This window comes from Acomys russatus, chromosome 28 (genome assembly GCF_903995435.1).
Source record: "Acomys russatus chromosome 28, mAcoRus1.1, whole genome shotgun sequence".
NCBI lineage: Eukaryota > Metazoa > Chordata > Mammalia > Rodentia > Muridae > Acomys > Acomys russatus.
The window spans coordinates 29,508,798-29,797,155 of record NC_067164.1 but is presented as its reverse complement, the minus strand read 5'-3'; the positions used below and the strand labels follow the sequence as shown (position 1 = coordinate 29,797,155).

Sequence of the window (288,358 nt, the reverse complement as noted above, 5' to 3'; positions counted from 1 at the left end):
TAATTTGTCCTATCTTTTAAACCATTTACACAAATTCCTCTTGGATTCAATCACTGCCATCACTTGGTCCACAGGACGCGATGAAGTAGAAGCAATTCTCTTAGAGTCATTCCAGGTCCCCAAACCTCCAAAAAGATGATTTTTTTCCCCCAGCCAGCCAGAAAACAATTCCACTGCCTGCCCTCTCCCACTGCCCCTCCAACCCCCATCAAAATGTGCTGCCTATGGAATTCTGGGAAGCAGCTAAAACCCAGCATGTGCCCTGGAGCCTAGAGGCAAGGTGACTTTATACTAATTTTCTCTCCAGGTAATTATTCCAGCCCTGTTAAAAGTGGGAGCTTACTCCCAGGAGAAAGTCTGAATATACTCAAGCGAGTTCTGTTCTTATGACTCGCACACCTCCCTCTACTCTACCAGAACTGAACTGCCCACACGAATATACTGAGGAACTAAACATCAGCATAGACTTTGGTGGGAACAGACCGTTTTCAAACCATAGCAGTTAGCTATGAAAAACCGAAGCTTCAGTTTGCTATATAAAAGCTCTAGGTATGGGGACAAGAGCAGGCTAATGTCTTTCTTTTTTCTTTCATGAACATGTTTATACATTTTTGTAATCTGCAAAATTCCAGTATATACTTACCACATGATTTGTTATTCCATTCTGAGGCACATACTCAGATTTGAAAATGGTTCTTAAACAAACAAACAAACAAACAAACATTTATGATAACATGATAAGCAGTAAAAAAATGTAGACACGGCCAAAATACTCATCATATTACAAAGATAAATCTTGAAGACATGGTGAGTGAAGGGAGCCAGGTAAGAGGCCACATTAACTTCTGATTTTTCTCACATGGACTATCCAGAAGAGCTTTGTTCGTAGAGGCAGGAATCTGATAGCGGTTGTCTGCAGATAGGGCTAGAAGGGCATGGGCAGAGCCGCAAATATTGTGGGAGTAGCTGGAGGCGGTACTTGTGCAATAGTGTAGATGTCTAAAATGCCGTTTGTATACTTAGAATGCTAATTTTATCTTTGTGGAATTTCATTTCAGTAAGGAAAATAAACCCCAACCAAAACTAAATCTAATGATCTGGGAAAACGGAACTATTTTTAGTACCAAGAGCAGAAAGAATATTCTTCTAGGAAATAAACCATAGTGTATCTTTAATTATAATACTGGGTTGCAAAAATTCTACACAAAGCTTTTCAGTGAAAGCTGATGCCAAGATTGTATAGAAGAGCGGACACAAATGCCTCCTTCCATCAGATTTTTGGAAGCCATGGAACCCAGTAAGTTGGAGACTTAATTCCCTGTCAATTAAGATACTGCGGCACACTTTAAACCTCAGCCAGCCTGGAAGCTGGAATAAGATCGTTACAATGAGCACTGACAGGCCTGAGGCTGGGAAGGTCCTCCCGAGGAAGTGAGTGTCCTGTCTGTTTAAACACCAAAACCACAGGAATTACAACCCCATATCGTTCCCTGATGAATTTTGAATTAGGCTGAAATTAGGCTGAATGTCAGACACTCAGCATTTTCAAAGGCATGGTTGTGTTGTAATCATTTGTTTTGGAGAACAAATGAGAGCATGTTTACAAAACTTTTTGTAAAATATAAATTTGTATATTATATAATTGCCATAGTTTTTAAATGTGTGGCAGTGACTAATATGCAAACACCATACTTGGTTGTCATGTTATGTATTATTCATCTTTCTCATAAAACTTTCTTAAATACTAGTAGTTTGCCAAGTAGGGAAGGCAATATTGTTAACATTTTCAAAGGACAAACTATGATTCTAAGAGCTTAAGATTTGTTCCTAGGTATGTAGCTGGAGACTGGAGTCCTTTAGTTCCTAGTGCAGTCAAAACCTAAAGTACTGCCAGGTGTGGTGGCACATGCCTTTAATTCCAACACTTGGGAGGCAGAGGCAGGCGGACCTCTGTGGGTTCGAGGCCAGCCTGGTCTACAGAGTGAGTCCAGGACAGCCAAGGCTACACAAAGAAGAGAAACCCTGTCTCAGGGAAACAAACAAACAAACAAACAAACAAATAAACAACAACAACAAACAACAAAACCCAAAACCCCCAAACCAAAAACCCTAAAGTACGGAAATGACTAATATCTGTGATACCTAAAGTCTTTCATCCTTATTAATTCATAATGTAATTAATATCTTGGGCATAGTTTGAATAATTTTGTCTGCACAGTAGTATTTTGATTTTTGCTATAGGGACTTGCCAGGAACCATACAACTAAAACACACACACACAATGACTGTGTTACTATAACTTGCTGAGTGTACATTGTGCACTGAGCGTGGTGCTGAGTACCATAAGGGCATTTAATCTCTAAGATCGTCATCTGTGAAGGATTTTGTGTATACAGAAAGGAAGGCTCAGAAACAGTTAGTAATTGACCCAAAGTTACAATTTAAATGTTCGTGGTGGGCCAATAGATACTGTATAAGTTACCTTACACAGTGCTGAGACAAAAAACGTCTGACCTCAGGAACTTAATGAAGGGAGGAGGAGGGGCTTAGTTTGGTTTATAGTTCCAGGTTAAAGTTCATGGCAGTCACGGACCTAAGCAGGAGCCTGAGGCACCGGATAATGTTGCAACCATAGTCAGGGAGCAGAAAGTTCTGAATTGTTTGTTCTCAGTCCCCTTTCTCCTTTGTTTGCAGTCAGGTAACCCGGGGCCTGTGGAATGCTCCATCCTTGAGTCTAGATGGGTCTTCTCCCACCAATTAGCCAAACCCAGTTAATTCCTTACAGGCAGGGCTACATGCCTGTCTCCTAGGTGATGCTTAGACCCTGTCAGGTGGACATCGTTAAGCACCACAGACACCTGGGATTCCTACCTAATGAGCCAGCAGGGTGGAGAACAAATGTGGAACTAAGACGGAAAATAGCTAAAGGGGCGGGGCCGCTCTCCACTTGTTAACATCAATGCTCCCAGGTGAACTGCTCTGCTATACTGAGACACAGGTCTAGTAAGTTTGCCATAATTTGATTTCCCACCCCGAAACTTAGGTAGTCAATTTGAGTCATCCTAACCACTATGATTTAGTGTGTCGGACACTCTTGTAGGTGCTTGACGGTCATAGACTCAGGAATATTTGTGACATTTAAAGTCTCAAAGCAAAGGGGGAAGCGGTGTCCCACATTCAAGCTTCCTCTTGAAGACAGGGCAAGAGTCGCTAGAAATCCAGAACTGAGGTCAAGAAGTGTATCTCTGTTGTGGGATGCTGGGTGTGGCAACGCTAGTATTTGTGCTTTTGACTAACCTATTCTGCAGAGATGTTTTTATGTTATAGGGTAAAGCAATGCAGATGAAAAATAGGCTAGGATTGCCTAATAGCTTGTAGGGATTAAGTACTCCAAAAAATATTAGCTATGCCAGGATTGTGAAAAAAGGAGGCGCTCTTTATCAAAGTTGGCAAATATCTCCTCTCTCAGATTCATCTTGTATTTTGTGAACAAGAGGGCAGAATTTCCAGTTGTTGTTCTTGTTATTATTATTATTATTTTCTTGGGGGGGGGGGAGTTTATCGACCTCACCAGCATTTCCCCCATGCCCCAAATTTTAATCTCATTCTATTAGTTTGCGGTTCACGATCTCATTCAACAACTGTTTACTGCGCTTCTGGTGTTGAAAATAATTGGCACAATTTTCTTCTGTACATGGAGCTTACAGTCACAGGAGCAATAAAATATTTCAAAATAAGTAATATTTTTAAAGTATTGTTTGGATAGGTGCTAGGAGAGTAGTGGAACGGTGAGCTTGCCTTTCTTCAGTCAAAATGGATCATGTGATAGGCTCTTTCATTTCTCCAAAAGACGACTTTGTAAAGTCATACTTATACGACAAAACAAAAAAGTTCCTTACGTACACCCAAGAGTGGCTATGACTTCTGAAAACCATACTGCGAACGATCTATTTCTTCCAAAAAGGAGAGGACTCTCGGAAAAGTCATCAATATAAAGTCAAAGAAAGAAAGACAGAAAGAAAGAAAGAAAGAAGAGTCAAACGGAAAAACAAAATAAAAAAGGGAACCTAGGAGTCAGACAGCAACACTGCCAACCTGGGGTCTCTACTCAGGGATCCGAGGAAGACGACTATCGCCATGAACTTCAGGGCAGCTTTCCCCTTGCACGCCTGCAGCAGGGCGGCAGGACCCTGGGACGAGGTCAAGGTGTGGTTGCGAAAGAGGCGGCCAGCGGATGGCTAAGGGAAGCTCGGGCCGCCGGGGACGGCGACAGCTCACCCGCAGCCGGCGGGCTCACAGCGGCCACGCTGCCCCCGGGGCGAGCCGCGCGGCGCTCAGGTGGCGCTTTCCCGCTCAGGTGAGCTCCTCCCGCGCCTCCCATTGGCCGAGGCGCCCGTGGCGCTGCAAGGGCGACGCAGCCCGGTCTAGTTCAGGGTCTAGGGCGGCGCGTCACTTCCGGTAGCGCGGAGCTTGTAAAACACCCTGGAGAGAAAATGGCGGCGGCGGCGGCTTCGGCGGCGGCGCCTCAGCAGCTTTCGGATGAGGAGCTCTTTTCTCAGCTCCGCCGTTACGGCTTGTCTCCGGGTCCGGTGACAGAGAGCACTCGGCCGGTGTACCTCAAGAAGCTGAAGAAGCTTCGCGACGAAGAGCAGCAGCAGCAGCAGCAGCAGCAGCAGCAGCAGCAACAGCAGCAGCAGCAGCACCGGGCGGGGGGCCGCGGCAACAAGACGCGGAACAGTAATAACAATAACACGGCCGCCGCAGCCGCGGGACCGGCGGCGGGGATGGGGGTCCGGCCGGGCTCGGGTGACCTCTTGTACTTACGGACCCCTGCGGCCCTTAGCCGCTTGTCGGCCTCGGTTCCGGAGAGCCCCCTGGGAGGATCCGGGGGCGCGGCGGCGGCGGCGGCGGCGGCGGTGGCCGTCCCCGCGGCGGGCAGCAAAGTGCTGCTGGGCTTCAGCTCCGACGAGTCGGACGTGGAGGCCAGCCCGCGGGAGCAGGCGGGCGGCGGCGGCGGCGGCGGCGGCGCCGCGCGGAGGGACCGGGCTGCGCTCCAGTACCGCGGGCTCAAAGCGCCGCCGGCGCCGCTGGCCGCCAGCGAGCTGACCCACGGCGGCGGCGGCGGCGGCGGCGGCAGCCCGGCCGAGCGGAGGAAGCCCCACTCGTGGTGGGGGTCGCGGAGGCCAGCGGGTCCCGAGCCGCAGCCGCCGTCCGGGAACGACGGAGCCGCGGAGGACGTGGACGAGGAGGTGGCGGACGGCGAGGACAGGGATCACCCCGAGGCCGACGAGCCGCTGTGGGCTAGCCGAGCCGTGAACGGCAGCCGCCTCCTGCCTTACAGCTGCCGGGAGCACTATTCGGACTCGGAGGAAGAGGACGACGAAGACGACGGCGACGACAGCAACGTGGCCTCCGCCAGACAGGTATTAAAGGACGACTCCCTTTCCCGGCATCGACCCAGACGGAGCCATAGTAAGCCTTTCTCCGCGCTGACTGCTAAATCTGGCGGCAGCCGGCAGGAGACTTCTTCGGTTCAGGGAGGGGGAGGACTCGCGATGAATGACAGGGCGGCGGCTGCCGGGAGTCTAGACAGGAGCCGAGACCTCGAGGAGGCGGCGGCGGCGGCGGCGGCGGCCGAGCCGGGAGGAGGGTGCGATCGAATGGACTCCACCCCCATTCCTCGATACCGGGCTGGCGGGAAGAAGCTGGCCCCGCTCCTGTCCCCACCGATTCCGGACGTGGACTCAACCTTGGAGTCGCCCACAGGTTCCCTCCTCAAAACCAACAATCACATAGGCGGCGGCGGCGGGGCCTTCAGTGTGGAGTCCCCGAGTATATATACTAACAGCCTCCCTCCCAGCGCGGCCGCAACCGCCCCTGCTTCGCTCAGGATCAACCACGCCAATCACACTGGCTCCAATCATACCTACCTGAAGAACGCGTACGGCAAGCCGAAGAAGCTCTGCGAGCCTGAAGAGGAACTTCTCCAGCAGTTTAAACGTGAGGAGGTGTCTCCGACGGGCGGTTTCAGTGCTCACTACTTGTCGATGTTTCTCCTAACTGCTGCCTGCTTATTTTTCCTAATATTGGGACTGACTTACCTAGGAATGAGAGGGACGGCAGTGCCCGAGGACGGAGGACTCAGTAAGTATTTAAGTAAAACTCTGAGGGCCAGATTGCCAACTGCAACGTTGCTAAGCGGTGACCTTTACCTGCAAGCAGTTTGTTTAGACACGGAAAGTACCACAGAACACATGCGTCGCATTTCTTTTGAGAAGCAATAGTATTACCAGTATCCGGAGTGCTGTCTTAGGGCCGGTTTTTAAGGTTTTTCTGCATGGTGTATTGTTCAATTCAAAACAACTTACTGAAGAAGAAAGCATTATGAGCCTGTTAGTAAAAAGGTGCCTGCCATTTGCTCATGACTTTTGAAGTACTACCATTTTTAAGAGTGCCATACATGCATTTCCTTATTTTAAAATCTCTTACTGTTCTAGGAGATGGTGTGCCGTTTCTTTAGAGAGAATGAGTGAGGCAGCAGGGCACGCCTTATGATTCACGTCTCAGCCCAAAGCACTTGCGCTTTCAGCCATGAGGAAAGTCAGGGTAGCTTAGTAGAGGAACTTGGAGTCAGGTTTACTTGGTAAGTGACTATAGGGAGGCATTAAGGCAGCGTTGTCTTCTGCACTGAGAATTAAGACACAACAGTGATAGGTCAGATCATTCAAAGAAGATAACCATTTGCGTGCCCCGTGAGGACGGACATAAGGATGAAGTAAGTGGTTTGTGCTATTTTAGATGGACAGAGCTGGTCAACACAAGTAGCATTGCAGAGAGACAGAACATTCCTGGGCAGGGCTCACAAGAAGGAAAGACACTGGCCGTAGTTCCCCGTGGCTGTTAGAACGCCTTTCCTAGCCTAGACTTGGATGAGGTTTACTAAAATTGGATGGCAGTTATATCATATAACGGACTGTGAAGTTGTGTCTCTTAGTGGCTCTTCCCGTTCCCCCTCAAGATTCTCCCAGTGTGACTTCACAGTGCTGTGATTTGTACGAGCAGAGCTGCCTTCTATGGAGTTTACTCCGCAGCTGTGGAACAGATGCAGCGAGGGACTGAGTAGTGTGAGCTTTGATTTCAGTGTAACCAAGTCCAAGATAGTGAACAAATAAGTTACTACAATATTGTTTAGTTACAGGGGTCACAAGAGTAGTCCTTACTGTAATTGGCAGTCTGGGGGCAAGAGTGAGCGATATACTGTGTCCTGCCTTAAACATTTGAGCGGGGCAGGAAACCACTCTGGAAATGAAACTCGGTAGTTAGATGACATTATTACCTGTGTGTGGCGGGGGGGAGACCGGCTTTTGCTTCGGTTTGTTTTTTCTAACCACTGTGTCATCCATCTGGCCATGACCTGAAACCTAAGTGCTTTACACAGTGTCTTACTCAGTCTTCCCAACACCTCTCAGGGAACGGCGCTCTCTTCAGTGTACGGACACTGAAATTCAGGTAAGTTAAGACGTGTCCAACTGAACATTTAGCAAGTCAGGGGGCTGTGAGCCCGGTTTAGATTTTTTTTCCTAACGACAAAGCCCATTTTCTTATTATTTTGTGTGACTTGAAAAGTGTGTTACCTTTATTGTGCTTAAGAAAATAATAGAATACTTGATAGGACTTCATGTGAAATTATTGATGACCCAAATTATTGAAGGTCACTTTCATGTGTTTTATCACCTTAAGGGGAATGATTGTTTTATTGTGTAGAGCTGGATAGAAATGCCAAGGTTTCTTTTAAAACAAAACAAAACAAAACCAACCAACCAACAAACAAAAAACCCTCCTTACCTTCATTCATAAAGACACTGCAACATGGATGTCCTTGATGGAAAAAGCAAGGGGTAAGTAGTTGAGATGACTAATGGTTTGGCTGAAAGAATCAAACTCTTGTTTGTAACCCTCCCTCTTACATGCTAAGTGGTAGAAGTATCTGCCAACTTTGTCATTTTGAAGGTCAAATGAGAGAATTTATTAAGCATGGGATGATACTTATTTAGAAGTTCTGATGAAATTTGTATTTCTGATAAATTATCTATGTAATGAAATAGTTAGCACAAATTATGTTCACCGTGTTTTTAAAGTCTATTTAACATTTAATTACCAGTTCCATTAGGTAAACCTTGAAGCAGATGATGCAGAAGTCTGAGCCAAAGTATAATGAATTGATGATGTACTTGACATTGTAAGCCGTGGTGGAAAGTTGTGCCGGCGAGGTCAGTTAGTCTGGCCACGTAATGTCAGGGGGTTAAGAGTGAACTCTCTCCACTCTCTGTATTCTGAATCTTTTCTCATAATGTTTGCCCATAGCATTCATTGGTCAAATAGTGTAAGTTTTACCTCAAGTGATAATTTCACCAGAAGATTGTAGGTTATATGTGCAAGCCTAAGTAAAAAGTTCTTAATTATTTTAGTTTTTGCAGTTTTTTCATTAGCATCTTTTTTATTAAGTTACTTTCACTCACCACATTTCTGAGTTTGCCTTCATGTCTGCAGAGTTAGGTGTCAGGTGAGATGGTCTGAGCTTCTTCCAATTCCAAGAATTAACCTTCAACTTTAAACTACTATCAGAACAGCTCACACACTGGCTTGCAATAAAATTGTCCCATAGATGCTTAAATCATGACAGCTCACTTAAAAAAAGAGAGAAAACAGAATAAATTGCCTGTTGTAGATTCATGGTATTATTTAAAAATCATTCAACTACAAAAGACATGATTTTTATAGACAATTTGAAGAGAGATGAAGCACAAAATGAGTGTAATTATATATTCCCTCCTTCAATTTTATACTCATTCCTGTTAATTTATAACAGGAATATTAGCTCCTTTCAGAATGTTCTTAACATAAGAATTCTTCTTATGTTCTTCATATTCTTAACGTAAAGATAGGTGTGTTGCTTTTCATTCAAATAGTATGGATATGTTTTACTTTAAGTGCCTACCGTGCCAAGAATTTTTAAACAGCTGATGTGTTGAACAATATGTGGATATATAGCAGATGAAGTCTTCAGAACCCATATTCTAGAAGTGGACAGTGAACAAATAAGAATTTTGGCATTATGCTATATTGTGTTAACCTTAACCATAGGAAATGCTAGTGTCTTTAGAGAGCTGGGGTGGGGCTGGGGTGCTGTGTTATACTGCATACAGGTAGGCAGGCCTTCCTGAGGAGATGACACATGAACCAAGATCAGAATTGCCTGGAGGGTTAGCCAGTGACAAGAAGAGCACTCTGGCAGATACAACAGCTTGTGTGTGGAAGGGTCAGAAAGTGTGGCCAGTGTTTCTGGGGCTGCATGTGAGGGAAAATGGCACATGATGAAGTCAGTGTGGGCATGGGTGGAGGCATAATTGAGGAGTCCTAATTTTAAGTGACGTTCTTTATGTATTAAGCAATTTGTATTTTCACTTAACATTATATCATAGGTATCTTTTCCATGCACTGATTTGAAGTGTAAAGGTATATTTTAAGAATTTCTCTCACCACAGGTCTTTTTCTCATCCTGTAAAAGTGCTAAAATCTGTGCTATACTAAAAATATTCAGTTCTATATTCCACTCGACTGCTGCTCTCTTCTCAGCTAAGACATTGATTCTCTCCTTTGCTAGTCACTTAGTTTTGTCTCCCCCCTCCCCCCGCCTCCGCTCCCCACCAGAGATTCTATTGTAATCAGTCTTCAGGGCACCAGTTAACCAGCTTCCATTTCTCTTCCCTATAGAACATTCTGTGCGTTGCCAACTCCCTTGGCTATATACTCCTGAAAACTTGCCCATTTTACCACTGTCTCCTAGTTTTCATACTTGCGTATGCTGCTGCTTTAAACATGTTTAGTCCTTAGCACTTTAGCTTCAGTGTCACCCTTTCTGCACACTTCCCTGGGGTGTGTTAGCCATTCTCAGAGTTCTGCCTCTCAAAATGTACTCTCTAATAAACATCTCTTCTAAATGCTATACTTACCTGTTTGTTTCTTGCACAGCTTTCCGATGTCCCAAGTTCCAGCCCACCTGGCACTTTCTGTACTGTCACCTTGCTTTTGCTTCTCTGTTCTCTGTTTTGATAATGGCACTGCAGTATAGAACCAGAGCTCAAGGGAGAAGCTTGGCTTTGCCTAGACTCCTTCCTTCCCTTCACCTTATCATGTTCTTCTCTGATGGGTTATTTTTGATGGTCAGTAGTTGTAGTTTCTTTGTATCTTTTAAAAATCAGTTGGTGGTGTTTTGTTTTTTGAGACAGGGTTTTTGTGTGTGGCCCTGGCTGTCCTGGAACTTGTTCCTTAGACCATGCGGGTCTCAAAGTCAGAGACCCACCTGCCTCTGCCTCCTGAGCGCAGGAATTAAAGGCATGTGCCACCACTGCCCAGCTCAGGCTTTGTTCTGTCACTTCTGCTTTTAGGTTAGTTTTTGCCTGAACTCTTTATAGCCAAAAGGCCTGTGCTTCTGGGCAGCAGCCTTTCCAGTGCATTTCTGAGCTACAGCAATGTTCCAAAAGCACACATGCAGTTAGTCTCCTATTTCAGAGTACCCGGTGACTTTCTTTTACTTACTGACCAAAATTATTTGATTAAATTGTCCAGAGATGACACTTGACCATTCTATCTTCATTTTTTACTAGTTATTGAGTATGTAATAGTATTTTGTGTTTTTGCACATATTACCCCTTTCTTGGGAATAGGCTCTTTTTCTCTCTACTATTTATTCTTAAAAGTTTGCCTTGTGAACCAGACACTTTGTCTGTTTATCTAGGTTTGGGCCATCACTCAGTGCTCAAATAAGAGCTGCTTCTTCCTTCATAGCATTGATTATACTGAGTAATGGTGTGAGCCCACCATGGCAGACAGACTACACTCCTTATGTTAATCTTGTAGGTCAGGTACAGGCTTTACTATTTAGGTTTGGGTTTGAATTTCAGTTCTCTGTTCTGTGACTTTACTAGAAATGTCCCATCTTAAAAGACAAACGTACTTGATACCTTCGTGGGGGTGGCTTTAAGCCTTAGATGAGATAATGCATGTCAAATGTTTAATGTTACTGAAGAGGATGGAAATTACTTTAGTATCCTTGGCACAAATTTGTGACCCAGTAGATGTTTGTTGAATAACGATCACATATAAAGTACCCAACACAGGCTCTGTGTGTCTGTGTGTGTGTGTGTGCGCGCGCGTGTGCATGTAGGCTGTATATCTGCAGATTTAACCAGCCACCAACCAGGAATACGTGACGGAAATTTGCATCTGAACATGCACTTTGTTATTGTCTAAACAGTATGGTACAGTGACTGTTTATATAGCAATTGTATTCACCTATTTACATAGTATTCTGCATTAAAAGTAATGTGGATAGACTTGGGGAGACAGAGGCAGGTGGATATCTGTGAGTTCAAGATCAGCCTGATCTACAAAGTGAGCCCAGGACAGCCAAGGCTACACAGAGAAACCCTGTTTCGAAAAATGAAAAAAAAAAGAAAGAAAGGAAAGGAAAGGAAAAAGGGAATGTAGAGATGCGATAGAGTACAGGAGGAGGGTGAGTACAGGAGGAGGGTGAGTACAGGAGGAGGGTGAGTACAGGAGGAGGGTGAGTACAGGAGGAGGGTGAGTACAGGAGGAGGGTGAGTACAGGAGGAGGGTGAGTACAGGAGGAGGGTGAATACGGGGTGTGTAAATACTAGGCTATTTTATGTGACATGCACCAGCGTCTTCACATTTTCAGTACAGGAGTCCCATTCTTCATGCAAACTTGAGAATCGTTTTAAATATACACTGATGAGCTTAGTGTCTATTTCAGTTATTTATCTGATAAGAGTATTTGAAAATAATTCAATCCCACAGAAATTTGGATTACATCAAGATCAGTCATAGGAAGTGGTTAAGAAACAGGTAATTATGTGACAAGTAACAGTTACACTTTAGTAGATGGGGAGAATTCACTTTATCAGTCAAAATATCAAAAGCTTGAGCTCCAGGTTTGGACTTAGCTCAGCAGGCTAAACAGTGGGAATTCATGGAGGCTTTAGAGCAGAGAACGGACACAGTCAAATTGTGTTTTCAGGTGGGGTAGGTGGTGGACTGACAGCTGGAGAGCAGTGCTGTAACAAGCATGAGTGTTGTGAAACTTAGCTTGATAATTGGGAATCGATAGGGCTTAAGATAGTTGTTCTGAAGAGAGAAATACGCTCGTTGACTGTTGTCTATATTGTCTGTATCAGAACCAAAGGGCAATTTTGTGATCACCAACCTGAGTGACTTAGGAACTTTCATACTGTAGAGAAAAATTAGAAATGTAGAGGAGGGCTCTTGTTTGAAAAAACTGTGGTAAAAATTGGGGGAAAACTTATTTTATTTAGGAGTGGTTTTCAAGTTCAAGTGGAAGTATGTATCCCTTGGGTTACTGTAGAAATGTGATTGGCACAAAGTTAAGAAACTGGTGCTGTGTGTGAGTGAGTACATGGACTGTTAGCTGAAGGGGTAGCTAGCTCTTCATACTCCACTTTTAAGGTATAAAACCAGCTATTACCAAGAAGCATCCCACGCTGTGGGTTTGGTTTAAGAAACATTTTTACTCTTTAGAGGAATATCGGCTAGCCAAGTCTAGAAGTTGATAACTGGTATTGAGATGGGGTTAAAACTTTTGAAAAAATACTTGTTGCAGTTCCTTGTGAAGAATGAAAGCTGGATATCATTTTTGAAATTTGTAAAAGTTGATTAGTTGGTAGGAGAACAATGTTTTTAGACCTAAGAATATTCTTGTAAATCCAAGATGTTTGTTATAACAAGTTTGATGATTTTAGAAACAACAACAACAACAACAAAAACTACTCTATGAGCATATATTTGTTTTGGAAATTATCTGTAGAATAATTGAAAATTATAAAATATCAATGAGAACTTGTTTTTCCCCACAGAAGTAAGTGGTTTGAGGAAATAATGGTGTAGAGAAGCTGTGTGTGAACCTTAGTGCTTTCACTCACCACCTTAAACTAAGGAGACATGGGCGGGGGAAGCCTGCATTCTCACCTGGGAAGGAGACTCAAGGGGGAGGGGCTGTGAAGTAGTGCGTGTAAACTAAAGCTTGGCATAACCCTTCTGTGTGCTGTGTTCCAGGCAGAGGGCTGAGCTCCCAGTACCCCTCATGAGGTTCCCTACTGTAGGATGAGTGGACAGGGAGAGGTCAGGTAGGCAGTCCTATGTGGGCAGGAGCTGAGCTGCAGCTGTTAGTCGCCGTGCTGGATGCCTTTCTGTGTGTACGTACCTAAGTATTGAGTTCTCTGTGACATTATCCAGAATACTATGAAGAGTATGGGTAGCTTCTGCAAATTAGTGTGTGAGATCCAAGAACTGCTAAGGATAATCTATGAAAAGAAAGCACAAAATTACAATCAATGATATGGAACTATTTACCCTCCCTCACTTTTAGATTTTAGATTATGGCGCACACCTTTAATCCCAGCACTCGGGAGGCAGAGGCAGGAGGATTGCTGTGAGTTCGAGGCCAGCCTGGTCTACAAAGTGAGTCCAGGACAGCCACGGCTACACAGAGAAACCCTGTCTTGAAAAACAAAAAAAAAAAAAAAAAAAAAAAAAATAGATTAATTGATATGTGGGGAAAGGGTGTCTGCTGTAATACAAACTGTAGTTCATAATGTATAAAGCTACAATAAAGATACTTTTTAGCTTTAAAATATTTGTACAGTGGTAAAACTGGTGTGGAAAGTAGTGGTTTTATAATGTGGTTTACCAGTATAAACTGATTGTTTATTAGGGTTTATCTTTTAAGTGGTAACACAGTTTACATTGTATGGTAAAGATATACAGTGTGTGTGCTTTTCTTTTTAACTCAAGTTTGTGGTGTCCATTTATTCTTCTGTTTGTTGTAATGGAAAGGAAATGTTCTAAAGAATTGGCATGGATAGTTTAAAACTTAGCTATTTGTGTGACTTTTCAGAGTTGTGAGGACTCAGGGTTGGTTACTGTGCAGTCGTGTTTGGATTTGTATATTGTAGCCTTTGAAACTTAACTTTAAAAAGTAGTTTCTGTAAATCTGAGTCTTACGGTAAAGCCTACTACAACCTGCACTCTGTCAAGGAGCAGTTGGCTGACTCTGGAGATAAGTGCCAGTGTGGCTGATCATTCCTGCCACCTGTTTCTATACCAACACTTCTCAAGTGGGACTCCATCCGTAAATCACACGATTTTAATGTAGATATTATTTCATGCAAGGGTTCAGAAGTAAGCTTTTCCTTTTTTGAAGAAACATGGAGACTAAATGTATCCCAAATGAAAATGTTATAAATCTGAATGTTTACTGCTAAGTTCAAGATGTTCTGGAAGTATTCTTATGACAGAATGTCTTTTTTTTTTTTTTTTTTTTAAATTACCCTTTCAGGTGTCCCTTCTTTCAGAATTCAGAGACTTAATGGTAAAGGGAGACATTAGTTAAGAACTTTCTGTGTGGACACTTCAGTTTCTATGAGACTGGTTACTACTAGCCTGTGAGAAACTAGGTGCACAAGGAGTAGGTGACAAGTATCTCGCTCAGGGTCCTGCAGCTGAGCGTTAGCGAGGCCTTGCAGCCCCAGCCTGCTGGCTGCCTGGAAACCCGCCTCGCTGCCTCCCTGTCAGGTGGCAGTCTTGCTGCTGCGCAGCTGCTGCTGGTTGTAAGGGAGCTACTTAGAACCCCTGAGCCTGACTTTTGATATTTATTAAGTGGAAATGTAGTAAAGTTTGCCTTATGTCCAGCCAATGATTTTTACAGGGAATTTTACACAAATGATTTGAAGAAAGTTGAAATGATCTGAACTGTACTGCTAATGCTGTAAGTTAGAGCTCTCCAGCTATAGTAGTATAATTTAAGAAACACTCGTCCAGCTCAAGGGCATGTTTTGTTAATAACGTTTATAAGTAATGAAAATTTGTTAAATTTATAGGCCTTATCAGTACTTTTAAACTTGCCTCTTCTGCCTGAGTAGATAAAGGGGAGCTATTGTTTCATGGCATCTAATTAGTGCCTTCTTTGTTTCCCAGACTGAAGAAGAACCTTTTATTTTTGTAACTATATTATTATGGTACATCATAAAATACAACCAGAAGCTAGATTTTGGTTCTGACTTCAAGAAGGTAGATTTGCAAGTCAAAGATGAGGTACATTAATGTAAAATGAAGTACTGAATTAGAGGCAGAAAATACACTTAAGAATGTAGATAGGTGTTTTACTCAGATTCTTTAGAGGAACAGAACTAATAGAATGAATATATATTATGAAACGGAATTATTAGGTCGGCTTACATGACAGTGGGTAGGCAGTCCAGCAGTAGCTGTTTGCACGCTAGAAAGGCCACTCAGTCCGCAAAGCCTTGGTGCTTCAGCAGTCCCTGTCTGGCTCTGAAGGCCTGGAGGACACCTGAGCTACTGGGGTTTAGTCTGTGCTGGAGCCTAAGATGCTGAGTTCCCTTGTAAGCGAAGAGTGACAGCAGTTGCAGCAGCAGAGAGACTGGTGCATTCACCAGCAAGGAGCAAGGCAGAGTAGACAAAGCGGCACTGTTTTCCCTCTTTATAGCTCGGCTGCAGCCTGAAGGTGCTGCCCACTCTAGGGAGGCTCTTCCTCCCTACTAGTTCTTTCCTGGAACTACCCTGGCAGACACGCCTCAGTTGGATCTTAGAGTATGTTTCTGTTGCTGCTAGCCAAGGAATAGAGCCTATGCCTTGGCTTGTTAGACGCTCTTCAGATAACTTATAAAGTAGGATGAATACTCTTACACCCAAGTGGGAAGATGAGGTATGTTCCAGTGTATAGACAGCTAAATGGGTACAGCCAAGAAACTGGGAGGTGTAAAGTGGGTTTAATAAATAGGATATTAAAATCATACAGCCTAATTTGGAGGAATTTAAAGTGCATTAAGATCTCTAGTCTCCATTTGTGAAACATGACAGGTTTATTCCACTTTGAATTTGAAATATCAGTGTTAGGATTTTTACCAGAATTTTCAGTAGAAAAATAGTACAAGCCACATTAAAACATAAAAGAGAAATGAGGAAACAATACTAGTAATTAATTTTACTTAATCTAGTATAGCTAGAATATCATTTTGATATAACTGGTGTAGAAATTGCTGAGGAAATATTTTATGTACTTTTTTGGTGTGTATTAAGGATTCAAAACTCAAGGAACCTTACGCATAGTATAAACCAACAGATTAGTGATGTTTCCAAAGCTCAGTAGATGCCTGTGGCTAGTGGCTTCCTTACTGGGACAGCCTATATCTAGACTGCCCTGTGCTAGATTAGTAGTTTGATTAGATATAATGACTTATTTTAGGATGACTACAATGTGCAATCTATTATGTTCTATTATAATTTTAGTTAATATTTTTAGTAATAGTATATAACATGGAGTTATCAATTTATAGATACAAAGTTCTTTGTTTTTTTAAAGATTTATTTATTATGTATACAGTGTTCTGCATGCATGTAATACCTGTGTGCCAGAAGAGGGCACCAGATCTCATTATAGATGAATGTGAGCCATCATGTGGTTGCTGGGAAGTGAACTCAAGACCTTTGGAAGAGCAGCCAGTGCTCTTAATTTCTGAGCCACCTCTCCAGCCCACAAAGTTCTTTGTTAAACAAGTATTCTGTACAAGGATGGGATTTACAGCTATTCTGATTTAAAGCTCTTGTTCTGTTTACTATAATACATATTTCAGACACAAGCACTTAGAGGCCAGGCAGGTGGATGATGTTTGCTTTCATCCTGTGTTGTCTTTACTGGTGAGCCGACTTTACTGCTCCTTATTTTAGAGTACCACATGCCTCTTAGCTTCGAGTCACAGTAGTACTCCCAGATGTTCTCATAATCTTACAGAAATATTCATCTATGCCATCTTTCCCATTTCTTGTCTTGAAACTAGACACAGGAATAAGAGATAACCTTTCCGGTCTGGCAATTGACTGCAGTGAAAGGACGCACTTGCTTGAGTTTATGAGGTCTGGGGTAAAGTTTACGAAGGAAAAATGGGAGTGGGTATCAGTGCTCTTGTAGGCCATAGGGTAATGGCTCGCTTGCTTTTCTGTTTTCCCTTTGCATTCTTCTTCCCTTTCCTTCTTTGTTTGTTCGTTCAATGTGTGTGAGCATTTTGCCTGCATGTGTGTGTGTATACCACTTGGATGCCTGGTGCCTAAGAAGGTCAGAAAAGGCACCAGATCCATGGAACCGGAGTTACAGGGCTCATGAGCCACCACGTAGGTGCTGGGAATTGAACCTAGGTCCTCTGCAAGAGCAACAAGTACTCTTAGCCACTGAGCCATCTCTTCACACAAATCTGCTTTCTTAAAGCAAACACCTATGTTGCTTAATACCTTTTGATGATTTCTATAGAGATTTAAGTAATAGACACTGAGTTTCATCACTTAATGCCTAAAGGAAAATAAATAAATGTGTGAGCATGCTATTTGAATTCAGATGTTTTAAAAAGAGTATAATAGGGTGTGCAATTTGACAAAAAGGGAATGTATCACTTGAAGTTGAAAAAAATCCTAGTAAGTCTTCTAGCTAGAGCAGATATTACATGAATATAAGTAATAGTTCATTTTATACTTTACCAAACTCTTCATAAATGTTCTTACACAGCTAACTTTATCAGCCTGTATCAAGCTTCTAGCCCCCTCCCTCCATTTATGAATAATAATTCTGGTTCTTGCGGAAGAAAGGAAACACCTGATGAATGAAAGCTTTTAAAGTTAAAGGCATTCTTGCCATATAGAAACATTTTTGGTTTTAAAGGAGTTTTCAGAGTTGTATGCTGCTTTATGCAGTGGTAGAATTTGGGGAGGATATTGTTTAGCCAAGTTTCTTCAGGTTTAAAGACAGTTTTAAGAAAAAGGGTTTAGCCAGGCAGTGGTGGCACATACCTTTAATCCTAGCATGCGAGGTAGGGGCAGAGCCAGGTGGATCTCTTAGCTTGAGGCCAGCTTGGTCTACAAAGTGAGTTCCATGTCAGCCAGGGCTACACAGAGAAACCATGTCTCGAGAAACCAAAAAAGAAAAGAAACTGAGGGTTTTACTGTGACTGGATTTGTAATTATAAACATTTTAATGTTGACTTAGTTCAAGAAGCTCCAAGTCTATGTATGTGTCTCTGTCTCTTGAATACTGAAACATTTAGATTTTGTGTGCATTATTTAGTTCTTAAAATTCACAGCTGGGGACTCCATGATGGACATGTCACAGACACAGGCTTTCAGCCTTACTCAGAGAAGCTTCTCTTTGTACCAAACGTTGGTGAATTAAGAGATTCTTGGCTGTTCAAAAGGGGCAGTTGCATGTTCAGCCTCAAACAGACCATTTATACTTTCCCCTTTAAGGCCCGGGAACATCGCAGAAAACGAGATAGGAGACGGGTAAGAGGAGACACAGAGAAGGACTGTAAGATGCTATTTTCTGGGCACAGGGCAGCCGCTGCGGTCATGAGCTCTATAGCAGCTGTGTGGCCTTCCTGGAACCTGTGCAAGAGTGGGCCTGCAAATAGTCACAGATGGGGAAGAGCTCAGGGGCCCCAGTTCCTGTTGCACTGGTGACTACTGAATGAGTCTGGAGAAGAGAGGCCTTATCTTCAGATGTGTACCTACAAGTGAGCTCATCAGGTGCCAGTGGATAGTTCCACACCCAAGCTCACAGAGACCACCCTGGCTAAACTCAGTGGGTCACAAAACAAAACAAAAAGGCTGGAAAGGAACCAATAGGGAGGATTGACCGGCATGGTGGGGAGATGAGAGGGTGGAGGTGAGAGTAATCTGAATGTACTATGTGGATTAAGTTGTTGAACAAATTTAGTTAACAAAAAGTTAACTAAACACCACCACCACCACCCCTCCCCAGCATATATATTTCCTCTTTCCTCGTTCTGTAGATGACGACAGTGACTCTTTGGAAGGTTAAGATGGTAGACTGTGGTGTGTATGTGCAGAGTGAAGATCTGAGCACAGATACTCACGCCAGCATATCTTTACCCTTAACATAAAGGAACTTTTGGTGATGTGTATCCAAACCATAGTGGATGGTATTAAGGAACATAAATTATATTAGTTTTATTCCAGGATTTTAAGGTTGCTTGCTTAGACTTTAGAGAATAAAGTCTCAGCCATGTTGATTTGTTCAGAGTATTGTTATGCAGTTGACAAATTCAGTTCTGGTGTGTAGCAGTTCATGCAGTTGAGCTCTGGAAATCTGCATGTAAACCAGAGATTGGACACCATCAAAATTTAGAAATGCAATTGAAAACTCTTAGGTAAGGAAGTTCTCTTAGGCTGTCTCTGGAAGGCACTTTTTCCTTTCACTGTAAGGTTAGGTTTTTTTTTTTTTTAAATAACCTAAGGAAGCATTAGAACAGTTACACCTACTTAAACATTAAAATCACATTTGGAATTTGAAGTATGCTATAAAAGCTCTGTGGGATAGAAGGAAGCTGAAGGAATAGCATAGTGTTAAAAAGTTCACAAAATCATTTTTAAGTTTATTTTAGCAAAGAACAGTTTATGAAGTGGATGATGTTCAGAACCAGAAGAGACTCAGGGTCTACAGAGAGAGGTCAAAGCCAGCCATCTGATTTTTATTTCATTTATTTATTTATTTTGTATGTTAAATCCCACTTGTCCCTTGCCTGGTGTATAAGAGGGCAATTGACTTTAAGCAGTATATTTTTATTTATTTGGGAATCTCCTACATGCAGATGATAAATTTTGATCATACTCACTCCAATCCCCTCTCTGTATTCCAGTTTGATCTCTAGTCTTCCCTCATTTTTTTTTTTTCCTCCATGAGCCCCTTCCCCATCAATAGTTGGATATTCATGTGGTCAGTCTGTGCAGGCCCTCTGCAGGCAGCTGCGGTTACTTTCAGTTCATGAGAGCCTTGGCTTCCCAGCTCTTACCCTCTTTCCAGCCCTTCCTGGGTGTTCTGTGGCCCTTGGAGGGAGTGATGTGGGTATAGCATCTAAGGCTGAGCTTTCAACAGTTACTTGTTCTCAGCACCTTGACCAGCTGCGATTCTTCGCGTGAGCTGCCGTCACTGCAGAGACACTGACCAAGGATGAGGTCCTATCATGCCCATTTAGTAAAATAAGAGCAGCAGGTCCATTCCTAGGGCCTTTACCTCCCTGGTCATGGAACTTTGACTAAATTCATAGTATTAAACGTGAGCTGCCTCCTGCAAGTGGACCTCAGATCTAATCAGTTCAGTTGTTGTCCCCCTAACAGACACGCTGCTATTGTAACAGTACACCCCCTCGCCTGGCCTGTTAGTAATGTGTATGCCTTGGTACAAAGCTGAGAGCGGTCATTGTTTAGTCTCTCCCTCCACCTGTCTGCACAGCAGCTTGAGGCGCTGTGAAGATGAGCCAGCAGGGAGGCAGCATCCCATCCAGCTCAGGCTGTAGCTAACGCTGTAACCAAGGTGTGTGGTATCCTTAGAGTCTTAGTCCACTCTCGGGCAATCGAGGGCAGTGGCCATAGTCTGTCTAGTGTTGAGAGTCTCTGGCCTGGCTAGCCAACCACACGGAGAGGTGTCCTGCACCTGGCACTAAGATTTCATTTAAAAGCCTGTGGCTTTGAGATTGGTATATCTGTTCTTTTTTAAATTGTGTTTTTAGTTAATGTATAAAGTAGAGAGCTTCCATGTGACTTTGTATGGCTTTAATTTTTGTTAACAACTACTTCCCTGTACCTCACTTTCTCTCTCCACTTTTCACCCCATTCCTGTAAAAAACAAAGCCTCTCACATGCATCCACTATGGCCCTTGGTCACTTCCTGGTCCCTATACACATTTCAGGTTAAACAAACCTAAGAACCCCAAGCTGTGATCTATAGTTGAGAGGAAACATGTAGTGATGTTTGACTTTCTGGGTCTGGCTAATTACCTCACTCAGTCCAGTATTTTCCAGTTCCATCTGCTTTCCTGCAAGTTTTGTTTCGTTTTTCTTCACAGCCAAATACAGCCATTGTGTACTATTTTTTCCTTTTCAACTGAGTGTTTTTAGAATTATTAGTAGCACCGGATTTCATTCAGTGACTTCTCTTTGGCCTCGTTGGTGGATTACCTTAGTTGAGTTTTGAATGTTGATGAAGGCAGCCGCGCACACATGGGCTGAGTACCATCTGGCTCGGTGCGCTGTTCCTTTGCATTGTTGGATTTCACTTGCTGTCTGTAGAAGACATTACACCTGTGTCATGGCAGATGGTGATAGTATGATTTTCTTATAATGTCTTTGTCTGTTTTTTTGTTAAGGGCAATGCTGGTCCCATGGGATGTTAAGTATCGCTTTGATCGTCAGAGGGGTAGTGTAGACAGTTGGTAAAGGCTTCTTCAAAGTTTTAGTAAAATCCACCAGTAAACTCAGGTTGACCTGGTGTTTTCTGACCTTGGAAGTTATTATTAAGTTTCTTAATAGATTAGTTAGCAGTAAGAAAAATGAGTTTAATTTTATTTTCACTTATTCGTTTTCTGTTATGCTTCATTTCTTTATTGAGAGCCAGGTTTCTTACCTGAATCATTTTTCTTCTCTCTAAAGGACTTTTAATATTTCATGAAAGTCATTTCTACTGGGAAGAAATCCCCCATTTCTGCTTCTTTTGGGAAAGTATGAATTCATTTGTTCTTTCTCTTGTTCGTTCGTTCGTTCATTCATTCATTCATTCATTCATTCAGTGGATCTGGCTGTTTAACTTAAGACCTCACTAAGCTGTCCAGGCTGACCTTGGGCTCACCCAGGCTGATACGAACTTAATCATGCCCTAAGACCCTACATATTCGTGACTATTGATCTCTCCGGTTTCGTGGATAGCAGTTTGCCTTGTGACATCACGTCTATTATGGCTGTAAGAAGAGTTAATTTTTTGATTGTTTAACAGTAATAACCTCACAATTCTAACAGGTCAGACTAAAAGCAGATTTTTGATAGTATTTAATAGCACCCATAAGCATTTCTTATTTTGTAAAACATTTTAAAGTAAAATATTTATTTGTATTTATATTTCCCCTCTAATATATGACAATTTCCAAAGTTGAAAAGCTGTATTGTCAATACTCATATACCCGTTACTTAATTCTACTGTTCAAATATTATGTATTTGCTTTGTTATGAATTTTATCGTTGTTTCCTTTAGTTGTCATCCTTTTTTTCTTTTTAAAATTTTTTAGTTTTTGTGACAGAGATCCCAGGCCTGAGTACAGTCATAATGTCACATTAAAACTTTGTAAAGAAAAGTAGTTTCAGTTACAGCTTGATACCAGTTTTTATTGGCTGGTTTTTTTTTTTTTTTTAAGAGAGAAAAAAACAATCCTGCAGGCACAGTCTCCCTGTGTAGCCAGAGTAGACTCTGAACTTGTTAGTCTTCTTTTGCCTCCTGAGTGCTGAGTGTGCCACCATGCCCGGAGTGTCTGTTATATATAAATACAAGAGCTAACCAAATTAAAAGAAAGTTATTGGCTGAGTTTTAACCTTTTAGTTCTTGAATATATTTATCTGTTTTCTATATATTGTTAACATTTGATACCCACATTTAAAGTCCAGTTTATTTTTATGAAATCAATTATAAACTTATTTTTCAAAGAATATCTTGTTTGAGAGTGACGTAGGGTTATTGCCTCTCTTAAAACAGAGATAAGTGAAAAACTGGAAGTCCTAAAGAATGTTTCAGCTAAGAGAAGCGTTCTAATTTTTGCCGTTTTCCCTTTCTTTCATGAATCGACTATTTTAGATTGTATTCTAGATTGGTAAATGGGTTATGGCAAAAGGATCACTCAGTCATGACAAGAATAAACGTCGTAAGAGTGTCCCCTGAAAGCAAGTCTTACAGGAACAAACTGTAAAGGAATTTGCTAAGTATACGTTAAGTGCCTCTAATATAGAATGAGCATATATTTAATAAGGCCAGGAATAATTGTCGAAAATTCAGGAAACAAGTGGGCAGTGGCTGTTGCAAAAGAATGTTCTGCCTTGTTTCCTGTCTACTTTAGGTGAGCCTAGCTGATGGTGACATTCAGAAGTGCTCACCACACAGGGCAGTGCTCACCACACAGGGGCGGTGCTCCTCAGCTGTTGGAAACATTCCCTCTTCTCCCCCTCCCTCTTACACATGATCAGGCTGTGGAATCCCACTAACCTTAGAGATGGGGGTTGCAAATTTGAATATCTCTATATAAAAAAGGTATGATTGGTAATTTAGGTAGTTGAATTTTACTTCTTAGATGACTTGAATTTTTCCTAAGATGTAGTTTAAGGTCACAGAATGGTGTGGGTTTTTTGTTGTTGTTTTTGTTTTGTTTTTCAAGACAGGGTTTCTTGATGTAGCCCTGGCTGGCCTCACACTCGGAGATCCACCTGTGTCTGCCTCCTGAGTGCTAGGATTAGAGGCATGCAGCACGATGCCTGGCTAGGCCATAGAGTTTTAGAGCTGTAAGAGCCTTTGACGGCCATGTCTGTATATCATTGCTCTGCAGAGTGAACTGAGAGGAGGCCTTGTCCCTATTCTTAGCTCCTGTAACTAAAGCATGGCAGCTGGCACAGAGCAGACGCTTGCTTGGGACTGTCTTGCAATGCAAGATGAAGCTAAATGATGTATCACTCACTACACTAAGTTCCGAAGTTACAGCTGCTGTCACGTGGTCAGTTTCAGAACAGGCCTGTGAATGCGGTAGTTTGTGCTTAATTCTTCTCGTGGTAGTTGTGGGACACACCATTGATGCGTCTCCGTGTGTGCAGTTAGAGAACCTGCTGCAGCCTCTCCTGCCCACCTTTCTATTGGTTTTGATATGTTGTGTTATAAGAGGGTTAAAGCTTAGTAACTCAAAATCTGAAAGTGCTAGCGAACTCTTTGTCTATTAAACAAAGTAGAAAGATACTTTAGTTTTGGGGGTTTTAATTTTAGTGGACTCCAGACATAAATAAATGATAATTTTGTCTTGAATTCTGTTTACAAAAGCACGTTTATCTCAAGGAGGTAACCTAACCTTTTATGGGTCAATGTCTAACCAAAATGAGGTAATATATTCTCTAAAACTAGTGTTGTATTAACTGAGGCATTTAAAAAGTCTATACCAGCAAGATTCCTCCTGGTCCACCTCTGCAGTGCAGCTTTTGTCACTCAGGACAGGGCTGCACAGTGCTTAGGCGTTGCCATTGTACTGTCTGCTGTTAGCGGGGCTTTTACCTGAGGAGATGGGGGCTTTCAAGCTTGTCTGTTCTTCATGTCATTAGCAACAGACTTCTCCAGGGTGTTGAGATAGGAAGAGATGTTTGTGCTCTTGTTGGGGAAAGAAATAAATACCATATAGGTAAGTGGTAATACTGGGTTGTAAAGGTGCTGAGACTACATAGGTTCTGAGATGAGGAGGGTCACCGTGCTTTACAGCCCCTCCACGGCCTTCACGGTTGTGGCTGCAGACTGGACACTCAAGGCCGAAGGAAAGGAGAACATTGAGAAAGGAAATGACCAGGAGAAGCAAATGGCTAGAGTTTTCCTGGGAAAAGTGTCTTTTTGTGTACTGTCATTTACTTTAATTCAAATACATAGGATAGAAGAATGTGAGGGCAGGATGTGGAGCTAATTGTGCTGATCCAGAGAAAGGCACTCAGTGTGTACAATTGCCCATTTTCCTATCCGGGCTATTTCCGTTCTAGGAGCAACATAGCAGATGTGGTACTGCCTTCTAGCCTCGGTGTACTTGGCTGTTCTTCCTGTGTTTAACCTTTACATTTTAGATATTCGTGTGGCATGGTCCTCGGGAGTCTGTTGAAATGCAGTCTTAGTGGCGGCTTTCTCTGATTATCTTAGTTAAAATGGCTTCTTTCTGTCACAGTCAGCCCTGTTGTTTCTATCCAGCACACACAGGCCTACTGGCACGTATGCATTTTTAACGTTTACTCCTTCACTATCTCTTTGAATCTCTGTGGAACGTAAGTACGACAAGGGCCGGGGTCAGAGGTTTCTCCAGCTGTCAACTTGACACAAACCTCGTCATACCTGGGAAGAAGGAAGGACTCTCAGTTAAGAGGGTGTCTTTCTCAGATTGTCCGGGGCATGTCTGTTGGGTCAGTTTTTTGATTGCCTACTGGAGCAGGAAAGCCAGTAAGTAGTAAGCCAGTAAGCAGCATTCCTTCATGATCCCTGCTGTAGGCCCTGCCTCCGCACCCTGTGCTGAACTTCCCCTGGCTTCGCAACCTGTAAGCCAGATAAACCCTCTCCTCCAAGTTGCTTTTGCTCAGTATTTGTCACATGGTAGAATAAACGAGGATGGATATATTGATTTATTCAGTGCCCAGATTTACGTTGTGTAGCGTGAAGAACTAAAGTACTGGTCTCTTTCCTGGTACTTAGTGACCCACGTGGAGTCCTTTTGAAAGCCCATTGGTTTGTTTGATTGAGAATAGCACATACTCTACAGTATGCCAGCTCACAGATAGGTTCGTAGTTTTATTCCTACTTAGGAATTCATAATGGTTGGTAAATGTTCAGCTTGAAAACTGGGAAAAGTTTACATTTATTGAAAGGTGTGACGAAACTAATTATATTTTTGAAATTGGTAACATAAGTTTGGGAAGGAAAAATATGTGTCTCTTTACACTTAGAAGTGAAAAACTTCTTTGAGGCAAAATGTGGGAAACCACTGGAAGATTTTGAAGATCACATTAAACATTTTAGGTATTTGATTTGTAGCCATTAGTGTAGTTTAAAGGAAAGATAAGTCAAAAGTTTGAGGATGTGTACAAGAGCAGTTTGGTGTATCTGAAGTTTGAAATAACCTGGACAAAGAAATAGAAGAGGAAATGGCCAAGGTGGGAGAATTTGTGAAGAAAAAAAAAAAAAAAAAAGCCATATGAAGCTGTTTAGAAGCATTACAGCATAACAGTTTGGAGACTGGCTCCATGGCTGGCTGTGCCTCCAGGCGGTGGATGGAAGCGAGCCTCTGGGGGTAAGGGGGCTCAGGAGAGACCCCCTAATAGAGTAGTAGAGTTCTGCTATCAGATGCTCTTAAAATATAGGTCTTGTTTAAAGTTGCCAGATTTCTCCAAATCGTGGATTTTAAAAATATGTGATAATTATTAAGCTCCTTAAGGCTAGACAGTTTCCGTGAGGTGTCTTGGTGTTCTGAAAGTACTAAGGGATCTGAGGGAAGGAGGGTGTGGGAGCATGCTTCTGTCAGGAACCTGAGGACTTACTGTTCAACAGTGGCTGTACTTGGATAGTTTCCTTCTAAAACTTAACCGTAAGGCTAAGTTTTGCTTTTACCATTCTTAATTCAGTTTCTTATGTGTCAATTGTTGGCGTTTGAGGGAAAAAATGTAACCATAGGGTAGAAAGAATCCCCTTGGCTTTTTAGATGTGTCAGTCCTCAGTTTTCTTAGCCTTGAAGCAGGAATCTAGGTAAGGCACATCAGTAGTTTTCAACAGATTGCTCCTGTGTCACTCCTTCTGCCTTCCTACTTGTGATAACCGCCCCCAGCTTCCCCCAGAGTTCAACACTGTTACCTTCACAACAGAGTAAAATGCCTAAGTGTGCATTTAGCTTAATAGCTGTAAGCCTTTCAGCACTGCCTGCCTGTCTCCGTTCACACACATGTGACTCACACCTGGTTTCTGTTGTGAGTGGCTCTTAGAAGAGCAGTCTGTAGGCTGATGTACTTACACTGATTTATACACATGTGTGTCACAGACACATTTGAGCTGGTTTCCCATTTGGTGACAAAAATAAGTTTATATCAAGTAGAAAAAAATGCTTTGCTTCAGGGCTTTGCTTCAAAGATTTTAAAACTTGCCTTTTCAGGACTGCATTTTTTTTTTTTTTTTTGACATAAAAACACCTATTTTTAGTATTACTTAATACTGTTTTTCAAGATCAATAAGACATTTTTATAGTATATTGAGCTTTATATAGCTTTATTTTAAAGTGTTCAAATTCTACATTAAAAATTAATGCTATAAGCTGGGCGTTGGTGGCGCACGCCTTTAATCCCAGCACTCGGGAGGCAGAGGCAGGTGGATTACTATGAGTGCGAGGACAGCCTGGTCTACAGAGTGAGTTCAGGATAGTCAAGGATACACAGAAAAACCCTTTCTCAAAAGAACAAAACAAAACAAAAATAAAATAAATTTTTAAAAAAATTTAAATTAATGCCATAAAAGTAGTTTTTAAATTCATTTGCTCTTAATTTTTTTAACTTAATACTTAAGATTTTACTTTTTCCTACTCCTATTTTGAGAACTTCTGGTTTTCTATCTTTCAAAAATTTTTCTTTTCCAGCATTAATACTTTTTTTTTGTTTTACAGAGAAAGGTTATCTAAAAGATCATTTGAAAAATCTGATAACAGGATGTACTTTTTTCCCATTGCTTTTTAATTGTACCTTGTCAAAATGGTCTTGTACATGAACTTTCTTAGAATTGGGCAGTTCCTGGTTCCTATGGAACTTCCTGTTTTCCCAAATAAAAATAGAAAAGCATCTCAGAAAGGAAGTCTGGTCAGTGTGAACTACTTTATGAGATCAGCTGGACTTTGTTGTGTCCTGGATTATATAATGTATAATCTGTGTAGAGTGTAAATGTTTTTAAGTGTCTGTGAACTTTGAATATTTTTATATATAATAAAATAGGTGATATGGGAAGAGGCTCTGAGTCATTGTGAGACATGTTATATAGTTAACTATATAATCTGGCATCATGTTTTGGGGAGATTTTAGGTAGAGAAAGATTTCATGGAAGTACTACAGATTCCCTTTATAATACTTGATTGTCACATACTGAAATCTAATTGTCAGCTAGTTTTATCTGTTTAGTTTTTCCTTGGCATTTTTCTAGATGTTAGCTATGAGTCAGGCTTTTGTTTTCTTTTGGTAGATAATAGAAGTTGGAATCCTAAAAGAGTTGCGTAGTTTTAAAGCAACAAGTTAAAGTAGAAACATGCTATAATAGTAATAGTAAAAATGGCGGTGCATATGGAGACTATAGTGAGTGACAGCTGCTGCCATGCCAGGCCTTCTATAGCGATGATCTCATTTAGGCTTTACAGTGACTGTACAAGGTTTGCACAATTGTTATCTCTCCTTTATAGGAGAATTCATTTAGAGTGAGCAAGTCATTAACTTAAGGCCGTATCACTAAGTTCTGGTGCAGAGGCTTGAGTCATCAACTCATCCTGCAACACCAGAACTCCGGTTTTCATTTGTGGTGGAGAAAACCACAATGTCTAGCACAGTTAGTGCGACTCCTTTCCCAGCCTGTTTGCATTTGTTTGCGCATGTGCATTGGTGTGACCGTGTGTATACTGGTTCTCAGGGAACTTGTTTAGGACCATTGAAGTTCTTGAGTGATGCTAATAGTTGTCTTTTTTCTTTCTTTTCCTTGATAGTAAAAAAACCCTTTGATGAAACATTTGGAAAAATACAAGTAAGTAAAAGATCATAATGCTTATACTTTATGTCATGCTTTAAATGATAAAAATATTAAAATGACTGTAAGAAAAGTAAGTTACTAAGAAAAGTAAAGTCAAGGCCCTTTTAGTTTAAAGCATTATGTTTTCTCATTCTGGGCGTTCCTACCTCTGCTATAATTATGTCTGACTTGGAGCTCCTCCTAAAACTGAGCTGTCTGTTACTATCATACACCGACAACTGCCCCACCAAGTGGGAGGGGCATGCTGTCCCTGCAACTGGTTCTGTTTGTTTGTTTGTTTGTTTGGTTTTGGTTTTTTTGGAGACAGAGTTTCTCTGTGTACCCTTGGCTGTCCTGGACTAACTTTGTAGACCAGGCTGGCCTCGATCCACCTGCCTCTGCCTCTTGAGTGCTGGGATTAAAGTTGTGCGCCACCACCGCCCTGCTTGCACCTGGTTCTTAAAGTATGCCGTGTTGTCTCGAGTTGTCTTAGACCTTAGCAGGCTTTTCTTTTGTCCGCATTTTCTCTCTTTTGGATCCTTGTTCTGTTGGTGTGATGACACACCTGGAGAGCAGAGGTTAAAAAGGAAACATGAGGGTTTTTTAAGGGTTCTTCTCCAGAGTGTGTATATGTGTGTGTGTGTATGTACATATACATATCTATGTATAATAAAACTTTAACCAAAACTTTATGCACATCAAAACATTTTTTGCTTTCCATATAATAGATACTTTGAAGATTTAGCTATTTAAAGCTGACATGAATATTATAGTACATAATTCTCTGCTAATTTTTCATTATGGGAATTGACCATTACATGGATCTGTATTGAAGACTACTGGTTTTACCTGAAGGCATTTAAAAAGGCACAGTCAGACTGTGGAATATTATTTCATATTGTTAGCAGTGGAACTTTGAAATAGTTCTGTTCAGTATATTCTGTAGTGAAGGCATTTGTTTGCAGTGAATTTGACGGCTGAGGTTTAAAGATGCAGTAGTTGAGGCTTAGTGTGATGCACTCACAGGGCCTTGGAAGTACAAGACTGTTTGTAAAATAATTTGTAGGATCACAGATTAAGTTTAAGACTCTTGTGTTTCAGCCTCGGCGTTTACATTTTGGCGTTTGAAATAAATAAATTTATTTGCTTGTTTGTTTACGAAAGAGAGTCTTGTTCAATAGCCCAATGTGGTTTGAGATTGCTGTTTTCCTGTCTCAGTTTTCCTGTGCTGAGATTACAGGTATGAACCACTGTGCTCTGTACTTTGGGTTTTTAATTTTGTGTAAAGGTAGGAATTGCCTTTTTTCAGAATGACATAAAGATGAGGTCAATAAAAGGGCGATGTGGCCAAAAGCTTGGAAACAAGCAGTAACCTAGAGGGATGAATATGCTGGCTGTCATCAGGAGACATACCTCAAGGACGTGGGGTGGGCATTTGGAACCTTTTATGAATTTGCTTCTTCCCACTATCACCGATATAGCTGCACTGAGGTAATTATGTTTCCATAGTGTGCAAACTTGTTTTCTTTGTTTCCTGGAGGTATGTGGGGACAAAGTATAGAAGCAGTTTCATCTCTTTACACATGCCCGTGTCACATTCTACACTTTCTAGGCATGCCTGAACTTGCTTCATGGGTATAGTCATCTAGAATTCCTGTTGTATTAGGCACTTCGAAGAAAGGGAAGTCATAGACATTCCCCTGATAACCGTATCTTTATTTCAGCTGATAATCCCCTATCCCTTCCACATCACTTGCAAAGCTTTATCTTAGTTGCATTTGTTCTTGAATTGGATATTGTTGTTTAGGCTGTTTGTTAGAGCATTTAGATCATTTACCGTGTTTACTCCAGATAGCCTCTGCCTTCTGGTCAGAGCAGTATTCCAGGCATGCACAAGTCTGGCTTGCTGTTCTCTTAAGTTTTCAGAATAAAGCCAAAGTTCCTTTCTTGGGTTCTCTGACAGTCAATTCCAGGCTGTTTCTTTGAGCTTGCTGCTGTGGCTATAAGAAGTACAGCCAGTGTTTCCATGCTTCTGAACCTCTGCCTGAATGGTGGCCTGGAATGGTCCTATCTTCTGTGCAGCCCCCTCTAGTGTTCTGTGTTCCACAGATGGGCCTTTGTTTACCTCCTCCTCTGTTTGCATTGTACTTGGCAGTTGCAATGCAGCACTGCATGATGGTTGGTGGTGATGTTCTTGACAACAGGAAATACCTTGTTCTTTGTATCTCACTTTGTTCTGAGAAAATAGTTCTTGATTCCTTAACTTCATTGAGTGTTTCACTTTAATGGTTGGTCATCTTAAGTCTAGGACAGGATGTCAAAGAAACAGTACAGACTCGTTTAGTTTTATGTGGACAAGTCAGATGAAAACAAACCATGAGGGACCGGAGGATGGCTCAGTGCCTAAAGGTGCTTGCCAGCAAACATGACGACCTGAGTTTGAACACATGATAAAAGGAGAGAAACCGTTCCTATTAATTATTCTCTGATGTACATGGGATATACCAGTGTGTGTACAAGCCGTACTTCTGCACATACATTAATTAAATTAGTCACTCTAACATGAAACATAACCTACATGAAAGAAAGAAAACCAATTTTTATATATCTGTATTACATATGCATTATACAACATAGGATTGGAAGGGTTATTTTGATGACTAAGGGAGGTTTATTATGTGTGAGATCCAATTTTAATTTCTTTTTTCTAACATGTGTTATTTTTAATTATGTGTATATGGTATGTGTCTGTATGAGGGTATGTGTACATAAGTGTGGGTGCTCACAGATGCCAGAGCATCAAATCCTCCGGAGCTGGAGTTAGAGAATGTGGTGACCTGCCTGACATGGTTGTGCTAGGCTTGAACTCTTAATCACTGAGCCACCTCTCCAGCCCCCTGTGTAAGCTTAACAGTTCTCAAGAAAGCAAAATACTTACAGTGATAATTTATGGTAAGGCTCCTTAAAATCTGGGAGCTATTGTTTCCATGTGGATTTTTCTTTCGTATAGAGCCTTAACCATTTTATCTTGAGTTCCTCCTTTTAAAAAATACAAACTTTTTTTAGAATTGGTATTTCATAACAACTTTTTTTTTTATTTTAGGAAAGTGAAAAAAATCTTATGATGAGTACATTATACAAACTTCATGATCGATTGGCCCAGATTGCAGGTATTATTTTAGCATTCATCGTCTCCCAAAACATTTCTAAAGTTATGTGGTATGTGTTGCATGTTGTGTCTGTAGTCATCATCTTGCCTAAGTATAGGCGTATGTTTACATAGCATTTTTCTTCAGAGGTTTTTGAAAGAAATTCATACAGGTGTAACCAAGGCTATTTTCCTGCTTGCCGTATATGTCAGATAGAATTTTTGTATATTGTGTAAATAGTAACAAATTCTGAAGGCTTAAATAGCAGTTGAATTGGATAAGTGGTAATTAACTAAAATCTTGGATCAGATGCAGAGGTATAGATTTTCTTTTGGTGATTATGCAGTTGTCATTCCCTTAGTTAAAGTAAATATGGTTTCTATTTTTAGGTAAATTCTTTTCATACTCTGCTCTTACTGAGCCCATTAGAGTGCTCAGGTATCAACACATCTGCAATCTGAACAACTTAGTGGAACCATTAAGTGGTTTATAAGTTTGATATTTGCAAACTATGGTAGTAGCAAAATATTAACATTTTAAAACATATGATCTCAAAGAAGTGACTTTGGATCCCCTCTTATAAGGGTTATGGGGCACAGAAGTGGAGCCTTCCAGGCTTTGCAGGAGCAGACTGCTGTGTGGAAGTGAGGTCTTTGGCACAAGTCTAGGGGTAGATGTAGTGTGACATCTCTGGTTACACAGCAGTCTTTACAATCCTGATGTTCATTTCCCGTTTGTTATCTAGCTTGGTCTTTATTCTGAATCCATAGTTTTTCTCAGTTTTTAAGGCTTATAATTCTGTGTGTGTCGTTAAACGCTTTCTTTGTACTGACTGATTTGCCTTCATTCACATCCTATAGCCAGTGACGTTTATTTGGTATTTCTCTAACACCTTGAAGTAGGTTCGGTATAGCCTACAGCTAAGAAATCCTAATGTCTCTAACTTAAGCCTGTATGGCTCTTGATACCAGTTTTCTGAGGATAGTCTGGCTTAGTAGATCAGCACACAGGGTTGCTCTTAAAGAAGGAGATTGCCTCCGTTGGAGTGGTATTGACAAGTTTTTTCCTATAAAGTGCCCTGTAGTTAATATTTTAGACTTTGTGGACTAGACTGCTTCTGTTACTACTATTTTATTTTGCATGAAAGTAACATAAATAGTATATTAATCAATTAGCTTGGCTATAGTCCAATGAAACTTCATTTATAAACACCAGCAGCGGGCCACATTTGGCCCTTGGCTATGTTCTGCTTGCTTGTGTTTTGTCTCTGAGGGAGCGTTTTGAAGCCGGAAGACTTGTTCATCCAGTAGGTACTTACCTTATCTAATTCCCCTTGGCAGCCAGGCTTCGTGAGTAAACTGATGAGCAAGAACATGCTTCCACTAGACAAAGATTTGCCTGGATTTTACCTTAGTTATATTTTTATGTTAAAGGTATTTTTTAACTACTTGAAAGTAATAGGGTATCAAAACTTAGAACTGAAGTTTTGTAGGAGGAAAAATATCTTTAATAGCCACATGTAGCCTGGAAAAAAGCTTTGAATTCTCTTAGTTATATTAAAGAAGAAAGTAATTTTCTCTAACTTTTATAGCACATCCTTTTATAAAAACTTTTTAAAAAATTTATTATGTATACAGTGCTCTGCCTGCATGTATACCTGCAGGCCACAAGAGGGCATCATCACATTATAGATGGCTGTGAACCACCATGTGGTTGCTGGGAATCAAACTCAGGACCTTTGGAAGAACAGCCAGTGCTCTTAACCTCTGAGCCATCTCTCCAGCCCCCCCCCCCCTTTTTTAAATTTTAATTTATGTGTGTTGGTGTTGGTGCGAAGGTGTCAGATCTTGGAGTTACAGACAGTTGTGAGCTGCCATGAGGGTGCTGGGAATTGAACCCAGATCCTTTGGAAGAGCAGGCAGTGCTCTTAACCACTGAGCCATCTCTCCAGCCTTTGATAAAAACTTAATCTTAGGTTCAGAGGTACACATTTTTGCCTAGTTTCACTGCTCATCACTTTAAGAATCTATGTGTAAAAAAAAAAAAAAAAAAAGAATCTATGTGTAAGTTAGCAAAGAGAATTTCCTGGGTCCCCCTTTAAGAACAAATCATCATAGTGACATTGTGCCTACATTGGCTTCCAGTTTAGAGCATAAAAGGCTTTTTAAAAAATATACTTTTTTTTTTTTTTTTAATATTTGTGTGTACATGTACATGGGTTTGCCATGGCACGCACGGAAAGATCAGAGGACATTATGTGGGAATGGCATACCTTTGATCCCAGCACTCAGGGAGACAGAGGCAGGTGGATCACTGTGAGTTTGAGGTTGGCCTGGTCTACAAAGCGAGTCCAGGACAGCCAGGAAGATATTATTCTTATATTGACTAAAGTTCATTTAAAAGTAGTGGCTTATGTAAGGGTAGGTGTTTGTTTATATTAGATACTGTAATTCTTTCTAGAAAATACAAGTAATGTTCATCAGTCTTTACTATTACATATGTAATTGTATAATGTGTAAAATACCTTAAATTCTATTTCTTTGTAATATTGTACTTATTCCAATCTTTCAGGAGATCATGAATGTGGCAGTTCTAGTCAAAGGATGCTGTCCGTGCACGAAGCAGCTGCGTATTTAAAGGTAAGCAGTGAAATGAGAGTGTTAACAGCCATTCTCTTAAAGTTTGTGTGCATCCGTACTATCAAAAGTATTAAGCAGTTGATTACTTTAATTGTGCTGTTTAAGGCAGTCGTTCTGTCTTTTTGTTTCCATTGCCTACCCTCAGCCCTCCTTTGTCCGTTATGTTTAGCCTTTGTGTCTTCATGTCTCTCCACCCACTTGGACATTTGTTTGTTTATTTGTGTATGATATTGGCCAGGCTCCTGGTAAGAGAGAGCACGTAGAATCTTTCTCTCTGAGGTTTTGGATATTAAGCTGACTGAGGTCTATTTATATCTAAGGATATAAAGCTAATTGTTTTCTAGTTGCACTTCTGTCCTAGATTGTTTGTTTTGGTGGTAAATAAGTGTATACAATGAGCTCGATAACAGAAGTGTAACGTAACTAATGTGGAACTGCAGAGCCTGTTCTGCACACCTCTTCTAACTGCGGAACAGCGCATGCTAACTGTGGAGCTTTGTTGAATTATATTTATTTGCAAGATTTTTTTGTTTTGTTTATTTGGTTTTTTTTTTTGTTTGTTTTGTTTTGTTTTTGTTTTTATTTGTGACAAGGCTTCTCTGTAGCCTTGGCTGCCCTGCACTCACTTTGTAGACCAGGCTGGCCTTGAACTTACAGAGATCTGCCTACCTCGGCCTCTTGTCTTCTTAAAGCTTATAAGATTAAAAGGTCTTGCCATTTAATGTCATATAAGCAGATATAATAAAGGAAAATGCACATACAGGTGTAAGGGGTATGAAGAACCTGGATAATTGCTAGGCACGGTGCGTCACGCCTGTTCTCAGAGCTACTTGGTGGGCTGAAGTAGGGTAATTGCCTGGACTGCAGGTGTTTGAGGATAGCCTGGGCAAGTTAGTGAGCCTTGTTTTGAACAAAACAAAATTAAACAGAAAGTTCAGCACTGGTAAGAGGGGAATTTAGACAGAAATAAGATAGATGGGCAGCATGCAAGAAAACAAGTGCGTAGTTTATTAAGATCTGGGTCAGCTTAACCTCAGGGTGCTAAGAAGACTTATAGGTGTGTTTCTGAGCAGTTACAAGCCATCCCTGCAACTAGTTGAAAAATACTAGAAGGTTAAAGATGGAAAATGCCTTTCTGATTTGTAAAAGGGAAAGTGGAATTTATTAGCAATACTGGAAGACAACCTTTCTTTCTCCCTCCCTCCCTTCCTTCCTCCCTTCCTTCCTCCCTTCCTTCCTCCCTTCCTTCCTTCCCTCCTTCCCTCCTTCCTTCCTTCCTTCCCTCCTTCCTTCCCTCCTTCCCTCCTTCCCTCCTTCCCTCTTTCTTTCTAATGCTGGGAGTCTGAATTTAGATCCTTGTGTAGGAAGTACTTTACCTACCCAACTAGCTCTCTTAACACCGAATGTAAACACTCTATTTTTAATTGTATGTATGTGCGTGCGTGCAGGTGTGCCTATGGGTGCTTCTGCAGGTAGAAGAGGGTTGTTATGTCCCATGTCCCCTGGAGCAGGAATTACAGGTGCTAGGACCTGCCTGATGTGGGTGCTGAGAACTGATCTTGGGTCCGTCCCTCTCTCCAGCCCTGAGATTGTTTTTATTTCTGTTTGCAATAAGTGACATAGGTATTAAGATAGGAGTGCATTGAAACTGCAGTGCCTTGGGAAATAAAGACATTTTATCACAAGTCCTCCAGTCCATTACTTATCTGTGTATTTACTTTCTTTCAGCAAAGCTTTGTGGGGTTTGGTATATGTATTTTTTTATTTTCTTTAAGTTTTTCTTACGTATTTTCTTTTTTATTCTATTGTAAACAAGTTGGGTTTCTCTCTTTCCTGTTGAGATTGTTCACTGTTACTATATTGAAACAATTGATTTTTCTATCTTGATTTTTGTACCCTGCAAGTTTGATGAATTCATTTACTCCAAGGGGACTTTATTTTGATAGGGAATCTTTTAGAGTTTTTTTTTTTTTTAATGCAGACAATTATATCATTTGTGAAAAGAGATACATTCACTTTTTCCTTCCTGTTTGGATTTTAAAATCTCTTGCATGCATCACTCCACTAGAATTTCTAGTAGTGTGCTGAGGAGAAGTGGTGAACGTGACACCCTCACATGTTTTATGGTCTTGGAGGAACAACTTGAGTCCTTCACTGTTGGGTATGGCTGTTAGTGTGTGACCTGTGTTACAATGGCATTGTTTCTTTTTACTTCTGGCCATTTTTAAGAACTCATGGTTAAAGGCGTGCTGAGTTTTCTCATGCTGCTTCTGCATCTGTTGAAGTAATCATGTGATTAAAGATTTTCATTTATTAATTGTTTATTGAGACTGCAGTATGTGTACAATGTGACAACACACGAGCACTGCTTGTAATAAACAAGGCAAAGTAATTGTGGTTGTTCATTTTTTTGATCTGTAAATGGATTTAAGAGGTTAAGAAATGGCTTTGCACCACAGGTCCCTACCTTACAATACTTTTAATGTGCTGTTAAATTAATTCTCTTTCCTGGTATTTTAATGAGGATATTTGTGTCTGTATTTATTGATATTAGGCTGAATTTTCATGTCCTTTCTAATTTTGATACCAAAAATATCAACATATAAAAATCAATTTGGGGGTTTGCAAGAGGATTGAGTGGATCAAGGCACTTGCTGCCAAACCTGCTGACCTGAGTTCAGTGCCTCGGGCTGATGTGGTGGAAGGAAGTCCCCGCTGCCACATGTTAGCCATTCCGTGCACATTGTCCGTGCATGCATGTATGCACACAGTAAATAGATACACTAGGAAATGATAGTAATTAAAGTTGAGTTTGGAAATGTGAGCTTAGTATTCATTTTCTCTAATAAAGTAAGTAATAAAATTAGAAATGAATTCTCTTTTTCCTACCTGTCCAAGACCACGTCAGGCAGTGTTCAGCCTGAATGGAGAAGGGCACATAAACCCTCACCCCTGTGTGGACAGCTACAGTCAACGGCTGACGGAATGAGAAGCGGTTTTCTTCAGAAAGCCCCTTGATAGGTTACCTGTGACCAAGGGGTTGTTAGCTCTACACCAAGTACACATTGGCAAACTAAACACACACATACACACACACACAGAGAGAGAGAGAGAGAGGGGGGGGGGGGGGGGGAGGGGAGGGAGGCAGGAGAGAGGAGGAGGGAGGGAAGAGATTTTAGGAAGGGGTGTGAGCTTTACAGGGGGATTTATGGAGGGACAGGGGAAGAGCTAGAGAAGGGAGGAGAGGTAGGGATGATGAAAATTGTACTCATTTATGAAATAATCGAAAAAAGGAAAAATGTTTTTCTTTGGATAATTTATTTCTGTCTTTTGATCTGTCCAGTCTGCAGTAGTTAAGTCGTCTATTGCCTATTGATTTTTACCTGGGTGTTCTGTCCGTTTTTGAAAGTTGGGTACAGCAATCTATTGTCAACAATAGTATGTTGCTGTTTCTCCCTTCAGTTCTGTCATTGTTTATGCCATATATGTGAGTTGAGCTGCTTATTTATCATGTTAAGATGTTCTGCCTTGTCTGTGTGACATTTCTTTTCTGTCAATTCTGTTATGATAGTCACCCATAGTCCTTAATTAGTTAGCTATTTGTATGGGGTGTCTTTCTCTCTTCTATCCTTTTCACCCTGTGTGTATGCCCTTAAACCTGAAGTGGCTTTCTTTTACATAGACGATAGTTAGGTGCTTTTTTATTCATTCACCCATCCAATGAATTGGTGAGATTGCTTCCATTTTCATTTGAATTCTCTTATTGATGAGGGAGACTTTTTGTTTTTTGGTTTCTAATTGCTTTCTCTCTGTATGGGAACTTGGTTTTCCTGTCATAATTCTCTTTTGTACTTTTTTGTAGTAAGAGACTTTAATTACTTTTGCATTTATTGTCCTCTTGTGTTATCAGTGTCTTAGGTTGCATATCTATTAGTATTTATAGCTTTTTACATTAACATTTTTATAGCTTTTAAAGTATGATTTTGTTTTTTAATTTGTATGCTGTAGTTTGAAGTGCCCTGGGCATCTATCATTGGTGCAGTGTTCTGTTTTGTTTTGTTTTGTTTTGTGTGTACCTTTACAAGTGGGCTTGATATTGATGAGCTTTCATGTTGCTGCTTGTATCATCTTTCATTTACTATTAGATGCCTTTTTGCTTTTCTTTTAAGATAATTTTAATGGTGTTGAACTTTACAGCTTTTGTTTATATGGAAAATACTTCTTCAATTTTGAAAGTTAGTTTTCTGGATATGATATGATGTGATGGTCCTGGTTGGCAGTGATTTATTTTTCTTTCTCAGCACTTTGTGTATTTCATCTTACTCTCTTCTTTCAAGATTTCAGCACCCACCCACCCCCACCCCCACCCCCAAGAAACTGCTGACCATTGTGTAGGTTCTCCTACTCGACGAGTAGCTTTTCTCTTTATATTTCTTCTTTGCCTTTTGACAGTTTGATAATAGTGGTATGTTTATGTGTGTGGACATGTGTGCATATGTGTGGCTCATGCATGTGGAGTGAGGCTACAGGTCAGCATTGAGTATCTTCCTCAGTGCTCTCTTCCTTACATTGAAAAAGTGGCTCTCACTGAATCTTGTGCTCCCTGATTGACATAAGCGGTATGGTCCCTAAGCTCCAGGGATCCAGTGTCTCTGCCTGCCCAGTGCTACATGCCACCATGCCAGGCTTTCCCCTTGATTCCAGGGATCTGAACTCTAGTCGTCATGTTTATACAAACAAGCCCTTCACCAGATGAGCCGTCTCCCAACCCCTGAATATCACTATTCAGGTTTAGCTTTCTTGTGGGTTGTTGGATTTCTTCAATCTGAATGCCTACTTCCTTACTCAAATTCAGGGACTGTCTGGCTCATGTATAAACACTTTGCCTTTTTTGGTTGTTGTTCTCTGTCTCTGTTTCTCTGTGTCTGTCTGTCTGTCTGTCTGTCTGTCTCTCTTTCTCTCTCTCTGTGTGTGTGTGCTTCTGCTAAATGAATAATATCAGATGATGGAATTTGCTGATTCTTTTTGTGTACTCTTTTTTTTGGTTTTTCGAGACAAGGTTTCTCTCTGTAGCCTTGGCTGTCCTGGACTCACTTTGTAGACCAGGCTGGCCCTGAACTCACAGTGATCCACCTGCTTCTCCCTGCTGAGTGCTGAGATTAAAGGCGTGCGCTACCACAGCCTGGCTCTTTGTGTACTCTTGAACACATCTATAATTAATTTTCAGTTAACTTTAATTAGTTGATCTGTTACACATGCTTGTCATCAAAAGAGGACTGGGTTTTTGCTTTTGTTTTTTTAAGACAGGGTTTTCTCTGTGTAGCCTTGGCTGTCCTAGAACTCCCCTGTAGACCAATCTGGCCTCAGACTCAGATATCTGCCTGCCTCTGCCTCCTGACAATTAAAGTGGACCAAGTTCATAACTTAATGCATGATTTATGTATACACTACAGAAAGATGCAGTGATGGTGCCATGTGATCAAGAATAGCCCTAGATTCAGGTTCTAGCGCTGTGTACTTGAAGTATCCATTCCCTTTTTGAGTACTGCAATGTTGAAAGTGGAATTTAAAAAAGCATTTATGTCTGTGCATGTGTATGAGTGGTTTGCTTGCATTTATGCATGTGCACCATTGCTGTGTTTGGTACCCTTGGAGGTCAGTAGAGTCCACCGGATCCCCTGGACCTGGAGTTATTGAAGATTGTGAGCTCCCATGTGGGTGCTGGGTTCTCTGGAAGACCATCCAATGCTCTTAAGCACTGAGCCATTGCTCCAGACTGCTGAGGGAATTGATAATGTCCCTGAAATTCGTTGGGAAGTGTAAGTGAGTATATAAAGAACTTAGTGCCTGACTCTTGGGGCACTTCCTCCCAGTTTTTACTTCTGTGTTCTGTGTAAGCAAATCACTTCTATTCTAGAGAAAGGTCTCTAATAACAGTGATGCTTCATTGTATCTCAACCCTGGGTTATTTATTTGTCTTGAACTAAGTGAGAACTTGCCAGGGGATTATGTAATGGTTAATAGTAGATTGGGTAGCCAAATCATCAAAATGCAGCCGTAAGATTTTTGAGTTAAGATGGACTATGATCATGCAGCTCAGTGGTCAGGGCAGAAGAATTGCCAGTAGGAGTAAAGAAGGAGTTGTGTTGAGAGGCTTAAAGAACGTGCAATATAGTATTTCAGAGGAGGGACATATCTTGTAGAATCCAGTATAATCAATTAATGATCAGTATAATGAAATATCGAAGTGATTTTACTGCTAGAGCCCTTGGAAACTGACTGGCTTTTCCTCCTTGCTTTTTTATGTAGTTAAGTCTCAGGTGAAAGCACAGAAGGATTATATTTCATCGTGCACTTCAGGAGCAAGATACATTTGTATTTTAGAATTATATCAAGGCTTAAAGTTGACTGCTGTACTTGAACGACTAGAGAAATAGGATAGGATTTGGAAGCAGCATACAAGGAACTGAGGCAGAGGCAGAGCTTGGCACGCAAGGCCTTTTAAGCCTTTCTTTCCCAACCACTTGATTGTAGCTGTGTGTCAACAGTTAGAGGAGGTTAAAAGACTTGGCACAGACTGGGGTCTAAGCCAGCAAGCAGCAGGACTGGAGAGTTTGGGTCTGTTGAGTGTGTGTCAGAGTTTATTGGGGTCAAGAGCTTGTCGTGTAAAGTAAGTCAAGGCAGTGGTGAGCGAGCTATACTTTTATCATGTTTTTCCTGGAATTATTTCATACTTGACAATAGTTGGAGTCTGGTGCTGGGCTGGGTTGTTGTTGTTCATTTGCCTGTGCCTGTTTGTGCAGGGCTGGGATGAGGCTAGGCACGCAGTCTCCCCATAGCCTCAGTGCCTGTTTGTGCAGGGCTGGGGATGAGGCTAGGCACGCAGTCTCACCATGGCCTCAGTGCCTGTGTTTTATGTTGACTTTTCACTTGTCTTTTTAACTCTATAGACTTTTTATACTCCATGTTATAAAAGAGTCTAGATTCCATTTCTTAAATATATTTTCTTTAAATGTTAGGTCTATTTAGGTTTATATGTATGCACATTTGTGTTTGTTAGTCTTTTTGGAGTTTCATTTTCAGATTGTGAAATATATGATGGTTGTCACATCATAGATGCAGCTTAGACAGCTGCCAAAAATAACTCCCCAAAACAAACAAAAATCACTAAGTAGGAATTTTTTTTTAGTAAAAATAAAATCTCAAATTCTAGATACATCTCTTAAGTACTACTTAAAATAGTGTTTTATATTCAATATAGAATAACCATCATAATTAATTCCTATGGAAAATAAAGGGAATAAGTTTTTAATTCACTAGAATGGTCACCTCTGGTAGCGTTTGGTCTAGCTTTCTTTAGTCTTTTAAAGTGTATCTTTAAAATTAGTATGACTGTAAACATCTCCTATTATAAATATTCATGTTGCCTCTGCCATTAAACAGCTTAAAAATTTAAATTGCTAGATACTATTTTATTTTGAAAGTACATTGGATATTTTTCCCTAGTCATTTCTTAGGAAATAATCCTAGAAAGGAAATTACTTTCTCAAAGAGCATGAGCTTTATAAAATGCTTTTGATAATGTTCTGATTTTTTCCTAATCTACAGGGACAGGTTTTGCCTAGCCTAGCTTCAGTTGGTTTTTTACTTTTATCTCTGTAGCAGTATACACAGTTGGTATCAGACAATTAGAAGACATGCACAGTAAATTTTCTGTTTCTAAAGAAGACTTGTACATTTCATTTCTATGTATTTATATTATTAGTTCATCTGTAAACCATTAAGTTTTTCAGATATGAGGTGAAAAGCAGTCACTCCCACAGATGCACACTTCTCTGGCTTGTAGTGCATTTTCAGCAGCCATGATAAATCATTCTCAACACCGTGCTTGCATTTTGTTGAACTTGACTCATTATTTTTATTATCATTCTCTTCATTCTACTTGCTCCTTCAAAAGGAGTTTTAATAAGCCTATTTATCTTACCTAGTGCCTTTCTCATCATTGCTTGATGAAAGCAGAGTACCGGTTTGTCGAGATGAGAGGTCCCTCTGGTGGAGCACTCAGGGAACACAGGCTTTGCGTCTGCAGCTGGAGCCTCCATGTCCTGGGGTGACAGCTTCTAGGTTGCTTCAAAACACAATTCACTTTTGACACAATGAGCAATACTTAAGACACGTGAAGACTATAACAGGAAAGTAGATCGCTGCAAATGTGCCAAGTTATGGCCAGATAAGAGTTTTATAGTTAGCTTAACTAACCTCGCGCCTTGATCGTTGTCGATGAGGTTTTATGCTAAGTATTCTTAAGAGGCCTGTGATGGCTGGGTATTACTTTCAGCAGAAAACTAACATCGTCTGATCAGTTTTGCTTCTGAAGACATGTTTCCTACGTTTCTACCCATTTTACCTGTTCCATTTAAGTTCACTTTTATTTTGATCTTGATGCCTATCTTTAGTTCTCATTGTGCAGACTTAAATCTTCTAATAGAAATTGGTAAAAGAAAAAGTATTGTAGCCAGGCATGGTGGCGCACACCTTTAATCCCAGCACTTGGGAGGCAGAGGCAGGCGGATCTCCATGAGTTCAAGGCCAGCCTGGTCTACAAAGCAAGTCTAGGACAGCCAGGCCTATGCGTGGAAATCCTGTCTTGAAAAATAAAAAAAAAAAAAAAAAAAAAAAAAAGAAAAGAAAGAAAGAAAAAGAAAAGAAAAAGCATTGTAAAACTGGGGTAGTGATACTTCCGTACTGTGGTTCGTCAAGTGCTCAGTTCATTCTGATGCTGTTTATTGCTCTCAGTCTTACAGTGATCCAACAAGGCAGATGAAATGAAGCCTAAGTTATAAGCAAACTAAAAGCCTAGGGGTTTCCTAACTGGGTCACCTGGCTAGACTATGATCAGACTGGGAGTAGGGTAGGGAGGCTGCCCTCTGAGGTATACCGTTCCACTTCTTTGATGGACCAACGAGGTCCATAACCCATTTGTTCCAGCTGTGGATAAACAGTTGACACATGGAAGTTATAAACACACTAAAGTGGCAGTTAAAATCACTACATCTCGTAGATAAAATATATTCTCCACACTAAATGTGTGTGTGTATAGTTTGTAGTAGAACTAATATCTAGTCCCAGACCGGTTTGATAAAAAAATCAAGTCCCATTGAGTCAATGGTTAAATTTGGTGCTGCTTTTTTTTGTTTTGTTTTGTTTTGTTTTTTTGAAGCAGGGTAGCCCTGGCTGTCCCAGAACTCACTATGTAGACCAGGCTGGTCTCCAGTTTACAGCGATCTGTCTGCCTTTGCCTCCTGAGTGCTGGGATTAAAGAGGTGCACCACTACACCTGGCTCAGTATTATTTCTCTAAATGGAAAGGCACATGGCCATCTTTACCTGCAACACCCTTTTAATATATTGTGTGTATACACGTGTACTTATACACAGTACCCTTTCCAGACATAGTTGATTTTCCTAATAGCTGCTGAAAATACATGCTTTAAAACCATTGTCAGGTGTTTCAAATGTAAGTTAAGTTTCAAAGTAGAAAAATGATTGTAGTTTGGTGTGGTGAGGATACCTGTGAGACCAGCCAGCCAGGGCTACATAGCTAGAATGTCAAAAAGAAATGATACTGTGTCGTGCAAAAGACTCAGCTTCTTACCTAAAGCAGCGAGGCGGCAGTGAGGAGAGTGAAAGAAACCCTTTCCTGTAGCAAAGTCACGTAGACCACGCTGGCCAGTACGGCACCTTCATTATCTTAAACATCCTAGCAAAGGCTTGTGTCAGGCACGTGTGCTGTATCATGTATGTTTGCACAGTGAATATATTAAAGCAAACTTAGCAGTGAGATAGGAGGTACAAGTACGACCCAGTGAAAATAATTTTCAGTGTCATTGCAAATCTGTTTTACAATAATTCAGTGAACACTCCTAAATTTGTCTTAAAAGAGATTTCTAAAACTTAAAATGTAGCCTCTACACTGTGAGAAGTGCATGAAGTGATGCTTTGTAAGGGGCTTTGTTAGCACAGCGGCCTCGGCTGCTTGGTCTGTTGCTCTGCCTGTTGCGGATCATGGTTAAATATATGCTATATTGAAAAACCGATTAAAATCTTATTTAAAATATATTTAAGAAATGGAATAAGATTTAAGTTCACTTAGCAAGGGAGTGGCTTGTCCCCAGCACCAGAGGAAGAAAAGTAAATAAAAATTTTGGATATTCTCTGTATATTTATTAATAAACAGTTGATTAAAGTATAAAATAAACATACAATTAATACAAATTGGCTGGGAAAAAAAGGGTTTTCCTATGTGTATTGAGAGTCTTTTTCCATAATAAATGTAATTACAGAATAGGATAGATGATGTGGTGTGGGTCTATTTTGACTTTGAGTGGTTTGAGTGTGCGCCAGGCTGTGAGGTGGCGCAGTAGGCACAGTGCCTGCTCCATGAGCATGAGAGCCTGAGTTGGGCCTCCAGAGCCCACATGGCTCCTGCTTGTCATCCCAGCGCTGGGTGGCGGTGGGAAGAGGAAAGTGGACAGTTGCACGGGGGCGCTCATTGTCAGTTCTAGCAGAGTCAGTGAATTTCAGGTTAACTGAGAAACCCTGTCTCAAAAACTAAAGGAGAGTGCCACTGAGGACCACCCGATGTCAACCTTTCGTCTTTACATGCGCAAGCACATACACATACCCACTACACACATGTGCATACACCCCACTGATAAGTACATATCCCCCACATATATGCACACAACACACAGTTAAAAGCTATATTATATCTACCCATGCCTACCAATTATAAAGCTTTTGGATTTTCTATAATTCTTTAGGACCTTAAGTTTTTATTTGTGGGAAATGTACGTATGTATGTATGTTTTTGTATTCTTGGGGTTTGTTTTGTTTTGTTTGAGGCAAGGTCTTGGTATGTAGGTGTGGTAGCTGGCTGGCTGATAGGGTAAATGTGTTAGTACATACTTAAATATTTTATGACATTAATTACTAAAATTAAAACATTTTAAATTATTCATTTGGAATAATAATGAGCTTATTACATGGCAAAAATACTTCTAAAATTTAGCATCTATGTGTGCATGTATGCTTAAGTGCCATGGCAGGAGCAAATGTGGAGATGAGAGGGTGACTTGGGAGTGAGTTTCCACTGTGTTTCCCCCGGTTGCCCCACATACCCCACACTAGCTGGCCCACTGCCTTCTTGGTGGTTCTGCTGTCTCTGCCTCTTGTTACAGCAGCGTTTCCATCGTAAATGTGCACACTGCATCTAGCTTTTTACATGGCTGCTGGAGAGCAAACTCCTATAGTCAGCTTTACAACTGAAGCTTTTTTTTTTGTTTTGTTTGTTTGTTTGTTTGTTTTTGGTTTTTCAAGACAGGGTTTCTCTGTGTAGCCTTGGCTGTCCTGGACTCACTTTGTAGACCAGGCTGGCCTCGAACTCTCAGCGATCCACCTGCCTCTGCCTCCTGAGTGCTGGGATTAAAGACGTGCGCCACCACGCCCGGCTACAACTGAAGTTTTTAGTGTCCAGATTACCAAGAGGAAAGCTGTGTTCACTATAGTGTGATGATGTCAAGCTCTCGTGAATATATAATCACGCGTGATATTTAAATAACTTTTTCTGATAATTGTTACACTCTTTGACAACTGCATCAAGCCTCTAAGTAGGAGTAACTGTACAGGAGAGCGCGGCCAGTGGGGTGGGTAGGAACGAGTGTGAGTGTCCGCTCGTGCACGGGTGCTTGTGTGCAGATGTTGAGTAATTTTCTCCCTGTTTTTCCAACTTGTATTTGGAGACCATGTCTCTTACTGAAGATGGAATTTGGCGTTCTGGCTAGACCGGCTGGCCTATGTGCTCCCAGCATTTGCCTCCAACCTCCCCACGCCCACTCCGTGCTGGAGTTACCAGTGTATGTTAGCATGCCTGGCCTTTGTACGGATGCTGGGGACCTGAACTCTGCTGCTCCTGCCTGCCTCTCAGGCTCCCTGCCCTCCGAGCCACCTTCCTAGTCCCAGTAGTAATGTTAAAAAGCAGTAGCTGCCGCTATCAGTGAAGTTTTGTACTCTCTCATGAAGTTCTTGGGTCTGTCTGGAATTGGAGTGGGTCTTTTACCTGTGTATGATTAATTTCTGCAAAAATTGGGTTGAAATGCGCTGGCTTTACTGAGTTGCTAACATCTTTCCATTACTGTTTGTTACACTGTATCAAAGTTCTATTTGTTAGTGTCATAAAAGTCTTTAAGTTCCATGAACTTAAGGTCATAGTAACAAGTGTGAATTTTTCTTGTTTATAGTTTTTTGCTCGGAAGTTTGAATTTATCATTAGTTACAGTCAAGGTTTTTTTGTTTTGTTTTGTTTTTTCGAGACAGGGTTTCTCTGTAGCCTTGACTGTCCCGGACTTGCTTTGTAGACCAGGCTGGCCTTGAACTTACAGCGATCCTCCTGCCTCTGCCTCCCTAGTTCTGGGATTAACAGCGTGCACCACCATGCCCATCTGCAGTCAAGGTTTTGGGGTTTATGGGCTTAATGGAGTCAGTTGTTGAAAATTTAAACTATCCAAATCTCAATAATTTGCCATTTGCTTATTTGAAAATACTGTTCCATTTATGAAAAGCAAAATTAGTTTATTATCACAATATTTGAAAATAAACTTAACAAATAAGTAAAATTGGTAAATAGAATAAAATCAGAAAGAAAGCATAGCAGAATATTAATAGCAGTTATGTTGGAATCATGAGAAGATGGTGGCTTTTCATTTTTCGGTACTGAGTTATATGTTCTTATTATTTTGTTTATGTGGCTAAAACAGAAAAAAAGTATGTTATTTATATGACAGTTTACATAGGACTATTGAGAATGGTTCTCTATTTTTCTTGTTAGAATTTAGGTCCTGAGTATGAAGATGTATTTAATACTTCATTGCTGTGGATTTTTAAAAATGGGAAAGATGTTGGAATAAGGTACAGGATTTGATTTACACTTTGATGATTTTGTATTGTAAGAAGTGGCTTTTTAAATTTTAATCTCTACCTTAATTATTTTTAAATAGGTGTCTTGGTTTTGGGCCTGAGGAAGAGCTGACAAATATAACTGATGTGCAGTTTTTACAGTCCACCAGACCCCAGATGTCATTCTGGTGTCGTTTTCGGCGTGCTTTCATTACTGTAACCCATAGGTTGCTGTTGTTATGTTTAGGTAAGTCGTTAGGTTAGAAAGGTCACCGACTGTCAGGGCTGAGAGCTTAGTCCCTGCTTGCCTAGAGTATGTCGTAAATCACATCCAGAAGTCCTCACCGAGAGTTTTGCTTATGCTTGTGTGATTGGACCAAAGGCTTGACAGAAACAACTTAATGGCAAGAAGGGTTTACTTTAGCTCACAATTTCCATCATGGAAGAAGATTTGGCAGAACAGATAGCATGACAGCCAGGAAGCAGAGAGGAAAAAGTGGCCAGAGACAGCTATCCCTAGAGACCTGGCACCAGTGACTGACTTCTGGCTAGAGCCCGCCTCCTACAGTTCCCAGGTTATCACCGTCACCTTGCACCTGGCCTTCATGAGGAGACACCTCATGTTCAAATGGTAACAGAGAAGTTGGGGCTATATATGACAATTGTGGACCTAATAAAACTTTGTCATGAAAATGTCATAGAAGGAGCAAGCATAATAGTATGTGTGTAGAAACCTACTTGTAGAGATTGAATAGGAAAAACAGAAAAGTTGAGCTTATTTTTAAATAAAATAAGCTCTTAAATTTTTACTTTAAAATGTTGTTTGTGAGAATTTCTCTTTTAATTTAGGCTCTTTGATAATTTTATAATAGGAAATAAGGAACTACTATTTTCTGTTTCTTTGTTAACTCTTTAAGCATAATTCAGTTTAATCTTTAGTATGTTTACTAAAACTCACTTTTCTAGTACATTAGTACTGAAAGGAGAAAAGTCTGAGTTATTTTTATTTTTAGTAGTAGGGATTTAGATGCTTATCTGTTAGTGAAACAGAAGAATTGTTTTAGAGAGAGGTGAACTTTTGGGAAAGTACTTAATAATAAGGTTTTCTACGTGTCGCGCTTTATTATACTGTCAAATTCAAATCTTTGCACCCAGTAGTCCACAAGGGCAGTGGAGATGGCCACTGGTGCTAGCTACAGTGTAACTGACAGTTACCATCACAGTCTAACCTGAACTCTGTGAATGTTGCAGGTGTAGTGATGGTCTGTGTTGTTCTACGTTATATGAAATACCGCTGGACTAAGGAGGAAGAGGAAACAAGGCAGATGTATGATATGGTGGTAAAGATTATAGGTATGGAATTTATACAATCCTAAACTATTTCTAGAACAGTTACTATATGTTAAAGCTGCAGCATAGTTGTCTGCAGTTGATTTACTTGTCAAGTTGTTGGTTTCTTTTCAGATGTTTTACGAAGTCATAATGAAGCTTGCCAGGAAAATAAAGACTTACAACCGTATATGCCTATTCCACATGTTCGAGATTCCTTAATACAGCCCCATGACAGGTGTGTAAATCAGTACGAACTAAAATAAATCAGAGTGTAGATATCTGTGGGAGACTTGGATTTTGCTTTGCTTTGCTTTGCTTTGCTTTGTTTTGTTTTGTTTTGTTTTTTGAGGCAGGGTTTCTGAGACGTGTGACTCCTCGCCTGGATAGACTTGTAAAGTTCTTACCCTCTCTTTTCAACGTCAGTTCTGTTCTCCTCCTGATTTCAGTGTGTAATGCGACAGCTGCTTTATAGACTGTCTCACTCCTGCATATTTTTACTCCTGTTTGCCAGTCTTCGTCTTTATCCCTTTATTTTGTTTGTGCTAAGAAACAGAAACAGACAAAAGCTAGTTATGTTTTAGTAATATTTTAAGTACTTACTTGAAGCTTTAAAATGAATGCTAAAAATCTGAATTTTTGAAAATGAAAAACTGATCCATATTCTGAAAAGTGGATATTAAGTCCACCTGAGTTAACAAGAAAGAGAAAGCAATGCTCGTGGCTTAGCTCTACAGATGGAGACTCAGTAAGTCTTGAGGTGTGGGACAGGCATTTAAGCCATCCGTCACAAGGGGTAATAGCAAGGAGAGGGGAACAGAGAGACACAGGGATGACAGGCAGCCTAGCCGTTAACAGTAGCCATTTCTTAAGTAATGAACATTTTCAAAAGCCAAGGTTAAATTTGTCATTTTGTGTGTGTGCTAGGAAGAGGATGAAGAGAGTCTGGGATAGAGCCGTTGACTTCCTTGCTGCTAATGAATCGAGAGTGCGCACGGAAACACGAAGAATAGGTGGTGCGGATTTTCTCGTCTGGCGATGGATCCAGCCTTCCGCATCCTGCGATAAGACATTAGTTATACCTTCTAAAGTATGGCAAGGCCAAGGTATGTATGTTAAGCAAAACCAAAGATTTTCTCCTAATCTTTCAAAATATACAATCTATACTTAATTGAAGCAGTGTAACTAGAAGCTAGGTAAATAACAGAGCTTCCTCTCCAGCCAGCCCTGCATGTAGAAGGAGGAGGAGATACAACAGAGCTGGCTGGCAGCTCTAACTGCATTCTTGTCAAACACATGGAATCTTGATTATGTTATTACAGCATTGCTAATAAACATTCAACATGCCTTAAGTATGTGCATGGAAGCATGGCTTTAATATTCTGTTTTCCAGTTCTTCTTGCCTTCCTCCTCTCACCAAACCCCTGTGCTTGAGCATCTCCCCGCCCAGATGTCTTCTGTAGCTGTCATTCCATGGCTTTCTTAATAGTGTGTGCAGTTCCAAAAGAAATGTAATAAAGTATATATGGAGCTTTGAACATTGGCTGCCTTATGTGCCTGCACCTCTACTGTACAGGAGAAACTTGTGTGTAAAGGATATATAAGGGAGTTAGGGATAGGAAATTCTCTTTCCTATCAAATCATGTTTAATTAATATATGCTAAGCATTCATAAAAAAGATAAATGAAGTGTTTTAGGATTGCAATTTTAAAAATACAGTCATTTCATTTTTTCCTTCTAATTTTACTTTTAAAAGCTTAAATGGTAGACTTTAATCATGCAGTTGGTAGGGGGGAGTGGAGAGGTTCTAGGAGGAGTTGAAGGAGGGAAATCCATAATCAGAATATATCATATAAGTTTTTTTTTTTTCATTTAAAAAATGTGCTTTCCTGTTTCAAAGACTGAGAACAAATTATTCCCATGGAAAGTTGCCTGCGGAAGGGCTCTGTGAAGCTGGGCACAGAGTTACGTATCTCATGTGGCTCTTACCTGTGTCTGGCAGCTGAGCCCTTTGTCAAGGTCACTGGGGACTTGACAAAAGCATTTGTCCCCTGGTTTCTCTCCTAAGCGGATCTTTTTCCCCAGTCATGGCTGTGTCTCCCGCCCCCCTCTTCCTACTTGTAGCCTTTCCTTCCCCGGGGCTTCTCAGCGCTGTCTTCTAGCTTACTTTTACTTACTCTTCTCATGCTGTGCCTTCCTTCGCTTACATGCACTAGCTCCTGTCTGCCTCAGACTTCTGTGCTCTAGAGGAGGAAGGGAGCATGAGCGTGCCATGTCTCTCCTCAGGTCTAGTCAGCGCTGTCCCTCCTTAGTCACCCTTCTCTCCTTTAGCTCAGGGCATTCAGTCTTTACCCTGGCCATGCCCAGGCCCTCCTGCCCACATCACACTGCACTGTTGGCCCAACTTCCTCTGGGACAACAAATAACCCAAGTAGTCTTAACTTCATGTTGTCTTATTGATTTTCCATATGATTACTTTAATTTTTTTACTATTTAAGGATGGATCTTGTCATGTAAGCATTTGTATGATTCTGTATTACTCTTATGGTCCCGCTGAGGTACTTTGGCATGACCAACAGAGTCTTGAGGGATCTGACTCTCGTTTTCCAGGCTCATCTTTCTGCTCCATTGCAGCCACACTAACTGACTCTTAGTTACTCGGATATACCATTTTCCTTCTAGTACAGGCTGCATACGAGGTTCATCTCCACCTGACGTGTCCTGTGCACTTACTTCCCCACCCCCGCTGCCTTACTTATTCTTCAGCTCTTAGAATCCCTTTCACTTCCTTGGGGAAATCTTACCTTGCATTGATGAGGTGATGTTATTTTTAGTCTCCTTCCTTTTTTTTTTTTTAAAGGATTTATCAAACTCTAATCCCCTGGAAGATAGCTATCAGTTGTCTGTGTCTCCCACCACCCCATTGTCTCTAGATACTAATGACTTTCTTAATCCACCTTAACACAGGAACTGGCTCATTAAGAGCATACTATGAATATATTTTTAATGAACTAAATGTCTTTCAACAAAATGAAATAATAACAAGTAATACAATTATTGTTTTGGGTTTTTTGTTTTTTTTTTTTGTAGCATTTCATTTAGATAGAAGAAATTCACCACCAAATAGTTTGACACCATGTTTAAAGATTCGAAATATGTTTGATCCAGTTATGTAAGTATTATAATCGGACATATATATAATTTTCATTTGGAGTATTTGGGTATAAAATGCAAGGCATTTGTATTAGGCTGTGTGGCTAATTGAAAAGTTTTTTTTTTTCTAGCTATAAATGTTAATACTTTTTCCCTTTTGTTAAATTCAGAGCAAAGGTTTAACTATGGCCCAGAGAAACAAGCACTTCTAAAGTGTTTCTAAATCTCTGTATTCAGTGCGAATCCTCAAAACAGGTGAATGCAGAAAGGCAGATTAATAACAAACAATGCCCTCTACTAAATGCAGCATTCATCCTATATGTAACTGTGAACAGTTTTACCTCAGCCTGTAAAAACAAACAAAAAATAGACATAAACCTTTTTTATATTTTTTATGTACTTATTAATGTAATGTTTGAGGAACCGTTCTGACTACAGCATCATCACAGCACATACCCAATGAGTGGCAAAGTCAGGATCTACTTACTACCTTAGAACTCGTATTTACGTGTGTGTGTGTGTGTGTGTGTGTGTGTGTGTGTGTGTGTGTGTGTCTGTCTGTCTGTCTGTGTGTCTGTCTGTCTGTCTTTGTCTATGTCTCCACGCATGGTTTTCTCACTGAACTTGAAGTGTTGTTTCTGCTAGGCTAGTTCTAGGGATCAGCTTGTCTCTACATTCCATGTGCTGGGTTATAGCATAAGCAGCCGTGCCCATCCTCATGGAAAGTGCTGGAGATTTGAACTGAGTCCTTACAGAGCAAGCACTGTTACCCACTGAACCATCTCCCTCATATATTTTACTCATAAGTTATAATAATATTTAGAATTGGTTTTGTAAAAGCTATTTAGCTATTAATGATATGACAGATAAAACCTTTTTTGTTTCAATTTTCTTTTAATGTTTTTATTCTTTGAGAATTTTACATATACATACAGTGTATTTTGATTGTATTTGCCCCTAACTCCTCCCAGATCTACTCCCACTCCCCACCTCCTCCCATATATACTCACAGATACGCAGCTTTCCACTGGAGTGTAAAAACCTACAAAGACCACACCCTTAAAAAAGGACTGATTTCTCCTGCCCCAGAAACTATCAACTGTCGATAGCTCTTCAGCTAGAGATGGGGGCTTTTTTCAAATCTTGATAGTAGAAGTTGTGTTTTATGGAAAATACCTGCTGATCCCATGTTAAAGTCACTTATTTCTGATTTTAATGGCGGAATTCCACATTAATACCAGACTGTACCATTGAGGGGAGGCACTGTCTCTGCAGACACTCTCTCTTGCAGTGATACTTATTTAAGGAATCTGCCGCATGCTTTAATAACTAGGAAGTCATTCCCAGCCTGGCATTTTATTGCATTGGTCAGATTTAAAGTGGAGGTATTTTCCCAAGCCGTCCCCTCTGTGACTCACCCTCAGCGAGACAGACGAGCATGTGTGCTACAGCATGTGCTCTCGAGGCTCCTACTAAGGTAGGCGACCATGTTTGCCTGTGGCGCTTTTCTCTTGTTTTGGGAAAGAGAAGCATGGAATGTAGTGTTTATATTAAGAAATGAGTTAAGAAAATGTGAATATGTTAACAACAATAAAGAACACAGTATTCAACTATTGCAGCTCCAATGTTAACACTAGTCTGGGAAAAGAAACGAAACAACCTGCAGTTCATAGACAGACAAAGTGACTGAACTCATCTGCTCCACAGTACTGTGAGAAACAGTGAGCGCAGGGCAGGAAGAGCATGGCTGATTTTGTTTCTCTCGCTTTCAGGGAAATAGGAGATCAATGGCATTTGGCAATTCAAGAAGCAATTTTAGAAAAATGCAGTGATAATGATGGCATTGTTCATATTGCAGTAGACAAAAATTCACGTGAGGTAAAGTAGTGTCTAATGTTAAACACAGTATGATGGATTGGTTGCTATTAAACTAAGACTGTTCTCTCTCTTTTCTGTTTATGGTACAGGGTTGTGTATATGTTAAGTGTCTGTCTCCGGAATATGCTGGGAAGGCTTTTAAAGCATTGCATGGCTCTTGGTTTGATGGTAAGAGATTTGAGTATTACAAAGATTTGGATTAGTTAAAGTTTAGATTATGCTTGATTTCAAAGAGAGTAACTTTAGGTTAACATTTTTTGAATAATAATTTTAGATGATTTTGTTTTGTGTTCATTCTTTACCACAATTAATTTTCTACAAATAATAAATGTCATTTTACAGGTCTAAAATACTATTTTTATCTTGCAACAGGGAAATTGGTTACAGTCAAATACTTGCGTCTAGATAGGTACCACCACCGCTTTCCCCAGGCTCTTACGTGCAACACTCCCTTGAAGCCATCAAATAAACACATGAACTCTATGTCTCATCTGCGCCTTCGGACTGGCCTAGCCAATTCACAAGGAAGTTCCTGAAAAGATTTCTTCACTCCTAGGACTGTTATTTAAATAGGAAAATTCCCGTTTGGCTTCCGTCTTCCTTTTAAAATGCTTTTTGTATGTAATATTTTTATTGCTGAAGACAGCTGTTAGAAAGTTCCAGAAATCTTAAGATTCCAAAGGGATTTAGTGGTGAGGCAGCAATGCTGAGCAGGTAGGAGTTGTTAGACTCAGCATTTGGAGCTCAGTTAAGCCAGTGCATTTAAAGTGTGCATGAGGAACACTCATTTTATATTAAGCGTTTCAGAGATGGTGGTTATATTTTTGCACCAAAAAGTGTTTAGATAACCACACAAAAGCATGGCAAAGCAGCTTTTTGTATTTCCATAATTTGTGGATTAATGTGAATTTTTGTATACAGTCAGCTGCATAGTTCCTTACAGGCTACTGTGGTAAAACTGTTCATTTCCCACTTTAACCTTAGGTTTCTATTGCTTGTAAAAGGTTCATTTACTACAGCTGGAATATGGGGAAATTTATTTGGTTTTAATGGTTACATACATGTTTAAGTGGATGCATATGTACTTAAATTGGCTTTTGTATATATGTATAAACGCTGATGGTAGTGAAAGTCTTGTTTTGTGAGAATGTCTGCATTAGCAGTAAAATAAGCTTTCTATTTTATTCATAATCTAATGTATATATAATGTATGTGCATAGCTGTGTGTTTATGTACATATGTAACTGTACATATGTACATATCCACACAGATATATACATATGGCTGTACTGTCACAGATGATCAAGCAGCCAAGTACCTGGAAGTATTAGATACATGTTTAAAATACCTTTTATAGATTTTATATAAAAATACCTGAGTATGATTTTGTGTGAAAGTTCTGGCACCAGTTGTAATGAGTTCAAATTTATATGAGCAATAAAGAAGCAATTGGCAGATACTGGAAAAATATTTTGTGAAAAGCTGTATTTATTATAAGTACTGGGGCTGTGACAGTACTACTATTGGGATTGTGTCATATTCCCAGTCTGTTATAGCTTAAAGAAATGTTAGCTCCTGTTCTATGTCCAGTGTAAAGCAGGGCGCTTAGTTTCAGCCAAGTGTATTGGATAAGTATCCTTGGAATGTTGGGCCATGAAAGTCTGCAGTGTAGAAAATGCACGAATGACCATTGGTGTGTGCCTCAGTGTGTGCTTCAGTAAAGCTACTTTATTCCTGTTTATGATTTCAGGTCAAAATAGTTACTGATCAAGGTTTATTTGTAACCTAAAAATTGGCTTTTTGAAGAAGTACCTGCTGGGTATATCATTGTCGGTCCAAATGAATATATGAAACAGCTGGAATTACACGAGTCTTAGTTTCTGTGTTAAGTTTTTGTTTAGTTTTCTTTTTGTTGTCTATGTATTAGGTTTGCAGCATGAACTTGCACAGATAATGCACGTTTCTGGTAAAGTAAACATGATGCACACTATTCTGTAACAGAAAACCCTTTGTGCCTTACCTGTGTGCTTTTGTGGGCACCATGTTTATGAAGAATAAATGATTTGTTATCAGAAGAAAATAACTTTTAAATTCTCAATCTATGTCTCAGATGCTAACTGTTAAAATATAAATATATAATATATAAAGTAACCAATCTTTCTGTATTTTATGTGCATCATAGTGATTTATTGGAGCTTAGTGACCCCATCTTGTAACCTGTTGCAAGAATGAATGTAAAAAATAGTTGTGGCATTTAAACAGGTCACCTTTTGATGCAGGTGCATCTTTTTCTTGCTTCTAAGATATATTTCATGTAAACACTGTACATTTATTATTGTAATATATACTATTATGCAGCCCATTTTACCTGGAACTCTTAAGCCGACCAAGAGTCCTCCCTATAAAACAGATGGGAATGTGTATAATAATTAGGTATTTGAAAAGTTCTGGTTTGATGTAATCTGTTTCTTGTTCTGTTTAAAAAGAAGGAAAACATTCTAATTAAAAATTTATTAGGTTTTTTAAAAAGTGTGTCTTTGTTTTAAAGAAAGTTGTAAAGTGTCTTGTGTCTATTTCTTTTTACCAGTGATAGTAGATTGTCTTTATTTGAAATCTCTTTTATCTAAGGATTTATGGACCGTTGTGTGTTTAAGGATGAGGACCATAAAATTAATATTTTGATATTTTTAGTTATTTTGAGATGGAGGTCTCTCACTCTGTAGCGTAGGCTGGCCTGCAACTGACGTGTGCAGTCCTGCTTTATCTACAGCTTTCCAAGAGCTGAGATTACAAGGGTGAGCCAGCATGCCCAGTTGACAAGTTAATTTAGCCATCCATTTTCAGCGTCTTTAAACAATGTATTAGCATACATTAGCTGTACATAACAAAGGGCTTCATGATGGCATTTTATACATGTATATAATGTGTGTTCACCCCATCACTCTCATTGCCCTCTTGCTATTCTCTCGAATCTCATCTTCAACTTTGCTTTTCTTTATTGAAAATGTCTCCATTTAACTTTCAAAGGTTTGGGTCAAATGGTGACAAGAATTTAAATTAACTGAGTCATTAAGTATTGTAGTTCAGTTAGATAGTTTTTTTCAAAGAAGGAATTCTCAACAAAGGGGGAAAAAATACATTCTCACTGAAAGCCTTAACCCATTATAAAACAGTCACAGCCATTTTTATTTTTATTTATTTATTTTAGCTGCTAGACCATTAGTTTAGATTTTTTCATTGATGTTTTAATCAAGTAAAAGGAAGATTTGGCTCATTAGTCACATGGTTGTCAGAAAAGCCTGTGTCTGCTTTTGCACGCCTGTCTCTAGGCAAAGCCATTTTTGTTAGATAGCATTGCCCTTTGTCCTTGTCAGCTCTTCTGTACTAACTGGAATATCCCTGCCATGTTTTCTGGCTGTCCTTGTGACTTGAGTAGTTTCCTGTCATTTGATGGACTTCCTGAGATCTTAACATTTTTTGAGAGGCTTGGAAGTCCATTTTATAGGGTGTCTTCATTGCATTTGTATTGTTGGATGACAGTTTGCAAGACACTGGGAAGCACATTGTAACAGTGGTCAGCAATAGATGGTAGGTCCTATGAAGCAGAGAGTGTCCAGTGAGAGGCGGTTTTGTATTTAACATAATAGCCAAGCAGTGACCAAGTAACTGTGGTAATATAGGTAATCATTTGATTCTTAGGGACATTCTGGTATATAAGAATTCAATATATGGTGGTGTCTTATAAAACTATGGATTTTTTTTGTGGGTTTTTTTTTTTTTTTTGAGTTTTTAACTTTCAAAAAACAAAAACAAGGCCTTGATGTTAGAGCTGTGTATTATTAATGTCAGGGCCTGTGTCTTCTGAAACTGTCTCTTTAGGACTGGCTCAGACCCTTCAGTTTGTTGTGGCGTAGATGATTTTAATAACCCCCCACCTCCATGGTTGTCAGCAGCAGTGGGTGGGAGCACCACACTGCTGCCTGCCGCAGCCTACCAAGTTCTCGGACTTCCATTCAGCGAAGCCTACTTCCTTGAGTATGTGGCAGAGAAGAATTGCAGAGTATGTATCAGTAGGAAGAATTGCAGTGTATTAAGAGTTTTTTTTTTTAACATTTAAGCCTAGGCATTAGTAGGTTCGGAGGGCGGGGCGGCGGGAAGGGGGATACACCTTAAGAGAATCTCATGATGTGTCTTAGCAGTAGCGCACATATAATTTTTAAAAATGTGTGTATATATATATATATATCAGTGTGCGTGTATGCCAGATGTGGGCAGATTTTGGAGATGGCTAGTATAGGGCATTGGATCCCTGGAGCTGCAGCTGCAGATGGTTGTGAGCTGCCTATTAGGAATTGGGAACCAAACTTGGGTCGTCTGGTAGAGCAGCAAGTGCTCTTAACCACCGATCCATCTCCAGCATCCAGGGAATTTTAAGAAATGATCAGATGATAGGAAGATTGTGGAAATGTTTTGAAGAGTATTTAGTTTTAAAATGAAAAAAAAAAAAACCTCATGTCATATGTAGTACTTAAGTTGTAGTCACATTGTCTCAAAAACATGTGATGTAGGGCACTGTCGGTTGGAAGTGGCTCCGTTACAGTATGATTTTCAAGGTGTGGAATCTCACAGGAGGCCCTGACAGCACTAGGGTGAGCTCAGTGTCTGTCAGTGAGAGCTGTGTCTCTCTCTGGGAGCTGATAGATAGAAAAAGCCGGTCCTTATCCAGGTAACGGTTCCAGTTCCCGCTCCCTGCCTTCTCCAGAAGCCGTCAGGCAGAGGGAGTTTGCGTCACACGATGAAGTTGCTTGTCCCATTAGGAAGAGTACCGCATCAGTAACCCCGACAGAAATTGCCCTTCACATAGGCAGCAACAATTTATTTTTGTTCCTGACAACACTGTTGATTTCAATATATAATTCTTTATCGTAGTTGTTAAAAGGTGAGAAACTGTCAAGAATGACTGGCACAGTCGAGTACCATTGGGCAGGAAATGTTTCAGAATTAGCTACAGAGAGCATTCTGTTGACTTCTATGTTTATTTACGAAACTTCGCGTGCCTGTGATGTGTCCTCCCCTTTGCTCCAATTGGTCCCCTCTGCTATTTTATTTTGAGTCACTCCCAGTCTTTGGTAATGAAGCGCAGGCATTTGGAGTTTAGTCATCCCAGCACATTGGGAAAGGGCCGTGTTTATTTTGGCACGAGTTGTTAGTGTTAGCAGGTATATGAAAAGTCTTCCAGTATTCCCCAGATCCCTGTTTGGAAAGTGGGGGAGACACTAGGGGGGTGTGGTCTCTGGAGTTAGAAGAGTGTTTCCATTTCAGCATTGACATTTACTCATCTGTGACTTGAGGCAAGTTAAACAGTGTGGCAGTTGTTTGTACTGTTGAAAAGACAGTAAGATACTTTTTAAAGTTACCCACTGCAGAGTACTCCTCTTATTATCTCTAAGTTGAGGCCATTTGATAATAAGGACTACTTAATTTTTTTTTCATTGTGATGCTCCTTCATATTGTTCACACATGAGAGAAACCTGTAGATACATCAGCTTTTCAGCGCTTCGCTTTAACATGAAATCTCAGTTGCAGAAAAGAGGAAAGGACTAACTCCCCACCTCAGAAGAAGTGGGGTAGCTGCAAGGCAGGCTCCCTGAGTAGAAACACAGGTGCCTTAGGCAAACCACGCTGGTCAGGGAGTGAGTCCAGAAATGTGCAGCACACAAGTCCGTTAGCCCAGGAGCACAGGGTCGTTTGCATTGATACACTAGTCATCAGATTTGACAGAGTAATGATACAGCAGGTCCTGGTGTCACACCTGGTGACCTTCACCATATACACATTCTCTCCCCAAAAGGGAAAGCACACTAGAATCCGAGGTATGGGATCTCCTGGAAGATACAGACCTTACTGTGGATCTCCGTTTTAGCCCTATCGGGCTAACTGTTGGACTTAGTAAGATTTTGAATGCTCTGAAATTTTCAAAAGAGGTTTTCATCACTGTTTTAAGTTTTCTATTGCCGTCATAAGACAGCAATGACCAAAAGCAACTAGGAGAGAAAAGGGTTTGTTTCCTCCTTCGCCCTACAGTTTGTAGTCCATCATGAAGGAAAGTCAGGGCAGGAACTTGAAATGAAGACAGTGGAGGATGTGGATGCCTGGCTTGCTCCTAGGACCACCTACCGTGGTGCCGCTCACAGTAAATCAGACCCTCTCACGTCAATCATTAATCAAGAAAATGACTCTACTGGCTCTCCTAGAGTCAGTCTGATGGAGGCACGTTCTCAGTTGAGGTTCCTCTTTATAATAAGATACCTTTTAATGTGTATCAAAAAGACAAAAACCAAACCACACACACACACCAACCAACCAACCAACTGGACAGTCACTTTTTTTCTTTAGAAATGTATGCATTCTTTCTTTAAAGGGTCTTTAAATTAAAAAAAAAAAAAAAATTTATGCCTGTGTCTCCGACACTCCCTAGGTACCTCCCCTGCCCCTCCCCTGTGTGTGGGCGCTCCTGGAGACCAGAAGAGGACCCAGAATTCCTGGAATTGAAGCTACATGTGGTCGTAAGCTGCCCCATGTGGATTCTGGGAACTAAACTTGATTTCTCTGGAAGAGCATCAAGTGCTCTTAACTGCTGATCCACTGTGAATATATTCTCTCTATCTCTCTCGACAGGGTTTCTCTGTGTAATCTTGGTTGTCCTGGACTCACTTTGTAGACCAGGCTGGCCTCGAACTCACGGTGATCCGCCTGCCTCTTTGTTTGCCTTTGAAACACTATACTTTTGCTACAATTTATCCATTTTAATGTTTTCTCCAAAATATCTAAAACTTCTTGTGGTAAGTTCCTTTGCTTCAAAAAGGTAAAGTAATCGAAATTTACATTTCTGTCCTCAGTATTAATAACATTGTGACCCGATACCAAGTACGGCCGTCTTCAACCCTGGTAGAACTGGGGCAGTGGCAGGATTTAGATAGATTTTGGCCCAACTAGAGTGGACCAGTTGTGCTCGCTGGTGGAAAACATTACGTCCTGATGTGTACATTTAGTCCTGTGCTGTTGAACTATTCCACATGATGTGTACCTTGTAACACCGTGCCTCAGGTGTGTGGTGTACATTCCCAGAAGATAACTCAAAGCAGCGGCCGTGAGTGAGACGCGAGCTGTGAGTAGGCAAGACCTGCTGTTTCTAGAAGCATCACGGGAGCTGTGGAATCCGAGACTCGGCCTTAAAAAAAACTTAATAGGCTGCTCGTTCTCTTGTTTACTCATTATTATGAGATTTACATTGCTTCACACTTCAATTTGCCATGTTTCAATATCACATTAACATAAACAATTGCCTTGCCTTGTAACCTAAATATGTAAAAATTGATTTTTTTTTTCTGCTATTCTTTAGTTACATGGAATAGTCAAAACACCTTGGTTTTCTCTAAAGTTAGTTCAATACATTTAAAGCACTAGTTATAAGGTCAAACCTCCTTATTTGTGGGAGAAATACTGCACGTGTAATTACCGTGTATTTTTATTATGCTCAGAAAAACATAGGTTCTGTAGTGCTTTTATAAGTTGTATATTTGTGTGTATCTGTGTGTGTGTTTATGCTACCTGGGTGTTCATGCAGACCAAAAGGGCATCATTTCCACGGTTCCCAGCTTTATATGGAGAGCCAGCCTCCTGCAGGCCCCTGCTTGTGCCCTGCCCTTCCTCCCTGCATGTTCAAGTAGCTGCATCAAATGGATTCCCCTTTGTTTCAGTGGCTCCTCCTCCTCCTCCTCCTCTGAAAGGCCTCATAGCCTGCACCTTTCTTTTTTTCTGCATATGCCATACACTATCCAGTCCAAGCCAGAGACTGGGCCAGTGCAGACTTTGGGGGTTGGGAAGGGAGACCCTCCTCTTAGTGTCTCATACTATTGTTGTATGCCTTCCTGGGTGTAAGTGGGGTGATGGAGACGCCTGGGTCTTCAGTTCCATATCTCCTGGTCAGTGTCTCCAGTGGAAATGGGGTCAGCTGTCGCCTTGCTCACTAACCCATACATTACGTGAGCGCATGCTCACATATTCTCATAGGATGTAAAGTTTAGTATCAAAAGTGATTGTCAGTAGAACCAATCTGTAATCCCAGGACTGGGAAGCTGAGGCATGGCTGCTCATATGATTCCAGACCAGTCTGGCCAAATAAGACCCTGTCTCAGCCAGGCGGTGAGGCATAGGTCTTTAATCCCACACTCAGTCAGAGGAAGGTGGGTCTCTGTGAGTTCGAGGCTGCCCTGGTCTACAGAGTGACTTCCAGGACAGACAGCCAAAGCTACATAGAGAAACTGTCTACAAACAAACAAGACCCTGTCTTTAATTTAAAAAAATTCAGCCATAATATTACTGAATCACGTACTTGCCTGGAAAGTAGATGGTTCCTTTAAGAAAAAGGAATGTACCTGATAGAAATGTGGAGTGCACTTACTATCTCAGTGACTTCAGATTTAGTGAGTAAAAAACCAAGAATACCAGATAAATCATGGGTGTTTGTTTATGCTCCATACAATAGTGCAGATATATTCATGCTAAAATTGATTTGCTGTATCTGAGATTCAAATGTACTTGCATATTCTACATTAAATCTGCTAACTATATTTCTATGTATCTTCTATTGTCCAACTTTAGTCTCACTGATACATTTTTGCCTCTGGTTTCGCCAAAACCTGCCTGGGCAGTCTTCCCAACACTCTTTGCCCCATTGCCTGCAGCACATTCCTGCTTCTTACAAGCTATTTTCTTTACATTTCTCCTCCACAAAAAGTATTTATTATCCTCCCCCCAAAACCCTCACTCTACAAAGCACTTTTCTTGGTATGTGTATGTATAGGTCAGAAGTCAATGTCAGTTGTCAATCATGATCAGTGTTCACCTTTTGAGATAAGGCCTCAAGATCTTAGAACTTGATTCACCCAGATTCCTTGGCCAACAAACTTGAGACTTACTGTCTGTCCGCCACCCCTCCCCCAGCATCAGGATTACAAATGCATGCCTCTGCACCCGGCTCTTATGTGGGTGCCCAGGATCAGAACTCACATCTTCAGGCTTGCACAAGAGGCACTGTACTGAGTGAGCCAGGTCTCCAGCCAAGAAAGTGATGTTTGATCATTGGTCCTTGTATCTTATTGTTATCTACCTACACATGAATATGTAATTTGTGTCAGACTTTTTTTTTTTTTTTAATAATTCCTTATACATGGTAAGCACTCCAGTCAATCGGGAATAATGGCGTACACTTTCTGTATCCGACTCTTAGGGAAGATTTCTTCAAGATCGGTAAGCAGCGTTGGCTTTAGTCAAAGAAAGGTCAAAGTCAGGAAAACACAACCAGCCTCAGCCATGAGTCTCCTGTTATCAGTGGTCTCTTTTCTTTCTTTTTTTTAAAGACTTATTTATTTCTTACTGTGTATACAGTGCTCTATCTGCATGTACACTGCAGGCTAGAAGAGGGCATTAAATCACATTATAGATGGTTGTGAGCCACCATGTGGTTGCTGGGAATTGAACTCAGGACCTCTGGAAGAGCAGTCAGTGCCCTTAACCTCTGAGCCACCTCTCCAGGCCCTTGTCAGTGGTTGCAAAGCCCCCTCATTTAGCTTCACTCCTGGCCTCTCGCAAAATAGATAAGACAGGTATTAATTTACTTTAAGATAGAAACTAAACCCCAGAGAAATGAAACATTTCAGTCATACACGGCTTTGTCACGTATGTCACGTGCCATGGAGCTTGAATAGAAAGACGCTGCTGCTTATGAGGTTACTGCTCAGTTCAGTGCAGGCTGCCTTCAAGAGATAGCGGACATTTGTGGAATTGACTTTTATTGAGATTATTAGCAGGAACATGGGTGATCCCAAGGCAGCCGCACCACAGAAAAAAAGCAGGCTCAGGAATAAGTGGGTGAAGACTCGGGACGAGTGCATCTGTGGTGGGTGTTCTCGCTTCACCTGCAGGCAGCTCTGCTGGAGTCCCCTTGTCCCCAGCAACAGCTGCCTGTCCATATGTAGCTAGAGCGATGCTTCAGTGATTAAGAGAGATGACTGTTCTTGCAGAGGACCAGAGTTCGATTCCCAGTTCCCATGTCAGGAGGTTTGCAATTGTCTCCAACTCTTGCCCTAAGGGTCTGGTGCTTGTTTCAGATCACCACAGGCACCTGCATTCAAGTGTAAGCACACGCACACACACACACGCACACACACGCACACACACACGGACACACGGACACTTATATTAAATCTTAAAAAAAAAAAAATAACTTAAGTACCGCTATGGTATTACATCAGAGGTCCCAGCACTTGGGAGGCAGAGGCAGGAGGATCAGGAGTTTGAAGCCATCCGCTATTGCGTAGCACATTTGAGGCCAGCTTAGGCTGTATGAGACTCTGTCTCCAAAGATTCCTTCCAAGATGGGATATTTCAATTTGGAGGAGACAGAGCAGAGCAACCTTCCACCCCTGACTGTGGCTCTTACATTCCCCATGCCCTGTCTTCAGTGACAAGCCCGAGTGCTGCTGGGCTGTGACAGAGATCTAGTCCCTTACGGCTGAACACCGAGCTGTTGTCCTCTAACAAGTCACTTACAGGGAATGCCATTAGTTATGTCCCAACAGTAATCACTGTCCACTAAAAAAACAGGACAGTTTCCCTCTGTGACCTCGGCTGACAGCTGCAGCTATTCGTGGCCATAAAACCCAAATGTTCATAAACACAAAAGGGAATTTGCTAAGCATATCATCTGTTTAACATAACAATAGCAATCGCTTTCCCCACTGGGGTCTATTACCTCCCAGCCTCGAGTAGCTGCCCTGGCTTTCAGTACTAGACATGAGCTCCCTCTCCTCGAGTGTGCCTTCAGTGAGAAAGCAGTTGGTTGTACTTTTAACACTTAGGCCACTGTTGCACCAGCAGGCACATCTTGTCTAGTATGTTGGTAGTGGTGGTGGCTTGAGCGAGATGTCCCCCAGGAGTTCCTGGCACTTGATTACTTGGTCCCCAACTGGGAAGTGCATCCCTGGGAAATAGGCTTTGAGATTTCACAAGACTCATGCTACCTTCCAGTTACTTCTCTCTGTTTTCCTACTTGCAGTTTGTAATGTGAGCTCCCAGCTCCTGTTTCCCTCCACCTGCTGTCTCTGCTCAACCATCACTGACTCGAACCTTCTAGAACTGTAAGTCCAAAAATAAACTCTCTGTTCTATAATTTGCTTTGGTCATGGTATTTTGTCACAGCAACAGAAAAGCAACGAATACAGTCGTGTAGTATGTAGCAGGACCATCAGGGACACTCCTTTCCCATCAGCCTGCCTAGCTACCACCTTCTAGCACTACAAAAGCCAGCATTCAGGGATGGAGTTTCCATGTCATCCGCAGCCTGATAGCTTTATATCCCGCTGCTGAAGCATATATCTTCAGCCATGGGGACTTACCGCCTTCTTCTGGTACATAGTGATAACTTTTATTATGTGACAGACCTCAAGCTCCTCTCTTGTAGGAAAGTGACTTGTCCCTGGTATTAGGATTTTTCATGCAACAATATTAAATAATGAAACTTTTTTAAACAGAGGGTTGGCACAATCTCCAAAGGCCTACCACCATACCCTTCAAACAAGTGCCAGTTGGTCTTGGAGCTCAGACTCTGAGGAGATGAAAAGAAGTAGCTATTATCATTTGTTTCTGCAAAAGAGCAGTGCTGGGCACAGTAGCATGGATGTGCGGCACGATGCCACCTAGTCTAACATAATCTACAGCCATTCTCCATGAGCCACCTGTTCCCTCATCGTGGGGCACTATTGTAGGGCTGTCACTCATGTCCCCACCGTCAATGGGTTCGGTGGGGCCCACGCTGCACTGCTTGGCCTGGCTAGGGGTCTGGGCGGAAGGTCACACTTTTGCCTGCCACTGCAGCTGACTCTTAGGCCATCTAGACTCAAGGCTGGTACTGTCTCCATCAGCCACATCTGGACTGAAAGGGCCCTGGGCTGGGTGAACCATCTCCACACATGGCAGGATATTCTTCTATAGGGGAGAAATGTACGCAGCATACTCAGCATATGTGATACTACCCATCTGTTGGCTCTGTTTCTTAACAATTAAACTTTATTATACAACTCAACTATCTTACACAAGAGGGAAAAAGGTTAAAGGGAAACAAAAGTGAACTTTCCAGTATCCGTTCTACGGGATGAGTCCCTAGGTGTCTCTGGCCTGCATGCTGATCCGGCCTGTTCTCTGATCCTTTTCCCGATCCACCTGCGCTCGAGCTCGGTCCAAACCTGCTGTCTCCTCTCAGTTTTGCTGCCTGTCTGTCTCTCATGTGCAAGGGCCGGTCTCCTCCTCCCATCGAGGGTCAATTAGAAACACAATAATCCAGGTGGAGCCCCCCATCTGCTTCCCGAATCCCAGGCCCAGGATGGTTCCACCAAGTCTATCTCAAGGTTAATCTCAGGGAGTATCCTTGGTGTGTCCAAGGACAAAGCCCACCAAGACTGCTTTCACCTGTGACAAAGCTTACAGTCCTTCCCACACCCATCCTTAGGACAAGTTTTCACCTCTACTGCTCTTACATGTCTAGTGAACTGTTGCTCAGACCCTAAAGCCAGCCAGAACCTCCCTAGCAGAGCACAGCTTTCTATCACCTATCCCCCAGAAGCAGCTCGTCACAGGTTCTTGTGAGGTGGCCCATGACCTCCTCATCTTCCTCTCAGCAGTTGCATGCCTTGACTTTGAGGCCTTTAACATTTCTTCTCCAACACTTAGCAACCGTCCCTGCCTTATCTGTCATAGTTAACATACTAAATATGTTGCAGATTTATCTTGTTTATGGTATATTTTGTATATTAGCAAGCAGTCAGCAAATATTTAAGCAGATGACTGCAAGAATACATTTCTTTTGTTGGAGTTTTTTTTTTAATCACACCATATGTTTTGATGACAAGCAGTTTTCATAAAATAGCTTGAATATTCAAATATGAGTGTAGGTTTCTGATTACTTTAAAGAAGTTAAAACATTTCAAAAAATCACTGTAATTTTGAATATATTATAAAAAACAAAAACATTAAAATGTGTTGGAAAATTGTTGAACATGAACAGACTTCCTTAAAGGTGATTTTTAAATGCAAATGTAGGATCATGGACTGAAAAAAAACCAAAAACAAAAACCATGAGGCACGTAAGACAGGAAATCCAATCAGATAAGGCTTAAAGATGAAGTGTTTTTTGGTAACAAAGACAGGTTGGTAGAAAACTATGAAAGTTATTGAAATTAATGTTGTATTGATATTTTGTAATGGTTTGAATGAAAATGTCCCAGAAGCTCATAGGGAGTGCCATTATTTGAAAAGACTGGGACATGTGACGTTGGAGTATGTGTGGCCTTGTTAGAGGAAGTGTGTCACTGGGTTTGAGGCTTTTGGAGCTCAAGTCAGGCCCAGTGACTCACTCTCTCTTCTCTACTGCCTGCCCTGAGCTCCTTCCCCAGTGCCATGTCTGCCTGCATGCCGCCATGCTTCCAGCCATGACGATAATAGGCTAAACCTCCGAACCTATGAGCCAGCCCAATTAAATGTTTTCATTTTATAAGAGTTGCCATGGCCATGATGTCTCTTCACAACAGTAACACACAGGCTAGGACACATGTACCTGGGTTAACATGGGACTAATAGTTACGTGTCATGTGTGGGACAAACTTTTGTGTTCCATTATATAGATAAAATATTTGGAGATGGTGTTGTTTGTCCAGTGTCCCATGTGGTAGAAGCCATACTTGAATCTCAATCTGGTTGTGACAAAGTCCTCGCCACTGTCTCTGAGAGCAGCTGCATCTGACATGGAAATCGGCTCACACTGAGGCTGATTTGATAAGCAGCAGTGGCCAGAGTTGGTTTGCAGTGGAGGAGGAACCTTGAAAAGAGCATACACCCTTGGTCATTATAACACAGTGGAGATGCCCCTAATGCAAGGAGCACGCAGGTGCAGCCCAAGTGGGAGGAGGGCAAAGCCTCCCATCAGTATTTGCCAGTACCATCTAGAAAGTTGGTCCGCGCTCTCTTATATTCATTGGTGGGTAGCCGCTCTCGTATATCACTTTCCACTACAGATTCTTGCCAAAACAAAGCAGATTTACTCATTTAGAGAGGATCACTTATGTCTTCATAATACTGAAACTCTTGCTAAATATTTATTCTCTCTGGAACACACCCAAAGCCAAAGCTGGAAGAATCTGGGGATACGTCAATCACTTTAGATCTTTCTAGAATTTAATGAACAAAATGGGAGGGCTTAACCATATAAAGGTTGCAACGCCATTCAAGATACAGGCAAACCATTTTATCTAGAAAAGAAGGAAAATGCTCCTGTTAATCCAGACTTCTCTCTCTGGTTGTGAATCCCCTGGAGTTTTTTAGCAGGCTGTCCCTATTCAGAGTGTGTGCTGGTTAGGAACCAGAAGCCGTGGCAGTGACATTCTTTTTAAGGATTTGAAACAAACAAACGAAAAAATGTGTGATTTGAAACAAACAAACAAAAAAATGTGTCTGCCATAGAACGTTCAGTGTTGACCTGCGTGGGTTGCGCTGAGCACACTTCTCAGCCTGTTCCCACTGCGCTGCGGCTGCGGTGAGAGAGGAGGCTCATGTCTTCCATCGGTACAAACCCATGCTTTCCCGAGTAGTGACTTGAAGCGCATTCTCCCTGAGATAGGAGCACAGAATCCGAGAAGCTTGGAAAACCTTCCCCCGGAGTGTTACGTTTTCTTTAAAAGTTTTTCTTTTCCTCTCCCACCCATCAGTAACTGGTCTAAAACAGTAGTATTTGGTAAAAGGTCACTGTGTTTAAGTACTGACTTGGGCTTCTCGCTCTGAACAGTAGGAAGTCCTAATGCGCCTGTCCGTCCGCCCCTCGCCCCTCACAGCACAGCTGGCTTCCACGTGAGCTTTGGGGGTGGGGGTGTTTCAAGGCTCTGTGCATCAGCTGGTGAGGTTTTATTAGGGAGGTGAGAATAGCATATTAGATGGATTGGATGGCTGACAGGCTCACACCCTCTTCTCCAAAGTGAAAATGAATTGTCGCCAGCATAACCCCATGAAAAGATAGCACACGTTCGCTATCTTTTTTTTTTTTTTTTTCTTGTGGGTTTTGTTGCTGCTTTGTTTGTTTATTTGGTCTGTTGGTTGTGGTTCATTTCCATCGTTTTTTCGTTTTTCTATTTTTCTTATTGTTTTGGAAAAGGGCTCTTGCTGTCTAGCCCAGGCTGGCCTTGAACTTGGTGCAGTGCTTCTGCTTTAATCTCCAGTTTATAATCCTGCTAGGATTATAACTGCTCCAGCCCATGATAGGCCACTTCCCTGTTTATTTCTTCAGGCCAGCCAGCATTGTTGTGTAACGTGTGGCCATTTCAGGGTAGCCACAGCGGAACAACTAAAGGGAGGGTGCCTGGTTCTGGTTGTGTCTTGTAGGCTACTCAGTGCCTTGCAATATAGACTCTTGCAAGAATGGTGAAAGAGACAGCTTCTTCCCTGCTGGGCATTTGATTATGAGACACATAGTGAGAGTCAGGAAGGCAGGTAGAAAGACAAGGAGCTACAGTCTTGAAAATTAAATTATTCCTGTGTTCTGAAGAACATGAGGCGTTAGAATTGTAGCATGCTATAGCCAGACATACCTGGCTCTGCTGCGGGTCTGTCTTTTCCAAACTCTGACCTCAAACACATCGGGTTAGTAGAGCAGTTACAGCACATGAGTTGGCTAATGCAACTCACCAGGCAGGCTCCCTACACTCCTGGTCTGATGTGAGTGTTTGCTAATGTGCCTGCCAGTGAGGCAGGGGGAAAGTGGGATAGGAAGCTGGGGCTAGGGGGATGAGAGGAGGTGGGAGAGTTGAGGGGGTAAGGATTACTTCCACCTGGTCTTTTTCTTAAAATACTAAGTAAGGTTGTTGTTACCAAGTCTGTTATGAATAGGCATTTATAAAAACACCGTGGAGATAGACGATTAAAATATCAGTGGTTAAGTTATGGGTCTCCTGGGACAGTGGTCAGAGGGTAACACCTTTCCTCTTCCTGGAGCCATCAAAGGTATGGGACCACACCTGTGAGGCCCAGGAAGGCTCATCTGAGGAGCCCGTTAAGCCTCTGGTCGAATTTCTAAGTGAGTCTTTACCTCCTGTACCTGAGGTAACCTGAGTGCCTCTCAGACACTTAAAACCATAAGAACCCTTGTGTGTGTGTGTGTGTGTGTGTGTGTATGTAGAAAATAGACCATATTAACATGGTGAAAAGGTGTATACACACTGAGGATTGGGGCTTGAATTCCACCACCACCTCTCCCCCTGAGTCTTCCTAAGTGCAAGACAGACGGAAATACTAAGTTTACAGGTTATTTGTCAGGATTCAAATGAGGCATCAGGTGTAAAACATCCAGCTTAATGTTGGCCATTAACTTGAGTTTTGGTTTTTTTTTTTTTTTTTTTTTTTTTTTTTTTTTCCTCTTCCCCTCTTAACTTACTTGAGGCACTTAAAGTAACTGTTGACAGGTGAAGGCTGCAAACTGATCATTAACTCCCCACTTATATTAACACAACTCACTTTGTAATGGCATCGCATTTCTGAAAGCTTTGTCTCTTTACCATCACTGCACAGGAATAGTTTAAGCTTGGACACAATTGCTGCAATCCTTTGAAACATGCTTTTTTCCTTTACTCAGAGAGCTCCTATCTTCAGTTTATAAATGGCCACACTCATTTTATTTTAAACGTTTAGATCATGGGGAAAGGACTGTGCTACTAGGTGTTGCTGGGGATATGGGAGAAAAACAGCTGCTTATGTAATGGAAGCTTCAGCAGTGAGAGGAGGGAGAGAAGGAAGGAGGGAGGGAGGGAGGGAAGGAGAAGTGCGGATGGGGGCAGGATAGAGAGAGAGAATAGAAAGGAGATACTCTGTTTTCCCATTCCATTCCAGCTGTCCGTGGTCCAGGTACAAAGCTGGGTAGTAATATTCGTGAGCTTTTAAAGCTCTTCTTCCCTCTGACATAGTCACTCTCAGTTTCCTTGGGCCATTTGTCCTCAGCTCTGCTGTCATTGCTAATACATGAAGTGATGTCTGCCCATTCGTCTGCTGTAATTCATGGGTCATAATACTTTTTTAATGCCAGATGTTTCAGGGGCAGCCACTTGCAAGTGCACTAGTTTCTGGCTCGTGGGCCTTCTTACTTTGCCAGAACTGAATTTGTTTGGAAGTGAGGTTTACTAACTTTCAAATAAAGCATTTTGAAGCACAGTGTGATGTACAAATTACCTCCCCTTAGCTCACGTTAGAATAATCCACCGTCTAAATCTGTTTGACATTTACCCCTTAAGTGTTTTTTGAGTCGGTTAATCACTTCTGCAGCGTCTTAGTATGTTGAGAAGTAATTGTGTAACATCCTGTCTCCAGATCCTGTCAAACATTTGTTGGGTGGGGGGAATATATATTATAGTAATTAAGACATAATTACACTCATTGTCTTGAGAGATGAAGGGTCATTTGGATCTGATTAATTGTAGAATTAGTGCCAAAGAAAAGCCACGTAATGACACACTTGGCCTGCAATTAAACATCTGGGGCTGTCCAGGCGGTGGTGGCACATGCCTTTAATCCCAGCACTTGGGAGGCAGAGGCAGTCGGATCGTTGTGAGTTCGAGACCAACCTCATCTACAAAGCGAGTCCACGACAGCCAAGGCTACACAGAGAAACCCTGTCTCGTAAAACCAAAAAGTAAATAAATAAATAAAAATTGAAAAATGGCTTTAAAAAAAATCTGGGGCCGACATTTTGGTCATCAGAGGTAGCACCTATAGAATACATTTCAGTTACATGTTGGACAGTGTGAAATAAATACAAAAGTGTGAGGGGGGAGTGGGGAAGGGAGAGACTGCATGACGACGACGAGGAAAAGAGTAGAGGTGGCGAGAATGGTTTTGGTGTAAGCCAGCTTTTAGCTGGAGTGAAAACTTTTTCCATCAGCCTGCTTTGACTCCATATATGGTGCTCAAATATAGTGCTGATCTCAACACACACACACACACACACACACACACACACACACACACACACACACACTGGGGGCCCTCACCTGGTCACATACAGTGAGGGTGGTGGGGGCCCCCTCACCTGCTACCCACTGGGACACAAGCGGTGTTTCTCTGTATTATGGGTGTTCAGTAGGCATAAGGAGCAGCCATATCACACCTTAACTGGCACTTCTTAGTTTTTGGTACAGGCCAAAACTTTTAATCCCCTCACCGCCCCGACTTGTCATCTTACAGGTCCTCGGCCCTCTGGAGTCCTGACCCCCCTGAGGGGTCTCAGTTGGAGGCTGCGATGGGGCTCTGCCCGAGGTGCCCACGCGCGGAAGGGCTGTCCCCGCAGGGCTAGCGCTCCAGGCGGTGGAGGCGGCGCAGGAGGCGGGAGTTGGCGGCCGCCGCGGTCCGGGCAGCGGGCCCCGTCCGCGGCCAGCGCGCTCGCGGTCCTCCCTCGCTCGTCTCCTATGCTCATATTTGGACTCGGCTGCCCGTGCCCAGGAATTTCCCGTCATGCCTCCCGCCGCCCCGTCTGTCGCCCGGAGCCGGGAGGGAGGAGGGAGTCGGACAGCGGCGGCTGCTCTTCCTCCCCGGAGTGCGCGGCGGACCCTCCCGCGCCCTCTCGCGCTCTGCCTTGGCCTCTGCCTGGCTACGGCCGTAGCCATTGCACTGCCCGGTGAGTCCGCCAACCCCGCCTCGCCCCATCCAGCCCCCCAACCCCTCCAAGTTAGGCTAGAACCCCGTCCTGGGAGCGCCAGCGCCGCCTTGAGCGTCATCCTCCAGCCGCAGAGCCAGGGCAGGCCCCAGGGACGCGCCCCGCCGCCGAGGGACAGCGCGTAACGAGGTCAGGCGGGCGAGCCCCGCGCCCCGCCGGCCGCCGCACTGACATCATACCGGTCCCCGCCGCGAACCTGAGCCGCGGGAGCCGCTGACCCCTCGCGGGCCCCGGGGGCAGGGATGGGGGTCGGGGCTCGGCTGGCTGGCCGGGGGCGCGGCCAGCGGCACCGAGGGCGCGTTCTGCTCTGGCTTCGCAGCAGCCAGGGCGCGGGGGATAACGGGCCGGGGCGTGGGAACGTGGAAGTCGTCGCCAGGTAGGCCACTCCGAAGTGTCCCCGGGAGAGGGGCGCACCCGGGGTTGGGCTGGCGTCTCATAGGCCCAGATCCAACAGAGCCCCAGTATAGCAGGTACTAGCTCTGTTTTGTTTTCAAGTGGAAACAAGCGTTAAAACAAAACAAAACTTTTCCACTGGGCTATTTCAACGCAAACTATCTGAATAAAAAGTGCTCTTCCTGCCTTTGTAGGTTATGCGATAAGTAAGGTAATCCTGAAGTGAGGACAATAAGGATTTAAAAGAAATTTCTTTGAATCACATGGGCAGTATTAGGGAAGGTTTTCTTTCTTTGCATTGAGTGTCAAAAAAACAATTAATTGAAGTTACAAGGGGAGCATTTAAGGGAAATATTCAGCTTCAGGGGCTCTTGAATTTGGACGGAGTAAACTATTTAAGGCTTGGTTCTTTATTTTGTTTGGAGAGGCAAAACATAGTTATCGGAAACTGGGGTTACGTGGGAGGTCTTAAGTGGTCGCTGTGTTGCCACCCTTAGACTGAGCTGTCCAAATGAGGTTTGGCTAACCAGGACACACACACACACACACACACACACACACACACACACACACACACACACACACTTTAGTTGGCAGTTAATTGCACCCTGTGGAGCGTAAGAGACAAAGTAGAGTTTTAAAGGTAATTTTATGTATAAATTTTTACCCACGAAAGATTCTCAGGTTTATAGAGTTGGTTTCTGAGAACCAATGGCCAGGTAGTTAAAGGTGCAGAAAGCACAGTTTGTAAATACTGACATTAGCCGCGTTGGCAGTTTTATGCTTGCTCCTGAATCTTATTCTTCGGAAAGGATCTGCCTTTGAACAGACTCACAGCCCTGGAGCTGCTTTGTGACAGTTGTTCTTGGGAGTCAACAGAGTCTGACTAAACATTTTATCAGTGGATTTCTGACCCTGCTGGGCTGGATGATAAGGGACAGATTGTGCTGAAGGGACTAAATGAATGACTGTGTGTGTGTGTGTGTGTGTGTGTGTGTGTGTGTGTGTGTGTGTGATATGTGGACTTATTCAATGCCTGTGGTCAAGCAGCCTTTGAAGACCAAAATCAAGTGTACCATGGCCTCTTGCCAGTAGTTTGAAACATCAAGTTCATATTTGGACTGTTTAAACATAGTTCTGAAAATGTGTTCTTACCTGATATATCAGTCGAATATATGATGTTTTTTAGTAGTTCCCTATGTGGATGTCTGGAATTTTTTTTTATATGAAACTCAGTAGCTCTTTGCCATTTAGATTTTGTCACAGCGCCTAAACTGCCTGTCTGCCAAGGTTGCAGCTCACAGTGTCATTTAGATTTTGAATCAAAGCACTGTTTCCAACTTTTATACGTACTTTTTCCAATACTTCAGCTAAAATGTCCTGGCTCTTTCACTACAGTAATAAGAATGTCTAACGCCAGGCATGGTGGGACACCCTTTCATTCCAGCACACAGAGGTGGAGGCCAGCAGATTTTTGTGAGTTTGAGGTCAGCGTGCTTTAGGTAGCAAGTTCCAGGCCAGATATGGCTACGTAGTTGGACTGTCCAAAAAAAAAAAAAAAAAAAAAAGTCTAAAAACTATCCCAAATTAGGATTCATCAGTTTTTCTGATGTATTTTTCACTTAATAAGCAAACAAAGATTAAAAAAAAAAAAAGATTGATTTTTTTTATTATGTATACAGTGCTCTGCCTGCATGTAGACCTGCTCGCCAGAAGAGGGCATCAGGATCACATTATAGATGGTTGTGAGCCACCATGTGGTTGCTGGGAATTGAACTCAGGACCTCTGGAAGAGCAGACAGTGCTCTAAAATGCTGAGCCATCTCTCCAGCCCCCACAGACATAGATTTTTCAAACATCAGAAAACCATGTTAATACATAATGCTTTTGAGCTCCACCATAATCTAGCCAGAGCCCTTTGATTTGTATACACACACACACACACATGTTTTATTATATGTATTTGTTGGGGATTTGGTTGATGAATTTGGTCCCAAAGTTTTGCTACTTACTCCATCAGTGCCTTCCTTCCACCTGCAGGGCCCTGTTTTGTTTGTGCAGCCCTGCTGAGCCACCCACTTCATTCCTTGAGACACCTGCGTGTCAATCTCTGACTGGCTCCACATGTTAAACTGGTCTACAGGGAGTAGGGGCTGATGGGCGTAGCTTCAGCTCCAGGGAGCCATCTGACTCAGGCTTGTTTTGCTAGAAGGTACTGGCCAGAGCGCCTTTAAAAATTCAGTTGTGTGCCTTCTTCCCCTTAAAAGCAGAGAGTGCTGCTTCTGTGGCTGGCAAATGGCCTCCTACTCCTTGTAAACAGAAGCCTCTGAAAACTTGATTTTGGTATTTGGGTCTGGGAAGATACCATCAGAGAACACTCAGCACTTCCTGCCCTTGGAAAGCCTGGTTGGTTGCCTGGGGAACCTTCTAAGTGAAAATCCCCTAGACTGAAGCGTTACTTTATAACCCTGCCTCTTAGGAGACACAGCTCTGTCAGCCAGCCTGCTGTCTTTACAGGTAACTTGCCTTTGGACAGGAGCACGGACAGCCGTTTAATTGGCTTTTCATTGGAATTTCTTTCTTTCTTTCTTTTTTCCATTGGAATTTCTTATGGCTGTACATGGATCTCAGGACTTTACTTTGAATGGCCTTTATTTTCTCTTTCTTGGGCATAATTCATTCTCCTTCTGATACATTCACTATGGTCCTTGGTCCCTGTTAGTGTACTCTGTTGCCTAACATTCTGACTTTTTTTTTCTTTTTTCTTTTTTCTTTTTTTCTTTTTTTTTTTTTGAAGCCTTTCAGAGAATGTAGAAAAAGTAGAACAACGATGAGTCAGTTGACTTTGTGGAAGATTTTGATTGAAATAAACCTGAACTAGATTTAGTCAAAAGGAAGGGAGGAGCAGGCCTTGGGGGGAAAGAATGCGCTGGAAGACCACCAGAGCCAAGGGCAGACAGACCTTCCGCGGGCCCAGGGTTAGGAAGTATTTAACCAAAGCCTGGCCCATCCCCGGCTCTGCTCTTTGCCTTCACTTGTCTCACAGCTCTCTGGCCGCTGTTGTTTTTGTCCTTGTGTCAGTTCTTTGTTGTTTAAAGTTACAGGACTCCTGTTCGGCAGCTCTTGTTAGCATTCCGTGTCCCTTGCCTACGTGCACAAAGCTGATTAAGTGTGCTAGTCCCTCAGAGGAAGAACGTGATACACACACTTTGGGTCACATGGTTGGCCTAGATTTCCCCAGAAGTATCTTTTAGTATGGTCACGTAGAGAGTTTGAGTTGGCCTTTATTCGTGCGTGTTATGTTTTGGGGATAGTTAGTCTTTACACTGCCCACTTTCTTCTTGATGGCAGCGGGTAGAGGTGGGTGACCTCCTCTGTGGGCACTGCACCCTACATAGCTCCTTCCTCTGCAGGGTTGTTAAGGAGGGAACCTCCGGGAGTCAGCCGAGTGCCTGTCCCACTCAGGACTGTGAGAATCCGGTATGATCATCATCAACGCATCCCTGCAGGCCATCAACTGCCTATTTTCAGGAATCCACTAACTAAATTGTTGAGTTCAAGTAGCTCTTTATGTAAACTCATTAAGACTCTGTAAACGATAGAGACATTCAAACTAGAAATAATTTAGGGAGCATGAGTTCGTGAGGTTTGGCTCTCTGCCCCGACCTTTTCTTTCCGTAGTGGTTGAAGCTTTTACAGCCTCTTCTGGGATTCTATTTTGTGAAGCCTTCTGTATCTAATAGAATCTGTAACTTCCTTTAGCTTCTAGAAAAGCCGGTGCTACCCAACACCATAAGTATTCACTATGTGGGCAAGCTGGTGGGTCACTTATAAGTCTAAGATAGCTCTTGGCAATCTAGCAAGCATGGCCACAGCTGTGTCAATACAGACTTTTAGCATTCTGAAACCCTTACACCCACCGCCACCTCCTCCTGGACAAGGGGGCACAGGTGCGCTGCCTTTTCTTAGTTTTTTTTTTTTTTATTGTTGTTGTTGTTGTTTGTTTGATTGATTGATAGACTGTATAAGATTTTCCAGGAACACTCCTCTGATTTCCTGTGTGAAGATTGAATGTTTTCCTATCAACTGAAGTGGCTCGGGTAGGGACAGAACAGCCAACTCACGTGGGAGGGGGTCGTCTTTGCTCGAGCACACCTTATTCTATCAGACGGAGCTAATGCAGAAGACACACAACAGATATACAAAGGAAGAGGATAAAAACAGAGAGGTGGGAAATTTGGTTGGTCTCAAAACATTCGAGACTCTTAATGCCAGGCCCGAAGATTTGGACTGGCCGAATAAGCTATGAAAGTGGAGTTTCTTGATCCTTGAAGCATTGCAGTCAGGGTTGAACTGTGGAGCGGCTCGCAGGATGAGTGAAGTTGGCCAAGAAGCCATTGGGGGTGAGTAGGAAACAGTGTGAGAGATTTTTCAAGAAATGAAGACCAGCCAAGCTAGGTGGGAGGGGTAGGTGGGGTGGGGGACGGGGTGAGGGGTGTGGGACTGGAAGCATCACCGAGGTGCGTGGCCCTGAAATCATCACCTGGATCAAGAGAGAGAGAGACAGAGAGAGACAGAGAGAGAGAGAGAGAGAGAGAGAGAGAGAGAGAGAGAGAGAGAGAGAGAGAGAGAGAGAGAGAGAGAGCAGATCTAGAGAGAAGGGTTGAAAGGAGACTGGCTGGCTCGCGGAAGAGGAAGGGTAGAGGGAAAACATCCTAAAGACAGAAGTCAGGCACCCGGCATCCTGCCTGTGAGCATTTGCTGAAGGAAGCCTGCCTTTCTAGTTCCACATATAACACTCAGGAAGCACGGAGCGGAAGGCACTGCACGGTGGGGCATGCTACTGCCCCACCCTCCCCTCCTCAATAATTCAGACTTTGAGTTGCTGAGTTAGTCCAGGACACACGCTCTGCCTCACACCGGTCCTCAGTCCTCCTGTTACTGTCCTCAAGAACAGGTAGATGGTAGAGATAGCAACGGAGTACTCTTGGTTGTCTGCCTGGCTCTGTGTTTTAGGGGCACTTTAAATAATTTTTGATATTTTCTTAGTCTAAAATATATGATGAAACTGGCTATCACACCATTCCACATTGTACCATAGCCCCTCCACCCACACGAGCATGCACACACACACACACTCAAGCACACTCACACATGCACACACACACACACACACACTCAAGCACACTCACACATGCGCACACACACACACACACTCAAGCACACTCACACATGCGCACACACACACACACCCAAGCACACTCACACATGCGCACACACACATACTCACTCCACAAAACCCACAAAACCACCTCTCTCTCACATACACACAAAATACCCTGAATGCCTTGTTTGTGTTTTCCGTTGTCCACCTGCGTGGCTCCTGTACCCTTGAGCTAGCCACCCTGGCCACCATACTGTGGAAAAGCATTCTATCTGGCGTGTCAATTCAGAGTATCCAACTTGGGGACAATGTCTCATTGCTGAAGGGAAGTTGAGGGCATACCTTCCACATGGGGCTTTACTTACATGGCTTGCACGGATCGATGACACCTATAGCTGACTAAGGTGAACTAGAGAGAGAACGGTGGCCTGGAAACTGTGTTCTCAGGGCCTAGCCTCCAGACTAACAGTGTACCCCGATTCTAGGCTCCCAACAACGGTGCCCTGGCCTTCACATGTGGGCAAAGTGACAGGTTTATGTTCAGAATGTAGCATTAGGAATATGGTTTCCTCCTCTGTAAATGAAAGGGGATGAGGAGAACACTGCACTTTTAGGAGCTGTTGCCTGAGAAGACGCATGGCAGCAGAGAGCGGCTGTAAAAGTTCGAAATTCGTCTTTGGATGTAAAAGCACACCCATTTGTTTGCAGAGCACACGTGTGGCAGTTATGGCATCCGAAGCTTGTGGGCCGCACTTGGTCTCTGCCTGCGTAGGTATTCTCAGGCCTGGTCCGGATCCAGCATCCCTTGGGCCGTTGTCTGAAGTTAGCTTTTTGTTGAAAATCTGAATCATCATGACAGTTTTGAACAAAAAAAGAAATTACTCAAAACTCCTTTCACAGTAGCTACCATCTCTTTTTATTTTCTAATTTTAAAAGTATTTTTTGTGGCGGGGTGGGGTGGGGTGGAGGCGGCGGGTTGTTTGTTTGTTTTCGTTTTAGCCAGGAGTTGTACTGGCTGAGGCTGGGTTAAATAGTCTCAAAGATGAGGAAGCAGAAACAGTATAACTTCAAAAACTTGCATTTTCAGGCATTATTCCTAGGTCTATAATGTGATTTTTTTTTAGGGTGAAATTTGCACAACACGTTTATAGCACTCTGTGTTGATCATAACTATCTGCCATGCTATACATGATATAATGAACTATAGAGGGATGGTAATTCAGAACATGGCTGCTCTGGCAAGAGATCACATCCAAAGATCTTCTAGGTCTGTGTGATCTGGCTGGAATACAAACATGCCTTTAATCCAGGAGACGGAGGCAAACAGATCTGAGTTCAAGGCCAGCCTGGTATAGATCAAGTTTCAGGTAAAGAAATATGGTGGCACAGACCTTTAATCCCCCCAAAAAAGTAAAGTTAGTTTGTAGAAGGAAGCACCCATGTTTGAAAGTGATGTCTAATTGGGTGGCAGAAAAGGTGACGAATCGGAGAAGATTTGACAGAATAGGATATGCCCAACTCTCATGCGAAGAGAAAGGAAAGGGAAGCTACTTAAGAGGCAGTTTTTCAGAGAGGAGACAGTTTTTACCAGGACAGTAATAGAGAGATGAGCTGCAGAGAGAGAACTCAGGTGAAGATAGAATGAGCTAGAAAATGAGAAGGAGCCACGAGATTAGAGCAGATTGCTGAGTTAGTTTGAGGCCAAGCAGAGCAATCCCAGGTTGAGAGAGAAGCCAGATGGAATAAATAAGCTGGGAGAGGAGTTTGAGCCAGAACAGCTGAGTTGAACCTGCAGCCCAGAGCTCAGTAAGAACAAGTAAGGGTGAGCTTATTAAGCGGTAAGTCTCAGAGGCTGAAAACATCCTAGGTCTAGGTTAGATTGTACAGAGGCTTGAAGCTTCCAGGACTAGGACTAGGTTAGCAGAAGGAGGCAGTAAGCCTCCCATACAACAATTGAGCCAGGAGAATAAAAGTCGCTTTTACAATGAACCCGTACAGTTTCTTGGGCTGGTTGCTTTATTTAATGAGTAAGGCAAGTACTTCAGTGCATATGTTAAATTTAAGTTGTTCTTGAGAATAATAAGCCTGTGCTACATGGGATGTAAGACAGTCCTTGTATAAACCCATCATATATTTTTACGGTTAGTCTTTTGCTTTTATAGTGTGTGGTGGCTACAGAATCTGGGTTTGGTTGGCTTTGGAGAGAATTGTAATATCTGTGATGGATAGAGGCTTATCTTTTTTAAAAAAATCTGTAGTGTGTTAATAAGGAAAAGTGGGGCCATGTCTCTCAGGACCTAGTCCAGATTAGATAAAGCAGTGGCGAGAGGCCAGGCGAACTCTTGCTCTTATAGTTTCACACGAATTGAAAGGAAAAGTTGATATTTGAAAGCTCACTGTCACCTTTGCTTTCTGATTTTTCAAAAATCATATTAGGCTTTAAAATGTTAATTTTATTGTATTTTATATGTATGGGTATTTTACCTATATATATGTCTGTACCATGTATATACGGTGCCCATGGAAACCAGAAAAAGGCGGTGGGACCCTGGAATTGGAGTTACAGATTGTGAGCTGCCACGTGGGTGCTGGGAATTGAACTTGGGTCATCTTCTGGAAGAGCAGCCAGTGCCCTTAATCTCTGAGCCATCCATCCCTCCCGCCCCTGCTGCTCACTTCATGGTGTGAATGTGTCAGACTGCCTCAGTGGGCGAGAAGGAGACTAGGCTGAACACCGAGGATGTTCACCCGTAAGAAGATCAGTCTGAAACAATGCAGGCTCATTTGCATAATCACCCAGCAGTGCTGCTCGAGAGTCACACAGTGGCCTGAGAGGAACAGTGGGTGTCAGTTAAGGAGACTGCTCTCCTGGCTTGCTTTTGCTCAAGCCATTTAACTTTCTTATGCCTCTGTTTCCATAGCTGCAGAGTGAATGGCTTTAACTGCCATCCCCTGATGTTGCTTTTAAGCATCTGTAGTCTGTGGGTTGTCTGAAAATCTCCAGGGAGCCCCCCCCTTAACTTTTAGTGGAAATGGCATGGATAATAAATTGCATGGAATGATTTTTTTCTTGTTATGCTTTAAGTCTCACTCTTTTTGTTGAACTATCTGCAAATATTCTCTAAGATCTTAAGTTTAAACGTTGTGTCCTAGTGTGCCAGTAATTCGATCTATAGCTAAAGTTACATAACCCCTTTAAAGATTTAGTGTTCATTTAAAGATAGATTACAGCATACTAGAAGTATCATGTACCCCATCTGAGGCAACAGCATGAAGCATTAGAAACGATGCCTGTTTTTAAAGTGTAGCAGCTATTGGTTGCTTATTTATGCGTGAGAGTATGTCCCAGAGAGGAGCAGCCTTCTCTCAAAGCTGTGGACAAGCAGCAGAATCTGCCTCTAGCCATGCTAAAAGCAGACTGGACTCTTAAAACTGGTTAAGGGAAAGACGCTTTGCTGGCAGGACACATGAGCACTACAGTCCATTAGTAAGCTTTCTTCTTCTCTATTCCAAATTATTTGCACACAGACAGGAAGAGTGCCTAAGTAAGGAGCCTATATACGTTGCATAGGATCTTATTTTACAAACCCGAATGCCCCCATCAGCTTCAGAAGACAGTGCTCAAGCTGTCTGTGAGAGGAGGCCAGTCACATCGTCCTCTGCCGGGAATGATCCCCACTGCCTTGTGAGTGTAGACTCCTCTGTCTTTATCCCTTGACTGTAGAGGTAGCTTTAGTCACACTGTTGAGTTCCACATGCTCTGGTATGCTATTTATAGAGAGATGCTGTCATCTGCTAGGTATAGTGGTGTGTCTTGCTTTTTTCCCTTGAAACACAGTGTTTCTGTATTGGCACATATCACACACACACAAAAAGAAAACCAGTGTTTCTTATTTTGTTTTACACTTATGTGTGCGGTGCTGATATGTTTTTGTGTTTGTGTGTGTGCCTCTGTGTACACACACACACACACACACACACACACACACCCACACACACACACACACCATGGTGTATGTGTAAAGGCCAGAAGGCAACTTGGGAGAGTGAATTCTTTTTCCTTCCATGTAGTTCAGGGACCAAACGCTGCTTGTCAGACATGGTGGCAGGCATCTCTACCTGATCCACCATCTTGCTAGCCCCAGACACACACACACACACTCACTCTCTCTCTCTCTCTCTCTCTCTCTCTCTCTCTCTCTCTCTCTCTCTCTCTCTCTGTCAAAGGAATATTTTATGATCTCACGTGAGTCAGTTAGCATTCTAGGATTTGTCAGATAACTTGTGTCTGTTGAGCGATACTTGCTTCATCTATCAGACATGTACACCTGTTAATAAGAGCTTGCTTTCTTCTAGCAGGAAATGACCAAAGGGTAAAATAGAGTTGTGGATAGGGGCTGGAAACAACGGGTGTTATACTACCCTCAAATTATAGAAGTGCAAATATTAGCATAGAGAGTGAAGGCACTAAAAATATTTAATATTTTAAAAGGTAAATTTTAAAGATAAAATTGGAAATAAGAAAATAAGGCTTTTTTTCTTGTGATTTTAAAAAGTAGCCTCAAGTTTTCCCATGCTCTGGGACATTTCGCTAATACCTCCCATTTAAATATGCTCCAGGTTTCCCCTGCGATTTACCTTTGTTTGTTGTTTTTGAGGGGATAGTAATTATTTTTTTTCATCTTATTGTTTGAGAATTTTATATACATCACAGTTCCTCCTCCATCCTCTGACCCCTTTCTCATCCCAGCTTTAAAGAAATATATATATTTATTTACTTTTATGTGAGTGCTCTATTAGCATGTACACCTGCATCCAGAAGAGGGCAGTATAGATGGTTGTGAGCCACCATGTGGTTGCTGGGAATTGAACTCATGAGCTCTAGAAGAGCAGACAGGGTTCTCTTAACCTCAGAGCCATCTCTCCAGCCCAATCTTCCCAGTTTTATGTGCTCTGTTTTTAACCCCACTGAGTCCACTTGGCGCTGTGGATATGTGCACGGGTGTAGGACCATCTGCTGGAGCATGGGCAGCCTCCCAGGACTCCATCTCTACCAGAAGTCATCAGCCAGGCGTGGGTTCTGTGGCCCCTTCTCCTGTCCGTGCTGGGATTTTTGTCTGGCTTGGCCTTGTGCAGGCCTTGGACACATGGGCATCATAACTGCCGTGAATGTATGTGCTCTGTCCGGGCAGCACTGTTTCACAGCAGCCCTCCTTAACTTCTGACTTGTGCAATCTTTGCTTCCTCTTCCGTGATGCCCATGGAACCTTGGGAGGAGGGTCTGCCATAGAGATGCTTAATTTAGGGTTTGCATATTGAGTAGTTGTGCCTCCCTGCTGTGACCATCATCTGTTACAAGAGGAAGCTGTGGGTGTGGGTTGAGAGATGCAGTAATCTTCAGATAAGGAGATGAGCACTTAGGAGGATGTTTAATACTGTGCTCACTTACCATAATAACAGGAGTTGGTTCTCCCCTAGGGCCTTTCATCTACCCAGTCACAGGCTCTTAACAGAGTTCTGTTTTGTAGAGTGGGCCTTAAACCCAAGCAGCTTGGTGCTACTTTTGCACTCATTGGCATATCTCTTCTAGGATACTTGCTACTGTAGATTGCAGGGTCCACAGCTAAGTAAGACTGTGGATTGCTTTACCCCCTAAGTTGCTTAGCGTGGATGGCATTTCCAGCACCTGTAGGGATAAAGCTTCCATTGAGCACCAGTTTGGTTCTTCCATGTGCTATGACTCAAGTACATGGTGTCTTTAGCAATAGGGTCTTATCTCTGGAGCATACCAACAGCAATCGCAATGGCGGTGTGTGTGTGTGTGTGTGTGTGTGTGTGTGTGTGTGTGTGTGTGTGTGTGTGTGTGTGTGTCTATGTCTATGGGAGCCCACTGACTAACAAACTCCCCACCACTGGCCTTTTTATTGGATAGCCTATGGAGTTTGGAAGAGACAGTGTACTCCCACTACAGGCTAACTCAATTTGAACTAAAAAAAAAAAAATATATATATATATATACACACACACACACACACACACACACACACACACACACACATATATACATATATATGTATATGCACATATTTCAGGAAGCTTCTGCAACAGTTGGTTTCCTTATGGCTTTTCAAAGGACTTTAGAGTGTTATCTTTCCCCATCTTCCCTCCTCTACCCTGCCTCTCCTCTCTGACCGCTCTCAACCCAACCGTTCCTGTTGCGTTATTCTCCCTCTAGTCTCTGAACTAGTTTACACATTCTCTCTCTTTTCTGCTCTCCGTCTAAAACTATGAACTGGTTCTTCTTACGTGCAAGGCACTAAGTGATGCGGCTAATGCTGGGCTCTAGTGCGAACTAGAGACAGACAGGCCTCATTCTTGGGTCTTCTCGGTTTGAAACTGCCGCGTCCTGTTGTAGAAAAGGGCGCTTTGTGTTAGGAGCAAGAGAGAGCAGTTCAGGATCAAAATCAGACCAAGATCCTATGGGACTCCACATTTTTTTTTTAATCGTCTTTATTTACTTCCTGTGCGCGTGCATGTGTGCTCACGTGCACACACACACACATGTGCCAACAGCAGGTGTGTGTCAGAGGACAACGCCTTTTGCTAGTTGGTTCTTTTCCTTCCACCATTGTGGGGCTTGAGGATGGAGCTCAGCCCTTGAAGCAAATGTGTGTGCCTCCCAGGGACCGCCCCGGCCACTTGCTGGACGTTCTGAGCACTATGAGTTTAGATATGCCGAGCATGGAAGTGTTTAGGGAGTTTTAGGTAGGTGGCAAGGAGCCTGGTGCTTCATTTTAAATCCACAGTCTGGCTGCTGTCTGGGGAGTAGATTGTGTGGACCAAGAACAGAAGTAGGCGCAGATTTAGGGCCATGTCACTGGTTCAGATGGGGACTGAGGGGTCATATGACTTGTTGCTAATTACTTCCTTGGAATGAGCTGCTGTGATGGAAGCCACTAATGGTGTTTCCTTTTGAGCCCAGTGGGTTCTGTTTGACCTTATCTTCCTGAGTTAGGTTGTTTGGTACACTGGCCATTCCCTCCTAGAAGCGGTCCCCTGTCTTGGCTTCCGACTTAGCTAATTAATTAAACCTATGCCTCAGATCTTTCACTTGTGAAATGGAGATGGTGTTGTCCCAATTGTTCATACAATGTTTTAATTATGAAATGAAAAAGCTATATGTGTGTGTGTGTGTGTGTGTGTGTGTGTGTGTGTGTGTGTGTGTTGGTTTGAATGTGGACACTCCCACTCATGTAGGCTCATGTATTTGAATGCTTGGTCCCCAGTAGGTAGAAGAGTTTGGGAAGGGTTAAGACTTGTGTGTGGCCTTGGTGCAGAAGGTGTGTCACTGGGAGGCAGACTTTGAGGTTTCAAAAGCCCACACCATTCCCAGTGTCTCTCAGCTACTGTTCCAGTGCCACGCCTGCCTGCCTACAGCCATGCTCTCCACTGCGATGGTCATGGACTCCTCTGGAACCATGTGCTTCCAAATTAAGTGCTTTCTTTTATAAGCTGCCTTGGTCGTGGTGTAGCTAGGACAGGGTTTCTTTCACACCGACTACGCAGTAAGTGTTACTATAGGCATGGTCACCTTGGCTATTCTGGAAGTACGCTTTTTGACTTCTCTCCTTTGTCTAGCGCCCCCCTTCTCTACTGTCTTTTTAGAATAGCTGTCCTTAAGCTGGGCGTGGTGGCGCACGCCTTTAATCCCAGCACTCGGGAGGCAGAGGCAGGCGGATTGCTGTGAGTTCGAGGCCAGCCTGGTCTACAAAGTGAGTCCAGGATGGCCAAGGCTACACAGAGAAATCCTGTCTCAAAAAACCAAAAAAAGAAAAAAAAAGAAAAAAAAAAAGAATAGCTGTCCTTGAGTCTACCTATCAGGTTCTCCATAAACAATCTTCTCTACTTCTTGGCTTCGGTTCCCTTTGCATTTGGCTCACTACTCTCTTCCCTGTCCCCCCCAACTCCCCCTCAATCTCACCCCCACCCCAGCTCATGCCTCTCTATCAGCCCAGTCCCCTTCCTTCTGTGCCATCACTGGACGGGTAACCTCGCCTTGGGCACCCTGATCATATCAAAACCAGGCCTTCTTTTTCCACCTGAACTTTGGCCTCCTCCTTATTTCCCAGATGAGTGAAGGCGGTTGCCATTTGCACTGCTGCTTGAGCGGGACTGTGGGCCTCCTGCTTTAAACTATCTCACACTGACAACAGAGCTTTGCCTACACCGCTGCCCTTGAATCAGTGTCTACCTTTGTTTGGCCCTGTGTAACTCTACCCATTTTCATTTTTTTGTCGTATTCAAATCTAAATCTTACTATCTGATAATAATAATTTCATTAGTTTCTTTCTTTCTTTCACACATTTTTTACATTTTTATACTTATATCATCTTCTCATCCGTCAGCTTCAGCCACATATTCCTTTATAACCTTCACTGAGTGACATTTAATCTTAGCTCCAGAGGTCACAGTTCATCCTTTTCTTTGTTTGGAACCCTTCCTCCCTCCCTCCCTCCCTCCCTCCCTCCCTTCCTTCCTTCCTTCCTTCCTTCCTTCTTCCCTCCCTCTTCCTCCTCCTCCTCCACCCTCTTCTCCTCCTCCTTACATGCACTGAATGAGTGTGCTTACTTTCAGCCACATCCCTGGCCACTGAATACTATTTCCTTGTTTGATTTTTTTATATGTGTGGGTCTGTGCGCCCCTTTCCGCCTCAGTGTGACTCTTCGTAACCTTAGCTTCCACAGTACTGACATGTAAGCTGCCAGGAACCGTGCTGTCTTGCTTTACTTCCAGCATCTTCCGTAGCTGTCAAGTAGAACAAGGAGTGAATGCAACAGCAGCTCCTCCAGTTTGGGGATGAGAGCACTCCTGAGTTTGGTGTGCGTTCGTCTTTCAGGCTTACAGGGGAGAACAGAAAGCCTAGGCCTTCTGTGGCTTTACTTTCAAAGGCGCAGACGGTGGATGGAGAGGAGGGGAACAGCATCACGCTGAACTGAGCTCTAGAAAGGAGGTGTTGTCTCGCTGTTGGGGTGCCTTGCTTTTGATTGGAGCACTACCCAGCAGGACCCCCAGGACCTCCCAGGTTTGGCTGTCACTTTTCAGGGTCAGCATGCAGGTACTTTCTTAGTCCTCTTGTGAGCCGGCAGCCAGTGTCAGAACCTGCCAGGATTATGTACCGAATTGAGCCAGTGCACATTGGTACTTTGCGCACCTGCTGGCCTAGTTGCATTCTGGGCTTTCTTTCTTTGCCTCTTAGAACCCCTGGAGGAAGAGGGAATGTTCTGGGCTCACGCACACATGGAGGAACAGTGATCCCTGTGACGTGAGCTGGGATAACAGTGATCCCTGTGACACGAGCTGGGATTTGGCCTTTTCTTACACACTTCCTCTTTGCACTTTATCCAGCAGGAGCTTTTTAGGAGACCCTCATTTGTGTTGTTTTAAGGGCGGATGCAGGCTTTCCTGTTTTTATATTCTGTTCTCCACTCAGGTGGCAGTGACAAGTTTGTCTATGTGAGCTCTTCTGAACAGTCCTGCTTTCCTTTCATTGGTGCCTGTGTGTACCGAAAGAAAGAAAGAAAGCATCTTTTCTCTCTTACTCCTTTTCAAAACCCTTCTGTGCCATTTTCTTATTTTGTAACTCTATATGAGTCACTGCTTTTACTAAGCTCGCTAACATCATTTTTATTTTTACGTCATGGACATAACCAATGGGCTTTGGTTCTATGAGTTCACGTTTTCGTGATGGTTTCCCTCCCTGAACTCACTTATTGTAGCGTGTTTTTGTTGTTACATTTGCCTTTATCTTTCACAGGGCTTAGTTTAGTTTCCCTGGCTGTAAAAATACCACAAACCTCACCCAATCTAACTCTTACGTTAAAAGTGCGACAGTTTCAACCCTTCTATATGGGAGGATGTAGCAATATCTTTTCTGTCCTACTTTTATTAGTTAAAGAGGAGCCTGTAGTTGAGAGTGATTATTTTTGCATTATCGCTGTTTTCATACTGCATTCTCCTTATAAGGATTATTTTCATCTGAGCATGCAGCATTCATCGTGCTTCCTGGTCACCATCTGTCTCAGGCAGCATTCTGTTGCTGTGAAGAGACACCATGACCATGACAACTCTTCTAGAGCAGACATGGGGCTGGAGAGGGAGCTGAGAGCCCTGTGATTGGATTCACATAGCATGAGAGAAACACCAGGCCTGCTCTGAGCATTTGAAAACCCGAAGCCCACCTCCAATGACACACTTCCCCCAACAAGGCCACGCCTACTGTAACAAGGCCACACCTACTGTAACAAGGCCACGCCTACTGTAACAAGGCCACGCCTACTGTAACAAGGCCACACCTACTGTAACAAGGCCACACCTCCTAACGGTACGGCTCCCTGGTGACCAAGCATTCAAACCTATGAGCCTATGAGTACCACGCTTATTTAAACCACCTTTTAAATTTTATCAACCTTCAATGTATTAAAGATACTTTGGCTTATATATAACCCATAACCTAGAGTCTATCCTTGAGCTGATTTATTTTTAAACAAGGAAATATATTTGTATTTGTTTTCTAAGACTGAAGGAATTCAATAAAAACTATCATATCCCTTGCAAAACATTTGACTAAGAAGATGATCAAAAGACACAATAAGGAGATTGGAACATTCTTATTGTATAAGATGACTGCAAAGGTATTATCCAAAATAACGAGTCACTAGCATTTTGTGCAGAAGAGGGGCCTTGGACAATGGGATTTCCTGGTACTTCCATGAAAAATTACTGTTAGTCTCAAGGTTATAAGTGCTGGGAATTCGCGATCTCAGGTGGTGTAGATAATTCTCAGGGTCATGTGCAAAATTAGTTTTAAGTCCTTGAATACTTTATCTTTGAATGACAGTGAGTAACATTGTAACTCTAACTTACAACCTCAGCTGGAGTTGATAAGTGCTGCTCAGCTCTTTGATTTTTGCATGCGTCAAGTTGGGCCGCTCTGAGTTGACCGAAACAATTGATCGCAAAATTTGAAGTTTTGCTTTGTGTCAAAGATAATACATTTCATAAGGTCACTGAGGCACACTTCTTGAAGTGGAGAGAGCATCCTTGTGAAGTTCAGTGTTAGTGGTCCCCTCTTTCTATATCCCGAACTAAGTTGAATCCTGTAGTGCTACAACTTTCTGCTCTCCCTCCTCCACCCCTCCCCTTCCTCCTTTTTGTTTTCAGTTTGTTTGTTTGTTTAGCTGGTGTACACTGGCTGCCTTCTAAGAGCTAGGCACTGAGTGAGGCGCTAGAAATAGCAAAGGATAAGAGAATTTGTGGCGTGTGGCATGTACTCGAGTACACTGAGGGCTGAACTTCTACAAGCAGCAAAAGAAACGACTCTGGCCGGCCTTGAAGTGGGACAGACACGTGGCTGAACTTTTCATGGCGTTGTTAGTGAGTCTCGGAGGACGTGAAGTAGGGTTTGCGCATGGGCAGAGTGAAGTAGTGTTTGCGCATGGGCAAAATCAGTACACGGGGCGTGTGCAGTGGGCATCAGAGCAGATGTGAAGGGGATCCGATTAGACATGAAAGCTGGCTGTTCGTTGCCCATTCTAGGTGAGAAGTAGAAAGAAAAGGGTGCATCTTGGGAATGCGATGGTAACGCAGTTGCCGTCAGTTTAGTGTTGCGTGAACGGCAATGGCTGAACAAGGAAACCAGGTTGTGGATTTAGTGATGGGTAGATCCGAAATATAAAAAAGAATCTTGAGTTGGTGAAGAAAGAAAGAAATGAGCCGAGTTTTGTTTTGAGACAGGGTCTTACCCTGTACACCAGTCTGGCCAGGTACTAAGGTAGCCCAGGCTACACACACGGTATGTTTTTCGTATGTGAATTTTATCTTTATAAAAAATTTGCAAGTGGTTATTAGTGCAAGGGCACTAAGCAGTCCCTTTCAACTTCACCTGTCTGTCTCATTCTCCTGAAGCTGTTTCAAGTCATTTTTTTTTGATGCTTGCTTCTATAATTTTAATACAGTCATAGCAATATGTATTAACTTTTCAAATTGGGTAATATCCAGATATGAAAGACGCGTGTTCCTCTCCCCTCGCTTCAGTGTGCTGCCTACTATTGTTCACCAGTCGGCTGGTTCTGTGACCTCACTGCTGGAGTGTTTACTCGTCAGGTCAGCGTTTGATAGCCCACGGGCCTGCTGTGGGAGAGAGCGATACAGCAGAGCCACCCACGGAACGCAGAAGCGCCAGGTCAAACTTGGCAGCCATCTTTGCTCCGAGGCCTCTTTGGGTTGCCTTCTCCATCAAGTCGCTTCAGTTTGGGGGCTCACGCATGCGTACGACCTGTTACGATGTCCCAGGAGGGGTGAAGACACTGAAAGCAAGTGACTTTGCCTTTAAAGTTCCATTGCAAGATCACACGGCTTTTCCACACTCACTCACTTTCCCACGGTTCAGCCTCATGTTCCGATCCAGCTGCCAGGGAGGCCAGGACACGTGACCGTATGTTGAGCGAACATTCCGGCAGGAGGGAGGGTGTTCTATTCTGCAGAGAGGATGGTTTTAGAGTCATTTCACAGTCAGGTTGGTGTCTCCGCTGTACTTCACAAGATGAAGCTTCTGATGCTCGCGGGCTTTCTTCTGATTTCTCTTCTGCCTTTCTTTGCTGTCACCGCCTTTTCCCTTTGGTGTGTGAGGCTGTTGGTGTTTACAGTGTGTGCAGGAATAGTCAAGTATCTGTCCACAGGTGATTTTTAAACGCTTATATTGTTACAATGTGTGTGTGTGTGTTGTGTATGTAGGTGTTCCTGTGTGTGTGTGTGGTACGTGTCTGTGTGTAAGTTTGTGTGTGCTGTATATGTGTCTGTGTGGGAATGTGTATATTGTGTGTGATGTGTGAGTGATGGTGTGTATGTGTTTCTGGTGTGTGTGTGTGTGAGAATGTGGGGGAGATGTGGTGTGATTGTGTGCTGTGTGTGTATTGTATGTTGTCATTATTGTTGCTGCTGCTGCTTTACTTTTAGATTAAAAAAAGTCGCTGTGATTGCTTTAGCTTAGGGCTGGAGCAGCTAAATTATTTTGGTATCATCATGGCAAATTGTGTTTTTTTTTTTTTTTTCTTTTTTTTCTTGTATTTATTGCTTGATTAGAAGAAGAGCATTGTGTCTGTATGGGCTTGTGTGCAGGCTACGACTTGTTGACTCAGTAAGAGGCTGCAGCAGATTGGTTAGTGCCCAGAGAGCAGCTAGTCACTTTGGGATGAAGACATTCATTCATTCATTCAGTCAGTCATTCATTCATTCCTTTTTCATCACAAGTTACTCAGCTTTGCCAATAAGGGGCTACATTGCCTTCTGAAGGATTGGGAAGTTAACTCTGTGTGGTCAGACTGAACAGGCCAAGAGGAGAGTCTTTTTTTTTTTTCTGCGCATTAAGAGTTGCTTTGGGATATTTAGTGATGGGGTGACTAATGGGAGAGCTGCTGTAGGCTGTCCGCGTTGTTTCCATGAACTTGACCGTTGAGCCTCTCATCTTTCTAGAGATGGTTTTTAAAGTTGGTACAGTAATCTTTATCACCAGGGCTCCTGTCTTTGGGAATTAAAAACATATATTTATCATTTGAAATTACGTGTGTATGGGTAGGTGCACATGAATGCAGGTGCTCACGGAGGCCGGGGGTGTCTGAATGCCGCGGAGGGGCTGGCGTTACGTTATGACATGGCTGTTGGGAACTGAATCTGGCTTCTCTAGACAAACACTACACACTGTTCCAAAGCAACCCTGCAGCCTTCATTCACCTCAGCAGCCAAGAGGCTTGGAAACTGCACCTCTATCATTCCTGCTGCTAATGTAGTGACTGGAACTTGTCACACTGCCTTATTCTGCCACCAGGGGGCAGGAGCAGGAATCGTATTTCTAGTGTGGGAAGTGGAGAAATAGCAGCTACCTCAGGGAAACACACTCTCTCTCTCTCTCTCTCTCTCTCTCTCTCTCTCTCTCTGAAAGTTCAGATGCTTGATTCTGGTTATCATTTGTATTGATGTGCAATGCACACGTGCAAATACTTAAATAATATGAAGTAGATTATAAGGTTAAAGATTATGAGGCTATAAAACTATATGGAGGCACCTGCAAATAAAGGCGCACAGTGCAAACACAAGCTGCTACTACTGTTATCTAGAAGATGGCGCACTGGAGCTTTGAGCAAGGTCAGCTTGAGAGCCTTGTAGCTGTCTATCAAACTGTGGGCATCTATCTAGAAGGTCAAGGTTAAGTGTGAAAGGTCCATAATAGAGCAAGTGAGCAGGTGAGAGACCCACAGGACCACACCTGGAGCATCATTACTTTGGGGATCAAAAGGAAATAGTGAAGAGAGAGAGAGAGAGAGAGAGAGAGAGACAGACACGCAGTTTCTGCAAAGGGAGGAAGAAAATGAGAATCAGAAAATGAAGGGAGATCAGCCATACAAGAGGCTGCCGGGAGGCTCTGTGCTTCGGGTCTGTGGGGTCTGTAGTATTAACTAAGAGGTGCCATGTGCAGGCTGGGCGGTGGTGGCACATGCCTTTAATCCCAGCACTCAGGAGGCAGAGGCAAGCGGATCGCTGTGAGCTCGAGGCCAGCCTGGTCTAATGAAGTGAGTCCAGGACAGCCAAGGCTACACAGAAGAAACCCTGTCTTGGAAAAAAAAAAAAAAAAAAAAGAAAGAAAAGAAAAGAAAAGAAAAAGATATCATGTGTTCCTCCAATGAACCATATCACAAGCCCTGTGTTTACAGAGGAGACTTGCAAAACTCAGAGTAAAGCTCCTCGTGTGGCCAGTGAGGGTTTTAGTGTGAGCTCAAGCAGCAGAAAAGAATAACAAGAAACAGGAAGAAGAAACAAAGCTAGGACTAAACCAGGCCCAGTGTTACAGGCCTGTAACCTCAGTTCTACAGGAGGCTGAGGGGCACAAGCTCAAGGCCTGCCTGGGCTATCGACTGTAATAAAGGCCAGCAAGACCTCATTTCAAGTAAAAAGTAACAAAAATGCCTGGTGGGGACACTTGGTGATAGAGTGCCTGCCTACAAGATGTGGGGGCCTAAGTTCAGTGCCCAGTCCCCGTTTTTGTTTTTGTTTTTTTTTTTTTTGCATAATAATCGAATTGGTATATGTGGGTTTTTCTGTCTTCTCAGTGATTTTTACGTATGAAGAAAAGTAGCTTGGCATCCAAGTTCAGATCTCTAAAACCCATGTAAAAAGAAAAAAAAAAATGTAGCCGAAATACATATAGAAAGTAGAACATATAAGCTGTGACAAAAGTGGCCATATTAGGATAGTGCGTGGGTGTGCTTTGCACTGTGGTAGAAAGATGTTTTAAGCTTACCTAATTTTAACTTGAAAACAGTTTGGAAGACCCAGGCTTCTTCAGAGCCAGCCTTCCCATCTCTGCTTAGCATAAGTGCCTCCATCACTACCCAACGCGCTGCTGACTTCACAGGAGCTGCTGCCCGCCCGCTCACTCAGCAAGTAACACTTGAGCATAAAGTGCGTGTCAGGCCCCATGCTGATGAGAACAGTGGACTTTATACAGCAGGCATTTTAATTAGTGCCTTTGAGATGCGGACCTATGGTGAAGTGAAATGAAATGAGAAAAGTAGTGACACAGGCAGAGCACTTTCTGTCCAAAAAACCAACCAATCAACCAGTCTTTGTTTTAAGATTGCTGTCCTGGTTCCCGCCCGTCAACACACAGTCTCTTTCTGGAGACCGTGGGGGAGAGCTGAGTGTTAGGTGTTATACGTTGTCCTTGACAACATTCAGATTTGTCACTGGCTTTTGTACTATGGGGAAGGCATTTTACTAGCCCGTGAAAACCACTGATGTGTACATCCCTTTGCATTTGCTGGAGAGGAGATCCGACCTTTAGGGTTGACACTTTTAAGTCCATGGGCACAGTCAGCTTTGCCTGGAACTAATTACCAGCTTGGTGAGTTCTCCGGATGCCCTTGTGGTGCTCTCTCTTTGGTAGTACACTGTTCAACTTCAGGACAAAAAAGGGGGAAGGGAGAGTTGGGAAGGAGCCACACCAAAGCCACTGGCAAAACTGACTTCAGCCATGATTTGGATGGAGTAGAGGAGGAAAGTAGAAACATTTGAAAGTTGTAGAGTGTTTGAATTATCTTTGAGTTTTAAATGAAGATGTTTTCCAGCACCCTAAGGCTTTGCATCACAGGCACTGCCAGCAATTATACACGTGTAATGGATTTTAACTCCTTTTAAGCACTGCTAGTGAGGGACCTGGCAGAGACAGCATTGGAGGTGATGGGCTCTGAGCGTCCAGTCCTCAGTAGCTCGGTCCTTTACGTCGTGTCTCCTGCCCTCCAGTAAGCAAATGAATGCTTGGCTCTTACGTGTCGGGTGTTGGGATACAAAAATGGAAAAGATCCTCTCCCCTGCCCTTAAGAGTTAATTTAGAAGAGAAAGGATGAAAACAGATCAGTATCCCGAAAACTGTCCAGGAGAGGTGACAACACACGGGGCCCTCCGAAGGGTCTTGTATTGGAAAAGCTAAGCTACGACCAGTCGGTGTTGGAGGTTGTAGCGAAGAGCCATGACTTGCGAAGAAGACCAGGAGGAAGAAGGCAACTCTGGGCTTGTCTGGGGGAAATGGGGAGCAGCTGACCCTGCAGGACTGTAGGGTGGGCTGAGATGTGGTTAGAGAGAGAGAAAAAAGAAGGCATGGAGTTGGATGGGTGGGGAGGTGGGAAGGCTCTGAGAGGAGATGAGAGAGAGGAAACCAGGATCAGAACGTACTGCTGCAAATTTATTTTTAATACAATTTTTCTAACTTGGGTAATCTTAAACATGGCAAATATTTGATAGCCAACTTTTTCTGAACCACACATACCACATACTAAGAGTTGTTAGAGGTACTTTTAGCTAATTGGATTTATCTAATGGCTATTTTAGACTGGAGGGAACAAAGATAGGTGACTTGTCCACGACCATACAAGGAATTACAGGCGCTGCCAGTGTGGCACCACAGCTTGCGTACATCCACAGTGACGGCCATCTTCCTGGGAATGGATTATGGTTTTTTTTTTTTTTTACATCTACTCTCAATGTTTGTTTTTATTGCAAGCAGGAACATACACACTTGCCCTCTCTTCCCCCACAACTCCAGCTGTGTTCTTGTATACACCAGAGGCACATTTCTCGGGGGTCCCCTTGTTTGATGGGGCTAAGCTCTGCACCCAGACACAGGCAGCATTTTTTTTTTTTAGAACCGTCTTTCAATCTACCGTCAGATAACATACCCCCGTGTTACTGTACACTTCACAAGCATTCCGTGAACTCTCCTGCTTTTTCTAACGTCCTTGTGAGCATTAATGTAACTAGGGCCATATCAGTTTCCAACCAATCAAAGGCGTTGTTTGTGAGATTTATAAGTGGGTCACACCACAGGTTGTGCTCCCTCGTTCTGTGGCATGAAAAGGCTAGGTGTGTCTGACAGCCATTCCATCAGTTGCTTCACTCTGTTGGTGCGGAGTGTAGCGCTTCAAGAGTCAACTCTAAAAACCCAAACCAAAACAGTTTAAACCCCCCCAAACTGGGCAAAACCAGTTTGCCACTAGATGGAGCTCTGGCTATTTGGGTAGGAAAAAAAGGCCAGTAAGGAGGAACCGCAGTCACGTTGAGCCCGGCAGTCCTTGGCTTTTAATTGTAGAAGGCATCTTTGTTCCTTGCCTGACCTGCGGAGTGACGTCACTGCCTTTCTTCCTGTGTGCTGGCTTTGACACAAGCCAGATGGCCACAGTGATCCGTAGGCGCCCAGGCTGCCTGGTACAGCGGTCGATGAAACAGACTAGGAGGACGTTTTATGGTCAGCTGCGGGAGCACAGAAAGGCCGCGGCTTTGCTAAGTAATAACATTTACCCGCGCATACTTTATTCCTCATGGGGAAGGAAAAAAAAAAAAAAAGAAAAGAAAAGAAACAAAACTACGTTTTTATTTATGGCGTTGTGAGGTATAGACCTTTGATCTTTTATTAGCCGGTAGTCTGCTACAGAGGCATGCAGTTTTTTTGCCCTGCTCTGCAGTCACTCGTGAAAATGACATGTTTATTTCTGTCTAACGGTCCTCTCAGGCCCCGCACTGTGACTCTTACCTAACCCCCTTCCTCCCCTTTACCTCCAGTTAGTAACGCAGAAATGTTTTAGTTTTGTAGTGAGTTTAGTTTGGGGAAGTCAGAGTTCAGGCAATGTTAATGCGAGCAGATTTTGGCCAGATATACTCCAGAGCAATTTGGTCAAATATATTACTGTTTATTACATGTTTGCTCTGCAAGGGGACCAGGGGAGTCCAGGAGAAGACTTTCATTTTGGGGTGGGCACTGGAGGTGGTGGCAGCGAGGAAACAAATGAGACATTAATGTCAGTTCCATTTTTGGGCATTTGGCAGTTGAAGTTACTTAATGTGGTGATTTTAAATAAAACACCAGAAATTGATAATCACTAAGTGCTCTCCACTTTTCATTTGAAGTTAATATGCACCAATCACAACAGTGCATGTGATGAAAACCCCAGGAGCTGTACTTTTGTCTAAAGTTTAGCATCATATAGTTTTGAGATTCCTCTATGAGATTCATCTCCAAAGACGTTGGTAAAATAGTTTGTGCCCTTTTCAAAGCTGGGCCGTGAGTACTACTCACAGAGTTTTATGGAGGAAGTATAAATCACGCAGTTGAATGCTCCCTATGCTATATTCAGATTTAACAGTATGTGGAGTCTCGGAGTTGTCCTTAGCTGTTTGTTTGTTTGTTGTCTTAAAGCACAAGTCTTATATGAGGCCATGCTCTGGCGCTGCTGTCTAACAAGCGGCTCTTCGCGCTTTTCCACACTGCATTTGCTTTGTGTCCTTGGACTGTTGAGCCTCGGTTTTTTCCTCACATACATATTGGGGATTAAACCTGCCTCCTTGGTGTCCTGCAAGAGCTAATGGTAGCAGCGAACGTCAGCTTGCTGTCTGGAAATGAGGCACTGGCGGTTTATTTATTAACACCCTGCATATGCTTAGCCCTAGAGAAACCCAGAGCATCGGATGCTCAGTAAATGTGCCTAGCGTTTGTGACGTTTTAATTCGTTGTTTTTCATTTTATTTTCTCTCTATCTCTTTTTTTTTTCTCCTACTCAGCTTTTGCCCCTGTCTTTGCCTCTAGGTTTGTCGCTGAGGATATCACAGTGATGTCTGCATTCAACCTGCTGCACTTGGTGACAAAGAGCCAGCCAGTGGCCCTGCGAGCCTGTGGGCTGCCCTCAGGTTGCTACTTGTTACTGTCCACACTCGGGCCCTGGGCTGAGTGGGCGTGTCTGCTGTAGGAACTAGTGCTCCACCATGTTGTACTAAACTTTATGTCTTTTATTTGGACCCCAGTTTGAAGACAGAAATTGGTTACAAAACGTCACTCTACTCTGAATAGCATTCATTTTCATAGTCCTTCCAGGGTTGGACACACTGTCCAGTCCCTTTGCCCAGCATACACTTGTCACTAGTGTGTCACGCCATCTTCTCATCCTCTGGTGCACACATCTGCAAGTCATAGCGCACACGAGGGCCTGGCAGACTCAAGGAGAAGCCGCCCCAGGTCATACAAGTAGAGCATTCGCCCTCTCAAAGGGGTCGCCGCACTTCTCACTCCACATGTGGCTGCTCCTTCAGAAAAAAAGTTAGAACAGGCGATTTTAAGGTAGCTGTGCTACTTATATTGTATTTAAGAAGAAAATATTTTTCTTATTTAACAAGAGCCAAATAGAGCTAATATATTTCAAACTGGTTCATAAATTAGAACCACTATACTTTTTTTTTTTAAATGTGACTTTAAGCATTTAAACCAATGAGGCATATAAGTTCAGAATTTCACTGTGTCTGTATCATTAAAGTTAATATTTTAATTCTATTATAAAATTCACGATGGTCAAATGTTTTATTTCAGTGAATATGATCATTAATATTATTTATATTCCCATTACTGTATATATCTTTATTAATATATTGGGTAGAGAGTTTAACTGTGCTATTAAATATTTACCAAGAATTAAATGCATCTCTTAAACAGTGAAAGTACAATGATAAACAAGACTGAGTTGATTGGTTCTTAACAAGCAGGGGATAGAAATAAAACTGCATGAGTCCCTGTAGCCATATGATAACATGAGGCTGGACCGGACATGTCGGCGCCTTGGGTAGCACAGGAGCTGAGCACAGCGATCCCATCAGTTATCTGTAGGGAAATGAGTTTTGGAAGGGAAGTGTAAGAGGGCTCCACCGAAGGACAAGGTACTTGAACTGGATGGTAAACCGTGAGCTGCAGTTCACCTCATGACCAGGAGGGGCGCTCTCTCCAGCATGCAAGATCGCCCCAGCGAAAACGTGAAGACAGAAAAGAGCAGTGTCTGGCCAGGAAGTATAGGCTGTTTGTGTGGGTAGCAAGAGAAGGCAAGGGCAGGTGGAAGAGGTGAGGAAGGAAATCTAGGCACATGCTGTGACGGATGTGTTCCAGGGGGCCTAAGTTGTCTCTGGCAACTTCAAGTGGCCAGGTAAGCCACTTGTAAAAAAAGTAGACTTTTGTCTGTGACAACTCATGAGTAAATGCAGCTTAAAGCACAGAGTCGTCCCCCACCCACCCCCACACTCTTTTGTCACTATTCCTCCCTGCCCTTGCATATCACGCACTGACCTCATGGCATATATCAGAGGAATTTGAGGCTGTGTGCCTTGAAAACGACGATTACAGTACAAGTGAAAAGATGGGGGTAGACTACAGGGAGACGAGGGCTGTAGAACAAAAGGGCCACCGGTTGTGTTGTGTCTGGTCGTGATTGGAAACCCCATACCGCAGCCTTCCTGCCGTGTGGAAGTTTCTCGTCGCTGTAGATGTGTGCAGCAAGTGCATTACACACATATAGCTGAGGTTCCTACTTTCCCACTGTAAATCCTGCTGTGGGGGAAAGCACCGTACATAGCTGTGTAAGGTGTGCTTTCTGTCCACAGTGGAGACTGTGAATCCCTTAAAATATAACAGGATGGTAAAGTGTCCCATAGTGACATTGTGTAATTGAAGCACAAACAGATTTAACTTTTGATAATGAGACGATTAGGAGACCAATTCAAAACCGGCAAGGAGCAAACCAAACCAGCAACAGTGCGTAGCAAGCAGTTCTAGATTCAGACGGGCCCGGACTGGAGTCTCACTGATTGAGTGTCTAGATGTCTTAGCTCCCTTACTTTAAAAGGTTCCACCCACAATGGTTGCTATGAGAATTAAACAGGCTAACAAAAAAAGGCTTAGGGCACTGCCTGACACAGAGTAAGTACCATGGATCATTTTACTAGGTCCACTACAAAAATCCGTATATTTATATCCATTTGGATGTATGTTTTTCCACGAAACTGGGCTTTAAACATATTTAAGTATCTATCTAATATATAAATGTTTCATTTACTTTTAATAGGAACCACAAACACATGTCGTTTGAGAAATACCTATCTCAATCTACTTTTTAAAATACCATAGATTCATTTACGTATGCATGTATACAATGGTGTGCCACTGTGCATCTCTGGATGACAGGTGACAACTTACGGGTGTCATTCTCTCCACCATATGGCTCCTGGGGAGTGAACTCAGGTCGTCAGCCTTGGCTGCACGGTCCCTTAGCGGCTGAGCCGTCTTGCCGGCCCCTCAACCTATTGTTTGATCTGTTTATTTTATGTATATATTGTTCAGCACAGGACTTCAAGTTCTGTAGACACAAGTCTCTTTTATTCCTGCCATCCAATATTGACAGAAGCCCAGAGAAACTCTTTATCTTCCGTCCCTAGGACTTATAGATGCGTTTTACCTGCAAATGAATTGATTAGAATATTCCTCATATCCCTGACTTTCAAGGGACATTAGTGTTTGAAGTCCAATGAATTTGTTATCCATTTCTCTAATGGGGTCTTACTCTCAGACACAGAAATGCTGAGGAACCTGTTAGATTTGGCAACAATGATACAAACTATTTGAACTTTCAAATTTAAAAATATAATTAAAATGGGACCTCTAACCTTTATTATTTGGATCAAAGAGGAAAAGAGGGCAAAGAGTGAGACATAGGGAATTAAGATGAAAACTTCATTTCTTGCTTTAAATTTATGTTCCTTGGCCTAAACCCATTATAGCAGAAATGTCTGTAAATCAGAGATGTTGCTTCCTTATCCCCACTAATTTTTAATACTGAATAATAATTCAATATTGAATAACAAATTAATTTTGAAGAATAATTTAATATTAAATTGTGAAGTGATTTTGAATAATAATTCAATGTGAAATAACTCTGAAACTGAAAGGAAAAATAATAATTGGGACAGGCTTCTACTGATTGTAACTGAGCTGGCCTTCATGAAGGCTGTATCTTAGAAGTGATTTATCATTTTTCAGCTCTGGCTTGCCTTTCTTCTTATTTTTCAATAAAGCACAATTTTAACTTAGAGCTTATTAGAGCATCTGAGTTATGGTTCACTCATGTTTGCCATTAAAGGTAATTTTTTTCTCACTCAGAGTTTCTTGGTAATTTCCTACAACAGTTTCCTGTATCACAAAGCACTCTGGGACAGGAGCAGAAACTCTGACCGTAGTTCTGTCATTAGCGTGTGTGACCCTGAACACATGTGTGAACTTCTCCAGATTTCATTTTCTTTTTCTTAAAAATGAAGAAATAAAATTAGGTCATCTGCCCCTTCCCAGAATTCTGTGGGCTTCTCCTCCTCCCACCTCCCTTTTCCCTCTTTCTTCTTCCTCCTCCTCCCCCCTCCCTTCCTCCTCCTCCTCCCCCCTCCTCCTTCTCCTCCTCTTCCTCCTCCTTCTCCTCCTCCTCCTCCTCCTCCTCCTCCTCCTCCTCCTCCTCCTTCTTCTTCTTCTTCTTCTTCTTCTTCTTCTTCTTCTTCAGTACAGTTTTAACTTTTGGCTTGAGGTCAATTAAATTTCAAACTTCAGTATTAATTAATGCTCCAGATTTACAGGAAAGTGTGCTAGGTGGTGCTTGAGCACTGTGATCCCTGGTTACTAAATCAAGACAAAAGAATTGCTTGAGGAAGGATCAGACAGCAAAATCCAATACACAGCTTTAATACCAGAGAGCACTAGGTGTTAGGGTATCTTAGATCAGATACCATGGGAGTTTTTAGCCAACTAGAGATGCTGGTCTTGATAGGTTTTTATAGTGATAAGTGACACCTTAACACCATGTATATACCAGCATACAGTTGCGACTTCTGCATCGCCTCATGGACATGGTTAGCAAGCCTCTGCGACTATTAGGTCATTTGCAAAGATGTTATATCATAATGTTCTAATGAATAAATTAGAACCCCCAAGGACACATTCTGCAAACGGGGTTTGAAATACATAGATCATCCTGTGCATGAGCAGAACTCTATGAGCCAGGGACTTGTGATTCCAGAACATGACACAGTGTCTGGTGGTTTGTAAGTATTTCTTAAGCGAATAATAAACATCTGGAAAGTTTATATGTATATGAGGTCATAACTATAACAAAGAGTAGGGACTCATTTGAGATTGCTGTATATGGGAAGATTAAAAGTAAAGTTTATAGCTTATGGGCCTACCAAATTTATTTTCAAAAAGCAATTTATTCTCATTATATTTTTACAATACAGTGGATGTCTTAGATATAGACCATAGTATTTTCAGCTAAATATCAAAAATGACAACACACAAATTAACTGTGTATATATCTAGAGTTTCTTTATTTTTTCTCTCAAATAAATTGAGTTTGTTGGTATATTATCTGTTTGATATGAACAAGTAGACCTTATCTTTACTCTGAGAACTAAGGACTCTACTCATTTAATCACTTCTGTGGAGCAAGTTAGTATGTTTGTACTTTAATTTATCTGGTTTTTTTTTTTTTTGAAACAGGGTTTCTCTGTGTAGCCTTGACTGTCCTGCACTCGCTTTGTTGACCAGGCTGGCCTTGAACTCAAAGCGATCCACCTGCCTCTGCCTCCCAAGTGCTGGGATTAAAGGCGTGCAGCCCTCATGCTGAGCTAATTTATCCCTTTTAAACAGAGTTTACTACAGATGTGCACAGCAGCGTCTCTGTAAGTAAAAAGCGCTATTTTCAACTAAGACTGTCAATAGTCCACTAGTAGCAACTGATGCTCTCATCTACTTAAAAAGAAGCAGCTCGCTCACTGGGACAAGTGCGCTTTCCATGTGAGTGTTGAGGAACCCTGGTAGCATATGCACCCCCGCCCCCATGGATCTTTGATAGCCCCTGTGGCCTTCCAGAAGAGAGCAGGTTTGTGAACACAGTGCTTTAGTAGTTTCAAGTTTCCAACTGTTAGGTCTTCTGAAACTCTTCGGGGGTGGCTCTGTGAGTACAGTTCAGAGCCTCTTCTCAGACAGATATGAAACCAATATGAAGTGGAGCAGGGTACAGTAGTTCTTGGTTCTCTATTAGTGTCACCAGTGGAGTTCCACCTTGTGTGCTCCCCATTTTTACATATTCACCCCACCTAGCTTTTTTATTATATTAACATTTTAATATATTAACATACTGTGTGTGTGTGTATGTGTGTGTGTGTACACAATTCTACAGACTTGATGCTACATGCTATGTATACCAATAGGCCAGGAGTTTTTGTTTTTAGGAGAAATAACCTTAAAAACAGATACAGATTTCAACATAGTGCACAAAAGCATTAGAGTGGAGTGATCGGTATGCCTGCTGCCCAGTAGGTGGCGCTGGCTTCACACTCCTGCATGGCTTGTGCCGCAGTGTTAGCATTGAACACATAGGTGCCTTGTAAAAATCTGGAAGTATGTGAAGAATACCCGGTTAAGAACATACAGGTTTTCAACCCACACTTTTTCACGCCTATACGACGTCCTGACAGTATATGTAGAGAGACAAGCTTTTCTGTTTTCAACAGGACTCCAACTCCCTTTGCTTGGATATTTCTTGGAAATGCCTTTCGTATGTAGACTTTCTACAAACTAAAACAAGTGTTCATAAATTAACTTATCTTGTACCAAATAGCTGATTTAGCAGTAATTTATAGCTTCATATGCAGCTAAATTTTCTGCAGCAGACCACCCAAGAATTAAAGAAAATTAGACATTTTGTTTTGCCGTGTTTTGGATTTTTTATAGAATCTTGAAATGTTATTAGTTAAATATGTTGAATGTCAAACATGGATCAGTTTTTGCATGAATGAAATATTTTAGAAAACTAGAAAAATTATATTATAAATGTTGGTTAATGAGCCCATTACTAAGTTATATGTTTTCAAAACAAAATATTTTAGTAGCTTTATGATATATTAAAGCTTGAGTTAACACCAGAACATTGCTATCTAGTATGAGTTTTAAAAATTATTTGTAGAGAATACATATTTTGTCAAGGCTGATTTGTAACAGAATAACATACATGTATAAATATAAGGTGTTGGGCATCTGACTTACTAAGTTCTGTTAAATAGCAAACAAATTAGTAATTACCAAATGCATAGCGTATTAAAACAGTTCTAAGACAGGCAGGAGCAAAATCTCAAATAGGCCTCAGTATTTTCTGGTAAATTAAGTATAACAGTGAATGTAATGAATATAAAACATCACTAGCTCTGAGAACTCTACGGGACTAGGAAGTCAAGACAATACGAATTTGGGGAAATTGCATAGATAAAATGTTTCCATATCTAATACACAGTAATAGTATGAAAACAATGCGAGAGGAAGTTACTAAAGGGAGTGGCTTCTTCCCTCAGCAAACATGCATAACGAAGGAAGGAGCCAGTGATAACTGCACAGCATTTACCTGCTACCTAGTACTGGTTACACCAGGTGAACTTTCACTGGCAGTCTTTCCCAATTCAGTGTTTCAACAGAAACATTTTATTTAGAGATCAAAAATTTCATGATTGCTTTGACTGGATACGTTTTAATTTAATGTTATTTAAACTAGATGCAGTGATAAAATGATAAGCATATGTAGCTATTTTATGTCTTTGCATTTGAAAGCAACTACTTATTAGAAAGTTTAACATTTATTTAAAATGCCTTAATTTCCCCCTTTATTTGTATTCAGTTAAGTTCATGCTTGCATTACTTATTTTAAAATGTTACAGAAGTATTTAATTGATTAATAAGTTAAATATTTACACATTTATACTTATTAACTTTTGTGGTACATATTTCCTTCAACACTACTTATGATTATTATATTCAGCCATGTGACTGGAGAGCATGGGATATTATTTTAAATCAATAGATTATTTGAATTTTAAACAAGCCAAGAAAATCTACAATTGTAAACATTTCTACAGTTGTAATTTTGTAGAATTTTATTTTATTGCCAAAATACATATTGTCTCTGAATGATACATTCCACTTGATTACTATGTTAATATCTCTTGTGTGGTTTTGTATAACTTAACCTCATTTCAGAGCCTTTCCACTGTATTATTGGCATTGATGAAGAAGTGAATTATAAATTATTTCTTTGGGCCCCAGAGGTTTCTTTTTATATCTATTATTCTATTTTTCATCTGTAAACTGAGAGTTATAACACTATTATTATTGTTATTATTATTATTATTACAATTAGGCAGAACTCTCAAGTGTTATATTAGCTCAAAATTTCCAAAGGCTTGTTGTGTAGAACCTCAATTTCTTGCTATCAAGGAAAGAAGAAAGTGGAGGAAAGAAACTGGGGAGCAGCCATCAAAGTCTGGAAAGGGGATGGGCTGGCCAGGCAAAGCATTTCCCTCTACAGAAAATGCTTGGATACCGTAAAGTATCAAAAAGCTCAAATTTTTGGCTGCTCATACTGTCATGTCTGTCCCATGATGGGCATTAGGTACATTTTTGTGGACTGGATGAATGAGTGTCATTGAATAGGTAACATCTTACCTATCAAAACGGTGCAGCGTTCTGGAGGGGGAAGGGAGAGAGATCGGGCACAAGGATTACATCACCGATGCTCTTATGGGTCCACACAGACATTGCCTTGTTCTTTAACTATGGAGGCAGGACCAGGGTGAGAAGCATCATGCTGCTTTCCGTACCACATGGCAGGATGGCTCCTTGGGACCGAAGCTCACACAGTACAGTAAAGGGTGTTGAGGGACTAGGTATCCGCACTTAGTGGGAAGGGGTGGTTGCTAGGAGACAGGAAGATGGAGATGTGGATGTGGATGGGGAACGTGAGCTACAAGCAGATGGCACAGTAAAGTACAACATAGCATGGGTGCAAGAGAGAATGCAATGAGTGAGTCAGTCAGTGGCAAGGTACAGTCTTCGGGTTGTGGCTCATGTCGAGTAGGTGTGTGACCACATCAAGTAACTTCTTTGGACATTAACTTCTTCTTGGGGTTTTTAGTCTAGAAGTTTGTCCTTTTTTCAGTTTATAATATGAGGAATACTAGTTCTGTTATGTACCCTGTAAACCAGTCATCAGATGAGACTTCACATTACTGTGTTTCATGAATTTGAATACTAAGCTCTTTCCACTTCGCTGTTTTCATAACGAGGGTGCAGCTTAGAAGCCGCCTTGATGGGGGCTGGAGAGACGGCTCAGCTGTTAAGCATGCTTGCTGCTCTTGCAGAGGACCAGGGTTGGATTCCCAGCACCCAACCTTCTGTAACTCCAATTCTAGGGGATCCAGTACCCGTTTCTGGCCTCTGCTGGCACAGTACACATGGCACACAAAAACACATCTGGGCAAAACACCCATGTACACGAAATAAAAAGAAATAAGCCTTTCAAGCAAATGTGGTAGAATATATGATCATTTGGCAGTGCTCTTTCCCCTTTCTAATGGACCACAGAAAAAGCATCATATTTAAAAAATATATATCAGTATAAGAGGTATTCTGAGATGGACTACATCAAGAAAACAGGTAGATTTTCCTAATCTGACTTGACTATGGAAACTTCTCTCTCACTCTCCCAAGAGGAACAACATGTTATCATTAATTTTTCAAGAGGCAGGGTTTTATAAAATGCGTTCTGGGCTATGCAGGGTCAAGCATCCTCATAACTGTCTATCCAAAGAATCATTAGATGTCAGTCCTAGTGAAAAGATTTGAACGTGGCCTTCTAGAGAAGCAGTAAAGGACTGAGTAGTTTCAAAGAAACCCTTTTTACTCTCTCATCCATCATCATCATCTTTTTTTTTTTTTTTTAATCACACGGACTTATTAAACAAACATCACTGTATACTTGAAACTAAGATCTAAGAAACATGGCCCCAGGCATCGAGAGGACATCTTTTGGGAAAGGTTTAAACAGCAGCCATTGCGGTGGAGAGGTAAGTAAATAAATAAGCACATGTGCTTTAGATCTTTGTCTTGTAAGGACACCCTGTTTGGTACAGGGATGGGTAGATGGCTAGTAAGTGTGCACACACTCTCTCCTGAGCGGCTGTTGAAAACTGCAGTGTAAGCCATATGCCTTCCCTTGATATTTCTGTGTGAAAAAGAAAAATGTTAAATTGCATTTTTTTTTTCTTCAGAATATTTTAGATTCTCCTGGGATGATCAGCTATTCCTTGGTGGAAGCTGCAGACTTTTGTTTTGTTTTGTTTTTTGTTTTTTGTTTTTCGTTGTACTTAAATTTAGACTCAATTTTGATGTATACCATAAATTAATTTTGGAATTAATTTTTTTTTTAAAAATCGAGTTTTAGAGGATATATTTTCTTTCTAATGAATTATATTCAAAGTTGTATTTGAATAAAATCTGCATGATAATCTAAGAGAGGGCTCTTCTCATGGGTGGTTAATAACTGCCTCTTATCTCTTAAACAGACTGTGCTCCCCAAGGGAGAAGTGGAGGATGGAGAATTGGATAGAAATGCGTAGAGAGGAGGGTGTGTGTGTGTGTGTGTGTGTGTGTGTGTGTGTGTGTGTGTGTGCGCGCGCGCGCGCGCGCACGCGTGCAAATCTTTTTGATTGTATGTGAAATGTAGAATTGAAATGAGCCTGTCTGGTTTTAATTTTTTTTCTTTATGGGCTATGATGTTCAAGTGAAGACCCATGCTTTAAAAAAAAAAAAAAATTAAAACCAGGGGCCTTCAGCTTTGTCAGAAGTCTCACATGCAATCAGATAGAATTGAAGTTAAGTGACTTTCTCCTCCACTGTTGTCACTTGATGATGGCAGTGCTTCAAAAATCCTTTTTTAGGCATATGCTTTGCAAGCAAGAAAACGTTTTCAGGATCAAGAGATGCTTTAAATATTTCTCTAAGCCCTAAACTTCACGGTCCACATTAACATGAACAGCTCTGCTCTCAGTGTTTGCGTTAAGTTTTGTAGGGTTGATAAAGCCGTTTCTAGTTCTTTTGGGAATTTAACAGATGCTGATGAAATAATGGCCGTATATGAATGAGCTCAACAATTAAAAAATTTATAACATACAAGTAAATATAGAAGTGTAAAAGATGGCTTCTGTCTCATGGTCATTCAGCATTTTTAATGACTGCTAATGAGTGAAAGGATAAGCTCCTCCGTTGTCTCCTGTCAAGAAAATCATGCAGCTTCGTGGATGAGGCTTTACTATTATGGCTAGAATTTTCAGGCGTATTAATTAGCCTTAGATACCTTGGGGCTGATACTGGCCTCTCCTATCAGCTTACAATAAGAAAACCAAAATGTGCTCACATTTCCCTTCTGAGTTTTAAATTTACTTTCCAGTTCCCAAAGCTCTGCTGGTTTGCATCTGAATCCATACTCTTTCCTGTTTGGAGAAGTGGTGACTTCATAAAATCAGCTGACTACCTGCTGTAGTGCCACATCTGCGTAGTTTGCAGCAGGATGGATGCTTCTAGCCTTGGCTTACACATATGTAATCACACTCCACCTACTAGTCAGCTACCTAGGGTGGAGCTTTCTTCCCTCTCTGGACCTTCCCTGGCGCTGGGACCTTGCACATTTGATTTCTGTGACTATTTGTGCTTCCTATACTGCAGGTGACGGCTAGACATGATCGGTCTTGATGGGAAAAGTTTAGAGTGCAGATGCCCTGTGTGCTCTGCACATGCCTTCCCTAAAGACTTTAGTCTGCTGATCCCATTCCTCTCCTGCTGGTATGTGCACTCCTTAGGAGGCCAGCACCTTCCTTGGGCTGTCCCGAGGTTCCCAGTGCTCATTGCACGTGTCAGCTCACTGCAGGTATTTAATAAGTGCTTGGTAGGAATAATGAGCCAATATAATATGAAGCTCAGAAGTTTGTATCTCGAAGAGTTTGCAATGTTTCTAGGAAAACAGAAATGATGGGAGATGTTGGAGCATAATTGCCCCGCCTGGTATTTGCTCAGGGAGATGCTGCCTAGCTCTGAGCATGCTGGCAGAGGCGAGGCTCACAGGGTCTGCAGAATGGGAGGGAAAACCGGTCTGAAACGTTTTCTGAGCTTGCCAGTATAGAAACTGGAGGTCAGTTTCATCAATTGGTGCTGTGCCAGTAAAATATATGGCATTATTTAGCCCGAGAAGTGTTAACGCTTCTTTGTATTGTTTTAGGGCTTTAGAGCACAGGTGAAATCAAACTAAGTTTGATGTAAAAATCAAGGTGGCTTTTTAGAGCAGATCAGTGGACGCACTGATCCTATGCTTTCTTTACTTGTGTGTGTTCCCTGCCACTGCCTGCAGGACTGCCCTAAAGGGGAAGGCCACGGTGCTTCCCAGGGTGAACGCCTCCTTTAAAATGGCCGGAGGATTTTGTTCTCTGTGCTCATGCAACATTCGTCACCAAAACCATACACTGGGTGTCCTCTTACGTCTGGCTCTGGGTTGGGGGCGATGGTGTTGGTCTAAGTAGGGCGACGTTAAGCCAGCAAGCAAGTTAGACACAACATGTCTCTAGAATTCAGCCGGGTGAATACTTTCTCAAAGACATTTTGAGTAGACATAGTCTGAAAGGTGGCTACCGAGAGAGTCTTTGCTATTTATCTCATTGGCATATGGGCTTTCTTCTGCTTCTGTTCAAGGTGCCTGTCTCTGTCCCTCATGTATGAACATCACAGCATCTTCACCTCTTGCCCCGGCCATCTCTTCTATGTGTTGGGAAAGTCCTTGCAACATTAGCCCTGTCAGCTCCCTCTCCTCCTCCTCCGGGGCTCTGCCTAAATAGCACTGTAGTGAGACTGCCCCACATACTCTCCTGAGATTGCAGTCCTCTACTAGCCTTGTGGTCCTGGCCCTGCTCCATGCTCGCTTTCTCACTCTTAAGTACTCACCACCTTCTAAAAGACCTTACAACAGACTTCCTTGCTTTCACTGTTTTCTGCATATATCGCCTCTGCCATGATGGACAGACCACCAAGACAGAAGGTCTGATTTTGGGTTTTGGTTCTGCGCTGGGCACATAGAGCAGTGCCACGGTAGAGCAAGTGCTCAAAACAATGGCTGAAGCAATGAGTGGATATAGTTTGCCTGGCACAGCACTTCACACTCTGTAGCTGAAGCAATAGTTGGGATTACTTAAAGAAGTAAGGCGTAGCCTTGAATGGCTGCTCTCAGGGTGAGCAGTGGCGCCTTGGTTCTGGAGAAGCCAGAGCTGCACCCTGACGCATTGAGTTACGCAATCGTGCGGGAATTTTTTTTCCCCCTTGCATATATTTCCTCTGAGGGAAAAGTCAGAACTGAGGATGCTTATGTAAGCAGGGACCTTTTTTCCCCCCTCTGTAACTTGCACCTGTGTTCCTAAGGCCTTTGTTGAATCACTAGAGTTGTAAACAAGAAGAAAACAAACAAAAATTGGTATTTGTGTATATATGTACATTTTATTCTAAAAGTGGGCTAGATGTGCTTTTATAATCTTCCACTTACAAATTCTAACACTAAATAAATAAAAAAAATAGTTTTCTACTGTCAGACTAATGTGTGCCTGAAAATTAAAGCTCATAGTAAAAATTAACATAGGCTTTAATTTTATGCCATCTGTAAACACAGCAGAAGATATTTCTACATTAAGTTTACTGTTTTAACTCAGTGACTTATGATACATAACTCATTTTTATTATCTCGGGAAAATAGCTAATATTTTCATCTTCCCCTAGTCCTAGAACAGAAGTTAAAATTGTGAGACCTTTAGGTTTTTTTTTTTTTTTTTAGGTTTTTATTTTGATTTTTCCCCACACTGAAATATAAAATGTATGATTCAAGAGTGCTCTCAGCATTTAGGTGACAGGTCTGAGTTACTCCTTAGCAGGAAGCTGAAGTGTTTCAGCATTTTATAGCTAATGTGAGACTCTTGTATGACCTTGTCACTGATCCTGTCCCGAAGGGACGGACAGAGGGACAGCAGGGCAGCTAATGGGCAGACGTTTCTTACCTCCCTCTACTTACTGTCTTTACTTGTTAGGGATTCGATTATTTTTTTTTAGCTGAAATTTACTGCATAATTTGGGAAGAAAATTGTAGCATAATTTTTTTTATTGCCAGAAACAGTTATTGGGTTAGTGGTCCAACAACTGTATGCTTGAGCTGATATGTCTAAGTTATGTTACAACAAACACCGTGAACCTCAGTTTCTGTCTGTAAAATGGACAGGTTTCCACCTTCTAGAGACGTGTGCCTAGAAATGTGTATGGTATAACTAAATTTTGAGTACTTTCTGTTTTCTTCATTATAAAAGAAAGAGGTAACCAGTTAGAAAAAATACTTTTCTGAGGGGATTATTATAGAAAATAACTACCATATTTTTCAGACTATAACATACACCTGACCATAAATGCATCCAGTTTTTAGAGCAGTAAAACAAGAAAAACAGTAAAAACAGCAATCGGACCATAAGGTGCACCCTAATTTTCCTCCCACTTTAGGGGGGTGGTGAGAGAGAGTGCATCCTGTGGTCCGAAAAATATGGTACCAGTAGGATACTGATGTATGGAGACATCAGAGCTGCTACCTTTTAAACTGGATTTTAACTCCAGGATCCTCGGTGATTTTGCACCTGAGGCCTACTTGGCTCCTGTTGTTGTCATCCTTCCAGCAGCTGATCTGATAAAACAGCCAGCCGCCTGACGTCACAGTTGGAAGCAGGCAGAACTAGAACACAAACTCTTTTTCAAAAGTGATGACAAAGCCTTGTCTGTCGTGTAGGACTAAAAGTGTGTCCCTCCTGCAGAGGGTCTTGCTCTGTGGAGAAGACCAGCAACACAGAAGATGCCTTGGTGTAAAGGAAAAGAGTCTGGGCATATCCCAGGATTTAAATACCTCTGGAGTGACCGATCCACATAAAAACCACACTGCAGGGGATGGACTACAACTAGATGCTGTTGCGTGTATGTACACACCGACATGTGCCTTCAAAGTGTGCTATTAAATACTTAAGGAAAGGGATACCTCTCCCTAACGTACTTCTAAGCCAATTTAGAAGTCATTGAACAGATGTCCCATAACACTAATGTTAAATTACCCTGTGTAATAAGGAAATTACAGTACCTAAGTGAAGATAGTAAAGGGAAACCAAACACCCAATGAATTACTCTTAAATTTCAAAATGAAATGATGCCTTCAGAATTAACAGTGGCACCATGTGACTTTGGCAAAGTCAGTCTGGTAGGCAGCAGAGGACTAGGGGCAGGAGTGAAGCATCTCTCTGAACATGCCAACTTTTGGTTATTCCAGAACAATTAATGTCTTAGCAGAGATTTCAGTTTTCCAAGAAGTAAATTATTATTATTGAACTGTGTGGCAAGACTTTCATAAAATCTGACTAACTCCTCAATGAATTGTTTAATACAAAAATTACAATAATGTTTCTAATATGTATGCCCTTCCTTTTGCTATTAGGCATACTTTAAAAGCCTAATTATTTGCAAAACACAGTATGTCCAAATAATAAAAATGTATGAAGCTTGACTACTTTAAATAACCACCAGCATTTCTCAGAGAATAAGCCTCATGTACAGTTAGGAAACATTTATATTTAAGGTTGAAAAGCAAGGATGTAGGAAAATTTTGCTAATTTGGAAGATGACCTTTAAGTGCACCAAAACCAAATAATTTGTAGGCTGTGACATGGGTCGCATTCCTCCGAAATTTGTGTGAATACTGCTTTCGTGGTTCTTGAAAGACAAACAAAGACAGCTGGAAGGAAAGCTTTCCCCTTCCAAATAAGATGGGGCTGACAAAGGAGTGCAGCGGGTCCCTTTCAAAGTTCACCATTAAAACGGGGTCTCCAGCACAGCTAATGAGATGGCACATAGCAGAAAACAATCTGTTTTTCAGAATGTTTAGATCAAAAGTAATTTCTAATCTATGAAATAAGGACTCTTCAATACCCCTCATTCACCAGGAAAGCTTTTATGTTTGTATTATTTACTTCAATCAGATGTTTTCAATTTTACCCCTTTTCCCCTCTACAAATACATGACATGGTTCATCAATAGTGACCAGCAGTCTTATTCTTTTCCTTCAGAAAAGAGATTTCTTTTTGAGAGGAGAGAGAGAGAGAGAGAGAGAGAGAGAGAGAGAGGAGAGAGAGAGAAAGAGAGAGAGAGAGAATGAAAAAGAGAGAAACATCTTTGCCTAAGCAGTTGCAAGCATCTGTGCTTGAAGCTACTTTTTATGAACAACTCCTTAGTAAATGACTCAAGGTAAAAAAGCAGAAAAGCATCCAATGTTAGGAAATTGCAATCCAATACCATGTAATTTAAACCTGCGGTTGCTTCTCTTGCACTAAATGACATACAGATGGGTGGCTTAGCTCTCGCAACTTTGGGAACACAATTGGTCTTTTTGTATGAATGAACATATATTAAGCCAAAATATTTTGGACAGATTTGCTTAATTCTAATTGTTCAGATCTTAATTATCAAGCCCCTTGGAACTAATAACTTTAACCATGATACTTTGTCGCATTAAGCTTGTAATTAATGGACTTCTTGACGAGATTAGCAAAGATACCCTTCTAACAAACAAATAAATAAAAAGCAAAATAATTTTTTAAAGAAGTCTATAGGGAGGTAAACAGAAACTCGGTCAACTCAGAGTGCTGATTGAGACAAAGCCCTTCTTCGTTCAAGCTGGGCAGGCATTTATCAAGGAGACATTTCTTCTAGCTATGCCTTGGACAGCAGTAAGCAGAGTTTCTCACACCTGGGTGAGCCTGGCGTTAACAGGGGTTTAGTGAGAGGGGAGGCCCTCAGGGCCATTCCTCATGTGCCAATTGTTCCTGGGTCTCTTTCTAGACCAACAAAGGACAGGAAGGGTAGCGGAAGTCGGTCTGACTCCTGCAGGCTTGGCCAAGGTTATCTTCTGGTTTGCTCTCTCCCTGGCTCCCTGTTTTCTGGTGGAGAATCAGCCATCTGTCCAGGTGGCCCCAGATCTGAAGCTGATAGCCCCCCTTTCGTTCCCACAATTAGGACGCCTAGTTAGCTAATTTTTGCTGAGTTTAACTTCAGCAATCTCATATTCTGTGTTAGATACCTCAAAAGTAAACAGTGGGGTGCGTTCCCATCGCTGAATCTGAAGATGCAGAATTTACTATTCAGGACACCAGGAAGGCTGCCGACTTTAAGACACAGTAGGAAATCTTTGCTTGGGGGCCACTTCTGTCCCTGCTATGATGGACAGCAAGGAAAAGGCACTTTACTGCAGTGAGTGATGGCTGCAACATCTCAGAGGCACGTTCCTTTTCAGTCAATTGCTCAGGTAAAATAAAGGAGTACACCTAAGTAAGTGTTGTCTGAACACCTTCCTGTGGTCTGCATACCTTGAAATAAAAACTAGCCTTGCTATTAGAATCACTTAGATTTGAGTCACATTAGAATCACTCCAATATTCAAACACTCATAATCCGTGAAATCCCCTGAGCTGAAGTGCAAAAGGACAGCTTGAGCCTTGAAGTAAAACTACACTCACTTAGTCTGTGTCTGTTCTTTCTTCCTGTGCCCCTCTTCTGTCTCTGTCTCTTTGTCTCTCTCTGGAATCTTGCATCTCTTTGTAAAAATTAGTGCCTTCTCCTAAAGTTTACTGACAGTTTCTTGCTGACTTGGTAAGATACAGTCTTTAGAAAAGCATGCATTTCTAAAGACCAAGTAGGACCTAGTGTGGTATCTGATAGACTCACAGAATACAGCAGTTCCCATTGTAGAAAAAAATAAATCTTTAGGGTCCTCAGAAAAATAAGTGGGATGTAGTCATCTTGGATGACAATGGGACGGTGGTGGCTTCAGGATACTCGACCAACTCACACAGTTATTGAATGGGTCTTTATATGGCCACTTTCACTGCAAATACATGCAGGTGGCATAAAGGATGTACCACCATTCTGCAAACAAATGCCCGGTGATGTTTTAGTATCACATGCTAAAAGCCTTGGCTGTCGCTACTCCAAAGGAGTCAGTTGGATGCTTAGGTGCATTCTGTTTGGACTTGGGGATCAGCTGCAGCCCAGGTAAGAATCTGTAGTTTGTTAGGGACGGGTCTGGTTACTGACAAGTGACTGTAGAGGCTGTGCTGTGGCGGCCAGCCAAACAATGATTTAGGATTCAGCCTAAAACCGACTCTCTCTCCCGCATCCTCTCTTTCTAGGGTCATGTAGGGATAAAAGGAACTGTAAAGTGGTCTTTTCCCAGCAGGAACTGAGGAAGCGGCTGACACCCCTACAGTACCATGTGACTCAGGAGAAAGGGACTGAAAGGTAATGTGTGCTGTAATAAAACAAAACAAAACAAAATGAAAACAAAAACAACAACAACAACAAAAAACCCACCAGCAAGCAAGAACAGCTTTTCTCCCTCCTCCTTGGAGCCGTCTTCCTTGCTAATTAATTTAAAGAAACTATATGTACTGGCTAAGGCTACGGCAGGCAGAGGGCTGTCTTTGGAAAGGTTAGAAACAGCATTGTTTAGGTTAAGACTGAGTTTTATTTCTGCCTCCCTCCACTCGATGAGCGTGCTATCTTGTATAAAGCCATGGGGCTTTTGTTAAGAGCCTGTTTTTAGTTTACAACAAAATGTGTGGAAGTAATAGTGACTTAGGTAATTTTTTTGGGGGGGGGGGGGTGGGGGTGGGGTGGCAGAGAAGAATCACATCGAGGAAACCGTGAGGGACATGGAGCTCAGCCAGGATGCTGGTGTTTTGAAGGTGGCCATTGTAAGCATAGACGTTTTGGCTGCAAAAAGAGGGTAGCATAATTTAGTTCCTTTCTACCCCACTCCAATTTCTTTTTGAAGCACATGTGGAGAAAGTATTTATTGGCTCATTTGTGGTTGGAATGTCAAAAATTTTCAATAACTGCCCTCACATGGCTTTGGTCCTTGGAAGTTCGCCCTACATCCTGGAAGGAAGGGGGGGGGGGAGGGAGAGGGGGGGGAAGGAAAGAGAGGAGAGAGACAGAGACAGAGAGAGGAGAGAGACAGAGACAGAATGAGAGACAGAGTGAGAGACAGAGAGAGACAGACAGACACACACACACAGACACACAGACAGACACAGAGAGACAGAGAGAGACAGAGACAGAGAGAGACAGACAGAGAGAGACTGTTCTCTTCCAAGACTGTTTCTAGTGAATAAATTCGCCCTCAACTGGTTCCAGTTAAAAGCTAACATGCCAAGGCGCAATGATTTTGGTGTCTAATTTACACTTTGGAGTGTGATGTAGAGATGGGAATGCAGCCCTGATCCAGATTTATTAATGATGTGACTTTGTGTTTTCATTCATGAGCCGAAAGAGCTTTTTCCCACACGGGGGTGGTGGTGGGTGGTGGGAGATCCTTGTTAGTAGGCGTCACGCTCTCCCTGTCACAGAATCCCCTGTTGCCTGAGTTTACCAACCCTTGAAGCTCTGACAAGGTGCACGCCCTCCTCGCACGCTGGAGCAAGCGGTGGGCTAGGTCCTCAGCGCGTGGGTTGCCTGCCCTGTTGTGTGCATGGCTAGCAAAATGATTTAATGCACACAAACAACCAGAGATTAGGTCATTCTTAAAAATTCTGTTTATATATATAAAAAAAAAAAAGACCTCGTAAAGGGGGCGAAACGATAATAAAAACAAGCTGCGGAGTACATAGCCCTTTCGCTGGGCTACACAGCTGATTTGTATTAGCTGAGTGACCTCCTCGCCTTTAAGATTGTTAACTTAGAAAAATATTCCCTTAAAGCGGCAATATTCCCTTTCAAACCAAAAAAATAAGACTCCTCCCACTTGAAGACTTGGACCCTGCTGCATTTTCTGGTCCCCTCTTGCATCATGTGGAGTAGCAGAAATCTTATGTAACAATATTCTTTATGTGAATCACACAACAGGCTTTTTTTTTTTAATTTGAAAAATATTCTAAGTATTATATACTAGATGGCTTGATATTTTTACTTAACCTGTACTAGTTTGGAGTAGTTACATGCACATTTTATTACATATATATTTGAAGTATATTAGTACTGTTCCAAGTTTCCATATGTTTGGTCTGTTCTCAGTTTAGGGCCAAAAACCTTAGAAAGGCTTACTAGAGAAATGTTATTTTAAACCAATGTGTTCTATAAGAAGTAATACTAGCCTTGTTAATATTTTTTGATGATCTGTTTATTGTTTATCAGTGCCTTTGAAGGAGAATACACACATCACAAAGATCCTGGAATATATAAGTGTGTTGTCTGTGGGACTCCATTGTTCAAGTAAGTGTACTGAGAGCTGGTAGGTATGGCTGGGTCACGTGACAGCAGATGCCTTATTGCTCATTTACCTGTGAATCTTTTCTTGGCTGAATTTGATTCTATATTTTTGTCCACTCCCAGAAAACAAGAATAGTTACAAACTTTCTTGGTTCTTTACTAGTGTTGACAGACTGGCTAATTTTGTGCTCTTGAGCCATTTAAAACACCCAGCATTAACTTGGTTCCGTTTCAGTAATCATCGTCCTTAGTAGAGGCACGAAGAAAATTTTGCTGAGCAGAGGTGTGCTCATGTATTTACTGATTTTTCTACCTTCAAGTGATGCCCCTAAATCCATTTATGGGCCACTTTGTTTTGTTTTGTTTTGTTTTGTTTTAATGATTTTTTGAGACAAGGTTTCTCTGTGTAGCCTTGGCTGTCCTGGACTCACTTTGTAGACCAGGCTGGCCTCGAACTCACAGCGATCCGCCTGCCTCTGCCTCCTGAGTGCTGGGATTAAAGGCGTGCGCCACCACGCCCGGTTTATGGGCCACTTTGCAAGTGGTTGATGCACATCCTTCAGATTAAAACACATCCAGCAAGAAGTCTATTTACACCTCCATATTGAAGGGATACACCCAAAGTAAACATGAGGTATACTACTGATTTTTGTGTACAGGTAATGATACTGTATATTTGAGGTTAGCATTATTTTTGCATTGATCTAAAAATCATCTTTTAAAAAATGATCCAAGCAGTTCACAATAATGCAGGCACCACATAGACTTTCTGATCAAGACAGGTAACTTTTGATAGGACAATCTTATCCAATGAGTGACAATCTTTACCAAAGAGTTTCCTCTGGGACAGTAAAATCCCAGAATCCCCATATGTCTCACAGAATTGCTTTCTTTTTCATTTAAACTTTCCTTTGCTTCATGTAACCCCTTTAAGGTGCTAGCATTTATAGATTATTTCTGAAATAACAGGAAAATGGTAGTTTCTTAAATTTTTTTTTTTTTTTAAAAAAGAGTTTCAAACTTTTCCCCAATTGCGTAAACCATTTTGCATGTTAGTGTTGGTGGACAATCTGTTCTGAATTCTTACCTTTCCCCCCCCCATGATAAAAAAAGACCCTTCAAATTGTCACCCACTTCCTCTCAGAAAACACACATCCTCATATTTCAACACCTTTAGGTTATGTCCTAGCAGCTGACACAGCACTTAAGATGGCTGCTGAGGCATGCTAAACTGGTTAGTACCCCAATGGCGAACGCTGCCCACATCCCTTTAGCTTTCTGTTTAAGATTCACCACCTCCTTCCGAGTCATGTGATTTCACTGGAGGACTCGGGTGAAGGAAAACTGTTCTAAATAAGAAACAGAGCCACAGTAAATGAAGGGTTTAACCCTTGTGAGGGTTTGAATCACAAACCCTGGAGGCAAGACCCGTATCAGAATGTGAGAACTGGTGAGAGTCACATTCACACTTGCTGTTGACACTATGTCACTTCCTTTAGCATTCCTGTTTGCTTCCTTTTTCTCAAATTTTGAAAAATGGGATTTAAGTTTTCACTCATACTTTGGCTGTTTCCCATTGTTCATGTCTCTTTTCTTGGTTTCTTATCTACCTTGGGAGAAAAGCACCCAGCATCCCGCTTCTTCCTTGCTGAGTGGTGTACAGTACAGTTGTCTTCAAGTTTGAAATGTGTCTCCACGTGCTTTGTGTGGGTACCCATGAAGATCCAGGGGCCACAGGGTGTGGGCAGTTCTAGGAGAATTGATTCTCCCATCCTGTGTGTGTGTGTGTGTGTGTGTGTGTGTGTGTGTGTGTGTGTGTGTAGAGGGAGGCAGTTTTGAGACAGGGTTTCTCTGTGTAGTCTTGGCTGTCCTGGACTTTCTTTGTAGACCAGGCTGGCCTCAAGCTCACAGAGATCTTCCTGTGCCTGTCTCCCTGAGTTTTGGCATCACAGGTGTGCGCCATCATGCCTGCCTCTTATCATCTGTTTTGCTGTGTATATTCTGCTGGAACTGTGCATCACAGGGGTCAGTGGTTGGCCACTTCCATCCCATCTCTCTTGTGATTGTTTTCCCCCTCCCTTCCTTTGGGGTGGTACACCTGTCATCTTGCCCAGATATTGCTGTAGTTCACTGTTCCTAGATACAGTCTTCAGGCATCAAGCAAAATGATAGTTCAAGGATGTATTTATTTTGAATACAAGCTCCCTGAAAAGGGGAGGGGAAAAGCAGTGGTGGAAAACATGGTGATAGCATTGCAAGGCCCTGCTGTGGGTCAGTAACCTCCCCTCAATGTCTGTTTATATGCCTTTCTGTCTTTGTATCCATTTTCTACCCAGGGACTTAAATGGGTATCTATGAGAACAAGTATCAATGTCTTTACTCAAATGATAGTAAATGAAAGTTTGGGGAGCTACTTTGTTGTTTTGGAGGAAAAAACCACGTCTGATTTGATTGATGGATATATTGGTGAAGACTGGGTTTGCAAATTAGCTCATGTGATTGATTTCTCAACTTATGAATGCTGGACATATGTAGGGCTGAGGTTTCAACAGAAAAAATTTAAGCATGTATAGACAATAAAAATACCTGGAAATTCATCTTTTGTGGTTATTTACATTTCTAATAAGTTTTAAAAAGATACAAGGGGAAAAAGTTATCAATCAGCAGGTCCAGATTTAGAACCTACATGAGTTGTTAGAATAAGAAAGTTTAAAGGATTTCAAACTGTAACAGAGGTTTAGGATAAGGAAGAGTTTGTTAGTAAGAAGCGAAAGGAAGTAGGAAAGGGGACAGACATGGCAGGGATGGTGTTCATGAGGACAGACATGGCAGGGATGGTGTTCATGAGGACACACATGGCAGGGATGGTGTTCATGAGGACAGACATGGCAGGGATGGTGTTCATGGGGACAGACATGGCAGGGATGGTGTTCATGGGGACAGATATGGCAGGGATGGTGTTCATGGGGACAGACATGGCAGGGATGGTGTTCATGGGGACAGACATGGCAGGGATGGTGTTCATGAGGACAGACATGGCAGGGATGGTGTTCATGAGGACAGACATGGCAGGGATGGTGTTCATGGGGACAGACATGGCAGGGATGGTGTTCATGAGGACAGACATGGCAGGGATGGTGTTCATGAGGACACACATGGCAGGAATGGTGCCATCGTTACTGACATAGTAGGAATGGTGTTCATGGTATTATGAATGGCAGAAACATAAAGGCCTAGAAAGATCCTCCTCCTTCTCCCCACTCCTATGTTCTTTCTCTGGGATTGAGAAGCTATTATTATGGCTACTCTGTGGCAGAGAGCTCATGACTATGCTACTGTGCTGTAATGTACTGGAAATATGAGTTTGCAGTGCAGATTTGCCTGCTGGAATTTCCTGGAAAGCTACCCTTTTGGTTGGTAGGGAGAGCTGTTGGCAGAATGGGGCCAGATAGCTGCAAAATCACCCAAGAAGAGTGTTGGGGAAGCTACTGGCCTCCCTGTCCACTGAAATCACCAGGCACTGCAGGAGCCTGGCACCCGGGAAGTTACTCTCTGCAGCAGCTGAGCTCTTGGAAGTCAGTCAATTCAAAGTGTTCTGGAGAGGCTGGTGTGTGAGAAGCTGGTCTTCTGCAGGAATCCGGTGGTGTAGAGGCTGTGACTACTGAAGGAGCTTGGCATAGGAGAAACTGCAAGCAACCATGAGCCTGGCAAGAGCAGCTGCCCGTGTTACAGAAATTAGAAAGGCGTTTCCGATGCTGGGGAAACTGGAGGGGCAGGAACCGGCTCCCTTCTGTGGCTCCCCTCCTGTGCCTTCTGCTGGCAAAAACGTGACATCGTGCTAGCTGACAAAGAAAAAATGTTCAGCGAACTCAGCCAGCTAGCTCTCTTTCAGTCGAGCTAATGAGCAATGTGGATTTAGAGGTGAGCGGCAGCAAACAGAGAGCTGACACAAAGCCTACATCTTTTTCAGTGTTCTTTTTAGGGATTCCTGACCAGAAGTTCAAAAACTACTAATGACACCAGTTGTATCAATCAGTACTAGGGGTTCTCAAATGGGAGTTTGCTTCTTGCTTTGAGTACAAAGTATAGCAAGCAGTCGCTGTGTGTCGGGTGAGTGAATGTGTGTGTGGTTTCTGTCAGAAGGAAAGGAGTGAGAGATGAAAAGCAGAACAGACTAACTAGGGAAGTGCTGGGAAAAGCAGTCGGGGGACATAAGTGAAGTACTGAATCCGGGGATGTCTAAATGCTCCCCAAACTTGCATGTCCCTTACTCATAGCATGTACATGCATGTATATGCAGAAGCTTCTCTTTAAAACTCTGGGTATTCATGTGTGTGCACGTGTGTGTGTGCACATGTCCGTGTGTGTGTGTGCGTGTGTGTGTGTGTGTGTGCACGTGTGTGTGTGCATGTGTGTGTGTGTTAGTGTATGTGGATGAGGCACATGACATTTCCTGCAGGTGGGGGTTAGAGCACAACCTTGAGTGTTCCTCATCTTCCATCTTGTTTGAGACAGGTGTCTAGTTCTCTGTTGCCATGCCTACCAGACTAGGTGGTCCACAGGGTTCTGAATTCTCCCCCCTTCCACCCCATCTTCTCAGAAGCACAGGTATTGCAGACTGTCACTGCGGCATGTGGCTTCTCCATGGCTCCTGGGAGTTTGGCCGAAGTCCTCACACTTGTGGGGCGCTGTACTCACTGAGGTATTTCCCCAGCCCCATAGCTGCCTTTCACTTGACTGACACACATATATTATTATACTTCCTCACAAAAATGCCTACTTAATTACTCTCATCTTAGTTTTAAGCTTGTAATGTGAACTCGTTCCTTCTTTGAACAATGCCCTGCTTTCTCACTGCTTCCCACGCACGTGAAGCTCACTCTCAGCCAACCTAGAAGCCATATGTGGATTTCTCGCACAGTTCATGTCCTGTTCACTTTTGCACACTTTACCAAGCTGGTTTACCCCTTGGACAGCACTATTGCCTTTCAGTTAGTAATTTACTGACAGAAGCAAGAATGTTCTCACCTCTAGTTAGTTAAACTTCGAACATTCCATAAAGTAAATTTATTACATATCAGACAGACCAGAGAGAGAGAATTGGTAAAACAGTCACTTTCAGAAAATGCTTTTGACCGCCTCTGTTGCGCTGTGGCTGACCATACACTGCCAGGTGCCGTGGAACGTGTAACACAATGTTACAAAGTGTTTTTCTGGGGCAGCTACTGTTTTCATGGCACAATGGGGGGGGGGGCGCGAGGAGGGGAATGATGAACAGTTATAACAGTGCTCCTGGTAGAAATGCTTTCATGTGTGATTGGAGGCATGGCATGACTGTGCCAAGTTGGCGAGGGTTCATAGGAAGAGGGCCATGAGGCGAGGAGGATGGACAGTGAGGAAGGGAAAGGAGAGAGAGGAAGAGAGAAGGAACAAGCTTGGCTTTTCCCTATTGGAGGATCCTGACAGAATATCATGTGCAAAGACGAATTGGAAATAAGATCGAAGGAGTATTTTTTTTTTTTTTTCCTCAAGAAAATGGGAGAGTGGCCCAATAGGAATGGAGAAGGGGGCTGTGTGAGAACAGTGGGAGGTGCAGCTGGAACGGTGTAGGACGTTAGTGAGGAAAAGCCTTTCAACCTCCCCGAGGCCCAGTAGCCTTTTCTCCATCAAGTTCTTTCTGTTTGCTCCTTCTAGAGTAAATGTGGTCCCTGCATCCATGTCCCTTAGTATGTTCCGTCTAGAGTCTACTTTGTTCTGGATTACTCATGCTTGTGTGTGTGTGTGTGTGTGCGTGTGTGTGTGTGTGTGTGTGTGTGTGTGTGTGTGTGTGTGTGTGTACTCACATCTTCCTTCTACTAAGTGAATTTCACAGTGGATAGACCATGCCCTAGTAATGCATTTCTCTCGTAGCTCCAGGCATGTAATAACCACCATGTATTTATTGGCTGATCACACACACATCTCATTATGGATGATTTTGGAGAAAGTTTGAATAAAGAATAACATGATCAAAATGGGAAGTCAGTCATAATAATGGATTTCTGGGAGTTTAAAAGAAAAGGGGGGGATATAGGATTGTAATAGAGTTATCAGGAAGCTTGGGTAGTGGATAAGTTGCACCATTATATGCAGTCACCCCCTGATACCTTTGTCTGTGACTCTGGAGACCCACGCAGAATCTTCCCTACTCTGTGTACATAGTGACCCTCCACGGCATAGCTCATTCTGTAGTATAGGCTCATTAATAAGAATAACAATATTATTAAATGATAGCTAATGCTTATATAACAATTATCATATGCCTGGCATGGCCTTAATTGCTTCATATGAAAATCATGTAATCTCTCTGACTGTACATGTCATAGATAAGAGAACTAAGTAAGGAAAATCCGTGAGGGTCACAGTCGGCATACGAGTGCGTTTTAAATGGGAATGCCCAATTTAAAAGGAATTCCAGAGTGCGATGCTTTCTGTTTTATTTTGGCTGCCCAGGCATGGTTGTTTTAGGCAGCATCAGTAGAACAAATGGAACACACAACACATCTCAGTTCTCTGTGCTCTGCTTCTTGCAGCACTCGAGGACCTTGGTAGAAAATCAGAGATCATCTGTCTTTAAGAGAAAGGGCAGCTCTGCTGTGGTTTGTTGTCTAGAATGACTCGGCATGAAAGATGCTTACATCCCAGTAAGATGTAATGAGTGTGCAAGAAGCCCGGAAGCCATTTAGCCCTTAGGAGGCAGAGCTGGACTTCCTGGGGTGGGGGTGGGGGTGACTGGCTTCCTGGCTTCTTGCACACTCATTAGATCTTCAAGTACTCCAGTCCCAGAAGCATGTTCTTTTCACATCTCATTTTTCTCAAGTAGCTGTATGTCACCTTTATCACTTCTTTAAAAACTTCTTGTTGCATTTCTTAGAAGAGTGACGTCAACTGGCGTGAGTGATTCTAAATGTCTTCTCTGTCTTCTCATCCTTCTCATGTAGTGAGATAGGGACTGGCCAAAAAGCAACTCATAGGATAGGTAGAGGGCCAGCTCAGATCTGTGGGCTCAGACGCATGCTCTGCAAACTGGGGAAAGCAAAGCCAAACAGAGTAAAAACTAAACATGCAAGCTAGCCTCGTATATAATAATGTTATATAATAACTATATAAGTATATAATTATATATTATATTACATATAATATATAATATACTATTATATATTATATATAATATATTACATATTATTATGTTGTGTGTTATATATAAGTCAAGCTCATCAGAGCGGGTCTGGCTGTCAGCTGCAGATGCTGGTGTGACAAGGCTGCTGCTTCAAGCTTGCGCTGCACCATTCAGGCGGAACCTCGCTGCAGAGCTGTGCGCACACGCTGTATTTCATGTGAACACCCCCCTTCGGCCCCCATACTATTTTATTCTAGGCCACCAGAAGATTGAAGCCATTTTTCAGCTCTTTGAGAACATAAGGTCTTTCATTAAGAGAACTCCATTCCAGTGCCACACACAGCTTACTCAACTTTACTGCACAGCCTTCCATTCCGCACTAGCGGAGCCTTTGACTGAACCCAAACCCTTGTGCCTGTGTGGCAGGGAGATGGAGCGGTTTGTTCTCCTCAACTGAGATCTCGCTTCCTCAGCTCCATCAGTACTGTTCTTGTGGTCTTTATCCTTCCAGCCACAGTAAAATTCTGGAGGCAACATGAATTTAGCTTCAAGGTTACGTTCTTCATGAGATTCTGCTAGAAATTGGTTATAATCCCAGGGAGGTGCTAATCATTACTGAAATGCATTTACCTTTGGGGTTTTACAGCATAACATTGCCCATTGCTGTTGTCTAAACCCCATAAAGCTCCGAGCTGCAGTAAGATTGCTATGAAATGAAGTGCATTCCGAGGGCGTGGGGTGCGTGAACCTGAGCTGAGCAGGTTGTATGTTTTCCGAGGAAATATTGGATTGGCTTCCTGAATCCTGCTGCCCGTTCCTGTCTTCTTGCACCCTGTGCTCTGAGGGAAAGGGGTTTTGGAGCAGGAGTTACTGATGTCTTCGCCTCATCAGAAAGCTCAGGACAAGACCACATGGAGTGGGAGAAGACGGCTTTCCTGGGCTACTGGAAGGATAGGGAGCAAAAGCCACCACTGATGCTGTACCTGACCGCTAAACCACTGTGGGCACAGCATGCCGGAGGTGCAGGAAGACGTGTTTTAGAAAGTACAAAACCATAGCAAGATGCCAGACATAACTGCAGGTGTAGCAACGTAAACATAACTACAGTTTTCTTTTTAAAAGTTAAATTCATATACATACAAAAAAAAAAAAAGCTTGAAACTATAGAACATGCAACATGCCAAGATACATGAATGTGTGTGTGTGTGTGTGTGTGTGTGTGTGTGTGTGTGTCCATCCACGCTGGAGAGAGGAATACAGAGAAAGCCATTTTGCTTTTTATTAACAAAATCATGATATTAATCTCCACATGTAGATAGGAATATTTATCCTATATTTACCACTATATTTATCTCATCAAACTACAGTGTTTGGGACAAATTGGGAAACAGTGCACAGGGAAATGGCAGAGCCTCCCTAAGTGGAGGGTTAGGAAAGCAGCTGAACCTTCATTCCTGGTGTGTGTGTGTGTGTGTGTGTGTGTGTGTGTGTGTGTGTGTGTGTGTGTGTAGAAAAGCTCCCCCATAGGCCCTGCCTATGTGTTCACTACCTGGAGAGCCTTCCCCAGCACCGCTCCTACCTAGAGTAGCTAAGTCTGTTTTGTTCACTCAGCTGTACACCATTACCCCGCCCCCTTGTCTATGTGTATGTGATAACCCCGCCCCCTTGTCTATGTGTATGTGATAACCCCGCCCCCTTGTTTATGTGATAACCCTGCCCCCTTGTTATGTGTTTGTGATAACCCTGCCTCCTTGTTTATGTGCATATGATAACCCCGCCTCCTTGTTTATGTGTATGTGATAACCCCGCCCCCTTGTCTATATGTATGTGATAACCCCGCCCCCTTGTTTATGTGTATATGATAACCCTGCCCCCTTGTTTATGTGTTTGTGATAACCCTGCCTCCTTGTTTATGTGTATATGATAACCCCGCCTCCTTGTTTATGTGTATATGATAACCCCGACCCCTTGTCTATGTGTATGTGATAACCCTGCCTCCTTGTTTATGTGTATATGATAACCCCGCCCCCTTGTCTATGTGTATGTGATAACCCTGCCTCCTTGTTTATGTGTATATGATAACCCCGCCGCCTTGTTTATGTGTATATGATAACCCCGCCCCCTTGTCTATGTGTATGTGATAACCCCGCCCCCTTGTCTATGTGTATGTGATAACCCCGCCCCCTTGTTTATGTGTATGTGATAACCCCGCCCCCTTGTTTATGTGTATGTGATAACCCTGCCTCCTTGTTTATGTGCTTGTGATAACCCCGCCTCCTTGTTTATGTGTATATGATAACTCCGCCTCCTTGTTTATGTGTATGTGATAACCCCGCCCCCTTGTTTATGTGTATGTGATAACCCTGCCTCCTTGTTTATGTGTATATGATAACCCCGCCCCCTTGTCTATGTGTATGTGATAACCCTGCCTCCTTGTTTATATGTTTGTGATAACCCCGCCTCCTTGTTTATGTGTATGTGATAACCCCGCCCCCTTGTTTATGTGTATGTGATAACCCCGCCTCCTTGTTTATATGTATATGATAACCCCGCCTCCTTGTTTATGTGTATGTGATAACCCCGCCCCCTTGTTTATGGGTATGTGATAACCCCGCCTCCTTGTTTATGTGTATGTGATAACCCTGCCCCCTTGTTTATGTGTATTGATAACTCCGCCTCCATGACCAGCTGTATGCAGGAAGCCTGCCTCTCTGCCCAACTCTATTTGGTTAAGACATTAAGCTTTCAAGGTGCTGAGCTTTCTCCATCCAGGAGCCTGGACTGCCCAAGCCCAGCCTTCTTGTGCATCTGCATTTTCTCTTTTCCCTTGCAGCCAGTCAGGTCAGCGTGGCTGTGCAATGACTCAGTATTTTATAATATAGTGTTTGGCTCCATGACTCAGCTCATCCAAATACTTTCAGTTTCTTATGAGATTTGGAAACTATTTAAGTGTGGATCGTAAATTTCTTTTTAAACGAAAACATTTTTTAAAAGATTTATGTATTTATTATTATGTATACAGTGCTCTGCCTGCATGTACAGCTTCAAGCCAGAAGAGGGCACCAGATCACATTATAGATGGTTGTGAGCCACCATGTGGTTGCTGGGAATTGAACTCAGGACCTCCAGAAAAGCAGCTAGTACTCTTAACCACTGAGCCATCTCTCCAGCCCAATTATAAAATTTTAAATCAATGTACTTAAGTAACTGTGGGAAGGCATTGGTCATTTTCAAGTCCCACTTGCCGAGAGCAAGCTATGGGAGTTTGGAAGGAAATGGGGTGGATATGATCATATTCCCTTTTTTTACAACAGGAAATTAAGGACAAAGAGAAATTATTAAAATACAGAACCACAAACAAAACAGAAGACAAACATCAGTATATATGCTGTGTTTCAGCAAATCTCAAAAACCATTTGTAAGGAAACAGAGAAGTCATTTTCCCCCTATCCTATTTTATACTTAAAACAAAATGTTCATATCTGTCCCAGCATAAATATGAGGATATGGGCAAAGCAAGCCAAAATGCTTCTGTTTTTCTTTTCTGCTACTCTCCACAATACACAAAACAGATTGCGTCTGTGAACAAATGCATGTGAGGTTTTCCTCATGCACTAACAAGCAATTCTCCAGTGCACGGCCGCTGGGACTACACGACTTAATTCAGTTCTGGCGTTGTGTGCCTGGAGGTGGCATCTGATGACAGCCTGGAAGTTCATGTTGCATGATTGTCCCTTCTTCTAAATACACCACTTGCATGGTCCGGGTTGTGCAACTCTTTCTGACCCAAACAAATAAACAAAACAGACAGACAGACAAATTGGCCTTGGTCTGACTACCCAGGCCCTCAGTTCATTTAGTGGAGTGGCTCACAGAATCTAGAAGGCCACCTGCCTTATATAAACCTTGTTGTAACTATTATGGAGTGTTTCAGGGAACTGCCAGAGAGACTGCATGCCCAGGACAACCTGTGGGAAAGCCTAGGGTGGGTCACGGGTGGAGAGGGCTGTGCTCCAGGTGTGTAAAGTCATGCCTTTCAGGATATTGAGCTGTTTAAAATCTCCTTATTCTCAGCCCTTTGGGGCTTGGTGGAGGTCTTGTGTCCTCAGGTGTGAATGCGTCACTGGTTGTCAAGGTAACGTTCAGCTTCTCTCCTCCCTGGAGGTTGGGGAAATAAGAGTGAAAGTCCTAAATGTTCACCATGTCTCAGGGGCAACCAAAGCCAGTACAGTAGCCTGTGTGTTCTGAAGGGCTCTTGGGCAAGCCTGACCAACAATTGAGAAGGCTTCTCATGTCTGCTATTGAGGTTTTGTTAGGGGGTCTTTGGCTCTTGAGGGGAAGCATTGCCAGTCCAGATGAGGAAATTTCCTTTTAATTCTATATGAATATTTATACACAGGTGGTGTGTTTGTTTGTTTGTTTTTTAAGATAGTTAATGGTACGATTCCTTAGGACTTTTTTTCAGGCATCCTTGCTGTTTTTTTTACCCTCCTGCCCACTTCAGTATTAGGGAGGCATTTCACCCTCCCTGATTCCTTCCAGTTCCCTTGATCAGATAACTTGTACCCTGATATTCTTCTCTTTTGCCCCCACTGCCCCCTACCTAGGCAATGGTCCCTTTTTACGTTCCTGCTCTCTGTAGTTGCTGCAGCTTATGTGTGCTCATATGTGACAATCTAGTACCAGGAGATGCTGGTGAGAAATCAGGCAGCGTCTGTCTTTCTGGCTCACCCACTCAATGTGATCTCCTCCTCTCTAGCCCCACCCACTCACCAGCAAGCTTTTCATGACTTCATTTTTTTTTTACAGATGACTAGTGTCTCACAGTGTGTGTGCACTGCAGGGTCAGTATTCACTCACTAGTTGAAGACCATGTAGGGTGTTCCTCTTTCCTAGCTATTTGGAATAGGCACGGCGGAGCAGGTGTCTGGTGCACTAGGACGGCTAGGCCTTTGGGGGTATGCCAGGCAGTGATATAGCTGGGTCAAATGGATTCAGATTCATTGTTAGCTTTTTGAGAATTCTCCACACTGATTTGCACTTGGTTTTAATTATGCCAACAGCGAAGGAAAGTTCCCTTTCCCTACATCCCCTCCGGCAGTTGACGTCTATTGTTTCGTTCATCTTTGCTATTGTGTTTAGGGTTAGCCGAAATCTCAAAGGTGTTCTAATTTGGATTTCCCTAATTTCTATGGACAATGAATGTCTTCTGAGGTATGTCTTGGCCATTTTTTTTTCTTCTTTTGAGAAATCACTGTTCAGGTCCCAGCTCTAGTTTTCAAATGGGTCATTCATTTTTATTTTCTTCTATTCATTTGCTTTCTTGTCTCTTTATATGTCCTGGCTATTAACCATCTGTCAGATGTGTAGCTGGCAAACATTCTCCCCCACTCTGTGGGCAGCCTCTTCCCTCAGTTGAGTCTTCCTTTAGCTGTGAGGAAGCGTTTTAGTTTTATGAAGCCCTACGCATCAGTTATTGGTCTTAATTCTTGGGCAACTAGAGTCCTATTCAGAAAGGCGTTTCCTACACATGTATCCTGCAGGGCACTGCCTATGTTTTCTTCTGGCAAAGTCAGCATTTCAGGTTTTACATTTAGGTCTTTGATCCATCTGGAGTTGGGTTTTGTGCAAGGCCCTCTTCTTGTGCACGAGGACATCCAGTTTTCACAATTTATGCTTTTGTCATCTCTGCCAACTACTAAACAGCTGAAGTCATGAGTACTCATTCTTGGGTCTTTGGTTTTGTTCCAATGGTATACAAACTTGTTTTTGCGCCAGTACCGTATTGCTTTTATTACTGTGGCTCTGTAATATAGCTTAATGTTTGGAATGGTAATCCCTCCATCACTGCTCCTCTGTTCAGGATTATTTGGCTATCTGAAGGCTTTTGGGATTATATATGGATTTTAGGATAGTTTTCTTTTTTCAATTTTTGTTAAGAATAAGATGGGCATTATGATTGGGATTGTATTGAATCTGTAAATAGCTTTTGAGCAAACAGTCATTTTTACAATGTTACTTTGATCAATCAATGACCACAGGATGCCGTTCCACTGTCTAGTGTCTTTCTCTATTGCCCTTTTGCAGAGGTTTAAAGTTTTCTCTGTACAGTCCGCCACTTCCTTGGTTAGGTCTGTTCCCCCCTTTGAGGCTGTTGTGAATGGGTGTGTCTGTGAGATCTTTCTGGGTATGTCTGTTGGTGGTCTGTAGAAAGGCTATTGATTTGTGCAAGTTGGTCCTGCATCCTCTTGATAAAACAAATGGCTGAATTTGCTCATCATCTCTACAAGTTCTCGGGTAGAGTTTTGGGCTATCTAATGTTTTAATACCGTATTACCTGCAATAGGGGTAGTTTGTATGTCTTTAGTTTCCTTCTCTTGCTCTGTGCTCCAGCTAGTACTCAGAGCACAGCATTGAAAGGTATCAGGGGTAGTTAGTGTTCATCCCTGTCTTGTTCCTGGCTTTACTGGCATTGCTAGAAGCTTTTTTCCATTTAGAATGATGTTGGCTATGGGTTTCTCATATATCGCTTTCATCACGTCGAGGTGTGTTCCCTCTAGCCGTACATCCCTAGGACATCACAAATGCATGCTGGAGTTCGTGAGAGGCTTCTTCTGTACCTATGGAGAGGATCATGACCATTAATGTGGTTTACCTCATTTATTTACCTACGTATGTTGAGCCATGTACCGGCTGGTTTTGTGTCAACTCGACACAAGCTAGAGTTTTCTGAAAGGAGAGAACCTCAGTTGAGAAAGTGGCTCCATAGGATCCAGCTGTAAGTCATTTCTTAATTAGTGATTGATGGGGGAGGCCCAGCCCATAGTGGGCGGGGCTATCCCTGGGCTGGTAGCCTTAGTTCTATAAGAAAGCAGGCTGAGAAAGCCACGAGGAGCAAGCCAGTAAATAGCACCCTTCCATGGCGTCTGTATCACCTCCTGCCTCCCAGGTTCCTGCCCTGTTTGGTTCCTGTCCTGACTTCCTTCAGTGATGGACTACAGTGTGGAAGTGTAAGTCAAATAAACCCTTTCCTTTCCAACTTGCTTTTTTTGTCATGGTGTTTTGCTGCAGCAGTAGAAACCGTAAGACAAACCGTCACTGCATTTTGGGGATAAAGCCAACTCGGTCATGGTGGAAATTCTTTTTTATGTATGTCTTTCATTCTCCTTGCAAATATTTTATTGAGCATTTTTGAGTTTATGTTCATCAGGGATATTGGCCTGTAGCTTTCTTTTTTTTTAATTTTTATTTTTTTATTGTATCTTTACTTAGTTTTGGTGTTAGAGTGATATTGGCTTTGTGGAAAATAGTTTAGGAGTACCCTTTCTGTTTCTAATGTTTGAATAGTTTAAGAAGGGTTGACTGATGATCTTCTGTGTAAGTTTGATAGGATTGATTCTACTGTGAATCTGTCTAGTCCTGGACTTTCCCCACCGCCCCCCCTCCTCAAACCCCATGTCTGGGAGGGTTTTTATTACTATTTCAATCTCCTCACTTGCTAGATCAGTTTAGGTTTTTGACTTTTTGGTTCAATGTTAGTGGCTTGTCTGAATTTAGAAATTCAGCCCATTTGTATCGGGGTTTCCAGCTTAATGGAGTACACGTTTGTTTGTTTTTTTAGTGTTTTTAAAAAAAAAAATAATTCCCTTATAACATCCTGAATTTCTTTGGTGTCTGTTGTAATGTTTCCATGTTTGTTTCTGAGTCTGCTCACTTAGGCCATCCTTTTCTTCCTTTTGGTTAGTTGGGCTAAAGGTCTGTCAATCTGGTTAACCTCGAAGAGCCAGCTCTCAGATTCCTTGACTCTTTGTATTGTTTTCTTTCTTTCTTTCTTTCTTTCTTTTTTCTGTTTCATTGATTTCTGCTCTGATTTTCACTATTTGGTTTGTTCCTATTTTTTGGAATTTTTGAGCTGCGTCATTAAGTCATTTACTTAGGCTACTTCTGTCTTCTTCCTGCTCCCCCCTCCTTCCTTCTTTTTTTTTTTTCCTTAATCCATGGTCCAGTCTGGATTGTTTAAACATTTATTGTAGGCTTTGCTGCCAGATATAAGAAAGATATGTAAGACTGTCACACACAAAGTGAGCTGTAAAAATAGTCACAAAATAGAAACTTTTAAAGCCGTGTCAGAGGTCACTCACTTAATAATATTTGGTCTAAAAAAATAGTAACAGTTCCTTTATCGAGCAGCCGAAACCCTTCATACTAGGTGCTCACCTTACCTCGTAACCAGTCTACTAGAAAACACCTGGGTCAGGCACGACTCACATGTGCGCAGGCGCAGAGAGGACTAGGCGGCACTTAGCTACGCATCTCCCCGATAGGGGCTGCTTTCAGCGGGTACCAGAGCTTTTGGGGTGTTGTGTTTTCATTTTCATTTAGTTTCATGAAAAATGTTTCCTTCTTGATTTCTTCTTTGACTCATTCACCATTCAGCAATGAGTTGTTTAATCTCCATGAGTTTGTGTATTTATGAGAGAATACAAGGAGTTTGTATAAATGTTTGTCTCATGTCCGAGGGTGTGGCCTCCTGTAGGAAGTCTTCGGTGTGCTGTGTTTCTTGTTCTGTCCTGTATGAATGTATCTTTACTTAGTTTGGGGGAAGTTTTCTTCTTTAATCTTGCTGGATATCTGATAGATGCTGTTGACTTTGGGTTCTTCTTTCTCTTCTATGCCTATAACTTGAAGGTTTGGCTTTTCCACGGCGTTCCCCATTTCCCGTGTGTGAGTGTGCACATGAGCATGTGCGTGTTTAACTTTTCATGTTTCCTGTTTATTTGGCCCAGATCCTACGTTTTGTCTTCAAGACCTGATATTCTGTCTTCTCCTTGATTCATTCGACTTGTAAGGCTTTCCTTTGACTTTTGCAGTTGGGCTGTTGGACTTCTCAATTCCATCTCCATTTCAGCCTGGGTTCGCGTCAATGTTTCTGTCTCCTGACTGAATCCGATTCTCAGATCTTGGATTTTCTTTGTCATTTCCACAAGCCCCGTGTTTGCATTTTCTTTGGCATCACTCAGGCATTTATTCTCATGTTCTTTCTCTTTAATTTTGTTGTGTCTTCCTTATACTCCTCAAATTCTTTCAAGTGTATAACTATTGTCTTAAATTCTGTTTCCTGCACTCATCTAGATAATTTTTATTGGTAAACATTCATACAGGGCTGGTTTTTGGAGAGAGGGTACTAGCTTGATCTTCATATTGTCGGTAGTTTTTTTTTTTTTTTTTTTTTTTTTTTTTTTTTTTTTTTTTTTTTTTTTTTTTTATGAGACCTGGCCATGAGGACTCCTTTTGTTAGTTCTAAGCCTGATGTGGAAGGACTAGGTCTCTGCAGAAGAGAGATGTGCAGACAGGATTGCCCTAGAGGTTGGGAATGGCTTGGGTGGAATGAAGTCAGGTGAACAGAGGGACAGGGCTGTGCAGAATGTTCTTCCTGCCCAAGCCTAGAGTGTGGGGTAGATGGAAAAGTTAGGATGGATTGGGAGGAGCTGTGGGTTGGGGGGTAGGTAGGTAGGTTCCTGGCTGAAGTGTTGAGATGAGTTTCAGGGATGGCAGGGGAAGCTAGGGTAGGCCAGGGCACTGGATGTGGGACGGAGCCTAATTCTGGTGGGCTGGGGAGGGTGTGTGGTTGTGGAGGGTCAGGGACAGTCACTGGGTTAGACTCTGGAGAAGTGTTGGAGATCCTGCTCAGTGGAGAGGTTGGACACAGTGCAGAAGGGGCTTGTGGGTGGTGGCAGGTACGACAAGAGTTTGGCCGTGGGCAGTCAGGGATGGACAGATTAGGCTGGGGGCACTGAATACAGCATCTGGGTGAGATCTGGTGGGCTGGGGGAGTGTTTTCACCATTTTAAAAAAGTTTTCTTCAATTTATTCTTCAGCGGCAAGATTTGTTTTGATTTTGTATTTTTAAAATATTCTATACTGATGAACATATTTTTGTAAGTATAGTTACTCTTTGTGTGTGTGTGTGTGTGTGTGTGTGTGTGTGCGCGCGCGCATGCCAGAGATCAGCTTTGGGTGTCATTCTTCAGGTACCAGCTACCTTATCTTGTGACACAGGCACTGGCCTCAGGTTCACCAAGTGTCAGACCGTGCTTGCCAGCCGGCGGACCCAAGAGATCTGCCTGTTTCCATCTCCCTGTTGCTTGTGTTACAAGCATGACTCACCATGCCCAGCTAATTTATGTGGCTTCTAGGGATGAAACTCAAGTCCCCATGCTTGCTGGGCAGGCATGTTAGTGACTGAGCCACGTTCCTGGCCTTTGTTGGTGTGTCGTTGTCATTATTGTCATTGTTGTTTTTATCTCAGCTTCCTGGCTGGATTTCTTACTCCTCTTCTCTCCTGAGTTGTGCCCCTGGTTTCTCGGAATTGCCTTGCGATGTTTTGCATGTCTTGCTGAGTTTTCCTGGGCTCATTATTTTGAACTCTTCTCAGGCGTTGAGTTAGATCTCTTGTTCCTTGGAGTCTGTTGCTGGAGAGCTGTGTTCCTTTGAGGCCACTGCGCCAAGTCTTTAACGTCTCTCCTGACTGCGGCCAGTGGCAGGTTAAACTACTCAAGCTTTATTCTTACCTATCTTCTCTTGGCCTCTATTTTCATCACTATTTCAAACTTTCCTCCTTCCTTCTGATTATATTTCACCTTTTAGTATCATTCTTGGGTCCTGTTCTCAGAAACCTAAGGAAAACTGGCAAAGGATGAACCACCATTGGTCAGATTTGTATTTATATTTTAAAACACTTTATTTTTTATTTTTTATATAAACTGTTGGTCATGCTCGAATAGCAATAATTTAAAACAACAATTGGGGGCTTAATGTATGCTAAACTTTATGCTAATAACTTTAGAACCCTTCAATAACAAAAATCAGAGGCCACACAGGCTGTGTGGAGTTCAGGAAACACTGGGAGTAGGGCCAAAACTCGGATCTGCCCCCCCACACCCCCCTCTCCCTGCCTTCTCTTCGTGGCTCCTGTGTTACAGCGAGTTTTGACTAGTTAGTCTTTCTACTTAACAGGTCACCATCTGGCAGCTCCAGCAGGTAGTGCGGGTGTTAATTGGTGCCAATTTTCTGATGATGGCTGAGTAGCTGTGCTTGAATGTTGAAGTAAAGAAAGCTGTGATTAAGGTGTAAAGAAGCAGGTGAACGTCACAACTTTCGCACTCTGCTGAGTGCAGCTGAGTAAGGTATTTAATCTCTAAAGGCTGGCACTCTCCGTGTTTGTAAGGCAAGGATAAGGCCCACAGGACAAGGGCTTTTGAGATTAAACGGTGTCTTAGGAATAGAAAAGAAATCAATATGAGCATGAAACGTTGATATTAAGACAGTATCGGGGGTTATTCTAATATTTAGCTGGCAAATTGTTCATCAGTGGGAAGGGAGGGGCTGTGCTTGGAGTCAAGGCCAAAGTTGAGTAAGTGCTGCCTCAGAGTTGTGGGAAGTTTATTCTGTTCATTGAGAAGCCAATTTCACATTGGGGCTGTTGATGAGGAAGGGTAATAATTTGCTGCAGGAGATTGATGAGAAAGAGGTTGACCTAGGAAACAATAGATCCTGGTCTTTCAGAAATTGGCCAGTCTATATCCAAGATACTCTATGGTTTGGCACGAGACAGCCATTTGAAAGTTAGTGGGCACAGTGGCCAATTCAGAAAAAGCCCACTTGATTGCCAGGGTATTTAAAGCCATGCCGCATTGAAGAGGTGATTGAAGGTAGTAAAATCAAGTGCAAGCTTGAGAGGATAGTCATGGCCACATGAGCCTCATACAGCAACTTGCAAATCTAGATGTTCTAGAAAGTCGCAAAGTCTGTACCTTGCCCTGGCGGAGTTCTTCTTCTTCTTTTTTTTTAAACTGAGGTGGCTGTAGATCTCTGAACTTGCTCTGTGTTTTGAAAAGTTCCTCTGTAATTTTAGAGTGTGGTTACCCTTCAGTGGGAATGAGTTTAAGGGAGATCTGATTTGAACAGTACCAACAGCAACTTAACACACACTGCAAAAGGGATGAGAATAGCTATCTGCTCCTTGTGAAACTGGTGCAAAAGCTCCTGCTGATGATGGTGGATGCAGTTTTGGAAGTCTGATAAACTTGAAGTTATAACCAAGAATATAGATCTTCTCTCTCTCTCTCTCTCTCTCTCTCTCTCTCTCTCTCTCTCTCTCTCTGTCTGTCTTTCTCTCATCTATATTAGTGTTTCCTAAAATGTGTTCTCTTGAATATTTGTGTCATTATAATATTAGCTTTGCACAATTCTAGGTCAATAAAATATTAATTTGTGTTCTGTGAAAAAAAAAACAAAAACTCGGCCTCGCATTTAGGGGCAAATTGCTTACTGAGAAACCTGAGCTAACCGGAATCAAATGAGTGCCAGCCTACAACACATGAATGTTCAGAGTAGAATACAGTGAGCACGATTTTCAAAATCGTTTGGCTACAGAATCAACCTGTTATTTGAAAACCATATTTTGAGGCTAGCATTTTTGATATTGTGAACTGCAAGACGCTGGAGTAGACAGGATGTGTAAGGTTAGCATAAAGCCCAGTGCTAGAAGAAGTACAGAGTCACAGAACGTTAGGAAGCACTGTGCAGATGCAGAGAGACAGCGACGCTTACTTGGATTGTCAGTATTGGAAAAACACTTCAGTAGAACGGGATTCAAAAGTCAGGTGGCAAAGATGTTGGGATATGACCTAATATTCAAGGCATAGATGTAATTGGAGATGTTGTTGTAAAGGATTAGCTCAGAAAATGCAGTGGTCATAATTGGATCAAGAGAGTTAAGGTAGCAAAGAGTGGTAAGACCCATCTGTCCCCTGCAGTGCTGGGGAAGGCAGACTCAAGGGAAAAGCTCTTTTACCACCACCACCACCATGACGACTTCTTCTTCTTCTTCTTCTTCTTCTTCTTCTTCTTCTTCTTCTTCTTCTTCTTCTTCTTCTTCTTCTTCTTCTTCTTCTTCTTCTTCTTCTTCTTCTTCTTCTTCCTCCTCCTCCTCCTCCTCCTCCTCCTCCTCCTCCTTCCTTTCTTTTTCTTCTCCCTCCTTCTTTCCTCCTTCCTGTCTTTTTTTTCTTCTTCCTTCCTCCTTCCTTCCTTCCTTCTTCCTTCCTCTCCTCCTCCTTCTTGAAGAAAATGGTACAGAGGAATACACTGAAGGTGTTAGACATGAGAGAAAGCTTTAGAGACAAAGATTGCTTTTTCTCCTGGAAATGCAAACTTCCTAGATGAACAGGATGTCTGCCCCATGCTGAGTCCCTGTCCCTGGTGTCCCCCTCCCTCACCTCTCCACACGCCCCACCCATAGAAATGTTGCCGTAGAGTAGCACTTGCTTGCTTGGTGCTGGCAGCTCTTACTCCTATTGCTACTGTTTCCGCCCACTGCTTCATACACTGTAGTGCATCCAGCCAGGTACCTGCCTGCCTCAACGATTCTGTATTTCGTGATCACAAATTAGCTGGAAAGGAACTGGTTCCTGCTGATGCTCATATCTTGCGTTCACTGACTTGTATCGGAAACAAAATACACTTTAAAAAATTCGTGGATTGGTTTGGCTTTCGGTGGCACCCAGTTGCAGGGTCTGTGCTGTGAGGAAAATTGGCATTATACTGCTAGGGCTTTGCACGTTTTACTCCCATGCATTTAGCTAAGTGTACAGTGTTAATGGCAGTTGCATGACTCATAGTCTGCATAACCATAAATCACCGCTGCTGCCTCTGGTGTGCCTTCTTTGTGAATGTCCTGAAAGACCACCCAGAATGTGGAATTTATGTAGACTGCAAAGACTCATTCAAGTTGAGACACCGCGCACCACCGACTGACCAATTACACCTGCCTCCTTCAGTATGAACCCGCTACCCATTTACTCTTCAAGGAGGTTCAAGCTATTGATCTTAAACTATAAAGGCCTTTTATGGGTTGAATTATGGCAATTTTATAGAAGACCTCCTCTTTCAAATAGAGTGCTTTGTACATAGTAAGCACTCCATAAATGCTCTCAACTATGACTTAATGCGTGTTCCGACCTCCCAGTGAACTCCTCTGCCTGGTTTCCAGATTGGTGGGACAGCTTCTGGAGTTGTGTCTTTCATATGTGTTTTGCTTGAGGCTTTGATGGAGTATAATTTTATTGACTACATGAAACTTGTCTTTTTATTGATAAGTCATTCCTGGTGGTTTTGCTGGCCAGCCCAAATCCCTGTGACTCGTGACATGCTATTGTTTGACTCACATTCTCAGAGACAACAGCTTTACAATAAAACAGTAGTTTTGATAAGTTCATTGAAAAAGTGATGAACACACATATATGTGTGTGTGTATGTATACCATATATACAGACACACACACACACACACACACACACACACACACACACTTATATATGTTGGGTCTTTTCCAACAAATTTTTACTTGCTTGCAGTTTAGTTCAGTATGTATCACAAAGATAACTTTATTACAGTGATATGGAAAATATTTTCCTTGTGAAATCTCATACAATGTGAGGGGAATTTCTTTTTTTCCCCCATTGGGCAAAAAGTTACTTTGAAAATTAGTGACATGTTGGGGCTGGAGAAATGGCTCAGAAGTTAAGAGCACTGACTGTTCTTCCAGAGGTCCTGAGTTCAAATCCCAGCAACCACATGTGGCTCACAATCATCTACAATGTGATCTAGCCATCTTCTGGCCTTCAGGCAGAGAACTGTATACTTAATAAATAAATAAAAAAAGAAAAGAAATTAGTGATATAAACAAGTTGGAATACTTAAAGGCGAGAAGCTTTGCCATTGTAAATAGGAGAGGCTCATTTGGAAGAGCGCAGGATTGCCTGGAGAACTTAAGAACATGCATTTTCAAGCTCCGCTCTGCTTTTCAAAAGCTTGCTGTGCGCTGGAGAACTTTATGACCTCTGGACCCATGGACACAGGCCTTTGGGGCTGGTGCTTTGGTGCTACACTGGGTCTTAGGATGGCGAAGAAACATTCCGCCTCTTCGTTTCACTCCCATAATAGTCACTAATTAAGAAAATGCCCTGTAGTCATGTCTAGAGTCTGCTGGAGGTTGGTCTGGCTGCTGCCCAAATGAGCAGACTCAGGAACCTCCAAATGCTTGTAACCTTACCCAAAACCTTGTTCCTGACTGACCAATAAAAAAACCAACACACCTAAGCAGGGCAAATGTGATAGGCGTAGCTAAGGTACTCAGGTTTTGCGGGTATGTGAGTCTGTTCATTTGGGCAGTAACCAGACCAGACCGGGAAGCATCAGGAGAAATGAACTGGGCCTAGGAGATGATTTAAAAGCAATAATAAAGTGGAAAATCAGAATGGGGGAAAGTATACTAGCATGGAAGATTAGGATGGAGTAATTATTGCATAGCATTGTGCTATAGGCTAATAAAATAGGCCCTGGTGTCTCTGTGTGGTCATTTGGGTATAAAGCTGGTTAAGGAGAAAATGCTGATTTCACTAAAATAACATTTCAATATTAAATATTAACAATTATTCAACAAGAGGCCAGCTTTACAGAGGCATTGTATTTGAAAAGAGAACCAGGGCTCTGCTTGTACAGAACCACTTAGGCACGTGTCCCTAGGTTAAGCCACATAGCACTCGGAGGCTGCTGCAGCTGTGGGCCAGTGGTGCCTTTACATCCTGAATTGGCAGCAGGACTTGGCATCGCCTACGTGGCACTGGCCTTGCAGGCCTTTAGAATGCAGCATTGACAGGGTCCTGGGGCCTTGTGATAAGGTTGAAGAAAGCCTATGCATCCACACATTGTGTAGCAAGGTTGAATTCCCTGGGTGGAACACCAAGCAGGCGCTTGGTGGCTCAAGTTGCAGTAAAGAGCCCAGGATGTTGGAGGTGCCAGGAACGTACAGGACCTGACAAGGAAAGCTTCAGGCTCTCCACAGAGGCCTGGTGTGCCGCAGACGGCAGGGCTGAAGGGGCGAGGCCACCCTAGCCTACTAGCAGTCAGTGGTGTCACCCAGTGCCCTGGATGCTGAGCATGGAGTGTTTCGGTGGCTGTTTGTCCTCCTGGGCTTCACTCTTACCGCCGTCCAATGTTTTCTTCTTATGCCCCATTCCTCCCTTTTGGAATGGAAATGTGCCATCGGATAGCAGAAAGATGTCACTTTAAATATTATTATTTTACAGGGGCTCATAGCTGTTCGCCTGTAGCGTTCAGAAAAGACAATGGGCTTTGGGGCCCTGAACAGTGGTTGGACTGTTAAGCCAGGAAGCTGGACTGAATGTGTTTTGTATTATGAAATGGCCTCTGGGGGTTGGGGCAGAATGTTTTAGTTTGCGTATAAGGTGCCTTCCACGGGCCTGCGTGTTTGGGCTCTTGGTCTCCACTTGATGGTGTGGTTTGAGGGCTTTGTGGGACTTTTGAGAGTTAGGGCCTACTTGACTACCATAGGCTGCTGGGGATGGGCTAATACCTGTTTTCGGCTCAAATGAGCTGCTTCCTGGTTCTATCAAGATGCGAAAACTCACGTTGAAAGCTCCCACTGATAATGGACAACGTGGCTGCAGCCTCCACTGTGGGTGTAACTCCTGAAGTGAGCTGCAGTAACCCTGCCAGACTCCATCAAGTATTTGTCCAAATTGAGAAAACCAGATAATGTGGAGTCACCTCCCTTTCTATCTTCTTTAAAACATCTCCGTTTCTCTAGTTACTTTCAATGCTGTTCTTATTTATATTTTTTTCCTGTGCCATTTCACACTGCAACCATGTAAGACTTAACCAGACCAGTAGTTCTTTTTTTATAATATAATGCTGAGCTTATGTAGCTGAACCACTGCTGGTTGAGCTTGTTGTAGGTTAATCTTATGTAGCTTTATTGCTTAGAAAACTTTTACTCGGCTTCTAATAGGTTCCAGGAGCTAATCTCGGCTCTTTTAGGATCACCTTAATCTACACAAAAGCTTTAAAAGTAAGTTTCTTACCTGACTCCATGATAGCAAAGCAGCCCTGGAGTGGTAATTCAGGCGTCTAACCTTTGGGGCTGCAAGATGCTGTGGCTGCCCTGAGCCATATCTTCACATGGTGCCCTTTGAAGGCATGAAAGAGACAGAGCCTGGGGAAAGGGCCTCCCCTCGCAATCACCTTTTTTCTCCATTTAGTGAAGAATGACCTTTCCAAGGACACGCACTGAGAGGCTTTACCTTTTAGGACTCAGCCGAGCTAAGGGCTTAGCCTTGAATCAGTTATAGACGCATGCACAAAAACCATTGCCAAAGTGGGCATGTCTTGGCACCTTGCAGAAACAAGGGAAAGAGAGAGACTAGCTATCAGGTAGGCAATTAGTGGCCACTATCATTGTTGAACTCCAGGTATTGAGTTCCAGGCATCAGCACAAAACAGTGTACATAATGTATGGAAATGTCACAGTGATGCTCACTAGTAAGCACAGTTAATATATAATTAATAATGTAGATAAGAGAACCACCGAGATATGTTATAAGACAAACCCCAAATAAAGGGTTGTAGAATTACAATGAGTGTCACACAGAGGAGGGTGTAGAAGTGCTATGGGGCACAGATTTAGCCTGGTCTGGTCACTTTTTTCTTCAGAAAACTAACTATGAAGCTAATATGTGCAGAATGTTTCTGAGGTTAGGTAGCAGGGAGAATGGAGCATCCAAGCAGAGGAAGCAGACCGTGCTATGGGTGTTCACAACTAACATCTACTGGTCTACTGTTCCATCTGAGAAATGGCCTTTACTGAGGGGTGGGAAGAAATTCTGAGACTAATGTGACCCTGAAATATTCCAGTTTCTGCCCTGGGATATTATAATTTCTGAAAAATGTTCTCTTCCTCCTCCCCCTTCCCCCTTCTCACCCTCTGCCTTCCCCTCCCCCTTCTCTCTCTCCTCTTCCTCTTCCCCACCACTCTCCTCCCCTCTCCTCTTATTATCAGGCTGTCATGTAGCTCAGGGTAGCCTAGAACTTGCTATAAGGCTGAGGAAGGTGTTGACTTCCTCATCCTCCTGCTTTAGCCTCCGAAGTTCTGTACCACCACCCCACCCCACCCCACCCCACCACACCCCACTCCACACACCCCACACCACACCACCATACCCCACTCCACACCACCCCACCCCACCCCACCCCACCCCACCCCACACCACCTCACACCACCCTACACCACCCCATCCACCCCCCCCCACCCCCCCCCACCACACCCCACTCCACACACCCCACACCACACCACCATACCCCACTCCACACCACCCCACACCACCCCACCCCACCCCACCCCACCCACCACACCCCACTCCACACACCCCATCCCACCCCACCACACCCCACTCCACCCCACCCCACCCCACCACACCACACCACACTCCACACCACCCCACCCCACACCACCACACCCCACTCCACACCACCCCACCCCACCCCACCCCACCTCACACCACCCTACACCACCCCATCCCACCCCACCCCACCACACCCCACTCCACACCACCCCACCCCACCACACCACACCCCACCCCACACCACCCCACACCACACCACCGCACCCCACCCTACACCACCGCACCCCACCCCACACCACCCTGCACCACCCCACACCACCTCATACCACCCTACACCACATCCACCACCCCACCCCACACTACACCACACCACTCCACCCCACATCCACCACCCCACACCACATACACTCAACCACCCCACGCCACCCCATCCCACACTATCGGGCATCAAATCCAGGTCTTCCTGTCAGCTGAGCTAACCCTCAGCCTCAACCCTCCCTTTTTACTTTGATATACACGGAATGTTCCCTGTAAGTACAAAGTGGTAGCTCTGGGGGATGCAGAGATGGCTCAGAGGTTAAGAGCACTGGCTGCTCTTCTAGAGGTCCTGAGTTCAATTCCCAGCAACCACATGGTAGCTCACAACCACCCATAATGGGATCTGGTGTCCTCTTCTTGTGTGCAGGCATACATGCAGGCTGGACACTGTATATGTAATATGTAGTAAATAAAGCAATCTTAAAAAAAAAAAAAAAAAGAAAAAGAAAGTGATAACTCTTACCACTTTCCCCAGGAACATACAACTTTCCCCAGTGACTAAATCTGCCTTCTATCGAAGACCTGCAGTTTTATGATAAAAAGAACATATATATTAAACATTTACATTATTTTAAACATTTAAACAATAGTGGGATTTTCTAGTGTCAACCTTTTCTGATGATCTTCCTCCCCGCAGCCCCCACATTGAAACATTTGTAAATGTTAGTGTAAGCCCTGCTGTGCTTTGGCTGTGGACACAGTCTGCCCACCAAGCTTTCATTGGTCCCTAGTGTGATGGTGTTCAGCTTCTGGGTCTTTAAGAGGTGGGTCCCAGTAAGAAATAATTAGACCACACGGTCACAGTGAGCCACAAGAGAGGTGCTAAACAGTGCGGAAATATTATCTCACCCGTGCAGATCTGTGCCTCTTTAGAACTTTGGAAAACAAAAGAGGGGGAAGTAGGTTGGAAAGCATCATAGTCAGCACAAATGCCTACCCTTGGTGACACCAAAGGAAGCGACTAAATAAACCTGGCCTAGGATGTGTGAGTATATAGTCCAGGCATAGAAGGACATCTTTACAGACGTCGTGATTTTATCCGTTTTGTGTCCTGCTTTGTGATCTTTGGTATTCCAGCATCTAGCATAGCCACCACTAGAACTAACCCTGTAGAGGATATGCTCAGAGTAGATTGACTGCCCTTGGCCTGCTCCCAGCCACGCCCCTGTTACTGTACATCCTCCTTCTCTCCGACCAGTGATTGCTTGTTCCTGTCTATACTTTGCTCACTTTCTCAGAGTGTTCTTGAACAGAGACCATCAAAACATGCTATGATGCAGCATGTCCCAACGGACTGCGTCTCTGGTTATGTGAGTGCCTAACCTCACAGAAATTTGAGTGAACTTATTCATGGGACCAATCCCTCCTTACCTCAAATCTGACCATATTAATTTTATGATCGTGTTTTAATTATTAACAATGGTTTTTTGTTGTTGTTGTTGTTAGTTTTTTGTTTTTTGTTTTTAGGTTTTTCAAGACAGGGTTTCTCTGTGTGTCCTTGGCTGTCCTAGAGTCGTTCTGTAGACCAGGCTGGCCTTGAACTCACAGTGATCCGCCTGCCTCTGCCTCTCAACTGCTAGGATTAAAGGCATGTGCCACTAAGCCTGGCCACAACAATGTATCTTTTAATGTTTAATACTGTGTCTGAGGATTCTGAAAATGTTTTCTAGTGTTTAATTGATGCCCAGGGGCACTAGTTGGTTTGTGAGAATATTTTATGTGCATTTTATGGGTATATATTACACATTGACTAGCTTTCTCAGGACAAGATTCTCTGAAAGTTTTTTTTTACATAATTTTTCATATCTCAAAATGTGTGTTTAATCAAGACCATCATCATTGAAGTTTCCCTTGACAGACATCTGAGTACATAGACCAGGTGTGTCTAGATGCTGCGGCTGCAGAGGCTCCTGAGGCGTGGCTGACGTCTAGGGAGGAAGTAGGTAAGGGGAGCCAATAGAGTAACGCAGAAGAGGCTTTGATTTGCTGTGAGGCGTGGTGTGGTCATGAAGCCAGGCTTTCCCAAATCATAGAGCTGAAAGAGTAAGATGAGCTTGCATTGGAGATGGGAGGGGGGCATGGAAGAGAAGGACAGACAGAGATGAGGATGGAGTTGGGCAAGGACGTTGGGTCTGCATTATAGAGGTGGTTGCTAAAGCCGTGATTGGCCAGACCTCAGGTAGAACTAAAGCCGTGATTGGCCAGACCTCAGGTAGAACTAAAGCCGTGATTGGCCAGACCTCAGGTAGAACTAAAGGACAGAGTGCTTGCATGTGTGAGCCCTCACACCACACAGAGGACCAGCTCTGTGCTTACACACATAAACACTTATATCTGTATGTATATATGTGTGTGTATGTATATATACACATATACATATTTCCATATATATATACATACACACATATACCTATATATAATCTGCATATGAAAACTGTTGATTTTGTTAAAAATAAGGTGAAATTTGAGAAGACCTGAGAAAACTAATTTTTGTGACCAAAGGAACCTCTTATTTTCCCGCTTCTTCTTTGAAGAGCTCTAATTTAGGTGAGGAAAGCCGCTGCTTCCAAAGTGCTCCGCTACACTCTGGCATAGTTTCAAAGAAACCCTCTTCCCCAGTTAGCTAACCGCACCTCCAGAGAGGGGCAAGCTCTTCTCCGTCGACGACGACGTAACGTCCTTAGCGGGACTCCCGCTGCTTGGTTCTTGTATCTCGCAGTGGCAGCTGTGAACATATATACCATTGATTGTGAGCCTGTGATATAAATCCGACTGAGCATGCCCACTAATTGGTTTGGGAGCTCGCTATAGACAATGCTTTCTTACAGTGGTCTGTGTGGATAGGCCCAGTCACAGGGTTAGTTCTGCTTGAGAGCACATCAGCGGCATCTCGAGAGTAATTACCCAACAGCAGTTTCCCACAGCCGGACCAAGGGCTTCAAAGGCTTCTGAGTTTACAGCCAGTATTAACCTATATCTGAAACATAATGTTCCCACAAGGACTCCGTTCTCTCTTCCTCCTGATTAAGTGTGTGGGGTTACTGAGTTCATGTGCTGTGTGCTAAGAATCTGCTGGAAATTTACTTGGTGTTAAGTAATTGAAAATCTTTAATAACCTGCAAAAAATGCATAACTATGGATTGGATTGTTTCTATTGCTCCATAATATGATTGAAGTAAGTTTATCTTAAAGAAAGATTGGATATTTTGGGGAAAAATGCCTTCTCTGAAAAACAAACCTTGAAAGTTATTATTTTGTTTGCTCTGTAATCTGAATCACTATATGCATTCAGTTGAAATGGTTGAAATAAATATTTATGTTTACACTCAAGGAAATGATTTATTTCTTGCATTATATAGAAATCTATAATAACGACATCTCTCTATGCCAGATCTTTTACAATTTTTATATTAATTTTTCTTTTTTTTTTCTTTGCAGGTCAGAAACCAAATTTGACTCGGGTTCAGGTATGTTTACATTAATAATGTTATCCTGAGTATTTTTTTACGTGATTCTCTGAAAAGCAATTCAACACATCTAGAGCCATTTTGACTTTAAACAGACTGAACAATCTCTTTTGAAGACATGAGCCCCACATCAATGCAGGGCTGTGGGATACTTCAGATCACAATCTGAGATGTTCACGCTAGGATCTTTCATAGTTTTGAAATAAACATTAAATGCCCTCTAACTGCAGAGTTCCTTTTTAAATGCAGGGGTAGCTGTTGCGCATGCCCATTGCTCACAGCAGAATATTACTTTGTAAATAGACAAAGCATCCTAAGTGGTTCGAGGAGCCTCTGCAAGTGATTTGGGGGCGGTAGGTACACTTTATTTGAGCAGAAATAGAGATTCATCCATGACGTAGGCGGTTTAATGCTTTATTGAAGGATGATAGAAAATTAAAATCACTTTGAGCTGTTGTGTTGTATTTATCGAGACAGGATTTACCAACAGTGGTATTATCAGTGGCATTAGATGTTTTCTTGCTGTTAAGCACGGATGTAGTCCTGCAATGCTCAAAATTGGCTGTATCCTTTACCTCTTGCTAAGATCTGTGGACTGCAGAGTTCCCAGAGCTGCTTATAACTAAAACACAAAATTTGTCTCATGTTGGGTACCAAGGATTATGCCCTTTGATGGATTGTTAATACATCAACATTAGTTTTCAATCCTAATAGATTTTCAGGGAAAAAAATGTATATAACTTGCTGGATTTAAAAGTCACACTTTGACTACTGAGTTTCACTGTATCTCTTTCTAAAATGTGTATGTTTATTGAGCACAGAGAAACCAGTGGCTGTAAATTCCTTTTGATAATAGCCTCACAGAGCTAGCTTGCTTTTTTTTCTCATGATCGTCCCTGTGTGGTACAGCTTTGAGTTTCTCTAGTTTTGAGGGAGTCTTATCTTAGCTGATGAAGTCTTCTAGATTTGACCTAATGAATGCACCTAACTTCAATGCCAGGATTCCAAAACTCTTTCTAGTCAGTGTTCTGGGACTTCTGAATTACACGTGCCAAACAAAAAACCAAGCACAAAATATCAACAATATGAAGGCTAAAGATGTAATGACATTGAAGCAACTATTTGGTTATTGACTAAATGAAATTGATGTAAATAGGGTGAAAATGTTTTTAATTGTTGAAATCTCTAAGTATAATAATAAATAAACTGACAGAGAATGAAATTACACATTAACTACAAGCCTTAAAAATTCTGTCAGCCATAAAGTAATAAGATAATAACTGTTGTTCATTGATTATATAATTTAGTTCTTTAAATTTCAGGCAAGAAGTTGGTTTAAAGTTTAAGATGAGGACTGTGGCTTCTAAAAATGAAAGTTCCAGTAGGTCCATTTTGAAAGTGAAAGCTGGGACTAATGTACAAGGCTGAAATATTAGGCTGCTATTGTCAAAGTCAAATAATTTATGTTAAGATTTTTTAATCCAAATTAAAGTGTGCTGCTAAATTCAAGTACAGAAGGCTAGTGTTTATCATGGAAATAGTTATAACATCTGTACAGGCTCACATTTCACTCTTTTGACCTAAGATTCTTTTTGCCCATAATGCTTTTCTTCATTTCTGTGCTTTTGAATGTCTGTTAGACAACACCCGCATGTCTTTGGAAACTTCAGTTAGAGATGCCTAAAACCTTATGGGACATGGGAGTTAAAAGTTTATTTGTACTTTGCTTTTTGCATTCAACTCTGGAGTAAATTTAGAGGTTGTGAAACGAGCAATTTTTTCCCCCTTTCTGAGCTCTGAGCACTAAGCTTACCACTGACGAGGAAGCAGACAAAGAAAGCACGGTGCTCATTCCTTGGTGCTTTTTATCGTGCAAATTTTGGTTATGAATAAGATGCCATATTGGAACAATTAAACGTATGACTTTAATAGATTCAGATTCTTGTTCATCGAACACAGAAGGTACTAGCTCTACTTAATGTTGTACGTGGTTTGACAAAGCAATAGCTCTGGCTGAGGAATGGTGCCACGTTAAACATGATGGTCAGTGGCTGGCCGCAAGGCAAAGGATTTCAAAGTATACACATGCACATGTGTGTGTTTACAGATTTGCGTATGTATACATATTATTTAAGAAAAGTACCCAGTTTATGGATTGGCTTACTGCACACTATTTGTAGTTAGTACAGTTGAGTTTCAGGGTGTTCAGTAAGATTTAGAAAAAAGAAAGGCTTTCATTGCTATCGCGTGGTTTAAAACAAAAAAAAAACCAGTTGGTTGAATACACACCAAATTGTCAACCAGAAAAAGACCATAAAGCTTGTTTGGTTTTTATTTAATAAAAAGAAAGCCCACAGACAACTTTCTACTGTTTAAAAAAAATGTGTTTGTGTGTGTGTGTATGTATGTATGGTGTGTTTGCATATACCTGTGTGTATGTGTGTCTATGTATATGTGTGGTGTGTGTATATGCATGTATGTGCGTGTGTGCGTGTGTGTGTGTGTGTGTGTGGTGTGGTATGCACATGCATGTGTGTATGCAGGCCAGGAGATAACCTTTGCTGGGTTAAAGGCATACACCACCATGTCTGGCCTTATCTCTCTGGCTAATAACTTGCCAAATAGTCTAGATTGATGTCTAGCAATCTACCTGCCTCTGGACTGCTGTGATATGATTACAAGCATGTGCCACTGTGCCTGACTTTATATATATTTATATGTGGGTTCTGGAGATAAAAAATAATAAGTCTTCCTGTTTGCAAGTCTGAGCCATCTTCTCAGCTCCTTAAATTAATTTTTTAAATTAAAAATTAAGAATTATTTAATTTATGTGCATGTGTGCCTACATATATATGCACCATATGTGTGTAGTGCCCAGAGGCCAGAAGAGGGTGTTGGATCTCCCAGAACGTGAGTTACAGGCAGTTAAAAGCTGCTATATAGTTGCTGGGAACCAAACCTGGGTCTTTCACAAGAACAGTAAGTGCTCTTAACCACTGAGCCATTTCTCCAACCCCTAAAATTAAAATTTTTATGTTGAAATTTTCAATCATACTTAAAAGTAGGGAGTACAGCATTTATCAGTGAGCACTGTCTAACAATCATCTAAATATTATTATTAATAATTTTGCACACATAGTTTTTCTCACAGTATTTTAAGGGTAGTCAGTTTTATGTGGTATTTAAAACCTGACAATTACAGACTGTTTTGGCCTACTGAATGGGGGGTCAGTGGGGTTTTCAGGATTTTTACCTGTTGTAGAAGTTTGATGGCCACACATGGGTTATGAATCGGAGGTTGCCGCACTTCCATGTTCACGCTCAGACAGAGAAATGGAAGTTCTGCTTCTGGAAAGTCATCTAGTTAGGAGCCCTGCTGTCGGAGCCCAGGCACTTAAAAATGTGTTCTGTTGATTAATGACCCGACGATCTGGAGTTTTGCCTTTGTCAGTTGAGAATAATGAGTTGGCCTTCTTTCTAAAGAAACTTGAAAGTTTCTGTGTTAACATGAGTACCTGGTGGATGTCTCTTCCCTAAGAGCTTGTGGGGTTGGTGATCTTACAAAGAGAGTAAAACAGACTTCCTTTTATGTTCAGAACTAGCAAGGCGCTCTGCTCTTCACCCCATGGCCCAGCCAGGAAGCTTGTTGACGCTAGAGGCAGCAGAGCACAGAGCTTAATGCAGTGACCAAACATGAAAGCCGGTTTCACATCTCGGGGGTAGGGGGTGGGGGGGGGGGGACAGCTTTTGAAGGTGGGGGGGGGAAAGGGGGGAACTGTGGAGCATATTGCATGATAGGCTATATAAACAGAGCCCCGGAGGTCAGTGCGTGGATGCAAACCAATTAAAGAAAGAACTCTGGCTTTGCTTTCTGTCATCTGGACGGGGAGGATCACACACTAACATGTACAGAGTTGAAGTGTGAACTTTGCTGGAGTAAAGTTTGGCACCTTTGGAAAATTCATTAACTCTTTCATCCCACAAACCAAAACAATTTTTCCTAACAAGGACTCCCAGAAAGTTAGAAATAAAATGGGAAACACGTGTTCTTTCTGGCCATTGGGAACATAGCCCTTAGCAGAAGGGTCAATGAATAGGATGGATGAAAACTAGGTTGAATGGTTGAAAAGACCCAGGTCTTCAGTGAAATTGAAAAACGCACGTGTGCGTGTGTGTGTGTCGTTCATGCTCTTGCAGAACAACTTCCAAAAAACGCATCGGTTTTATTCTCTTCTACATTCTAGCAATGATGCAAAGATACAGCTTGCTAATCAGTAATTTACTAATCAGTGATGAGGTAGGATATTGTTGTTTTCTGTCTAAGATTCTGATGTGTGCAAGCCAGTAGCTGTCCGTTAAAGACGGCCTGTGGCCCTTCTGCTCTAGCTTTTAAGTGTCGCAGGCAGTGTTTGGGTGAAAAAAATGAAATACCAAGTTAAAAGTTTCATGGCCCATAAACATTTAAGACAAAGCTTTCTAGCCACTGAGCCATCTCTGCACCACTTAAAACAATGTTTTCTATAGAAAGCGGATAAGCATAGGTTTTGTGCTCGCTGTTTCAGTAGTGCTTGGGCTAACTGTCCTAGGGAAATAGGCTCATAGAACACAATGTCTCAAAGGTATAAGATTTCATGAAAGCAAATTATGGAGGATTAAGAAACCTAATGAGCAGGGTTTTGTGTGGAGAGCAGAGGTGGGAGCTCTCTGTTAACTAAAGCCCAAGTGTAGAAGGTTAGGAGGTCCTAAACGACACGATAATAAAAGGCATGAAAGAGTATAATTATCCTGAAGGGTGAAAAAAAAAATTCAAGGAACAAAAAGCAGCTAGTGTCAGTGTTAGGATCCATAGTTAAAAGGGATCTCCACACCAGGGGAAGGAAACCAAAGAATCGGATCCGTTGATGCCCAAAGGCACCGAAATGCAGAGTGCAAAATTATGAGCGGCGATAAGCTGAGGGAGAGGGAGATATTGCACATAGCAGAGCTAAAGTTTTAGACTTGCTAACAAATAAGGCAATTTGCCCTTCTCGAGAAATGTTAATAAGGAAAATATTTTCCATTCTTGTATGACTGTGTTGACAATATAGTTTGGCTTTACAATTTTGTGCTTTAAATTTCATATTTTAATGACAACGAGGAGAAGGGAAATAAAATATGAATCTCTCTACCAAAACACTGAAATCCATACTTGGACATCATTCAATAGAAGTAAGAAAAATACTGGCTATTCAACAATTCATTCATTCAACTTATATTTATTGGGAATGCTCTATGCCAGGTGTTGAGGTGGGTAGCTGTGAACATGGTTGACACAATTAACTCTCTCATAGAGTCTTACAGAACGTGGTTCCCTAACAGGAATTCCCGTTGGTTTCTCTGTGTATTTTGCAGAGAAGGGCTAGCAAGACTAACCTTAGCTCCAGATGGTAGGTTTCAGAGTCTCTTGGTGTTTAAGCATGAGCCAATATATTTTAAGTTTAGACAAATTCACTTTCCTTTGCATTGTCCAATTGTGTTTCTTACTCAGCTTTTATGAGGATAGCCAATGGTGCTAAGGTCTCAGGGGCACAGCAGATGGGCCCCGAGAGAGGTGAAGTGGAAGATAACAGAATGTGCGTTTGTGAATCCTGCCCTGCTTGAGGTTGGAATGAGAAGCCAGGTCTCCACTGTAACCACCTTACTGGTTGTGTCAAAGCAAGCCCAGCACGGAGTCATAAACTAAGTAAGGCAGGAAGTGGCAGAGCAGGGGCCGGGTGCTGAGGCTGCCTTTGACATAAAAAGTTTCCTTGTTCCCAGCACCTTTTAACTGTTTGGTGTTTGCTGCTGGATCACGAATTTAAATTTTATATCTTTCTTTCTTTTTTGAAGTTAAAGGTGTGATTTTCCCCTGTGATGTTATAGCTGAATTCTGGAAGGTTTTATATAATCAAAAGAAAAAGGAAAAAAAAAAAAAAAAAAAAAAAAAAAAAAAAAAAAAAAAGAAACACAGACTTGGAGATTTGGTTTTCTCTTGGGTGTGTTAATGTTTAGGAAAACGTTCTCACTGCTAGTACGGGTGTAATTGTTCTTTCTTCTCCTAATGAGAAGTGTAGATGAGACACACAGTGCAGAGTAAGCACACAATTGAGATGGCTAAATGTCTATTAGTATGCCCACTGCATCTTACACTCAAGTCAGTCACCTTATAACAATATTTATTGAATTAGAGTGATTATATTTTTAAAATAGATTCAGTTCTTTTATTTCTCATGATTTGGGAACCTAACTTAAGCTGTGGCATTCCTGATAAATAACGAAAATATTTGCCTAGTGCTTTTCCATGAAAAACATTTTCATAAATCTTATCGAGTTCTACTGGGCCACATTCAGCAGTGAAGGAAGTTCAGCTGCAAAAAGCTGTGCAACTTACTCAAGGCCGTGTAGGTATTTGTAGGTACTAGTAGTTATTGCTAAGTTTGGGTCCATGTTGGCCCAAGTATGGTTGTGTTTAATGGCATGTTAGCCTCCAGTGCTCTGGCCTACAACACCACTATGAAAGCATTGGCTTAGCATGGAGATGTTTTCACTCCAATATCTACCTGCATGTGTAAGACGTGGAGGAGGACTTATGATGTTTCTTACTTCCACTGACCTTATACTTTAACTAAAGAAATGGCATCTATATGTCCGTGGCAGCATGGTTGACTCTCATTGATGGTACCCAAGTAGAAAGGGAACTCCTTTAGAATGTGGTAGGTGTTCAAGAATTGGGGTTGATATAAGCAAGGAGGGAGCACATCTTTTTTTTTTATTTTTTATTTTATTTTAATTTTTATTATGTATACAATGCATATGTGCCTGCACGCCAGAAGAGGGCACCAGCTCTCATTATAGATGGTTGTGAGCCACCATGTGGTTGCTGGGACTTGAATTCAGGGCCTTTGGAAGAGCAGGCAGTGTTCTTAACCCCTGAGCCACCTCTCCAGCCCGAGGGAGAACATGTTAAGTAGTCATTGAGGGACAAGTTCAGAGATACAGTGGCAAGTGCAGTTGGGGATGAGTAAGTGAATCAACCCACTAGAACTAGAGAATCTTGTCGAAAGGTCAAGGTGGTATTGAGATCTTAACACAGACTCTAGGGTAAAGAATAAAGAGTTCGGGCTAACCCTGTAGATGATAGTAACAGTTGGTAATGTTGGCTTTATAGGTCAACGTTATACGTCAACACAGAACATCCTTGAAATGTTCATGTCCCTGACACATTTTACTCATTCCTGGGCAGAGATGAGCTATGCCACTCTGTGGTCCCCAGAAATGCTGGTGTAACACGTGTCTTGTTTACAGGATTAAGAGTCTAACAGCTTGTTCTAATATGCAAGGGGGCTTAATACATTAAAGAACAAGTGGAAATTTAAAAAAGGTAGACATTATTTTGTCTATAATGTTAAAACACTCTTCTACGTGTCTTAAAAACACTCTTTTAGGTTTCGTTTTGCCTTCAACAAGGTTTCTTTCTTCTTGCCTCAGCCTCCTGAGTGTGGGCTCTAGTTGTTTCCCTCTACTGGAGTTCTAACTGAGGCAGAGATCCCTCCACTGAACTCCATATTCAGGAAGACTTTTAAAACTCTTTTTTAATGTGAATATCTTCCCTTTTCTTTTGTATTATGGGATTACACTACAGAAAAGAACGTTCTATAGGAGAGTCCTCTGGAGCTGAGGTGGCTCAGTGGTGAAGCACATTTATTGCTTTCACAGAGGACCCAAGGCTCACAACTGCCTGCATTTCCAGCTCCAGGGGATCTGACACCTTCTTCTGGCTTCTGGGGGCTCCTGAATGCATATACACATACCCAAGTACACATACATAGAATTTAAAATGATGAAAATATATTCTAGTTATTATTCATTTCTCAATGTCTTGTGATAGGTGCTGAATATAAACAAATTGTGAGTAAATTTTTGCTTGCTGATCCCGGGTCCTTTGATTTTTCTATCTTTATACATATGAGAGATTCACACAGTGTTTCTTAAGAACATGAGTGGCCAAACAGCACATATTGTATTCAGATGTTATTATTAATAGTAGCCTATTTTATTGATATAAAAATATTTAACCACTAAATATTAAAAATATTCACTTCACATTATAGTTTCCCATGACATGGCATGCGTAATGCTTGCTGGGTGGATGAAGGACAGATGGAATGTTGTTGAACTTTGTAAAGTATATTGTGCCTATTATATACCATTTTCAAATTAATTTTGGAAATTTACCATTAACCGAAGTGGTGTTTTTTGTTTTTTGTTTTTTAAATAACAATATATCCATAAATTACTTTGTATCCAAGTCATTCATGCTATGAATGGAAGACTAGGTGGAAGGTCAGTAGAAATACTTAGTGGCATAGTTTAGTAGCATAGAGCAGCCATGCAGAAGTTCACATTTTATACTGTAGCAGTAAGAATAAGCCTGAGGCTCTGCAAGGAATTTTAAAAAAGAATCTATAGCTTTCCCCCCTCACATTTTAGATTTATTTATTAAGTTTATTTATGCATAACATTTCATTAACATTAATCTTTTCTGGTGTTGTATACTAATAGAAAAATGTTTTCACTGTGTAAATGAAGGTAACATTAATATTTCATTCAAATGTAGCCCATCAGACTTCTTTTTATAGGAATCTATATTATTCTGAGACAGGGTCTCAGGGTTTTTCTGAGTAGGCCTGGCTGTCCTAGAACTCACTCTGTAGACCAGGCTGGCCTTAGGCACATAGAGTTCTGCTTGCCTTTGCCTCCCCAGTGCCGGGATTAAAGGTCTGTGCTACCACCACCTGTTATAGGAATATCCATTTAAATGCATTATATTTTGTGACTTGGTTAAAATCAATTTTAATCTACACATTTGTTTCCTCAATTGTATAGAAATGATTTCAATTTCATCACAACTTTTCGTCACCAGTTTTCTTACGACATTGCCAGAGTATGTGGCTTTTACTGACTTACTTATTAGAAACTTTGAGTTTTTTGTTGATGTTCTGCCTGCTGCAATATTCATTTTCTTCATTGTGTGATGATATGATTTTTCAGGATTACAGAAGACTGCATAGCTAGATCTTAGAATTTTCATTGTTTCTAAGATGCAGTCTTAGTAGATTCTACAGATTTGAAACAATTGACAGGACATATATTTGAATATAAAAATTTCCCCCAATGTTTAAAAATTATATTAAATTTGGACATAATAAACTATGATTCCTTACTCAAAATTTTCTTTGTAATATTGTTATGCCTCTAGGCAACTTTTGAATTTGCAAGCTGCCAAGTGTTAGCATGAGGGAGGGTGGAGATGAGTTCATGTATATGTAAATATATTATGATGCTTCGGAAAAAGACATTTTCCTAGTGACCACGAACTAAAAAGGAGATGTTAATGTCAAAATGAAAGCTTTATCAACTTGGAAGTTTACGTTACAGTTTAATTCCACATGGACTTTGGGACACAGGCTAGGATCAAGGCTCCTACATTGCCTTAGCTAGCTGTGAATTGCTTTAGACTCATTTCGCATCTAACAAAAATAATTCTTACAACAAAATTATATCACTAGTTGGATGTTCTTACATGGTTGAGATAAGGATGAGAATGCGGCCCCTCTCTGCTGTCTATTTTGTGAGTGACAAAGCCAGACAGTGCCTGAGTGCTTAAGTCCTAAAGGGACAAGATTCCTGTTGCAGTATCTGGTTAGCTATGAGGTTGATTAGCAGCTGTTACAGTGACAGTATTTTAACCCCTTTGGTGGAATGGAAGATGTGGAAGTAAAGCTGAGCTTACTTTGCTCTAAAGCAGGGGATGGAAGAAGCAGAGATGCTTGGTTGGGGCGATAAGTTAGTTTCTCTGAAAATAACCTTGTGTAGTTTTTTTCAAAATACATATTTGCTTTGTTGTCGGCAGACTCGTGGATAAAATTGATTGGCGGCCGCTTTTCCATCCTTTTCTTCTTACTGCTAGATTTATGCTTTTTTTTCTCCTTTGGCGTTAATTTCCTTACGTATGCTTTTCTAATTTATGTGCCTCCTAACACGTGACATATCACAATTCAAGTCGTGAGTCTGTGTAACAAAGCTTCTGTATGTATCTTTTATCTGAATTTGTCACCGAGTCTGGAGGACAGCTTCACACAGAATGACGCAGAGCAGGAAAGCTGAGCTTTAGAAAATGCCTAAATCTGCTCTAGATAGCTTACTGGGTGATCCAGCAGAACTGACATGATTAATGACGGAAGAAGATTAAAATATTTTCACATTCTGTTTTTAATGACCACTATCTTGTTTCTGCCCTGAAATTTATAGCTAGTAAAATATTACAGGAAAAAAAAATCTATCAATTATAACCCACTTGAAGTTGTTTAACCTTATCAAATTGTGCCTGGTTTTTAGTCAAAAGGCATAAATTAAGAGTGAATTTCAACTCAAATGTAGCCTTTGTGATATCTTTAATGTATTCGTTAAAGTGTTAAGATTTATTAGGTTTAGCATAAAGGACCTGAGATTATTGTTTTCAATTAGTCGGTATCCACTTTAAAAACTTTATCTTTACAGCTAGGCAGAGCCTTATTGCTTGGAAACAGACCATCTCAGAAAGTGTCGCTTGGGCCTAAATAGGTGGTACAAGTGTCACTCTGAATGTTGGACATTTGCCCACTGACTCTAGCTCTCTGCCTTTTAATCCCCAGATAATGGTGTGTATTCATTCTCTGTCATATTTACCTAGAGGAAGTCTTTCCTAATCCCTCATTTTTCTCCTTCCCTGAGGTTATGTGTAAATACTACATAAAATGGCAAATGGAAGGAAGTCTGCTTTGTCTAAAGATAACCATTCCTCTTAAACAAGCGCATCCGCCTGGCTTTGAAAGGATGATGGTGAGGGGGCTGTTTGCTTCAGGAAAGGAGAGTGGGTGAGCCTAAAGCCAAACCATGCTGCACATCAGAGGAACTGGTATCAGATCCCTTTAAAGTGTGGATACAGCTTTCTGCTTGTGTCTGCTCTGATCTGCCTTACACTGTTCCATCTCTTAGTGTCTCTTCCTTCTGGCGGAGGACTGCTGTGGAAACGTGCATTGGTTTCTGATGGCAACTGGGAAGTTGTCTTCACTCTGTAGTGTCCAGTTTTCCGACAAGCAATGTACAGTGATTCATCAATCCAGTTGAGGGACGAGAGCACGTTCGTTTCTCTCCCTTCCCTTCTTCCTTTCCATGTGTTTAAGTGTTGAACAACAACCACCACCACCACCACCACAACAACAATAACAACAACCAAAACCAAACCCGAAACCCAGCTCTTCCAGCCTTATTTGCTTCTGCCATGTCCCGCTTTCTACCGAGCACACAGTTTTAAGTACACTATTGTGAACTTTACCTTATTAATGGGAACAGCCTAAACTTTAAAAAAAGCATAAAAAGAGAAATGAATAATTATCAGAGACCAGTAAATGTTTCCAAAGTTTAACCAAATTGGGAATCATAGAAACATAAATAGTACAAGCTATTATTTGGCCTACTCAAAAATTAGGGCTTCAAGAGTATATTCAGACAAAGCCTGAGGGTTAGAAATGGGAACAGAATTTTGATGTTTTTTTTTTTCCTGAAAAGCAATTTGAGATTACTTTATACAGAAATTCTAATTTCAGAGACTTTATAGAGAAAATATTCAAAGACAAACGTGAAAGAATGTTCATAAAACACTCATGATCATAGGGAAAAAAAGAAAAGGAAAGAAAGAGGGAGGGGAGAGAGGGAGGGGGAGGGGAGAGGAGAGGAGAGGAGAGGAGAGGAGAGGAGAGGGGGTCTAAATATCCCAAATCTCCATAATAGGGGCAGGTCACTATATTTTCTCTATGTAGGAAAAAAAAAATCCAAAGGAACACCACCAAAATGGTAATGGTAGTTACTTCAATGAGGTATTGTTGTAGGTGGCGTTATTATCTTTCTTATAGCTTCATGTAATTTTGTAATTTAATCTGCAAAACTATTCATTGCATTTATAAACAGAGAACGGGACATAATTTTATGCAACCTTTCCTAATTTCCACTGTGCCCACCACTTCTGTTCCCAGCAAAAGATCAGTGTTTTCCGCCCAGTGGCTTTCAGAATGTACCTGCTGGGGCACTGTCTTGAAACACTGGAACACGTGGTACAAAGGAAGGGAAGCTAGTTGGCATGGACTTCCCATCAAGTGAGCAGTGACAGGAATATGTCGCCCTATGTGCATGTTGTGGGAGCAAGAGGAGCTCACCAAGACTGAAATGTGGAAGCATTAAAGGAGAAAGAGACAAAGCTGGAAACCCGAACTTCTCAAGCCAAAAGATGGTAGAGTCACATTCATGGTCTGTGGCTTTTCTCATGGTGATTTTACTGAATATTAAAACTAACAGCTAAAACACAGCTCAGTTAAAGTAGGGACGGATTGGCTCTTTCCCGAGAAAGAGAACAAGTGATCAACAGCAGTTGTGCGTTCTTCAGAAATCACTGTTGGTTCAATGAAGCTACCACGGGCGTGCGTCTAGCTGGAGGCCTTCAATTTGTGGCTTTCTAAATGTAGCCTAGAACTTACTGCATATGTCTTCCAGCTCTGTCCATAATTCATGTAAGCAGTGTCGAGACTTCTCACACTGGCCAGGATGTGATAGATGGACAAACTCAAAGAGGGTTGTGTTTTTTTCAGAAGCTCGCTTGTTAAATGAATCACTTTCAGCTTAGGATATATTTTGTTATGCAAAACCCGGCATATTTGGAGGCCAGTTTCGGGGGGGGGGGCACCTATAATGTACTTGGTAGTATACAGAAGTTTCAGTAGACGGTTTATTGAGGTTGTCTGTTGGGGTGTCAAGAATCGATTTCCCATTTGTGGGAGGGAAAAGGGTCCTTCACTCAGCCCTACACTTGCTGGGAGTCTGGACCAGTATCTGGAAGGATCGGTGTTAGAGACCTGTACCATCTGTTCTGTAGCTGAGGATGGAAAATGGATGCAGTGACATTGTGCAGCCTGAGGAATCCAGGGTTCTGGGAGAGTTATCGACACTCCTCTGTAAGCTGTATGTGAAAGATCACGAAAAGTTGGGTTAGAAAGATAATTAAGCTAAGTGCTAAAAGAAAATGGGAGTGTATCCCAGGGACCCACAAGCCCAGGGGAGGAGAGGATAATTGAAGAGTTGGGGAGTGGAGTGTCGTTGAGTGGTTTCCAGCGGTGGTGCGCCTATTGTTTGCACCTGGGCTTATTCATGCCCGCTTTGCTTCGTTTCAACAGTTTTTTTTTTTTTTCGCATCAGAATAACCTAATAAACTTTTAAAAAGCCTAGATCCATGTGTTCAGTGGGGACCGGTCATCTCAAAGTGTTTAGTGTTGGAGTTTAGGTATGCCGTGCTCTAAAAGGCCCCCTAGACGGATGAATGGCTGGTAATCCATAACGCAGTCACATGTGAGTGGAGACACGGTCCTCTTGTTTCATTCACCGTTTTCTCTGCATCCAGCACAAGGTTTGGCTCTTACTAGACGTTCAGTGAACATTTGCTTGAACTCAAGAATGAATCAAAGAACGAAGACGGGATGGAATTAATTAGTCTCTAATTCCACGGATTATAGTTCAGCAACAGGTCACATTTGTGGCAAGTCTCCTTCTGAACTTGTCTCTGTTCAGACAACTGCTCTTCTGTGTGATCCCTGGGAGCCCTTTTTGGCACTGCACGTCTCCCGGGGCCTTGCTTCTCAGTCCTTGTTGTCAGGAACCTGTCAAGAACTGAGCTCCCAGGGCAGACTCATTTCCTAAAGTCCTGAATATTGCTCCCGAATCTCGGTCAAAAAGTTAAGGGTTTTCAAGTCTGATTGACATTTTGGCCTCTTTGATACCACATGTCCCAGACTCCCCGTCAGTGTGCTGTTTCTTCCATTTCGGATTCCCTCTGTTTGACCTGTTGCTCTACAAGTGGTTACAGTTGGTAAACGGATAGGAAGATTCGATAAGGTCCTGTTCTTTTGCCAGTGCTTGGGATAAAAATCTATGACCTTGTACATGTTAGGTAAGAGCCAGCCCACTGACCACCATTTCCCGCCAGTGGCTCCAGATGCAGCACATGTCGTTTCTGCCCCCTTTATTATTGTTTGCCTTCTTCACTGTTTTTGAAATAATGCGCGTTAACAGCCCTTATAGTAAATGAGGATTACCACAGTGCGTGTGTGTGTGTGTGTGTGTGTGCGCGTGTGTGCGTGTGTGCGCGCGTGTGTGTGCATGTGTGCGTGCGTGTGTGTGCGCGTGTGTGTGTGCACATGTGTGTGCGTGTGGGTGTGCGTGTGTTTGTGTGCACATGTGTGTGTGCGTGTGTGCACGCGCGCGCGCGTGTGTGCGTGCGTGTGTGTGTCTTTCTATCAATTAATTTTTGTCTTATGCAATTCACCGGTCTGTTATATGTAAAAATACATCAAAAGTTATGTGTTTTTGAATTATCATCCTTTATTAAAATATCCCCTTTAGGCTAATTGATGCTTTTAGAGCTTATTTTATTTATTACAACAGGGTTGTGTCACTTCTGCCTTCCTTGGGCTGTATTTACCTGGTGTAGGCTTGCCATTTTTGTATATTAACCTCCTTTAGTCATTTTTAATTCATGTGAGGTTTTTGATTTGTTTTTTTTTTTTTTTAGTTGTTGTTTTGTTTTTCTTTTTCAAGACAGAATTTCTCTGTGTAGCTTTTCCTGTCCTGGACACACTTTGTAGACCAGGCTGGCCTCAAACTCATAGAGATCCACCTGCCTCTGCCTCCTGAGTGCTGAGAGATTCTTATAAAATAATATTGCTGATCTTATTTCATATTTTTGCTCGGCATGAGAGTCTATGTTTACACATGTGAAGCTTTGTATTACTGTGAACTATCCACACCCCTGCAGATGTCTGCCCTCTCACCTCGTGATCTGTTTGCTGTTCTTGTTTTTCATATATGTGTGTCTTTATCTGTTTACAAAGGATATGGACATATATACACACACTACAGATATTATGAAATATGAAAGTCACAAAAGAGTGAAAATGGTCTCGCAGTTCTGTCAGTCCTGTGTTTACTTCTGTGCTGCTGTGCATTTATCACATCCATACTGCTTTGCTTTTTGCAATTCACCAAGAAAAGAAATTTCTCAAAATTTTCATTTTGTACACCATCAAATCCCAAGTTTGGGGATGACAGGAGTGCACTACCATATTGACTTTCTTTTTAGATATAGATATTTATTTCTAGAAACTTCCCACTTAGAACTGCTTTTTGGTATGTTTTCATTATCATTTGTCTTAGATTTTTAAAAAGTTCTTTTAAAAAATTTTGGTCGTTTAGGAAAATACTGTTTAATTTTTACATATTCATGGGTTTTTGAGCTTTTGTCTATTTTTGACTTCTATATGTAAGTATAGTATAAATACCTTCTAGTATACTTACACGTACAGCGTAAGTTTATAGTATAGGATGAGATAGTACAAGGAGGCTTAGTGAGAGCTGCATCTGGGATTGTTCCTTAGGAAGGACAGCTGAGGGGCAAATGTCTACATTAGATTTATTTTCTTTTGTTTGGTGGTTTGGGGGCAATGAGACTGTAGGCTTTCACATTGTTTTGGCCTCAGCTTCTGGTAGAGTTTTAAGGCTATCTACATAGTAAATACTTACTTCTTTGGGACCAGGAGGTACTGTGGTACATAGGCAGGGCAGTTTACATTCTAATCTGCCCTGAAAGCAGTGAAGGTGAGTGTCTGGGAAGAAAGGACCGAAGGAAGGGTAGCACAGCGTGGGCAGGAATTTCAGAGACGCTTCACCGAGTGAGTGAGTGTGACTAAGTTCTGAGGATGAGAATTAAACTGTACCCCAAGCTTGGACATTCTAAGCAGCACAGAAAGCAAACCCTTGACCCGCTGAAGACAGAGAGATGGCCGCTGTGATTAAAGAGTGATGGGAGCGTGCTTTGAGCTGTGCTTGGAGAGGTGGGCAGGAGGGGCTGGTGATATGGAGGTGGACTGACCTCCATGTGCTTCTTGAATGCGTTAAGCATGAAGTCTAATTGTGCATGTATTGTCCTTACCATCCAATATTTACCCCAGAATATTCCTGTAGGGGCTGACGTCACTGCAACAGAAACACAAGACAGCCATCTCTTCAGCTTTACTAGTGGAAGGTCACTGTGTCTGGAGGCCGGACAAGAAGCCACTGATTTTCAGAGTGTAGTCTGTCGAGGGCTAGACTTTCAGCACAGCCATGTCATGGCTTTAGGATGATGTGCTGAGTCAGCGCAGACAGCAGCGGGAGTGAGGAGCAGAGCTCACGCCCCCCAGGCTTTTGTGTCCGGATGCCCCGCCCCCCCCCCCCCCGATAACCTACAAAAACCAACAACAAAACAGAAAGACAAGCTTCCTCACCAGTGAACCAGTTCAACCCCTACACCAACTCGAGGTTTGCGTTGAATGTAGAGACCACACGGGAGAGAAATTAGACTGTGTGTGTGTGTGTCTTTCAGAAACAGCGATAAATTAATTTCTTTTCCTCTGTCTTTCTTTTAATGTGGACATTAAAGGACGTCACTGCTGGCTTGTGGAAACCAAAGGCTTCAGGATAACACTGACGTGTGCCAGGCATTTCTTCTTCCATCTGCTGCTGTTCACAACACTTTTGACAGCTAAGATATATCATACATTCTCTTGTCCTGGCCATGTAAACATTTACTGTTTTAAGTGGACTATAGACTCAAACCAAAATAGAAGGGTGCAGACTGGTATTTCAGAGGTGAAGCTCAGCACCAGACTAAATTAAATAAAAGTAATTTGCCATCCAATTCATGGTTACATATTATACATTACACCATATTTGTCCCTGGGAAAGATTAAACAGAGGGCTTTCATTGCTCGCTCTATTTTTACAACCTGTTAGGAGGAGAAAATTTAATATAGAACAGGCAAAATTTTGATTAGAATTAAGTTTGAAAAAAACTGGGAATAGTTTTAGGTCAAGGAGGCCTTCTTGGTGTTGCGTGCTTTTATGCCTCACCATTCCCTAGGCAAAACCTGACCTCCTTCCTTCCTAGTAAGCATAGTCTTTACCTTCAGCACTTACTTTTTTTTTTTTTTAATTATATATAATTTGAAGACTAAGTCTTCAAAATTCCTTAAAACTGAGTCCTGGGACTAGTCTTAGGATGACTCGCTACCTGTCCACATTTTTAATGAAAATGCCATTTTAATTAGGGTTCTAGAAGTTTCAGAAGTGGCATTGTATGGAATGCCATGCCATGTGTGAAAGTGTGTTTCTGAAGGTAGTTTTATTCTGAAAGGAAAAAATTGTGAATGAATACACGTCCAAGTTTTTTTAAATTTCCTGTTTTGCCTAAAACTCTCCTGCAAACACATGCATTTATCAAACTCTTTGCTGGTGACAGTGCCTCATTAGATTACTTTTGTGAGTGTTCAGGAGATTTTCATCTTATGAGTCATAAAATTCCTTTATTCCCTAAGGAATTTCCTGTGTCTGACAGGAATTCAGTGTCTTTGTAGTCTCTGCGAGACTCCTTGAAGCAGTTACTTCCTAAAACCACTCGATGCTTGTGGCCAGCAGATAATACCTGGGGAGCTGGGTCACAGATCAGCTCCTGTGCTGTGAGAAGATTGAAAATCTAATCCGTTCCATTGCCTTAGCCTTCATCATTTTATTCAGAAATTCTCTTAAACATTTAAGCTTGCGGCAGAACGCCGGTCCTCCGTTGGCCTGTCTGTGCTGGCTGGGGCTGTTTGATTTGAGAGACTCGATTCTCCAGCTTGCTCAACTGTCGTCAAGTTTCCAAAACTCATTTGGTGCAGAAGAGATGAAGACAGAGTTGCAAATATACTGGACCGTTTAGCAACTGATAAATATCACTAGATATCCATATATGCACCAAGTTCTCTTCTTAGTTGTCCAGTTAATGCACTATTTCTGGAGTAGTAGAAATTAGCGGATTAGCCTGCTATTTACATATATATACAGAAAGTATGGCCCTTGGAAGGTAGTACGTGCTGGCATTGCGTGCTGCACATCCATACGCTGTTTGTAACAAGCTGAAATCTTAGTCCCTTGGGACAAAGAACCAGTTTCCAGCGTCATGAATAGATTACAAGAGGTCAGGATAGGGGAGGGAAAAAAAGCTTCCCACACAGAGGGAGTTAAATAGCGGGCTAGAACTGGCGCGCGTCACTGGAGCAGAATGCCTCTAACCACACTAAGACCTGACTTCTAGGAAGGCCACTGAAAACCGGAGCGCTGAGGAGAGCAGAGGAGAGCTGCTATTGAGAAGGGCAGTCAACATAGTCACCTCAGAACCACAAAGGCTAGATGTGCACACAGATGAAGAAGGGAACAAAAGCTTTAATATTGACTTGTGTTAGCACATACAACTGGAAGGCACTGCGTCCACTCTCCTCTTCCCGTGAGCCTGCTCCTAACACTGCTTGGATGTATATTTGGTCGACATTGTATGTTTATACGGTGGAAAATGTCTTTCTCCAAGTGAATGTTAATTCCCTAAGTGTATACATGTGAGTCAAACTGGTTTGTGTGGATGTGAGAATAATAGATTATTTTAACTCATTAGAACAGATAGAAGAAAAAATAAGCAGAAAATACATGTTAGACTATGGAGGAATCAGGATCCTATAACGCCTGCCCCCAGCTTTGCAATACTTTGACTAGATAATTTTCAACTTGACAATGGTACTGTCAGAATCTATACTTTAAAATTTGAATTTTGACTTTTTTTTTTCTGGGCTAAGGATTTCACTATGGCATTTTCTTTATGCTGAACACTGGCCGTGAACTGCACCTTTGGGCTAGCTGTTCACATAATCTTATGCTCAAGCAACCTTCTTTGTAGAAATCTACTCAAAGAGTTGAAGTCGGGGGTCTGAACAGGGCTTGTTTGTACACCTATATTCATAGCAGTGTTAGTCACAATATCCAAGGATGGACACAACTCAAATGTTCATTGATGGATAGAGAGGCGGATGAGTGGACACATTAAACTGATAAACAAAATAGGTATATAAAGTAGAAAAGTAGTTTGCAGGGACTCAAGCCGTGGGGAATTGGAGTTATTTAGTAAGTATTGACTTTCATTCTGATGAAATGGAAATGTTCTGGAGACAGAAGGTGAAAATGATGGCATGGTGATGAGGATATACTAAATGCCATTGAATGTGTACATTTTATGTTCTATATTACCATAATACTATATCTATTTCATATTTTTTAGATTTTTCTAAGCTCTATCTAAAAATTGTTAAAAGTATCAAAACTAAGCTGGGTGGTGGCGGCGGTGGCATATACCAGCACTCAGGAAACACAGGCAGGAGGATCTCTGTGAGTTCCCGGCCAACCTGGTCTACACAGAGAGAGTTCCAGGACAGCTAAAGCTACACAGAGAAACCCTGTCTGAAAACAAAACAAAACAAAACAAAGCAAAACAAAACAAAACACCCACCTATCACCACCTGAAGTTAGGGTTTGGGATGTGATAGCAGTGTGGAGACACATTGGTTCTTTCCTTACTCTTCCAAATCTCAATTTTTTTTTTTTTTTTTTTTTTTTTTTTTTTTTATGAGACAGGGTTCCTTTGTGTAGCCTTTGCTGTCCTTGACTCACTTTGTAGACCAGTCTGGCCTTGAACTCACAGCGATCTGTCTGCCTCTGCCTCCCAAATACTGGGATTAAAGGCGTGCGCCACCACTGCCGGGCTAGGAGTTGTTTTTTTGTTTTAACCTTGAGAATGTCAACAAGGCAAGGTTAAGGTAGAATGCAATTAGTAGAAGATACCGAGGGAGGGGCTGTCATTTTTTTTTTTTTTTAATAACAATGGCTGATTGTAAGGTAGGAGCCCACACGGTATTTCTAAGGTTGGAGAGTGGTGGGCTGGGGCTAGGGCCTGGTCCACAGGAGCATTCCTGGATCCTTTTGCCACTATGAAGCTACACACTGATCTGAGTGAGCAGTGAGGCCCAAGTTACCTTTACACACAACAGGCGTTGGAGTTTGGAGTCTTCCCTGTTGAGCAGATAGATAGTAGCTAGCAACCACATGGACGCCACAGAGGGTCTTATCATATGGGAAAAAACCTGGCCAAAAACTATAAACTAGATTACTTAAAATTGTTTTTCTTTTTTTTAATTTTTTTACATATATGTTTATATTATTATACATATATGCAATAGATTACCTGTACCAAGAAGAACCATGATATAATCAGGAATTATATAAATGTTACATTCTTAGTGCTTTGGCTATTTGTATTTGACAGCCTTGAAGAAGACATCTTTCTTATCTTGGTGCGTCTACATTTCTGAATGTAAAGCAATTTCCATCACATATTGTCTTTATCAACTTAGAACACCTATCCAGACCTAAAAACATCTTAACAATTAAGCTTCATTGTAAAACTAGGCTACCCCACATAGGAAAGAGCACATGCAGATAAAGGTCCCTGTGGGCACACGTGGGAGCCCCAGCTCTACACAGTTTTCTCCATGTGCCTCACCACCAAGCCGCCAATAAGAAGGTTAAGTTTTATCACGTCTCCACCCTTCCAAAGACCAGTGCATCCATGTTCGCTCCTGTAACCACAGAATACCGACCAGTGGTTCTCAGTCTTCCTGATGTGGCGACCCTTTAAAACAGTTCCTCGTGCTGTGGTGACCCTCAGCCATACACTTATTTTCTTTGCTCCTTCATAACTATGATATTGCTACTGTGATGGGTGTAACTATCTGTGTTTTCCCATGGTCTTAGGCAATGCCTCTGATCGTTCTAGCCCCAAAGGGGTCGTGGCCACAGGTTGAGAATCACTGTTGTCGGAGGCACACAGGCTAGGATGATGTCGGTAGCTGGTCTAAGTGCACCTTTTCTCGCTGTTGTCAGAGAAAGAAATAAATGTGGGGCCTACAAAGTGTTCTCCCGTGTAAGCAGGAAGAAACAGCAATGTTGTAGGAGGAATGTGTATAAGTGGTGAGTGGCTTGTAATGTCACAGACTGAAGTATAGCAAAGCTTCTGTCATCAAGAACACCTAGCAGAAGGGTCTGGAGTGTGAGTGCCAGCAGAGCAGAGGAAGAAAAGGAGAGCAAAGGCACTGTGACCCTATCCCTGCTGAAAGTATAGAGAGGTTTTCTAAGTACTTTCCATAAGGAAAGACGCCCGCCACATGCACAGCCTTGGTCCATGATTGTAGAGTGGGATGCTGCCATGCTTTTATTCATTTTCCCTTTTTGTTAGTATTTATTAATTATGTAAAATAATGGGTTTCGGTGTAACATTTAAATTTTTACTTTGTGTGCGTATGCGTTTCTCACTGTGTGTGTACAGGTGCACAGGCGTGTGGGTACCCACAGAGGCTCAAAGAGTGTGCTGCATCCTTTAGAACTGGAGTTAGAGGCAGCCGTGAGGTGCCTATGTGGGTGCTGGGAGCCAAACTCGGGTTATTGGAGTGAGCAGCCAGCACTCATCACCTCTGACATATTTCAGCTCCCCTGTAAGATGTTAACACACATATATATTGTATTCACCTCCTCACAGCTCTCTCTTAGCCTCCTCCCATGCCACGACTCCCTTCCCTCATCCCAAATAGTTACCCAACTATTGCATTATGTTACATTGGGATGCGGGGGGGGGGGGGGGGGGCAGGGGGGCCAGGGCGCGGGGGGGCCAGGGCCAGGGGGAGGGGATTAGAAACAAAGTCATTGCTCTGGCTTGAGCGATGTTTGCAATGGTGGAATGTTAAGGTGTTGACCGAGTATTCATGTTTATGTGTGTGAGATGTTTATGATTTTATGTGCCTATTAGAACAGCGGAAAATATGCAATAGAACCCTTATTAGGTTGTTAACATAGGCTTCCTATGGGAGGAGAAAATAGGCAAGAAAAAGACAGGAAAAAGATTGTACATAGGGTATATCTGCTGTATTCACATTTATGCATTATATATATATATATGTATATATATGTATATATATATATATGGCTAATAAATGTATGTGTGACTTTTTTAAAAGTCACAGGAGCATAGTAAAGAGGCATTTAAAAAGTAGCGGTGTTTCACTGTCTCAGAGGCTGGAAGCCAAGGGCAGCTCTAGGAGTGAAAAGTTGAGATTAATTGGCAGGTATAAAGTTACGTGGAAGGAACATTGCAAATAAAAACAAATAAAAAAAATTGTTTAAGAAGAAGGAGCTATTCTCCTGACTCTTGGCTTACCCTTAAATCAGAGTAGATTGTCTTTCAAGTCTTACACATATATAGTACCAGACCTCGGTAAAACTTTTTCTAAGGAAGTTTTCCAGTATGGGAAATGTAATTAAAATTTATTTTTATATAGTGTCTAAGACCACGATTTTGTTCACCTTGTAGTATATGACTAAGGCTTTATAGCTGCTTCTTCTTCTTCTTCTTCTTCTTCTTCTTCTTCTTCTTCTTCTTCTTCTTCTTCTTCTTCTTCTTCTTCTTCTTCTTCTTCTTCTTCTTCTTCTTCTTCAATCCCCAGTATCTGTGGTGCCGTTTTCTATTTGAGAATGATGTCCAAAGTGTTGAGAAAAATTTGCTAACAAACTAGAAGAAAACCAGAGACTTTCCATGTTCCTATAAAATGTTACCGAGATAGTGTCCCATAGGACAACATACTGTCATTTAGTGACACGGGAGTATAAATGCTTGAGAAGGAGCTTCCCCCACCCCACCCCCAAAATCTGTGATATTAAGATGGTCACCATTATTAATATGTATGGTTAATATGTGATCTGATTCTGATGTCTTTAAAAATACTCCATATACACATGTGACTCTTTCTGCGTCTCTATTCCATTTCTTTGTTATTTTTATCTTTTGCATTGTTGTAGCCTAACAGTGTACCTAACGGCGGGTAAGATGGCTCAGGGGGCCAGGGGACTTGCTACCAAGCCTTGTGACAGGAGTTTGATTCTTGGGACCCACGTAGTAGAAAGAATTGATTCCTACAAGCTGTCTTCTGACCTCTACACACATGCTATGGCATGCACATGCATGTGCGTGCGTGCGTGCATGCGTGTGCACACACACACAAATATTTTAAAGATTGTATTTAAAAATATTGTCCCCTGGCATTATTATTTTGTAAATTTTTATCATCATTCCTAAGCAGTTTTAAAGGGGTTTATTTGTTTGTTTAAGACAGGTCTTGCTATGTACCCCAGGCTGGCCTCGAACTCTGGGCTCTCCTGCCTTAGTCTACCAAGCCTTAGGGTTATAGGTCTATGCTGCCAGGCCTCGGTAGCAGTTCTTTTCAAAAGCAAAATTAACAGTGGTTAAAGCTCCAGGACGTTTTATTGTATATGCTATATATTTAAAATGTATGCTATAATTTAATTTGGATATTTTTGTTTTTTAAAAAAATGCATGTATTAGTAGCGTAGTACAGGAAAATGGGTTTCTTCATGCCGTGTCCAGACTTGTACACCACATGATTCAGTTGCACTCACCCTTCCGTGCCTTTGGTCCTCATCTCAACATTTGCTGCTGCTGCTGTTGATAACGTTTTCTTCTGGTCAGTGTGGCTTCACTTCTACCAATGCTCAGCTAGGAGTAGCAACACGCGCCTCTGTTCTCAGCGCTTGGGATGCGGAAGTGGGTGTCTGAGGGAGAGGCCGGTCTGGCCCAAGTAACAAGTTCCAGACCAGTGAGGGCTACATAGTGAGACCCTCTCTGCCAAAGAAACCACAAGGAAGATAGTTCTTTTTCCCCTAGTGCTCGCTAATGCGGTGTGGCCCTGTTTTGGACCTGGTGTACAAGGTAAGCGTGAGCATTACTGCACAGCTGATTAAATTATATGTCGGCTTGTTGGGTGTGGGATGGATAGATAGTCATGAAATTTTATTCTTTTGGGTCTTGGAGGTCCAGTGCTACTTAACAGTGTTTGTATTACTAACACTTTAGATAAGCCTGCCCATGTGGAGTTTAGCCCTTCATGTGTGGTTTTAAAGCTTTCGATAGTTGTCAGTGGTCCGAATCCTCGAAACTTTCAGACTGCCAGGGCTGTTTGTACTCCTGGATCTCGATGTAGTCTTCATGAGGTCCCCAAACGTACACATGGCAGGTGCTACATGGGTCTTCATCACTGAGTCCCAATTGTTAGCACATAGGCCGCTGCCTCTAGGTTGCTTAGCAACTTATGATGCTACCAGGTGTGTGCCAGACTACAAAAGGGCCAACCTACCATCCCATCTCTCTCTTACCCCGCCCCCTTCTCTCTCACTCCGCCCCCTCCTCTCTCTCTCCCCTCTCCCAGTGTCACTCTGTCTCCTCATGGCCCACTCAGGCCCTAACAACTCTCCCTACACTTCGATACTAAATCTCTCCATATCAGATCCGTTGCTGTCTCACTCTAGTTATAATCCTAACACTGACAGAATGTTATTAAGAGTTTGGAACTAAGAGAAAGGAAACTGACTTCAGGTGCCAGAGTGTGTAAGGAATATTAGTGCACAGTGGAGGTTCTAAAATTAATTCCACTACAGTACAGATACAGTGTGTATTTTACATCTAAAGCAAGTTTTATCCTGAAGTTCTGCCTTTCCAGAGTAACGGGCTTGTGCTTAGGACATCCATTCATCCCATCAAGAATCATTGAACAGTAAGGCAGCTTGGGGTATTTTTGGCAGGAAAGCAACTGTATCTCCCCTGATGGAGCCTAGATTCAAACCGAGGAGCTGCAAATGGGAGACGAAGAGACTGTGAGATAGCGGAGAGGGGGAACTGTTAGGAAACACACACATGTGCGCACACGCGCGCGCACGCACACACACACACACACACACACACACACACACACAGCACAGTAATGGGTGTTAGCAAAGAGTTTCCTGGAAGACTTTAAAATCTTCATGAGAGTGTGACATCGGTTTCCCCCTCCACCCCCCCACCCATCCCCTTGCTCTCCCCTTCCCCCTCTCTGTATGTTTGTGTGTATGTGTGCCCGTGAGTGCTTGTGTAAACATGCAGGGAGTGGCATGAGGCGGGTGCTGGGTACCTTCCTCAGTCACTCTCTACCTTCTTTCTCTGGGACTTGGTCTCTAACTGAACACGTAGCTCAGTAGTTCAACCAGATGAGGTGGCTAGTATTCCTGGATCGTCCATTCTTCCTCCCTGGCGCTGGGATTGCAGGCATGCACTGCCACGCAGCAGGCTCTTTACCTCCCTGGCACTCGGAATGCAGGCATGCACTGCCATGCTGCAGGCTCTTTACCTCCCTGGCGCTGGGATTGCAGGCATGCACTGCCACGCAGCAGGCTCTTTCCCTGGGTGCTGGGATTGCAGCTTCAGGATTTCCTGCTCCTGTAGCAGGACCTTTCACAAACGAGCCACCTTCCTAGCCTGTGGTATGTCTTTTTAATGTAAATTATTAATTTTTTATATATTAGGGAATGCTTAGTGTTTTAATAAATCGCTCCAATTTTGCCACATGTCTGCTACAAAGGCAAAATATCTTTTGTCATGCAAATAACGCTTTAGAGGGTTAGTTTATTTTAAAAATTTGTTTTTAATAGCTTTTCTGAGCAGTCTGTTCTCTTTCAGTTTTTTTTTTTCAAGATGAGTTATCAGACATTTAATAAGTAGTAGGTGAAGTATGCCTTGACACATGAAAAGTCAGTGCTGACTATAAAGGACCATGCAATATTTATGAAAACAAGATAATTTAAGTTGTAGTATTTAAGCTTCAATTATAGAATAAAGAGCAAAAATCAGCTATATGTTTAGAGAGACCAGTTAAAGCAAAACAGGAGAAATTTGAGATGAGTAAAAGAATTTTGGTATTCGACTGCCGTTAGGAGGGAAAAAATGCAGTTTTAATATTTTTGCCGGGTTCAAGGAATTGCTGTGAAATTTTGATGGGCACCAAGCTGAGGAATTTTAATTTCTAGTTTGCCACTGCCAGGCAATGCTCTCTGGTGAGTGGTACTGAGTCGGGGCTGTGACTGAGGGGAGTGTTATTTCCTTTCAGGGTAAAGTGCATACAGCTAGGAATAGAATCTGTGTTTCTTTGAATTTCTCTGTTTTATCTCTCCTGGTATTTCTAAGGTCAGTTGGGCACCGTAAATAACCTTCACTCAGCAAGCAGCCCAAATCACCATCTTCCTGTCTGGTGCAGCTAATAAATTCTAAACAAACTGCAACCCTCCCCTCCCCCCTTACGGAGCTTCCTAATGGATGCCTCACTGGACTGAAGAGCTTTTGGAAGCAAAATAAAATAATCATCTAAAGTTGAATGTTTTGGGGATCAAGGTTACTGGGTCAACACTAAATTTAAACCCAGTCGGAGAAACATTTTTTTAATGGCACTTAGAAGTTATGGCTGAAGGCGGGCCGTGTCATATGATGTTGCTTGGACCCTTTGATGCAGGGTGTCTTCAGCTGATGTGACCTGCGTCTTTAGAAACACTGACTGTGATTTAAAACAGCAAGAGGCAGGGCTCGGGCCAGGGGAGATAAAGTCACCCTCTCTAGCCCTTTTGTTGAAATGGTTTGTTTGAGTTCAGTAATTTTATTGGACTTGGAAAAATATTACTAATAGCTGCCTCCACTAAGGGAAGTAGGGAAGCTGGCCCCTGTCAGTTCTTCCTTAGGAGTTAGAGACAGCTTGCGATTGTAAGAGAACTGTGGATAAAATCTGCACCAATTAGAGACTGTGTGTGCGTGCGTGTTTGGTATCATTTTAAAATGCTGTGCAGGGCTCAGAGGAGTGAGTGTGAAACCTGGTGCAGTTTAGCCCCGTTATTAATCTCCACAGAGAATAGATACCAGATGTTTATACGGCCCAAAGGACACCTCAGCCTTCTTGACAGTCTGTGGTCACAGTGTCCTTAAACAGACTCAAGTGGCTGGACCAATCATGGATCGGTAAGGCTACATTATTTTATATCTAACATTACTAATGAACATGTTTGAAAAATGCACTGAAAAATGCATTGAAAAACAATTCATGTTTAATTGGTATTGTTTTTAAAGTTGTCTAAAGAAAATAGAATTTTATTTGCCTGTTTTTCTTATTTCTTGAGTTGGTTCAGTGACAGACACATCCAAATGTTCCTTTTCTCTTTCTTCCTCTTCCTCACTTCTTTATCTTCCTCTCCGTTCCCTTCTCCTCTCCTTTTCTTCCCTTCTTCCCTTTCTTGCTTAAAAGAATAAGATGCATTTCCTCCAGCTGGGAGACTAGGAAATCCAGCAGTGGCCCACTTCCTAATGAGGGTCCTCCCTCGTGGATTCAGGCGGCACATGCTCACAAGGCCGAGCATGGTGCTCACACCTGGCACCTAAGCATGGCACTGAGGAGGCGGAAACAGGCAGATCTCTTAGGGCTGCTGGCTAGCATAGGTTAACACTTGATGAACCTGAGGCCAGTCCCTGTCTCACAAAATAAGACAGATGGTAATTAAAGAATGATACTGAAAGTTGACCACACACACACACACAGACACATACACACATACACAGACACAGACACACAGACACACACACAGACACACACAAATACACAGACACACACACACAAACACAGAGACACACACAGACACACACACATACACAGACACACACACAGACACACACACATACACAGACACATACATACAGACACACAGACACACATAGACACACACACAGAAACACACACACACATACACAGACACACACACATACACAGACACACACACACACACGCAAGCATGAGTCCTCACACACACATATTTTTCTTTATGGTAAGATATAATAGAACTTACCATATTAACATTTTTTTGGTGTGTAGCATTCCGAGCATGAAATAAATTAATGCTGTTGTGCAACCAAAACTCCATACCTTTTCACCTCAAGAAGTGGAAACTGCAAAACCATCAAATAATGACTCCTTCCACTTCCCATGAAGCCTGGGAAATGCCATAATATTTTATTTCTCTGTAATTTTTACCATGCTAAGTAGGGGTCTGTTGCCTTTCATTGGGTTTGATCTTGCTGTTAAAATATAGTTTCTATTATTTGATTCATTCAAGACACATCTCTATGGGTTAGGTATTTTAAAATATGTTAGTAAACAAAACAGTCCTGGTCTCCTGGTGCTTAAAGCATCGTTAACTTAAAATTAATCACATAAATAACTGCCAACCATGAGACATTTGAAGGAAAAGTTCCGGGTCCATGGGCATGCGCAGTGTAGAAGCTTGACTTGGGATTAATTCTCTGGACTCATTTCTTCTGTATCCAAAGCAAAGCACATTCCAGTGGTCCCTTAAGGCATTCTACCATCACTCTTAGCTTGGTAGATCACAGCATATTATAAACAACAGAAAACAAGATAAAATACAAAATCAAACTTCTCCTCAAGCCTTTTGAAACATCCTTTTTGCTTAGTATCTTTAGGAGCATTGAATAATGTTTTTTTTTTTTAAGCATTTTTAATATTTCCACATGTCTCATTCGTTTTTATTTAGAAACTTCAGGAAAGTAATATTGCGACTTTAATGTGCTTTAGAAAATGGGGAGACCTGGGATGAAAGGGCGGGGCCACCAGAACCCAGAGAAGGCAGACTTCACACGTCTTCTCTGTGTGGTCATTGCCCGTTTTATGGTTCTTGTTTACGCTCTCTCCAGTCACTCAACTCCCATCAGGGGCCTTTCAGATCTCATGTAGTCACGTGATGGTGTCGCTGCGTAGCCGTCACATGATGATGTCGCTGCCTAGCCCTCTAACCACAGCCGTTTCCTCCTTAGGCTCTGGCCTAATTCCTCTTCTCTTCCTAATTCTTGAAACACTCTTTTCTTTCACTAACTCATTCTTATGCCAAACTTAAACACCTTTCTGGCTTGCTGGCCCCTTGTTTCCACCTGTTTTTGTGTGTGTCTTTACCCACAGCTTTGCAGTTATGATCCAATGCTTTTCAGATCTGTATCTCCGGCTTAGTGTCTGCTTCCAAGCCCACACGTCACTCTGCCTTCTAGGTAGTTCAGTAAGAAACCGACTTTGTGCTTCACACTGAAAGTGTGTGCCTACTGTGCTGCAGCCAGTCCTGCGGACGGTAGCCCTGCTGTTTTCCTTCATCATCCCAAATGTATCATAGACACCAAAATCAACGAATTGTGTTTTCTTAATTTCTCCCTAATCTCTCCCCTGCTCCCCAATGCCTTTGCAATCTCCTTTGACAAACCTCTATCTCCAAAAATATTTACATTAAAATTCATAACAGTAACAAAATTATAGCCATGACACAGCAATGGAAATAATTTTGTGGCTGGGGGAGGGTGGTCACCACAACGTGAGGAAATATATTAAAGGGTCGCAGAGTTAGGAAGGCTCAGAACCACTGATGTGAAGTATCACGGATTCTGTTTCCTTCTAATATTCTTCATTTCACAGTCCCTCTTACCTTTTTTTTTTTTTTTTTTTTTTTTTTTTTTGACCTTGCAGCCTGTTTTTAGAACCATCTTTTTAAAAGACAAATATGATCATGTTAGTAGTCTGTAAAGCCTATAAAGCAGAGCCCACATTCTTATATCCTCCAGCCCCGAGAACACAGAGTTTAAAAAGCAGTCAGGCCGGGGTTGAAAAGAGCATTTGCAACCCTTGCGGGGGACCTGGGGTCAGTTCTCAGCGCCCGCATTGGCAGCTCACAACTGTCTGTAGCTCCAGCTCCAGGTGATCTGATGCCCTCTTCTGGCACAGATTTGTACATAAACAAAGACACATACTCTTTTTATTTTTCGGGTACCAAGTAACTAGACGCACTACAGAGGAAGGTGTGCCCAAAGCCACAGCTTTGCTTTTCTTATGATTACTGTTACTGCCTTGTCTTGCCCCAGTCTTCTGTCTCTTGAGACCATTTTTTCTTTTTTCTTTAATTAAAAAATTTTTTTTACATATACATTTATGTTATTATACATATATACAATTGAGACCATTCTTGTTTGAAGAAATGAAACATTGTGGTCTGAACGTATGGGGTTCTTGTTCTTACATTGCAATGGCAAGAAAGAACGTAACATATTCTCAAACAAGGTTAAAAACGTAAACTTGCGAAGTTGTGTAAGAAGCACCTTTCACAGAACTGGCCAATGAGACTATCCTGTCTGCTGACTCTACGAGAGCTGGAAGCACAGACACCTTCAAACCGCTTACCCACTCAGCTCCTGTTCCATTCTCAGCAGCAGAGTTGAGCATAAGCCCTTTAAAGCTGCTTAACGCAATACCGACTTTGCTGTGTTTGTTCCGTTCTGTTTGTTTTACACCGCTGAGGCTCTCACCCAGCCCTGGGCCTCCTCACACACTCTAGGCAAATGCTCTTTCAACCAGCTACAAGCTCTGGGGGGATTTTATTTGTGGTTGTTGGTTTGGTTTGGCTTTTGTTGTTGTTGTTGTTGTTGTTTTTGTGTGTGTGTGTGTGTGTGTGTGTGTGTGTGTGTGTGTGTGTGTGTGTTTCTTTTAGAGACAAGAGTTTTCTCTGGGTAGCCTTGCTATTCTAGAGTCCCTTTTGTAGACCAGGCTGGCCTTGAACCCAGAAAGATTCACCTGCCTTTGCGGGGATTAAAGGTGTGTACCATCATGCCCAGCTGACTTTAGTTTTTGTTTTGTTTTGTTTTGCTTTTTATCAATACGATAAATGTCATTCCTGTTGGTAGAAAAAAATTGAAGGCTTAAATCTGCAGCTGCTTAATATAAGATACTAGATTATGGCTAAAATCTGCAATTTTATTTTTCTAAAATAAAATAGCTTGTACATGATAGATAGAATAAGACGAACATTTTTATCCCTCCCAAAAACACCTCCTAAAATTAGGGTCAGAAAAGAAGTGAGAAGGGCGATGCCCATTGCGAAGACCTGGAACGGTGTGTGTGTGTTGGGCACACGGGGAAGTCCAAATAATCTCTCTGAGGAAAAAAAATGTGATGGAAATGTATACTAATGGATATTCCTGATTCTAAAAAGCTGCATAGCCCTAAGTCAGCACAGAAGTTGGTGCCCAGCAGAATTACAAAGAAGCTCAGCGCTCAGGACTGGCAAGAGCAAAATGATGGGATGGGGGAGGATGGAAGCCTATAGAACAGGTAGACCAGTCAGACGTCTGCCTCACTTCCATAGTTGAAATGACAGATCATCAATTATCTACATGAAGAACAATCCTGGAGTACTGTTCTCTTAAGAGATTATTGAGCAGGCTGTCAGTGAATTGGGCCTGCTATGGAGGTTCTGGTCCTGCAGTGGCAACTGTTTCTCTTTTAGGTATTTAAGAAACGTCAGCACAAACCCTTGTCTGTCAGCAGGCTTTCTATTCAGAGATGAGGCCCACTGAAAGAACAAGCCTGCTTTATGCCTGGAACCAGGAGGTGGGACAACTCACCCAGCCCCCATTCTTGAATAGAAACGCAGTCAAGGATCACCAAGGATGTGAGAGGAGAGAACCAAGAGCTCCAATGACTAAAACAAGGTTCACAGTCAGCCCAGAAAAAAATAATTTGGAAAAATGCAGAAAATTTGAAATGAGACAGCTCTCTCACTCATATTCTTGGAGGTATTTGGGTGATAGCACATTTATAAGCGTAGATGATACTGTTAAGGGAGAACAGCCAAGGGTGAAGAATACCAAGAAAAACAAGTCACCAAAAGGTAGCCACAATGTGATGCCACTTCTGTGAATGTTAAGTAGTTAAAGCAGTACATGTTGTCGGTGGATATAGACTCGCATGGAATCCAAGGGAGCACGGGAGTGGTCCATGGAGCAGTTGTCCTCAAACCAGCAAGAAGCATAGGTGTAGAAAAATGGAGTCAGGCCTGCCTGGAATTATAACATTGGTTTGTTAACAAAGACATCTGAAGCAAAAACTGTAAACTGAGCTATCTGTCAAATCTGAGTAGATAATATATTAGATCAGATGTATACATTGGGTATCTATTATATTTTTATAATTGAAATACTTTAACTAAAAAATAATGTTGAATGGTAGAAAACTTTTCTATCACTGTACTATAAAATTATGATCCACCCTCCCAGAGGGAAAAAGCATGCCTCTTAACAGTAACAAAATGGGGGGGGGGGGAGGGAAATATTTACTTTGGCCATCCTGGGATTTTGCCAGTTCAACCCAGGAGAAGAGAGTGTAACCTTAGCTTGGTAGTGAGCAAGAGAATACAGAGCAAACAGGGACTGGTCATTCATTTTCAACTTTTAACGCCTGTATGAAGAAAAGGCACAGAAAGTTTGATTGCACTTGGTTGTTGGGCTGCGTGGAGGAGCTGGTGCAGGGTGCAGAGCCTCTCACAGAGTGGGAAACCAAACAGTGCCATCCTAATTTACAAACCAGCCAGCCATCCCTTCATCCATTCAGCACACTGTCTTCTGGGGTACCATATGTGTTTGTAGGCACTGTGCTGGGTGGTCGGAAATTAAGTGGTACACAAAACAAGTTCCCTGATGTCATTGGCCCTATATTCTGGTTCCAGAGGCAGATACCCCTGCTGGCCAGAAGAGGGCACCAGATCTCTTTTTAGATGGTTGTGAGCTACCATGTGGTTGCTGGGAATTGAACTCAGGACCTTTTGGAGAACAGACAGTGCTCTTAGCCTCTGAGCCATCTCTCCAGCCTGAGTTTTTTTTTTTTTTTAAGGAAAAATAATGTAAATATAAAAACCTGGAAATGCACAGGGTTAGCGAAGATATGGATTCTACACTTCCATCTCTCATAATGGGAATCATTTTAAAGCATCTAAACTAGCGTTATCTAGTGGTACAAGTCTTCTGCATTATGGAGATCACAGGAGGAGGTGCCGTGTGCCTGTGCTGCTCATAGAACAGGCGCCACCTGTATTTTGTGTGAACAGTGAGGGCTTGGCGGGTGGCTATCTGGATGTGCCTAGTAGCTGCTGTATTGAACAGTGCAGATTCAAAGTGAGCCAATCAAGTGATATTGGAAAAAAACACTTTTAAAAAGGAATTAAACAGGAAAATTATTAATTATGGCTACCTATAGGTAGGTGGGGGGATTTAAAGGGAAAAAATTTCATGATGAGTCATCTGCATTGTGTGATTTTTCTGGTCCATGCATCTATTTGGTAGATTACTGAAACATTTGAAAGACTAGATTGTAACCAAATGGAGTCTTTGAAGGAGAGCTGAGAGCCGCCCCTTTAAAAAAGCGAGATAAAAGCTACACTGGAAATGTCAATTCTGGTGAATACTTTGGCAAGGACTAGTGATCTAAGCCTCAACTGATTCTTGTCAGCAGGAGGCCTTCCTGAGAGCGTTATTTGTCTTGGTCTAGCTAAGAAGGTAAATTTTGGCCAGGGAATTGAAGGAGGCTCAGGCTACAGAAAACCCCAAACTTACAAAATTTGAAATACTCAGAGTTAGAGAGCTGTGATGCCTGGACCTTCATCCAAAATTGTGCTCAAATGTAAGTTGTTGGTACCAAGCATCACCCAAGCCCAACGAGAATTTAGTGTGTTTAAACTTAGTCCACATTCAAGTGACAGTTTTGCAATTAACCTTTCGATTCAGTAAACTCTCGTTCAACTTTGTACTGTTATCTACTGACCGATCGTGTCATCGCCTTGCTGAGATTTTGAATTCTGACCTGAGAGTATAAGACAATAACCCAGGGAGGAGGAGGGTGCTGTGTGGATGGATGCTCATCCCTGTGAAGCACAGAGAATGAGGGTCACACTCTGGGGACACGGTACAGCTTTCGGTTTATTTATAACCCATTGCTAATTTGAACAGTTGGGCTTTTGCTTTTTGTTTGGTCTTGAAAGGAGAGAGGAGGAGCTATGACTTGGGAACCTGAAAAGGATTTTCCTAGGAAGAAACTGAATCCCCCCCCCCCCCAAAAAAAAATCTAAACGTTGCCCACGCTACTTGAGGGAGCACCAAGACCACTGTTTGGTTGTAGGTGGAGTAGACTCAGAACAGCTATATCAAGATGCATTGTGGGATAATTAGTTGTATTGCAGATTAAAGACAGTCCATTGTAATGTAGATGACAAGCAGTAAGGGAAAGCTTATTGATAATAATTTGGATCGTTCGTTTTGGTCAGAGATGTCAGTGGGCACGCCCTGAGCCTGCTCCTTACAACTGTGCACAATGCGGCCTGATTGCCAAATGAAATCAAGGCAGAACTGCTGTACCCCAAGTTGCCTGTGTTCCTTGTAGTCGCTGACTTTATTTGCTATCTTGAGAGGAGGATTCCTTCAAGGGAGAAAATAGTTATTAAAAATAAGACAATCTTGATACTAGGAGGCTGAGATCTAAAAAAAAAAAAAAAAATGTACAGTTTATGTTCTTTGAAATGAAATGATAATAGGACCAAATCCAGCCCTCCTCAAGTAGAAACAAAGGGGCATACTAAGGGTGGAGGGAGCCCACTGTTTATACAGGTTTTCACATGACTTTTCTTTTAAAAAGTGCATGGACCGCATCCAAAACAAATGATGTTTTGTTGGATGAGAAGACCAAAAGGAAAAACCTAGAGAGAGGAGGGTAGATGATCTTTCTTTAATGTCAAAACTGACATAAACATACTTCCCTCCCCCACCCCTTTGCTCAAGATAATTTTCTCAACAAGACGCAGATTGCTTCAGTCTTTGTCTATCACCCTTTGAAGCACTTTCCTCGTTATTAGCCGTGGGGGCAGGGTTTCCTTTGAGGATTTTTACAGCACTGAAGAGTTTCCTCCTTTAAATACTTTCACATGATGAGGGAATTCCGCTTTCAAAGTGCTGTCATCACCGTGGGTTTCCTGTCATAAGACAATTTATTCCTGGGTGATGGTCCTTCCTAGCTTGATTGTCCTAAGGACTTACCTTCCTGGTGGATTCGCTTTCTCTTGCGGTTCACTTCTCTGAGAGACACAACAAAGTCAGTGGTGGCCTCCTTTGTTAACCTCACTCGTTGGGATGGCAATCGTCCTCTTTAGAAACGTGATCTGGTCCAACACGGGGACTGTTTCCCCTGTCGCTTTCCACTGACTAAGGTTTGAAGGACGTACTGGACATTGGATATTTTACAGCTGCCTTTCTTCCACAGTGCACAAGGACACTGTAAATTAGAGGAGTTTTGCGATGTCCTTCTGGGCTCTTTAGCGTCTCCTCCAATGTAAATAGCACAGTAAACAACAGATAAACTTTTCAAACATCATTTCTTCGAGAACCTTCATACCATCTCACCTAAGCCCCCTTCCACGTTCTGTTCTTGAATATGGCCTTTTGGAAATGTTTGTGAATGTTTAGTTCAGGTTGACAAAATGCACATCTTCATGGGCGACCAGATCATTGGAACTGAGGTTCTCAGATGCAGTCAGCTTTACTCATCGCTGCTGCCTAAGAGTGAGCCGAGTTGTTCTGTCTTAGTGGCGGTTTCAGTAGATGAATGAAATGAATGAAAATCTGTACAGCCTCCAACTAGAGCCATTCACATCATGCCTTTTGGATTTTTCCATTTCCTTTAGTGAATGGTTTGGTTACTAGAAAACAATTAGTATTTATTATTCATTCATTATTGGCTTTCAGAGGTAAAGTCCCTGCCGCAGTCCACGTAGGTGATTAAAGAAATTTTGCGAACAAAACAAGACAACCCAAGTCAATCTCTTTCCTAGTAGTTTATTCTAATAAAAGAGCCCTCAGTGGTTTAAAGAGGAATTAGCAGGGTATGAGACGAGCCTGAGGCTGATGTCAGATTATCAGATTCTAGATTTGGATTTCCTGGCTCCTGCTCGTGTGTCCTCTGCTGTCCCCCAGAGTCCTGCAGAGTGAGTGGCCTGAGTGTCCTGCATGTTTCTGCTACTCCATGTTCATAGACAATTCCCTGCTGCTGCAGAAAGCGCTTGGCTTTAGCCACAGTGAATGGGCTAGGTTACCTACTTCCCCGTGTTAGGAGTGTGCGTGCCTGTGTGTGTGTGTGTAAGTGTGTGTGAGAACATGTGTTTGAGTGTGTGAGAATGTGTGTGTAAGTGTGTGTGAGAATGTGTGTGTGAGAATGTGTGTGTAAGTGTGTGTGAGAATGTGTGTGAGTGTGTGTGAGAACGTGTGTTTGAGTGTGTGTGTTGAGTGTGTGAGAATGTGTGTGTGAGTGTGTGAGAATGTGTGTGTAAGTGTGTGTGTGAGAATGCGTGTGAGTGTGTGAGAACGTGTGTGTAAGTGTGTGTGTGAGAAGGTGTGTTTGAGTGTGTGTGTTGAGTGTGTGAGAACATGTGTGAGTGTGTGAGAATGTGTGTTTGTATGTGTGAGTGAGTGTGTGAGAATGTGTGTGTGAGAATGTGTGTGAGTGTGTGAGAATGTGTGTGTTGAGTGTGTGAGAATGTGTGTGTGAGTGTGTGAGAATGTGTGTGAGTATGTGAGAACGTGTGTGTAAGTGTGTGTGTGAGAATGTGTATTTGTATGTGTGAGTGTGTGTGTGAGAGAGAGAGAGAGAATGTGTGTGTGTGTGTGTGTGTGTGTGTGTAATGCTTTGTGAGGCAGTGAGTTCAGACTGCCTTTAGGCCCTTACCAGGTAGAAGGTGTAGAGGAAAGCCAGTGAAATCCAAATGCAGATAAACAGGAAAAATGAAGCTGTAGAAATAGCAGTGTAGCATGGAACAGGGGACACACCCATTTGTCCTCCCTCTCTTAGCTTGAATTTTAGAAACAGGAAAATGTGGAGTCATATCTTTTATATTTATACTACTGAATCAAGTCCCAAAGATTCCAGACAGACAGACAGACACACATATTTTCACACACACACACACACACACACACACACACACACACACACACACACCCTGATATCAATTGCCTTAAACTACTTTCAAATATGTTGTGCCATGGAAGGGTTAAAAGGGACAATACACAGCATTTTCTTTCTTTTTCTAGACAAATGACATGATTTATCAACGTCCTTGGTGTCACCATGAAGCTTGTCCTCACCCACAATTGGCACTTGTGTGATTTAACAGAGAACACCCAGATGTGTGAAACACTCGTTGTAAACCAGACCCGTTCAGGCTGTGACGTGCCCTGGGTTTCTCTAGAGTGTTGAGCACAGTGAGCGATGGGTCTTGAACAAGGACACCGTGAGCTGTTAAGGCTTTCCTGGTGGTTAGTGGCAGGCCCAAGTCAAGGTTAGGGTTAGGGTGACTATGCCACCCGCAGTCATGTGGACCGGGGACAGGAGGAGTTCAGGCGAGTTTCTTAGGAAAAATTGGCAGGAGCTAGTTTGTTTGAAACTGGAAATCCTTATTGTTGGAGTTTGCTTACTGTTTTCTTTCTGTGTGTGTATTAATGTAAAACATGCTGTTTTTGAGGGCCTTTCCCTTCCTATGGGAATAAGTGGTCTCTGAAAGAGAAAACAGTTACTCCAGGAATTCCACAGACCCCCCACCTCTTTCATCATCTGAGGGCCCAGACTTCTGGATCTCCACACATCTTTGGAAGAAATGTTATAAAAACAAACAAACCAAACTGTGTATTAAAAGTGTGCTCTACTCACCAAGAGTTTCTCAGAATGTGATTTTGAAAAATGACTAGAATTCATGGAAACTGAAGGGGAAACATGCTATTTGAGAAATAATGCTGTCTATAAATGCCTGGGCATGCCACTCTCTAAACTTCTCCTAGGAAGTGAGCAAGACTTTCACCCATAAGACACATGTGGTAGGGCAGATACGCTTTAGACTAGGAAAGAAGTCATTTTAACCATATCAAACTAAGAATTGAAAGCCATGATTTTCTAAGGAAGTATGAGATAGTTGAAAAGTTAACATCCAAACCAATCAGTTGTTTTGAAAAATGCCACAATGGAAGATTAATAATAGTGCTTCTAAGCCATGCCTAGTGACTCTGTAGATGAGAGAGAGACAGAGAGACAGAGAGAGAGAGAGAGAGAGAGAGAGGGAGAGAGAGAGAGGAGACAGAGAGAGACACACAGACACACACACACACACACACACACACACACACACACAGGTGCGGGGGGTAGCGGAGGTGAAAGAGAACTTTCTCAATTTTGGGATGCTCTCTGAAATTATCTGATGATCCAAGACTCTCAAGAAACATGATAGCTCAGCTCCGCCGTCGTCTGAATGTGAGGAAGGAGTCAGACTTCCATATAATTGTACTCCTGCAAATGTACTCTCTCAGCTCTTGACATCTTCCCTCAGCGTGAAGAAGTCCCGCGTTAATCATAAGCTAAGCCTTTGTTTCATTTGCTTCACCGTTCTTGAGAATTGCACTCTAACCCGAGGTCTTGTGTCCTCTCCTCTGGTCTGTGTTCTCCCCAGGTTGGCCTTCCTTTCACGATGTGATCAGTTCGGAGGCCATCGAGTTCACGGACGATTTCTCCTACGGGATGCACAGGGTGGAGACAAGCTGTTCTCAGGTCAGTGGACCCCACAATGCACCCCCAGTGGGTGGCTCCCTCTGTGCTGCGAGCACTCTGAAGGCTCCTATAGTTGTGGTAACTAAGGCCAGGGGCCAGACAAGAGTGGGTAGATTCTTTTTAATGTCTGAGTGATACCTTCATCTTCAGATTTTTAGCAACACTAACACAACGCCAGTCATTGGCTTCAACAATATTTAACAGTTATTGGCTTATTTGACTTATTCTCATGGTGAACGAGGGATTTGGGGGGGTGGTGTGGAATGAAGATTTTATTATATGGCCTTGCATGACCTGATGTATTGATAATTTCTCCTCTGCAGTTTTGCTGTCCAGTCTTTATTCATAATGTCTTTACCAGCTGTGGTCCACACACAGTCTGTGAAGACCTCAGAAATGGCTCTTCCTGGGTAGAGGCTGGAGAGAAGCTGTCAGATGGCTAAGTTCAGTGGTAGCAGCCAGTCAAAGAGAAGTACACGCTAGAACAGCAGTACTTCTCCTGGTGTATATGTTTGTCCTTGTTTCCAAGGAAGCTCTGGTTAGTTATGTTAGCATACAGGCAGCCCATTAGCCCGCCCCTAGGGGCCTTCAACCTCTGACGCCATCACCTGCCCCTGCTGCCAGATGTGAACCAGGTGTGTGCTGGATAAGGGAAAAAAAAAAAAAAAAGATCCACCAGCCTTTTTCTCTCTTTCCTGGTCTCTCAAGGTTTCTCTGTCTCTGTCTCTCTCTCTCTGAAATGGGCGTCCTCCTGTCTTCTCCCTTTCCCACAATAAATCTCCTTTCATACCAGATCTGCTGCATAGCATCTTTATTTATGGATTATAACACTGGTGCCAAGACTCCATAGGCTCTCCTGGTGCTTCCCCTTGATCTAAGGCACACACAGGAACCCTATTTTTGAACCGCTGCTACGAAACAGATATGCTATAAAGGAAGGAAGTTTTTTTTGGGGTGATGGGAATGGGGGAGGAATTAGAGCCTGGAGAAGGGATAGAGGATGACTGGACATTTGGATAGGCAGGCAGGCAGACTGGGACAGAGTCATGAGGGCAGAGAAGGAAGGACACGGAGAGAGGAAGTAATGGAGGGAGGGAAGGAGCAAGAGAGACAGAGACAGAGAAAGCAAGTGGGTCCTTTATATCCAGCACACACCTGGCAGTGGTGGCAGATGATGACATCAGAGGTTGCTAGGCCCCTGAAAGACAGGCTAGTGGAATCGCCTGTGAACTAACATTCCTCCCTTTTTGTTTAATTAAAAACCGAGGAACTAGGAAGGGGGTGTTGAGGCAGGAGTGAGGATCATTGGGAGCAGGATGCACTCTGTAACTCAGAGGCAGCATTAATTTGGTTACAGTATGCATTGGCGACCAAGAGCTGCTTCCAATGATCCTCATTGCCCGCTTAGTACCCCTTTTTGAGAGGGAAGTGAAAATAGTTAATGTGTTGACTTAAGCACTGGTATTTTGTGGCTAATCAAGAGACATAGTTGAGGGGCTGCAGAGATGGTTCAGACGTTAAGAGCACCGGTTGTTCTTCCAGAGGTCCTGAGTTCAATTCCCATCAACCACATGGTGGCTCAAAACTATCTAAATGAGATCTGGTGCCCTCTTCTGGCATGCAGGTGTATATATAGGCAGAATACTGTATAAGTAATGAATACATCTTTGAGAGGAGGGGTGTGTGTGTGTGGGGGGGGGAACACCTGCACAGAGAAAGAACCATGGCATATGCTACAGTAAGTAGTTCAGATCATATCTGCCCCAAACAAGTGAAAGATGGACTCTGAGCTCTGTGGTACTGGAATTTACTGGTGCCCAAGAATTCTTTAGTGGAAAGTGTTTTTGCACAGATTTGAGTAAGGGAGGTGCAGTAAGGGAGTTGCAGTCGGGCAGCTGCAGGGGCAGAGTGACTGCCATGCAGGCTTCCCTTAGGACTCGGCCTGCCCCTTATCCATGCTCTCATCTTCAGCAGGGGCAAGGCTCTTAGAGAGTGGGTGGCATTTTTATTGGCAAGAGGGCAGAGTATTGCTTTGAACCTGACTGTCTGATGAATTGTTTTCTAATTGCTAAGTTTGTTCTTTGACAATTCCATAACGTAGGCGATACATTCTGAGAATTTCTGTTTTCAGTTAAAAAGTAGGGCTATTAAGTAAACCGTTTCACACATGGAAATCTCCGTCTCCCTCAAGAAGAGTAATTTCTCGTTGATTGAGCTCATGTTGCTGTTTTCCTCGCCTCTGAGAAATGAGTCTGGTCATGATGGTGGAACACCCCACCACTTCGTTCACTCCCCATTGTGCTGGGTACTGCCTGCCCAGCAGCATTTTCTGCCCAGCGCGCCCCTGTTTAATGCTCATGATACTGTATGCTCCTCATTTTACAGTTGGGGAAACTGAGTCCCAGAGAAGGTCTTTGAGTTTGGATAAAGTCCTGTAGCTCTGATGGCAGAGCTGGGACTTGCGTTTAGGTAATCTGACTGCAGAACCCTCTACTGGACAGGAGAGTGTGTGGGAGGTGGTTGGTGGTAGGGATGCTGCAAACAGCTAAATTGGAAGAGATGCTCAGAAACTCTATGATTCCCTAGCACTTGCTTAAATGTGATTTAGTTTTTGATTAAATTTAATTATAATTGATAAATAATGTTATAACTGTCACAGAAATTAACTGAGGTTGTCTACTCAAGAATCCAAAATTTTTGACAGAAGATAATGCTATAGGCAGGATGCTACTCTGTAATTTGTGGTGTAGGTACTGGAAACCAGTAAACATCTCTTAAGGCTAATAGCGCACTCCCCCCCCACGTGTGTGTGTGTGTGTGTGTGTGTGTGTGTGTGTGTGTGTGCGTGCGCTTGCGCTCAAATAAACGCACCACAGCCTATGTGTGGAGGTCAGAGAACAACTTGCCGAGGCCATTTCTCTTTTTCCATTGTGTGCATTCCAAGGATGGAACCCATGTCCTCCTGTGGCTTGGTGGCAAATTGCTTTACCCAGTGAACCATCTCATCAGCTTCAGAGGTTCCCTCTTTTTCTCAACTGTTTTAAAGTTTATTATTTGCCAATTTTCTTTTTGTTCATAACTAACCCATTTTTAATTCTAAATTCTTTAAATGTTTCTTTCTTTCTTTCCCTTCTTCTTCTTCTTCTTCTTCTTCTTCTTCTTCTTCTTCTTCTTCTTCTTCTTCTTCTTCCTCTTCCTCCTCCTCCTCCTTCTGTCTTTTGAAACAGGGTATCTCTGTGTGGTGTTGGCTGTCCTGGACTTGCCTTGAACTCACAGGCTGGCCTCTGCCTCCCTGAGTGCTGGGATTACAGGCCTGCACCACCATGCCTGGCTCTAAATATTTTTTTAAAGGCATGGGAAAACTAAGACAAGAGATATTAATCTTTCTCAAGTCCCTGATTTCTGATCTGTTTTTGTCTTATTCTGGTAATTTATGGTTGGAGTAATCCTCTCCCTGTGCCAAGCAGAGGTAAACAGCAGGAGTGCTAAAAAGGCTTTTATGAAGGTGCCAAAGAGACTATGGCAAAATGAGGGTAATTTTCACAAAAGATGTCCTGTGCTTGGCCCTGTGGCAAAGGCCTCTCTCTCTCTCTCTCTCTCTCTCTCTCTCTCTCTCTCTCTCTCTCTCTCTCTCTCTCTCTCTCTCTCTCTCTCTCTCTCTCTGTTGTCATGGAGAGTGGCAGGGACCTATTTCTCCCAGGCTTCATTTCCACCTCCTCCTGTCTCATCACTAGACTGTTAGGCTCTCACTTAGAAAGGCACTGTCCTTACTCTGAGGGAGACACTGTGCCTCTCTTCCAGGTTCAGAGGCTTTGGAGTCCTTGTCTGGCCCAGTCTCCCCAGTCCCCGAGCTGGTAAGCAACACTCTGTCAGGGCCTTAAGAGGTAATCTTGGAATGGTTAGTGATGGTCCAGCAAAGTCAGTCTCTCCTGGAAATATTGGGGGTTCTTCCTTCTTCAGGTCAGAATCTGACATCTAGAGCTGGTGGGAGACTGGCAAGTCACTCACAAGTCTTTAATGATCTTGAAGGCAGCTATCGAGTCCAAGGTTACTCAAGTTACGCTCTCTGTCAGTGCTGAGAGCCTATCCCAGAGTTCTCTACACTTGGTTTGGATCATCATTAATTTATCTCATTAGCCGAATCATAAGAAAGGCAAGTGTCCACAAATCCGAAGAAGCTGAGCAATTCTTAGTGAACCTCCAGGCCTTAGTAATCTTCCACAGACTATATTACCCTATATTGTCGGTGATTGAAGATGCCCATGTGTCACGACGGGGCCTTCAGACTGGGGGCCCATCTCTCTTCTTCTTGATCTTTCTGTAAAATCGTAACACCAACCTGGCGAGTTCACAATCATTTCCCTTGACACAAAAGATTAATATTGCAAGTGCAGAGAAACAGGGCCCCTGCTTGCACACAGGTGTCCTCAGGAGCCGTAGGAGGAAACGGGACGAACGGTAAAGAGAATTGCTTTTCTTCTGAAAGCTCTTTTTCTTTCCCTTCTCGCCCATGTGCCCAAGTGGAAAGGCCCAGCTTTCAAAGTGCTTCATGCTGCAGATCAAACACTTAAGAGAAGCTGACAGTAAAAAAAAAAAAAAAAAAAAAAAAAACCCAAGCATCCTATCAGCGGTGAGGAAAAAAGTCTTTGGGACAGTGGGAAATACATCAGTGCAGAGCTATGCAGCTGTGGGGGACACATTGCCTATGTTCTTTAGGCCCATGGTTGAGCACTGCAGGCAGATTTTAAGGGCTCGAGTTAAATTTGATTCTTGGTCTCCTCTCTTTTCTCGGGGGTTCTCTGTAGACTCCCTCTCTGAACATTGCTGAGTGAGAAACCTACGCAAGAAAGGATTCCTGTGAGAATTAACTTTCCCCTTTGAACTGTTTTCACGTGCACCTTTTAGAATACTCAGGTGCAGTGCTTCTCTGTAAAACGAAGAGCCGCACATGCACCAAAAGGACTCTGAAGGCATACACACGAGAGATTCTATTCCTGGAAGAAATCACTAACAGCAGGTTTCAGAGATCTCTTCATCAGGCACCAGTTTGTTTCAGTTACCACCAGGTGCTTGGAGTGATCCCAGCGCACTGCCAATTGGCTGGGGCCAGGGAGGCAGAGCTCGCAGGCGGCTAGGGAAACAATGCATCACTGACAACTTCCATCCATCATCCCTGCCTCTGGCTGGGCCAGAAGCTGGAGGGAATGGGCTCCATGTGAGCGTCTATACTCTTAAGCTCAGACCAGCGTACCTGAGAGGAAGCCGAGCTGCCATGCTGTGTGGTTAGTCTTCCCTGAGAAACAGTAGGCACCAGTGTGGTGTCAGAGACAGAAGTGAAAACCAGTGCCACCCTCTGTGACCTGGTGGGCTGTGAGCTTTTAAAGCATCTTGTAATGGGTACCGTGAGGTCATCTCTGTCATTTTCAGAATGCTGACCTTCCCTGAGCCATGTTTGCTTGCAGATAACTGTGGTTGTCTTCTCTTAACTGTGTCCTCTTTTTTCTGTTCCTTTTGCCTGTACCATGGTTACATATCATAGTGAAACTTCCTCCTCTGTGTAATCAGAGGGCCAGTCCCTAGTTAGCAAAAAGAAGGACATATTGAAAATTAACTTAGTTCAACAGATTGAACCACTGTCATTTGGCTACTGAAAAATGTAGGAAGTGAAGACCCCATAGCTTCTAACCAGCTTCAAATCTGTCCGCATCACACTTTTAGGGGGGGGCATGCTCATACACTCAAGGGACAATTAATGAATGGGAGCTGTGCTCTCTCAATATCTATGGGTGCACATGCCTCCACACCACACCTTAGGCTTTTCTATGCAAACTTTCCCCTCTCAGATGCTGAGTGATTAAAGTGGGAGGCCTGCGCAGGAGATCAGTGACTGTGCACCCGGCATTGAGAATGCTATTCCTGTGGGCCCGAGCCTTAGCAGCAGAAACAGGCGTTTTCCTGCATCCATGGTGTGAGCATACGGAGTCTTCCTGGTGCATCTTAGCTGCCGACACCTGACTTGTCTGGCCTCTGTTGTTGGAAGAAAGGAAAAGCAGTCTGAGATTACCTAAGCCTGAATAGATTGCGGTAAAACCATTGCAAAATTTGTCTCTTAGGCCCGTTTCATATTTTTCAGGCAATAGATCAAATCAGTTCGGGGTTTGGGTTTAGTCCTTTAATAAACTGATGTGAGGACACACCTTTAACACGCAAGTGTGGGCGAGCCGAAGCTGTCATGGGTGCTGCTTATTAGTCACTCGAGACCTTTTAGGGTTGAGCTTAGCACCTTCTGAGGGAAAACTGAGATGTTAGGTGTTTCTGTTGCAGTGAGCATCTCCCATCATTTCTCTATCATCGTTTGCGCTTGTACCCTATAATAACCTTGTCAATCCATGCGGCCCTCTCAGTGTGTGAGTGTTTTATAAACAGCTCAGTGGAGGAATGACTACATCACCTCTAAGCCGTTTCTGTCACACTTTTACTTTAATCCTCACTCTTTCCTTCCTCGCCCAGATAGCCACATCTTCACACGTCTTCCCAAAGCCACCAAGGAGGCCCCCATATGTCTCGATTACTTTCCCCGTTCTTTGCCCCGTTTCCTCTCACTGGCTGATTTCTACTGAGCACACTTTATGGGTCGCTGGTTTCTTGTTTATTGTCAGTACTCCCCCATTGACAGGTAAGTCCCCAGAGGGAATGGATTTGTTGCCTGAACCCTCAGAGTCAAGGGCAACGCCTGGCATCTCACAGGCACTCCATACCTGCCCACTAAATTAGTCTGAAGAAATCATTTAGCACAGCCGTTGGCTTCTTCACTGCACGATGACTTCTGTGTTCCCAAAGCCTGTTGGAGGTGGTGCACTGATGCCTCCGTATCCCTCCCCAGCCCTGGTAAGACGTGGGAGATGTGTGCATGTGGTGCATGTTGCCATCTGGGCCTACGCTTGGCTTCAAAACAGTGCAGGCGTGTATCCAGTAGACGGCCTTTGTAGAGACGCTGCATCCAAGCCACGTCTCTCTTAGATGCAACATAACCAACTGTCCTTCTGTCCAGCTCTCCCCTCCCTCTTTGCGTTCCCAAACAGTCGAGAGCCTTGGTTCAGGGGAACAGCCTCTTCCTTGTCTACACATTGTTGTTCATTTGTGAAAAGAAAAGCCAGTGTGACAGTCAACTTGCTGGAAAAAGCAACTGTGTGGGTTGGAGACGTTGTCCTTGCTACACTTGCAGCTTTGGTGACCGTGATGTACATCTCCCGAGTCTTGCCCCTGCTACCCCAGCTTCCCAGAACATCCAGTGCCGATGTTAAGTTTTACAGCCCATGAAAACAACAACCCCTGCCTCCGTCATGGCCAGTTAAACAGTATCTTTTACAGTGGACTTCTGCATATCTGAAACCCACCCATCCAAAGCCAGAAGTCATGCCAGCGGAAGAGATTTCATTCTGCCCTGTTTCTTACGAGGGGGAGACCAAGGGTCAATTCAATTCATAAAATTACTGCAGTCATTTTCCAGCTGGCTGAGAGAGTTCACAGATCAAAACATACGGTGGCTCCTAAGTGATTTCTGATATTCTCGGCATGTGGCAAAGCCTGTCTGAAACCATCTCTGCGGCTATTGACACACATTAGAAATGGTCCAGGATGCTTTTCACTATTCCGACACAGGCCAGCCGTCCACTCAGGCTGCTTCCCACACGTCCCCCTGAAAGCCTACTTTGTGCATGTGTCCGCCTTAAGCATCCCTTTTCTCTTGCAGTGTGGTGCTCATCTCGGGCACATTTTTGATGATGGACCTCGCCCAACCGGCAAAAGATACTGCATCAACTCGGCATCCTTGTCCTTCACCCCTGCAGACAGCAGCGAGGCAGAAGGAGGCAGTGGCAGAGAGAGCGGCAGCCCATCGGCAGCAGACAGAGCTGAGCTGTAGGATCACGGGGAGAGGTGGAAACAAAGTGTACTTAATACCCAGCTGATCAAAAACCCCAAAACGGTTTATCTTAACAGAGCTATTTTTTCAGAAGCTATAAGGGCAGTTTACGCTGTTGCAACTCTTCTCTCTTTTTTGTCCAGACGGGAATTCTGCCCATCTATGTATCCTGCTATTGACTAGGTCCAGAGATGTGTGTAGATCTTGCAAATGGAGATGGTTTTGTAGAACTTTCTTGAAAGCCTCTAAGTAGCTGCAGCGTTGTTTTTTCCTTCCTGCACACACACCTTCCTTTAAGCTTTGTTGTTGTGGGCAAACCCCCTTTTGACTAAGAGATGGGGGCTGTTTGGTGAGATCAGGGCCAGGGAGTAGAGCTGGGAAAGGCAGGGCGTCCAGCCATGTGACTTTACAGTAAAGATGGAGCACTGCTTAGTTTTTCTAGGCTACGTGGAAAGTCTGAGCTAAGGTTGCTTCCCCCCCCCCCCCCCCACTAAAAGGGTGTGAAGGTCTAAAGTCGTTCCTCATGTTAGATTGTTGCCAGATCTGAGCCGGCCCCCTGAGGGTTGTGGCAGAGACGTAAACATTACCTCGTGGGCAGGTCTTTATTTTACATTATTTTCCATTGGAAACAGTGGAATGCAAGACAACTGTAAAATACTGCACCCAATTTTTGTCCAAAGTTCACAAGGAAGAATGCTTGCCTTATGGCCTTTTTTTTCCTGCCCACCTCATGCGAACGACATCTGGGCGAGCACTTTGGAAGGTTCTCCAAAGCAAGATAAAATATTAGGGGCAACATACCTTCATTGAGACGGTAGAAAAGAGAAAGACCAGCGAAGGCCAAACGTGAAGTTTCAAGCACTAAATGATCCTACGCTGTGCAAAAAGGCCAGCAGGACCTTACCGGTGCCACACCCAAGCCAAGCCTCTACACAGCAGTACCAGGAGGGCCCTGCGAAGATGCCGGGCATTAAGACAGAACAGTCAGGCTCAAGTTTGACACTTCACTGTGTTTATGAGGGACAAGCCATTCAGCTCCGCTGTGCCTGTGTCTTCATGTACAATAGGACGCACGTATTTACAAAGTATCTCGATACTCTCAGGGCAAACACGACTATATTGCTGTACAGCTGAGATCAGTATTGTAAAATCACACTGATCTGCTTGTAATCTCCCCAGAGGCCACAAGACAGGCATTTGCCATGAGAAGCAGCAGTAGGCTTGGCTGGTTGGTATGGAAACAGCCCAAAAGCCAGACCTTTCTCCTGTTGCAGCTTCCACTTGGAGAAGCTCTGTGTGTGGTTGCTTGAGGTTTTCACAGGACTGAGAAAAGGTGATGGAAGTCAATGGTGCTGTCTCACAAATAAACATGGTGACTTTTGAATGCTAGTCCTGAAATGTGGCTTTAAAAGATATGTAGGCTTCTGAATTTTTGATGAAGACTGGCACCTTTCCTCATAAGCATTAAGGACAATCAGAACGGACACGTGACAATTGTGGACAAAGTGGGAAGCAATAAAAAGTTGGGACAAGTCAGGTGAGCTCACCATGCCTGGAAGCTTCTGGCCTTCTCCAGATGCCTCCTGGAGGCCACACATGCGGCTGAGTCTTTACCCAGTTCTAGAGAAGTTCTCGCTTTTACCTTGGATGCACAGGAACCCTGAGCTTCAGGCAGGGTCCCCTGGCCCAGATGTCTCACCCCAACCTCAGGGCTGCTCTGGACCTCACAGTTTTCGCTCTTCTCTCAAAACGAGGGGAAAGTTTAAGATGAGGCATCCGGACTGCTGGAAGAGTCTTCACAGCACCATGGCTAAGGACAGACATGGGTCTCCATGATGCTGTTGCAGCTTGACCCCCATCCTTCAGGGATGCACAGAGCCCTTTCCGTTCACTCCTGTCTGTGTGCTGGCCTCCTCAGGGTCCCTTGGATATAAGCCACAGCATTGGAATAGACAAAAAATACAAATGAGGGGTTTCTCTTTGCTCAGAGACTCTGGGTAGATACTTCTCCTTCATTTTTAGAATACTACAGGATCAAAATGCGCGTACACACACACACACACACACACACACACACACACACACAAGCCTTGTTTTTCTTTTTAAATGTTTACTGTTTTGCTTGCTTTTTCTTTTTTCCTTTTTCTTTTTTAAACAAAAGCCAGCTTTTTCCAGCACCAAGTTAAAAAAAAATCCACTGAAGGAAAAAAGAAAGAAAGATGTGTGCATGCGGTTTAATTCCAGATTGCTTTTTGGGCTTAACTGGTATCAAATTTCAGTATATTTCTGTCTTATGTTAAAGAAATATATTGCTAAAATGTCAGTGGGCAATAATGTCAGCTGTCGAGCGCTAGATTTACTTTCGCAGGATATGGAGTGCAGTAAACTAAGGCAATATGGTGAGGTGTATGTGATCTGTGGGGGTGCTGCCATTTAACACGGGAGATGCTTCCTCGTCTGCGTCCCTGCTCTGACTGCACCACTGGGCAAGGCAGAGCTGTGCTCGTAGGCAGGGCATAAGTCCGTATGATCATGCTGAACAGATGGAAGGGAAGCAGCATCGAGAGCATTCCTGAGTACTTAAACTTTTTCACTTCTTCTGTGTGTTTAAAAGCTTAATGCAGATGACGTAGCAGTCAGGACAAAGCCTCTCCGTGCTGTTTAAGATGTCTTCCTGTCAGTGTGAGAACGATGAAAGCTGTATCATTTGTTTGGAAGGTTGCATATGATTCTTGACCTAGAAAGCTTTTTAATAACTTTTCTCCTAATAGCTTAAAACTTTCGAAAGGTGACATGAAACCTTCATTGAAAAGCCTTTTCCAATATTTGTTGTATACATGAATTAGGTAATAAAGTTTCTTTATAAAAATGTCTCTTTTCTCTGATTCTTGAAGATGACTGGGCTTTTTTTTTTTTTTTTTTAAGCATGGCTACCCACCGTGCACACTGACTACAGTAGTCTTCCCCTACCCAGCGGGCCTGTCCTTTGTGTACAGGGAGGCTTCTGCTCTGTGCCTTAGGGGCACTCCTTGTGCCCCAGGCCACAGGAAAGGGATCTAGAGATCCTCAAGAGGAAAGTAGGCTATGTGTATGCTCCTTCAGCCTTTTCCCTCAGCACAGCACCATCTTCAGCAGCTCCTCTGTATGTTGAGCTAAAATGTACTCTGGAAATATCCACTGTGGTAACTGCAGGCGTGAGAATGCAGGGCTGGCCAGATGCTGTCGGGGTTTCTAATAAGATGTCCAACATGAAACTTACACAAATGTCGAAGGTCAGTCTCTAAGAAAGAGGTACAGAGGTCGCCACTGCTCGTGGATTTATTCTTACCTTAAAGTCATCTCTACAGATGGGGTACAGTGGCTCACTCTGTAATCCCAGAATTTAGGACACTGAGCCAGGAGGACAATTGTGACTTCGAGTCAGCCTGGACTACCTAGTGGGTTCCAATAAAGCCTGAGCTACAATGTGAGACGCTGTCTCTGAAAACAAAAATGAAATAAAAACTCATCTACAGATAGATTTTGGTATAATACTATTTGTTGTTGAAATGTCTGGCTTTTATTTGTTTTTTTTGACCTATTTATGTGAGAGAGAAGTGGGGCTACTGGAGACTTGTTTTTCACTCAGTTCTCTAAGTCATATTCCTGGGATTCCCGAACACTGACCACGAGTTTCAAACTGGGAACCTCCCTACAGCATCCTCATTGCACGCCCCACCCCACCCCCCCCCCCCCCCCCACCCCCAATCATCAGCATCACCTCACCTGGGAACTCACTGGCCATGTAGATGCCCAGGCCGCATACCACACTTGTGGAATCAAAACTTCAAGTTGGGGACTTTAGCAGCTGTACCATGGTGACCCCTCCATGTGATTCTGGTGTTTGCTTTGAGGAGCCATTCCCTAGCACTTCCACTGAGCAAATGTCCATGAGCATTCATTTTAAAGAGCGTCTGCATCTACTCTTCAAAAGCAACTGGCTCTCCTCCTGGGGCAAAGGTGTTAAAGGCGTGGTCAAGCCTCTATGCCTTTCAACTGCTCTCGGCCTTCCTTACCGCTCACAGGTCTTGACCAGCTAGCTCTGGTTCCTTATTTCTTAGCTGAAGCTGGACACCCATTAGAGTACAGCAGCTCTTTCTAGAACCACAGGCTATTACAGCACGCTTCAGCCCCGTAACTTTTATGAGTTAGATGACAAATCTCAGTGCATACATCATACATGATATTTCCAGCCCCTCTATTTTCCTGTAACTATGCCATTGAGATTCCTACAAAGTTACCATGTTCCATTTTATATATATATATATATATGAGAAACATATATACACGCACACATAGTCTTCGGTCACTGCTCTATTCCTGTGAAGAAGCATCATGATCAAGGCATCTTATAAGAGAAAGCATTTCACTTCACTGGGGGCTTGCTTACACTTTCAGAGGTTTAGTCCATGACTAGCAAGGCAGGAAGCAGGATAGGTAAGCAGCCATGTTGCCAGACCAGTAGCTAGATATTTACATCCATATCTATAGGGAGGCGGGCAAGGGGTGAGGGGGGCTGAGCCTAGCAAGGGCTTTTGAAACCTCAGAGCCCACCCACAGTGACACACCTCTTCAAACAAGGATGCACCGCCAAATCCTTCCTAAACACTCCACTGAGAAACAGACATTCAAACATATGAGTCTGTGGGCAGGGGGCATTCTTATTCAGACTGCCACATATAACATAGAGACCTTATCATATAAACTCTTAACATGCCTCATAGTTTTAGTAATAAAGTGACTTCTGGACAATACTGGTATCCCCCAAAGTTTGAATTTGCAAGATATTCATGGGACAGTCTCAAAGTCACCCAGTGCTGATTCCTAGCCATTGTTTCTCGAATTCACCAAAGCCGATTCATGTCCACCATTTTGATATAGGGTTTGAAGAAGTGCCATGTTCTATGGAAGAATATTCGGACAAGAACTCTGTCCCTCCTCCTTCAGAGGCTGGTCTTGTCCTGGGCCAACCTGAAGGGAGATCAGCTTGGTGATGACAAGCAGCCCGTCACTGGGCAGTTCGGAGGCTCCCCAACCCCAAATACCAACCAGAAAGGTTATCATGTGACCATGAAAAGTTCTGGGACAGTCGTGGGTCAAAGCCACAGACCCCTGTGAGTTGGGAGTTGTCTTAATTAAGGTTTCAATTGCTGTGGTAAAAAAAACAACATGACAAAAAGCAGCCTGGGGAGGGAAGGATTATTTCTCTTAGGCTTCCAAGTCACAGCCCTTCATGGAAGGAAGTCAGGGGCAGGAATTCAAACATGGCAGGAACCTGGACACAGGAACTGACGTAGAACCCACAGGGGAACACGGCTTACTGGCTGGTCAAGGTTGAGACCACCAGCAATGGGCTGGGCCTTCCCACAGCACTCGCTAATTAAGAAAATACCTCACAGGCCAATCTAGCAGAGGCATTTTCTCAATCCCTCTTCCCAAAAGACTCTTGCTCATGTCAATTTGACATAAAACTAGTCGGCACCGAAACCAAGTCAGATCCTCGCCCCACATGCTGCTTTCCAGACTTCCAGTTTGATTACAGACAATAATAATGTCACACTGTGGGGGCCACTGAAGGTTCTCAAGCCGTCACCCTCAGTGTCCATCACAATGCCGCGGGCAAACACAGACATGCTCCTGGTGGACCTGGCAAGCACCTTGACAAGGTTTCAGGAATATGCAGAAGGGCAAGTCAAACAGTGATTGATTCTTAGGTGCATATTCCAGCAGTTATGGCAGAGTGAAGGCATAGAAATGTGAGTAACTACAAAGTGAAGGAAGAAAGGTTTTATGTAAGAGTTGAGGTGGGGCCGCTTGAGGTTTTATTCCTCAGGACTTCAGTGTCACCATGGGAGTTTATCCTCATCTTGATAGAATCAAGCATTAAGTAATCTTTATAAGGCAATCGTTTGCTTCATTGCCTCCAATAGGAGATGTGTGGTCTTCTTTTTAAAATTTAATTAATTTATTCAGATTACAACTCAGTTGTTATCCCATCACTTGTATCCTCCCATTCCTCCCTCCCGCTTTCACCCTATTCCCCTCTCCTAGGTCTATGACTGAGGAGGACCTCTGGTTCCACTAAAGAGAAAAAACAAACAAACAAACAACAACAACAACAACAAAAACCCTGAAATGCATTATGTCACTAATACACAGCCAATCACAAATGGTGCTCAAGCTCATGTGACCACAAAGGCTGTCCCCTACTCCATGCCTCAATATAGTTTAATTATTCTTCATGTGCAGGTCTTAGTGCACTTGGCCCGTGGATGGAAGTTTTAAATCATTTATTTATTGTAAGTTAAATGAAACCTTTTCCATTCCAAATATATTCTGCGGTGTGACAATTAGTTCAGAGAAAGCTAATAGAGTAAACTACACTTCAGTTTTGCACTTTGGCAGCACATACTTTGTCCCCTGCCCCAGTGAGTATCTCGAACACTTCTCCTAACTCTGGTTACAACAGGAAAAATTGCAAGCCACATCTAAAGTTAAATTGAAAAGAGGAAGACTACAGGTGACACTGAAAGTGCATATGGCAAAAACATCGATTTTGGGGGGAAACTGGCCCAGTCATCTTTCCTGGTGTTAGAGTGGGGATCAGTCACACTGCCACGAGAGAAAAATGGCACGTGTGCATGGGACACCTAAGGGATGACAGATTACAATCCTCAGCCTTTGATAACTGCAAAGGCATTTAGATTTGGGGTTCTGTACCACCCCCCCCCCCACCTTAACACTCTAGCCTGTGAGGCTGGTCAGGCATCTGGTGTTTGTTAGATGGCTGGGGAACATCTCCCAGAATTCAAGCGATTGCAGAGAAAGCTGTGGGGGCACAAAATGGCCTCATCCGGTTTACATCTTCATTACCAAGCTCCTCACATACCTGCCTACATCTGGAATGAATCTCCAGGTAAACCTCTTGGGCTCTTTCTCTAAAGAGTAACTGTAATTATTAGGGCTATACCCAAATTCAGCTTAGACTAGGTATGTGGCTGAACTTCAGCCAAAAATCCTGTGCCTCACAAAAAGAAATTTTCTCTTTTTAACATCCAATTACATAGGAGGGGTCTTTTCCCTACACATGGACAGTGGGGTTCCCGATTCTCTTTGCCCAAGTCGTCTATTTATGCCCCAAAGAAAAAGACAAAAGAGAGTCTAAAGAGAAAAGAGAGAGCACCAGTTTTCCTAGTACCAAGTCTCAGAATTCTAATATGGATCACACAATATACTAACGTTTTACAAATGTTAGGTCTTGTCCCAGCTAGGCACTACCCTAAGCTTCACATTAGCAGTAGCATCAAAAACAAAACAAAAAACAAAATCTGTAAATAAATCAACTGACTTATTTCCTGATTATCCCCCCTGTATGGGAAGCATCCACCCACTCACCACACGTCTTGAACACTTACTGGGTGCCAGACAGTGACAGGCGCAGAGAGGCAGACTAAGACTTTGAGTAAATGGACATGCAGCTAACGACACACAACCCCAATATGTCGTGTGAGGCTGGGAAGAAGTTTGAATACACAGGAGAACTCAGATGGAAGAAGAATGAGTGAGGCTTTTAAGGGTGCACCTGAGTCCAGATGAAGGATTCCTAGGGATGGAGTCTTCAAATTGATGGGGCAAGACAAGATGGTCCAGAAAAGTTATGAGGGATTTGTGTGCTCTGTGTCTTTTTCAAATAGAGTGGTTATTGTTGTAAAAGCTTTCCAAGATTCTGTATAAGCTACTTTTCTTCTCTTTATAACATCCATCTTCAGAGAGTAATACACAAGAGTTTTTATTTGTTTACTTATCTATTATTTATTTTGTTGGTTTTTTTTCCTCTTCTATTTTTTTTTCCTTCTTCTTTCGGACAGGCTGGCCTCAAGCTTACTATGTACCTGAGAGTGACACTGAGCACCTGATCTTCCAGCCTTCACTTTCCCTATGCGCTGGGATTACAAGCACGAGGTACCTCCCTCAGTGCATGTTGTACCTGGGATGGAGCCCCGGGGCTTCGTGCACCCTAGGCACCCGTTATGTTTTGAGCTTCATCTCTAGCCCCTGTCATTTATTTAGTTGTTTTATAACTTGATGGAGATCCAAAAGGAGGAAGAGGAGGAAGAGGAGGAGGGAGAGGAGGCGAAGGACCTTAGGGAGTCTCGGATGGCACCTTTGCTTTTGTGTGTGTGCCCACACAGCCGAGGAGAAGAAGGCAACCTCTGTAGGGTCATTCGTGTCAGTTCTTATTCAACCCTGTGCCGTCTACTTTTGAGGTTATCTGAGCTGCACCAGCAGCCATTGCAGTGGCTCCTGTTCCAGTCTTGTTCCTTCCTCCAGACTCCAAAGGAGGTGAGGCAAACACTGTTGCAGAGTTCCTGGTACACATAGATTCGGTCTCTCAGTGGTTTCTCATTACCCTGAGTTTCTGCATCTTTTTCTTTCCATTCTGCTGTTGCCTCTATAGTTGGATAACGTCAAATATTCTACCTCTTTTGGCTTCTTTGAGACTGTCATTGACATTTCTGTTGCTGCTTCTTTTTTCTTTTTTTCCAACAAATTTATCAGAATTCTTATTTTTATCTCTAGGACGTTCATGCGCAGTTTTACAAATTTCATCTCATTTTTAAAAAGTCTGTATATTATGGTAGCTTTCTGAACATTTTTTTTTCTGAACGTTCTGAACTTCTCTGAACTTCTTTAAGACATTGTTCTAAATTGTGTGTCATTTTGAACATCTCCTTCAGGGCCATCATGAGAACTTTGTTAGTTCTTTTGGAGTTGCCATGACGATCAAAGCCTTTATGATCTCCTGTCCTTATGATGCCTGTAGAAAGACAAAAGATGCCTACTCTGGCTTTTATGGGTGTCTTTTTGAATGGGAGTGCTTCACCGTTGATCTGGACTGATTCTGGGTGGGCCAGCTGGTGGCAATGCTGGACAGGTGGATGGGTCATGTGCTGCTTATGGATTTAGAGGGTCTGCTCTCTAGAGAGACCACTGATCGACCTCTATGATCAATAATGAGCTTTGAAGCCTCATTCGGTCTGATCAAGCCAGGGTACTAATATATTCCATGGCCAACTAGTACCACTATCTTAGGTCAACAAGTGGGCAGAGTTGCAGGAGGCCTCCAAGGGCAGATGAGATCATAAAGATCACAGCAGCAGCTGCTTCGTTCAGTAGAAAGGCACAACTGAGGTTTTAAATTCCAGCATAGGAGGAGCCTTCCACGTGGGTTTGAGGTCATGAGACCTGCTCTTCATCTTCTAGGAATGAGACAGCCAGTCCCTTCGCTCTGAGAGACTCAGCTTCCGTGGTCATTGTCTCCCTCCCTAGGCAGGATCTAGCAGCAAGGACTGATCCTGTCAGAGCTCTGCTAAACTCCCAGACATGGTGCAAGCACCTCATGCTCTTTGCTAGAATAAGTTGTGAAGGGCATTCTTTTCTCTGGGTGGGGTCCTTGTGAGAGTCCAATGCTTGTCCTGTAGGCAGACCGCTAAGCAATGTGAGCTAAGTGGAACTTCCTTCTACTTTGGGGAGCAGAAAGCCTGGCCTTGCAGTTGGGATAGCTTGTTAACCTAGGAGCTCTGATCAGATGCCAACACAGGTAGGTATAAAGAGCCATCACTAAGACCGATGCGTTTCTTGTTGTAAGACCCTTGAAGGCTGTCTCTTTCTCTGTGTGTGTGTGTGTTGCATCCCGATGGTCTAGCCTTGCCTTTCCCATCATGTTCCCTATATATGAGATGGAATAGCCTTTCTGTGAAGAGGAGGGAGATGCTGAATGCTGTCTTCCAGTTCTTTCACTCTGTAGAAATCCGTTTCCAGAAAACCTTGTCATACTTGCTGAGTTCTCGGAGACACTGCCTCTCCTTCTTCCAATGTGTCAATGGTTCTCCTCACAGACTGTATCGCCGACTTGCGTTGAATCCTACTCTTGCTTTTGCCCGAGCTTTATTGTTTGTTGTTTTATGTAGTTTCTATCTGTGAGTAGTGCTGGTTGATTTTGTGAGAGCTCTTTGTGCTGGAAAGCCTGCTATTCCGTCACTCTGCTGCACCGCTTGGCACCCTGTTTCTTTAAAGTCATTCCCTGTTTGTCTTAGCACCTGTTTTCTATAAGGGTTTCCCTTAGGATCCACTGGTCCTTAGCTGTCCAAATCCTGTAAAAGGAAAGGACTGGCCCTTTCAAGGGAATTCTGATGCCTGATCCATTTGGGGTTACCCTCTCCCCTCCTTTTTTTCTTCTGGTATTCTAGGTATCTGGTTATTTTTACTTCAACAGAAGTATAATTTGAATAATCATTTCAGAAAACAGTTGCTCCCCTCCCCCCCTTTCTGGTAGGTAGAGGAAGGAGAATTGTGAGTTTGGGCTAGCCTGAACTATTTAGTGAAATTCTCTTTTTAAAAGAGGGTGGAGGATAGTTGTTTCATGTACATAGGCAGCTGCTGCCATCTGTGGCTTATGCAGCTTTCTGACCAGCTCATCTTCTTGGGGGCCACATTTCGCTGATTACAAGTATCTAGTATTCATTTTTTTTTTTTTTTTGTCACACAGAGTGGTTTTGTAGATTTTTTGTCCCCCCCCCCACTTTTTCATTATGCATAACATTCTCTCCTCTATAACTCCTAGTACATAAGTGTATATTGGCTTTGTATTCCTTCTGCAACAAATCACGACAATTTTAGTGGCATAAACCAATAGACATTTGTTTTCTTAAAGTTCTGCAGGTAGATCTGAAGTCCCAAATGAAATTACATTAGGCTAAAAATCAAGATATCAACAAAGCTATGTACCTGTTGGAGAAGCTAAGGGAGAAAGTTTTTTTTTTTTCCTTCACACATCTCTCCTGGACTGCTGGACAGGCTTCTGGTAGGTCAGTGTACTGTTTGTTCCCTTTACTTGGCATCTTGGGTGATGGCAGCTGTTTCTCTATTTACCCCTGAGGTAAGGCCACACTGAGCTTCTGAGAAAATGGATCTTCAGGTTCACTGAAGAATGAATGGGACCAGGGGGATGGTCCTATTGAGGTGATCACAAGGCCAGGAGCTGGCGAGGCTCTGCAGGCCAATCCCGCCATAGGTCACCCTTGTGCTGGCAGCCTCTCCGAGTGTTCCAGGTCTAGCTCAATGTCCACCGCAGCCAGCGACGCTGCTGCCATCTTGTACTCCATGGTAGCTTTTGCACTTTGTCTCTGGTTCTTAATCTTAACATAGAAAAATGTGTCAGTTTCTCACTCTTTCTGGTAGTCATTACAGTGGGACGGAAGCCCGGTTCATGCTTGAGAATCACAATTGTAACAGGAATATCTGTCTTGTATAAGGGATGGTCTTGTTGCCTTTCTTCACTAAGACTATTGTATGTTTAGGATACAGTGTCTTTTTAAAAAATGGAAGATATATATATAGGCTGGGCATGGTGGTGCACGCCTTTAATCCCAGCACTTGGGAGGCAGAGGCAGGTGGATCACTGTGAGTTCGAGGCCAGCCTGGTCTACAAAGTGAGTCCAGGACAGCCAAGGCTACACAGAGAGATGCTGTCTCAGAAAGATATTATTTTCGAATCCTAGTTTTTTCCTAACAGGTTTCTTCCCCTCCCCACCCCCTTAAACTATGGATGCTGGATTCTGTTCCAATTTTCCCTGTGTCATTGATCTTATATCATTTCTGGTTTGTAATGTTATTTTGTCCGAAGCACTTAAAGATTTTTGTACGCGGAACTGCTCTTATTTCTAAGGTGACTATGGCTAGCTGCAATCGACTCCTGAGCATTTTGGCTGGGACTTTGATGTCTAGCTTCCTCTTGACTCTACCTGGTCTTAGCATCACAGTATAGTGCTCTCTTGTAATTGGCTAAAGCGTTTTCTTTTCCTTATAATTCTCCAGAAGTGTTGGATTGGGTTATACTGGCTTGCTCCTTGCTGGTGTAGTAGCTCTCACCCGCAATAGCATTGGAATCCACTATTTTCCCACTGTTGCTTCTCCTTCAGTACTGATAGAGTGGCTCAGACTTCCTGCTCCTTGGTTTCCTTTCTATTAGGCTTGATTTTTATACTTTCTGCCATCCAAACTATGGTTCAAAGGTATTGACACAGTTAGTCATGCTATTCACTGACTATAAAATCTGCCATGCGTGCATTTGAGTGTCCTATTTTCTCCGTGCTGTATAGTCGCGTCTTCTTCCAAACTGAGGTAGCCAGTGACAGGCAGTCTATTTCCTGTTTAGTCTATTTCCTGTTTAGGGCTGCTGATTTTCCTAATGTATCTTTGTTTTCCACTTAATGTGTTCCTGCTTTTGTTTTGCGCTTCCTTCCTCTTTCTACTTTATTTGGAAGTGTTCTTTTTTCAGCTTTCTAAGTTGGGAAAGAAACATCACTTTTCCACTCTTACCATTTAGTAGTATTTATTTCTTCAAAATAGTATTTTATTTATATGTTGTAATTTTATATAAGTTTATTATTCACATCTATACTTAGTAAAAACTTTTTCATGGTGATTGCTTCTCTGATTTACAAATCTTTGAAAGCATGATATCTAATTTATATTATCAAATTTTACTTCAATTTCATTGTAGTCAGAAAATCAATCTTATATTGTATCCATGACATTTTGCTGAGGTGTCATTTGTGGCCTGGAAAATTACACACGGTGAGTATGACATGTTGCTCTGTATGTTCAGCATGTGCACTTTAACCAGGGAATCTGTCATAAGATAGAGATCGTGCTGCTCAGCTGCTCGCTTATGTCTTCACTGTATTCTTCTGTTTGACTGACTGATAGCAACAGTTGGGAATTTCCAAGTTTCATTATGAATTTGTCAGTACTTTGCATGGTATTTATTTGAGGTCAATTGTTGGTGACACCAGTTTTGAAAAAACCTATGTCTGGTTAGCTAAGTTCATCTACGTGAAATGATTCTCTTTATCCTCAGCAATGATTTTTATTATTGTCTGTTTTACTCAGTAAAATATATAGGAATTCCAGCTTTCATTGTTCTGATATGTATATGTACACACATATATGTAGATACACATACATAATTAATATAAATTATACATAATTCAGATATTTATATGATCTATATGTATAAATTGTGAAACAATCATTGTGTCTGCCACCTGATGTACTTATAATTTGTGTGTGTGTGTGTGTGTGTGTGTGTGTGTGTGTGTATTAAAAACATATGGACAGGATCTTCTTTCTTAGCAACTTTCAGGGTTACAGTGTATTAGCAACCCCAGCCCCTGCGTTCAGTTGGTCTCTACAATGTTTGACCAGCATCCCTCCACCCTACCCAACCACGCCTACCAACCACCATCCTATTGTCTACTTCTGTGAGTCCAACATTTTTAGATTGCCTGAGAGAGATCATGTCGCATTTGCCGTTTTGTGCCTGGCTTATTTTGCGCTTCACATAAGGCCGTCCAAGTTCATCTGTATATTTGTTGTTGCAGATGACAGTGTTTGTCCATTTATTTAGTTATTTATTTGGGGGAATAGTATTATATTTTGTGTGTGTAGAGCACATTTAACTTGTGGGTTTACCTGATGGTGACATGAGACTGGTTCTGTATCTTTGCTAGTGTGACTAATGCCACAGTGGTGTGAGATTGCAGCATCTTTGATGAACTGGTTACATTTCCTTTGTCTTTACCGCTGGACCATATCGTAATCCTATTTTTAATCTTTTTAGGGAATTAAATACTATTTTCCACAATAATCTTATTAATTTACAGTCTGCTCACTAGTGTGAGTTCTTCTCTTTTTAGATCATCTTTAGTGGTGATTGCTGTCTTTTATCTTTTTTTTTTTTTTTTGGTTTTTTGAGACAGTGTTTCTCTGTGTAGCCTTCGCTAACCTAGACTCACTTTGTAGACCAGGCTGGGCTCGAACTCACAAGAGATCCACCAGCCTCTGCTTCCCAAGTGCTGGGATCAAAGGTGTGCGCCATCACACCCTGCATCTTTTACCTTTTTAAATAATGATCACTTTAACAGATATGAGCTCTTACTGCATTGTGGTTTTCTTATTTATTTCCCTAAAGATTAGTATTGTGAGATGTATTTATTTTAATGATTTTTTATGTGCCTGCATATACGTAATTATGTCACATGCATGCAGTTCCCTCAGAATAGGGTATCAAGTCCCTTGGAACTGGGCCACCAAGTGAATGCTGAGAGCCAAAACCAGGGTCTCTGAAAAAATAGCAAGTTCTTTCACCTGCTAAGCCATCTTTCCAGCTCCTGAGGTTTATTGACTGACTGACTGACTGGTTGATTGATCTGCTTGCTCTTCTTATGTCTTCTCTTGAGAGCATATATTTTTGTTCTTTGCAATTTTTTTTCTTGATTGTTTGCTTTGAGAAGGAGTCTCTTTATGAAGGCTAGAGTGGCCAGTTGCTTTCTTTTTATTGAGTTGAGTGCCTTGTATATCTTAGGAAGTACTTCCTTATGGAAACCGTGGTTTGCAAATATTCCCTAGCATTCTCTAAGTTGCTTTTTGGTTATCTTGAGTGTTTTCTTGACTGCGAAGAAATGATTCAGTTGATACAAATCTCATCTGTTTACTTTTGTTTTGTTTTGTTTTTTGCCTCAGCTTTTGATATCATGTCAAAACGTTACCAGACTGATTTCATTCTTCTGCATATGGATGCTCATATACCTCCCCGTCACTGTTGAGAAGGCTTTTATTTGCCAGTAGCTGTTTCTAAAGTTAATTGGCTGTAAATTCATGAGCTTCCTGTGACTCTTGATCCATCTCCCTGGGCTAAATGCCTGTTTTTAATGCCAGTACACTGTTGTTCTCATGTGGTCTTCTTTACTGTTTAGATATATTAATATTTAATGTTTAGTGTTTTTAACTTCGTTCTTTTTGCTCAAAACTGTTTTGGTTCTTTTTTTTTTTTTTTTTTTTTTTTCTGTTTCTTTGAAAATACCATTGTAGTTTTGATAGAGATTTGAAAAATCGTAGTGTAATTTTGGTAGAAATAACATTGGAAGTATAGACTTCTTTAAGTAGCTTGGACATTGAAACAATACCAGGTTTTCCAATTTATGATCATAGGCATATATATTTTTAATGCATCTTTTACACTGAACTTTACCACGTATATGAGTGTGTGTTACGTGTACATGGATTATTTGTGTAATTGTTATTTGCCTAAACCATTTTATAGCTTCTATTTTTCCTGCTCTTTTGATGCATTTCTTCTTCTTTCAAAACTGATTTTGTTTCACGTTGTTTTCTCTTTAATTTGGAAGTCATAACCTCTTCCATGGAATTTACCATGAAAAACTAATACCTGACACTTCGGATCTGAATGACCTAATAATCCATGTGCTTTGACATTGACCTGCTTCGTCTAATTATGAAAATTGAGTCCTGCTGATTTCCTTATCTTAAGGCATGTATATTATTAATTATACTGATTGCACAGGGAGATAATGAGGGCATGTCTCTACATGGCACTGATCTGAGTGCTCATTAATTCCTTTTGTCTCGCCCACTGATTTTTCATAGGGCTTTCTTCTTACTCCTGAAGGTTATTATTGTTATTTTTGAAAGTTTCTTTAGTTGATAACTTCTTGAAAGACTGCGGTGGTTTGAATAGGCCCATAAAAAGTGGCACTACTAAGAGGTGTGGCCTTGTTGGAGTAGGTGTGGCCTTGTTGGTGTAGGTGTGGCCTTGTTAGAGGAAATGTGTCACTGGGGGTGGGTTTTGAGGTTTCAGATACTCAAGCCAGGCCTCTCTTTTCTTGCTGCCTGCAAATCTTGATGTAGGGCTCTCAGCTACGTCTCCAGCACCATGTCTTCCTTCAATGCTGCCATGATGTGAATGGGCTAAACCTCTAACCTGCAAACCAGCCCCAATTAAATGCTTTTATTTATAAGCTTCTGTGGCCGTGGTATCTCTTCACAGCAATAAAGCCCTAACTAAGACAATTCTCTATTTCCTTTGTGTTGTTGTTGCTCATATGAAAAAATACTTTCATTTATTCTCCTTCTTAAAATAAATTTTTTGAGCCGGGCCCAGTGACACACACTTGTAATCCCAGCACTCAGGGAAGCAGAGAGACTCCTGTCTCCCTTGTGGTTCTGAATCCTGTCAGATTTGCGGCTAACACTGACCATCACGGGAGCCATATCTGAGTGCACCATCGGCTCGGTGTTGTACGCAGCCCTTCTTTTTTGCACAGTAGGTTGGGCTAATGTATTTACAGACCCCATCTCTGGGAATTTGAGGGTGCCTTCTTTCAAAAAAGGCTTGCAAATGTATGTTTGCATATCCCTAAATTAATCCAGAGCCTCGTGCCCATCTCTCCTGTGCTGTCCTGGGCTCATCTCTGATCAGTCTCCTGACAAGGATCCCACTGTTTACGTATTTACTTGCACAACCCCAGAGCAACCAAGAGGATCGCCCTTGCTGAGACTGCCTTGCTGTTCTCGGTCTGTGCTTGAGCTTTGTTTTTGCCATATTTTCCTAGCTCAGCTGACTTCAAGGGGAGCAACTGGAAAGCCTTCTTTCTCCTGCTCCCACAGTGCATGGAAACCATCTTACTTACTGCCAGCTCTACCATGTCACTTCCGTTCCTTGCACCTGTTTTCCTCGCTCATGTTGTATGTTGAAGTTGCACATGTCTTCCAACGTTGACTCTGCGGTTTTCTGTTTCTTGTTCTGTTTCAGGATAAGTTAGGTTTTGAAAGGGGAAAGAGGTGAAAAGTGAATTGTTCTGCCACCTTCAAACCCATATTTTAGTTAAAAAAAAAAAAAAAAAAAAAAAACCCTTTTAAAAATTACTTATAGAGCCCGAAAAAAAAAAAAATTGCAGCCTCTAAGTAGTTTGCCTTCTCTAAGAGCAGTCAGTCTCTTCAGCTCTGGGATCTGCTGTGTTGAAAGGTGAATGATTGTTCAAAGGAAAGGAGGGCTTTGGTTTAGTTGAGTCTGTCGACTTTTAGACTAGTACCCGATGCTCGATGCCTCTGTCCTAGTTAGGGTTTTCATTGCTGTGACAAAACACCACAATCAAAGCAACCCGGGGAAGAAAGGCTTTATTTGGCTTAAGCGTAAGCCAATTTACTGCTTGTCACTCAAGTAAGTCAGGATAGGGATTCAAACAGGGTGGGACCCTGGAGGCAGGAGCTGATGCAGAGGCCATGGAAGGGTGCTGCTTACTGGCTTGCTCCTCATGGCTTGCTCAGCCTGTTTTCTTACAGTACCCAGGACCACCAGCCCAGCAACACCACCACCCACAATGGGCTGGGTCCTCCAATAGCAATCACTAATTAAGAAAAGGCCTTATAGCTGGATGCTATGGAGGTGTTTTCTCAACTGAGGCTCCCTCCTCTGATGACTCTAGCTTATGTCAGGTTGACATAAAAACCAGCCAGTACAACCCCTAGCTAGCCCACGGAGTCAGCCTTCAGAAGGGAACCAGAACAAACATCTCTCCCAGGAACTCTTCTACGGCCACTGTGTTTTCAATGCCTGCTACTGCTGACCTTCTCATCCCTAAGGAGACTGTGAGTGAGCACTTTTACAGTCATTCTGAACGAGTTGTTTTGAGTCCCATGGGGCCTCTTCAGAATTCCACATCACTTCAGTTTCCTTTCACCCTTGAGTTGACTTTGGCTTCTCACACCAGGGCTTTCCTACTACTGTGTCAAACAATTATGTTCCTCGCTATTCTGTTATTTGGGTGTCACCAAGGGTATTGAATTTCTTAAGTCATTTACCTGGTCTTTGGGACATGTTGAAAGAGAGAAATAGTCTTAATTTCCCTTATATGTGAATTCTATTACTAAAAATTCAACTTTAAAAAGTGTACCCACTTTTAGCTCCTTGAACCAGCAGCCAAGAAACAGGATACACTAAGCAAGCATCATCTGATATCTCTCCAAGTATGGCATATGCAGATTTTCTCCCTGGTAGAATTCTTTTATTGCATGTGACTTTCTCTAAGTTCTTAAATGTCTGAGGGAAATTGCTAGTTTTATTTGGGGTAGGATACACAGATTTGTAAATGAAATGTTTTGAAGCAGCGCTGAAGAAAGCCCACCTAATTCAAAACAACAACAAAATGACACCCGTCAAAATATGTAGCGCTCTTCAGGAAGCTTGTCCGTGTTGAGCAAATGTTTTTGTACCGAATAACCACCCATTTATAATCTCTGTTATTGAGGGGACATCTCAAAGTTGCTGGATGGAAATATGTTAAATATGTTCTGAAATCTGATCTAATAAAATTCCAACATTTGATCTCATTAATAGGAAGTAGAGGCCGTACACCATACATAAGTTATGTCCATCTAGGTAATTATGAATGCTGATGACTGTCATGTGTTCCTTGACATTATCAGTGTGGTGGAAAATTCTTCCAACTAGACTTTTAACCAGCAAGAAGAAATAATCTTAACCTGAAATTTAAAATAAACAATCCTGGAAAAAAAATACTATAACCAGACCCCAAAATCAGGTCCAAAGCAATTTCCATTTCCCCAAATTCTGTCCATTAGACAAAAGCCAGCATTCCTCAGAAACTTGTGAAGCTGGTTGTGTCCACGCCCCCCCACCCCCCCAACCTACCAAGGGAGCCATTTCCCTTCATTGGCAGAAGAGATGAAAGGCAACCTGCAGTGCCTATTAGCACACCGATATGCAGGCTGGCTTCCAGGCTTCCTCGGGGTCACAAGCACCTAGCTCCTCTCACCTCTAGTCCACACCCCAAACCTCTCCAGCCCATGGATTCCCCTTCCTTCAGCTACTCAACCCCTTTATAACCCTACTGTGTTGGCTCTGTTCCCTCTTTTGCCAACTTTTTCCCCTTTGTCTGCGTCTCTCGCCGCACCCCAACCCTCTCTGTTCTGCTCCTGCGTCTTTCCTGGCCAGGTCCAGCCTGCTCACCTCCATGTTCATTCAGTCTACTATTTTCTCTACTCTGGACTCTTCCAGGTGCCTCTAGATGTCCTCCCCCTCATGGATATAATAATTATTTTTTCTCTTTAACCATACCATGGAGTACTCATGTCATCAGTTTATGTCCACCTCCCTTCTCCCCGCCCCCCCCACACCCCCCTCCTGCCGGCAAAAGCCATAGGAATCTGGACTATAACACAGGGATTGAAAGTGAGAGTGAATACTGGTCCTGCAACCAGTGCAATGGCGGGATGGCTGACTCTCCAGAGACGTGCATCTAGATATGGGTCCTTCTGTTTTCCCTGCAACTGTCTGCTGATGTGCTTGTTGCAGGGCTGTGCATCCTCTCAGTGCTGGTCCATCAGAACAGGTTGCGTGGATTCTTAATTCTTGTGTCTGTCTCTGGGGAACAGAAGAAGACAAAGAATAGGTCAGAAGATCAGATTCTGCCTGCATCATTCCCCCAGAGCTCAGCTTCTGTCTGCAAAGCTTCACTGCCTGAGAGGCTTCTAGCAGAGGGAGAGAATTGCAAATGGGGTCTGATAGGAATAATGGAACGAGCTATATTATATAAATATACATTATGTAAATATATTATATAAATGCAGGTTTATTGGGAATGGCGGGGGAGGGGGAGGGGGAGGTGAGCAGAGAGGGGGGCACAGGAGAGGAGAGCAGAGAGAAAGGGGGCAGAGAGGGAGGGAGAGAGGGAGGGATGGAGGGAGAGAAGGAGAGAGGGGTGGACACAGGGGAACCAAAACCTCTGAGAGAGGCAAAGCCCCGCCCCTGGGCTAGGGACTCAGGGAAGAGGGGCAGGGTATGCCAGCCACGCCCTGCAGCAGGTAGGGACCTAACAGGGTACCCACACATGTGCGCACAAGTAGACACAAACATAGACTAAAACAAATTAAAAGAAAAAAAAAGCTGGTCATAGTGGTCTACATAATGTGTTGCAGACAACCAAAGCTACACAGTGAAACCCTGGGAAGGGGTAGGTGAGAGACTTTTGAATATTTTAGGTGAAGAGTAACTGTTTTAAATATTTTAACAAAAATAATTTTAATGGTACCTTAAATTTATATAATTTATATTTTAATTGAAATATTTATAAATATGGAGCAACTTTCATTTAATATTTTAATCTTCATATTATCATCAACACAACACAAATTTTACTTAAATAACAGAAAACACCACTGATTTCATGCAATTAACATATGATCAATTATGTATGATGCACATTTTCATTTAAGACCTGAAAAATACTAGTCTAATTAGTTTTTTTCTATTTTACTTCTTTTGTTATTTTGCTTTCAGGCACATAAAATTCCTATTTAAAAATTGGTTGTAATGAAGAACTGCTTTTCCAAGGAAAGTAAATTTGTTAAATAGGAAAAAAAAATTTAAGAGACTGACAGCTTGATTTCACAGACAGACAGACAGACAGACAGACACACAGTATAAGTGACTGCTTTTGTTGTTACTCATGTCTCAGGCTTGTGAAACAATTCTGACCACAACTTTCTTTCACTTAGGGTCTATGAGGCAAAGGAAGACTGTTAGGTCTGCTAGATGTTTTATATCCTGACATGGTGCATTAATCAGTGGTTGGGCGAGTATTGGATAAAAAAATCTGCATTGTGTGTCCACATCCTTTTCTCCCCTTGCCTTTAGATCTCTTCTCCATGAGAGGCTGCTGTGCTACAAAGCTTCTGACCATATTCTTCTAAGTTAGCAATATGATGCTAATGGAACCACAGTGTAGAGGTCATAGTTAATGTATTACATATTTTCTTTTAACTGCCCAAAGACTAGATTTTAAAGGTTGTCACCACTTAGGGTAGCTTCAAGGTTTCCGGACACACCAGGGAAAGCTGCACATAGGAACTCACGGTGATTGTGTCAGCATGCACAAGGTCTGCACACACTTCAGCTAGACAAAAGTCAAAGAATGGAGGAAAGGTGCGGGGCATGCTGTCACACTGCCAGCTGAGGCACTATGGGTGTTTGAGAGCTGCTGGGGAGGGGAACTCAGTTTTCTCATCTGATGTGACCCCTGGAAGGCTGGCCATACTGTGGGGCAGGCTCTAGTCTCAACAGTAGTTAGAAACATAAAATGGGCGATGTGAAGGAAAAAGGAGAGGAGGAGGAAGAGCCAATGACTTGAAGTTTGGTGGGTAAGGGGGCGGGGGGAGGCTAGAGAGGGTAGATGTGGGAGGAGTTGAGAGAGAGAGGGAAAATATGACCAAAATATGAAAATATCAAAGAATTAATAAGATTTTAAGGTTATCACCATAAAACTAATAAGACTGTGAAGTGATATATATATATATATTATTTATCCTGATTTAATATTTCCAAAATATACATAAAAGTATAACACACCTATAAATGCTATAATTATTGTTAAACAAATCCATCAGTTAGTTCAGAACAAGCTGCTTTGTGACTTTTGGTCCCTTTGAAGCCTTTATATTTTCTTTTTCATTTCAGTTCCTCTGCTGTCCTTATCCTAGTCATTTTTCCCCTACCCTATTATTATTTTCTATTTCTTTTTCCTTCTCTTCTTCTTCCTCCTTCTCCATCTTCCTCCTCCTCCTCCTTCTTCCTTCTCCTTCTTCTTTTCCTTCTCCTCCTTTTTCTCTTCAACCTCCTCCTTCCTCATCTTCATCATTTTCATCTTCATCATCTTTCTTCTTTCTCCTCCTCCTCCATAGAATTCTGATCTCTGTGCTGCTTCTCAACTCTTTCCATGAATGCCTTTTGTTTTTTTAAGCTGATGAATCAAAACCACATTAGTTGGACTTTCTGCCACAAAACTTTTTCAAGACTTATATTTCTTTTTATTTACATGCATGTGTCTATGTCTGTCTCCATCTCCCTCCCTCAACTGTGTGTGTGTGTGTGTGTGTGTGCACGTGTGTGTGCACATGTGCGTGTGTGCCATTTGTGTGCAGTTACCTGCAGAGGCCAGAAGAGGGTGAGCATCTCTTGGAGCTGGAGTTAGAACTGGTTGCACAGAACTCAGGACCTCTGAAAGAGCAACAAGCTTTCCTAACTGCTGAGGCATCTCTCCCAGGCCCTCTGCCAGAATTCTTTTGAGCAGATCAGTCCCCCCTTCATTCCTCTCTAAAAGTTTAAAATCTCTTCATAAAAAGCAGAATCAGACAACAATCTGAAGCACAGCATCTCCTTACATCTAGCGAAGAGTATTATTTCAGGATAATGTCGCAGGCCCAGCAGGATGGAAACCCCCACTTTCCTCCACACATCAAAGGACAAACAGAGAATCTGGAAGCTCCTGCTGATCCTGCTGCTTTCCCAGATAAGAGTTGCATTTCTGTATTTTGTCCTTCTCTGGCTTTCTGTGTAGTTGGTTTGTTCACAGAGTGGAAAGGACATGTGTTTCCTGTCTGGTGCTGAGCTGAGCTGTGGTTGCTGGCAGCTGTCAACCTGACCCTGAATTCCATAACCACTCTACTTTTCCTGAGATAGAGATGGTAGGCAAGTCAGGTAATCTAGACTGTAGCCAATACCAGGATTTTTCCTTCACTGCAGTATAATAGCCTAGTTCTTGAAACCATTTTGTTTCTCCTTAATTTAGCAAGGTCTTCCCAGTGCTGTCCTTAGACATCATTTGGGGAGCTATGTTTCACAGTGGCCTTGAAATCCCAGTGATGTGCATGACAGATATTTAATAGGAAAGTAATTGTAAGTCACTGGTGCTGGTGCTTTTGAAGCTCGGACTTCCTAGGCAAGTGGTTCTCAGCCTGTGGCTCATGAAGCCCACATGGGTTACATAACAGATTTCCTGAATATTAGATATTACATTACAATTCAAACTGTAGCAAAATTACAGTTATGATGTAGCAATGAAAATAATTTTATTGTTGGGGGTCACCACAGCATGAGGAACTGGGTTGCAGCATTGGGAAGGTTGCGAACCACTGGTCTAGACTCTCAATGCCCTGAGTATAGCCCAGCCTACCAAAGCCTTTCATTCACGATAATCTGAAATTGGTTCAAAGCAAGTTCTGTGTGCAAAATTATTTGCACATATAATGGTTTGAATCTGGAATGCTGTGACGATTAGCTCGGTTGTCAACTTGGTCAGATCTAGAATCTACTCAGAAAGGGGTCTCTTGGAAATCTGCAAGGGTGTTTTCAGAAAGGACTGACTGAATGGGGAAGACATTCCCTGGAGGGTTGCACAAGTGGGAAGCCTGTGACTCGCTAGTGTTCTTGGGGTTCCTTGGTGCAGTCAAGTTGGTAATTAGAGTTCACATGTCCTAACTCACTACAGTCCATAGACAATGGAACAAGATGACCGCAGGACCAAAACCTCGTACTGCAAGCCCAAAGGAAATTGGTCTCCCTTAGAGTTGTTTTTCTCAGATCTTCTTCGTGTTTGTGTAGAACCTACACAACTAATACACAGTTATTAATGTAGAGACATGTTTCTCCGATGAGTTGATCCTATCCTGTTCACTATTATGCAATGGAGCCAGAGCCTTCCGGAGGTGTTGGAAGGTCTGGGCTGACCCTGGGTGCAGAAGTGTGCCCAGTTCTGCCCATCTGACTGTCCACTTATCTCAAGCTGTACCTTGCTTTTCCCTTTGGAAAAATGATTATATTTCCTCGCATTGGAAAACATAGTGAAGATTTGTTCCCACGCTAATTTAACAGAACCTAAAGCCCTAGAGACAATCAGCCTGTGGGATCTCTGGATACACAGAACATATCCGTAACATATGTCTTTTATAGGCGCTGTCACCCTTTTCTTCCTGGTACCCGATGGAACTGACCACGCAAACGAAGGCAGCTTTTGGATGCTTTTCCACTCCCTGACGCAGTGCCATTTGTGTCTCTCGGCAGCACCGACAGATGCCTGTCATCCTCATCTCTCTTTACAGAGAGGAAATAGAGCTGCAGCCAGGCTGGTCGCGGTCTCCCAGCTAGGGAGTGTGGTACGAGACAGCAACAGCTCCAGAGGTCTCACTTCCTGGGGTGGACCTACTAGATTGTGCAGCAGTGAAGAGATGAGGAGACACTCAGGCAAATTCTGAGGCCCTCTGAGACCTTTGGCATGGCTCTCTGCTCATTAAAAGCTTCTTCATTCAGAGCTGTAACTTCAGAAGTCTGGATGCAGTCAGCCCCGGGCTGGCTGGGAACAAGGAGTTAACTTGATGCTGGTTTTTCTTGCATGAGCCCAGCCAGCAGCTGTTCATCATACCCAAAGCCCTTTTATCCTGACAGCTTTCCTTCCTCTCAGGGGGAGCTGCCCTGGGAGGACTTGACATGGGGAAGCAGGAAAGACAGAGAAAAAGAGAGGAAGGGTCTTGTTTGTTTCCTGGGTGGATCACCCCCTTCTTGGCAGGCCTCCAAGAAACAAGTCTTTTTCCTGTCCTAAAACACCAGGGAAATAAATCTCTCTTCTAGAGAACAGATCCGAGAGAGGCCCCCGGGGCAGCTGTGTGACATCTGTCAGGTCCAGCAGCTTGACTGCCAGAGTGGCCAGTGGCCAGTGGGTGGCCTGGGCAGGTATGGCTCTTGGCCAGAGACAAAAGTGTGTGCGTGCTTGTGTGCGTGCACGCGCGCGTGCATGCAGGGAGCCCATGGAAACCATGAATGATGTCACAGGGGCCTTGCACAGATGGGCTGGCAGCCAGAGGGAAATGGGTACCCTGAGGGTATTTTACTGCAGAAAGAGTGAGTGACAGTGAGCCTACTTGCAGAGGTCACTCAAGCAAGGCTGTCGTGTGTGACCTGGGGAGGTCTCAGAGGCGTGATGAAGGCAAACCAGCGAGAAACAGCTGGGCACTAAAACCAGAAAAAGAACAAACTGTATGGGCAGGGTGCAGGGGGAGTCAGGTCCATGCAGCAGGCAGGTGTGGTTTTCTGTGGCCCCGGATGGATTTGACATTATTCTCCTCTGTCCAGATAACTATCTGAACAAAGTAATCTACCTGTTCAGCTCTCATCACTTACTGTGATCTTGTCTGTCACAGTGAGAAATACAGAATGGAGGCTGGGGGTGTCCCAGGACAAAGAGGAACAACTGGACTTGCTGGAATTCTAAACAAATACTTCCCTTTAAACTGGAAGCTAAGAAGTGACTCCTGGGCGCTGGAGAAATGGCTCAGCAGTTAAGAGTGCTCTTCCAGAGGTCCCGAGTTCAATTCCCAGCAACCACATGGTGGCTCACAACCATCTGTAATGAGATCTGGTGCCCTCTTCTGGCCTGTGGGTGTACATACAGGCAGAACATTGTAGAAGAAGAAGAAGAAGAAGAAGAAGAAGAAGAAGAAGAAGAAGAAGAAGAAGAAGAAGAAGAAGAAGAAGAAGAAGACTCCTGAAGCTATGTGTGTCTCTGTTGGGACTGTGGCACAAGAAGGACCTGCTTAGACACGATGGCTCAGACATTCAGCATTTAATTCCTTCCTACATCTGTGAGAGGAGGCCATCTCTTAACCGCCCCGCTGTAGGCTCGGAAGGCTGCATGCTTGATAATGAGAACCCTTTATATCTAGGGCTGCCCATGTGACTCACATTAGCCAGTGTCATGTTAGCAGATGTAACAGAAGCTGGGTCCTGAAATGCCCTTGTACAGTAGAACTCTGTCTGTGTGTTTTCACATGGGCATCGAGAAGACCTCCCCAGGGAAAGGCCCCAACCTACACCGAGGAACAAACTTACAGGCTGGGGGATGTGTCCTCATGTGACACAAAGCCATCAAAAGCCCTTCTCTAGCTCCTCCCAAAGGGCACGATTGAGCCCAACTGCCATTAGATAGGTGGGGGAAACTGAATGTCTCTAATATTTGTTGCTGGCTAGGCAACATCATTGTGATAATGGTGCGTAGAAACGTTTTTCAGAGTGAAGGCATCACGGCAGCACAAGTAAACAGCATAGAAATAATCCGACCTTTGTATTGGTCTGTTTTGCGTTACTGCAACAAAGTAACCGAGGCGGGCCAACGTATTTAGTTCACAGGTTTGGAAGCTAAAACTAAACCATGTGGCATCGGTCAGCTAAAGGACCCCCTCAACATGTTACCTGATGACAGGAGCATGTGCAGTATGTGCAGTGGGAAGACTAGGTCCTAGCATGGCCCCAGAGGGCGTGGCTTCATCATCTCAAGACCTTCCTCTAACTGCATCTTTGTGGCCTAGGCTGGCAAAGTTAGAAACGCTCTCTTCTAGTCTGAGCTATCTGGCACCAATCATGTTGCTGACCGTGTCAGGGCAATAGGCTACTCTCCTCCTCCTCAAAACATCCCTTCCCTGCCCTTGAAATTCCTTGTTTTCTCCACTCTCCCCTTCCTAGTGGTGCTCATGTGCTCCTGGGTATAAGTTTAGACTGTAAGGAGGAACTTTTATCTATAGACCTCCTGGTTGAGACTTTTTGTTTTGTTTTGTTTTTTGTTTTGTTTTGACTTTTCAGCGTCCTTATGTGGAAATGTGTCATGCACAGTGCCTAAGATGTTTAGGGTGGAGGCAGGCAAAGTAATAATATTAGCGACACATCATAAATCCACAGAGACAGGGGGTGCTGAAAGTGGCAGAATTAAGAACTTGGTGGGGGAGGGCACTGTTGTGCAATACATCAGGACTATTTCCTTAATCCTGGCATGTCTGAGCGTTTGGGAGTCGCACCATGAGCACGCTGGCTTCACATGAGTTTAGCATTTCATATTAATTGTTTTGACATTTATGGACATCAGCTAACATTGGTCCCCACTCTACAACAGCCCGTTTCCCTCCTCGCCACTTGACGGCAAAACCGTTGAGTGTCCCATCCCTGTTGCATCTGGAGTTCTGCCAACTGTCTGTATGAAGTGAAGTAATGATCCCTGGGTGTGCAAGAGACCCACAGTGGGTTTTTGGTTTGGTTTTGTTTTGCTTTGCTTTGGCCTGGTCCTGAGATCAGAAGTTAGGAGCCTGAAGGAAGCAAGGCATACTCTGAAGGGAGGATGGATAAGGAAATCGCACTAGATTTATGCAAGTGGGGTTTGGGTGGGGGGCGCACAGGGAGGGGGGCAAAGGGGTAGTGCAAATTGAACCCAAGACCTCTCATACGGCAAGCAAGTGCTATAGCACTGGGCTACACCTCCACATCTCTAAAAGTAGAACTCAATGTTTTCAGAGCCTGAAAGATGGCTCAGTAGGTAAAGATACTTTCTTACAAGCCTGATGACCTGACTTTGTCCCCCAGAACTGAAATGATAGAAGGAGGGAACCGATCCCCCAAAGTTGTCTTCTGACTTCCACATGTGCTATGGTTTATGCATGTATGCATGCACACACACACTCACACACTCACACATACTCACATACACACACATGCTCACACACACTCACACACACATTCTCACATGCACACGCTCTCACACACTTACATGCTCACACACTGACACATAAATGTAATAATTAAAAAATTAAAACATTTCTTTTCTTTAACAGTCCATGGAATGAAGCATACATCTTGGGTTTCGGTTCTCATATTTTTGTTGCTATCTTTATTGTTTTTGTTATTATTGACTTCATCTCCAAAAAAAAAAAAAAAAATCATTCTCGATTTTTACGATCCATTAATATAAAAAATGAGGCTCCACCATGCTAAGATTAAGACTCATTTTCTTCAAAAAGTATATTATTTATAGATATTTTGGAAATGTTGCAAAAATATAAAAGCTGTGGTAAAAATAAGCTTTATTCTGAAGTATCAATGGTTGCTATGAAAGTGAAGTATATTAATGGGATTTTATGTTTGATTAAAAAAAAATTCAGCGTCTTACTAGGATGAAATGTTAGCAACAATAGAATGGAGAAATTCTCTTTTTAACTACCTAAAGAGTAGCTGCCAATAAACACAGTAAACACTATGTGCCCTAGTGAGACAAGGCAAACTTAAGAAGTAGGACCGTAAGAGTGACATCAGCAGTCTGTAACAACATCACGGCCGTGGTGAAGGGCTTAGTCAGGACCATAAGAACAAACAAAAACAGACAAAAGAAACACTCGTGGCTGGAAATGGAGAGTTCCTATATACCTAGACACTCCCACATAGCTCAAGTGAGAAAAGAATCTGAACTGGCAAAAGAGTCCAAGAAGGTCACCAGCATCTGGAATCTGAAGTTCAGTGATACTCAGAGAACGTGAAGGGAGGTCAGGCCCTCTGTGCAAACTTGAACAACACCGGGATAAATCTATCAAGATCTGTGATGACGACGACGACGACGACGACGACGACGACGATGACGGTGACGGTAATACTGGTTGACTATCCTCTATCTGACGTGCCTAGGAACAGAGGGATTTCAGAGCTCAGAAACACATAGGGATATGAAATATTGAGCTATGCCCACTGAAATGCACTAGGCGCACAACCCAAGTCTAAACATAACAGTCATCTGTACATGTCACTGTAGAGCCTGAGGGCAACTTCATACAATATTTTTAACGCACCTGCATTTTGAATGTGACCTGCCACATAAAGCGAGGGAATTTTCCACTTGTACCTTCATGAAGTGTTTAAAAAAAAAAAAAAAAAAAAAAAAAAAAAGCCTGCAGATTTTGGTGTTCAGGAATGCCCAAACTGTTGTAACTGAAATCTTGAATGAGTTGGGCGTCATACCACATCCGTTGATAGAAAGACTCAACGCCGAAAAGCTGTCGACTCGCCCTCAATTCATGTTCATTCACTGCAATATCATTCAACATAAGCGCTTCCAGGGCAAAGAAAGGGGGCAGGGCTTATTTCAGCAAACAAACAGCACCAAAGCCACCAAAACTTTTGGGATAAGTGGCAGAGCCCCTCAGGAGGGTACCCAGCGGCTGCAGTTCCAGTAGAGGTGACTGCTCATTTTCTTTAACACACTGTGTGGTGGTCTTAGGCACTGACAGCATCAGAGACAGGGCCCCTCCAGCAGCTCAGGAGCCAGTCTCTGTGGAGGAAAGCACAGCTCACTAAGGCATTCAAAACAGCTCCTGCAGTTTGGGAAAAGGCCATAAGGCCATGGGGAAAGAAAAAGAAATGTTGCTTTCTTGTTAGCAAGACAAGGCTCTTTTTTTCTTTCTCACCACCCCCCCTTGGAAAGAGTCGAAAAATGTATGATCTTATTTTATTTTCAAAGTTGAAGAAATGGGCAAATATTTTTAAAAGACCTAAAAAATAATTACTTGTGTGTGTGTGTGTGTGTGTGTGTGTGTGTGTGTGTGTGTGTCTGCCACGACTGTGAAAGTGTCCAAGGATACCAGAAGAGGGTTTTGGATTCTCTAAGCCTGGAGCTACAGACTGTTGAGAGTTGCCTGAAGTGGGTGCCAGAAATTGAACTTGGATCCTCTGAAAGAGAAGGAGTGCTTTTAGCTGCTGAGCCATCTCTCCATTCCCTGAACGGAATTCTTCACAATGGCAAAAGCAATTAATTCATCAACTTCCTTATTTTCTCCAGAGATGACCATTGTATTTATGAATTTATGTGCTGATCCTATGTCCTTAATTAGACCCATGACACTGCTGTGTTCTCCCTTTGGAACACTAAATGGCCACTAAATAAATTTTGCAGTGAAAAACATCCAAAGCAGAAAGTAAAAAAAAAAAAATTGTCGAGGCATTCTGATATTATCAGTTCATTTACTCACCATTGAGTTTGAAACATCTAGAACTGCAGACTAGATGCCAGAAAATCAGAAAAGTGCCAGGATACCGTGAATCTTCAAAAGATGTAAGCTGAACCCTCCTTTCTAGTTACTCTTTCTCATTGGCAGTTTAGAAGACTGGGGGATGATTGTATAAAGTTGAAATATAAACACACACACACACACACACACACACAAACACACACACACACACACGCGCGCGCGCACACACACACACACACACACCTGATATTTCCAAGAAGCCTGGGACACATTCATGAAATCACTTCATGGTATCAAAGAAGGAGCAGAGGTAAAATTGAATGGAATAGAGAGACTATTTATTGAAATTATAGAAGAACAATTTGCAAATTTAGAGAAAGAGGTAGGCTTCCAAACAAAAGAAACATAAAGAATTCCCAATAGATGTGCCGGAGAAGAATCTTTTCATGATATATTATAGTAGTTGTTAAAAATACAAATTAAAGAAACACTCCTAAAAGTAACAGGAAAAAAGGACAACTCACATATAAAGGCAGAAATATCAGAATTGACCCCGATTTTCATCATCAACCCTAAATGTCAGTACAGTGTAGAAGGAAATATTTCAATCTCTGAAGGTTTTGACACTATAGTAGTGGGGACTTCAATTCTCCACTTTCAGATATAGATAGGTGGTCCAAACTGAAAACAAATTTCAGAACTAAAATACATCCTATGGGTGCATATATACATATATATGTATATATATAAATTTTTTTCATATCATATCTTAGACTAACAGACTCCATTAAAAATTAAGCACCAACTATATGCTGTCTCCAAGAAACACACTTAGACAGCAAAGATACCCAAAAACTTAATGTCAAAGTTAAGTATCAATAAGTGCAAAACTAGTGAGATAATTCCTTATCTCCTACCAGGCCATAATGCAATAAAACCAGAAGTCAACAATAAGTGACTTGGAGATTAAATAAAAGACTTTTGAATAAGCAGTGGGTCACCCAAGGAATCAGAGAGGAAATTTAAAAAGTCCCCCAACACAATGAGAAGGAAAATGCATGGTATCCTCTGGGCAACACAGTCCTGAGGGGAAAGTTTACAACAGTAAGTACTCATATTTAAAAATCTGAGAGATATTAAATAAATAACCAATAGTGTACCTCAAGGCTCTCAAAAAAAAATAACAAGTAGATAATCTCAGATGCAGTAGATATCAAAAAAATAATAAATATTAGGGAAGAAATTAATGAAATTGAAATTAAAAGAGCAATACATGGGGATGGAGAGATGGCTCAGCAGTTGAGAGCAGTTGCTGTTCCAGAGGACCTGGGTTCGATTGCCAGCACCCGCATGGCAGCTCACAACTGTCTGTAACTCCATCTCTAGGGGATCCAGCACTCTCACACAGACAAACATGCAGGTGAAACACCAATGCACATAAAACAAAAATAAATCATTAATAAATGAATAATATGCAAAATTAACCAGCAAAAGAGTTGGTTCTTTGAAAAGGTTACTTATATAGACAAACTCTTAACTAATATGCCAAAAAAAAAAAAAAAAAAAAAAAAAGGAAGACCGAGATGAATAAAATTAGAAACCAAAGAGAGTCAGTACAAACAACTGATACCACTGAAATTCAGAATATCATTAGGGGTTACTATGAGGAGCTACAACTGATATGCTGGATCATCCCAAAGAAATAGAAGAATTTCTAAAAGAATATCATCTGCCAAAATTAAACCCTGACAATATGAATTACTTAAACAGACCATCATAAGCATCAAGATGAAAGCTGTCACTAAAAGCCTCCCTTTGAAAAACCCAGGACCAGGCAGATTCACCGTTGAATTCTATGAAACTTTCTCCTTTTTTTTAAGTTGAAGTTCTTTTTAATTTTATTTTTTTACATATACATTTATATTATTACACATATATGCAATAGACTACCTATAGCAAGAAGAACCATGACACAATCAGGAATTATATAAATGTTACATTCTATAAACCTTTCAGGATAGACCGCATACCAATTCTTCTTAACTTATTCCACAAAATAGAAAGTAAAAATACAACCAAATTGATCCTATAATACCATTATCATCTCGATACCAAATCCAGATGAGGATACTATTTTTTTTTTTAAATAGAGAACAACAGACCAATTTCTTTAATGAACATAGATGCAAAAAATTCTTGACAAAGTACTTGGAAAACAAATTTGGGAACACATGAAATTATACCTTATGATCAAATGGACTTCATCCTAGGAAGGCAAAACTGGTTCAATGCATAAACCAATTAACACAGTATGTTATATAAACACACTCGAGGACAGGAAACACATAATCATTTCAATTGATACTGGAAAGGCATTTGTCAGTGTTCATTGTGCTTTCATGATAAAAAGGAGCTTAAGAGTAAAAGGATAAAAAAAAAAAAAAAAAAAAGATATTCAAAGCTAATGGACCTAAGAAGCAAGCTGGTGTAGGCATTTTAGTATTTGACAAAAATAGACTTCAAACCAAATATAACCCAAAGAGACAGGGAAGGACGTTACATGCTCATCAAAGGAAAAATCCAAGAGGATAATGTAATTCTTAACACCTATGCACTAAACACAAGGGCACCAAAAGCTTATAGCATTATGTGTCTACATAGAAATTGGAGAGATTTCTTATTATTAACTTAATGGCAAATCTGAAATCTCTGGAACAAAAAGAAGAAAATGCACCCAAACCAACCAACCAACCCCAAAATACAAAGACTCAATGAAACAAAGAGTTGGTTCTTTGAGAAAAATCAATGATTGGCAAACCTTTCTCTAAATCAGCTAAAAGCGAGGGAGAGAGGACTCAGTGTGACAAAATTAGGCATGAAACGGAGAAGGCATAACAACAGAGACCAAGGAAAATCCGTAGACTCATGAGGACATGTTTTAGAAACCTCTACTGCACCAAAACGAAAAATCTAAAAGAAATGGATACTTTTCTAGATAGATACTACCTAAAGTCAAACATTAGATAGGCAATTCAAGCAGACCTACGATCCCTAGGGGAAGCAGAGCAATGATTAAACCAACCAAAGCAGCCCAGGGCCAATCGGTTTTAGCACAGAATTCTACCAGACTTTGATAAAGGAGCCAATGCCACCACTTCTCTAATTATCCCACAAAATAGAAACTGAAGAAGCATTGCCAATTTGTTTTATGAGGTCAGTTACCCTGATCCCCAGACCATATAAAAAGCTTTCTTATGATCACTCGTCCACTGCTGGTGGGAGTGCAGACTTGGACAGTTACTGTGGACTCAGTGTGGTGGGAATGGATCTACCTCAAGACCCAGCTATAGCACTCTTGGGCGTATGTGCAAAGGACACTTCTCCTACTGCAGACACTTGCTCAACCATGCTCAGTGCTGCTCCATTTATAATAGCCAGGAGTTGGAGAAAACCTAAATGTTGACGAAGAGAAGAACAGACAAAGACAACGTGGGACACTTACACAGTGGAATACGACTCAGGTTTAAAAAAAAAAAATGAAATCATTAAATTCACAGGTGAATGGATGGAAGTAGAAAAAACTCATTGTGAGTGAAATAACCCAGACCCAGAAACATAGAATCACTTTTTTTGTGGATGTCAACTGTTAAATCTATGAAAACTACTGCACTATGTGGTTAAGGTTTATATTGTGTGTGTGTGTGTGTGTGTGTGTGTGTGTGTATGTGTATGAGAGACAGAAAGAGACACACACAGATAGAGACACACAGAGAGGGGGGGGGACAAGCAAGCAGTCGAAGGCATCTGGAAGAGTCCACAGCAGACAGAGAAGCAGGCTGCACATGGCCAGGCCTATCTGTGAGATGAGTGAGAACAGAGAGTGCCTAGTGGGAATAGCAGCGGCAGGGGCGGGAAACCTTGTTGTCATAAAGAGAACAAATGTGTATCTGGGAGGAGGGAAGCCTTTGGAAATGGAGAAGGGCTAGGATGCTAGTGTGGACTTTAAAATGTGTAACAGGTACTTGTGATGCTGAGGGAGTCTGGAGGCCAGCGCGGGCTTTGATATGCAACCGCAGGTGTATGTCAATCGAGCCATGGTCCCTTCTGCCAGAGGTAAAAAGAATTACTTTTGGCCGATGGGAACCAGATTCATAACTTCCAGAGGAATGCTGGCATCTATCTAGCTGCCAGAAATCCGTAGACGTACTGGCTGAGCTCATTTCTGGGTATGTGGACTGCCTTTTGGAGTTTGATGAATTGGAGTTTCCTTTGGACCTACACAACTCACTGAACACAAATAAGTCGGCCTGGTGCCTACAAAGAGCTTTACTGCTGTGGGATAGCATCTTTGGTATGGGGAGGTACTGTGCACGCTACCAAAGGGAAAAAAAAATGAAAACACCAACCCAGCTACAGACCCTTTGATCCACAATGGCGTCTTGCCTGGAAGATATGCAGTGCATTCTCAATCTGTAGGTCTTGACGCCTTTGGGAGGGTCAGACAACTCTTTCCCACAGATGTTTACATTATACCTCATAACGGTAGCAAAATTACTGTGAAGAAGTAGCAACACAAATAATTTTTATGTGGGTCACCACAAAGCGAGGCACTGCATTAAAGGGCTGCAGCATTAGGAAGGTTGAGGCCTGCTGTGCTAATTCAGTGGCACAAAGCTTGTGAGAGACATCAACCCGTAGCTGATTTGACTTAAGGCTCGCTCCACGGCTTGGAACCCATACCTAGTGCTGCATGAGTGGCCAAGAACCTGGGGCTAGACATCCCAGGAAGCTAGGGCAAAACCAAATACCACTGTCCTTCTAAAAGAACGTAGCGATAAAATGACTCTTAATGACATTCTGCTATACTCACAGATCAGAACCTTGCTCGCCACCATCAGAGAAGCCTCCGCCTTGTAGCAGATGGGAACACAGGGATCCGCAGGCAGATAATACGCAGAGAATGAGAAACACTGGAGCCCTCAGCTCCAATTGGGCTATCTCCATCAAATCCCTCCATAGAGGCCTCAGGGAATTGAGGAAGAGGAGACAGAAAGAGTGTAAGAGCCAGAGAGGGTGGAGGGCACCAAGGGAGCAAGGCCTTCTAAATCAACAGGATTGACACACGTAGGAGCTCACAGAAACTGAGGCAGCAAACACAGGTGCTGTGCAGGTTTGTACCAGATGGGGTTCTAGAGCTGATAGGAGAAGTGGACACATGACCCCTATCCCCAGCCCCAACTCAGAAGCTATCTCCAATCACCCGCTTACAAATGAAAACTTAGCTTACTCCCAGGGAGTCTCACTGGGGCAACAAACTCCTCAAGGGTGGGCTGCGTGCCCAGCTGTAATGGCCAACAGAAAATGAACTCAGCGGTGTCTTTGAGGGTTCCTTGTCTCATGTTGAGTCCGGGCTTTAAAAAAATCTTTTAAAATTTTATACACACACACACACACATATACACACAGACATACATACACACGTTTATTTTCTTCTCTCTGTTTTACCATATAGGTCCTTTGCTTATATATTATGTCTCTCTCTCTCTCTCTCTCTCTCTCTCTCTCTCTCTCTCTCAGTTCCTAAGTGTATGAACAAGTGTGTCTCTGCATCTATATCTGTTTCTTGTTCCTTTTTCTGGACTCTTTTCCTTCTGTTTGCTTGTTTCGTCCTATTCCAGTGTGTTAGTTTTTATTTTTATCTTGCTATATTATATTTTATTATTATCCCTTAAAAGCCTGTTTTCAAATGAGAGACAGAAAGGCAGTGAACCAGGATGGGAGGGGACGGGGGAGCAACCGGGAGGAGTAGAGAGATCAGGATGTTATACTGGGGTGGTGGTGTCTATTTTCAATAAAAGGAAGGAGACAAGAACAGAAAATAAAAAGTTTCTGTACAGCAAAGAAAACAATCAGCAGGGTTAACAAATGGAACAAAAGGAGGGAAATCTTTAGCAGCCCCTCTTCAGGCAGAATTTACAGAGAAACACAAAACGATAAACTATCGATCAACAAATAGGCCAGTTTACTAAATAGACAGAAATGTTAGTTGGCCAGTAACTATTTTAAAAAGTGTTGAAGATCCCTAGCCATGAGGGAAGTGTAAATTAAAATTACTTTGTGATACCAGTTCACTCAGTCAGGATGGCCGCGTCTAGCAATCTGGAAACAGATGTTGGAGGGAGTGTGGAGAAGAGGGGCCTAGTCCCTCGGTAGGGGTGAAAACTAGCATAGCCACTGTGGAAATCAGTTTAGAAATTTCTCAAAAAGTATGTATGAGCCAGCTGTTTCCTTCCTGGGCATGTACCTAGAGGCTCCATGCTGTACCATAGAGATGTCTGCATCCCATGTCTAACGCTTCATCCGCTATAGCAAAGAGGTGAAATTGGTGCAGTTGTCCATCACCACTTGAATGGCTAGTGAAAAAGACTGTGTGTATGTGTGTATACACATATGTACACATATGTATATGTATATATATCATGTGTACATACATACATATAGAGGTATAGACACATTTATGTGTATATATCATGGAATACTATTCAGCTTTAAAGAATTTGCAGGAACTGGGCAGTGGTGACGCTTGCCTTTCATCCCAACACTCAGGAGGCAGAAGCAAGCGGTGTCTGTGAGTTTGAGGCTAGCCTGATCCTTGTGAGTTCCAGGACAGTCTGGGCTACACAGAGAAACCCTGCTTAGAAAAAAAAAAATGCAGAAAAATGGATGGACTTAGACTGTATAATAAAAACTGAAGAAACAATCTCAGAAAGAAACAAGAATACATTTTCTCTCATATGAGGAGCCTAAGTATACATGTAAACAAATGCACACACGGGAACTGTGTAACAGGAATAAACAGGGAACGAGAAAAGCTGAATATTAGGGCATGAGAAAGGACTGTGTACAGTAACAACATGAGTTAGGAATGAGGATGTAAAGATAATTGTTTTTTTCTAGGCTCTGACTCTGTCACGGAGTTTCTACTTTGGGTGGTGGATAAGTGCATAAAATATGTTCAACACTGACAATGTAAAATTTAGTGTGAAACTTCACAGTTTCTGTTCCAAAATGCCAATTCTAACTGTACTGAGATTCACACTGTTGAACTGGCTTTGGATTTGGCTAGTTTGGATGTGTGATCCTTTTATTTAATTGCAAGACTTTTTATAATAAAGTTTGTAAAAATTAAAAATAATGCAAACCACAAAACTATGGGCATCTGTAAAACAAACAAACAAACAAACAAATACCTACAGGAAGCAAGGGAATGAAACCAGCACCAGGAAATAATTCAAACTGGGTCCTTGAGGGAGACATAGACTCCAATATATGGAGTCAAGAGTGGTCTGGAAACCCACAGTGCTGGCTGTGACATCATGAAGATAGTGACAGCCAATTAGATATGCAATCAGCATGCTTCCTCCTTGAGCTACTGTCTAATGTCAGCTATGACATTCCATCACCCAGGGGCAGTCGAGTCACGTTATTTCAGGGTCATGAATCAGGGTTTCTTCCTTTTTGCTCTCCCTGTCAGCCTTCCAATGTCTCCTGGCAACCAGACCCAAACTGTTGGGTTAATTTAGGCTTCAAGTTTTGCCCTTCTCTTTCTGGTGAGAAGTCTTAACAGAAACGGCCCTCCCTCATTATAACACAGTGACTCTTTGAGTGAGACGGGGGTGTTAGGCTAGTGCCCAGAGATCTTTCCGCCAGCCCTTTTCCTCTAGACCACCAGAAGAGGTGGGAAACGGAGACCCATTGGTTTCAATTATCTTCGTTGAGAAAATCGCGTTCATGGCTGGCTCTGCCATTCATTTTTGCACCAAGAACTTTATGGAGTGGAAATGGCCGAACTCATCCGGCAGGGCTTCCTAATTCAGGCGGCCGGTTCCCAAATCCCCGAAGTGTGAGGGCTGAGTTCTCCCCAGCATGTTCTTTTCAATAAACATCCCCACACTTGGCCCTTTCCTCAAGCCACCCTGTCCGTGCCCTCCCAGCGCCTGCAGCTTTCCACTCTGGCGCAGGCTCCTCCGAGCTGCAGCCTTCCCAGTCCCAGGTTGACCTTGGCAGAGTGCCTCAACCGCTCATTCTTCTTGTAAAAATGTAGAAACTCCCCAGCGCAGATTTCTATACTTGGCCTCTTCGCTGAGATTTTTAGGACATGAGGCACATGCAACCTCCAGTTGACACGGAGCAAGGCCCAAGCGCTTGTTTAGCCAAAGTCTGTGTCTACTGAATTGGACTTGCCTTTGGTGACCCGCTGCTGAGAGCACGCTGAGCAACTGGGAGCTGGGCCAGTTTGCCGGTGTCTCCTAGGCTTGCTTACCGCATGGAGGGGCCAGTGATGCTTTCGGGGCGTTCTTTATCCTCCTCCTTGGGAACAAAACCTTCACAGGGTGTTTGTTCGTTACGCCATCTGGAGTTCTTGTGACAATTCTTTGGCACCACTCTAGAGCAGAGGGTTTCTATATTCGGAAGTTATCCATCGATTATTTGTTGAGCCAATCAAATTGGACAATACTGAGACAAATAACAAATTAGCGAAATAGTGAATCTGAGAATATTTAGGTTTCTGGTTTCTTCTGAGATTTTTTTTTTTTTTAAACCTGATGGCAAAATCACTCCATAATCCAGGGAGCAGCAGGTTTTACCATCAGCAAGGAGGGAGGCGGGACTTAGAGAGAAGTCCCATTGTCACCATCACACAAATTTGTGATTAAAGAGCGCTCTCTAAGGCAGGTGGATCTCTGTGAGTTTGGGGGCAGCCTGGTCTACATAACGAGTTCCAGACCAGCCAGCGCTACATAGTACAATCCTGTCTCAAAAAGGAAAATGAAAAGCAAGAGAGAATAGAAAAGAAAAACTGTAGTTGTGTGACTCTAAAACCCCATCTCGGTGTTCTTCTGGACACAATAAAGACCACAGTTCTTACCTGAGGAGGGAGCTGGAAACTTAAATTGGATAACATTTAGGAGTTCCTGCTTTGATGGCTGCATACTTCCGTGGCTCTGCCCAAAATGACACCAGACTTGGGCTTTTCATCACTTCTGTCTGCGGTCCCCAGTTGAACCTGCCTGGTACCACAGTGTCTTCCTTATGTAAACAATATTTTCAGGCAACTTCGCATTTCCATGGTACACATTTTCAACCTGTTGTCATAGGTGCCCGAGGGTGATCCGTCTGTGCTTCCATTTCATACTCCTGAGAGCACAGCAGACATCAGAGACTGACCAGAGCCGTCCTCTGTGAGTGACGACAGAATGTCAGAGTCACTTGGAGCACATTGTACCAGCAAGCAAGCCTTCCCTTAGAGCAGCCCATGGTGGAAAAGATGGGTCAGCCTCCCCTCTACAACACTTTTCCTGTTACTTCTCTCAGATTTGTGAACATGAGACACGCCATCTTGGCAGTTGTCTGTCCACAACGTTCATTCATCTGTGTCATTACACTGAATATTTTGTCATTTCTGAAAATTCTGATGCTGGTCGTCAGCATATCTCTGTCAAAAAGGCAAATACTCAGAGCTGTGGAGGCAGCCCGGTAAATAAGGCATTTGTTCTGCAAGTGTTAGGACTGGAGTTTGGGATTCCTAGCACCCGTGTACCCCATGAACGCAGGAGGCAGAGACATGGGATCCCCTGAAGTAAGCTGGATAGCCCCATTGGCAAGCCCTGAGTTCTTCAAGAGACCATGGCTCAATAAATATGGTGGAGCGTGACCATGGAAGCAGCTTCTGGCCTTTACACACATATATACACCCATGCATATGCGTGCACACACACCAACACACAGACACATATGCACAGATATATACCACACTTTTTTTTTTTAAGATGATAAGCACACAGCCCTTGCCTTGTAGCTAGAACAAGGGTCTGTCATTGTAGACTGTGAACTATAATAAAAGCATATTTTTTTTTCTCTCGTTAATCTTAATGATTTTCGATGATTATATATACCCTTTTAAAACATGAACTTTGATGACCATGGAAGTAGTCCACCGAACTGACAAACCTCTGCTTATCTGTCTCAGGCCTTGATAAATAAAACTGGGAGTTTTGCCTTTCAATGTACGTGCTTGAATCTCCAATCATCTTCTAGAGACAGACTCATAGTATCGGGTGGTAGGAGCAAGCTCCGATCCTTGGCTTGCTCTGCTGTTGTTTTTTTTTTCTTGCCATGTTGAGGTACTTGGTGCTCAGAAATGGCATGTGGGGTGTAGGATTGGCCACATTAGTGCTGGGAGCCCTGCGGCTCTCTGTGCTTGGTGCCTGTTCTTAGAATTACAGGTGCAGAGCCGTGAGCAGGGCTCGCCGTGGTCCTTGTTTTGTAGGTGAGGAAACTGGAGCACAGAGCAGGTAACTAAGTTGTCTAAGTGAAAAGATGACAGTGATGGAGAAAGAAAAAGATAATTACTTAAGTTTCATTGGGGTGCTGTTGCTAAGAGTCTTCATACGCCACCCTGTCGGAGGACGGTGCTTTACCTAAAGAGAAGGTTGACACTCAACAACGGCTAGTAAGCATAAAGGCAGACTCCAAGCCTCAAGAGAGAAGTGCCCATGGCTGGCTCCTTACAGTGTGTGAACTGCAAGCCCAGCCTAGCTCTAGAAGACACCACCCTCATTTGTAAAAAGTCTTCAGTACAGAGCCCTACCCAGGCTCTCATTGCTCTTTTTCCCCAACATGGAGTCTGTTACCTTCTTTAAGAGACTCACCCCTTGTTTTTCTCAGCTGGCTTACTCTCAGTGGGGTCTCAGGAGTCCTTTGTCACCTAGCTGTGGGGCTCACTGACTTTCCTGAAGGCGGGAAGGAGACAAAGAACCCAGAGAACTGGCCACGTGGCCTTCCAGGGAGGGGCTCTGAGTTTTCCTGTCGATTCAGAGCCTTGTTGTCAATCTAGGGATGTCTATGCTTCTGTGGGAAGTGGAGGATGCCCTGGGCGCCTCAAAAATCTTGGCTCTCTTGCTTCCCTCCCGTGCTGACGTCACACAGACATCTCTCCGCAGTGTGGCCTGTGATTGATTTTTTACTCGTTGAAAATCAGTCCCAGGAATGACATTTTCCAGCATCTGACAGTACGTTCCGGGATACTGCACCCAACCCCTCTGTCACTGTCATCCTCCACAGCTTTCTTCAACTGTTCCATGGAAGGAGACAGGTATACTGCCTCTTTGTGTCGGTCACTGTGCTAACTACCTCTAAAGGATGTTGGTCCCTCCATGCTGGGAGATTCTCTGCTTCCTCACGTAGTCTCTGTAGCATTCATTTCTAGTTGCTGTTGAAGTTTTTGTCATTTATGCTTTCAAAGCACCCTGCCTTTTTGTCTGTTTGGAAGTATTTGGATCCAGATTTAATCTCCCAGCTCACCCAAGCATTATTCTTTTTCTATTTTAGTCTTTTTTTTTTTTTCAGGTCAGTGTGTATGGGGAATGGTGTAACTGCTATGTTCAAGCACAGGTTAAGTAGTTGAACCATTTCTCCAACAGAGCTAACAGGTCACTAGGCAGGGAAGATGGGAAGATGGTGGCCCAGACAGAGGTGACAAATGAGTTCAAGCCTCACCTCAGAGCTGGGAGAGTCAGGTTTTAGGAGATAGAAGGACATTCCTTGAGGCGCAGTGGATTCTACAGAGGTGCCTGGGAGTGTCTCTAGGAGTTTCCCAGGATCTGAGCTCTTCCTGATGGCCTTCCAAGAGGCATTATCTGAGACATGCCATGTCAATTAACAGCGTTTCCGGAGGAGGCAGCATATGGAGAACATGTGCGGCCTTCAGAATGCCACAGGTAGAGGGCTTCTTTCCGCACGGTCAGGGTGGGTTTATTGCCACTAAATCTTGCTCTCGATAAGAAGATCAGGGTAGGTAGTAACAATCCCATCTCTGTGATGGTTCACACATGTACAGCTCCTGCGCTGTGGCTGTCATGGCCCTCACGAGGTGGGCGGTGACACCAATGTGAGAGCTATGTTCTTTGCTTAGCATGTGGAAATGGCTTTTCTTTGTCGTTCCTATGGGTTCCATCAGATGAGGCCATTGCACTGCCACAATCTTTCCGAGGACTTTGAAGCAAACTATGGTTTGTTTGTTTGTTTGTTTGTTTGTTTATAGCCTTGGCTGTAAGAACAGGTTGGGCTTGAGCTCATAGTGATCTACCTGGCTCTGCTTCCCAAATTCTAGCATTAAAGACAGTGTGGCCACAGCCAGCCCCAAAGCAAGTTTTTGCTTCTCAAACTAAGAACTCAAGGAAGCCTGCTGCCTTTCTTCTTTTCATTTCTGTCTGGGGACAGATTTGGATCATCACCCTTTGGGCGGCCACTGTGTTTCTTCAGGATCCAGGGCAGCTCCTAGTCTTTGGTCATTTTGTTATTTTATGTATTTTTAAATGAAGCTTTTGAATCTCAGTCTAGCTTTTTGGGGGGTCTGTGGTGAAAGGGTTTTTGTTTGTTTGTTTTTGTTTTTGCTTTTTTTTTTTTTTTTTTTCAGAAAGCGTCCTGAATTGGAAGGTCTGACACACAATTGATAGTACTTTATTATTGTTGTTATAAAGATGACACATAGCCTGGTTACGTTTCTTAAATGGCTTTTTGGTTTTGTTGGTCACGAAATTTAGAGTTTGGACTCAGTGGTCCTCTTTGAGGTCAGTTTTCCACTCCAAGGCCTGGCCAGGATGATTCTCTCAACAGTCTCTTCAATGATATTACATTAGCGTTCTTTTTTGTTTGGACTCAAGCAATGCATTTACAATTAGCCCACTCCGACCCTTCCGCCAACTAACAACCAGCTACCACTGGATAGTCAACTCTTGGAAACCATAGTTCGTTTTCAAGATTTTCATTTTAATAATAGCTGCAAAAACCCTACAAGATCATAATAACAAACATTTATTGAATGCATACTATATACACTGAACATGCAACAGAGCCACACATATGCAATTTGCTTTTGATTAATCTTCCAAATACTCTATTTAGGGGGATTTTTAAAAGGTGTATCCACATCGCATAAATAAGCAGGCCTGAATATGAAGCTGATAGGTAACTTGGCCCAAGTTCAGTTAAAAGCCTGATGGGCCTGGGATTCTGATGCGGGAGGCAGCGAGCCATCAGCAGCATCTGCTGTCTGCAGCACGCATCTCCTCCTGCGCGTGTTTTCGTGCAGGCTCAATTTACTTTAGGCTCTCTTTCAAACGTGTTTTCAAACGGAACACATTTCCCAAATGACAGTGAGGATTTAAGTCGCGTGTGGATCAACACAGCATCAGTTTGTACGTGTACAGAGGCACGGGAAACCAACAATGGGCTGCGAGTTCCCTTGGAAGAAGCTCTGCGGAACCGGCAGCCACTGCTCTGCAAAGCTGAGTTGGGGGGGAATCCTCAGATAGAGCCCCCTCCCGCACACCCCCCCCCCCTTCCTGCCGGCCTTTCCCCTGTGACTCTGGCTATCACTTCCTCTTTCGGGCCTTAAAAAGACGTCGACTATTGCTTGTCTACATAAAGTAAAGTTATGGCCTGGTCAGGCAGGGAAGACCAACTGGTGTTTGTCTTTTAGTACTGACACGAGGATATGGCTCCAGCTGGACTCGCTCTGGTCTGTAAGCAGCTCAAATTGGTTTAGCCCAAACCCAAAGTGTGTCAAAGGGGTTTTCCTCAGGCTTAGGGACATCCCATCTTAAGAAACGTTTGGGGTGCCTAGCCTTGTGCCTGGTACATGTCGTTTGCTACTTCCTGGTAAAATATATAGATTCAGCTGTGATTTTTTTTTTTTTTTTTTTTTTTTTTTTTCACTTTCCAAAAAGAGTCACTGCAGGGTTTCCTGAAGCGGCCTCCTCTGCGCACATTTGAAACGTGCTTTGATTTCTTGGACTTGGAGGTGCAGGGGGGCTCTGTGGGGGCCACATCGGTTCTGAAAAGGGAGGTACTGGGGTCCCCACTGGGTGGGCAGCTCTTGGCGGCTCTCCTTCCACCAGACTGGAAGGCACACAAGCAGACTGCTCTCCCCACTTTATCACAAAGGAGCTCATTTTGTGAATGAACGGCTCAGCCTTGCACCGCAGTGCTTTTCCGCGGTGACCTTTGCCCAGGGATTGGATTCTCTCACAGCAGGGAGATCAGGCCTTAGGAAAAGGTTAGTTCATTGAGGTCCACAGCCTGCTGGGCTGAGGTCTAGGGAGGGGAAAGCTCTGAGAGCTTTTCTTCCCCATTTCCCGACCCCCTCCTCCCTACGTCCAGTGGCCAGCCGCCGCTGCCCGTTCTTCCTGCTGGGGCCGCTCTCTGTGCCTTTGTGGCACTGACTGGACTCTGTAGCAAGGAAGCTGTATAGCACCTGCAATTTTTCCTTTTTTTTTTTTTTGGTAGCTGAAAAATAATCATTCCACTGTTTCCCTGCTGCTTCTCAACAGCAATTCTGGGGTCCTCCTGAGTTTTCACCCCTTCCTCTCCATGCCCCCCCTCACCGTGGCGCTTCAGTTTGATGTTTTTTTGGTATCAAAGCAGGTCTCCAGGAACCCTGCAACTAAAGACTTTAATGAGGACCATGCCCACGAAATTCTGGCTGCCAAAGACATGATGATTTATGCCCCTCACTCACTCCCTAACAGCAAGCGGACTATTTGTTAAAAAAAAAAAAAAAAAAAAAAAAAAAAAAAAAAGCTGCTCATATGGAATTAAACAAGAGCATAGCTGCTTCCTTCCAGACCTCGGGAGCTTAACAAAGGGCACCCACACTGCAGCAGCACATGGCGCAGGACCGGTATTAGTCTTCCTGTCACATAATGCTAAATCCCGTTAGCTCGGGCAGAGGCGGGCGCGCACACACACTTTCTCCCTCTCTAAAACCCTGTTGGCAGAACACAGAGGCCCAGAACCGAGGAAAGTCAAATGCATGGCCAGAAGAAAGAGTTTGGATGCCATGAGCTTAGAACCAGGCTGCAGCAGCGCTCAGCTGATGGGTCACTGCTGTGCCGAGAGGCTGAGAGAGGCACTGAGGTGTTTGGGGTCTTGTGTTTGTTCTTGGTGGAAGACGGTTGAGTGACTTGAATATCAGTTTGGTTTTGGCCAGCTCAGTGGATCAAACACTGTATGAAAGACCTCTCTTTCCTTGCTGGGACTGTTGTTATTACTGGGATAACTGAAGTTCTTAGTCTTGTTAATAAAAAGAGGTTAGAAACAGACTTGAAGGAAGCTCTAGGACCATTTTATTAGCGCCCGAGAGAAAAACAACAGAGCAGCCAAACTATAGGTTTTGGCAGCTGCGAGGAGGGAGAGGAAGAGAGAGAGTCATGCCTTTTGAGTTAGGGGCCAAGGACCCTGCCGTGTTCGGCATTAGAGGTCATTAAGCAGAATCAAAGTGGACAAGTAGACGCTTGGCAGAAGCGGTGGGCAAGCTTCATGGAAGGAGTGGGATAGCCCAGTGTGTCCCTGAAGGATGCTCAGGGTTCCCGCCAGGGTCTGAAAGCAAAACAGATAGAAAGAGCGTGAAGCAAATGTTCTAACCCCGAAGAGTGGGCAGGCTCTAGAGTGCTCACTTGGTGGGAAGTAAGCAAGTGGCTGGGCCTGGGGGGCGGGGCATTCTGGGCGAGAGAAGTAAGTTATCACATTAAGAGGACAGTCATCCCTTCCGTGTTCCTGCAAGTCTTCAGCAGACTCTGCTTTCCAGGGAGTAGCCAGGTGACTGATGGGCTCTGCCACACTAACTCTTAAGGGAGGAGACAATAATATACAATGGTCTAATCTTTGGAGCGGATTTCAGAAATAGTCCATCCTTCTTTCTGAGGGGGAATAGCTTTAGCCTAACGGGCCTCAGCGGAGCCCTGTTATTGCTGCCTTGTTATATATATAGTATTTTAAATCCTCAAAGTGACAAAACAGGCCAGGAGGTAGTGGTGCACAGCTTCAATCCCAGCACTTGGCAAGTAGAGGCAGGCGGATCTCTGAGCTCAAGGCCAGCCTGGTCTACAGATCGAGTTCCAGGACAACCAGGGCTACAAAAGAGTGACAAAGCTGATGTTTACCAGGAGTGTGATACAAGGTCCCAAACCTGTCACGAGACAGGGATCTGTCCTCAGTGGCCTCTGAGGCTAGTAATTTCTGTGTAGCTACCCAGTGCTGTGAGCAAAACTGAGATCAGATACAGGAAATATAATATGACAAACAACGATCATCTCCAGGGCTGTGTCAAAGCTCTGCCATAGGGTCCTTTCTCTGCCGCAAGGAGAAGCTGTGAGTGACCCCAGGTGCTGGGCTGTAAGCCCATTTCCCAGTTCTGTCTGAGCTGGTGCTCAAGGCCATCATTTCTTGAGGGTTGTTGCTCTGAGCAATTGGTGCAGCTGGGCAGACTCAGCCCCCTCTATCAACTATGGCTCTAGCCTCCAACCCCACCTTACTTGCCTGGCCTTGCCCAGAGGCTGGGTTCCCTCTCTCCACTGCCCCGCCCCCTTTCCTGACAGCCCCATCAGTCCTGTACTGGAGATGCTTTTGCGGTCCAGTGGCGCCTGTATTTTCTCTCCCCCATATTTTTCCCTATAAGTCCCTTTTGTGTTTATGTCCTCATCCTGGTGTCTGCTTCTTTGAGGGCCAGCTCTAACACGCATACTAATTAGGGGCTGATGTCAGTGGGGTGTGTAGTTGGTGTGCTGTTGGTGTCTCTGCTGTGGGCATAGCTGTTCCCTTTTTTATCGTTCAGTACTGGGTAATGGTCCTGGATCCTGATGCTGGACCCGCAGATGGTTCTAGGAACCTGGTGTGCATGCAGACACAGGTGCCTGCACAGAGACTCGTAAGATACGGTTAATGTCCACATAAAAAAATGCAAAATCCAGATGTGGGAGTCGATTACTTTGCCAGGAAGAAACAGAATGAAGGCAGGAGATGGACGGGGAAGATTTCATTCAGAAAGGATATTTGGAAGAAGACAAGAGGTGAACACCTCACCTTCTCAGACAATGTCTTCAGCGTGGCCTGGGAGGAAAGGAAGAATAGGCCAGGCTGATGTCGCATCACCTTCCCCGAGTGGGTTTTCTTGGCTCTCTTACCCTTTCCTGCAATGTTGCTGAAGTACAATTGTGCAGTCGATTTGAGAAACTTCATCTTTCCATGCTAAAAGAAACACAAATATCATGAGTTTTCCCATAGCTGTAAGACAAAGTGTAGGCAGGCTGGCAAGCAAGTCTGGGAGGCTGCAAAACAGACAAATTGCATGCACTGGAGCCCTCAGTGCTGCTCATTGGGGCTTAGACAGACCAGGGGCTTGCCCACCTAGTCAAACGGGGCTCTGTTACAGGCCAAATCCTCTGGCTTCCTTACCTCACCATCAAAAACTCCATATGCCTGAGGATGGGACCCTGTTTAGAAACAGTGTTTAAAAAGCCCAAGAAGTTCTAACAAGGTCATTAGGGTGGACCCTAGCCCAGTAAAACTAGTGTCCTCTCATGAGGACACTGCCACAGCACTGACTAAACAGGGTTCGTAGGGGCTCACAGAGACTGAAGTGACCAATCATGGAGTCTGTATGGGCCTGTGTCCTCTGCGAATATGTTATGATTGTGTAGCTTGATGCTCTTGTGGGACTCTTGACAGTGGGAGTGGGGGATGTCTCTGACTCTTCTGCCTGCTCTTGGGACCGTTTTCTTCCTCCTGTGTTGCTTCAGTCAGCCTTGATATAGGTCTTTGTGCCTGACGTCATTGTAATTTGTTATGCCATGACGTCATTGTAATTTATTATGCCATGACCTGACTGTAGTTTGTTATGCCATGCTTTGTTCAGGTGATATATCTTGGAGAACTGCTCTTTTCTGAAGGGAAACAAAGGGACAGTGGACCTGGGGGAGAGGGCAGGTGGGGAGGGGGAGCTGAGGGGATTGGAGGGAAGGGAAACTACAGTCGGGATATAATACATGAGAGAATTAAAACCACAACCACAACAAACTAGTGTCCTCATGAAGAGATGAAGTTCAGACACACAGACCGAGGGAAAACAGTGGGAAGAGGCCCAGAGAGAACGGCCATCAGTTTTAACAAAGCAGGGAGAAAGGTCTAGAACAGGTTCTTCCCACAGCCCTCAGAAGGAACAAACCTTGGGAGACCCTCCCCAGCTCAGATACACAAGCTTCAGCTGTGTGAGAGTAAGACCACTGCCACAGTTTTGAGCCAAGCTTGAAGCAAGCTTGAAATACTGGCCAGGAGGATGGACTCTTGCCAGGCCTATTCCTACGTTCCCAGAAAATGGCGATGATTCACATTTTGCAGAGACTTAAAATGCAAACCCTTAAGACCACCACATTTCCCATCTACATCCAATCAGGGACAAGCATACATCCTGATGTACTTCTAGCCTGTGTACCTCCCATCTACATCCAATCAGGGACAAGCGTATATCCTGATGTACTTCCAGCTGTGTACCTCCCATCTATGTCCAATCAGGGACAAGCATACATCCTGATGTACTTCCAGCTGTGTACCTCCCATCTACATCCAATCAGGGACAAGCATACATCCTGATGTATTTCCTGGCTATGCACCTTCTGTCTACATGGGTCCAAGCATGTCCAGTGCAGTTGGGTCAACCCAACTTGATTAGAGGAATGAAAACCTGTGGTTTGTTATCTCCCATAAACACTAGCCTCCAGCATTTCATGGAGTATCTTATCCGTCCTTGGGCGAGGGGCTTTCAGGTTAGAGGTATTTTTGTTTCATGGCTCTCTTAGGCACAGTAATTAAAACTTAAAACATAATCTTGGTTCTCACAATACCTGTTGCCTAAGCCACTTGAGTTTGTGACCCTTCATTATGGTAGTTCAGGGAAAGACAGACAGTGTCCCTCCTGTTCCCATCAGTTCTTCCACCCTCAACATGAAGCTTAAACAAAGATGGCCTCTGGAGAGTGACAGAGGACTTGGGGACAAATGAACAGGCTTCTGGGTGAGGATTTGGCCGTGCAGATGAATCGACCAAGAACTCAGGTTGCAGAGGACACAAATGTTGTTGCAGAGGGACAGGTTAGATTAGAGCCTGGTTCTCAACCTGTGGGCCATTACCCTCACAGGGGTCACACATTAGATAGTCTGCATATCAGATATTTACATTATAATTTGCAACAGTAGCAAGTTTATATTTATGGAGTAGCAACACAAATAATTTTATGGCTGGGGGTTCACCACACCATGAGGGACTGTAAAGGGTTTGCCGCAGCGTTCAGAAGGTTGAGAACCCCTGGGTTAGAGAGATGAGACTCGGGTTAGAGATAGGACTTCGGATAAAGTTCGTGGTAGCTCAGTTACACTGCAGTCCAAAAGGAAGAAAAATGAGGCGAGAAGAGGGATGTGTTGAGGGATTAGGAACCTAAAGGGCGAGTTGTGTAAAAGGTTCCCTTTGTCCCCGGGAACTCAAAATGGGAGTTCCCAAGACAAGCCTGAGTGATACCACAAACTCACATCTTGACATTGCTGAAAAGGAAGGCCTGGCTGGCCCTGGGTCAGAACCAAGAAACATGAGCAATTTTAACTTGCTAGGTGTGATGTGATGGTCCAGTCACTTTCCTGGGGGCAGATCAAGGCTTCCTGTGACAGCTACTACGTTACAGCAGATCACAACTGTCGAGAGCTAACCAATGCCCCAGGCAGGGGGGTAGGGGGTGGGGGGTGGTGGGGGAGGGGGGAGGGGGGCTGCAGTATCTTATGCCCAAACCAAGTCCCCGAAGTAAAACATTTCACAACATTGTTTTATTCGCTCTGGTGTTCTTTGACATCTGGAGGGGCAGTTTCCTGCTAAGGGATTGCTCTCTTCTCAGCACCCCCCCCCCCCCCCCCCCGCTCCTCAAGTGCTTCCAATACAAATCTGAGGGCGTCAAGCATAAATCTTCTCATCCAAGGGCACAAAGGTAATATGTGCGCTTTCTAAAAATGTCTCTGAGGCGAGATAATGGCGCCCAGTGCATGTAACATGCTTTCAGGACTTTCTTGTTTACTTTCATTTGTGGAGTCTCCCTTCCCTGACCCCCTCCCCCCCCCCCATCCCCACCCCCACATGCCTGGTGCACCTAGGAAAAGAACAGGAAAAGTGAGAGACAAAGGGCATTAATTAGCATAGGAATTAATCATCAAGCATTTCCATTCTCAGCCTAGTTTTATAGAAGCTAGAAGCCTCAGGTAAGGGCAGAGAGTGGCATGCCCTATCGAAGGAATCTCTTGTGTATAGTACGGATGCAACACCTGTCAATCAGAAAACCCACCGGCCTATGGCTGAGGCAGGAAAGAGGTGGGACTTCTGGAACCAGGTGCAAGGGATTCAACCAGCAAGATGTGAGGAAGATGGGTGCATGGTGCCTGAGCTTAGGTACTGAGCCATGGCAGAGTGGAAATTAGTATGAAGAAAGTACACGTATGCAACCTCATGATTATTGCAGCATTATTCCCAGTAATCAGTGTAAGTGTTGATCAGTAGAGGAGCTGATTTACATATGTGTGTGTGTGCACATGTGTGCATATGTGTACTTTCTTCATAGTTAACAGACAAACATACAAACAAAGCCAATCTCTGAGCCTCATTGTCGATACTCTATCAGTGAGCTCCACCCATAGCACTAATTTAAATACATTTACATTTTGAAATAAAATTTATTATATAGATTTATGGTTTAATACATTGTAAAATATGTAAATTATAAGAAAATTACCATAGTAAGAATAACAATATGTTTGACATGGATGATTTTTTTTTTGGTAAGCGGTTAAAAAAACAATTTATTTAACAAAAAATCATGATGACAATATATTTTTAAATTTATTTTTTATCATTTTAAGTGTTGTGTCTCTGTGTGTGTGTGTGTGTGTGTGTGTGTGTGTGTGTGTATAGACATCAATGCACTTCCCACTGAGAAACCTACAAGAAGAACATTATGATGGGCGGATCTGGGCCCAGGTGTTCTGCTCAAACTATGGCACCAGCCAAGGACTATACGTGCAGGAAATATCAAAGCCGGACTCAGATCTAGCCAATGGACAGGACATTCTTCCACAGTTGAGTGGAGAGTGGGGACTGACTTTCACACGAACTCTGGTACTCCATATTTGACCACGTCCCCTGGAAGGGGAGGCCTGGTGGCACTCAGAGGAAGGATAGCAGGCTACCAAGAAGAGACTTGATACCCTATGAACATATACAGGGGGAGGAGGTCCTCCTCAGTCACAGTCATAGGGGAGGGGAGTAAGGGGAAAATGGGAGGGAGGGAGGAATAGGAGGATACAAGGGATGGGATAACCATTGAGATGTAATAAGAATAAATTAATTAAAAAGAAAAAAGAAAAAAGTGTAGGACTCATTGGATCTGAAGTTACAGGTGGTTGTGTGCCACCCAATGTGGGTGCTGGGAGCCAACCTTCGGTCTCCTGAAAGATCAGTACATGCTCTTAACCACGGAGCCACTTTTCCAGCCCTGTGCTTTTGTTATTTGTTAAGACCCATATTAGAGTATTAGAACTCTGAATTTAATTGGGCAAATAGAAGATCCTTTTGTTCCTTAGATCCTGAGTAGGACTTAGAACTCAAATCTTATATACTAGGATGCTTTCTCTGCTCATATTCCACACCTGGATTTTCATCATTTACATAAGAATCTAAATTGCCTGTACACAAGAAGTCTTTGAACAAGGCACTGTTCAAAGCAACACGCCACACAACGCCCAAAAGCCACAGGAAGTACAGAGGAAGGGAAAGCGAGGTACCTGGGAGAGATGCAGAGCCGCTTGCTCTAATAGAAGTAAGAAGGGGCTGCATTGACAGGAGTGATCTGACTTCCCCATGGTGGTGGTGGTGGTGGGGGGGGGGGGGTTGCAGGGGAGAAAGGATGAGGAATCTCCTAACAGAAGGCAGAGTTGAAAAGTAAGTCCTGATAATCAGTAGACTTGGTTGCTATTTCCTCCGAGGCACTGCCAGCCTAAACTCTGGAATTATTCTCGAGGTCGGAGGGGTATCGTTTTTTTCTTAGATGGGATGCACAAGTTAGATGAGAAAAGAGTGGGGGCGGGGTCTCTGAGAACGCACCCCACAGCTGGGGAGAATCCGCTCCTCCTGGTCTCACACTCTAAGGAAGGGTTACTCTACAGCGGTGTCTCCTTGTGGACGCTTTCCCTCTCAGCTTTCGCTTTGTAGAGCAGGGGTTCTCTCAGAGGCACAGGACACTCTCAGTGGGTTGTGATGACTAAAACGCGAGGGCTGGAAGCATTTTCGGAGGTATCCAAGTGCATAAGGTGCGACTATTATGTAACGAGTTGGAATTTTAACAATCCTCAGCACACACACACACCCCCTAACGAGCTCGATCCCCGGGGGAGGAGGTCAGCGCTTGTTGCCACGATGCTGCCATTACTTGAAAACATCCCGAGAATGCGCGCCTTTCTGGAAATTGTCTTCAAACCTCCCGTACGTTCTTTTGAATTGTCTTGATGACGGCAGATCTGAGTCTTTTGAGTCGGAATTCTTGCTCATATGTAACAGGTAATTTTTGAGCCATACCAGCCCAGGGGATATAGTCAACAAATTAAATAATGACATAAATCTATTACTCTACAGTCAGGCCCACCAGCTGCTGTGGTGGGGGTTCAGACTACCTCACTCTGGCTTAACTTGAAACTGAAATCTGCACAGTCCACAGTTTATTATGTGTCTTATAAGGGACCAGAGGAGAAGGCACGAAGCTTATCAACGCAGGTGATGGATGTGTATGGAGAAGGAACTGCTAACGGGCTTGATCTGAGAGTTGAGGATGACACATCCCATGTACCCCAAAAGCCCACACTTTACCTTACATGTGTGCTGTTATTATGTAAAAAAAAAAAAAAAAAAAAAGTGGGGAAAGGGGATCTAAAAAGATGGTGCATTTCATAAAGTAGCCATGCAAGTCCCTCCGGATGTCCCTTTGTTTCTGCTCTGACATCATCTGCTTATAAAACCTTGATCTTCCTAAACATTAGCCCCCCCTTTTTTTTTGCTCTTATTGCAGCCTAATTGAAGATATTGCTATGTACTGTAGTTCCTGTTCTACTGCTGTGAGGAGACACCATGACCAAGGCAACTCTTTTTTTGGGGGGGGGGCATTGCTTACAGTTTTAGAGGGTTCGTCCATTATCATCACGGTGAGAGGTGCATGTCAGGAAGGCAGGCATAGGGCAGGAAAGGCAGCGGAGGGGTGCGTGCTCATCTGTAGGCAGCAGGGAGAGGGAAGGAGGGAAGGAGAGACAGAGAGAGGAGCGGGGACAGAGAGAGCAGAGGGGGAGAGGGAAGGGGGAGAGAAAGAGAAGAGAAGAGGGAGAGAGAGATAGATAGATAGATAGAGAGAGAGAGAGAGAGAGAGAGAGAGAGAGAGAGAGAGTATGAGGATGGTGAATAGTGTGGGGTTTTGAAAACTCAAAGCCCACTCCCAGTGACACACCTGCTCCAAGAGGATCCGTCCTCATCCTTCTCAAACAGTTCCACTAATTAATTGGTGCCTAAGTATTCAGCTATCCGAGCCTATGGGGGTCATTCTTGCTTAAACCACCACACCGTGTTTTCCTCTGCAGCACTCAAAAGCATACACTCCCTTGGTTTTGTTTAGTCAATGCCTTCTCCTATTAAAATGTTGCTCCAAGAGACCTGTAGCTTTTGACTAATCAACACTGTGTCTCTAAACACTGACGGTGCTGGCACAGCAAGTGCAATGTCTTTATTCTGTGATTAAGTTAGCTAGCTGCTCCTATTGGCTGAAGTCAAGGAACCATAGCCACGGAAGCACTTCAAAATATCAACAGCCTACTTGAAGTATAGATTTTTGGGAATGTCATATTTTGTCTCAGAGCATTTAAAGAGTATTAAAGTCTGCACTGCAATGCAATTTTTAGATAGAAAAATCACCTCGGAGAAAACTTAATGTTCCAAAATGACGCATGAAGTCCACTATTCATTCATGAAAGAATGCTTTTTTACTTATTATTCATTCTTAGTGATATTTATTCATTCATGAGAGAAACATTTATTGAGCTCCTGTGAATTACCAATTCTGAGGAGCACTGGAGACCATGTCTTTCTACCATTTTATAACCTTCTTGACCCTATGTGTCTTCAAGGAACATGTGCCCTGAAGTTAGCAAAATAGCTGGGTGGTGGCAGTGGCCCACGCCTTTAATCCCAGCACTTGGGAGGCAGAGGCAGGGGGATCTCTGTGAGTTCGAGGCCAATTTGGTCTACAAAGCAAGTCCAGGACAGACAAGGCTACACAGAGAAACCATGTCTCGAAAAACAACAACAACAACAACAACAACACACACACACGTACAAAAAAAAAGAAAAGCCTCCTCCAAATGGGCCTGTAATGTTTTTGTAATTGATATCCAGGATTGTTTGAAGTATTACAGATTTCTGTTGTTAACTGCCAAACTTAGTAGTACAAGACAGTACATTGTGGATCAGTAATTTGGGTCAAGGTACTGTAGGACTAAATTCATGTTGAAATCTCAGCTGGGTGACTCGAGTGGCTGGAAACAGCTGGGATGGCCTGACTCCAGTTCGGAAGCTGACAGGGCTCCTTGGCTCTCCAACATACAGCTCCTCAAGCTGTGCAGAGTGTTTTGCTCTCCTGGGTCTGGCACCTGGGAAAGAACTGCTGGAAAAGCAGGCACCTCTATGCGTCTTCATGTGAGTCCTCTGAGTCTCCCCTACTGAGGTGGTCTCACGGTAGCTGGCATTCCCCAGGATGTGTGTTGCAGTTGATTGGACAAAAGGTGGGTGGAGTCTTGTGATCTCATCTTGGAGGTCTCAGAATATCAATGTCAACACGTGGGCATATCAAACAAGGCATAAGACCTTTCTGTATCCAAAGGGAGATGAATCAGACTCCACCTCCCCCGCCCCCTGCCCCTGCCCCTCTCTGGTTTTTTGGGACAGGGTTTCTCTGTGTGTCCTGGACTCGTTTTGTAGACCAGGCTGGCTTTGAACTCACAGCGATCTACTTGCCTCTGCCTCCTGAGTGCTGGGATTAAATTGACAGGTCAGCAAAGTGTTTGTCATCCTCTTTAATATTCACACTACTACAGCAGGGTGCTAAGAGCTTTGCCTGGCCTACTTTGTTCTTTTAAATTCACAGAGTAGATGCAGTGATTCTTTCCACTTTGTGGGTCAAGACACTGAGACCTTGAGAGACGGTAACACCCCTCATAGCCCACAGTTATGCTTTATACACTATATATTACCCGTTGTTGGGTAATAAATAATTCAAATTCAGTTTCCTCTGAATTTGTAGAGTGAACAGATAGGAGTCTGCCTTCTTGTAAGAGGCTTCGGGGCAGACAGAGAAAAGTGGAATGCGTGGTGGGGGCGTGGAGAAGAGCATTTACATGCCTGCAAGAAGCAACGTGTCTAAACGCTGGGGACACTGTAAGTCATCCTTGAGCTCTGACAAGAGAGAGGGTTTGAAGCTTTGGAGGGGATGTTCAGAAGCTCTTGGATGAAGAAGCTATGTCCCAGGTGTCTGTGAACCACAGCTGGTAAACTCAGAGTGAGGTATTTCTTCTTTAGAGGTGGGGTGGGGGAGGGGGAGGTAAATGAAAAAGAATACATATACCAAATTACTTTTTCTATTCCTCCTTTAATCTTAAAAACTCACCATCAGGTCTCTGGAATCACCCTAGCAATCCCATTCGTGAACTGGACCGACCAGTGGGACCCATATTTGGAATGGAAAGATTAGAATAGAAGAAAAGGAAAATGGGATTTCTGGGCCCTCCCTCCCTCCCTCCCTTCCTCCTTTCCTTCCCTCCTGTGTGTGAATGTTATGGGAGCTATAAGCACATGCGCAGAAGCATCATATTATAACTTCCTAGCATCCGTCGCCATTTTCCCACTTGTTTGAGACAGGCGCTCTTCACTGCTGTGTGAGGCAGAGTAGCCAATCAAGAGCTTTCTGGAGAGTCTTCAGTTTCTACCTCTCATCTTCCGCAAGGGGAGCGCCAGGATGAAAGACACCATTGAATTCAACCTTGACAGGAATTCCGAGAGTCTAAACTCGGATCCTTTGTGGGGGCTGCAATGACAAACACTTGGCTTTGAGAAACTTGGAGGGAATTCCCACACTCAACCCTTCTCCAGGACTGCGTGCTGCTGCAGAGGCTCAAAGCGCTGTGTAGGCTCTAACCAGACAGTAGATGCTGTCAGCGGGGCTGAGCTCTGGCCCTGTAAGGCAGCTCATCTTGATAGGCTTATCAAGGTCCCACTTTCTGCTTGATTGCCTTATGGATGCTACCTTGACTAATTCACAACCTACTGGAAACGATGTGAAGCAGGGCCCTTGAATAGCACTGGCTTTAGTCAATCCGGTTTAAGCTCCCATATTTGATAAGCAACAGGTTTCAAAAGGGAAATTCTAGTGTGTGTGTGTGTGTATATATATACACACACACATATATATACATACATACATATATAGTGTGTATATGTGTGCATATGTATATTATTATATATATTCATTTTGAAAGACTGAGTAATTTGCCAACTGTTTATCTAACACAGTTCTGCACATGCGGGACACTTTATAAACAGCCCTTCTTTGCTTTTTGGCCACACATGTTCACTTGGATGTTTGTGACAGGCCAGACCCCATACTAAGCCTTAGGGAGGCACTCATGCACAAAATAAACTTAGTTCCTGCTCTCATGAAGATTACAGCCCAAGGAGGAAAAGGGCATTGAACTTGCCCCCTAACTAATACAGACAGGTATTTGTAAGTAGAAGATACAAGGTAGAGGGCCTCAACAGTCAGCAAAGAGACACTGAAAGGGAAGCTGGTTGACAGGTGACAGACAAGCAGAGACCTGGGGTGAGAATGGACTCAGATTGGGCTGGAGGCAGGAAGAAGTGGAACTTGGTGGTGCAGGATCTGACCCCAAGAGCAGCATTTTGAGTTTTAAATTCTCCCTGCAATGAATTTGGTTTAAACCACGCTTTTAACATTGTCAACTTGACTGAAAGCAAAGATCTGGTTATTAAGCTAATCAGAGGCAGGAACATTCTATTCATAGACGAGGTCTGCCTTTGCCCAGGCTGCTGGCTTTCGTCCGCACTGGAGAACTGGAGAATGGGGTTGGATGGAGGTGTGTTTTGGGGAGATTGGGGTGGGGTGGGGAGTAATATCAAAGCACCAGCCCAGTGCAGAGATGAGATTCGATGTGAATGCTTGGTCTCACTTATTATTTTAAATGACACCATCTATTTTTAGTTCCCCATAATCAAATATCACTGAGTACACCCTCTATGAAAAGTGTCTTGAGGAGTCAAAGAAGTCTGAGATGCTTCCGTTCTCTCTCTAGGAGTTTAGTGGCTCAGCAGATGAGCCAGCTTTGCAAGTCACCTTACGAAACCACAGACTCACGCACTGAAAGTGACACTGTCCTATGTCCGACCTGGGACAGGTGCACAGATCTGTTCTCAGGAGTCACAGAGCCTTACCGCCATTTTCTTCTAATCTTGTGATTTCTGTATTGATCATAATGTGATATATATTTTACTGGCTATGCTGAAAAGAAAAAAAAAGCCTTCCCTTGTTTGCAGTAATGATTTCCAACCAAAAAACACTACGCGAGGAGACTACATCCTGAAATGACTGTTCGTTAGATTAAAGACTTGGGAAACTTGAGGTCACACAGATGTATTTTCAGGTGTTTATGTGAATGCTGTTCCCCTTATCTTAGAGTTTAAGGCCATTGTGTGTAGGAGACTGTTCGAAAGTGTTGCCGTCACAACTAAGAAAACCAAGGCCTGGGAAAAGCAAAGACATTTCTGCAGTATTTCGGGATTCCTTTTATTAGCTACAGGTTGTTGTTTTCAAGGTTTTGTTGTGTTATCTCATTATTTTCTTGCAAATGTCCACGAAGAACACAAGACAGTGTATCATACAAATGAGAATATCAGGGCTGCATGTGATCAGGAACTGCACCGGTTGTTTGTTTGTTTTACTTATTTATTTAGAAAGAAGAGTTGATTTGAGATGAAAATATTCTGATTCCCAGGCTAGTGTTTATTGTCCCTCTCTGATCCACTAGAATCTTTGTAACAGTTGTAATTATTGACATCTTTATCTTTTAGCCTCTGAGCATATTTTCTCTTCCTTTCACTAATTACAGTGCACGACAATTACTCGTTTGATCATAGCCGTCATACGATACCGTAATAGTTTTCTCTGCCTAGCTGTCGGAGTATCACGATACCCCAGGAGCTCTGCAAATGACCACAGAAGCTGTCTACCATACACCTCCAGTGGGGGCCATTCAAGGATGTCACAGTCTTTCCAATAAAGGGCTAGGGGATGCAGTGATGGCTCCACAGTTAAGAGTGCTGCTTGGTCTTCCAGAGGACCCAGGTCCTCAGATTCCCAGTACCCACATGGTGGCTCACAACTGTCTGTAACTTCAGTTCCAGGAAAGCCAGCATCTTCTTCTGGCCCCATAGGCAACACACACACACACACACACACACACACACACACACACACACACACACGTACATGCATACATGAAGACAAAATATTTATGCATGCAAAGTAAAATAAAATAAAAATATCTGAAGGACTGGCAGGGATTAGTTGCTGGCAAGCATCTCCTACTTGTTCTTAGCAAGTATCATAGAGGCTTGAAAAAATAATTGAAAGGAGTCTGGTTGGTAAGACAAGATATCCAGGAGAGTACGAAGTGTGACAGAAGGGTAGCACACATCCAGATATTCAAGGAAGTGTCGAAAAGTAAATCAGGATGTGGATGGTTTGGGGCAAAGCATTGTGGGTATGAGACACACCATTTACAGTCTTCAATGGATAAGGCATGTATAAACAGCGGATGGTGGGAATAGACCAAGACAGTTAAACAGGCCTGACTAGCGAATCTTGGGATGGTAACGAGTATGGCTCTAACTCTGTAAGTACATTCTCTGTTAAGGAGGGAGAATATGGCCGGGGCGCAGGGGACCTAATTATAAACATATAGCATGGAGCTCAGGAGCCATGATGCCGGCCAATTGCTGCGTATTTGTTGTTGAGGTTAGAAAGTTGGGAGATGTTTGTACATACCAAAGTCTTTAGTCATGGTAATATGGACCATCTCTCTGAGTTTACTTCCCGGGATCATGGGATTCCAAAATTTAATGGAATCAGGAAAGAAGCGTCCTGTAGGTCAATAAGGGCATGCTGCCTTGTGCACAGCGGTAGTTGATGGTTATGTAGGTGGTCACTGTGAAACTTGAGGGTCTGTTGAGGGTGTCTGATGGTTAACTGAACTTGGCCTAACAACGGAGGTGTAGAGACACCCCTATCTTAGGGTTTGTCTCGCTGTGAAGAAACACCATGACCATGACAACTCTTATAAAGGAAAGCTTTTAATTAGTGCTGGCTTACAGTTCAGAGGTTAGGCCCATTGCTGACATGGCAGGAAGCATGGTGGCATGCAGGCACACTTGGTGCTGAAGAGGGAGCTGAGAGTTATATGTCCGGATCCTCAGGCAGCAGAAAGAGAGTGTCACAGTCGGCCTGGCTTGAGCATCTGAGACCTCAAAGGCCAACATCCCCCAGTGACACACTTTTTCCAACAAACCCACACCTATTCCAACAAGACCATACCTCCCAATAGTGCCAGTCTCTATGAGTTTATGGGACTATTTTCATTCAAACTACTACACGCCCCTCCCTTCACCTACTCCATAACTTTACACTGGACTCATCTAACTCAAGGTTTTCAAATATGTACTTTCGGATAGTGAAAATCATTACAGTGTTTTGGGCTAAATATTTGTCTTCGTTTCAAAAATCCACTCACTGGGGACTTAGTACCCAGTGTGGCTGTAATGGGGATCAGACTTCAAGGAAATAGTTAAGTGGAGTCATGACGGTGGAACCCTATAGTGGCCTGATATAGAGATACAACAAAGAAGCACTTCCTGTCCACCTTTCTCTTTTCTTCTTCCCTTCCATCTCTCTCTCTCTCTCTCTCTCTCTCTCTCTCTCTCTCTCTCTCTCTCTCTCTCTCTCTCTCCACACGACACAAGGAATGGCTGCAAGAAGACACAGCTGTCTGACAGTGAGGAAGAAAATCTTCACCAAGAATCACACCACCCAGCAGTTTGACCTAGATCTTGGCTTCCGAGTTTTGAGAAAACAAGCGGGTTGTTGAAGCCAGCCACTCTACAATCTGCCATGGCAGCCCACGGCAACAGAGGTAGTGGTGGCGTGTAAGATTTACGGAGCTCTTATTATAGGCGCTAAGTGCTTTATGCCTGCCTTTTCCATACACGAAACCCGGGGCCCAGCTGTAGCTTTGCAGAGGAAGTGTGGCTAATGCGTGTGTGAAAGACAGAATTCAGGCTGAGCCCAGGCTCCCAGGATCCTTTCCCTACACTGTTGGCCACAGAGGTATTCACAGGGAACGGTACCGTTCTGGACCAAGGTTCACTGATCATGGACTCGGGACCCTGCCTAGCATCTTGTTCGGGTCGGCATCGGAGGTCTTCTCTCCCCAGCTTGCTAGCTTGATCTTTTCATTAGAAGCATCAGCGCCTCGCAATGTTCAACCTGATGCAGGTGCTGTTGTGAATCCAGAGCCATTCCTGGTTTTCTCCAAAAGGTAATCATTATTCAGACACTCCATCCAGGCTGGATGTTAGGGAACGCAGAGCGAGAATATTAAGGTAACTTTGAAAAAGTACAAATTTATGTTTTCTAATAATTTCGAATCTCTTCACCCATTAATCAGTTGGATAAAACAAAGCAAAACAAAAAGTAGTCTCCTAATATGGTGCTTTGTTATATACTATAAACAATCATTTCTATGGGACAGAAAGGCTTGAGTTGTTGGCTCTCTAGAGACGCATTTTTCTTTCTATTTTCTTCTCTGTGATGTGATATTACATTATGGAACAGTGGAGATGGCGGTGGGGGGGGGGGCAACTCTTACATGCTTATGCATTTTTCCATTGCTTTTCTCATGCTATTTCAGTTGAACATTATTTTCCCAGAAAAAGAATTATTATGAACTATTTGGAATGGTCATGTTTTTACTGGGTGCTAAAGATTTTTCTCTCTAGTTTTGTCACCAGCAATAGGGAATCTGGGGGGGGGGGGGAAGGGTCACTATCCCATAATAACTCAGTGGTGGAACTAAGAATAGTGCTCCAAAGTTCTAGTGTCCCTCCACCAGGGGTGGAGAGGTCCGGCAAAAGCCGCACACCAAGCGGTTCTGTCTCATCACATTGCACTAAGGAACCCTCTGCTTGGTGAAGTCAAGGTGGACTTGGTGCCGAGAGCTTATCGTATGCTTTGGGAGTCACACAAAGTCATCTGGCTGAGCTCTGTACCAGACGTAGGCCTTTCATCTTGAGACTAGTAGCATTTACCTCGGGGGGCCCACTTTATAGAATGGTTGAGTTGATGGGTTCTAAGACCCCAAGTTCCCTGAAACCCACCTTTCACTCCACAAGTTTTTCTAAAGTTTTCTGTAGCTGTTCTTCTGTTATTTCTATCTCTTTTTTTCTCAACACTTTGGAAACTGTTAGAAAGATAGTCGCCTTCACTAGCTCCGTCCCCTGTTGGAACTGGCAGTCTCTTGGCATCCACTCAGTCTTTGCTGCAGTCTGTATAAAGTAGAAGCCATCAATTGGGACCTTTAGTGAACTGCTCAGACTATAAGTCTCCTGAAGAAGTGGCTGACAAAAACCAAGGCAGATTTGCTGACTCCCTTTTAAAGAAAATGATAGTCTTTCAGCACATGCGTAAATTGTGGCATCTTCACATTAAGATGTCATTTTCAGAAGAAATACACCAACCAAAGGACATTGCAGAATATATATTAATAGCAATTCTAATAGGCACCATTCCTTGAGGGCTATTTAAGGGTTTTTGTGAACAGTTCCACTTAATACTCTCTGGTTAATTCGGCTGAAATCCAAAAGGGGGTTGTACACGTAGCACTATTTGCGAGTATAAAGATAGATTAGAACAGCTTCCGAGTTACAGGGGAAGGATAAAGAACTTTGAGTACAAAAAGAGCATCACGAAGCCAAAGATGGAGCCAGATGTGTGGCACATGCCTTTGAGCCCAGCAGTCAGGGAGTAAAGGCAAGTAGGTCACTGTGAGTTCAAGGCTAGTCTGGTCTACAAATCCAGTCCAGGACAATCAAGGCTACATAGAGAAACCCTGTCTCGAAGCAAACAAACAAACAAACAAACAAACAACAACAACAAAATGAAGCCAAAGATGCTGTCGCTCCTTGAATGGTGTGAAACAAATAAAATAGAGGGTTATGAATGGTGGCAGAGCATAGAGACAACACCAGGAACGGTAGATGAGTAAAGCCTAAAAGGGGGTGGGTGACAGCATATGTAGCCAGATCCAGCAACTCTATCTGCCTATCCATCACCATACTGAGTCATCTTCGAAGATTGAAAACAACTGTAAAGAGACAAACATGAGCCGGGTGCAGCGGGGCACCCCGGTAACCCCAGCACTCAGGAGGCAGAGGCAAGTGGATCTCTGTGAGTTTGAGATCAGCCTGGTCTACAGAGTGAGTCCCAAGATAGCCAAGGCTAAAGAGAGAAAAACCTATCTTGAAAAAACAGAGAGAAAGAGTGAGAGTGAGAGAGAGAGAGAGAGAGAGAGAGAGAGAGAGAGAGAGAGAGACAAAGAGACAGAGAGAGAGAGAGAAAGAGAAAGAGAGACAGAGAGAGAGAGAGAGAGAGAGACGGAGAGAGACATTTAAGCATTCATGGGATGGAGGGCATAAGAAACTACCATGCCAAATAAAGCCAGGACTTTCTGGTGAGTGACATGGGAAATTCAGGCTGAACTCTCAGCCCTTCTTTGAGTCCTTGGGCCACTGTTCATCGATTATCCCTTCCCCACTCCCTCCTCCTTCTAATCTTCTGTGCTGACCTGGCTCCTAACTCAGAAAACTGCGTGAGGGATCACAGCTCTCCTGTTCAGCTCCACACTCCACCCCCTCACCTGCCTTCCCACATTCAAGAGGATCTTTGGTGGGGAGATTAGGAGGGACCAGGGAGGACATCCTGCAGAGATTCAATACAGAAAGCAGCCTGGACTCAGAGGGGACACAGGCTACAGAGCTGGTAGGAGAAGCAGAGACATTTCCTTGTCAGCCCATCTTGTAAAAAAGAGCCTCTCACTTTGTACTCATATTAAAACGGGGAAGCAAACATTTTTCATCCCAAAGGAAAAATATAAGGGAATTCTAAAACTGCAGGAGTCAATTTCTATCAATAAAGTTAAGTTTCAGACCTCTGGCAAGTTAACATATGAAAACACAGTTGTATGAATTGTTAACTTTGTTCAGATGCTCCATGTCGGTCAGTGGGATTCGCTGAGCACACTTCAGGTTCTTTGGGGGAGAGGCAGGAAGTTACCCTTCAGAGAATCGGCAGCCTTGATTTGCAAGCAGGATGCTTCCCACAGCAGCGATCCTATGTAATCGACTTCGTGGTGACTGTATGGGGACTCATTTCCTTAACGACATTAGTAAATCCTGAGCAATTCTTGGGAGAAGCCAGTCCCTCGCCAGCGGCAGAGCGTCAGCCTCTGTGAGGAGTTAATTTGAAAAAGGGCTTCCTTAGGTACCCCCCAAACAATAGACTATGAGCAACTTGCTGACAGTCTTCTTTACTTATATAGCCTTTGGGTTTCAATGGGAAAACCAAACAAAATCAGGATGCTTGCTAGACAACCCCGGCACATGCCAGTTTGGGGTGGGAGGAAGGGGAATCTGGGAGAGGAATGTGGGTAGGAGTGGTCAGACCCAGCATTCAGGCCCTCACAGGAAGCCCCCACATCCTAGTCCCCTCCATCCCAGCCCCATGGACTCTGGCAGGACAGTCTCAGGTCACTGGGCTGGAAGGAAGTTGGGTAGTGAGTAGAAGGCTCCGGGTTCTCTCCCTCCATGACCCCAGTTTCGGGTAAACATGTGTATTTAGCTACAACCACAGCCACAAAGGGCCCTGGACAATTTTCTTGGAAGTCAGTTAAAACAAAGTGAGCCACAGTAGGAGATAAAAATAAACAGATACCAGTTGGCTGAGGCTTACCAGTCCCTGGATGGTTTGTTTACACATCAAGAGCAAAATAAAATAACATACAGTCAAATACTCTAGTCTTTCCTCATAATTGTTGTAATTTGACTTGTGCCACCCACAAGACAGGAGGCTGGTCCCACTTCTAAGGGACAATTGCTGTTACCTCACTCTTAGCACTTTGCAAACTTTTTTAGTTTGGATTGGTTGTTGTTGTTGTTGTTGTTGTGTCGTTGCTGTTATCGTCGTTGTCATCATCATCATCGTCATTTTCTGATTGATGCACCGGCCTGTTGAGCTGCCAGGAGAAACTCGTTTTCTCCCTAGCACACATCTTCATTGTCTGCCTCGCTCCGTTTTTTCTGCTATGTAGTGAGCAGGAAGAGCAGGTTTCCTCAGGATCAAGAGGGATTGCCATTTCTGTGAATGGGACAGTACTTAGAAAGCCAGCAGCCTGGATAGCAGTGGCCTGTGATGGCCACATCCTTTATGAGAGACTCCCACTCTCTTGTCTGGATCACGTGCTGAACTGGTCTGGTATGCTCTGTGGGTCACCCTATCCACACCAAGTTGCAGTAGTCTTGTAGCCTTCTCGGCTGATCCTGGAAGTCCTGCCTGAACCCTTTCCCTGTTTAATCGCGCAGGAATGCTGTTCCAAAGACTTAGGGTCATAAGGGTGCAATAAATCAATCCAGATACACCCCTAATGAATGGCAAATTAAACAACATTTGTTTTAAGTTCATAGGTCCTCTTGGAAGATGCTATTTTAATGCAAACAAAATTCCTGCCTGTCAGGTATAAAGGGCTAGAAGGGTACAATGCAAATGCCTTGCAGCCTTCTGTGCCTTTTAAGATAAAGGGTTCGTTTGGTTTTGTTTTGTTTCTTCTTCACCAGAAATATCCACAAAGTTAGTTTGCCCAACTAATTGGTGATGAGGTCTTTCCGTAGCTCTTATTCTGGGACAGAAATTTTGTGTTATTGGGCACTCTGGGGTAACTTAGATCTTTGGTTCAGTTTTTACCTTGGCTTATTCAGCTGCCTCTGGGGTGGGCTGGATAGATGTTTCTGGGAGCTTGCCATTCTCCAGGCTGCAAGGTTTGAGCTAAAACAAGTCTTCCAGTCACACACACACACACACAATTCTGCTATAATCACAGAGACACGGACCTGTGGTACTGAGAAGATTAAATCAGCAAGCCCAGCTGCCGCCCTTTCCCACCCCACCCTCCACCTAGGGGCTGGAATAAACTTGTTAGAACTTCATTAGGGGGGAAAAAAAAAAGACTAGCTTTTAGTCTTCCATGGCCCTTAAGCATTTTGGTAATAAATAATAAAAGGTATTTATTACACGTTACAGTGACATGGTGGAATTCAAATGCTTTTAACCATAACACTTTCTTCCTCAAATGTTAAAAAGAAAAGAGTATTAGAATTTGGGAGGGAGGAGAGCAGGAGCAATGCCTTTAAAACTTAAGGAATGTGGTAAAGAGAGCCCTGTGTGTTTTTTTATAGTCACAGAATGGGGGGAAAGGCAGGGAGAAAACACGGGCAGGAAGTCAGGGGATTAAGGCTCCAAGCCTGGCGGCTTTGCCACTGTCTGGCTGTTACCTTGGGCAGGAATTCTACCTTGCCTTGCTCTCTGCTTCTCATTTCTCTTGTGAACAGTGAACAACCTTGCTGCTTTGTTAGCTATTCAGTCTCCTGGACCACGCTCTGACCACGCTTTCTTTCACCTCAAAGGAGCCAAGCTCAGTACCGCTACTGGACAAGAGGCAGAGACTCAGGCCTTGTGTACCTTTTCCCTCAAGATTACATACAGACTTGGCAGGAAAGCCTCCTCACAGGGATGTAGGCTCCCTCCCCCAGGCATCTGGTTTCAAACACAGGTTCTGCAGTACGGAGTCCAATGATGGGGCTAGCCCTGGCTTCCCTGTAAGCAACTGTGGCCATTAGAGCAAGGTATTTAGTTTCTCTGTGCAATCAAATTCTTATCTGGAAAATGGGGTCAGTAGGGATAGAGAGTACCATAGCTCTTATGTGCAGATATTCCACTCGTGGTAGGCAAGAAGAAATCAGCAACAGTAACAAAATGATTCTACTGGGTGCAGTGGTTCATTCATGCCTTTAGTCCTAGCATACAGGAGGCATAGGCAGGCAAATATCACTAATTTGAGACCAGCCTGGTCTATATAGCAAGTTCCAGGCCAGCCTGGTCTACATAGTGAGATCATTCATTAAAAAAAAAAAAAGAAAGAAAGAAAGAAAAGAAAGAAAGAGCCGGGTGGTGGTGGTGCACTCGCTTAATCCCAACACTTGGGAGGCAAGGCAGGCAGATCTCTGTGCATTTGAAGCCAGCCTGGTCTATAAAGTAAGTTCCAGCTCAGCCAGGGCTACACACAGAGAAACCTTGTCTCATGAAAACAAAACAAACAAGGAAAAAAAAAAAAAAAAAGAAAGAAAGAAAGAAAGGAAACAAGACCCTTAAGTTTAATCTTTTTATTTTAAAGCATGGTGGCAGACACCTGTAGTCCCATCACTCAGGGAGACAGAGGCAGGTGGATCTCTGTGAGTTTGAGACCAGCCTCTCTACAAAGCAAGTCCAGGACAGGCAAAGACTACACAGAGAAACGCTTTTTTCAGAAACAAAAACAATACCAAAACCAAAAAAAACAAAACCCCCTAAACAGACACAGACACAAACAAACAAACAAAAGACCCAACCAAACCACATCTCTTTGTTCTAGTAACTAAGGAGTGTGATGCTGGAAAGATGCAGGAATCCGACATCCACTGGCCGATGTGTGTGTAGGACACAGAGGTACCATGTCTAGATTCTAATCTCCACATCTAGAGTCAAGACAGCTGGAAGACGCAGGAGTAAGAGCCACGTTTCCTCCATTCAGCTCTCAGTGAACTGTGATGGCAGAAGACAAGAAGTCAGAGGAAGATGAGCAGAAGGAGCATGGCAGGCAGGGCGACTGTCCTCCTGCTAGTGTGGAAAAAAAAAATGTCAGGAAGTCGTTGCATCCCAGGAAGGCCTCATGGTTCATGATGCTGGTGGAATGAACCAGGGAAACAGCACTTAACCAAACCAGGGAGGGCCTCTTTCCTTTGCCAATCTTGGAACGGCCTTCTATAGCAGGGAGCAGGGGACGTGTGGGGGAGATTGTGGCAGGCCTTTCATCACAGGGAGCAGAGCCATTGGCCTGCAGTGCAGAACTATCCCCTCTATCCATCTCTCCTCTCTCTTCTGACTCACACTGCTTGAGAGTATAGACCTGCTAAGCCGTGGTACATAATGTACCGATACCCCCACATTAAGTAGGGAAGCAGAAAAAGAATCCCTAAGGCTTCCCAACACCCGCCCCCCCCCCCCCCCCCAGCCCCGTCCCCCAGCTCTCCTCTCCTCAACCAAGACTCTATACCACTGGGCTTTCTACCAGGAGGAACTTGCTTTAGGTACAAGATGAAAGGCCACCCCTTTTTTTCTACACAGTCCAGCCGCCTTCAGATAATCACAGGACTGAGTGACTCGCTGTAGTGATGCAGCCTCTCGGCACTGGCCTGCGGATAGACGCCAGCTGCCGAGATGACTTTTTTTTCCCTCTGTGAAAGAACCTATTTCCCCAGAGAGGCCACAGCCTTTCTCCATGTTCTGGGGGAGCCTGGACTGTTTCCCTTCCCTTATCCCCTAAACGGTAGCTCTGTAGCAATGTTTATCTGTCTTAACTTGTCCTAGCCTTGTGAGGAGCCCATCCTGGAAACGTGAATGATTCTAAACCAGGAGGGCACGTTTTGTAGCTCTTCAGCTGGGATTCACTCTGGGGAAGGTGCTTTCCGGTTTGCTATTGGAGACACACTGGCAAAACCTTCTTCGTTTGTTCTGCAGCTTCTCCCAGGAAAGAAAAGAACAGGCAGCGGGAGGGAGCCTCGCATCGGTTAATAAGGCTCTACCGCCATAGATAATGCCCGTTGCTCAAAAAGAAGCTACACTTTACAACAAGCAGAAAACTCTCAAGCCGTCTTGCCAAGGCTTTATACTAAGTGCCAAATCCTTATTACTTTCTTAGGCATTTATTGTAATAACATGAATCATGATGCATCACTCTGGTATTCACGAGGCTGCTCAGTGTTAGTCCCCAGGACCTCCGTGGAGTTGACTTTATTTGGTTTTCCACTTCCGTCTGGGAGCGAGAGCCGCATGAACTCAGACAGGAAGGCTCACAGGAGCCTGAGTGGGCTGTCCTTTCCGTTGCTGTTTCGGTCTGCCTGTGCTTTCCACTTGTGAAATGTGCAGACCCAAACACTGCAGGAGACACTCAACTGCAACAGGCTCTACCTGCCCCTGTCTCCAGGCAGGAATAGGCCACGGGTGCTGCAGAAATTTGCCCAGACAATAGCAAAACTCTGGAGCACTTGAGAGGACTGTGGTCACAGTCTTGAAACAGTCATGTGTACGTATGTGTTCCTGGAGCTGGGCCAGGCAATTAAACCATGTTGATGAGAGGTTCCTAGGAGAAGTTACTCTCCAGAAAACATCCAAGGGCTCAATGGCAAGCATCTGACGTGATGGAAAGAGTGGCATCTACGCAAGACGAATCCTAGAACTTGTTTCAGAAACTTGCATGGAAGGCTGTGTTCTCCTACATTGTGAATGCTCATTTGGCATGGCCGGTCTACTTGCCTCGAGAGTCTGAAGTACTCTGACAGGCCCTCACAGGTGACAAAGCGATCTTGAAAATATTTAGTGTGGTCAAGGATGGAAAACGAACGGAAGCGGCAATCGAGGAATGGTGGCTGTGAGCAGCTGAGTGTCAGCCCTAAGAGCACCAACTACCCCAATGCTGAGGCACAAACACTGAAGCTGATGGTTCATTCATAGCTTGTCCAGTGAAAATTATGACACACGTGCAATCTCTCCATTTTCTATTCAGTGGGGGATACAATGTCCATTCCTAGCCTCCTTAGTGCTAATAGTTTGGCCTGAGAGACAGATATTAGTCAGATAATATAAAGTCACTCAAAATATCAATGTAGGCAAGGGTCACTCTAGCTGGGGATGGTTTGACTCAGTCAATACCTGAAAGAAGAGAAGGGGTTTGTTAAGTACTGTGGGAAAGGGGAATGCTTTGGGCAGGGACTTATGAGGCAGAATAGTAAGCCTCGCTACTCAGTCAGGAGTCACATCAGACCTGCACAGAGATCCCAGCTCGGGGGGAGGGCGGTCTATATTATCCTCATGACACAGAACTTTCTAGAATGGTGGAAATGTCCTATTGATGTGCTATTGAATGTAATAGCTATTACAAGGCACCAGTGTGGCTTAGTATGAGGAACTGAGGTTTAATCCCATCAATGTAAATAAATATATATGTATGTATCTATGAATATACGTATGTAAAGACAAATTTAACTATATGTTAGAAAGCACAGGTCTATAGAGGCATATCAGAATGCTATCTAGGTTACATGGGATAAAGGACTTGTGAGAAGTGGAGGAGAAGGGGCTGGAGAGACAGCTCAGAGGTTAAGAGCACTGGCTGCTCTTCCAGAGGTCCTGAGTTGAACTCCCTGCAACCACATGGCGGCTCACAACCATCTCTAATGAGATCCGTTGCCCTCTTCTGGCCTGCATGCCTACACCTGGACAAAGTACTCATCCATTAAAAAGAATACATAAGTAAATAAATTAAAATAAAGAAGAAGTGGAGATGTTTTCCTGAGATGGTGAGAGGGACACTGACCTCTAGGAGTTTTCGTTAACTTTTACTCAAAACCAAAAGCTGATTGGGAAACCACTATGTGCCAGGCATAAGCCTGAATCTGGAGATTCTCTGATTTAAAAAGAGCAGATTCCTTCTCTTGAGACACCTACATCTGGCAGAGGGACAATGCAACATGGCAGAGTTGACAAAGGCAGCTCGGGACAGGAAGCTGGTTGTAGCCATTCCCTGGGTCTCCCTGTGTGTGTCCAATCTGTGACAAAGGTCATGGTTTCTTTCCACAGCTCCATAGCTTAGGTCTTTAGATAAAGGGAGAGCACTCTATAAAGTGCTACACGTTTGAGAAAGAGTCCCTACAAGGTCAGTATATCAGTATTTCCAAAGACTGCGGTTCTTCAATGTAGGTGTCGCTGCTGTGCTTGCAGGAGGGAGGCAGCGCTGTTTGTAGTCTTCCCATACAGGTCAGAGGATGCTACCGAAGGAGCCGGTGAGCAGCTCTGGGTTTTAGTTAAGCCAAGCTGTGCTGGACATTCAGACAGTGACTTCTCTTTCTCACCCAGGCTAAGGAGGGGCCTAATAACTTTTACATGTTTTTACAGAGCACTTTTCTCTCAAACAGTACTGCTCAAACACTTCAGCACTTAAGCCTTCCTGCTATTACATGGAGAACGGCAATGGTTATTACATCATTGAAGAAAAAAAAAGTAAGAAGAAAAACACTTCCTGATACTCAATTAAACTTATTAGCCTAAATATTCAATTCCTGCCAATACCCTATTTAAATCATCACTTCAAAATAATTCATTTCCGATGATCAGGATCTACTAAATTACCTCCTCAAACCAGTCACCTGGATAAACACTACATGCCAGGGAGAATATGGAGGATTTTCTTATTTGAGTCCCAAGATGCTTGGGACTAGGAATCATCTCCTTTTGGCACACTGGTTTTCCAATGTGTCCTGGCTCACAGCTTCTCTCTCCATCCTAGGGGTCCAAAAGAAAGAAGGCAGAAAACAAGTCCCAGTGATCCTAGTATCCACGATGACTGCTCTGAAAAATTAGCTCAGAGGATGCAGGTTGCGTTAAATCACATAGAAATAGAGACCCTTCCGGACATTCTGAGCAGGAACTACTAAGAAACGTCTGGAAATAGGTATTAAAAAAAATTTTCCCCAAGGGAATTCAGTTTACAGCCAAGAAAAATCTTCCTCAATTAACATAGTTTATACTGTTAAATTTATGACATCATTGTCAAAGTCTGAAGCTTATCCGTGTGTCCATGTCTGCTAAGGTAGATAAATGTCTCTAGACTCATGAATTCCAAAGCAACCCGCTTCTACTGTGGCGTTGCTGACGTGGCATCCTATGTCCACAGTTGATGCCGATGGAGCTTTTCCAACATGATTTGCTTATTTGTATTTCCCAGTGTGTTTTCGTGCCTCGCTCCTCCCTTCTGAGTTTAGTTTCGTTCTGGAATTTGGTACATCCTTTGGTATTTCTCTGAAGGTCTTCGTATGAAGCAGTTTTAGTGGCTCAAAGTCAGGGAGGACCTTTATTTTAATCTCATTTAAAAGTGAAATTTTAGCAAGTTGTAGAAAGCTCAAATAAGTTGTGGCCCTTTAGCAAAAAAAAAAAAAAAAAAAAAAAAAAAAAAGATTTTCTTCCGCTGTTTTCTGGAGTCCACCATTTCTGTGAAGTCAGTTGTGACTAGTGAGCGCTACCCGCCCCCCCCCGTTGCCATAGCACTCTCTGTAAATAATGCCCATCTCCATTAGCCTTTCCCGTCTGTTGGACTTGGTCATTCTCTTTGTGACTCCTCGTATCGACCTCTGATTTACTCATTTTTTTTTTTCTTTAGGTCTACTTGCAGTTTGATTTGTACATTAAAGCTTGGCAGGATTAATGGTGATCTTTCTTACACTAGAACATATATTGCTGCTTTAAGACAAATCTTTCCAGCCTGTCGTAGTGGCGCAGGCCTTTACTCGCAGCACTCTGGAGGCAGAGGCGGGTGGATCGCTCTGAGCCTGGTCTACAAAACGAGTCCAGGACAGCCAAGCCTTCACAGTGAAGGACTGTCTCAAAAACAAAAACAACAACGACAACAACAACAAAGAACCAAAAACCCCCAAATCTTTCCTTTTAGTCCAGTTTTTTCTTTTCTTTTCTCTCTTAAATAGTATTTTAAAAGCTCCTAAAGAACCTCTTTAGATTGCTCTGTGGTCTCTGTGATGCATTTGCTAACTCTCTTTCATGGAGCTATTTATTTACTTATTTATTTATGTTCTGAGCCACCTCCTCCTGCTCCTCCTCTTCCTCCTCCTCTTCCTTCCTCCTCCTCTTCCTTCCTCCTCCTCCTCTCCCTCCTCCTCCTCTTCCTCTCCCTCCTCCTCCTTCTTCTTCCTCTTCCTCCTCTTCTTTCCTCCTCCTCTTCCTTCCTCCACCTCTTCCTCCTCCTCCTCTTCTTCCTCCTCCTCTTCCTCCTCCTCTTCCTTCCTCCTCCTCTTCTTCCTCCTCCTCTTCCTTCCTCCTCCTCTCCCTCCTCCTCCTTCTTTTTCCTCCTCCTCTCCCTCCTCCTCCTTCTTCTTCCTCCTCCTCCTCTTCTTTCCTCCTCCTCCTCTTCCTCCTCCTCCTCTTCCTCCTCCTCTTCCTTCCTCCTTCTCCTCTTCCTCCTCTTCTTCTTCATAGACGCATCTTTATTCAGAGGTTCAGCACTCACTTCTGGATGATTTTTTCCTGTTCATTTCTCATTCTTTATCACATAGGTAGTATGAATTTGGAATCTACTTCTGGCAGAATGATCTTGGGATTTCTGGGTTTCTGTTTTTGTTTTTGAGACAGGGTTTTCCCTGTGTAGCCCTGTCTGTCCTGAAACTCACTGCATAGACAAGGCTGGTCTTGAACGCAGAGATCTGTCTACCTCTCTGACTCTTGAGTAGTGGGACTAAAGGCATGCATCACCACTACCTTGTGGGGTTTCTAGTTTTTGCACGCAAATTTTCCCTCATTTTCAATACCACATGCCCGAACTGGTGGGCAGTTCATTGAGACAGAATTTTCCAGACTCTGTCTTAGGCAGAATCTCAGGTCTGGTTTGATATGCATAGGGTGGGAGATTTCGACTCTCTTCCTGCACAGCTGCCCTGCCTCACTCCCAGGTGTTCTATCTAACATGGCAATGAGGAATTTCATTTTCTTCTGCTACAGTGAGCGCTCTCACTGTAAATAAAAGTACAGAGCCCAGATTCTGAGAATATCATCTCTGTCATTTGGTGTATGGATAACTTTGGGGGAAGTTACTTTGTCTATGCCTTGGTTTCCTTAACTACAAGACATGAATAGTAACTGTGTCTCCCAGGAATTATGAAGCAAGTTAATGCACGTGAGGTACTAAGAATGGTGCCTAGGGCATGGGAGCAAGCAATAAATGTATTTATCAGCATTATTCCCTGCTTTCAAGTCTGCCTAAGTATTTAAACATAGTACATTTAACTATATAGTTGTTACATACACATATTTTAATATAGCAGTTTTGTTAAATATATTATTTGTTATGCACATTTTTGTTTCATGTTTTCTTTTATGATTGAGTATGCACACACACACACACACACACACACACACACACACACACACACACTGCACAGATCTTCACTGCTTGCAGGAGTTGGGCCTTTCTAAGATGGAAACACAGTAGCAGGGAGCAGTATATGGGCTCTTGCGTCACATTCACTTGCTGGAAATAGTTCCGGGGCCCCTGATTTCCCCAGGGTTGAAATCCTTGTTCCTCATTAAAAGCCACACTAGTTTCTGCTATCCTCCTCTGCTTCACATGGCTGTCACTGCTAATCTTCACAAATTCATCTTCATCCTGAAGGTCTCAGAACTCCCGAGATGTTTAGATATATTTGAGCTGGCAAGAGAATTATTTTACTTCATTCATTCCTACTTACAAAAGGTTTTTCATTTTGAGTTTTACCATTTTATTTGACCACACCGGCTAGTCTGTTTAACTGAATGTGGTATTTTCACAAGGAGTAATGATCTGAGGAAAGGGGGCTTGTTCCCGAAAGTGGGATTGTGGATGCTAGTCTTGGCTCCGTTTCTGGGGTTTATTAAAAGAGTGTTTATAAAACCATGCTATTTGTATTTACCAAGAATATTAGTGGGAGGAAGGGGTAAAAAAAAAAATGGTCTGGGTCTCAAAATTCCCGAAGGACAAATCAATCACAAATAACTGAGACTGGCTGCAATGTGTTACCTTCCCAGCTGCCAGCCATGGGTCAGCAAGGATTTAAATGCACAGCCAGCCTTCTCTCACTCCTCAGAAGGGAATGAAATGTTGTCTGCTCACCAGCATTCTGCTCCCTGGACTCTTAAGATGGAAAGTCTGAGAGAATTATTTCGCAAACCTTGCGTTACTCTACACCTTCCCAAGACAATTAGAAGCCCCAGGGGGCTGACTTGCCTGCCCCACCTCGAGATATAAGAAGCACATGCCTGTGTGTCTCTGTCTTTTCTTCCTTCCTTTCCTCCTCCTGTAGTCTGTAGTAGTAGCTTTGCACATTGTGGCGGTACTCCAATTGTTAGGGGCCTTTACTAGGCACTAAATATCTCAATTGAAAGAGAAGCCTCCCTGATATAATCCTGAATGTGTTAGGAGTTTGACTGCATGAACTATGAAGGGGTATGCAGAACCGTGTGTGCACATGCACATATGCTTTAGAGGCTTAGACTACGGGATAAGGCACGGGGCAGCGGAGGTCATAGAGCCGCTTGCCCCATGAAACAGTCTCTGAGTGTGTGATCGTTCACTTCAATGCTAAGGGAGCAATCGCTCACACAGAGCATGGCATGGACACGTCACAAGACAATGTTTCAGATCTGCAGGACTGATGTGAGGAAGGGTCTTTATTTGTTCTGACTTCTACAGCTAAACTTCTTACCGGAGGGAATCCAGGCATGGTGGGTAGTGAGGTCAACATTTTAATCCCAGCTCTTCAATATGCATAGCATTAATTCACTCCACAATTAATCCACCAGCTATTGACCAAGTATCTACGATGTGTGAGGCTCATAGTATGCTCTGGGCAACAGTGAAGAACCATCTGGATTTTTCCAAATTGTGAGCTCACAACCAAATAACCTTTTCACTCTGAGATACGTTTATTCCACTTGATAAAATGGAAAGGTCTTGGTCAGGACTAAATGAGAAAGCATGTTTGAGAGAGCTTTGTGTATGTTGGAAACCACACCCTCGCATGCACATGCACCCACACACATACACGGGGACAATCATCCTCTAGTCTTCTCAAAGCACAGTGAAGGTCATTGAAATTTAAATGAAAGAGAGTAAGTCATAAAGACCAGAGGTTGGGTGGAGACTTTCCCAGGATACACTGGAACCCTGAAAATAACAGAATGAACCTTGTAGCGCTCACCCTTGCTTCCAGTCTGAATGTTCTGGAAAAACACATTGAGGATAACCTGTGAGACTTCGAGGCTGAGCGTGGGAATGAGACAACACAACAGACAGAATAATGAAAGGAGCCGAGCTGCAGTGAGAGCTAGTGCAGGCTTGTCATGTTGGCATCTGCTGCAGAAGTAAGAACACGCGCTCAGAGGCAAGCACAAGTGGGCCTGGGAAGAAGCTATCACGTCTGTGGTCAAGAGGGCACTGTAGAAGGGCCAAGTAGAGAGTGGGGCCGACAAAGAAGAGCAGAAAAATCACTGGGAGTCTCTTGCCAGGAGAGGCCATTGAGCTGAGGTCTTACGTCAATTGTCTGTAGTTCCTGCTGTCCCAAACCATGGGGGCACACGAAGAACTTGCTACAGTGGCCGGGGAGGGACAAATTATGTACTGCACTCCAAAGTACTCACACCATGACAGGAGGGGGCACAGAGAGAGACAAGACAGAGAGATAGAAAAACAGAGAAAGAGACACACACACACACACACACACACACACACACACACACACAGAGTCAGAGAGATCTATATAGAGAGACAAAGACCGAAACACACAGAGAAACAGAGAAAGACACACAAACACACACAGAGAGAGACAGAGACAGAGAGAGACAGAGACAGAGTCAGAGAGATCTATATAGAGACAGACAGAGACAGAGAGAGACACAGATAGAGACACACAGAAACAGAGAGACATATAGACACAAAGACAGAGACACAGAGAGAGGCAGACAAAGAGAGAGAGAGAGAGAGAGAGAGAGAGATACAGAGACAGACAGACAGAAGCAGAGAGTCAGACAGACAGACAGATATTGGTAGTATTCATCTATTTCCATATCCTCTATACTGCCACGATGGAGCCATCACTAGCTCTTTCTTTCCATGGGTTCCGCAAAGCCTCCCTTGTTGAATGGTTACTGGCAACTTTCCTTAATGTCTCCTTTGTTCGTTATTAACTCAGTTTTATTTTATTTCCAGCTAACTTCTGTTTATACATTTATTCATCTTAAAATTATTCACTGTGGTCAAACCCTAATCTGACCCTTAAGACTGTCAAAGGGACTGGGCATGGTGGTACACGCCTTTAATCCCAGCAGTCGGGAGGTAGAGGCAGGTAGATTGCTGTGAGTTCAAGGCCAGCCTGGTCTACAAAGAGAGTCCAGGACAGCCAAGGCTACACAGAGAAACCCTGTCTCAAAAAAACAAAACAAAACAACAACAAAACCAAAACCAAACTGTTTCTTACAGGATATTTTCCATAGTTATGTGGAGAGCGGGGACTGACTCGGACATGGACTCTGGTGCCTCATGTTTGACCACCTCCTCTTGGTGGGGAGGCCTGGTGGCACTCAAAGAAAGAATAAACAGGCTGCCATGATGAGACTTTATAGCCTATGACCATATAGTGGCAGAGGAGGTCCCCCTCCATCGTAGACCTAGGGGAGGGGAATAGAGTAAAAGTGGGAGGGAGGGAGGAATGGGAGGATACAAGTGATGGGATAACAACTGAGTTGTAGGGCTGGAGAGATGGCTCAGTGGTTAAGAGCACTGCCTGCTCTTCCAAAGGACCCAAAGTCTGTAACTCTAAGATCTGACACTCCCACACACACATAAATTAAAAAAAAAAAAAAAAAAAAAAAAAAAAAAAAAAAGGCAGGGCGTGCACGCCTTTAATCCCAGCACTCAGGAGGTAGAGGCAGGCGGATCTCTGAGTTCGAGGCCAGCCTAGTCTACAGAGTGAGTCCAGGACAGCCAAGGCCACACAGAGAAACCCTGTCTCAACCCCCCTAAAAAAAATTGAGTTGTAATTTGAATAAATTAATTAAATAAAATTTTTAAAAGAGAGGAAAAAAAACTGTCTAAGGTTCTTCTCCACATTGCTTTTGCTTTTTTTGTTTGTTTTTTAAAATCTTGTTTTTATTTTGTTTGCTTGTCTGGAGTAAACTTCCCGAGCTTCCTCTGGCCTCAAAACTCACCCAGTCAGTCCATCTCCTGCTCTGCCTGGACAAGCCCCTCCTCAGTTGCAAGAGCCCTCCATTACATCGCGTCTGAGGAGAAGCTTTTTCCTCTACATAAAAACCTCCTTACCTCACTCAGAGCACCTGCCCTGCTTTGTCATTTCTGCACGGACCTGCTGCTTGCTGTCCGTCTGTCTCCCTGGGTAAACTTGAAGCTCTAGGGAGCTCAGATCCCTTCAGGTTTATTCCCAAAGCATCAATGCTTGATATGCAAGATGGCATCCAATAAGTATTTATCAAGGGAGTTCATATAATCGTGCATCTCCTTCCTCTTACAGAAACAGAGCAATTTTGTGGGGGTGAGAGTGAGGGCTCACGATGCCTCTGGGCCTCTCTGTATGACATCGCTTGTCTGGACTGCTTTTCTCACTAATTGTACCTCAGGAACCATGCCACTCTTCCTGTGGTTGTCTCTTTTGCTATCTTCTCCCGTACTGGTGTATCCACGCTGTCTCATAGACCTCTATTAACTTTTACGATACCATGCGCTAATGGCTAATGGTGTGTTTCTACTTCCGGCCTCTCCCCTTTCTGTTTCCAAACTCTCTAGGGAACAGAAAGTACGTCACATAAGCGCCAGTGTCGTGCTGCAGTACGGCTACCTAACCCTTACAGATTGGTGTCCATATTACAGAAAGATACAGGGGTCACTCGTGAAGATTCTGCCCAGAGACAGGATGCGTGGCCAGTGTCTGTCCTCGGTTCTTCCTGCCTATGAGCAAGGAAGTGGGATGCTTGCTCTCCTCCTCCCACCGCCTGTTCAGAGGTAAAAGCAACTTGTGCCCTTGCCTAGATAGGCCTTTCGCTTCCTTCGCGAGGACAGTCTTCTTCAGGCCGATTTTCCGAGCTGAATTCATCCAGAGCAAAAGCTGCTTGCCAGCTGTGGCCAAGCAGCCCAGTGCCCCTCCCCCACAGGCCTGGCCCTGTGACTGCCTAATGGGAGAGGAGTGTGAAGGCTTCCTGCTAGAAACATCTGGTCAGGACCACTGTCATCTGGGGGGAGAGGGAGAGCTCCCCTGTCTGATTGTGTGGGACTTCTGGAGACGCCCAGGCAGTAGAGGAGAAAGTGAGAAGAGGGGAGCGTCCAGGCCTCCTCTTTTGCTTAACATTAGGCTTACATTTGGGCCTATGCCTGGCAACTCCAGTCCTTAGCAATGGAGCCTCAATTTCTACTAAGTACACAAGGGCTGGGCAGTAAGCTCTGGGTACCACGAACACAAAACCAAGCACGTACGCACTCACTCACGGGGGTCCACTCTTCTGCCAGATCTCCTGACATCTTTTAACAGTTTCCTCGAGCTCTTTACCAAAGAGCTCCATGTTCTCCCGTCAGCTTCACCCCTCTCCTCAGCAAACAGGGCTATGGACTGACTGGTGGTCCTTCATCTCTCTCCTCTCCTAACAAAACATTTCTGAGCTATTATGGAAACGGTTCTTAATGCCTATCTAAGTTCAGAGCTGAGTGAGTTGTTTGCTGTTGTTGTTTTCAACGTCTTTAGAAGATAAAATTAAAGTAAGTGGCAATTTCAAATTCTGGTGGGACAGGAGGCTTCCTGGCAAGCCATACGTGCTAGTTCCCTAAGCCACAGACGCCCAGATCCCTTGGATGATTTCTTTTTCCCATACACCCTTGGCTCTTGAGGCTTGCACTCAGATGAACGTGAGTCTGGGTTATTTGAGGGGCTAGGCTGGCTGGTGGGTTATCCATAAACCTAGCGGCCTCCTCACAGAGTGGACATTATCTTAATGGTACTGATAGGTCAGGCATGTCACACATCATTAAAATGGCTGATTGATTAGGGAAAAATAATTAGCTTGCCCTGCCTTGCTGAGCAGCCTTTTGACATCCCAAGGAGGAGATAGGGAAGGGGCAGAGGCCGTTTCATCTCTTGATCATTTGTTTTCCCTTCAAGGTGATGAAAAAGGCTGCGATAACCCTCGGGGAGGGGAAAGGATATAAACAAGTCTTACTTGTTTGCCATTTCCTCAGAGGGAAGCTCTCTGTAGGCTTTCTGGAGCGTAGTCTGTTTATTCCAGCTACATAGATACACTCTTTTAAATCAAACACTCCGTTAGTGCCGCGGAGTTGTAAATCAGTGGTTCTTTTCAAGTGACTCGATAGAATGTGATATTCTGCTTCCCTGTGACAGGATATAAACAGGGAAGCCTAAGTAGTATAATCCAGGCCACCACTGGCAAGCTGCGAGGCATGTAGATTCCAATTGCTCCTCTGGGCCTTTCTCCCCTCCCCTGGCACTTTATGGTGGCTGGTCAGCATTCACTCTTTGTGTGGGAAGAGAGGCTGAAGCTTGCTGTTAATGTCCTGGTGTGCTGTGGGAATTTCATGCTCAGAAACAGTCACAGCTGCGACACTTTGAGAACTTCATGTAAAAGGGTGCCTCCAGAGGGGTGCTGGGCTGGCGTTGGCCACTCTTCTCCTTACCGTCTGAGTGACCATAGGCACAACACTTACCAACCAAACAAGATTGTTGTCTGACTGTGCATAAGGTAATTAGTGTAAGAGAAAAATGCTTAGCCACCGGATAGAAGATCCCCTACCTTTAAAAATGTAACGCAGGTTTCATCTGGGTAAGATTTGCTGACTGTAAACTGGGGGACTCTTTCAAACATGACTGAACTAGTTGTTTTACTTGTTGCTGAGACAAAAATACACCTGGAAAGTAGGGGAAGGGCTTATGCTGGCTCACAGTTTGTAGGGCACAGTCCACCATGGCCGTGGGAAGCAAGCAGACTGCAGAGCTAAGAGCACAAGGTGGTTGGTTCCACTATGGGGGCTCCGTGAGCTTGAGCCTGATATCCACACTGTACTCCCCAAAGATGTTCATCCGGGGGGACTTGCCTCAGCTAGCCATGCCTCCTGCTCCAAAGACTCCACAACCTCCCCCAAACAGTATTGCACACCTGAGGAGCAAGCGTACGAACATACGAGCCTATGGTGGGACGTTTTACACCTAAACCAAGGCAATGAGTTTTATTCATTCTTAGCTGAGTGAACAAATATTATGGTGGAAGTTTGAGGAACAAAAAACATAACAGGAAAAATATCTGCAGGTTCTATTTAGGACGAATAGCTTACCTAAACACAACAGTTTTGTTTTGCCAGGGTGTTTTCTGCCTGTGTGCCCTTCTCCCCTCTACCCGGCTTACCATGTTGGCCTTCATGCCATACGTTCTATGTCGTGATTTTATTTTCTAATGTATTTTCATTTTATGTGCATGAGGTTTTTTGTTTGTTTGTTTGTTTTTGTTTTGTTTTCTTGCCTGGGCCCATGGATGTCAGAAGGGCTTATTGGATGCCCATGGGACTGGATTTAAGGATGCCTGTGAGGCACCATGTAGGTTCTGGGAACTGAACCCAGGTCCTTTGAGAAAGCAACGAGTGCTCTTAACCAGCAAGCCATCTCTCCAGCCCCCACTTTCTTTTCTGTTTCAGTATGTCTGAATGGTTTCCCACACCGTTGAAACACGTAGTGTCTGAAAGCATGTGTGCATTCACACACACTTGACAACTGCTATTATCTCTGGGGACGTCCATTAGGAAATGAGTTCTAAGAGCTGGGAAGATGGCTCAGTGAGTAATTGCACTTTACCACTAAGTCTGATGATCTGAGTCCCCAGGACTCCACGGTGGAAGCAGAGAACCCACTCTACAAGTTATCCTCCGACCAACCTCCACACATGGTTGTAGTATACAAACTTCTGTCCCACGTTAAATGAATGTAAAAAAATTATTTAAATGAAAATGACATGAGAGATAACATTCAAGTTTCTCTAAAGGACACATGTCAACCGTGAAATGGCTGTCTTCAGGGCAGGGTCGGGGACATGCTGCTTTTCAACCCTGGTCCTTGTTGGTAGGTCTTTAGTTTCTGTGTGGGCTTTTCCCTCTGGTATAGCTTTGTGTAGGAAAAGAGGTGGAAAGTGGTGGTAGATTTCCACCTACTTCACTTCCTACGAGTGAGATGTCTTTTCTGTGTTTGGTGACAAAAAGCCAAATTCCAAATGCTGTTTTGGAAAATTATTTTTCAGTCTCCACAACTGGGCCCTGGGCATTTTACATCTGGGATGTGAAGGTTTGGAGTAAGTAAGTGTGGTAGGCAGAGGGCTTCCACTCGCTCAGAAATAACAACTCTGTGTGGGTTAATGCTGTTCTCAGCGTGAAGTTGAGTCATTTTTAGCTATGGCTTTCCTTACTTCCTCACCTGCAAAATGAAGATGAAAGCACCCCTCTCTTGAATTGTTGGGGTGAACACACATGAAGCACTCTCAGCGCTGCTTGGCAAAGAGCAAGTGCTTTTAAGCTACCGTTGTGTTCATCATCGTCACAATGTATTCCAAAATTTCTACAGTGAGACCAGTCCCACCCCCAACAGTCAGGACATTAAAAAAAAAAATTTTTTTTTTAAAGAGGCAACACATAGTCATAAGAACATAAAAGGGAAGAGAAGGGAAAACAAAACAGAGGGAGCTAATTGCAGAACGAGCAGGCTTCAGGCATGAGAATGCCAAGCATGTGTACTTAAAAAGAAACTTGTTCTTCTCTTTGTGTATGGGGTGTGTGCACATGTGAGTGTAGGTGGCCATGAAATCCAGAAGAGGGCACTAGAGTCCCTGGAGCTGGAGTTCCAGGCAGGTATGAACTGCCAGAAATGTGTGCTGGGTACCAAACTCACATCATGTGCTCAAGAAATACTGTATGCTTAATGGTCGAGCCACCTCTGAGCCCAGGAACGCACATCTTTAAAAAGCGCCATGGAAATTGATGTGCAGTGAGGACTGAGACCCGCTACTGGAGTACTGTGAGGAAAGGGCTCCCAGCCCTTCTGTTTTGCACCCCTTTACCCAGCCTGGAAATGGCAGGGTGGAGAGCCTAGGAAGTAAGGTGCTAACAGGAAGGTGGGAAAGCTGAAGCTGGGAAAGTAAATCAGCTAGGGTGCCTTTGTGCCTTTGGCTAAAATGCAAATATTTATGAGCATGAATTAATGACTGGCTTTCAGGATATCCACCCAATACTGCCCACCTCAATTTCCTTCTACATTTGAGACCTAATGGTAAACACTGACCCTAGAGTTAGAAATGTGAATGTGGGCATACTGGCTCACACCTGTACTCCTAGTGCCTAAGAGACTGAGGCAGGTGGATTGCTATGGGTTCAAGGTCAGCCTGAGTTTCTTAATGAGTTCCAGACCAGCCTAGGATATCACAAATGACATTAGTATAAACAAATAAGCAAGGGAAAAAATAAAAGCAAACAAACAAATTGGAATCTGTGCCTTGGCCATTATGGCGGCCCTATTTTGGAGATAGGACAAAGAAGGTAGGCAGAGGTATGACAAAGGCTGGAAGACTGGAAAATATCCACATGCTTTCCCAAACCTTCTCGACCTCTGTCAACTTGAAATGTTCGTATCAGGTCCTAAGCCAACTGTTTCATGAGCTAATGACTCACCATATTAACTCATATAAAATATAAGAAAAAGAATCAAAAAAAAAAAAAAAAAAGAAAAGAAAAAAGAAAAAAGAATCAACAGGCTATGTTAGTATCACAGTAGTCACTCTATAAGAGTGTATAAAGCGACTTGACCAAACAAGGCTGAGACCCCCTTCTCTTCCAGGCTGGTGGTCTTTGCTTATGTAAGCGACAAAGCTTGCTAGAGGGTTCGTCAAAATGTAATTCCATCTCGGTCTTTTGGCATGTATAATATGTGCTTATTATTACAATGTGCAAATGTTGACCATGTTAATTAAGCATCTCTCAGCATGCGAGGGCATCTGCATTGTTTTTCTGTCACTCATTTTACAGATCGGTCCAATGTGGGCTTGGAACAAACCCAGAGAGGGATCTGGTTGCCACTCCTGAGTGTCTTTCCAGGCTGTTGACACCATGACAACTGAGCCAGACCCTTTTTGTTTTTTGTTTTTTAATTGAATGTGATAGAAAACAATATGATATTTAGAACATAGAAAACACACACTTGATTTTCAGAAAGACAGTTTAGTAACATTTTCTTTGGAAAAGATGTAGGCTGCAGTTTTCTGTTCTCTATTGCCTTGGGCATCAGAGAAATACTCAAGATATATCTGCCCATGCTGTGAACAGAGCCCAGGGAAGGTGGAGCAGCTAAGGCTGGTGCAGACCCTGAGATATGATTCTCTGAGGAGATCTTACACTCCTTACAAAGAATGTGATGTGAAAATCAGACCAGTCTGGACCAGATCCGTTTATGTTTCTAGAAGTAGTATTTTCTTCCTGTATCAAGACCTTGCAGCACCGGAGAAAGTAGAAGTCTCTTTGTGGTTATGGGTTTGTGGCAGTTTTGAGATACATGCCTAAATGTGTTAGTTTCCGTCTTTTTTTTTTTCCTCATCCCTGTTAAGATAGTTAACTTGTTAATGGCTAGAGACTTATTTGTGAGCTCGCCCAGGCCCGGGAGTTGAAGCAGGGTGCCCACTGAAGCTTCCTGGAGCTGGAGGGACTGTTCCCTTTGCCACTCTGTGGCCTCTGACATCACTTCAGAGCTATATAACTTGAAACCAGCAGGTGGCGTCTGGCATCAAGCTGGTAGAATGCACAGACACTGGACGGGAAGCCAACTTTTCTCAACCACAGGACTCCTGTGTGATGGTTTGCTGCATCTTATTTTCTTGTGTGTTTGTGTGTGGTGTTTACTTGTGTGCGCGTTTGTGTGTGTATGTTCATACAAGCTCACATGCAGGCCAGAGGCTGGCATCAACATGGTCTCTTCTTTCCTTTAAAAAAAAAAAGATTCCTTGTCACTTTTCTATACCTGCTTAGCTCCCTGCTATGTTTCTTGTCTTCCCCCTCACTCCCACCCACCACCACAAAGTTCCCATTCCACTTTCACTTCTAGTTTTTTTTTTTTTTTTTTTTTTTTTTTTTAACCCAGTAGGTTTAACCAGGGTCCCTTGTATAGGTGTGGATGTAAAGCTATCCACCAGAACATGGGCAACACAGGCCGCTGAAGTCAAGGACCTTTTGTCCACCCAGAAACCTGCAGTTTTAACTGTTGTATATTGTGCTTGACAGCCAGGCTCTTGATGTCTGTGTTGTCCAGCTTACCTGTGACACACAAGCCCACTTTATTTATTTCCTAAATTGGAAAATGGGTACGGCTCACCCTTCTCCTCGGCTTGTCCAGGGCACCTCAAAAAACCTTGTATGCTGCCATGAAATGGAACCATAGGACAGGGCAAGGATAGGGCCCCGGGGAAAGAAAAGAAGAGCACCCGTCTCTTCTCAGATCCTCTCCTGGAGCTCACAAGTAGACTGTCTGGAACCAGGGCGGAGCTCCCTAAACTATAGTTAGACGTACTAAAAGATGTTTTTAGAGCTTCGGAAATGCATTATCTCAACATGTAACCAAGCAGAATCTTACTTCATAACCTTGCTGTGAGCCCAGTCTCATGGCCATGACTGTCTTGAGAACTAGTGTCTGCGGGCCCTGACCTTCTTGATAGAGTTATGTGGTTCTAGACAGCTTGAGGAGAGAAAGGAGGGGTTGGGAAGAGTTAAGATTGAGTATGTGGAGGAAGAGAAGGGGAGGGGGAGGGGGAGGGGGAGGGGAGGGAGAAAGGGAGGGGGAAGGACTCAAGATATTTAGCTGCCCTGCTTTCAGCCAGCCCATGTTCTTGCCCTTACAGGTCACAGGTTTTGATAACTTTAAGGGCTTCTGGTTTCTTTTTTTAAGGGTCTAGAGGGAAAAGCCTTCAATATAAAAGATGCTCATCCTCTTTAGCAGACTCTGCCATTCTGGAAAATGACTGCACTGTGTTTTCTTTGCTTGCCACAGTGAGCTTTACTTTCCTCTTGCAGAACTCTCCAGCAGCCCTTCCTTACAGCAGGGAAGCAAACACATCTACAAGATGCTTGTATTTGGAGGTCAGCCAGAACAGGGGACGGGGTGGGCTCTGTGAAGCCATTTTACAGGTGACGGGACTAGCGAAGAGCAGCGGAGGCCACATCCTCAGGCTGCTCTGCCTGTGATCTGGGCTGGCTTCCTAAACCCCACCCTCAACCTCCCTCTTCTCCAGGCCCTTCCAATAAGGTGGTGAGTCTCTGGGAAGTCTTGATAACCTCATTTTTCCTTAAATCACACAAATTCTATGGTTTGCAACAAGAACAACACAGACACACATGCGCTCATTCACACGCACACATGCACACAGACGCATGTACACAAGGCATGCACACACGCGCATGCGCGCGCGCACACACACCAGGGGTGGGGTGGGCAGGGATACAGTGAGACTAAAATCTACCGGAATCTACAGTGTGGAATTGAACTTACGAATGCTGTCTGTCACAGAGCAAAGGCTACATTCAGGCACCACAGGCCATCATTGCTTCCCTAGGGGAGCCTCTTCCGGTGTGCCCATATCCAAGAGAAAAGGCCCATTATGGGCAGCTGTGAAAAGCTGGTAAAGCCAGATCCTTCTCTGTCTCCCTCTCTGTAATCCCTTAGAAATCATGACTTTAAAACAGCAGTGTTAGCTTCAAAGATATAGGTCTCTCATTGATGAATGTCACTCTCTGAGTGCTTGGTTTGGCCCCTCGGACAGGTTCAGATTGTGTCTCCCTATGAGATGTTATGATTTCAAGTTGCCTCCAGCAAGTAGACACTGGGGGACCGGGCAGAGACAGATAGACCCTGATCACAGGATCTCTGCTCATTTCTTCATGTACCTGACACGAAACAGGCAGAAGAGAAGTAGTACTGGCTATGCCTCCTGTTCCTGGCTGCAGCCTATGACTTACAAACAAACGTCAGCCCCCCCCCAACCCCCCCCCCCCCCGAGATCTGCAGTAGCATGAGGCCTGCAATGCTTTCAAGAGGCATCCATGGATGACGCCATCAAAGAGATCACCACAAAGGGCAGCGTCTAGACTCATCAGCCAAGTAACGCTGGCGCCACTGGGACCCACTATTATCCTGATTCAGCAGGGTTTTCTCTGGGCTACTGATTGTGATTGGTGAATGCCAAGCAGATCTCTTTCTTCCAGCTTTTACATAAGAAGCTTGGAGATTGGACTAAAGGATGCTCCACCGCCCAGTTTCTTGTAGCTGTGGTATTGCAAATGGGATCATAGACAACATACTTTGGCGGCTCTGGGCTTTCAGTAAGGAAGGGTGGTGGTTGTTTGTTTGCTTGTTTTAGTGTTGGCTGTTGTTGATTGTTTTTACTCAGTTGCTGAAGTTTGGATCTGACAGGTCCTCTAGGCTCTGTGTGAAAAGCTTGGCTCTCAGACTTTGGTGGTATGGTGGGACTTTAAATATAAGGACTGCAAGGGGGTGAGGGTGGGTATGCGCCACCCTGCCCCACCTTCCTGCTTGCTGGAAGTTGGGAGGGGAGTTGCTCTGTACCACATGCCTCCTGTGGTGATGTGTTGTCTTTCACAGCTGTAGGGGGAATCCTGAAACAGACCTTTCTTCTATATAAATGACCTCAGGGACTTTGTCCCGGTGATAGGAACACTCCAGTTGGAACAGTCAGAAAGTGAGAAGAGATGGCTTAAGAGCGTAAGACATGACCCAGGTGTCTTGGAAGGATCAAAACCTGCAAGGAACTTCATATACCAACAGTCCTACCTGGGCCAGATGAAGGGACTAAAAGGACTCTGTCTTCTTCCCTCCAACCAAAACACCGTGTGTGGCTTAGGCAGCCATCAGTGCATGTACAGGCAAAAGTGGCTCAGAGCGCTTCGCAGGCTTTCTTAACTAGCTGACTCAGAGGACACACCCCTGTTGGCCACTTCCCACCCACAGTCCTGACTCATTCCTAGAACCCTTCACTTCTATTCAACCTCATGAGATAAATAAGCTAATAAATAATACTGTGAAGGAAGAAGTACAGGCCAGCAAGACCTGTGTGGAGATAGTAGACCTCTGAGGAGAATCCAGGACTGGTGTCCATGTTACTTAAACTGCCTTCAAACCTCAGCGTTCTCTAATGAAAGATTTTTGGCTACTTCAGACAATTCAGAGTCTAATATTTCCTCTCTAACTCTGACCCACCGCCTCCTGGCTTCTTTTTCCCTTTACTTCCTGCTTAAGCAGGACACGCTCGCGTAGGCAAAGCCCTTCCTCTTCTTCCAGTTTCCATTTGCAGCACCCATCAGTCTAGTAAGAAACCCGCAGAGAGATTGCCCGCCTCAAAAGAGTTTTGATACAGTTAACCTATCGGTGACATCAACTGCTTTGTTCATTCAGTTTGCTTTTTATGTATGGTTAGAATAGGTCTCATTTTCACAAAAAGGTACACACATACAGACAGACGGACACAGACAGACAGACAGACACACAGACAGACAGACACACACACACACACACAACACAAACACACACACACTGACTAAATTTGAGAGAAATCTAGATCCTGCGTGAGAGCCAAGGAGGCATTTGTCAGCATCCAGGGCTGCCCCCATCTCCATGCATGCTGCACTGTTTGGCAGGTTTTTTGTTGTTGTTGTTGTTTTCTCTTTTTTGTTTTTGTGAGTTTTTTTGTAGTTTGTGCTTTGGGATTAGAGTTCTTTTCTTTGTTCATGGTATTGAGAGGAGTTTTCCCTCCCTTCTATTTTTGTTTGTGTGGTGGGGGTTGGCATCCGTGTTTTTTACTCTTCTGCTTTCAACAAGAAGACTTACTTCTCAAAGTCATTATATGTCTGCTTTTAATTTTCTAACCCCCCCCCCCCCCCCCGCAAAGTTAAGGGAATCATGCCTACAATTCTAGTTCATTCTGAGCTGGTGAGATCCCTGATAAAGACGACCTTCTTAAACTGCGGGTTTTGTCTCTTCGGATGACGCTTTTCCCAGAGCCCTGGCACTCGGTGCTTGAATTTTTCACAGGAAAGATGGCCCAGCTCCCTGGGAGCTATCAGCGCAGATTGCCCATGCTGAGAGAACAGACTGCAAATTACCCCAGCTGCTGACACTTACACAGCACGTGGAGAAAGAGTAGAGGCCAAGGCCCAAAGATGGCGGGGAGTTCCAGGGGGAGAGCCTGCAAATGGTGTACCTGTCCGGCTGCCTCCATGAGCAACCATGAACTTCTCGGTTACCCAAAGAGCATTTTGGGAGGAAGAAGAGATGGGGAGCGATGCTGAGGAGACAGGATCTGCTTTGCTAGGGAGTTGCAAAATTGAGTTTAGTCAAGTAACTCCCTACCCTTTGTGTCCAGAAGAGACCGTTACTTCCCAAGTTTTAGATATCTCTGCCATCTGCCAAAAAAAGGGATTTTTAGCAAGATTAAATCAGTTGTATAAAGTAAATAAGCTTCTGTTTTTCTACATCTGATGTGTAAGGTGTAAATCTTGACCTTGCAACTTCTGCGATTTTAGCTGCCTCTTTGAGCCAGAGGGGAGGGGAGCTCAGCCTTTTCTGAGCTGTGCTGCCACTGACTTGGTGTGTGGTGTGGGTCAAGGCACTTAGTATTTTAGTGTTAAATTTCATTGACTCTGAAAATAAGAGGGTGGGCCGGATCAGATCTTTTCAAATGTTCTTTTTATTTTGCCTTTGTTTCCATTGGCTACAAAGTTCGTTTGCTTAAAAATCTTACTTAGATAGGCATTGTATAATAATAGATAGTTAGATTTTCACTGGCAAAGTGGGGGAGGGGGGACCCAAGACCACTTTTGTTGGGGCAAGGAGCTCTGTCTGGGGTTCCCTTGTGAGCCAAGTCACCTTCACAGAGCTGTTCCCGCTCACTTTGGAGATGACTGAAAGCTATGGTTTCTCTAGTCATCTGTATTCTATTACACCTGTCTGTCTGTCTGTCTGTCTGTCTATCTATCTATCTATCTATCTATCTATCTATCTATCTATCCGGGGGAATAAATGCCATGGCACATGTGTGGAGGTAAGAAGAAAGTACTCATCCATGAAAACACCACCCCCACCCCCAAATTAACCTTGAACTCAAAAATAGAAGCACTCACTGTAGTCTAATCTGTACGGTGCGATCTTATCCTGGGCCAAGCAACAGCCACGTGCACCAGGAGCTCCATAACACATCCACCCCTTAGCCCCAACAACACCCCCAGGAGGTGGCTGTGATCCTCATGTGACAGAGGACACTGTAGCCCCCTAACTTGCACCAATAAGATACTATTACAAAGAGAACTGAATGTTTAAAAAGCCATTTACTATCACGAAGGGGGAAAAAGGCCCAGCTCTGTAATCAGTGAACTAAAGCAACGGGAGCATCTCACCCCCAGAGAACCTGCCATCTACTAATTCTCTGGGTGCTTCTGCATGTAAGACGGGCAAGGGAAATGTTAGAGACAGACACTCAGAATTTTAGAATTTTAAGTGTACTCAAACTCCCCGCAGCAGGGAGAAAGCCTGTGGGTATTCTGGGGAGGTTTACAAAAAAGCAGGCTGAGTTTTCCCCCCACCCCTCCACTCTGTGGACTTACATTTTAAGAAGTTCAGCCATTCCAGTCCATGCAGAAAAATACTCTCAAAGGAGTATTTACAATGTGGATCTTATATTAAACATTTGGTTTTATATACTTAAATATTTATAAAGACATATGTGGAATACATTTCAACCTACAAACTGAAGTGAGCAAAACATATCAATTTCCCTATTTCTTTAAATCAATGTAATTTTTGTGCCTCTTGGTCTTCATCCCTTTTCAAAGATGGCAAAAATATTTACCTCCCGCTTGTGGACCCCCACTTTCCCAGAATGTAGAATGTTTAATTATAATGAAGACAGACAGCTGGGGAGGGGGGCTTTAGCCTCCAGTCTCTGAGAACACTGGTATCCCACTGGGAAGCCCCTCGCTGTACCCTGAATATTGGTGGCATCGCCTGGGGTAGAGAACCTTTCAGGGAGTCTCTGCTAGGCACATCAAGAATCCATCTCTTCTGGGCAGGGCCAGCTGCCTGAACACAGTCCCTGTGGCATCCATATCACTACCTTCCTGCTTAATGCTCTCTTGTGGGATTCCAACAAAAGGCCCCCTTTTGCCTGGGCCCTTGTAAACTGATTCTGCCTGCAGTCTCCACCTGTCTCTGTTGCTCACCTCCTCAAGGGCCTTTAGTTTTTTGTTCCCATCACCCATCAGAGAGAACATCCTCTCTCCCAATGCCTGACCTTTAATGCCTTCACTTGTCTTCCTTGGAGTCTGGGGTATTTATCTCTTGAATGGCGGTAGGTTTTGTTTTGTTTTGTTTTGTTTTAATAAGTCAAGAAGAGCAACAGGTGACTTGTGGGGTGGGGAGGTTGCTGTCTTCTATCTTGCAAAGGTCTGTCTTTGGTAGCTAACTTTGTTAAATCTGTGATCAGTTTTTGATGATCTTGTCACCTGAAAATGAGATGCTGGGATTAGAATTCCAGTACCTATTGCCACACCCATAAAAAGCAAGGTGAGAGCCCAGCTGTTGTGGTTCACACCTTTAAACCCAGTCTCGGGAGGCAGAGGCAGGCAGATCTCTGTGAGTTTGAGGTCATCCTGGTCTACAGAGTGAGTGCCAGGACAGCCAAAACAACAAAGAGAAATGCTGTCTCAAACCAAAACCAGGCTGGAGGGATGCCTTAGTGCTCAAGAGCACTCTCTGCTCTTACAGAAGTCTTGAGTTCAATTCCCAACAACGACATGGTAGCTAACAACCATCTATAATTTGGTCTGATGCCCTTTTCTGGCATCTGGTGTACATGCAGATAGAACACTCATATACATAAAAATAAATAAATCTTTGAAAAAAAACAATCAAACACAATAAAAAAAATAATATGGGCTGGAGAGATGGCTCAGCGGTTAAGAGTATTGCCTGCTTTTCCAGAGGTCCTGAGTTCAATTCCCAGCAATCACATGGTGGCTCACAACCATCTATACTGTGATCTGGTGTCCTCTTCTGGCCTGTAGATGTACACACAGGCAGAGCACTGTATATATAATAATGAATAAATAAATCTTTAAAAAATAAAAATAATAAAAAATTAAAAATCCGAAACACACACACCCAAATAAAACGATAGAGACCTCCGCTGGATATGTCAGTAGACAATCTTATATGTATCTCAGCTCAACCTGGACGCTCTAAAATGAGAAGAGAGGAGATTCTGTTTATAGCACATCAGAGCAGTAAACATGAGTTGGGGCCACTACAAGGTCACAGCTGTAATGTTGGAGAAAGGATTTGAACTCTGGCCTATGTAACTCCCACTGTTTTCATATTCACTGGGAGAGCCTCTGGACCAGGAGCTATTGCTGTGACTTTGTTGAGTCAGTTGGAGAAAGAACGGCGATGCTCACGTGGAGAGAAGTGCATTCATAGGAAGGCCTGAAACTGCGTTCATGGGAAGGCCCGAAACCGCATTCCTCAGTTGCAATTGGCCAGTGCTCCAGGCATGAAGGAGGGAAGTTTCATCCTCAATATTTACTGAAAACAGACGCTGAAGTTTGAGAAGCAAATGTAAAGCGCTCATTCCAAAAGCCTCTTTATATACATGTTAAATCAGTTTGTGGGAAAGAGACCACAGAGATTGTTTAAACACTCGCACTGATGACACTACGGTTCTAAAATATGCAGTTCCTTGTAGTTCTATGTGGAATCAATCACATATGGAGGAAGTCGTCTTTTGAAACCAGATTAAAAGGAAATAGTTTATAACTCAGTGATATCAACATGCGCACCCGGGACTCTCTCTGCCTCCTTATCTCTCGCCGTCTGAAGACGTCGTTTCCTCACTTGGAGTGTCACGATTCAGCTATGTGGCTCTGCAGAGAGAGATTATCTAGGCGTGACTGGAGACTGGAGCAATTAGGAGGTCTCCTCCTGACCCTAGATGCCGGAGCTGAGCTGTGCTCTCTGGTTCCACTGTTAACGGAGAACGTAGGAAGATGGTTGCTCTCTAGCCTTGAACTTCACTGGAAGAAGGCCGCAAGTCATTTCGTGCAGAAATCTGTCCCCAACCACCAGCATCCTGGTGTCCATCTTCAACTAAGTTACCCTCAATGCTTGACAAGGCGTCTTATTAACCACAGGGAGTTAGCCAGCTAGGGAAAGAACCCTTGGTCTATTGTACTCTTTGGGAGAAATCTGCATCAGTTACCTAGACACAGTCTAAGTACTGGTCCAAGTCTCTCACTGCCCCAAGACATCATCTGCACCAAAGCTACATAAAGTGCTGGTAGGTGACCCCCTCTCCCGCCCCCCCCCCATGTGTCCCACTCATGGCTTCTAAGGCAGCTGTTGTTTTGTTTGTTTTTGTTTCTTTTCAAGACAGGCTTTCTGTGTGCAGCCCTGGCTGTCCTGTCACGTTGTAGACCCGGTTGGCATCAAACTCACAGAGATCCGCCTGTCTCTGCCTCCCGAGTGCTGGGATTACAGGTGGGTGCAACTGCACCTGGCTTAGCTGTTGTTTTGAAATAACAAGTCGGGCTAATTCCTTCATTCCTCCTCCTCCTCTTCCTGCTCCTCCTCCTTCTGCTTCTCCTCCTGTTCCTCCTCCTCCTGCTCTTCCTCCTCCTTCTTTCTCTTCCTCCTCCCCTTCCTCCTCCTCCTTCCTCTTCACGATAACAATGAGTTGAGAGTGTGCACGTTCTCTTTGAAGTGCCTCCCGTAAATGTGAGATTGGGTGTGCGTGTGGAGATTGAGACATGAGGCAATCCTGAAAATATGAATGAAAGAGTATAAATATTTCCCCAACCTCTGTAGTCTTCATTAAAACACAAGAAGAAGCTGGGCAGCTCGTCTATATTTAATCTGGACTCTAACCTCTTTGAGCAGCATGATTAATTCTAGCTTATCATATGGAATGTCTGCCTACCTATAAATAAGTCTATTCATCTTTAGGAGAGCATAAATATGCCTCCTGTTTTACAGCCATTAAAAAAAAAAAATCCCTTTCATATAATTGTAATGAGATCTCTGTCCAGGACAATAGCTCAGTCAGCCACATTTCCCTCCTGCTTTTCTTAATTTCATGGTTGGAAAACTTAAGTGAAAATATGTTTCCTTGGGTGGTTGCGAACACAGTGCTAAATGGAGTGAAATGAATAATCAAAGAGAAATGAGAATCTGAGCAGATCTGAAAAGAATAAGTAAAGAGAAAAGGAGAGGAAGAATGTGAAGGGAGAGGCGGAGAAGGGAGGGGGGAAAGGAAGTAGAAGGGGCGTGGTGGGAGGGGGCTGTGAGAAAGAAAAGGGAAACAAGAGCATGGGTAGTGTAAACTTAAGGTAGGAATATAGACATCCCCTATTATTAAGTTGTTTTCTCTGCAGTCCCCTAAAATGCTGGGAATGCCTCCCCCACGTTAATTAACAACTGTCTCACTCCGTATGTTTTCTTCCTTCCTTCCCTCCTTCCTTCCTTCCTTTTTTTTTTTTTTTTCCCCGAGACAGGGTTTCTCTGTGTAGCTTTGACTATCCTGAACTCACTTTGTAGACCAGGCTAGCCTAAAACTCACAGTGATCCGCCTGCCTCTGCCTCCCGAGTGCTGGGATTAAAGGTGTACGCCACCACCTTTTTTCTGTTTTGTTTGTTTGTTTTTGTTTTTGTTTTTGTTTTTTTCGAGACAAGGTTTCTCTATGTGGCTTTGGCTGTCCTGGACTCTCTTTGTAGACCAGGCTGGCCTTGAACTCACATCTATCTGCCTCCCTCGTGCTGGGATTACAGGTGTGTGTCTGCATCTTCTTCTTCTTCTCCTTCTTGTTCTTGTTGTTCTTCTACGTAAGATTTAAAAATTATTTATTTATTATAATTTCTTCACATTACATCTCGATTATAACCCCTTCGCTCTTATCTTCCCTTTCCCATCCTCCCTCCCCTCCCCCCTTCTCATCCTCCCTCCCCTCCCCTCTTCCCTCCCTTCCCATCCTCCCTCCCCTCCCCCCCTTCCCATCCTCCCTCCCCTCTCCCCAACCCCACTTCCCATCCTCCCTCCCCTCTTCCGCCCCGGTCCCTTCCATTTGCATGTTCTTATATCCTGGAGTTCTCTAGATTCATGCCCACACAGAAATGTATTTTGCCTACACGAAAAAGCAAAGAAGATTGGGTTGTCAGTTGCCTTGAGGCTCATATTAAAAGATATTTTCAGGGGACTTATAAGTGTGGCTCAGTGGCAGAGGACTTGCCTGAATTATTCATCGCAGTTTTAACAACAAATGCCTCAGGCAGGTGATACATGCAAACGGTTAGGTGCGAGGTGACGTATGGGCTTCTTGAAGATCATTTTGTTGTAGAGAAGCATACCTAGTGTTTCTAGGACTACAATTCACTTCTTGAACTCAGACCCTTAAATGAAAGCTCACACATAAAACTCACACATAGGAAACACATCACCAGATTTCCTTTCCTTCCTAGGTCATCCTCCTGTGCCCCACCCCACTTCTTAAAAAAAAAAAATCTTTACTTCTAGAAGATAAGGGACTTGCCTTTTTCCTGAGAAATCTCTCCCCATTGATAAATAGTGAGTAAATACAGTGTTCCAGAGGCCTGCGGAACTATCTCACGGGAGCCTGGTGGAGCTTATCTGTCTGTCCTACCCGCAAAGAAAATGGAAGCTCAGGGAGCGCCTGAGCGCTATGCGACAGGAGGCTTCGCCTTGCAGGGCGTATCTGACCAGTTCCAGGTCCTTACACAGAAGCCTGCTCAGGCCTGCCTTGCAAAACCCTGGAAGCACCAGCAAAACAAACAGGTCACTGCTGCTTCCCCAGCCTGGTTGCTCTCTGGGAGACATGTTAACACGTATTCACAGAACAAGCGGGACGCATGAAAGACATTCAGGCAGTGAGCAACCCGCAGTCTTTTCTACCACAAGTCGAATGAACACAGCCATCTCAGCGGTTAAATGTAGGAAGACACGGCTACAGAGTGAGGAGCCAGCAACTGGCTGCTCCCATCCACCCAGGTGCTTCTAAGTGCAGAATCTAGACTCCAGACATTCGCCCAGAAGTGGTGGCAACGATGAACATTGCCTTTGTCTAAGCCAGGAACCCCGGTAGTAGGAGGAGAGGGGCTTTCTGGGTAATTTGATCCAATGAAATAATGTTCCGGAGTCATCAGCGATCTCGCAAAGCAGGCCTTAGCACCAAGTTACAGGGGAGACCGTGTTTGCACAGTGTCCTTCAAAGAATCCAGTCCTGGATGGGAGCCAAGACAAGCCTTTTTAATGCCAGATTCCACTACAGTGGGTCATGTCATGTTATTGGATGGCTCCAGTGAACTTGGGACAGGGAAAAGGGCCCGTTTCCTTTTAAACTTTTTTTTTTTTTTTGACTGAATTATCCGGATAATCGTTTCACTTTTCAACCAAGCTTGCAAGAGCAGAGAAAACAATCTACTGACTCGGTTTTGTCTTTTGGATTACCTGTAACTCTTAGAAGTAAATGCTGTTAAACGTATAACTTTTACGTGATTCATTCAGAAAAAATTTACTGAACCAAACTAAAGGTATGTGCCATGCCATTTGTTTGGAGTGCTCCAATGAGCTGCAAAATCTTGCAAGTTTAGGAAACACAGGGAAAGGGGACAAAAAAAAAAAAAAAAAATTGAAAAATTGAAAAATTCTCCTGAAATGCTATTTCCTTAAAGGCAAGTCAACATTTTAAAACAAGTGCCTTTAAAACCCATGTGGGAAAGTCACAAGGACCTTTTATGCCTTTGAAGACTGACAATGTGGAAACTTTCATTTTGTCTTATTATTAGTATTAGTATTAGTATTAGTATTAGTATTAAACTGTCTACCTGTCTCTTACCTGTTCCACTCATTAAAACTGTCTGGAAAGTCCTAAACAAATAAGGGTCCATGGAAAAGTGGTGTTTTTATCCACAACCTTTCATGACTGCTTGTTCAATATTCATTTCTAAATCTCATGAGTGTGTGTGTGAGAGCGCATCTGTGTGTTTGTTTTGAGACAGGGTTTCTCTGTGTAACAGCCCTGGCTGTCCTGGAACTCATTCAGTAAACCAGGCTGGCCTCAAACTCAGAGATCCCCTGCCTCTGCCTCCTGAGTGCTGGGACTAAAGGTGTGCGCCACCATGCCAGACTCATTCCCAAATCTTAGCAGTTGCCTTGAAAAGAAAGTGATTCTCATATGGACCTGGCCCATGTGTTTGTGGGTTTCTTTTCCTGGTATGATATTGACTATTGCTCTCTGTGTCTTGTAAGCATAACAACAAACGGCGAATGGATGGCCCTTTGTTAAGTACAAATTATATTACCCAATAGTCAGGGACAGAGAAGTTATAGTCTGGGGTGTTAAGTTTCCGTGATAGACTTGCTGATAACCTTTGCGTTCATAAAACAAAAGCTTGTAATTAAAATATAATCACACCATTCTCTCCCCTCTGATCTCTAC

At 43.2% G+C, this 288,358-nt stretch overlaps 2 protein-coding genes across 3 annotated transcripts; both read left to right on the top strand.

Moving 5' to 3' along the window:
- Positions 1-4,477: 4,477 nt before the first annotated feature.
- Lemd3 (LEM domain containing 3) lies at positions 4,478-55,219 on the top strand. Its single transcript, XM_051170874.1, has 13 exons — positions 4,478-6,144; positions 28,446-28,483; positions 31,572-31,638; positions 34,189-34,256; positions 47,142-47,221; positions 47,311-47,456; positions 48,461-48,562; positions 48,674-48,776; positions 49,466-49,644; positions 51,629-51,710; positions 53,464-53,569; positions 53,659-53,737; positions 53,942-55,219. The coding sequence occupies exons 1-13, from the start codon at positions 4,494-4,496 to the stop codon at positions 54,103-54,105; spliced, it is 2,865 nt and encodes a 954-aa protein (XP_051026831.1). The 5' UTR covers positions 4,478-4,493; the 3' UTR covers positions 54,106-55,219.
- Positions 55,220-72,149: 16,930 nt separating this feature from the next.
- Positions 72,150-192,326, top strand: Msrb3 (methionine sulfoxide reductase B3). 2 transcript variants are annotated; one of them, XM_051170902.1, is made up of 7 exons: positions 72,170-72,332; positions 97,115-97,215; positions 114,501-114,609; positions 116,503-116,580; positions 145,753-145,781; positions 184,113-184,210; positions 191,964-192,326. In XM_051170902.1, the coding sequence occupies exons 2-7, from the start codon at positions 97,140-97,142 to the stop codon at positions 192,132-192,134; spliced, it is 561 nt and encodes a 186-aa protein (XP_051026859.1). In that variant the 5' UTR covers positions 72,170-72,332; positions 97,115-97,139; the 3' UTR covers positions 192,135-192,326. The 2 variants fall into 2 exon arrangements, with proteins under 2 accessions (XP_051026861.1, XP_051026859.1); XM_051170904.1 differs by lacking the exon at positions 97,115-97,215 and having other exon boundaries at positions 72,150-72,332.
- The last annotated feature ends 96,032 nt before the right edge of the window (positions 192,327-288,358 follow it).

Bases quoted from the DNA above. Each gene is read 5' to 3' on its own strand.
- Lemd3 (XM_051170874.1), top strand. From the start codon at position 4,494: ATGGCGGCGGCGGCGGCTTCGGCGGCGGCGCCTCAGCAGCTTTCGGAT. The intron at 47,457-48,460 runs GTAAGTCGTTAG...TGAATGTTGCAG, and splicing joins GTTGCTGTTGTTATGTTTAG to GTGTAGTGATGGTCTGTGTT. The intron at 51,711-53,463 runs GTAAGTATTATA...TCTCGCTTTCAG, and splicing joins AATATGTTTGATCCAGTTAT to GGAAATAGGAGATCAATGGC.
- Msrb3 (XM_051170904.1), top strand. From the start codon at position 72,170: ATGCCTCCCGCCGCCCCGTCTGTCGCCCGGAGCCGGGAGGGAGGAGGG. The intron at 114,610-116,502 runs GTAATGTGTGCT...ATTGTTTATCAG, and splicing joins CAGGAGAAAGGGACTGAAAG to TGCCTTTGAAGGAGAATACA. The intron at 184,211-191,963 runs GTCAGTGGACCC...TTTCTCTTGCAG, and splicing joins TGGAGACAAGCTGTTCTCAG to TGTGGTGCTCATCTCGGGCA.